The sequence below is a fragment of the Salvelinus namaycush genome, chromosome 25, assembly GCF_016432855.1.
Source record: "Salvelinus namaycush isolate Seneca chromosome 25, SaNama_1.0, whole genome shotgun sequence".
NCBI classification, from domain to species: domain Eukaryota; kingdom Metazoa; phylum Chordata; class Actinopteri; order Salmoniformes; family Salmonidae; genus Salvelinus; species Salvelinus namaycush.
This window is the reverse complement of record NC_052331.1, coordinates 32,784,696-33,035,782: the sequence shown is the minus strand read 5'-3', so window position 1 is coordinate 33,035,782 and position 251,087 is coordinate 32,784,696. Positions and strand designations below refer to the sequence as shown.

Here is a 251,087-nt window from a genome sequence, read left to right as displayed (position 1 = left end):
ACTCACCAAAGTAACAACATAGTGTGGTCAAAGACTTATTAACTTACTTGTAGTCACAGTGTGGTTACCTATAATTCCAAAAATATTGATGTTTTGGGGTTTTTAAATATTTATTAACTTATTTTCCCATATCGTCTGAATTACCGACAATGCACTATTGTTAACGTCATATGGAGAACCGGTGCTGGCTAACGTTAGCTACTAGTCATTCTAGCATGCAATTACATTCAGGAACAAGTGTTGGCATTGGTGAGCTACTATGTACATCCTTGAAGAAACCATATAAATTAATGCAAAAAACTGCATCTCCTCTTCTCCTATGCGTTTGGTAGTTAAGCGAGCGAGTGAGTGTTGTAGTAGTTTTACGTCGTCCGTAGCTAGTGTTAGTTTTCATTTCAGACCCAACATCTTTTTTAAAAGATAAATATTCCAAGGAGCTGTTTTGTTGCTCGGTGCAGTAATGCCCACAAGGAAGAGGTTACGACTAATTTGGGGCCCAAAAAGAAGAAGCTAGCTTTGAAGTGGGGCCAGTTGTCCGGTTGAAGCGAATTGGAGTAAGCGAACAGTGGGCATATCTACTGTATGCGGTGCTCATTTCACCCCGGAAAATCTTAAATGGCTATAACCAGTGAAAGGCAGGATTCGGAATGACTGAAACCAGGTGCTGTGGGTTAGGGTTAGATAAAGCGGGTAAATTCAATATGGGTTTTCCTCACTATATCGCTATTGGATTAACCAAATAATCTCCCTCAGCCAGTGAAAAGGCTTCTCCCTCTGAAGCACCTCTCTCATTGGCGCTTCTTTGTTAGCTAACTCAGACGTCAATCGGTAAATCGCCACTCTCTCTACTTGATATATGATATCTGTTGTGTTCTGTGGGTTCCTGCCTATGCTAGACTAGTTGGTGTTGTTCTCTGGTTTACTACTTAGCTATGTCGACTAGCTGTTGGCTAGTTAGCTGGCTAGGCAAGCTAACGGGCTGAAATAACTAACTTTAGCTGGCTGGCTTGTTGGATAAGATAACAGCACATACCGGTAGCATTATTTGATTACTGGTTAGATGGCGTTATGTATTTCCAAAAGTTGGGTTTACTTTAATGTAGCTGTAAGATAAGTGTTGATAGCAACTGGCTCATGCAGTGCTAACGTAATGTTAGCAGGCTGCTAGGGCTAACTTTAGCAGGCTGGTTGGCTAGCAACCATGCAGTAGATTCATAAAGCATTTGCTTGTAAATTGGCATAATTTTATTGAAACCAGTAGTCAAGAGTGTAAACGATTTGGTTTAATTTGAAGTTCATCTGAAGTTATTTCTGTAGGAGTTTACATTATAGGAAATAGGCTGGCTTGCCCGATCCTGCATATAACGTAACACCCCGCAAAAACCTTTTCCGGCATGACTTCGGCCTTCTTCGGGAATTCTCGGTTTTATGTAATAACTTGAACATTTTTTAAGTGTGGTGTAACTTTTGATGTGTATACTAATTCAAATCCATATGTTACATGTGGTTACATTTATGCTACCTACCCTTTAAGTGAAGTGTGAAAGAATCAATAGGAACAGAGTCTGGCTGGTTTGATCGACTTTTAACACTGTTATATAATAGAGCACCATTGTAGTAGAGTAAAAAACGATATCAAAGTCAGTGGCTTGAGTGTCACATTCCACAGGAAATGGAATGTACAAAACAGAATCTCTGGGCTAGGACTGTACTGGACCCATGTAATAATACATGATCAATAAACTATCCATACACTACTGCTTACATACTGTACATGTACAGTACCTGTAGGGCTCAGTTCAATCAAATACAATCGCATAAATATTTTCAGTACTGTAAAACCTACTACTAATAGTTTCAAATTCGATTTTGGCTAGGCGCCAGCCGAACTGAAGCATGCTAGGCCCTAGGCTGACCCCAAACCTAACCCCAGCCTAGGCTGAACCCAACCTTAACCCCAGCCCAGGCTGACCCCAACCCTAACCCCAGCCCAGGCTGACCCCAACCCTAACCCCAGCCTAGGCTGACCCCAACCCTAACCCCAGCCTAGGCTGACCCTAACCCCAGCCTAGGCTGAACTCAACCCTAACCCCAGCCCAGGCTGAACCCAACCCTAACCCCAGATTAGGCTGACCCCAACCCTAACCCCAGATTAGGCTGACCCCAACCCTAACCCCAGATTAGGCTGACCCCAACCCTAACCCCAGATTAGGCTGACCCCAACCCTAACCCCAGAATAGGCTGACCCCAACACTAACCCCAGATTAGGCTGACCCCAACCCTAACCCCAGATTAGGCTGACCCCAACCCTAACCCCAGATTAGGCTGACCCCAACCCTAACCCCAGATTAGGCTGACCCCAACCCTAACCCCAGATTAGGCTGACCCCAACACTAACCCCAGATTAGGCTGACCCCAACACTAACCCCAGATTAGGCTGACCCCAACACTAACCCCAGATTAGGCTGACCCCAACACTAACCCCAGATTAGGCTGACCCTAACACTAACCCTAGCCTAGGTTGACCCTAACGCCAGTTTAGGCTAATCCTAACAGTATCCCCTGTCTAGGCTGACCCTAACCCCAGATAAGGCTGAAATAAACCCCAGCCTAGGCTAACCCTAACCCCATATTAGGTTGACCCTAACCCCAGCCTGACCCCAACCCTAACCCCAGCCTTACCAAGTTAAATGAAGGTTAAATAAATAAATAAAAACAGCCTATGCTGACCCTAACCCCAGCCTAGGCTGACCCTAATCCTATCCCTAACCCCATCCTAGGCTGACCCTAACCCTATCCCTAACCCCAGCCTAGACTGAACCCTAACCCCAGCCTAGTCTGACCATAACCCTAGCCTAGTCTGACCCCAGCCTAGACTGAACCCAAACACTAACCCCAGCCTAGTCTGACCCTAACCCCAGCCTAGACTAACCCTTATACTAATCTCAGCCTAGTCTGACCCTAACCCCAGCCTAGACTAACCCTAACACTAATCCCAGCCTAGGCTGACCCTAGCCCTAACCCCAGTTTAGGCTGACCCTAACACTAACCCCAGCCTAGGCTTACCCTAACCTTAACCCCAGTAGCCTAGGCTGACCCTAACCCCAGTAGCCTAGGCTGACCCTAACCCCAGTAGCCTAGGCTGACCCTAACCCCAGTAGCCTAGGCTGACCCTAACCCTAACCCCAGTAGCCTAGGCTGGGCCCACAGGGGCAAAGACAATAAGCACCACTTCCTCTCCATAACAATGGTATTGGAAGAGAGGGGTCATGCCTGGAAGTCAAGATCCCCTCATCCTCCTCAGATCAGTCATGGCACAACAGGAACACCCGTGTGATCTCTTCACAGCCAAATGGCTGTGCAGATTCTCTGGAATGTCCTAAAGCTGTGAAAAGAGGACGCCTAGCGTGGGAATTTCACTTATCATATTATTCCAAAGAATTCCAGCGCAATGAACGACAACACAGTGACAGGATGTGGTGGAAGCTCGTCTTAAGAAGATGAATGAGAGATCAGCTCTGTATGTGCACACCCATAGCCCCGTTTTGATTCAACTCACAACCCAAACATGAAACAAAAATGTCAGAAAAACATTCTAGTCTTTCAAAACAAAGATGATTTAAGCGTAGGGTTGAACCACAAAGATTCTCAGTGGTAGAGGGAGTAGGGCAGTTTGGGCATTTGTAAACAGTAACCTACGGTGCATTCGGAAAGTATTCAGACCTCTTGACTTTTTCCATATTTTGTTACGTTACAGCCTTAAAATTGATTAAATTATATTTTCCTCCTCATCAATCTACACACAATATACCATACTGACGAGGCAAAAACTAGTTTTTATACATTTTTGCAAATGTATAAAAAAAAAAAAATGAAATATCACATTTACATAACTATTCAGAACCTTTACTCAGTACTTTGCTGTAGCACCTTTGGCAGCAATTACAGCTTAATGTCTTCTTGGATATGACACCACAAGCGTGGCACACCTGTTGTTGGGGGGTTTCTCCCATTCTTCTCCGCAGAACCTCTCATGCTCTGTCAGGTTGGATGGGGAGCGTAACTGCACAGATGTTTTCAGGTCTATCCAGAGATGTTCATTCCGGTTCAAGTCCGGGCTCTGACTGGGCCACTCAAAGACATTCAGAGACTTGTCCTGAAGCCTGCGTTGTCTTGGCTGTATGCTTAGGGTCGTTGGTTGTCCTGTTGGAAGGGGAACCTTTGCTCCAGTCTGAGGTCCTGAGCGTTCTGGAGCAGGTTTTCATCAAGAATCTCTCTGTACTTTGCTCTGTTCATCTTTCCCTCGATCCTGACTAGTCTTCCAGTCCCTGCCGCTGAAAAACATCCCCACAGCATGATGCTGCCACCACCATGCTTCAATGTAGGGATGGTATTGGGCAGGTGATTAGTGGTGCCTGGTTTTCCCCAGACGTGATGCTTGGCATTTAGGCGAAAGTTTCATCAGACCAGAGGTGCCTTTTGGCAAACTCCAAGCGGGCTGTCATGTGCCTTTTACTGAGGAGTGACTTCCATCTGGCCACTCTACCATAAAGGCCTGATTGGTGGAGTGCTGCAGAGATGGTTGTCCTTCTGGAAAGTTCTCCCATCTCCACAGATTAACTCTGGAGCTCTGTCAGAATGACCATCGGGTTCCTGGTCACCTCCCTGACCAAGGCCCTTCTCCCCCAATTGCTCAGTTTGGCTGGGTGGCCATCTCTAGGAAGAGTCTTGGTGGTCCCAAACTTCTTCTATTTAAGAATTAGAGGCCACTGGGTTTTTGGGGACCTTCAATGCTGCAGACATTTTTTGGTACCCTTCCCCAGATCTGTGACTTGAAACAATCCTGTCTTGGAGCTCTACGGACAATTCCTTCAACCTCATGGTTTCGTTTTTGCTCTGACATGCACTGTCAACTGTGGGACCTTATATAGACAGGTGTGTGCCTTTCCAAATCATGTCCAATCAAATGAATTTACCACAGGTGAACGCCAATCAAGTTGTAGAAACATCTCAAGGATGATCAATGGAAGCAGGATGCACCTGAGCTCAATTTCAAGTCTCATAGCAAAGGGTCTGAATACTTGTGTAAATAAGGTATGTCTGTTTTTATATTTAATACATTTACAAATATTTCTAATTTCCCTTTGTCATTATAGGGAATTGAGTGTAGATTGATGAAAGCAAAAAATATTTAATTCATTTTAGAACAAGGCTGTAGCGTAAGCAAAATTGGAAAAAGTCAAGGGGTCTGAATACTTTCCGAATGCACATACAGTATGTAGATTGCTGTACGTCTCAAACCTGGCAAGCAAGGCTGACATAAACAGTAGCCTTTAATCTGCAGAGAGACATAACAATATCTAGTTCTTTGACATATGTGGCCTGACTCTTTTCCCACCCATGACATGTACTTATGAATGATTTCGGCATAATCAATATAGGCTTTATAAAGTGTTTATGGAGGCTTTGTTATGAGAGTCCTGATAGTGAAAACATGAGAGGTTTGTAGAGCTGAACAGAGCCAGAGTACATCCAGGCCTGATCTTGTTCGAATACCAGATACATTAAACCCATCTGGTTCACAATGTTCACATCTCATGTTTGTTTTGGAAATGAAAGGAATGGCAACATCCCCCTACTCTGTGCCTTGGCAAGTTTCCCCCTTTCTCTCTCTCCTTCAGAGTCAGTCTATTGATGGGCCTCCTATAAAGACATTGAGTCCCGATGGTACTGTTCTTTGAGAATTATAACAAATGTTTCATGACAGTTTTTACATGATGTTGGGCCTTTCATAGATTGATTGACATGAGTGCCACCTAGAGGTGCCTTAAATGTGTTCTTCAGCTATACTTGCGCACTGGAACAACAGAGCACAACCCCACACATACAAAGTTCATAATTACAAATCAATGTTGGCACACATACATCACCATTATCATCCATCAAAGCTGAAACACTGTCAAGAAAAACATTAACGCTGCCAACTGTGAAGCGTGGTCCCGCTCAGTCTCCAAATATAGAGGGTTTCTTTCATGAGCCATCGATCGTTAACGTCCACAGCACCGTATTCCTCACCCCGTCTATCGTTAATGTCCACAGCACCGTATTCCTCACCCCGTCTATCGTAAATGTCCACAGCACAACATTCCTCACCCCTTATTTTTGGGACTTGAGGAGCAGGTCACCGTAGCAACCAAATACTGGCGGAGGGGAAAACATCTTTCTCCTGCTTGGCAAAAGTCTATCCATCTTGGAGTTCTGCTAAACTCCTGAAAATGTACAAAAACAACATTCCAGAGCTAAGTGTCGGCCTTCAAGGAATTTGAGTCAAAAACACAGAGGCATTCTCAGTGTCCATAGCTATAAAAATTAAACCATCTGTTGTATGGGACTGTTGTGGATCCTGCCTTTTAAGGATGAGAGAGAGAGACAGAGATGGAGAGAGAGACAGAGAGACAGAGATGGAGAGAGAGACAGAGATGGAGAGATGGAGAGAGAGACAGAGAGACAGAGATGGAGAGAGAGACAGAGAGACAGAGGTGGAGAGAGAGACAGAGAGACAGAGATGGAAAGAGAGACAGAGAGACAGAGATGGAGAGAGAGACAGAGAGACAGAGAGAGAGAGAGACACACAGAGACAGAGATGGAGAGAGACAGAGACACAGACAGAGATGGAGAGAGACAGAGACACAGACAGACAGAGACACAGACAGAGATGGAGAGAGACAGAGACACAGACAGAGATGGAGAGAGACAGAGACACAGACAGAGATGGAGAGAGACAGACACAGACAGAGATGGAGAGAGACAGAGACACAGACAGAGATGGAGAGAGACAGAGACACAGACAGAGACACAGACAGACAGAGATGGAGAGAGAGAGAGAGACAGAGAGAGAGAGAGACAAAGAGATGGAGAGAGAGAGACAGAGAGAGAGAGAGAGACAAAGAGATGGAGAGAGAGAGAGAGAGTGAGCGAGAAAGAGGGAAAGTGTGTGTGTGTGCGTGAGATCATAACAAATGTCCAGAGCTTGGTGTATGAGTGCACAAGAATGCTTGTGTGTGTGTGCGCTCTTATGTACGTGCGTGTTTCATTGGAAGTTGCCCTGAGTATCTGAGAGAGGCCTGGAAATGTTGTGGAAAGCCCACTGGAGGATCCCATCTATGGAGCCCTGCTGAAAGAGGAACAAACACAGAACATCTTATCATTAAACAATATCTACCACAAACATATGTATTGCCTATTACAGATAAATAGTGATGGAACCGGTTTGAAATATGGGCGGTTAGAGCGTTGGGCCAATAACCGAAAGGTTGCTAGTTGGAATCCCGAACTGACAAGGTGAAAAATCAGCTCCAAGGTCGCCGTTGAAAATGGCAGACCCTTGATGTAACCCCACTCTCCGAGGGTGTCTCAGGGAGAGTTGGGATATGCAAAAAACACATTTACAATTCACATGTGTATAATACACACTTGTACATTTTGTGAAATAGAACAAATATAAGCACCCACCAAATTAGTATAATTAGCTTGACTTGGAGATTTAATGAGATATCCACACTGCTTTTATAGGCTTTGAAGGGTCGAATTCTAACGGAGGAAAAGTGTATCCTAAATGTTTGCACAAATTTCCCATTGATTTCAAAGTAGGCTACAAAAAAGTTAGGTCAACTCACCTCTTGTCACACCCTGACCATAGTTTGTGTTGTTTGTTTCTATGTTTTGTTTGGTCAGGGTGTGATATGAGTGGGCATTCTATGTTGTATGTCTATTTCTATGTGTTTGGCCTGATATGGTTCTCAATCAGAGGCAGGTGTTAGTCGTTGTCTCTGATTGGGAACCATATTTAGGTAGCCTGTTTTGTATTGTCGGTGATTGTTCCTGTTCCTGTGTTTGTGTTCACGTTACGGGACTGTTTCGTCTTCGTTCATTTTGTCGTTTCACTTTGTTGTTTTGTTCAGTGTTCATTTTCTTTATTAAAATATGGACACTTACCACGCTGCGCATTGGTCCTCCATCCTTCCTACTATTCCTCCTCAGAAGAGGAGGAAGACGAGCGTTACTGTCACACCCTGGCCTTTGTTATATTGATTTTCTTTATTAGTTTAGTTAGGTCAGGGTGTGACATGGGGGATGTTTGTGTGTTTTGTCTAGTTTAGGGTGTGTGTATTGTTTAGGGGGTTTTGTAGTATGTATGGGGTTGTGTTCAGTGTAGGTGTTTAGTCTATGGTTGCCTGGTTTGGTTCTCAATCAGAGACAGCTGTTTATTGTTGTCTCTGATTGGGAGCCATATTTAAGGCAGCCATAGGCTTTAGGTGTTTGTGGGTAATTGTCTATGTCTAAACGTTAGTAGCTTGTGTGTGCACTTTCGTTTTGTAGCTTCACGGTCGTTTGTTGTTTTGTATAGTTTGTAAAAGTGTTTCGTTTCGTGTTCATCTTCTTCTAAAAGGGAAGATGTATTCATATCACGCTGCGACTTGGTCCACTCTTTCACCAGAAGACGATCGTGACAGTTACACCTCTCCCACGATGAAGTCTAGTTCATACTTGTGTAGGATGGTCTCTGAGAAAGAGGAGCTCAGCTCCTGAGTTTTTGAAGTCTGACCAACCTGGGAGTACAGAGGTGGAGAGAGAAAATGAGGTGCACACACACACACACACACACACACACACACACACACACACACACACACACACACACACACACACACACACACACACACACACACACACACACACACACACACACACACACACACACACACACACACACACACAGCCCCTGGATTCAGCCTCTCTATTTGTTGATTTGCCCCAGCGCCTGGTGCAGGAAGAGCAGATGGACCTCCCACTGTCAAAGACAAAGACAGAGGAATGCTGACTGATATACTGTTGACTGTTCCATTACTGGCCATTGGTAGCCACTAGCTTCACACCAATTATCACTGTGATCACAAACTCTCAGTTGATGTACAGTAAAGTACATGGTTACTGTTAGAAAATATACAACGGGTGGGTCTAATCCTGAATGCTGATTTATTTAAACCTCATTGCAGCCAGTGTCTTACCACCGGCTAAATCTATGATGTTAAAATGCATTTAATTGATCAGAAACAGAAGATATGACTTCATGGTTAAAACAATAATATTTAGAGGATAAGATGATATTTAGAGGATAAAATGGATTTAGAGGTGGGATAAGATGGATTTAGAGGTGGGATAAGATGGATTTAGAGGTGGGATAAGATGGATTTAGAGGTGGGATAAGATGGATAAGATGGATTTAGAGGTGGGATAAGATGGATTTAGAGATGGGATAAGATGGATTTAGAGATGGGATAAGATGGATTTAGAGATGGGATAAGATGGATAAGATGGATTTAGAGGTGGTCTTACTTTGGGAAGTGACAGCAGGTGTATAGACACTGAAAACAGAGGCTCAGGGCTCCTCCACTGAGGAGGCAAACCCAACACACCTCCTTGACCCCCACCACCTTACCACCTGCACACTGGAACACAGGCGTGCATACACACACGCACGCAAACACACACACTGTTTGTATACTACACAAAATAATTCTGAAAGAGACTGATTAATTAACAATAACAGATTGAAGAAAAATAGGGAACAGTGTAGAAGAAAATAGAGGAGGCTAAAGTTTAAAAGACAACAAAAATAAACCAATGATCATCTGATATGCAGAGACCTGCCCACTGTTGGTCGCATCGACGCTGGAAAGAGAGAGGTGGAGGACAAGGAGGAGAAGGAGAAGTCTAAATTGGAATTACTGGAGCTGGTCTCTGTGAGCTGGCTCTGAGCCAAGAGATATGACAGCGAAAGTAGAACTGCTTTACATCAATATCACACTGAAGTAGAACCCTTATACCTCAATATCATACAGAGGAAGATTTGGTCTTGTGTTTTAGGTTATTGTCCAGCTGAAAGGTGAATTAATCTCAGTGCCTGGTGGAAAGCAGAGTGAACCAGGTTTTCCTCTAGGATTTTGCTTATGCTTAGCTCCATTCTGTTTATTTTTTATCCTGAAAAACTGTCCTTAACGATTACAGGCATACCCATAACATGATGCAGCCACCACTATGCTTGAAAATAGGGAGAGTAATACTCATTAATGTGTTGTATTGGATTTGCCGAAAACGTAACACTTTTTATTTAGGACAAAAAGTTAATTACTTTGCCACATTTTTTGCAGTATTTCTTTAGTGCTTTGTTGCAAACAGTATGCATGTTTTTAAATATTTGTACTCTGTACAGGCTTCCTTCTTTTCATTCTGACAGTTAGGTTATTATTATGGATTAACTACAATGTTGTTGATCCATCCTCAGTTTTCTCCTATCACAGTTATTTTAACTCTGTAACGGTTTTAAAGTCACCATTGGCGTCATGGTGAAATCCCCGAGCGGTTTCCTTTCGCTTCGGAACTGAGTTAGGAAGGACGCCTGTATCTTTGTAGTGACTGAGTGTATTAATACGCCATCCAAAGTGTAATGAATAACTTTACCATGCTCAAAGGGGTATTCAATGTCTGCTACCCATCTACCAATAGGTTCCCTTATTTGCGAGGCATGGTCTTTGTTTTTGAATCTGTGAAATTCACTGCTCGACTGAGGGACCTTACAGATAATTGTGGGGTACAGAGATGAGGTAGTCATTCAAAAATCACGTTCAACACTATTATTGCACACAGAGTGAGTCCATGCAACTTATTATGTGACTTGTTAAGCACATTTTTACTCCTGAACTTATTTAGTCTTGCCATAACAAAAGGGTTGAATACCTATTGTCTCAATACAGATTTTCATTTTTAATTAATTTATTAAACATTTCTAAAAACATAATTCCACTTTAAAATAAAATACAACGGTCAACTCAGACAGTCCGTTTTGCCATTTTGTTAGCTATTTAGCAGTCTTATGATTGGGGATAGAAGCTGTTCAGGAGCCTGTCAGACGTGATACACCGATACTACTTATTCCTCTGAGAGTGAGCCGGTTATATAACATGATTATTTGTTGCTCTGAAATTAAACCAAGTGATACAGTAGATTAAAAAATATAAAAAATACAAATTTCTTTCATAAGTTCTTTAAAAAATAAAAGCTAATTTACCAACATTTCTGAAAATGGATATATAGCATTTTGGAATGAAACTCTTCAAATGTTGATAAATGTGTAATGTCAGCTAGATACATGAACACACTCCCTCTTAAAACCTGTTTGGGCGCATGAACAGCTAGCGGGACACCTACGACAACATTCTGCGAAATTGCAGAGCGCGAAATTCAAAATACAAAATTCGTAATATTAAACAGTCATGAAAATACAAGGGTCATACATCATTTAAAAGCTTAACTTCTTGTTAATCCAACCGCGTTGTCAGATTTCAAAAAGGCTTTACGGTGGAAGCATACCATGCGATTATCTGAGGACAGCGCCTCACATCAAAATACTTTTTCAACCAGCACAGGTGTCACAAAAGTAACAAATAGCGATAAAATAAATCACTTACCTTTGAAGATCGTCCTTTGTTTGCAATCCCAAGGGTCCCAGCTACACAATGAATGGTCGTTTTGTTAGATAAAGTCCTTCTTTATATCAAAAAAAGTATTTTTAGTTGGCGCCAATGGCTTTAGTAATCCACTCGTTCAACATGCATACAAACTAATCCAAAAAGTTACCGGTAAAGTTCGTCCAAACAAGTCAAACGATGTTTCTAATTAATCCTCAGGTACTCTAATATCTAAATAAACTATAATATTTAAGATGGAGAATAGTATGTTCAATAGGGAAGATAAATAACGAAGAGAGCTCACCTTCACGCGCCAACAAGACTACATTTCTAATGAGAGACACCTTGGAAAAACTACAACTACCCCCCCCCCCCCAAAAAAAAATCCTCTGGTTTTTGCCTGTCATATCAGTTCTGTTATACTCACAGACATTATTGTAACAGTTTTAGAAACGTCAGAGTGTTTTCTATCCAATGCTACCAAGTATATGCATATCCTAGCTTCTACTCAGGCAGTTTATTTTGGGCACGTCAGTCATCCAAAATTCTGAACAATAACCAGTATGCTAATGAAGTTAAAATAATTCCTAATTTGCCTGAGAAAATCACACAGTGATTGGTGGTCATAGTGAACTGATATAACAGTCTCTTACTTGTACGTCTGTAACCTGGTGCTGGACTCCCCCTAGTGATAGTCTTTAGTCTTTGCAGTCTTTGACTTGTATCCTGCAGTCAAATCAAATCAAATTTGACACATGGTTAGCAGATGTTAATGCGAGTGTAGCGAAATGCTTGTGCTTCTAGTTCCGACCGTGCAGTAATATCTAACAAGTAATCTAACAATTTCACAACAACTACCTTATACACAAGTGAAAAGGAATGATTAAGAATATGTATAGGCAAGATGCAGTAGATGGTACAGAGTACAGTATATACATATGAGATGAGTAATGTAGGGTATGTAAACATTATATAAAGTAGTATTGTTTAAGTGACTAGTGATACATTAATTACATCTAATTATTAAAGTGGCTAGAGATTGAGTCAATATGTTGGCAGCAGCCACTCGATGTTAGTGATGGCTGTTTAACAGTCTGATGGCCTTGAGATAGAAGCTGTTTTTCAGTCTCTTGGTCTCAGTCTCTCAGCCTCTTAGTCTCTCGTCTTTGACTTGTGTCCTGCAGTCAGGTCATCCAATGGGACAGAGGAGTAATACTCACCACCCACTTTAACACACTTGTTGGCACTTCCTGTAGAAAGAACACATTTTAGTCCTGCTCTCCCCGTTGTTATTATTTAAATTCCTGTTATGGTGAGATAGTGTTGAATGGTTTCTGTGAGTTCACCACATCTAGCCGTTGTCTGACGGACAAATTATATCTAGACTAGATCAACTTTATTATCTCACCAGGGGAGAATTCATTTGGTCATGTGCTTAAAAGACAAAGTACATAATACATAAAAATACACAAAAACACACAATAAAATTAATTTGGTCATGTGCTTAAAAGACAAAGCACATAATACATAAAAATACAGAATAATACACAATAAAATTAATTTGGTCATGTGATTAAAAGACAAAGTACATAATACATAAAAATACACAATAATACACAATAAATTAATTTGGTCATGTGCTTAAAAGACAAAGTACATAATACATAAAAATACACAATAATACACAATAAATTAATTTAGTCATGTGCTTAAAAGACAAAGTACATAATACCTAAAAATACAGAATAATACACAATAAAATTCATTTGAAAGTGCAATAGGCTACATATTTACAGTGAAAGTGGAATGAGCTACATATTGACAGTGAAAGTGGAATGGGCTACATATTGACAGTGAAAGTGGAATGAGCTACATATTGACAGTGAAAGTGGAATGGGCTACATATTTACAGTGAAATGGAATGGGCTACATATTGACAGTGAAAGTGCAATAGGCTACATATTCACAGTGAAATGCAATAGGCTACATATTCACAGTGAAATGCAATAGGCTACATATTTACAGTGAAATGCAATAGGCTACATATTCACAGTGAAATGCAATAGGCTACATATTTACAGTGAAATGCAATAGGCTACATATTCACAGTGAAATGCAATAGGCTACATATTCACAGTGAAGTGCAATAGGCTACATATTTACAGTGAAAGTGCAATACAGATTTACAGTGAAAATGCAATATGCCACATATTTACAGTGAAAGTGCATAACAGATTTACAGTGAACATGCAATAGGCTACATATTTACAGTGAAAGTGCAATACAGATTTATAGTGCACTCCTATCAACTTACAATACAAGGTTTACAGTCATCAGGTTTCGGGTTGTGGTTCCAGCGTTTCTCACCAGATCCAAACACCTGTTTGATGAGGATCTCCTCTGTGGCCCCAGAGCTGACCAGCAGCTATCTGGATGACAGAGTGACCGCCCTGTGGAACGAGGTGAACACTGCCTAGTGTTACATAGACTGATAATGAATAAGATATTGATGATCTACAAGGTAATCTCTGCACCCAGAATCCAATCGGTCCACTAACCCACCGATTGCCATGGAGATGTCTGTGCAGAATTTCTTGAGCTGTGAACGCGATTCAGAATCCCAGAAGCCTCGACTCTGGACATGGCTCACAGTTGGCATAAACAGTAATGTCATGTCTCTGACTGATTAAATTATATAAACATGCTATTTTATCAAAATCAAATCAAATCAAATTGTATTTGTCACATACACACATGGTTAGCAGATGTTAATGCGAATGTAGCGAAATGCTTGTGCTTCTAGTTCTGACAATGCAGTAATAACCAACGAGTAATCTAACCTAACAATTCCACAACTACTACCTTATACACACAAGTGTAAAGGGATAAAGAATATGTACATAAAGATATATGAATGAGTGATGGTACAGAACGGCATAGGCAAGATGCAGTAGATGGTATCGAGTACAGTATATACATATGAGATGAGTAATGTAGGGTATGTAAACATAAAAGTGCATAGTTTAAAGTGGCTAGTGATACATGTATTACATAAAGATGGCAAGATGCAGTAGATGATATAGAGTACAGTATATACATATACATATGAGATGAGTAATGTAGGGTATGTAAACATTATATTAAGTGGCATTGTTTAAAGTGGCTAGTGATACATTTTTTACATCAATTTCCATCAATTCCCATTATTAAAGTGAGCTGGAGTTGAGTCAGTATGTTGGCAGCAGCCACTCAATGTTAGTGGTGGCTGTTTAACAGTCTGATGGCCTTGAGATAGAAGCTGTTTTTCAGTCTCTCGGTCCCTGCTTTGATGCACCTGTACTGACCTCGCCTTCTGGATGATAGCGGGGTGAACAGGCAGTGGCTCGGGTGGTGGTTGTCCTTGATGATCTTTATGGCCTTCCTGTGACATCGGGTGGGTAGGTGTCCTGGAGGGCAGGTAGTTTGCCTCCGGTGATGCGTTGTGCAGACCTCACTACCCTCTGGAGAGCCTTACGGTTGTGGGCGGAGCAGTTGCCGTACCAGGCGGTGATACAGCCCGACAGGATGCTCTCGATTGTGCATCTGTAGAAGTTTGTGAGTGCTTTTGGTGACAAGCCAAATTTATTCAGCCTCCTGAGGTTGAAGAGGCGCTGCTGTGCCTTCTTCACAACGCTGTCTGTGTGGGTGGACCAATTCAGTTTGTCCGTGATGTGTACGCCGAGGAACTTAAAACTTACTACCCTCTCCACTACTGTCCCGTTGATGTGGCTGGGGGGTGCTCCCTCTGCTGTTTCCTGAAGTTAACAATCATCTCCTTTGTTTGTTGACGTTGAGTGTGAGGTTATTTTCCTGACACCACACTCCAAGGGCCCTCACCTCCTCCCTGTAGGCCGTCTCGTCGTTGTTGGTAATCAAGCCTACCACTGTAGTGTCGTCCGCAAACTTGATGATTGAGTTGGAGGTGTGCATGGCCACGCAGTCGTGGGTGAACAGGGAGTACAGGAGAGGGCTCAGAACGCACCCTTGTGGGGCCCCAGTGTTGAGGATCAGCGGGGTGGAGATGTTGTTACCTACCCTCACCGGCCCGTCATGAAGTCCAGTACTCAGTTGCACAGGGCGGGGTTGAGACCCAGGGTCTCGAGCTTGATGACGAGTTTGGAGGGTACTATGATGTTAAATGCTGAACTGTAGTCGATTCACACATAGGTATTCCTATTGTCCAGATGGGTTAGGGCAGTGTGCTGTGTGGTTGCGATTGCGTTGTCTGTGGACCTATTGGGGAGGTAAGCAAATTGGAGTGGGTCTAGGGTGTCAGGTAGGGTGGAGGTGATATGGTCCTTGACTAGTCTCTCAAAGCACTTCATGATGACGGAAGTGAGTGCTACGGGGCGATAGTCGTTTAGCTCAGTTACCTTAGCTTTCTTGGGAACAGGACCAATGGTGGCCCTCTTGAAGCATGTGGGAACAGCAGACTGGGATAAGGATTGATTGAATATGTCCGTAAACACACCAGCCAGCTGGTCTGCGCATGCTCTGAGGACGCGGCTGGGGATGCCGTCTAGGCCTGCAGCCTTGCGAGGGTTAACACGTTAAATTTTTTTACTCTCGTCGGCTGCAGTGAAGGAGAGTCGGCAGGTTTTGGTTCCGGGCCGTGTCAGTGGCACTGTATTGTCTTCAAAGCGAGCAAAGAAGTTATTTAGTCTGTCTGGGAGCAAGACATCCTGGTCTGCGACGGGGCTGGTTTTCTTTTTGTAATCCGTGATTGACTGTAGACCCTGCCACATACCTCTTGTCTGAGCCGTTGAATTGCAACTCTACTTTGTCTCTATACTGACACTTAGCTTGTTTGATTGCCTTGCGGAGGGAATAGCTACACTGTTTGTATTCGGTCATGTTTCCGATCACCTTGCCCTGGTTAAAAGCAGTGGTTCGCGCTTTCAGTTTGGCACGAATGCTGCCATCAATCCACGGTTTCTGGTTTGGGAATGTTTTAGTAGTTGCTGTGGGTACGACATGGGCGATGCACTTTCTAATGAACTCGCTCACAGAATCAGCGTATTCGTCTATGTTGTTGTTGGACGCAATGCGGAACATATCCCAGTCCACGTGATCGAAGCAGTCTTGAAGCGTGGAATCAGATTGGTCAGACCAGCGTTGAACAGACCTGAGCGCGGGAGCTTCTTGTTTTAGTTTCTGTCTGTAGGCTGGAAGCAACAAAATGGAGTCGTGGTCAGCTTTTCCGAAAGGAGGGAGTGGGAGGGCCTTATATGCGTCGCGGAAGTTAGAATAAAAAATGATCCAGGGTTTTACCAGCCCTTGTTGCGCAATCGATATGCTGATAGAATTTAGGGAGTCTTGTTTTCAGATTAGCCTTGTTAAAATCCCCAGCTACAATGAATGCAGCCTCAGGATATGTGGTTTCCAGTTTACATCGAGTCAAATAAAGTTAGTTCAGGACCATCGATGTGTCTGCTTGGGGGGGAATATATACGGCTGTGATTATAATCGAAGAGAATTCCCTTGGTAGATAATGCGGTCGACATTTGATTGTGAGGAATTCTAAGTCAGGTGAAGAGAAGGACTTGAGTTCCTGTATGTTGTTATGATCACACCACGTCTCGTTAATCATAAGGCATACCCCCCCGCCCCTCTTCTTACCAGAAAGATGCTTGTTTCTGTCGGCGTGATGCGTGAAGAAACAAGCTGGCTGCACCGACTCCGATAGCGTCTCTCGAGTGAGCCATGTGTCCGTGAAGAAAAGAACGTTACAGTCTCTGATGTCTCTCTGGAAGGCAACCCTTTCTCGGATTTCATCAACCTTGTTGTCAAGAGACTGGACATTGGCGAGTAGTATGCTAGGGAGTGGTACGCGATGTGCCCGTCTCCGGAGCCTGACCAGAAGACCGCTTCGTTTGCCACTTTTACGGCGACGTTGTTTAGGTTCGCCGGCTGGGATCCGATCCATTGTCCTGGGTGGAAGGCAAAACACAGGATCCGCTTCGGGAAAGTCATATTCCTGGTCGTAATGATGGTGAGTTGAAGTTGCTCTTATATTCAGTAGTTCCTCCCGACTGTATGTAATGAAACCTAAGATTACCTGGGGTACCAATGTAAGAAATAACACGTAAAAAAACGAAATACTGCATAGTTTCCTAGGAACGCGAAGCGAGGCGGCCATCTCTGTCGGAGCGGTTATCTCCCGAATCCACTCTCTTAAAGATCTGAAGATCTTTTATATCAATAGCAGTCAATTATTTATCGTCACCTCGATCGGTCTCATTCTGATTGTCGTAAGTACTTGGTTATCAGCACTAACCCTAGCTAACAAGTTGAATCAGCAATACACAAATTGAGTTAATTATTTATTTACTAAATACCTAAATAATCACACAGAATTACATATATATACACAGGATAGATCACACATCGATTACTAATCATGTCATGAAACGCCCCTAGTGGGCTAACCTGATATGACGGTTGGTTACACAAAGGAAGGGGGTTGGTTTGAATGAAAGAGCGGGAAGACTGAGGGACAAAGAGATTGGGTCTCTATCGGTACTTGAGAAGCTATGCTATCGTAAATACAGAATCTTATGCATTCTAATAACCGCCCATTCGGAAAAGGAAAATGCAAGATATATATATTTACTCTGAGCTGCGCTTCGATAGATGGGTCGAAGATGGAAGACTGGTTTACCCAGCAGAGATCGCTATTGTCCTTTGAAGAATATTTCTTAGTGTTGTAGAGCAGATACATTAAAGTACCCTGTCGTTATTAGGAGATTGTCTGTCCTTTCCTAGGCCACGTACGTTTACAGCTGCAGCTGATAACTCGACGTCTAGGAGGTATCACTTCTTCTTTCGTGAATAATCGTTCAAAGTTCATACCAAGTTGCCATAATCAGCTCGCACTGTATTCTGGCTGGTCTAGTCAAAATTCACCATTCCAGCATGGTGATCGCCACCTCCACGTTGAAATTCGCCCTTTTAAACATTAGGACAGCGGTCCTAACATTTCTGGAATTAAATGTTAATTTCGTTAGGTTGTAGTTGAAATTAGCCCTTTTAAACGTATCGGGAACGTAATCGGGAACTGAGTTTGACTTCCGTCAACGGGCTTTTGTATTGGGGGAGAGAAAGGCGTGTTTCATAGTTCTCAACCAATGTCTGTTTACTTGGTTGTGGCTACTGAGTGAGCATAGTTTACTTATGAAAACAATTCTCTCATTTAGAAGCTAAAATTACAGTTAATCTTTTCACAAATAGCTTCATATTTAAACATTTAAATTGCACAACAATTCCATGTGAATCTGATAACTAGAATGTGTAGACTTTCTAAGATACAATTTATGTCATCCTATCATCAGATATAATGTCCCAGACACCAACTGATCTGACATCATATTCTTTATGTACCAACGGACACTTTCAACTGGTTGAGAAAGGGAAATATTGTTCCATTTCCCAACCTTTTGATGTTGCCATACTCTCTCTAAGTTAGCAAAGGGCTTTCCAAGAGTCCATTCTGTAGAGTGGAGAGAAAAGGGGGAAAGGTATTTATGAGGTGGTCATAAACCTCACCCAACAGGGCAACGTCATGACAGTAAGGTGTTTATTAATACTTGAGTTAAAGCTAGAGATAGTTTTTTTTGCATGTGCTGCATCTCAATCCACCACATCCACCTATGCCACAGAGCTACAGTGCTGTTTGTCAGATAGGAGACATCCCAAAAATGGGTCTTCTCACGAAAACGTCTGTAGCATCCGAACAGTTTGGTTTTGCTCTACGACCCTGATAAGGGAATTTATATGCTTAAAGGTAATGATTAAAGAATTCCACCCTGAAACGTAACTATTAGTGATTATTAGTTTATGTAGCATGTATAATGAATAATTAAAGTACTAAACGTAAGTCCAATAAGGTTCAGTAGAGACATGTGAGGGAGAGAAATGTGTGTGTGTGTGTGTCTAAGAAAATACCGAGAACAATTCAACTGTGTTTGACCCGACCTGGCTAGAACTCTGAGAAACTTACAATAGGACAGGGAGTCCTTTCGAGGTTCCTCTAATCTCGGTGGAATGGAACTGTCGGCTTGGTAGTGATAAACAGTGGATACAACTCACCTACTGTTCGTGTGTATGTATGTGCGTAGGATATCTACTGTTTGTGTGAAGGTATGTGCGTAAATAGGGAGTGAGTTATAAAATGGATGTCTTTGTATTATGGACTTCAGAGCGCTCTCGTGAATAAACTGTACGAACATTTTGCATAAGCTGAGTCTTTGCTTAATTATTATTAAACCCAGGGTCTTACAAACCTCGGGGATTGGTCAAAGCTTATTGATTGTTAGTTATTATCATTGGGATTGAAAATTCTCATGACATACCCCCCACAAGTGCCACGGGATTCGTCGGAAGTCAGTAACGCTGATGTTCCAACTTTTGTCTGTAGCATCCGGACCATTTGGGCTACAAACTAATATGACTCCACTGTAGAAAGTGGAGACTGTGACGAACACGATGGTGTTCACGTAATTCATCTGAAGGTAACTCATATAAATGAATGGAAGTATGGAGGCAGTTTTGTGCCAACAAAAATAAGGGGTTAAATATGTGTCAAGCTTTCTTATATCTCCTAGTTATAGGACAGACACTTCAAAAACTAATTCCTTATGATTCATTTTTTACTGTCTTTTTTGCCATTTATGACTGTGTTAATCAATGTGTTTCTATGGACAGAGTACATTTTTTATAAAATAATTTTTAAATAAAACATTTTTTATACATAAAAGGATCCTTAAATTAAAAATCAGATACCTAAATGAGCCATGGTATGACCATCTTAAAATAATTCCATATGTAAGTTTATAATATAACGATCTATATCTTATTAATCATTTACATTTTCGTCATTTCACAGACGCTCTTATCCTTACAGGAACATTTAAGGTTAAGTGCCTTGGGCAAGGGCATAGACATATCTTTCATTTAGTCTGCTTATTTGAATCAGCAAGCTTTCAGTTACTGGCCCAATGCACCTAACCCCTGGGCTACCTGCCACTAAATAATAAACATTAATACAAATTTTAAAAGTTGTTTTAATAACTGTCCATATATATTAGGATTAATGAATGATGAGAAAGCTATTTATAAATGACTCATATGCGGTTTATTGCTGGATGTTATTAAATAGTTTTACAGAGTAGTGAAATGATTTCAGGAAGTACTTAATCAAACAGCAGGACTTCCTGCACTACACACATTAACACACACTCAGAGTGGTTCTCATGCACACTGCAGGAGCAGACCTTCCTGTACTGAGGTGGTAACTGGACGTAGAAGTATTGAGGGGACTGGAGTAAACAGGATGTACAGGGTCTAAAGAGACTTGAACTAGCTGGGAGCCACATGTCATCATGGTTATCCTGCTGGTCCCCACACTGAAGATTGTCCTCCTCTTAGGTAAGTACATCAGACTGAATGAACACATCTCCAGTGACTCCTCTCTATAGTTGGATACATTTGGTTGTAACATTTTACAGTGTAACTCATTCACCGGAGAAGAATCCCCTTTTACAGTATGTGAAATGGAAGCTGGGGTGTTTGTACTATTCGTAATGAGACTGTTGGTGTGTCCTACAGCTGCTGTGTGGAGTTTGTGTACAGCAGAGTTGATCACAGTAGAAGGATATGAGGGGGGCAAGGCAGAGATCAGATGCCCCTATAGAGAGGAGTGGAGGAGCCACCAGAAGTTCCTCTGTAAAGGAAGCAAAATGGAGTGTATAACATTTTTGGTAGACAATGATATTGAGACTGAGGATGACGAATGGACCTCTAAATGGAGATACTCTCTACATGATGACAAAGGGGTCAGGGTCTTCATTGTGACCATCACCAACATGATGTCAGATGATGCTGGAACATACTGGTGTGGAGTGGAACGATTTGGACTGGACCCTGAAGTGTATGGAGGTACTGTAAACCTTTGATTCCCATCCTCAAAACTTTACTACTTTCATAAAAAATTCCTAATGAGGTCTCTGCTATTGGCCCGACTCCTAACTTGAGATTCCTGCACATTACTCAAGATTTCAGGCATATTTTTTATTGACTCAATGCATGAATTACGCGATCCTCGACAAAAGGGAACACATTTAATTCTGTGCTCCTACATGTTTTTACAATTACAGATTGGTGTTGTGAAAACCCCACTGAAGTGACAGGCTCTGAAGAAGTGACAGGCTCTGAAGAAGTGACAGGCTATGAAGAACGGTCAGTCTCCATCCATTGTATGTATAATGAAAAAAATGAAGACAATGAGAAATACTTCTGCAAAGCGAATACACTATCTAAGTGTCTAGTTGATGTAAAAGTGACAACAACCAAAAGCCAGAATGGGAGGTTCTCACTGTTCGACAACAGGACAGCCGGAGCCTTCACCGTGACCATCACCAGACTAACCCAAGAGGATGCTGGGAGATATCTCTGTGGCATACAGAACAACCACACAATCGATACCCTGTCAGCAGTCCAGCTAGATATCAAGAGTAAGACTGTTCTTTAATTTGCCTGTTCTGCATTGTGAGACACATTGATCAGGACACAGTTGTATGTCAGTGAAGTGAGAAACTTCAGTGGATACAATGATGGAGAGAGCTGGTTGTGCCTGTGTGAGTAGAGGCGTGAAAAACAACTTCCTATGTGATTAAATGTACAAACTTAATGGACATATGTATTTAAGGCATTTGCACCCGTGTATGAGAAAGAGAAAGATATAGAGAGAGATGTAGGTCGCTAAATGACAACCAAAATATCTGAACAGGAAGAGCAGAAACCACACTTCCTTCTTTACGCCTGTCAGTGAGTATCAAATCTAATCAAATTGTATTAGTCACATGCGCCTTATACAACGAGTGTAGACCTTGCAGTGAAATGCTTACTTACGAGATCCTAACCAACAATGCATTTAAAAAAATTAAGTATAAGAAAATAAGAATAAGAAATAAAAGTAACAAGTAATTAAAGAGCAGCGGTAAAATAACAATAGCCAGACTATATACAGGGGGGGTACCGGTACAGAGTCAATGCACCGGTTAGTCGAGGTAATTGAGGTAATATGTACATGTAGGTAGCGTTATTAAAGTGACCATGCATAGATCATAACAACAGAGAGTAGCAGGGGGGGGGGGGGGGGGGGGGGCAATGCAAATAGTCTGGGTAGCCATTTGATTAGATGTTCAGGAGTCTTATGGCTTGGGGGTAGAAGCTGTTTAGAAGCCTCTTGGACCTAGACTTGGTGCTCGTTACCGCTTGCCGTGCGGTAGCAGAGAGAACAGTGAATGACTAGGGTGGCTGGAGTCTTTGACAATTTTTAGGCCTTCCTCTGACACCGCCTGGTATAGAGGTACTGGATGGCAGGCAGCTTAGCCCCAGTGATGTACTGGGCCGTACGCACTACTGTACCCTCTGTAATGCCTTGCGGTCGGAGGCCGAGCAGTTCCCATACCAGGCAGTGATGCAACCAGTCAGGATGCTATCGATGGTGCAGCTGTAGAACCTTTTGAGGATCTGAGGACCCATGCTAAATCTTTTCAGTCTCCTAAGGGGGAATAGGTTTTGTCGTGCCCTCTTCACGACTGTCTTGGTGTGCTTGGACCATGTTAGTTTGTTGGTTATGTGGATACCAAGGAACTTGAAGCTCTCAAACTGCTCCCCTACAGCCCCGTCGATGAGAATGGGGGCGTGCTAGGTCCTCTTTTTCCTATAGTCCACAATCATCTCCTTTGTCTTGATCACGTTGAGGGAGAGGTTGTTGTCCTGGCACCACATGGCCAGGTCTCATCGTTGTCGGTGATCAGGCCTACCACTGTTGTGTCATCGGCAAACTTAATGATTGTGTTGGAGTCGTGTATATAGTATAGTGGTCAGGGTACATTTACATTTCAAACATATCAGGAAGTACACTGAAATGTAGCTTCTCTTCAATGCTTTCTTTATCACGCTTCCATCTACAGTATTTATGAAGAAAAAATAAATTCACAACAGCTGTGATGGATTCAGCTCGTTGTATAGATATGATGAGAGATAATTTGTTCTTTCAACATGGTGGGGTCTTCTTGTGTCGGTAAAATACATTTTGCGAGAAATAGTTGTGGAAACACCTTTATGCACAACTATTTATATAATAACCATCATATCTAAGTAAACCATGCAGTTTATTCGGTGTCACGCCCTGGCCTTAGTTATCTTTGTTTACTTTATTATTTTGGTTAGGTCATGGTGTGACATGGGTGATTTATGTGTTTACTTGTCTAGGGGTTTTGTATGTTTATGGGGTGTTTTCTAGTCTAGGTATGTCTATGGTTGCCTAGATTGGTTCTCAATTAGAGGCAGCTGTTTATCATTGTCTCTGATTGGGAACCATATTTAGGCAGCCATATTCTTAAGGGATTTCGTGGGTTATTGTCTATGTGTAAGTTGCCTGTGTCTGCACTTTTCGTATATATCTTCACGGTCGTTTTGTTGTTTTGTTTAGTTTGTTTAAGTGTTCTTCGTTTCGTTAAATAAACAGAAGAATGTATTCGTATCATGCTGCGCCTTGGTCCTCCTCTCTTCCTCCATACAACGAACGTGACATTCGGCTACAGATGAAACAACTTGTGATGAAGTTCACAGGGTGGTGAAAGTGCACGGTGATGAGCTTGATGCGCATTTCCAATGACTATCGAGGGTCTTATTCTGGTGACATATTGATCGATGCTTGACTGCCGTTTGACAAATATAAATATTCTTGCGCTTATCCATAATAATCACATAATGTAGACTAGCCTACCCAGTACCCTCACAGCCTACTGTATCTTTGAGCTGTTGGCTAGAGCGCACATGCCAAGGCCAGCGTAGAAACATTTGCCATTTAACGCAACAGTTCTTGTGAAAACTATCAGTGGAGTTGAAAATGCGATGGAAACACATTGAACTTTCTATTTTTATTCGGTAAATTAAAACTTAAGTAAAAAAGTACATTTTGTGTGAACTACGTCATCATGTTCCGCAACAAGTTTGTTTAGTGGAAACCACTGGTTGGAAATTTCGCATATTTTCTTTATGCAGATTTGATCATTTTTGCATGAAAATCTGTCGCTAGTTGGATGGAAACCTAGCTAATGACAAATAATTTTGGAATTCAAATTTGGTTTACTTTCTGAATTGACTGTAATTTAAATGGAATTGACCCCAACCCTGGTAGTATTTGAGTAATTTCATCTGTTACACACACAAGCATACTTACTGTATGTATGGCACACTCTCTCTTTATCTCCCTCTCAAACCCAGTTTCACCAACTCTATCATCACCACTTATTGCCACCTCCATCTCACCCTCATCCATGTCATCACCATCATCTGTATCATCACCATCATCCATCTTACCATCAACACACAACAGTTCTGGTAAATAAACGTTGAGCCTTTTTACACTACGCTAGTTTGTAAACATATTTTCGTAGTGTAAAGAGATGGATCTTGCGTCAAATCTGACTTTGGAATCAGATTCCCAAACCACATCCGCAGGTAGTGTGGGACACTATACCGGATTCCGAACTCAGAGGTATAGTGTAAAAACAATGTCTCTCCGACAACACATGCCCCTGAAAAAATAACTTGAATACCAATACACAGCATTTATTGTGTTAGCCAAATGAAGAATTAAAACCTTTTAAAATATCAACACAGTTGTGAATTGATGCATTACTCAAGTCTGCAACATTATGTGCAGTATGTTTTAGATGAGAAGCTCCTGTATAGTTTGAACAGCTAGCCTTCTTTTGTCAGTCTATATACTATGGTGCATACAGTAGGCTAATAGCTGCACCCAGACATGAAGCATGAGTGTTGGCCAACACATCCAAGGCTAATGTCAGGACAGGAAGTAAACAGAAAAGTTACACATCTGATGTGGAAGAGAGGCAGATCTTACTTCACATATTAGTGTAAAAGGCCCTATGTAAGTTGAACAGAAGTGCTGATTGTAAAGTATGTGTTCTAATGGTACTGTTTGTGTCTGTTCAGATACATCAGTGGTCCTCATAGTATCTGGGATTCTGGTCATGCTGCTATTGGTGCTTGTGGTCAGCCTGCTCATAGTCTATAGATGGAAATTCAACAAGGAAACAGGTGAGAAACACTCTCTCACACACACACACACACACACACTCACATTCTGTCAAATAAAGGGAAATGACTATTTTCGCACCCAGTTTTCATATGAAAGAAACCATTTGCATATACAAATATTATTTGGCCCTGGTTGAGAATGAGGTTGCATTGTGAACAGGGCTCTGAACCACCTGAACAGACTGCTGCAGCCCAATAGTGACATGTGTGAAGTGTATGACACAGTGTGTGTGCACTTGTGTGTTGTGTTCCACAGCTGACTACTCAGCACCCAGGGTGAACACAGCCCCTGGGATCAACAGAGAGGTCAGTGTGTATGCGTGCAAGCGACTGCCTGTGTGCGTCGTTGCATGTCTGTCTTTGTGTGACAGAGTTATATATATATATATGAGAATGTTCTAACCCCCCCAAACCCTCTTTTTATGCTGCTGCTACTCTCTGTTTATCATATATGCATAGTCACTAACTATACATAACACATTTAAACGTGTTAACCCTCGCAAGGCTGCAGGTCCAGACGGCATCCCCAGCCGCGTCCTCAGAGCATGCGCAGACCAGCTGGCTGGTGTGTTTACGGACATATTCAATCAATCCTTATCCCAGTCTGCTGTTCCCACATGCTTCAAGAGGGCCACCATTGGTCCTGTTCCCAAGAAAGCTAAGGTAACTGAGCTAAACGACTACCGCCCCGTAGCACTCACTTCCGTCATCATGAAGTGCTTTGAGAGACTAGTCAAGGACCATATCACCTCCACCCTACCTGACACCCTAGACCCACTCCAATTTGCTTACCGCCCCAATAGATCCACAGACGACGCAATCGCAACCACACTGCACACTGCCCTAACCCATCTGGACAAGAGGAATACCTATGTGAGAAAGCTGTTCATCGACTACAGCTCAGCATTTAACACCATAGTACCCTCCAAACTCATCATCAAGCTCGAGACCCTGGGTCTCGACCCCGCCCTGTGCAACTGAGTACTGGACTTCCTGATGGGCCGCCCCCAGGTGGTGAGGGTAGGTAACAACATCTCCACCCCGCTGATCCTCAACACTGGGGCCCCACAAGGGTGCGTTCTGAGCCCTCTCCTGTACTCCCTGTTCACCCACGACTGCGTGGCCATGCACGCCTCCAACTCAATCATCAAGTTTGCGGACGACACTACAGTGGTAGGCTTGATTACCAACAACGACGAGACGGCCTACAGGGAGGAGGTGAGGGCCCTCGGAGTGTGGTGTCAGGAAAATAACCTCACACTCAACGTCAACAAAACAAAGGAGATGATTGTGGACTTCAGGAAACAGCAGAGGGAGCACCCCCCTATCCACATCGACGGGACAGTAGTGGAGAGGGTAGTAAGTTTTAAGTTCCTCGGCGTACACATCACGGACAAACTGAATTGGTCCACCCACACAGACAGCGTTGTGAAGAAGGCGCAGCAGCGCCTCTTCAACCTCAGGAGGCTGAAGAAATTCGGCTTGTCACCAAAAGCACTCACAAACTTCTACAGATGCACAATCGAGAGCATCCTGTCGGGCTGTATCACCGCCTGGTACGGCAACTGCTCCGCCCACAACCGTAAGGCTCTCCAGAGGGTAGTGAGGTCTGCACAACGCATCACTGGGGGCAAACTACCTGCCCTCCAGGACACCTACACCACCCGATGTCACAGGAAGGCCATAAAGATCATCAAGGACAACAACCATCCGAGCCACTGCCTGTTCACCCCGCTATCATCCAGAAGGCAAGGTCAGTACAGGTGCATCAAAGCAGGGACCGAGAGACTGAAAAACAGCTTCTATCTCAAGGCCATCAGACTGTTAAACAGCCACCACTAACATCGAGTGGCTGCTGCCAACATACTGACTCAACTTCAGCTCACTTTAATAATGGAATTGATGGAAATTGATCAAAAATGTATCACTAGCCACTTTAAACAATGCCACTTAATATAATGTATATGTATATACTGTACTCTATATCATCTACTGCATCTTGCCATCTTTATGTAATACATGTATCACTAGCCACTTTAAACTATGCACTTTTATGTTTACATACCCTACATTACTCATCTCATATGTATATACTGTACTCGATACCATCTACTGCATCTTGCCTATGCCGTTCTGTACCATCACTCATTCATATATCTTTATGTACATATTCTTTATCCCTTTACACTTGTGTGTATAGGGTAGTAGTTGTGGAATTGTTAGGTTAGATTACTCGTTGGTTATTACTGCATTGTCAGAACTAGAAGCACAAGCATTTCGCTACACTCGCATTAACATCTGCTAACCATGTGTATGTGACAAATAACATTTTATTTTATTTTATTTGTACATACTACCTCAATTGGGCCGACCAACCAGTGCTCCCGCACATTGGTTAACCGGGCTAGCTGCATTGTGTCCCGCCACCACCTACCAACCCCTCTTTTACGCTACTGCTACTTTCTGTTCATCATATATGCATAGTCACTTTAACCATATCTACATGTACATACTACCTCAATCAGCCTGACTAACCGGTGTCTGTATGTAGCCTCGCTACTTTTATAGCCTCGCTACTGTATATAGCCTGTATTTTTACTGTTTTATTTCTTTACCTACCTATTGTTCACCTAATACCTTTTTTGCACTATTGGTTAGAGCCTGTAAGTAAGCATTTCACTGTAAGGTCTACTAACACCTGTTGTATTCGGCATGTGACAAACTTTGATTTGATGTTTTTCCCTCTCTCATCATGTCCTCATGTCCCTCCTCTCCAGGATTGCCATGGAGATGGTGACTATGAGGAAATAAAGGACCGCTCCCTACAGTCCAGCTCTGGTGGTGCAACCACCACCATCTACGCCACCGCCAACTTACCCACAAGCCCCTCTGACTCTCCCAATTACGCCAGTGTCAACTTTCACAAGAACCCCAGCTGCCCCAATGAAGCCACTGTCGCCTTCTCTAAAGTGGCCACTTCTTCTGGTGACTATGCTACTGTCAACATTGGTCAAAGCCCTGAGGCTCCTCCCATCTACTATACAGTCAGCAAACCCAGAGACACCTGAGTCAGTGACAACCAATCACGAGGGACATACACACACTGGCGACAAATCACAAGTGACATGTTATTATAATAGTTATAACTATATGTTCCACCGACAGCCTCTGTTTTTAAGAAACAGCTGCATTATCAGGGCCTGAGTTCCCTATAGCGATTAAACTTAGGCTTACAGCCGAAGATGTAACTTGCGTTCTCTAAAACACCACGCAGCGATCGTTCGCTAAGTGATTAATTGGACCGTATGTTGATGCTGATATGATCGGGGGGAAAAGCAGAGATATACTGAACAAAGATATAAATGCAACATGCAACAGTTTCAACAATGTTACTGAGTTTTATTTATTTATTTATTTTATTTCACCTTTATTTAACCAGGTAGGCAAATTGAGAACACGTTCTCATTTACAATTGCGACCTGGCCAAGATAAAGCAAAGCAGTTCGACACATACAACAACACATAGTTACACATGGAGTAAAACAAACATACAGTCAATAATACAGTGAAAAATAAGTCTATATACAATATGAGCAAGTGAGGTGAGATAAGGGAGGTGAAGGCAAACAAAATATATATATAAATAAAAAAATATATAAAAAGGCCATGGTGGCGAAGTAAATACAATATAGCAAGTAAAAAAAAAAAGTAGAGTAGAGATAGTAGAGATAGAAAAAGTAGAGATAGAAATAATGGGGTGCAAAGGAGCAAAATAAATAAATAAATACAGTAGGTAAAGAGGTAGTTGTTTGGGCTAAATTATAGATGGGCTATGTACAGGTGCAGTAATCTATGAGCTGCTCTGACAGCTGGTGCTTAAAGCTAGTGAGGGAGATAAGTGTTTCCAGTTACAGTTCATATGAAGTAATAAGTCAATTGAAAGAAATAAATTAGGCCCTAATCTATGTATTTCACATGACTGGGCAGGGGCGCAGCCAGTCATGTGAACCTAGATGCAGAACCAAGACGGGGGGGGGGGGGGGGGGGAGAATACTCTATAAAAGACCCTCAATTATGGAACAGCTTGCCCTGTCAAGTAAGAGGGGCAGACACCACTGAAGATTTAATTACTGTCAAAAACACACCTTTTAAAATCAGTTAACAATGTACCTTTTAGCTTGACTTTAATCAGAGATTGTTTTAGACATCCTCTGTGTTTTATGTTCTTTTATTCATCCTTATACTGCTTCCTGTTTGCTTCTTTTTTAAATTTGATTGTTTTAATGTAAATTGTGTTGCAATTTTAAAAGCACTTTAAATTAAAGCGGCACTGCTGTTAAACGTGATTTGCCCATTTTTTAATGATATTTCTCCACTGAGGTAGAAATAACACTCTGAAATTGTGAAATTTATGATATTGCCCTTTTTGTGTCAGATGATTGGGAAAAAATGCCAGAATTTTCAGCTTGGTCAGGTGGGATGGAGTTTATGGCCCAGATCTTGATGTCACAATCTGATCTTATTATAATAGACCAATGATTGTTAATTTGGGTAAAGGGGTGAGCTCTAGACCAATCTGGGTTGTGCAGGTCAATATCTTAAAATTTGTTTCCAAATGCCCACACGATAAGCCTGAGTATTTCAATGGCCAAAAGAGGCTCAGGGAAATACATTATAAAAAATAAATGTTACATTTATTAAATAAACAGTGTTTTAGACATACAATGATTAAAAAATACAAGACTGCATGGGGGCATTAAGTTTGATTTCATAAGATATTTTCACATTGGGAAAATTGAAATGTTTACAAATGTATTGTCCCTGTCAACTAGATACATAAACACACTCCTTCTCAAAACGATTTGTCATTTGCCTGAGAAAATCACATACTGAACTGACTTAAGTCACCTTTGTTACGGTCATGTTACAAGTCACGTCTGTAACCCTGGTGCTCGACTCCCCCTAGTGGTGGTCTTCAGTCTTTGACGTGTCCTGCAATCAATTTCACACTAAAAACTGTATCTGCTTATGCCATTTCTAAAATACATACCCATATTTCCCGTTATAAATCAGACTCGTCCTGAAACTGTAAATGTGTAAACAAGTATTATAACTCCGTCTGGAAAACGTGCTTCATTCACCTTTTACCGTGACAAATAAAGCCCTAATTGCTGAATAATTGGGAACTATATAGTATGGAATTAGGACATGGCAGTTTCTAAAAAGAAAAAGAAATGACAAATGTCATGAAATATTTTTGGGATGTGTCGACAATGTTTTAATCTATGATGTATTTAACAACAGAATCTAACAGTATCTGAAATGTGTTAATGGTCAGTTTAAAATTACATTAAAGGAATTGTTTGGGCAGTTATAAATGTAACTCATTAATACATGTTCATGTTCATAGGTTTCCACTTTACAACAAGGTATCCTTTCTGTAGTTTTACATGATGGGAATTTATATGAACATGGTCAGTAAGATTACACTTTCTATTAACGTATCCTCACAGTAGTTATTCATGTTAATCATTTATTGATCATTTAAGCATCCTGATTGTGCACTTATTCCTTTACCATTGATATGTTGTAGGTCATTTTGAGATCTTGTGGAGCATCAGGTGCAGCAGGAATGTTTACCAATGGTATGTTCATTTTTTTTAAAGAAATAACCTAATTCAAAACATAGCAGTGAATGGTTTCAGGAAGTTCTTAGTCAAACAGCAGGACTTCTGTGGCTCAGCATAGACACACTCACTCAGAGTGGTTGTCATACACACTGCAGGAGCAGACCTTTCTGTACTGGCGGGGGGTGTAACTGGACGTAGAAGTATTGAGGGGACTGGAGTAAACAAGATGTACAGTCGTGGCCAAAAGTTTTGAGAATGACAAAAATTAATTTTCACATTGTTTGCTGCTTCAGTGTCTTTAGATCTTTTTGTCAGATGTTACTATGGAATACTGAAGTATAATTACAAGCATTTCGTAAAGTGTCAAAGGCTTTTATTGACAATTACATGAAGTTGATGCAAAGAGTCAATATTTGCAGTGTTGACCCTTCTTTTTCAAGACCTCTGCAAACCACCCTGGCATGCTGTCAATTAACTTCTGGGCCACATCCTGACTGATGGCAGCACATTCTTGCATAATCAATGCTTGGAGTTTGTCAGAATTTGTGGGGTTTTGTTTGTCCACCCACCTCTTGAGGATTGACCACACGTTCTCAGTGAGATTAAGGTCTGGGGAGTTTCCTGGCCATGGACCCAAAATATTGATGTTTTGTTCCCCGAGCCACATAGTTTTCACTTTTGCCTTATGGCAAGGTGCTCCATCATGCTGGAAAAGGCATTGTTCGTCACCAAACTGTTCCTGGATGGTTGGGAGAAGTTGCTCTCGGAGGATGTGTTGGTACCATTCTTTATTCATGGCTGTGTTCTTAGGCAAAATCGTGAGTGAGCCCACTCCCTTGGCTGAGAAGCAACCCCACACATGAATGGTCTCAGGATGCTTTACTGTTGGCATGACACATGACTGATGGTAGCGCTCACCTTGTCTTCTCCGGACAAGCTTTTTTTCCAGATGCCCCAAACAATGGGAAAGGGGATTCATCAGAGAAAATGACTTTACCCCAGTCCTCAGCAGTCCAATCCCTGTACCTTTTGCAGAATATCAGTCTGTCCCTGATGTTTTTCCTGGAGAGAAGTGGCTTCTTTGCTGCCCTTCTTGACACCAGGCCATCCTCCAAAAGTCTTCGCCTCACTGTGCGTGCAGATGCACTCACACCTGCCTGCTGCCATTCCTGAGCAAGCTCTGTACTGGTGGTGCCCCGATCCCGCAGCTGAATTAACTTTAGGAGACGGTCCTGGCGCTTGCTGGACTTTCTTGGGCACCCTGAAGCCTTCTCAACAATTGAACCGCTCTCATTGAAGTTCTTGATGATCCGATAAATGGTTGATTTAGGTGCAATCTTACTGGCAGCAATATCCTTGCCTGTGAAGCCTTTTTTGTGCAAAGCAATGATGACGACACGTGTTTCCTTGCAGGTAACCATGTTGACAGAGGAAGAACAATGATTCCAAGCACCACCCTCCTTTTGAAGCTTCCAGTCTGTTATTTGAACTCAATCAACATGACAGAGTGATCTCCAGCCTTGTCCTCGTCAACACTCACACCTGTGTTAACGAGAGAATCACTGACATGATGTCAGCTGTTCCTTTTGTGGCAGGGCTGAAATTCAGTGGAAGTGTTTTGGGGGGATTCAGTTCATTTGCATGGCAAAGAGGGACTTTGCAATTAATAGCAATTCATCTGATCACTCTTCTTAACCTTCTGGAGTATATGCAAATTGCCATCATACAAACTGAGGCAGCAGATTTTGTGAAAATTAATATTTGTGTCATTCTCAAAACTTTTGGACCCGACAGTACAGGGTCTAAAGAGACTTGAACTAGCTGGGAGCCACAAGTCATCATGATTATCCTGCTGGTCCTCACACTGAAGATTGTCCTCCTCTTAGGTGAGTACATCAGACTGAATGAACACATCTCCAGTGACTCCTCTCTATAGTTGGAAGCATTTGGTTGTAACATTTTACAGTGTAACTCCATTCACTCACTGATAATGCTGTTAGATAAAGGGGAGGGGACACTGAGGAACACAAGGTCCAGTATGTACTGATGGATGTGATGGGGAACACCAGTGGTGTACCAGAGCAGAATCCACTCTTACAGTATGTGAAATGGAAGCTGGGGTGTTTGTATTTTTTGTAATGAGACTGTTGGTGTGATCTGCAGCTGCTGTGTGGAGTGTGTGTGAAGCAGAGTTGATCACAGTGGAAGGATATAAGAGAGGAGAGGTTCAGATCAGATGCCCCTATAGAGAGGAGTTGAGGAGCCACCAGAAGTACCTCTGTAAAGGGGATTGTTCTGTTTATAATAAATAATTCACTGTCATGTCCTTGGAACCATTCCTGGACAATCCTAGCCTTGTGTCATGGGTCATTATCCTGCTGAAAAAATCTATTTGCAGATGGATACACCACTGCCATGATTCACCTGATTGGCAATGATGTTCAGATATCCTGTGGCATTCAAACGTTGCTCCACTTTTATCAAGGGGCCCAAATCTTTGCCATGAAAACACACCGCTTACCACAACCACCAACTTGCAATGTTGACATGCGGCATGATGGATGCATGTACTCATGTGGTTTTCTCCATATCCTAGTCCTCCCATCAGCGTAAGACAGCAGCAACCGAGATTCATCAGACCAGGCCATGTTTTTCCAATTCTCCAGTGTCCAGTGTTTTTGTTTCTTAGAACCACTGCAAATGCAGTTTCTTGTTATTTTCTGAAAGAAGTGGAACTCCGTGAGGTTGTTGGCTGCCATACCCAATTCGTGTCAAGGTACGACAAGTTGTGCATTCATTTATGAGTCTTTGGGCACCAATGTTGTACTGGACTGTCAATTGACTAACTGTAACCCGTCTTTTGCTCTGCACAATTCCTGTCAGCCACCTCTGTCCTCCTTAATCAATTACACATTTTGACCACTGTCCTGCCGTGGGCTGGATGTCCTTTGGGTGGTGGACCATTCTTGATACACACAGGAAACTGTTGTGCGTGAAAGACCCAGCAGCATTGCAGTTCTTGACACACTCAAACCGGTGTGCCTGGCACCTACTACTATACCCCATTCACTGACATATTTTGTCTTGCCCATTCACCCTCTGAATGGCACACGTACACAATCCATGTCTCAAGGCTTAAATATTATTCTATAACCTGTCTCCCTCCCTTCATCTACACTGATTGAAGAGGATTTAACAAGTGACATAAATAAGGGATCGTAACTTTCACCTGGTCAGTCAATGTCATGGAAAGAGCAGGTGTTCCTAATGTTTTGTGCACTCAGTGTATATAAAAGGTTAAGACTGCTTTTCCATTGTGAGACACATTGATCAGGGCACAGTTGTATGTCAGTGAAGTGAGAAGCTTGGATGGAATATAATGAGGGAGAGAGCTGGGTGTGTCTGTCTGACTGGAAGCGTGACAAACAACTGGATCACAACTTAACTTCCTGGGTGATGTATTACATGTTTCTACATCTGTCTCGGATTCAGAAACCTGTCAGTATTACTCAGTCTTCAGATGACCTATATTTAGGGCATCCTGTGTATGAGAGATAGAGAGAGGGAGAGTTGATTTATTTTCCATTGTGTACTTTAACTATTTGCACATCATTATCACACTTTACATAACCATACTATGACATTTGAAATATGTCTATTCCCTTGAAACTTGTGAATATAATGTTTACTGTTTATTTCACTTTTGTTTATTATCTATTTCACGTGCTTTGGCAGTGTAAACATATGTTCCCATGCCAATAAAGCCCTTGAAAAGAGAGAGAGAGATTTGCACAAAAGAGACAGAGACAGACACTAGCTTGGGGAAAACAGAGCACGAGCGGAAACACTGTGTTAGGCGCTGATTCAGATTTAATGTCCAAATAGAGAGAGAGAGAGACCAGATATTTTCTGACAAGGAACATTTTTGAGAGAGTGAGAGAGAGATGTGGTTAGCTAAATGACAACTAAAATATCTGACCAGGAAGAAACCACACTTCCTTCTTTACACCTGTCAGTTCAAATTCAGGGTACATTTACATTTCAAATTCAGCAAGTACACTGACATTACAATTCTCTTCAATCAGAATCAGAATCATCTTTATTCACTAAGAACATTTACACATACTCAGAACATTGCTTGGTGTAATGGTGCTGCTAGTGATAGACAACATGCTAATCAGCCCCTCCAGGATAAAAACATTTAAAAAGTGATTTCCTCGGCCAAAAATGCTTGATTTTGTGGCAGCTTTTCTGAAATTCTGCTTTTTAAAAAAACATTAATTTCATATAAAGCAATAAAAAGTTATATGTGCTCAGTTTTATGAAGATTTTAGCAGAATACATAATACAAAAACAATTAGAAACATCTAAAGTGCTCAATTTTGTTTATTTTCCTGAACAAACTGCTCTGTCATGATCCACTCACACACACCTCTCCTCTTCATTAGGCGCTTGGGGCTTGCTATCAACATGAGATACACCTCCCATTCTCTCTCTCTCTCTCTCTCTCTCTCTCTCTCTCTCTCTCTCTCTCTCTCTCTCTCTCTCTCTCTCTCTCTCTCAAAAACAAAATATAGATTCAAAGCTGATCAATTGCTTTCAATTTGAGGATAGATATTTCTTTTACATAGATTGTCTTCAAAATACTTGAGATTGTGATTTTTTCTGAAAGGGTCGTAAGGGAGATAAAGAACAGAAAACGTAGAAATAGAGTTTTGTGGTTGATATGTACTTTTAAAACAGTATTACCGTTTTTAAAAAATCTTGAAAGATTGTGCTTTCGTGATCCGTATTAAGTTTTACAGAGAGTTTAAAATGACAAAGAGGACAAATTGCACTTAGTGCTTTGAGCAACGCTCTCCATAGACAGACTGGGGAGAGCAGAGTGCCGAGCACCCTACTAAAGCCAAGGTTTGAGTAGAGTAAAAGTTTGAGTAGGACGCCTCTCACCTTGATTCTTTCAGCGCTTGCCACAGTCTTCCCTGCTACCACTTCAGTCATGGTGATCTGCCTCTGCTGTGGGAACTGTTCTGACATTCTCATATGCTTGCTGATTGGAAGTGACTGTTGATTGTCGACTTTCTCTTGTTTCCAAAAAGATTTGGAAATTGTTTTGCACGGTCTTTAGCTGCTATTTTGTTGGCAAATGAGATTGACTGCTGTTCATTGTACTGCCTGTCAGCCACCAACAATCACCCATCATCTTCGCATGTGAATACGCTGACAACCTGGGGGAAAAACGTTGTTGACGTGTGGTCGGATTGGGCCATTTTCCACTGTAATAGTGCAGTAATTGGTCAAAATTACAAACTCGCTTTTGATTGGACCTTTTATTGAGCTAAAAGTGTGGGGATTGGTCAAAATTGTGAGCTCTCACATAATATGCGCTGATTAGTTGACTTTGCATTGAATTATGCGATCGCAGAATCGCGGAATCCTGGAGGGACTGGCTAATGATAGACATGCTAGTGATAGACAACATGCTAGTGATAGACAACATGCTAGTGATAGATAACATTCTAATGATAGACAACATGCTAATGATAGACAGCATGCTAGTGATTGACAACATGCTAGTGATAGACAACATGCTAGTGATAGACAACATGCTAGTGATAGACAACATGCTAGTGATAGATAACATTCTAATGATAGACAACATGCTAATGATAGTGATAACATTTAGAGACAGAATACAGACAACGGAGTTTACATACAGTATATACAGCTAGGTAGAGTGAGTGTAACAGGGTTATATTGGTGATTCCCCTTGCCACTTTATTGTTAAGCCAATGGGTTTTTGGTTTTAGTTTTGTCTTGCCTTCACCTACTCAACATGGCATCTTATTGGCTGGTTTGCGTAGCTTGCTTACGAGGGAGGATGTTTCAGTTAAAATCGTCTCAGTGAACAAGCACCAAACCAGCGGTAAGTTGTTGGTTGCAAAGCACTGTACGTCAAAAGTGATTTTTATACACCCAAGTGATGATTTAAATGTACAATTTATATAAATTTGTTTGTAAATGTTCGAACATCACACATAAGATGCAGTGTTTTTTGGAGAATATTGGTTGTGCATTTTGTTGTAAAGAATTCCCGCCAGTACTAGCTAGCAACTTACTGTGTCTGGTGGGGGGGGTTCATATATTTTGTACAGTGCGTGAGTGCAGAGTTTGGATGGTGAGCCGTGCATTGCATGACGTGCAATTTTGTGCTGTTCCTATCAGGTAGATTGTTAAAGATATTATATTATATATTGTAATTGTATTATTTTGGTAACTACATGCCCAGTGAACAAGCACCAAACCAGCGTGCGTGAGTGCAGAGTTGGATGGTGAGCCGTGCATTGCATGACGTGCAATTTTATGCTGTTCCTATCAGAATAAATCTCCATGACTGGTGCTACACGTTGGAGTTCGTGTCGAGGATTGATTGTACACAACGCAAGCAGAGTACTGTTACATGAGCATAGAGCTATAAGAGAAATAGCAGATATGTAAATGTATAGTGGCTATACGGCTGATCTTTCCTGTCGGCTTCCTTGTCCTGGAGTCGTAAAGGACCTCGATGGAATCAAATCAAATTGCATTTGTCACATGCTTCATAAACAACAGGTGTAGACTAACAGTGAAATGCTTATTTACGGACCCTTCCCAACAACGCAGAGATTGAAAATAGAGAAATAATACAACAATAGAAAAATAATAACACAAGGAATAAATACACAATGAGTAACTATAACTTGGCTATGTACACGGGGTACCAGGACCGAGTCGATGTGCAAGTGTACCAGGGATTTTAGGTAGACCAGCCTTTCAAAGCACTTCATGGCTACAGACGTGAGTGCTACGGGTCTGTAGTCATTTAGGCAGGTTACCTTGGCATTCTGGGGCACAGGGACAACGGTGGTCTACTTGAATACATGTAGGTATTACAGACTCGGTCAAGGACAGATTGAAAATGTGAGTGAAGACACTTGCCAGTTGGTCAGAGCATGCTCTGAGTACACGTCCTGGTAATCCGTCTAGGACTGCTTTAATGTCCCTGGCCACTAGGAGCGCCGCCTCTGAATGAGCATTTTCTTATTGGATGTTGGCCTTATACAGCTCGTTGAGTGTGGTCTTAGTGCCAGCATCGTTTTGTGGTGGTAAATAAACAGCTAAAAATATATATTGATAAATAGTGTGGTACACAGCTTATTTGTCACACATTTAAGCCACATTTATGAACCCTTTATAAAACAGGACATACAACCGTATGTCCTGTTTTATAAAGGGTTCATAAATGTGGCTTAAATGTGTGACAAATAAGCTGTGTACCACACTATTTATCAATATATATTTTTAGCTGTCTATTTACCACCACAAAACGATGCTGGCACTAAGACCACACTCAACGAGCTGTATAAGGTGATTTATAACAAATGTATGTAGTTCTTATGAACCCTTTAAGAAGAATTTATGAAGACTTTATAAGGTGCTCTTAATTTAAAGCAGGATCATGTTGTTATTTAACATATATTGTAGGAATAAATGATTAATACACTGTGAGCAAACTATTTATAAATGTCTTAGAAATTGTTACAAAGTGTTACTTTATTACAAAGTGTTACTGAGAAGTGAAATGGTTTCAGGAAGTACTTAGTCAAACAGCAGGACTTCCGTGACTCAGCGTAGACACACTCACTCTCAGAGAGGTTCTCATACACACTGCAGGAGCAGACCTTCCTGTACTGGGGTGGTAACTGGACGTAGAAGTATTGAGGGGACTGGAGTAAACAGGATGTACAGGATCTAAAGAGACTTGAACTAGCTGGGAGCCACAAGTCATCATGGTTATCCTGCTGGTCCCCACACTGAAGATTGTCCTCCTCTTAGGTGAGTACATCAGACTGAATGAACACATCTCCAGTGACTCCTCTCTATAGTTGGATACATTTGGTTGTAACATTTTACAGTGTAACTCCATTCACTCAGTGATAATGTTGTTAGATAAAGGGGAGGGGACACTGAGGAACACAAGGTCCAGTATGTACTGATGGATGTGATGGTGATCACCAGTGGTGTACCAGACCAGAATCCACTCTTACAGTATGTGAAATGGAAGCTGGGGTGTTTGTACTGTTTGTAATGAGACTGTTGGTGTGTCCTACAGCTGCTGTGTGGAGTGAGCGTACAGCAGAGTTGATCACAGTTGAAGGATATGAGGGGGGCAAGGCAGAGATCAGATGCCCCTATAGAGAGGAGTGGAGGAGCCACCAGAAGTACCTCTGCAAAGGGGTTTGTACTGTTTTTAATAAAGACAAAGTTATTAAGACTGAGGCGGGGGAAAACAGTGCTTCTAAATGGAGATACTCGCTGAAGGACAACAGAGAGGAAAGCGTCTTCATTGTGACCATCACCAACCTGACGTTAAACGATGCTGGGAGATACTGGTGTGGAGAGGACAAATGGGGACAAGATAACTACATTAAAGTCAACCTTGAAGTCTCTGAAGGTAGTGTAAACCTTTGATTCTCATCCTCAAAACTTTGTCACTTCCAAACTAGACATTTTATAATATACATTCCTAATCAAGCTTCTGCTATTGACCCCGAATCCTAACTTGAGATTCTTCCACTTTATTCCATATTTTACATTCACTTTTGCAAACTTTTGTACTTTAGAATGTATGATATATACCCATTTCTTCTTGAAATATATAACTTATAAATGCCTCAGGAGCTTAATTCAACTGTCATACCAAACTAAAATTCAAAATATTTGCTTTCTTTGCTCCATTGTTTGTAAACGATGTAATTGTTAACAAAAACATTGTAAAGACTCAACCCATGGTTAAAACTACAATGATGATCTCGTGGATGGTCAGTCCTTGCATCTATAGCTCTGTCTATAAATGTGAGTGTAAGGGTCGACGCTGGTAGACGAAAAGCAGGTACAGGGAGAACATTTATTGAGCAACGGACAAGGAACAGGACAGGACAGCGTCTGGACATGAGACAAGGAAGTTTCATGGGGTACACTTTTTTGTCATTGGAGTTTCCAAACCTTTCTTGTTCTGTTATGGTATATAATTATTTGTTAATACATCGTCTGAACTTCTTTCTGAGCGCTAGGCCTACATGTCTGTTTAAAATGAGAGATTGGTGCTGTGAGAATCCCACTGCAGTGACTGGCTACAGTATGAAGAATGGTCAGTCTCCATCCACTGTGTTTATGATGAAAAGTATGAAGACAATTAGAAATACTTCTGCAAAGAGAAGACACGATCTAAGTCTCTAGGTGATGTTAAAGTGAAAACAACAAAGCCAGAACGGGAGGTTCTCACTGTTCCACAACAAGACAGACAGTTTTCTCACCATGACCATCACCAGACTAACCCAAGAGGATGCTGGGAGATATCTATGTGGAGTACAGAACAACCACACAATTGATAACCTGTCAGCAGTCAGACAAAAGACTGAGTGGACAAAACATTAGGAACACCTTTCTGATATTGAGCTTGCACCCCCTTTTACCCTCAGAACAGCCTCAATTAGTCAGAGCATGGACTCTACAAGGTGTCCAAAGCGTTCCACAGGGATGCTGGCCCGTATTGACTCCAATGCTTCCCACAGTTGTATCAAGTTGGCTGGTAGTGGATCTCTACTCCAAATAGATCATTCCATCTCATCCCACAGATAATCAATTGGATTGAGATCTGGTGACTGGGCAGGCCACTGCAGTGAGCTGAATTCACTGTTGTGTTCGTGGTCCAGACATCACTAGAGCACACAGATCGTATTATCACCATTCAGATAAATGAAGAGCATATTACTTCCTGGTACACATTATGAAGTTGTGTTATTATTCAGTTATTATTAAGGCACATTTAATTCTATCACATAAACATATTTGTGTATTGTACATAGATGGATCTGGCGTCAAATCTGACTTTGGAATCAGATTCCCCTCCTCTTAGTGGTGTAGTGTAAAGACATGGTGCTCCGACAACACATCTCTGTGCAATAACTACTTCAATACCAGTAGACAACCTTTTTGTTGTGTTGCCAAGTGAAAAATGTCCACACATTGTCACAACAACTGTGTTTTGTGGTCCTTTGTTTTTAGGGACACCAACAATAACCACCACCACAGGAAAACCTGCTATAACAACAACAGCATCAAACCCAGGTTCACCAACACTGTCATCCTTAGCCACCTTCATCTCAAAATCATAATCCATCTCACCACCATCATCCATCTCACCACCATCATCCATCTCATCATCATCATCCATCTCAAAATCATTATCCATCTCATCACCATCATCCATCTCATCATCATCATCCATCTCATCACCAACACAAAATGGATTTGGTAAATGAACTTTATGGCTGCTTTTAAACAGGCATCTAAACACAGCCAAAACATCAGATCAGCCCTGAAAAAGACAGGATGTGAAAAGATCTGATGTCCTTGGTCAAAATACCAATTAGTGGAAAAAAGCTGTGTCAATGCAGCCTATGAGCCTTTTTACGCTGCACTAGTTTAAAACCAGTTTCTCACATCATTTTGTAATGTAAAGAGACTGATCTGGAGTCAAATCTGACTTTAGGTAATGTGTATAATGTGTATATACCAGATTCCTCCTTCTGAATGGTAGTGAAAAGATAATGTCTCTCCGATTCCACATGCTCCTGCAATAATTACTTTAATACCAGTCGACAGCATTTTTGTTGTGTGAGGTTGCGTTTACACATTGTTGGCCACCACATCCAAGGCTAATGTCAGGACAGGAAGTAAACAGAAAAGTTGCACATCTGATGTGGAAGAGAGGCAGATCTTACTTCACATATTAGTGTAAAAGGCCCTATGTAAGTTGAACAGAAGTGCTGATTGTAAAGTATGTCCTAATGGTACTGTTTGTGTCTGTTCAGATACATCAGTGGTCCTCATAGTATGTGGGACTCTGGTCATGCTGCTATTGGTGCTTGTGGTCAGCCTGCTCATAGTCTATAGATGGAAATTCAACAAGGAAACAGGTGACACACACACACACACACACACACACAAGGGGAAGTTACTCACACCCAGTCGTCAATTCCAAGAAACTTGCATATACAATCATCCTTTGGCCCTGGTTGAGAAATAGAGGTCTCATTGAGAACAGGGCTCTGAAAACCACCTGAACAGACTGCTGCAGCCCAATAGTGACATGTGTGAAGTGTATGACACTGTGTGTGTGTGTGTTCCACAGCTGACTCCACAGCACCCAGGGTCAACACAGACACTCGGATCAACATAGAGGTCAGTGTGTGTGCGTGCAAGCGCCTGCCTGTGTGCGTCATTGCATGTCTGTGTGATATATATACTGTATATATATACAGAGAGGGAGAGGGAGAGAGAGAGAGAGATACGGAGATACAGAGATACAGAGAGAGAAAGAGGGAGAGAATGTTCTAATCTAGGTTCTTTCTTCTCTCATCATGTCCTCCCGTCCCTCTCCTCCTTTTCCTCCTCTCCAGGGTTGTCATGGGGATGGTGACTATGAGGAAATAAAGGACCGCCCCCTACAGTCCAGTTCAGGTAGTGAGACCACCTCCATCTACTCCACCGCAAAATTACCCACAAGCCCCTCTAACTCTCTCAACTACGCCAACGTCAACTTCCACAAGAACCCCAGCTGCCCCAATGAAGCCACTGCCGCCATCGCTAAAAAGGGCACTTTTTCTGGTGACTATGCCACTGTCAGCGTAAGTCAAAACCCTGCCTACTCTACTGTCAATCATCCACACAGCTCCTCTGAGGCTCCTCCCATCTACTCCACAGTGAGCAAATCCAGAGACACCTGAGTCACTGACAACCAATCACAAGGGACATACACTCACTGGCAAGCCTCTTGAACATTGAGCTCTGTTTTTAGCAGACAGCTGCATAATGTGCTTCATGTCCTCACAATCAGATGTGTTTCCCTGACTTCTCTCTTCCATCAGATGTGTTACCCTGACTTCTCTCTTCAATCAGATGTGTTTCCCTGACTTCTCTCTTCCATCAGATGTGTTTCCCTGACTTCTCTCTTCCATCAGATGTGTTTCCCTGACTTCTCTCTTCCATCAGATGTGTTTCCCTGACTTCTCTCTTCCATCAGATGTGTTACCCTGACTTCTCTCTTCAATCAGATGTGTTACCCTGACTTCTCTCTTCCATCAGATGTGTTTCCCTGACTTCTCTCTTCCATCAGATGTGTTTCCCTGACTTCTCTCTTCCATTAGATGTGTTACCCTGACTTCTCTCTTCAATCAGATGTGTTTCCCTGACTTCTCTCTTCCATCAGATGTGTTTCCCTGACTTCTCTCTTCCATCAGATGTGTTACCCTGACTTCTCTCTTCCATCAGATGTGTTTCCCTGACTTCTCTCTTCCATCAGATGTGATTCCCTGACTTCTCTCTTCCATCAGATGTGTTTCCCTGACTTCTCTCTTCCATCAGATGTGTTTCCCTGACTTCTCTCTTCCATCAGATGTGTTACCCTGACTTCTCTCTTCCATCAGATGTGTTTCCCTGACTTCTCTCTTCCATCAGATGTGTTACCCTGACTTCTCTCTTCCATCAGATGTGTTTCCCTGACTTCTCTCTTCAATCAGATGTGTTTCCCTGACTTCTCTCTTCCATCAGATGTGTTTCCCTGACTTCTCTCTTCCATCAGATGTGTTTCCCTGACTTCTCTCTTCCATCAGATGTGTTTCCCTGACTTCTCTCTTCCATCAGATGTGTTACCCTGACTTCTCTCTTCCATCAGATGTGTTTCCCTGACTTCTCTCTTCAATCAGATGTGTTTCCCTGACTTCTCTCTTCCATCAGATGTGTTACCCTGACTTCTCTCTTCCATCAGATGTGTTACCCTGACTTCTCTCTTCCATCAGATGTGTTTCCCTGACTTCTCTCTTCCATCAGATGTGTTTCCCTGACTTCTCTCTTCCATCAGATGTGTTACCCTGACTTCTCTCTTCTATCAGATGTGTTACCCTGACTTCTCTCTTCCATCAGATGTGTTACCCTGACTTCTCTCTTCCGTCAGATGTGTTTCCCTGACTTCTCTCTTCCATCAGATGTGTTTCCCTGACTTCTCTCTTCCATCAGATGTGTTTCCCTGACTTCTCTCTTCCATCAGATGTGTTACCCTGACTTCTCTCTTCAATCAGATGTGTTTCCCTGACTTCTCTCTTCCATCAGATGTGTTTCCCTGACTTCTCTCTTCAATCAAATGTGTTTCCCTGACTTCTCTCTTCCATCAGATGTGTTTCCCTGACTTCTCTCTTCCATCAAATGTGTTTCCCTGACTTCTCTCTTCCATCAGATGTGTTTCCCTGACTTCTCTCTTCCATCAGATGTGTTTCCCTGACTTCTCTCTTCCATCAGATGTGTTTCCCTGACTTCTCTCTTCCGTCAGATGGGTTTCCCTGACTTCTCTCTTCCATCAGATGTGTTTCCCTGACTTCTCTCTTCCATCAGATGTGTTTCCCTGACTTCTCTCTTCCATCAGATGTGTTACCCTGACTTCTCTCTTCAATCAGATGTGTTTCCCTGACTTCTCTCTTCCATCAGATGTGTTTCCCTGACTTCTCTCTTCAATCAAATGTGTTTCCCTGACTTCTCTCTTCCATCAGATGTGTTTCCCTGACTTCTCTCTTCCATCAAATGTGTTTCCCTGACTTCTCTCTTCCATCAAATGTGTTTCCCTGACTTCTCTCTTCCATCAGATGTGTTTCCCTGACTTCTCTCTTCCATCAGATGTGTTTCCCTGACTTCTCTCTTCAATCAGATGTGTTTCCCTGACTTCTCTCTTCCATCAGATGTGTTTCCCTGACTTCTCTCTTCCATCAGATGTGTTTCCCTGACTTCTCTCTTCCATTAGATGTGTTACCCTGACTTCTCTCTTCAATCAGATGTGTTTCCCTGACTTCTCTCTTCCATCAGATGTGTTTCCCTGACTTCTCTCTTCCATCAGATGTGTTACCCTGACTTCTCTCTTCCATCAGATGTGTTTCCCTGACTTCTCTCTTCCATCAGATGTGATTCCCTGACTTCTCTCTTCCATCAGATGTGTTTCCCTGACTTCTCTCTTCCATCAGATGTGTTTCCCTGACTTCTCTCTTCCATCAGATGTGTTACCCTGACTTCTCTCTTCCATCAGATGTGTTTCCCTGACTTCTCTCTTCCATCAGATGTGTTACCCTGACTTCTCTCTTCCATCAGATGTGTTTCCCTGACTTCTCTCTTCAATCAGATGTGTTTCCCTGACTTCTCTCTTCCATCAGATGTGTTTCCCTGACTTCTCTCTTCCATCAGATGTGTTTCCCTGACTTCTCTCTTCCATCAGATGTGTTTCCCTGACTTCTCTCTTCCATCAGATGTGTTACCCTGACTTCTCTCTTCCATCAGATGTGTTTCCCTGACTTCTCTCTTCAATCAGATGTGTTTCCCTGACTTCTCTCTTCCATCAGATGTGTTACCCTGACTTCTCTCTTCCATCAGATGTGTTACCCTGACTTCTCTCTTCCATCAGATGTGTTTCCCTGACTTCTCTCTTCCATCAGATGTGTTTCCCTGACTTCTCTCTTCCATCAGATGTGTTACCCTGACTTCTCTCTTCTATCAGATGTGTTACCCTGACTTCTCTCTTCCATCAGATGTGTTACCCTGACTTCTCTCTTCCGTCAGATGTGTTTCCCTGACTTCTCTCTTCCATCAGATGTGTTTCCCTGACTTCTCTCTTCCATCAGATGTGTTTCCCTGACTTCTCTCTTCCATCAGATGTGTTACCCTGACTTCTCTCTTCAATCAGATGTGTTTCCCTGACTTCTCTCTTCCATCAGATGTGTTTCCCTGACTTCTCTCTTCAATCAAATGTGTTTCCCTGACTTCTCTCTTCCATCAGATGTGTTTCCCTGACTTCTCTCTTCCATCAAATGTGTTTCCCTGACTTCTCTCTTCCATCAGATGTGTTTCCCTGACTTCTCTCTTCCATCAGATGTGTTTCCCTGACTTCTCTCTTCCATCAGATGTGTTTCCCTGACTTCTCTCTTCCGTCAGATGGGTTTCCCTGACTTCTCTCTTCCATCAGATGTGTTTCCCTGACTTCTCTCTTCCATCAGATGTGTTTCCCTGACTTCTCTCTTCCATCAGATGTGTTACCCTGACTTCTCTCTTCAATCAGATGTGTTTCCCTGACTTCTCTCTTCCATCAGATGTGTTTCCCTGACTTCTCTCTTCAATCAAATGTGTTTCCCTGACTTCTCTCTTCCATCAGATGTGTTTCCCTGACTTCTCTCTTCCATCAAATGTGTTTCCCTGACTTCTCTCTTCCATCAAATGTGTTTCCCTGACTTCTCTCTTCCATCAGATGTGTTTCCCTGACTTCTCTCTTCCATCAGATGTGTTTCCCTGACTTCTCTCTTCAATCAGATGTGTTTCCCTGACTTCTCTCTTCCATCAGATGTGTTTCCCTGACTTCTCTCTTCCATCAGATGTGTTTCCCTGACTTCTCTATTCAATCAGATGTGTTTCCCTGATGTCTCTCTTCAACTTGTCTTTATGTCATTTAATTGCATGTTCATATCTACAGATAAATATTGTCTCACTATTTGGCAAGCACTGAAAAAGGTATCACACCTTTTTGACCAAGGCATTATTATAACTGTTAAATAACCGTTTTTTTTTTACACATTTATAAATGATTAAATAACCATTAATGATGTCATGATAACTCCTTATAAAGGGTGCATTTAAAAACACACATTTTTAGCTTGGCCTTTAACCAGTGATTGTTTTAGACATGCTCTGTGTTTTATGTTCTTTAATTCATCATTTTTACTGCTTCCTGTTTGCTTCTACTTTTTTAATGTGATTGTTTTATTGTGAATTGTGTTGCGATTGTAAATGCAATTGAAATTAAAGGTGAAGTGCAGTTAACTTGACTTCCCTGTTTTTTTATGATATTACCAGAGTCACTATGAGGTGGAAATAACACTAGGAAATTGTGAAAATTATGATAATGACCTTTTTGTGTGAGAGCTGTTTTAAAAGAATTCCTGGAATTTCAGCCTGTTCATGATGCCACAATCTGATCTGATTATAATAGACCAATGACTGGTCATCTAGGTAAGTGGGTGGGCTCTAGGCCATCCTATCAGCCAATCAGGGCTGTGTTTGTTTCCTAACACCCACACGATCAATGGCCAAAAGAGGCTCAGGAAAATACATTATAAAAAATATACTTTTTACTTATTTTTATCAGATAAACACACACAGTGACTATATAAAAATTACATTGAAGTGACTGCATGGGGGCCTTAAATTTGAAATTTTCACATACAGTATGTTACAGTTGGTACAAAACAGAGCAGCACGTATTGCACTTAGATGTACACAGAGGTTCAACTGTCAACGACATGAATGTCAGTCTCTCCTGGCTCAAAGTTGAGGAAACATTGACTGCATCACTGTTGGTCTTTGTGCGAGATGTTGATGTGTTGAAGATACCGAACTGTCTGTTTAGGCAGTTGGTACACAGTTTGGACACTCATCGTTACCAGACAAGACATGCAACCAAAGGTCTCTTCACAGTCCCCAGGGCCAGAGCAGAGGCTGGGAAACACAGTATTAAATAGAGCCATGACTACATGGAACTCTCTGCCACCCCAGGTAACTCAAGCTAACAGATAAAAGACCACCTTATTGCAGGATGGAGACTGTGAAGAGACACAGACATGTTTATGCATGTTGTATTGTTTTCTGCATTGTATTATGTGTTGTATTATGTATGTGATACGTGGTTAGGATATGACTTTGATATGTGGTTGTCTCGTCAGGCTATCTTAAGATGAATCCACTGGCTGTGGGTCACTGTGGATGGGAGTGTCTGCTGAATGGCTCAATTGTAATGTAAATGTAGTGCTGTATATTTCTGTATATTATGTACTTTATTTGTTATTTTGTTTCATGTTTGGACCCTATTGTGATTTTTTCAGTACATATGTGGCAATTATTTATTTCAGAAGGAGCCAGCAAAACTAGTGCACTCCATGTGCTCTAGGTCATTGGACACCATTAGACACGTGGTTATTCTTGTAACTGTTATGGCCAACTATGGTTACACCTCTTGGGTCTTTTCCAGAACAGGGGTTCCCCTTTCAGTGGAGTCAGCAGGATGACATGTATTGGTTAATCCTGTAGAGTGCCAAGGTCTGTTCCTATGGTCTTACATGCATGAAACTATTTTTGTGACTCTACAGGTTGCATGTCCTAATATGAAGACAATATGATAACGGTGGCTAAATGCCAGAGGTGATAAGCCATTAAGAGGAGTTACAATGAGCATGACGTAAGAAGGACAAATGTATAAGTATTCTGTGCCAAGGTTGGAAGGCAGTTGTTTTCATGATTCCAGCTCGGCTTTTATTATGAAGTAATAAGAAGTCTATTTGAACTCACATGCTCCGGTATTTGTGAAATATGATTGACCAAATATTTCCACGACAACCCCAGGAAGAGTAGTTGCCTCAGCAACAGCTAAAGGGGATCCTAATAAATAGTAAATACTACTAAATACATCAACGTGAAAATTAAAATGTTTATGAATGTGCGTTGTCCCTGTCAACTAGATACATAAACACACTGCCTCTCAAAATTATTTGTCATTTGCCTGAGAAAATTACTGTGATTGGTGGTCATATGGTGAACTGATTGATATAACAGTCTCTTCCTGTATGTCTGTAACCCTGGTGCTGGACTCCACCCAGTGGTGGTCTATAGTCTTTGCAGTCTTTGACTTCTGTCCTAGAGTCAGGTCATCCAGTGGGACAGAGGAGTAATACTCACCATCAATGTTGCCTCTAAACTGCACCGGGCGCTGGCGAGCAGTACCCCGGGACTGCCATGCAGAAGAAATATCAGCCCACGGAGAGAAGCATGAGATTGAACTTTACTCAACTTTCTAGAGCAGTAGTCACCAACCGGTGGATCGCAATCGACTGGTCGATCTCTAAGCATTTCTGTACAAAGCCCAATGATAAAGCCTTGTGTTTCCTATTTTTTTATTGTCTCGGGCTGTTATTCATATTGGGCTGTTGGCGGTAGGAGAATTGTTGCCATGTGGAACCATTACATGTGTCTGAAGGTTCAAACTCTGCCTTCCCGGCGGGGCCAGAGAGCAAATCAAGTGCACTAAATAGGGCTACCGCTGGCAAATCGGATGGCTCAGAATACCGTGTCTGCAGTAACCTAGCAGGCATAAGAGAAAGCTACAGAAAAATTGATAGTGTGAGATTTAAAACCATAACTAGAAAGAGGCTGTCAACGAATACGGCAAATGGCTGTGATATGTGGTTGTCCCACCTAGCTGTCTTAAGATGAATGCCCTAACTGTAAGTTTTTCTGGATAAGAGCATCTGCTAAATTACTAAAATGTAAAAAGTAGAACTGCTGTTTTTATGAGTGAGTTCATGTTTAACTTCTTACTCGCCACTGTCAACACTTTGTATTCAACACTTTTATAAGCCACAAAATACACATTCTTCCTATTTACACTCAGCGCTACAACAAGCACTGCAGCAGTAATGAATGAGTAGGAAAGTGTATCTATAGGCTAGCGTTGATGTTATTATTAGCGCATTGGGTCTTTTTTAATATCGAGGAATATTTAACTTTCTCTGTTCATAGGAGTAACAACATGAATTTGTTCCTGAGGCAGAAATAATGCGGTGCGACTCGAGTTTTGCCATCAGCTGGAAGAAGGTGTCCCTTTTTGGTCAGTGTCAATGGAGGAAAGGGAGAGAGGAGGGATGTTGAGAGACAAACCCTCAGTCTGCTGCTCTCTCCCTCCGCTGAAACTGACCATCAGATACAGGCATCATCAGCCCAGTAAAATACAAACAAAAAGTAAATTATTTAATTGTATGCACACTCAGTTGTGCCTCACAAGTAATACAACAAAGGATATATTACCGGTGTGATCATTCAGCCTACCTCACATTTTGAAATAATATTTTTTTCAATGGCCCGGACAACAATGCATTGGCAGGGCAATTCAAGCAAAGCAAACATGCGATGATAATGTATCAGGCTTATATTGTAGCTTACTGCACAAACCTCATTGCTGCAGAACTGTTATTATTGGTTAATGTTGCATAGGCTTATGTTTTGTAAGTCATGCTAAAAGAAAATCTGAGCGGTAGATCTCAGCTTGCATGTTGACTCAGAAAGTAATCTTGACTCAGTAAAGGTAGGTGACCACTGTTCTAGAGTTTTCCCTGTTAAAACTATCAAAGTTTCCCTTTACTGTGGCAATTGTGATTGAATCAACGCAATATTAGCCACTTTCAATGCAACATACCGAAACAAAACGAATTATGCAAGGGATTTTGTGGTAGACAGAATTATTCAGATTATATTGCAATGACACGCATGACTCAGCCCTTACACTACACAGACCGGTGCGGCATTATATTTCTTTGAAATGTTCCTACATTCTTTAAAAATGTAATGCGGAAATGTCTTGAGTCTATAAGTGTTCAACCCTTTGTTATGGCAAGACTAAATAAGTTCAGGAGTAAAAATTAGCTTAACAAGTCACATAATAAGTTGCATGGACTAACTGTGTTAAAAACTTCTTAAGGCTAGGGGGCAGTATTTTGACGTCCGGATGAAAAGCGTGCGCAAAGTAAACTGCCTGCTACTCAGGCTCAGAAGCTAGGATATGCATATTATTAAAATATTTGGATAGAAAACACTCTGACGTTTCTAAAACTGTTTGAATAATGTCTGTGAGTATAACAGAACTGATTTGGCAGGCGAAACCCCGAGCACAATCCATCCAGGGGGAAGAAAATTTGAGGTCAATCTGTTTTCCATTAGTTTTCTATGGGAAAACCTTCAATTTTATCGATTATTTACATTTTAGGGTACCTAAATTTGGATTAGGAAAGTTATTTGAAATGTTTGGACCAAGTTTACAGATAACATATTAGATACTTTTTAGGCATGTTGGGCGAGTTGGAACCGGTGTATTTCTGAATCAAACCCGCCAAATAAATTGACATTTTGGGGATATAAAGAAGAAATTTATCGAACAAAAGAACCATTTGTGATGTATCTGGGACATTTTGGAGTGCCAACAGAAGAAGATCTTCAAAGGTAAGGCATGAATTATATTGTTATTTCTGACTTTTGTGTCGCACCTGGCTGGTTTAAATATGATTTTCATGTGTTTGTATGCAGGGTGCTGTCCTCAGATAATCGCATGGTCTGCTTTCGCCGTAAAGCCATTTTGAAATCTGACACTGCGGCTGGATTAACAAGAAGTTAAGCTGTATTTTGATGTATAACACTTGTATGTTTTATGAATTCTTATTATGAGTATTTCTGTTTTTGAATTTGGCGCGCTGCAATTTCACTGGATGTTGTCAAATCAATCCTGTTAACGGGATTCAAGTGGGAATGGAGATGAAGGGATCCCTAAGATGTTAAATAATAGTGTTTAACATTATTTTTAAATGACTACCTCATCTCTGTACCGCACACATACAATTACTGTATCTGTAAGGTCCCTCAGTCAAGCAGTGAATTTCAAACAGATTCAACCACAAAGACCAGGGAGGATTTCCAATGCCTCGCAATGAAGGGCACCTATTGGTAGATGGTTAAAAATAAAAAAGAAGACATTGAATACCTATTTGAGCATGAAAAAGTTATTCATTCCACTTTGGATGATACACCCAGTCACTACAAAGATACAGGCGTCCTTCCTAACTCAGTTGCCGGAGAGGAAGGAAACTGCACAAGGATGTTACTATGAGGCTATTGGTGATTTTAAAACAGTTACAGAGTTTAATGGCTGTGAATGGAGAAAACTGAGGATGAATCAACAACATTGTAGATACTCCACAATACTAACCTAATTGACAGAGTGAATAGAAAGAAGCCTGTACAGAATAAAGATATTTCAAAACATGAATCCTGTTTGCAACAAGCACTAAAGTAATATTGCAAAAAATGAGGCAAAGCAATTCACTATTTGTCGTGAATACAAAGTGTTGTGTTTGGGCAAATCCTATACAACACATCACTGAGTACCACTCTCCATATTGTCAAGCATAGTGGTGACTGCATCATGTTATGGGTATGCTTGTAACTGTTAGGGACTGGGGAGTTTTTCAGGATAACACATCAATGGAATGGAGCTAAGCACAGGAAAAATCCTAGAGGAAAACATGGTTCAGTCTGCTTTCCATCAGACACTGGGAGATTAATTCAACTTTCAGCAGGACAATAACCTAAAACACAAGGCCAAGTCTAAACTGGAGTTGCTTACCAAGAAGACAGTGAATGTTCCTGAGAGACCGAGTTACAGTTTTGGCTTAAATCTGCTTGAAAATCTATGGAAAGACCTGAAAATAGCAATGATAAAAGTCTAGCAATGATCAACAACCAATTTGACAAAGCTTGAAGAATTTTGAAAAGAATGATGGGCAAATATTGCACAATTCAGGTGTGGAAAGCTCTTAGAGACTTACCCAGAAACACTGCACAGCTGTAATTGTGATTTGAACATTTGCAGCACTGCATCTCAGTGCAAGAGGTGTCACTACAGTCCCTGGTTTGAATCCAGGCTGTATCACATCCGGTCATGGTTGGGAGTCCTATACGGCCGCGCACAATTGGCCCAGGGTCAACCGGGTTTGGCCAGGGTAAGACGTCATTGTAAATAAGAATTTGTTCTTAACTGACTTTCCTAGTGAGATAAAGGTTAAATTAAAAACAATTATTGAGTCAGGGGATTGAATACTTATCTAATCAAGATCATGTATATTAGTGTTCTATTTTTCATGTATATTATTTTTTACAAATGTTAGAATTGTTTTCCAATTTGACAGAGTATTTTGTGTACATTGTTGACAGAAAAAGTGACAATCCATTTTAATCCCACTGTCACGTGTGCTCCCTCTCCAGTCTCTAGGTCACCAGGCTGCTCGTTATGGCACCTACCTGTCACCATCGTTACACGCACCTGCGTGTCATCAGACTCACCTGGACTCCATCACCTCCTTGATTACCTGCCCTATATATGTCACTCCCTTTGGTTCCTTCCCCAGGTGTCATTGTTTCTGTCTGTGCGTTGTTTGTGTTTTTTTTGTTTAGGGTTAGGTTTATTTATTAAAACACTCACTCCCTGAACTTGCTTCCCAACTCTCAGCAAACTCATTACACCCACTTTGTAACACAACAAAATGTGGAAAACGGTGTGAATAGTTTCTGAAGGCACTGTAGCAGATGATCTTATTCAGAGCATTTAGGGTTAAGTGCCTTGCTCAACGAGAATGCACAGATTTTTACTGAGTCAACTCAGGGATTCAAACCAGCATCCTTTCCGTTACTGGACCAACCCTATTAACCACTAGGCTACCTGCCACCCTAATTACAAAATCCTTAACAAATAATGTAAAAGTTGTCACATCTGCTCCTGCTACGCCCTCTTGTGTTCATCCGGTGTCTTCTTGACCTGCAGTTACTCCCCCAGTACACTCTCTCTCTCCCTCTCCCTCTCTGTGTGATTGTGTAGTTTGGAGACAGGTGTGCTGGAGTCAGAGCGCATCCCTCCCAGCTGCAACTCGTTCCATAATCAAGACCTGTACAAATACTCAGTCCGGCCACTTCCACTAAGCCAGATCGTAATCTCTGCTCAGTCAGTTTATGATTCTAGCTATTTATGATTATTCAAGATCCTGTCACCCTGCTGTGTCTGTTTCCCTGCCTGATGGTGTTTATCCTCTCACTGCAGTTTTGCAACTCTGTCTCTTATTCCACATCTTACCACCCTGTTACCCTGTTCTGGATTCACCACACCACCACTCCATTGGATTCCCCTCCGGACCTGTTCACCCTGTTCCAACCCAGCTCACTCCAACCTCAGCCTCCATCTAGTTTCCTACAACGCATCCGAGCTGCCCCGGATCTGCACTTCATATCTCCCTGTGTTACAATAAATACCTTGGTTCATTCATCCCTGTTTCCTCGTCTGAGTCTGCTCTTGGGTTCCCCTGTGCCGCTCCGCCTAACAGTTGTTTGAATAACTGTCTATATACAGTACATTTTTATTTAATATGTATTGTAGGAATACATGATTACTAAATGGTGAGTAAGCTATTTGTAAATGTCTTAAATTGTTTATTGCTGGACATTATTATAAAGTGTTACTGAGAAGTGAAATGGTTTCAGGAAGTACTTAGTCAAACAGCAGGACTTCCATGGCTCAGCGTGGACACACACTAACACACACTCAGTGGTTCTCATACACACTGCAGGAGCAGACCTTCCTGTACTGGGGTGGTAACTGGACGTAGAAGTATTGAGGGGACTGGAGTAAACAGGATGTACAGGGTCTAAAGAGACTTGAACTAGTTGGGAGCCACAAGTCATCATGGTTATCCTGCTGGTCCCCACACTGAAGGTTGTCCTCCTCTTAGGTAAGTACATCAAACTGAATGAACACATCTCCAGTGACTCCTCTCTATAGTTGGATACATTTGGTTTTAACTCCATTCACTCAGTGATAATGTTAGATGGAGGGGACACTGAGGAACACAAGGTCCAGTATGTACTGATGGATGTGATGGTGATCACCAGTGGTGTACCAGAGCAGAGATCACTCTTACAGTATGTGAAATGGTAGCTGGGGTGTTTGTACTGTTTGTAATGAGACTGTTGGTGTGTCCTACAGCTGCTGTGTGGAGTGTGTGTTCAGCAGAGTTGATCACAGTAGAAGGATATAAGGGGGACAAGGCAGAGATCAGATGCCACCATAGAGAGGAGTGGAGGAGCCACCAGAAGTACCTCTGTAAAGGAAGCAAAATGAAGTGTATAACATTTTTGGCAGACAATGATATTGAGACTGGGGATAAAGAATGGACCTCTAAATGGAGATACTCCCTACATGATGACAAAGGGGTCAGGGTCTTCATTGTGATCATCACCAACATGATGTCAGATGATGCGGGAACATACTGGTGTGGAGTGGAACAATTTGGACTGGACCCTGAAGTGTATGGAGGTACTGTAAACCTTTGATTCTCATCCTCAAAACTTTACCACTTTCATACTCAACATTTTAAATTAAACATTCCTAATGAGGCCTCTGCTATTGGCCCGACTCCCAACTTGAGATTCCTGCACATTACTAAAGATTTCAGGCATATTTTTTATTGACTCAACCTCAATGCGTGATTTATATGATCATCCACAAGATGAAGGAAAAATGAAACCGCGCACTGCTCTTGATAGTATCACTGATCTTTAATAAGCTTATGTATCGGCCTCATGGCCTTCGTCAGAGCTTTTGTGAGTTTAAAAAAAATGAGCACCCTTATGTAGATGTAACGGATGTGAAATGGCTAGCTAGTTAGCGGTGGTGCGCGCTAATAACCTTTCAATCGGTGACGTCACTTGCTCTGAGACCTTGAAGTAGTGGTTCCCCTTGCTCTGCAAGGGCCGCGGCCTTTGTGGAGCGATGGGTAACGATGCTTCGTGGGTGACGGTTGTTGATGTGTGCAGAGGGTCCCTGGTTCGCGCCCGAGGGGACGGACTAAAGTTAAACTGTTACATAGACCTAGCCCCACCCACATCCGTTCCACGCATCGAACCGGGTTGAGGTGAAGGAAAAACAAGTGCTACCAAATATAACAATATACATTTCATAAATATTCTAATAAAGTGTGTAAATAAGACGTATTAAACACGTCTGTAAAACCACAAAAACCACATAGACCTACCAAGCCAGTTTTCATTAATCATTGGGTACATCTACGAAAAACAGAGTGATCTTAAATAGGAGCATAATTCTTGTTCAAATTCACAACATAACATACACAGACATTTCATCATTAAGACCTTTAGGAAATAATGTCTGGAGGGTGAAAATCCAAAAGCATTCTCTTTTACTCAGAGTAATATTAATGTCACCTCCCCTGTCTGATATCTTAACTTTCTCTATGCCACAAAATCTAAAGGTAGAAATGTCATGCTTTAAGTCATTAAAATGTACTGCGACTGGATCATCCCTGTCATTTCTCCTGATTGAACTTTTATGTTCACTGATTCTCTGTTTGAGAGAACGAGAGGTTTTACCTACATAGCACAGCCCACATGGACATTTAGTAATGTAAATAACATGGGTGGTGGAGCACGTAATAATGTCATTTATTTGGAACCGTTTTCCTGTATGTGGGTAGCAGAAACATTCACACTTCATCATATTGTTGCACTGTGCGCATCCTCTGCATTTATAGCTACCATTTGGAAGCGGGCGTAAAAAAGCCTGGCTGATTTTCTTTTGTGGCAAGCAGTTGGCATGAACCAATTTATCGCGTAAATTGCGACCTCACCTATACACGATAAGTGGTGGATTTTTAAATTCAGCCGCAAAACTGGGTCCAATGATAAAATATGCCAATGTTTCTTGACAGTATCTCCCACTTTTCGCGAGTTCACGGTTATGAACATTACGGAGTGTTCTTTAGCTTTAGCGGGTCTTTTTTGTAGCAGTTCATCTCGTGTTTTCCCCAATGCCAAATTAAGAGCTTCATCCACACATTGTGGCGAATAGCCTCCTCTTAGAAACCTAGTGCTCATCTCCGCTGCTTTTTCTAGATAATCCTCCGTGGAGTGGCATATACGACGCAGACTGAAAAACTGGCTTCTTGGAAGTCCTCTTTTTAATGGCTCAGGATGGAAGCTGTCCCCCTGTAATAGAGTATTTCTGGGGGGTTCCATTTGGTTTCTCAATCCACATATCGAGGTAATGAACACGTTGAGTGTCACATTCAGTAGTGAATTTGAAATGTTTTATTTTACCAGGTAAATTGACTGAGAACACATTCTCATTTACAGCAACAACCTGGGGAATAGTTGCAGGGGAGAGGAGGGGGATGAATGAGCCAATTGTAAACTGGGGATGATTAGGTGACCATGATGGTATGTTGGCCAGATTGGGAATTTAGCCAGGACACCAGGGTTAACACCCCTACTCTTATGATAAGTGCCATGGGATCTTTAATGACCTCAGAGTCAGGACACCCCGTTTAACGTCCCATCTGAAAGACAGCACCCTACACAGGGCAGTGTCAATCACTACCCTGGGGCGTTGGGATATTTCTTTAGACCAGAGGAAACAGTGCCTCTTACTGGCCCTCCAACACCACTTCCAGCAGCACCTGGTCTCCCATCCAAGGACTGACCAGGACCAACCCTGCTTAGCTTCAGATGCAGGGTTGATGTCATTGAGTAGTGCCATAAAGTCTGACAGCTCTTTAACCGTTCCTTCCCATATGTAAAAAAAAAAAAAATTGTCAATATATCGATATGCCACTTCAGGACTTTATTCAAAAATTTATTTTTGTTTTCATTATTAACAAAACCTTCTTCAAAAATACCCACATAAAGGTTAGCATAGCTCGGAGCGAATGTGGAGCCCATCGATGTTCCATTCATTTGGAGGTAGTATTCATCATCAAACCTGAAATAATTATACGTCAAAACATATTCAGCCAGCTCTGTTGGTGGATATTCGTTAGTGTCTCTGTCTCCCAAATAGTGAGCTAGCTCCCCCACATGGGGAATGATGGTATATAGACTCTCGACATCTAATGTGACCAAAATACAGTCTTCTATTAAACCCATTATTGGTGAGATCTTGTTAATGAAGTCTATAGAGTCTTTCACATATGATAGCAATGCTTGCACATTCATTTTAATAGAGTACAAAGATCGACAACGGCTCTAGCATTGAGCCTATTCCTGCAACCACTGGTCTGCCTGGATAATTGCCTTGTGTTTTAGGTTTGTGTAATTTCGGTAAAATGTACAGGCGTGGACATATGGCACATTTGCAGCAAAGATATTCATATTCAGGTTTTGAGATAAGGTTGTTTAATAGGGCTTGCTCCAGATTAGAGCATATTTCCCTTTGGAACACCTGTGTGGGATCAACACTCAGTTTTCTATAGAAATGTTCATTGCTGAGTTGTCTCTGAATTTCTTCTTTATATTTTTCATAGTCTAAAACAACCACAGCACCCCCCTTGTCTGCAGGTTTTATAACCGAAGATTAATCTTTCATTCATTCATTAAGTGCCTGTTCTTCTGTTCTAGTGAGATTCTTCTGAATGTGGTTTGTTTGTCTCGTATATACTGACATGGCTACAATAAGTATTAATCGAGGAGTTGTTAACCATAGGACCAAATTTGCTTTTGGGCTTAACATGGCTACCAGTTCTTTGATCTGTTTCTAGGCCCGAAAACAGTGTTTTGAGAAAACACATGCTTAAGTTTCATCTTGCGAAGGAATTCTAACAGATCTACTTTCATATCGAATGGTTTATCTGTACATGTAGGTACAAAAGAGAGGCCCTTAGATAAGACTGAGACTTGCGCGTCAGTAAGGTATTTTTTGGAGAGGTTAATTACCTCGTCCTGCTGTAGCTCCGTGTCCACGGCCTGTGTTCCTGGTCTCCTCTTCGACCGCTTGCCTCTCCTACATCGTTTATTTTCTTTCGTGGAGCCTTGTGTTGCTTCCAGGCTAAAAGAACGACGGTGTGCGATGGTAGCTGGAGTCGCTGTCTGTAGGGAATTCGCTCTCAGTAGATGCCTCTGTGTCCAAGTTTCCATGTCCTCCCGCTTCTGCGTATCTGCGTTGAAATATTATTGATTATGTTTGTTAAAAACAACCTGAGGATTGATTATAAGAAACATTTGACATGTTTCTACGAACATTACGGATACTTTTTGGAATTTTCGTCGAACGGAACGAGGCTTTGGTTTTCTAAACATAACGCGCAACCCAAATGGCGTTTTTTTGTTATAAAAGTAATTTTTATCGAACAAAAAGAACAATTGTTGTGTTACTGGGAGTCTCGTGAGTGCAAACATCCGAAGATTATCAAAGGTAAGTGATTAATTTTATTGCTTTTCTGACTTTCGTGACCATGCTTATTTGGGGCTAGCTGTTGTAGCATTGATTGATACACTCACAAAAGCTTGGATTTCTTTCGCTGCAAAGCATATTTTCAAAATCTGACACGATAGGTGGATTAACAACAAGCTAAGCTGTGTTTTGGTATATTTCACTTGTGATTGCATGATTATAAATATTTTTAGTAATATTTTTGAATCTGATACGTTTGGGAATTTTCTTCTGCCTTTCAGGACCGGAACGAGGCTGTAGTTTTCTGAACATAACGCGCAACCCAAATGGCGTTTTTTTGTTATAAAAGTAATATTTATCGAACAAAAAGAACATTTATTGTGTAACTGGGAGTCTCGTGAGTGCAAATATCCGAAGATTATCAAAGGTAAGCGATTCATTTTATTGCTTTTCTGACTTTCGTGACCATGCTAATTTGGGGCTAGCTGTTGTAGCATTGATTGATACACTCACAAAAGCTTGGATTGCTTTCGCTGCAAAGCATATTTTCAAAATCTGACACGATAGGTGGATTAACAACAAGCTAAGCTGTGTTTTGGTATATTTCACTTGTGATTGCATGATTATAAATATTTTTTGTAATATTTTGCGCCCTGCAATTCAGCGGTTGTTTAGGAAAATGATCCCGCTAAAGGGATCCATAGCGCAGAGAAGTTAAAAGGTCTTACTCACATCGTATTTGGAGAGCGTGATCACACAGTCATCCGGAACAACTGGTGCTCTCATGCATGTTTCAGTGTTGCTAGCCGCGAAGCAAGCATAAAAGGTATTTAGCTGGTCTGGTAGGCTCACGTCAGTGGATAGCTCATGGCTGGGTTTCCCTTTGTAATCCATGATAGTTTGCAAACCCTGACACATCTGACGCGAATTCAATTTTAGTCCTGTATTGACGCTTTGCCTGTTCAATGGTTTGTCAGGGGACATAACGGGATTTCTTATAAGCTTATAAGGGATTTTCTTATAAGCAATTAGTGTCCCGCTCCTTGAAAGGGGCAATTCTAGCCTTTTGCTCAGTGCAGATGTTGCTTGTAATCCATGGCTTCTGTATGGGATATGTATGTACGGTCACTGAGGGAATGACATTGCTGCAACTCCCCAACAGGCTCAGGAGGCAAAGGTTGAGTCATGCATCCTCCGAAAACATGACCCGCCAAACTGCACTTCTTAACATCCACCCGCTTACCCCGGAAGCCAGCCACACCAATGTGTCGGAGGAAACACTGCTCAACTGATGACCGGGGTCAGCCTGCAGGTGCCCTGCCTGCCACAAGGAGTCGCTAGAGCGTGATGAGCTAAGTAAAGCCCCCCTGGCCAAACCCTCCCCTAACCCAGATGACGCTGGGCCAATTGTGCGCCACCCTAGGGGACTCCCGATCACAGCCGGTTGTGATACAGCTCAGGATTGAACCCGGGTCTGTAGTGACGCCTCTAACATTGCGATGTGCCTTAGACCACTGCGCCACTCGGCCACATCAATGCACTCATTAATGAAGCCGGTGACTGATGTGATAAACTCCTCAAATCAGATTGCAGCCAATGACCATCTCTGCAGACTGGACAATGCATTGCAGTTTGCCCTTGCAGGGGGTAGATGCAGACCCAAACCAGACGGTGATGGAGGAGGTGAGGATTAATTCAATGATTGATGTATAAAGCCGGATCAGAATTGACTGGGAGATCGAGTTTTGTCAGGTGCTGCAAGTAGTACATACGCTGGTGTGCCTTCTTGGTGACCACTGTGATGTTGTCCTCCCTTGTGAGGTTGTGGGAGATGATGGTCCCCAGGAATTTGTGATTCAGCCATGCTAACAGCTGAGCCATCAATCTCGAGTGGTAGAGATGGTGGGGGGCATTTTCTAAAGGCAACCGTCATTTCCATGGTTTTGTCCGCGTTGAGTTCCAGGTTCATGTGACTGCACCAGGCCACTAGCTGGTCGACTTCTCCACGGTACATGGACTCATCGCCGTCGGTGCTGAGACCGACCAGAGTGGTGTCATCTGCAAACTTTGCATTGTTGTAGGTGCAGTCATTTAGAAACATTTCCAAAAATGTGGAATTGGAATTTGGTTTACTTTCTGAATTGACTGGAATTGAAATGGAATTGACCCCAAACCTGATGGTAGTTGAGTGATTGGAAATGTGTGGCTGGCAGCCTTCCAGCTACCACAGAACTCCTGTACTTCATCCATTGTTGGTCTGCCTCCATCACCACCAGCATCTTCAAAGGGAACTGGGACTTTGTCAGTGGACAGGGGTCCTCAGATTCAGGGTTCTCAATGGCTGGGGGGCAGCTCCTCACTGTCACTGTCAGAGTCTGATTCCTGACTTTCAGGCTCATTGTCAGAATTTTAAGAAATCTCCAGAATTTCCGCATTTGTGAGTTGTCTCCTTTTGAAAGACATTGCTAATGCTACAGCTTAGCTCACTAGCTAAACAACATAAACAACAACACTGAATGGCTCAGAGTGGGAGTGAGAGGTTACGTGATAGACAGCCTGCACGCACCATTTGTATCAAATTATTGATATATTTACTGTTTTATTCACATGTTTTTCAAGTACAGGTGATGAATCATGCATTCCGATTCTTGCATAGATTGTAATGTGCACATATTATGTGTGTAAAATACTTTTTTGAAGGTTGTACTGATTATGATGAGCTAAGCTAATTCCTGCTATGTGTGTGGAGCCATGTTTGTTGACATACAATGCATTCTGGGTTTCACGTAATCGTCTGTTGGACCGAAAATGTTATAACAAAATGATGGCCGTAAGGGTTCACTCATTTTTTGAGGACTTACGGAAATGAATGGTGGGATGTGAACAATGGTGGACGTCGCCCCCCTTTGAACATGCATACTATTAAGAGACCAAACTCATCTTGTCTCGTCTTATTATCTTTGTTTTCTTTGAGGGGAGAAGAGCATGGCAGCGAGCAGAAACTACCCATCGTCGGATTACTTTCGATTTCTAGAGAGTGTTTTACTCAATTATTTCGATCAATGGTGAGCTCACCCGTGATGTGATTAATTATAAATAGTAATTTATATTAGCTAATTCATATTGTAGTTGGTCAGCGAGAGTTATACAAATATGACCGCATGTGTTATGTCAATCTTTCCGCAGTTAGCGCTAAGACAAATGTAGCCTACATTTTCCAGTTTGGATGATTGTGTTATGCTGTAGCTACTTCTGTGAATGTCTGAACATTGCATCCAAAAATAAACTGCTCACATTCTGGACATGACTTTCTAAGGACTGTGTTTGTGCAAAATGTTTCTGAAAAAAGTGGGGCCAGCTAAAATGCTGATTGTTGCATCATTCGAAACTGGCCGTTCTAAATAAGCGTTCTAAATAAGCATTCTAATCACACCAATTTGATCGTATGCTACAGGGACCACTGTAGAATGATCACACCCGTGTGTTGGTACATGTGAAAAGGTTAAAGTGTACATTTCCCAGCTGTCAGGTTTACATCTAAATATTGTGAAACGTATGTGATTAAATATGAAACTATTTGTGAAAAGATGTAATGTGATGTTAACCTTCTAAATATGAGTATGGATGTTCATATAAAGTTTAACTAGTCAGTGGCCACGCCCCCATGAGGCCAGACATTACATCAGGTGTCATAGAACCGCCCCTTTTTCCACAGAGTATTAAACCACTTCCTACAAAATGTACATTAAGTCAGAGAACATCGGGACGGAGTCCCCACGTTGGAACTGCTACAATTCTATAGATCAAATTATGGAGCTGACGGTACATGTTGAAATGGTTAAGAACTACAACTCTATAGGCCACGGAGACCATACAGATGTAGTTTTGGCTACACGGCTGGAAATGGTTAAACTCTGAGACTATCGATCACTACAGAATATGAGCATATCCTAGACGTATAATTACTAGTCTGCAGCTGGAAATTACATAAGTCTAGGACAAGAATACCGACAACCGCCGAAACATCTATCTACAAAACATCCATGTGTACGCTTGACGTATCCATAATTAACACAACCAGAGACTTTCTGTCGATTGACTCTCCAGCAAACAGACCGGATTCCAACAGAGTAGACAACGACATACGGGTGTAAATATTTACAATATTTAAAAGTTTGTGGTCATTAGAGATGTTCTTGTTTTTGAAAGAAAAGCAAATTTTTGGTCCATTAAAATAACATCAAATTGATCAGAAATACAGTGTAGACATTGTTAATGATGTCAATGACTATTGTAGCTGGAAACGGCAGATTTTTTATGGAATATCTACATAGGCGTACAGAGGCCCATTAAAAGCAACCATCACTCCTGTGTTCCAACGGCTCGTTGTGTTAGCTAATCCAAGTTTATCATTTTAATAGGCTAATTGATCATTAGAAATCCCTTTGCAATTATGTTAGCACAGCTGAAACCTGTTTGCCAATTAAAGAAGCAAGGAAACTGGCCTTCTTTACACTAATTGAGTATTTGGAGCATCAGCATTTGTGGGTTCGATTACAGGCTCAAAATGTCTAAAAACAAAGTATTTTCTTCTGAAACTCGTCAGTCTATTCTTGTTCTGAGAAATGAGGGCTATTCCATGCGAGAAATTGCCAAGAAACTGAAGATCTCTTTCAACTCTGTGTACTACTCCCTTCACAGAACAGCGCAAACTGGCCCTAACCAGAATAGAAAGAGGAGTGGGAGGCCCCGGTGCACAACTGAGCAAGAGGACAAGTACATTAGAGTGTTGACCAGAAGTGCTGATTGTAAAGTACGTGTTCTAATGGTACTGTTTGTGTCTGTGTTCAGATACATCAGTGGGCATCATAGTATCTGGGAATGTGGTTATGCTGCTATTGGTGCTTGTGGTCAGCCTGCTCATAGTCTATAGATGTGAATTCAACAAGGAAGCAGGTGAGAAACACTCACTCTCACACACCCACACTGTGTCAAATAAGGGAAATTACTCTTTTCACATCCAGTTTTCAGTTCCAAGAAATCATTTGCACATACAATCATCCTTTGGCCCTGGTTGAGAAATAGAGTTCTCATTGTGAACAGGGCTCTGTGTGTGTGTGTGTGTGTGTGTGTGTGTGTGTGTGTGTGTGTGTGTGTGTGTGTGTGTGTGTGTGTGTGTGTGTGTGTGTGTGTGTGTGTGTGTGTGTGTGTGTAAAATGTTCTAATCTATGTTCTCTATCAAAGACCCTCAGTTATGGAACAGCTTGCCTTCTCAGGTAAAAGGAGCAGAAATCATTGAGGTTTTTAAAATCACAGTTAACAATGTACCTTTTAGCTTGGCCTTTAATCAGTGACTGTTTTAGACATCCTCTGTGTTTTATGTTCTTTTATTCATCCTTTGTACTTTTAATTTGATTGTTTTAATGTAAATAGTGTTGCGATTTAAAATGGACTTCAAATTAAAACGTAATTTGATATTACAGTATTTTGTATACATTGTTGACAAAAAATGACAATGCATTTTAATTCCACTTTGTAACACAACAAAACGTTGAAAAAATCAACGGGTGTGAATACTTTCTGAAGGCACTGTAGCAGATGGTCTTATCCAGAGTGACTTACAGAAGCATTTAGGGTTAAGTGCCTTGTCAACGAGAACGCCCTGATATTTCACCTAGTCAGCTCGGGGATTCAAACCAGCATTCTTTCGGTTACTGGCCGCAAGGTTACCTGCCACCTTAACTAGTAAATCATTAACAAATAATTTCAAAGTTGTTTGAAAATCTGTCTATATACAGTATATGTTTTTATTTAATATTTATTGTAGGAATAAATTATTAATAAATGGTGAGTAAACTGTATATAAATGTCTTAGAAATTGTTTATTGCCGGAAGTTATTATAAAGTGTTACTGAGAAGTGAAATGGTTTCAGGAAGTACTTAGTGAAACAGCAGGACTTCTGTGGCTCAGCGTAGACACACTCACTCTCAGAGGGGTTCTCATACACACTGCAGGAGCAGACCTTCCTGTACTGGGGTGGTAACTGGACGTAGAGGTCTGAGGTGACTACTCTGCATCTCTTATCCGTATTTTTTGAAACTGCACTGTCGGTTAGGGGCTCGTAAGTAAGTATTTCACTGTAAGGTCTACACCTGTTGTATTCGGCGCATGTGACTAATACAATTTGATTTGATTTGATTTGCCTGGAGTAAACAGGGTGTACAGGGTCTAAAGAGACTTGAACTAGCTGGGAGCCACAAGTCATCATGGTTATCCTGCTGGTCCTCACACTGAAGGTTGTCCTCCTCTTAGGTAAGTACATCAGACTGAATGAACACATCTCCAGTGACTCCTCTCTATAGTTGGATACATTTGGTTGTAACATTTTACAGTGTAACTCCATTCACTCAGTGATAATGTTGTTAGATAAAGGGGAGGGGACACTGAGGAACACAAGGTCCAGTATGTACTGATGGATGTGATGGGGAACACCAGTGGTGTACCAGAGCAGAATCCACTCTTACAGTATGTGAAATGGACGCTGGGGTGTTTGTACTGTTTGTAATGAGACTGTTGGTGTATCCTGCAGCTGCTGTGTGGAGTGTGCGTACAGCAGAGTTGATCACAGTGGAAGGATATGAGGGGGGCAAGGCAGAGATCAGATGCCCCTACAAAGAGGAGTGGAGGAGCCACCAGAAGTACCTCTGCAAAGGGGTTTGTACTGTTTTTAATAAAGACAAAGTTATTAAGACTGAGGCGGGGGAAAACAGTGCTTCAAAAGGGAGATACTCGCTGAAGGACAACAGAGAGGAAAGTGTCTTCATTGTGACCATCACCAACCTGACGTTAAACGATGCTGGGAGATACTGGTGTGGAGTGGACAAATGGGGACAAGATAACTACATTCAAGTCAACCTTGAAGTCTCTGAAGGTAGTGTAAACCTTTGATTCTCATCCTCAAAACTTTGTCACTTCCAAACTAAACATATTATAATATACATTCCTAATCAAGCTTCTGCTATTGACCTGAGTCTTAAAACCTTTACTTAATACCCATCCCAGATCCGGGAGCATCCTCATCAAAAAAGCTGACTAGCATAGCCTAGCCTAACGGGACAGGGATATCATATAATATAATTTTCATGAAATCACAAGTCCAATACAGCAAATGAAAGATAAACATCTTGTGAATCCAGCCATCATTTCCGATTTTTAAAATGTTTTACAGCGAAAACACAATATGTATTTCTATTAGCTAACCACAATAGCCAAAGACTCAACTGCATATTTTCACCATGTTTCTACCGCATAGGTAGCTATCACAAAACCGACCAAATAGAGATATAATTAGTCACTAACCAAGAAACAACTTCATCAGATGACAGTCTTATAACATGTTATACAATAAATTTATGTTTTGTTCGAAAATGTGCATATTTGAGGTATAAATCATAGTTTTACATTGCAGCTACCATCAAAAATATCACCAAAGCAGCCAGAATTATTACAGAGAGCAACGTGAAATACCTAAATACTCATCATAAAACATTTATGAAAAATACATGGTGTACAGCAAATGAAAGATAAACATCTTGTGAATCCAGCCAATATTTCAGATTTTTTAAGTGTTTTACAGCGAAAACACAATATAGCATTATATTAGCTTACCACAATAGCCAAACACACAAACGCATTTATTCACCGCATAGATAGCATTCGCAAAAACCAGCAAAAGATATAAAATTAATCACTAACCTTGAACAACTTCATCAGATGACAGTCTTATAACATCAGGTTATACAATACACTTGTGTTTTGTTCGAGAATGTGCATATTTAGAGCTGCAAACCGTGGTTATACATTGTGAAAATGTAGCAACATTTCCCCAGAATGTCAGGAGCTATTTTGGACACTCACCTAATCTGACCAAAGAACTCATCATAAATTTTACTAAAAAATACATGTTGTACAGCAAATAAAAGATACACTGGTTCTTAATGCAACCGCCGTGTTAGATTTTTTTAAATAACTTTACCATAACAAACAGCTTGCGTTATTGCGAGACAGCGCCCGCCAAAACGGCGGAGAATAGAAATAACATTTTCCACAGAAATACGAAATAACATCATAAATTGTTCTTACTTTTGCTGAGCTTCCATCAGAATCTTGTACAAGGAGTCCTATTTCCAGAATAAATCGTTGTTTGGTTTTAGAATGTCCTTTTCTCCTGTCGAATTCGCGCCACAATGCTAGCCAATGTTGATGAAGTTCCCAGTTTCTCTCGATGCAAAGAACGGAAAACTCCAAAAGTCCCAATAAACGTTGAATAATCTGATAAAACTCGGTTGAAAAAACATACTTTACGATGTTATTATCACATGTATCAAATAAAATCAGAGCCGGAGATATTAGCCGTGTATACCGAACGCTTATCAGAAGACAATATGGAGGTGCTTCGCGCGCCTAGGTAGAGAAAGGAAATTCCTGACCTGCCACTCCAAAAGCTCTTGTTCGACCTCAGATCAAGCTAGACACCCCATTCCACCTTCCACTGCCTGTTGACATCTAGTGGAAGGCGTATGAAGTGCATGCATATCGATAAATATAAGCCAGTTGAATAGGCAGGCCCTGGAACAGAGCCTCGTTTTCAGATTTTTCACTTCCTGTTGTTAGGGTTGCGTCAATTCAATCTGGTATAAGGATAAGTATGACGATGAGTCACCAATTGTATGCTATGTATTTTTTATTAACTAAGTAATAAATGGCAAATGCAACTTTCGTATATACGGGTTCCCTGTACCACCCCGCAGGGTAGAACAGAGAACTGACTTGTTCCTGACAAAGACATTATAATATGCTCTGACAGAGTTAGTTCCTGCTTCCGAGCCGGCCTGTCACAGAGTAGAGACTGGGCGTGGTTTAGACTCACCCAGCCTATCGCCGGCGCTCAGGCTAGTCCTAGCCTCTTTGCGCTCTTTGGTGTCCCGGCGCTGTTGCTGTGTAGATTACGCTCCCTCACCCCAGAGACTGAGGTCAGACAGCTCTGCAACATTGTCTGCGCTATTTGCACCTGCATACAAAGCCCACTGTTCTCGCTCAAGGCTAACCACAGCTTCCCAGCACACTTATCTGGGGCTAACTGTTACTTCCAGCACACACACACAGACACCCAGGCGCCCAGGCCAACAGTTGCTAATATTCAATCACATGTGATATAGTAAGGGCTATAGTGCATAATTCAGAACCTCACACTGTATGGAAGTTTGCTGCAAAATGAGTTCTGTTTTACTCACAGATATAATTCAAACAGTTTTAGAAACTTGAGAGTGTTTTCTATCCAATAGTAATAATAATATGCATATTGTATGATCTAGAATAGAGTACGAGGCAGTTTAATTTGGGCACGATTTTTTCCAAAGTGAAAATAGCGCCCCCCTATTGACAAGAAGTTTTTAACTTGAGAACCTGAACATTATTCCATTTTTTATGCACATTATTCATTGACACAATGCATGCATTGTTCTGTTATGCGCATGTAGCAATTGCAGGGGCAATCTGCAATTGCTACATACAGTACCAGTCAAAATTTTGAACACACTTACTCAATCAAGGGTTTTTCTTTATTTTTACTATTTTCTACATTGTAAAATAATAGTGAAGACATCAAAACTATTAAATAACACATATGGAATCATGTACTAACCAAAAAACTGTTTTTAAAATATATTTGAGATTTGAGATTCTTCCAAGTAGCCACTTTTGCCTTGATGACAGCTTTGCACACTCTTGGCATTCACTCAACCAGCTTCATGAGGTAGTCACCTGGAATGCATTTCAATTAACAGGTGTTTCTTTCCTTCTTAATGCAGTTGAGCCAATCAGTTGTGTTGTGACAAGGTAGGGGTGGTATACAGAAGATAGCCCTATTTGTAGAATGCTGTGGTAGCCATGCTGGTTAAGTGTGGCTTGAATTCTAAATAAATCACTGACAGTGTCACCAGTAAAGCACCCCCACACCATCACACCTCCTCCTCCATGCTTCACGGTGGAAACTACACATGCGGAGATCATCCGTTCACCTACTCTGCGTCTCACAAAGACACGGAGGTTGGAACCCGAAATCTCAAATTTTGACTATTCAGACCAAAGGACAGATGTCTAATTTGTGTTGCTCGTGTTTCTTGGCCAAAGCAAGTCTCTTCTTATTATTGGTGTCCTTTAGTAGTGGTTTCATTGCAGCAATTCGACAAAGAAGGCCTGATTCACACGGTCTTCTCTGAACAGTTGATATTGAGATGTGTCTGTTACTTGAACTCTGTGAAGCATTTATTTGGACTGCAATTTCTAAGGCTGGTAACTCTAATGAACTTATCCTCTGCAGCAGAGGTAACTCTGGGTCTTCCTTTCCTGTGGCGGTCCTCATGAGAGCCAGTTTCATCATAGCGCTTGATGGTTTTTGCGACTGCACTTGAAGAAACTTTCATCGTTCTTGACATTTTCCGGATTCATGTCTTAAAGTAATGATGACTGTTGTTTCTCTTTGCTTATTTGAGCTGTTCTTGCCATAATAGGGACTTGGTCTTTTACCAAATATGGCTATCGTCTGTATCTCACCCCTACCTTGTCACAAAACAACTGATTGGGTCAATCGCATTAAGAAGGAAAGAAATTCCACAAATTAACTTTTTAACAAGGCACACCTGTTAACTGAAATGCATTCCAGGTGACTACCTCATGAAGCTGGTTGAGAGAATGCCAAGAGTGTGCAAAGCTGTATACAAGACAGAGGATGTGTCACGACTTCCACTGAAGTCGGTCCCTCTCCTTGTTCGTTCGGCGGTCGATGTCACCGACCTTCTAGCCATCGCCGATCCACTTTTCATTTTCCATTGGTTTAGTCTTGTCTTCCATCACACCTGGTTCCAATTCCATCAATGACATGTTGTGTATTTAACCCTCTGTTCCCCCCCACGTCCTTGTCCATAATTGTTTGTTGTCAGTGCTTGTGCACGTTTTGTTCTGGTGTGCGTCGGGGTTATGTACCCATGTATTGTATTGTTCTGTATCCGGTGGGTTTTGATAATTAAACTTAGCCGTTGGAAACGGCTGACTTCTCTGCCGCCAGTACGCACCCTTGACAGGATGGCTACTTTGAAGAATCTCAAATATAAAATATATTTTAATTTATTTCACACTTTTTTGCTTACTACATGATTCCGTATGTGTTATTTCATAGTTTGTCTTCACTATTATTCTACAAATACAAATAAAGAAAATCCCTTGAATGAGTAGGTTTGTCCAAACTTTTGACTGGTACTGTACATTTTTGTACTTTTAAATAAATAATATATTCCCATTGATTCTTGAAGTATATAACTTATAAGTGCCTCATGAGCTTAGTTCAAATGTCATACCCCACTAAAATTCAAAATATAAGCTTGTTTTACTCCATTGTTTGTAAACAAACAAACACTGGATAGACAAACCATGGTTAAAACTACAGCTTTGATCTAATGGATGGTCAGTGTCTATATTTCTCCAGTCCCATCCGTCAGCTGTTTAACAAAAACAGTGATGGGGTGACTGCTTTGTTGTTGTTTGATCTGCAGATTTCCCCTTTAACATCTCAACAAGATTTCACCCTAAATCAGGTCATATCCTTCAAGTGGCGTGAACAATGGATTAAACACACAGTACAGTACATGTATTGGAGAACCACAGATCACACATCATTAATGCATTAGACAAGGAATTGTCATTGGAGTTTCCAACCCACTCTAGTTCTGTTATGGCATATCATTATCTTGTAATAAATTGGTTGAACATCTTTCTGAGCGCTAGGCCTAGATGTTTGTTTAAAATGACAGATTGGTGTTGTGAGAACCTCACTGAGGTGACAGGCTGTGAAGAACGGTCAGTCTCCATCCATTGTGTGTATGAAGAAAAACAATGCCACGTAAAATGCCACGTTCTCACTGTTCGACAACAAGACAGCCAGAGTTGTCACCGTGACCATCACTAGCCTAATCAAAGAGGATGCTGGGAGATGTCTCTGTGGCGTGCAGGACAACCACACTCTTCATACCCTGTCAGCAGTCCAGCTAGATATCAAGAGTAAGACTGTTCTTTAATTTGCCTGTTCTGCATTGTGAGACAGATTGATCAGGACACAGTTGTATGTCAGTGAAGTGAGAAGCTTGGATGGATACAATGATGGAGAGAGCTGGGTGTGCCTATGTGAGTAGAGGCGGGAAAAACAACCTGTAGTATATTAAATGTGTCTACATCTTAGGCCTAGCTACATGGTCTGTAACCTGATTTGATGTGAGCATAAAGTAAGCGTGTGCAGCTATGTGTTGAATTTAAATTTTACAGACGCTCTTATCCAGAGCAATTTACAGTAGTGAGTGCATACATTTTCATATTTGTTTGTACTGCTTCCCGTGAGAGTCGAACCCACAACTCTGGTGTTGCAAGTGCCATGGTCTACCAACTGAGCCACACTGTAATGACCATGATGGGAGACAGAAAGCTGGCTTCAAGCATATGACGCAGCAGGTGTTTATTGTAAAGGACCATAGGAGGAGGCAGGTAGCTGGGTCCAGGGGCAGGCAGAAGGTCATACACAGGGGGTCCAACAAGACAACAGTACAGGCAGGGAAAAGGCTAGTAATGTCGCCCGGGGGATCAGGCAATAGGCTGATAACAGGAAATCCAATAGTTTTTGCCTGCCTCAATAGCCTATCATACAAAGGAGGGTTACATTACGGGAAAAACAGAGCACCGAACAGAAGTGTGTCACAAAACAAACAATACCTCACAATGATGGGGTGCAAAGAACTGAACAAAATAGTGTGTGATAATGACATACAGGTGTGTGAACAGGTGATTGGGATCTGGAGAGTGAGCTGCGTTCAGGGGATCTATGTGTTTGAGTGTGTGAGCTTGAAAGTGGGCTGGAAAGTGAGCTGCGTTCAGGGGATCTACGTGTTTGAGTGTGAGTTGGAAGCAGACGTTACACACACAGGACCACAATGTCTGTACCCAGGAGACTGCCAACTTATCTTAGGTCCAGGGCCAGCTCCTTCTTGACCTCTTGGTCGGCCAGTCCAAGTGGATTATTATTTGTTCAGATGGTGACGAAAAATAAATATGTACAAAAAAGAAAAGTAGAAAAAAAACATGCCCAAACTAAAGACTGAAAAACAAATGAAAGGCCTCATGGCTACCAAACAAACACCAGCAGCCTCATGGCTCTGCCAGCTGGAACACTCACCTTAATTGGCAGCACCTGTGTGTAACTAGAAACTTGGCTCAGCGTCTAGACTCGGTTGGTGCTGCTACCTGTGGATGTAGTGTGAAAGTGTATCATGGTAGTGTGTTGTTTGTCAATGTCCTAACTCTAACCTTCCCTCCATATCATAACACTATCAACACGCAACGGATCCTTTCTACACTACGCTAGTTTGTAAACATATTTTTGTACTGTAAAGAGACAGATCTGGTGTCAAATCTGATTTTGAATCAGATTCCCGCCTCTGAGTGGTATAGTGTACAAACAATGTCTCTGCGACAACACATCTGTCACTGATTCCCCGTACTCCTGCTCATTCCGTGCACCAGTTCCGGAGGTCTACGTCACCGGCCTCTAGGCAGTACTGAACTGTCCTATTACCCACACCTGGTTCCCATTCCCCCTGATTAGTAATTGTATATATGTGCCCTCTGCTCACCATTGTGTGGTCTGTTATTGTTCCCATGACCGTTGATCTTGTGAGTGCCTGTGCGGTGTTGTGTCATCGTTATTATGGGTCTTGTCCCGTGTATTTATTAGAGGTTTAACCTCTTTTGTTTGGGTTACATCCCTGTGTTTTTGTACATGTGTTTGTTTTGGACTTCGTCCCTGTGCCTTTACATGGCATGTTGTATTTTTGGGTGGAGTTAAAACCCCCTATTATGTATTCCTGTCTCCAATCCTTTTATACAACGTGACAACATCCCCCTGCAAGAACTACTTTAATACCAGCAGACAGCATTTTTGTTTTGTTAGCCATGTGGAAAATTGTCACTTTGTTTTGTGGTCCTTTTTAGTAGCACCAACAATCACCACCAAAACAGAACCTACTACAACTGCATCAAACCCTGGTTCACCAACTCCATCATCCTTAGCCATCTCACCACCATCATCCATTTCATCAACACACAATGGATCTGGTAAATAAACTCTTATGGCTGTGTTTTTCACTAATTCAATCAGATCAGCTCTGAAAAAGATGATTTGAAAATATCTGATTGGTCAAAAGTTGCGTGAACACAGCCTATGAGCCTTTTAAACTTACTGTATGCTGGTTTCTCTTTGAAACTGGTTTCACAACATGTACTTTTGTAGTGTAAGTTACTGATTTGGAGCCAAATCTGACTTTAGGTAGTGTGGGACACTTCCACACCAGATTCCCCACTGAGTGGTATAGTGCAAAGACAATGTCTCTCGAGCAACTCATTAGATCTTTTTCAGAGCTTATCTGATTGGTCGAAATACCAATTAGTGAAAAAAAAGATCAGAATTGGGCTGCCTGTGTAAATCAGCCTTAAACAAATGGGGACAATGTCCACACCTGTGATTTGATGCATTACTTAAGTATGCAATATGGTTTAGATGAGGCGCTCCTGTATAGTTGAACAGCTAGCCTTCTTTTGGTAGTCTATATACTATGGTGTATGCAAATAGCTACACCCATGCATGAATGTTGGCCACCACATCCAAGGCTAATGTAAGGATAGGATGTAAACAGAAAAGATGCACATAAAATGTAACATTTTATCGAAGAGGCAGATCTTACATTACATATTAGTGTAAAAAGGCCTTATGAAAGTTGAACAGAAGTGCTGATTGTAAAGTATTGGCGCTACTTGTGTGTCTGTGTTCCAGGAACATCAGTGATCATCATAGTATCTATGAGTCTGGTTACATTGCTGCTTGTAGTCAGTCTGCTTATAGTCTACAGATGGAAATGCAACAAGGAAACAGGTGAGAAACACACACGCTGTCAAAACATTTAAATGCCCCTTTTCACACTTTTAATTTCAAATAAATAATTTGCATATTCATGATTGCACATTTCGTCACAATATTGTTTCGAGTTCTCTTGAGGACTGATGCCCGACTGACTAGTGCGTTCTCAACCGACTAGTGCGTTACTAGTGCGTTCTCAACCGGCTAGTGCGTTCTCAACCGGCTAGTGTAGTGCGTTCTCAACCGACTAGTGCGTTCTCAACCGGCTAGTGCGTTCTCAACCGGCTAGTGTAGTGCGTTCTCAACCGACTAGTGCGTTCTCAACCGGCACTGATTAAGATTTAGTCTAAAGTACATTATAGTGATTTGGAAACAAATAATTAGTTGGAAAACCTGTTATCATTGTGATGTCATCCGATTGACTTTAGGTGTAGTATAACGTTAGCTAGCTAGGAGTGTTAGTAAATTCACTCTGGCTATCTACTCTGATTTCAGAGCACTCATCTGTGACAGGAGTGCAGAATAACAGAATTTACAAACTGCAACACCTGTTGAATATGACCGTGTCAGTAAACATTGGCAAAAAATGCCATTAAATTGTTGCGGGCAGCAGTTAAAGTATCCAAAGCTCTAGATAACTTAAACAGCCTAACCAGCTCTGCTAGAATGAGTGAAATGGTCAGTGTCACAACCTGATCTGGTTCACCTGTCTTTGTGCGTGTCTCCACCCTCCTCCAGGTGTCGCCCATCTTCCCCATTATCCCCAATGTATTTATACCTGTGTTCTGTTTGCCTGTCAGTTCGTTTTGTTTCGTCAAGCCTACCAGCGGATTTCCCGTGCTCCTGTCTCTAGTTCCTGTTGTCTTGTTTTGACCATTCTGCCTGTCCTGAGCCTGCCTGCCATTCTGTACCTTGTCACACCACCCTGGATTACTGTCCTCTACCTGCCTTGAGCCTGCCTGCCATTCTGTACCTTGTCACACCACCCTGGATTACTGTCCTCTACCTGCCTTGAGCCTGCCTACCGTTCTGTACCTTTTGGACTCTGCTCTGGATTACTGACCTTTGCCTGCCCCCCTGTTTTTGTAAAACTTTTGTTACTTCGAAACTGTCTGCATCTGGGTCTTCTCCTGAGCCCTGACAGAGTGAGAAATTCCCTCATTTGTGTCGGCAGTATCTAGCAAGTTGGCCAGTTAGCTTGGGCGCTTGACTGCTGTTGTGAAATCAGAATGCTCGGATCAACCCTACTCCTCGGACAGAGCGTCCAGTGTTCTCTCTGAACTCTCCAAGAGTGAAACGCTCTGAATTTACTATAACAATCTGACAATGTTCTAAATTTACAAACGCCCAGAAAACACTGAGCGCACTCTGGCACTCTAGAGTGAATTTACGAACACACCCGTAGTATAATGTTAGCTAGCTAGATAAGAGGGAGGGGAGCACACTGAATTATAGCTAATTAACATTAGCATTGCTAGATAGTTTTGACAAACTTTGCTAGCTAATGACAACATTGCCATCTGTCTAAAGTAAATTTGACAACATATTGATACTTTTTTTACTACAAAATAGCTGCATAATGGCAATGTCATGCATTTCCAAGCTATTATAGTGTAATTTAGACAACTCATAGCCTCTGTTAAGAATGACTGGGCACCACTTGACTTTTGGGCATCAGTATGGCTGAGCGTCTTGAGAATGTTGATGACAATGGCATAACGCAGCTGAGTGACAGAGGTACAAATCATCCTTTGGCCCTGATTGAACAATAGACGTCTCATTGTGAACAGTGTGACAGTGTGCCCTCGGCTCCCTGTTCTTGGAAATGCAGCTCTCAAATCCACCTGAACAGATGGCTGGAGCCAAATAGTGAGCTGTGTTTGTCTGTGTTCTACAGCTGTCTCCTCTGCACTGACGGTGAACACTGGGATCAACAGAGAGGTCAGTGTGTGTGCCCTGTTGGTGGAAATGCAGCTCTCAAAACCACCTGAACAGATTGCTGGATACCCAATACTGAGCAATGTATAACACACTGTGTAGCTTATTGATATGCCACACCTGTCAGGTGGATGGCTTATTTTGGCAAAGTTGAAATGCTCACTAACAGGGATGTAAACAAATTTGTGTACAAAATTTGAGAGAAATAAGCTTTTGTGCATATGGAACATTTCTGGGATCTTTTTTCAGCTCATGAAAAACATTTTTGTTATTTTGAAACTGTCTGCATCTGGGTCTTCTCCTGAGGCTTGACAGTGAAGTTCCATCATTTGTGTCAGAAGTATCTAGCAAGCTAGCCAACTTTAGCCAGTTAGCTTGGGCGCTTGACTGCTGTTGTGAAGTCAGAATGCTTGGATCAACCCTACTCCTCGGACAGAGCGTCCAGTGTTCTCTCTGAACGCTCTGAGAGTGAAACGCTCTGAATTTACTATAACAATCTGACAATGTTCTAAATTTACGAATGCGCACTCTGGCACTCCAGAGTGAATTTACAAACACCTGTAGTATAATGTTAGCTAGCTAGATAAGAGTGAGGGGAGCACACCGAATTCTAGCTAATTAACATTAGCATTGCTAGGTATTTGACTAACTTTGCTAGCTAATGACATTGCCATCTGTCTAAAGTAAATTTGACAATTTTGATGACATTGTTTCCTACAAAATATCTGCCTAATGTAGCAATGTCATTGAGTGTGTGATCATGCTCTTTAATCAGCTTCTTGATATGTCACACCTGTCAGGTGGATGGATTATTTTGGCAAAGTAGAAATGCTCACTAACAGATGTAAACAAATGTGTGTACAAAATTTTGACTTTGTGCATATGGAAAATTTCTGGGATCTTTTATATCAGCTCATGAAACATGGGACCAACACTTTACATGTGTTTTTGTTCAGTGTATGTTCCCTCTCGTAAGTCCTCCCATCCCACTCGTTTTCCTCCTCTCCAGGGTTGTGATCGTGACTATGAGGAAATAAATGACCAACCCCTACAGTCCAACATCTACGCCAACTTACCCACAAGCCCCTCTGAATCTCAACTATGCCGGTGTCAACTTCCATAAGGACCCCAGCTGCCCCAATGAAGCCAGTGCTGTCATTTAAGAAAGCACTTCTTCTGGTGACTATGCCGCTGTCAACATTGGTCAAAACCCTGCCTACTCCTCCCATCTACTCCAGTCAGCAGAAACACCTGAGTCACTGTCAACCAATCAGAAGGGACATACACACACTGGCAACCAATCACAGTGACATGTTATTAACTATGTGTGCCACCTCTTGAGCGGTGAGATTTAATTTGAGCAAACATCTGCATAATCTGCCTCATGTCCTCACAGATGTGCTACCTTGACTTCTGTCTTTCATGTCTCTGCTCACCTTGTCTTAATGTTTAGGTCACTTAGGCCTAATTTGCATGTTAATATCTAAGTAAATATTGGCTCACTATATGCATTATAACTGTCTTATGGTTTTTAACACATAATTAAATAGACATAATTAAGGGATAATCAATGAGGGACTATGCATTCTGTGGTAAACAATGCACGATTTGGAAGTTGTGTGCCACCACGCACAGCGCCACTAACCTTCCACGGAGTTGCATTATTTTCCAGGGAACGCATAGAGCCCCGAGTTGATTATCCCGCTTATACCACGGCTATAACACTTTCTGCTAGAAATGAAAAAATAGCTAGCTGGCAAGTTTCCTAGATAGCTACAGTAGTTACCTAACAGACTTGCTACAGTAGATTAGCTAAGCAAACCATCAGTCCTCCTAGCTTGCTATTAATGAAAATCAATATTGCCAATTATGTTTTCAATTTGACTTTTGCTTTCAAAAGCAGGTTAGACCCCTGGTAGTGTCAAATAGGTAATAGTCTCTAACCATGGTCTCCATTCCCCCCCCCCACCATGTGCCCACTATGCCCAACATCATTTAATAGTTATTGACTCGATACCGGTACCCCCTGTATATAGCCTCGTTATTTTTATTGTATTACTTTTATCTTTTACTTTTTTACTTTAGTTTATTAAGTAAATATTTTTAACTATTTCTTGAACTGCATTGTTGGTTAAAGGTTTTAAAGTAAGCATTTCACAGTAAGGTCTACACCTGTTGTATTCAGAGCATGTGACAAATACAATTTGATTTGAACTGTAAATGAGAGGATCATGTTATGTAGAATTAAAACATGTTATATTCTGACTTAGTCTGATATACAGTATGTATTTGAAAGGATCATAAATATAACGACGAGTAAAGCAAAAGAGACACTTTTGAAAGACGAGACCATTTTGAAATGGGTAAGTGTGGATAGTTAGAAGAGTGAAGCCCTTTTAATCTTTTATTTATTAATCATTAAACATTGTTAGATTATTCATACCGGTGAACAATGACCACTTTTACTAAGGGACGTTCACGACATACATATTATATACAGTGCAGTACAGTGGATCGTTATGTGTGTTGCCGGGGGAACGGAGGGAGAGAAGGGGAGGGCATGTGAAATTCCATTGGCTTTTTTCTTCTTGTACCACAGCACAGTTGTTCTATAAAAGTTGCCCATTGAGAGTTACACATTTTCACAGCTACAGTAACTTAAGGGTGAATCTACGGTAAATCAACTCCTGTGGAGAATATGATTTGGGACACATTGTTGATATGAGTATGCTATTATTACGCTATAAAACATTCTAAGTTAGTCAAGCAGCTCCGGGGTTCGAGAGGCATGAGATCAGCGTGCATGCGTGCTGCAGACATTCAGACAGGGCAGCCATCTTGAAAATGGACTGGCCCACTTCTCCCCATTTAAGCCTCATTTTTGGTGCTTTCCCTTTTATATAAAAAAATACAAAACATAACGGCGAAAATAATTCGAGTTTCATTCCATTTTCCTTTTTTTTTCCTTTTTTTTTTTTCTTGTCCGGCACTTAGCTACATATTGACAAAGTATACAATATTTTACAACTGAAGACTGAAATAACACTTGATTCGTCTAATCGGATATATACGGTATAAGGCCCATATCCAATCAGAAAAGTCAACTGGAAGCTAACCAGTAGGAAGCAACACAACAAGCCTATGGTGTGAAGGAAGCTGTCTGACAGCTCTGCATTAACACGAGCACCCGCCCTCTGGGACAGTGGGTTCTGCTGGTTTGTCCAGCTTTATGTCAATCACTGGAAAGTGTCCAATTAAGGAAAACTTGGGGAACACATAGAAAATGGTTAAACATTATCTGCATATTCCATTCTAAACAACAAAACTGTCACATAACAGTCAACAAAAATTACTTTAATGCAATATAATAGACCCTCTATCTTTCTCTCTCACACCCACACACACAATTCCACACTATATGTAACTACAGTACGCCCTCCTTCCAACCACAATAGTGTATTCTTCATCATGTCTCCCTAGTACAGCTCTGCTACCCAACTCGAGCCCTAAGGGCCCCGACATTATACATCGGGTTAGGAAGGGCCTGTTTTTTAAATCAATAACTAGGGTATTGGCCAGGCTTGGGTATCATTTTCAAGAATTATTCAATTGATCAATAACATTTTGAAGCTGAGCCATTCACACCCTCCTGCTCTTATTCACAGTGTCTCTGTACAATCATCTCTTAACATCATAACACGGTGTCAGAAGTGCTTCAACTGGAGAGATTATTTCACACGTTTGACAGAGTTTAGAGTGATCTAAAGAAGCTACTTAACAACTCAGTCAGTCCCTCTCTCGTCTGGTGAGCAACCAACTCAGTCAGTCCCTCTCTCGTCTGGTGAGCAGCCAACTGAGTCAGTCCCTCTCTCGTCTGGTGAGCAGCCAACTCAGTCAGTCCCTCTCTCGTCTGGTGAGCAGCCAACTCAGTCAGTCCCTCTCTCGTCTGGTGAGCAGCCAACTGAGTCAGTCCCTCTCTCGTCTTGTGAGCAGCCAACTCAGTCGGTCCCTCTCTCGTCTGGTGAGCAGCCAACTGAGTCAGTCCCTCTCTCGTCTGGTGAGCAGCCAACTCAGTCAGTCCCTCTCTCGTCTGGTGAGCAGCCAACTCAGTCAGTCCCTCTCTCGTCTGGTGAGCAGCCAACTGAGTCAGTCCCTCTCTCGTCTGGTGAGCAACCAACTCAGTCAGTCCCTCTCTCGTCTGGTGAGCAGCCAACTGAGTCAGTCCCTCTCTCGTCTGGTGAGCAGCCAACTGAGTCAGTCCCTCTCTCGTCTGGTGAGCAGCCAACTGAGTCAGTCCCTCTCTCGTCTGGTGAGCAGCCAACTGAGTCAGTCCCTCTCTCGTCTTGTGAGCAGCCAACTCAGTCAGTCCCTCTCTCGTCTGGTGAGCAGCCAACTCAGTCAGTCCCTCTCTCGTCTGGTGAGCAGCCAACTGAGTCAGTCCCTCTCTCGTCTGGTGAGCAGCCAACTCAGTCAGTCCCTCTCTCGTCTGGTGAGCAGCCAACTCAGTCAGTCCCTCTCTCGTCTGGTGAGCAGCCAACTCAGTCAGTCCCTCTCTCGTCTGGTGAGCAGCCAACTCAGTCAGTCCCTCTCTCGTCTGGTGAGCAGCCAACTGAGTCAGTCCCTCTCTCGTCTGGTGAGCAGCCAACTCAGTCAGTCCCTCTCTCGTCTGGTGAGCAGCCAACTCAGTCAGTCCCTCTCTCGTCTGGTGAGCAGCCAACTCAGTCAGTCCCTCTCTCGTCTGGTGAGCAGCCAACTGAGTCAGTCCCTCTCTCGTCTGGTGAGCAGCCAACTCAGTCAGTCCCTCTCTCGTCTGGTGAGCAGCCAACTCAGTCAGTCCCTCTCTCGTCTGGTGAGCAGCCAACTCAGTCAGTCCCTCTCTCGTCTGGTGAGCAGCCAACTCAGTCAGTCCCTCTCTCGTCTGGTGAGCAGCCAACTCAGTCAGTCCCTCTCTCGTCTGGTGAGCAGCCAACTCAGTCAGTCCCTCTCTCGTCTGGTGAGCAGCCAACTGAGTCAGTCCCTCTCTCGTCTGGTGAGCAGCCAACTCAGTCAGTCCCTCTCTCGTCTGGTGAGCAACCAACTCAGTCAGTCCCTCTCTCGTCTGGTGAGCAGCCAACTCAGTCAGTCCCTCTCTCGTCTGGTGAGCAACCAACTCAGTCAGTCCCTCGTCTTGTGAGCAGCCAACTCAGTCAGTCCCTCGTCTTGTGAGCAGCCAACTCAGTCAGTGCCTCTCTCGTCTGGTGAGCAACCAAATCAGCCAGTCCCTCTCTCGTCTGGTGAGCAGCCAACTCAGTCAGTCCCTCGTCTTGTGAGCAGCCAACTCAGTCAGTCCCTCTCTCGTCTGGTGACCAACCAACTCAGTCAGTCCCTCGTCTGGTGAGCAACCAACTCAGTCAGTCCCTCTCTCGTCTGGTGAGCAACCAACTCAGTCAGTCCCTCTCTCGTCTGGTGAGCAGCCAACTCAGTCAGTCCCTCGTCTTGTGAGCAGCCAACTCAGTCAGTCCCTCTCTCGTCTGGTGAGCAACCAACTCAGTCAGTCCCTCTCTCGTCTGGTGAGCAGCCAACTCAGTCAGTCCCTCGTCTGGTGAGCAGCCAACTCAGTCAGTCAGTCCCTCGTCTGGTGAGCAACCAACTCAGTCAGTCCCTCTCTCGTCTGGTGAGCAACCAACTCAGTCAGTCCCTCTCTCGTCTGGTGAGCAGCCAACTCAGTCAGTCCCTCTCTCGTCTGGTGAGCAGCCAACTCAGTCAGTCCCTCTCTCGTCTGGTGAGCAACCAACTCAGTCAGTCCCTCTCTCGTCTGGTGAGGAGCCAACTCAGTCAGTCCCTCGTCTTGTGAGCAGCCAACTCAGTCAGTCCCTCTCTCGTCTGGTGAGCAACCAACTCAGTCAGTCCCTCTCTCGTCTGGTGAGCAACCAACTCAGTCAGTCCCTTGTCTGGTGAGCAACCAACTCAGTCAGTCCCTCTCTCGTCTGGTGAGCAACCAACTCAGTCAGTCCCTCGTCTGGTGAGCAACCAACTCAGTCAGTCCCTCTCTCGTCTGGTGAGCAGCCAACTCAGTCAGTCCCTCGTCTTGTGAGCAGCCAACTCAGTCAGTCTCTCTCTCTCGTCTGGTGAGCAACCAACTCAGTCAGTCCCTCTCTCGTCTGGTGAGCAGCCAACTCAGTCAGTCCCTCGTCTGGTGAGCAGCCAACTCAGTCAGTCAGTCCCTCGTCTGGTGAGCAACCAACTCAGTCAGTCCCTCTCTCGTCTGGTGAGCAACCAACTCAGTCAGTCCCTCTCTCGTCTGGTGAGCAGCCAACTCAGTCAGTCCCTCTCTCGTCTGGTGAGCAACCAACTCAGTCAGTCCCTCTCTCGTCTGGTGAGCAGCCAACTCAGTCAGTCCCTCTCTCGTCTGGTGAGCAACCAACTCAGTCAGTCCCTCTCTCGTCTGGTGAGCAGCCAACTCAGTCAGTCTCTCGTCTGGTGAGCAGCCAACTCAGTCAGTCCCTCTCTCGTCTGGTGAGGAGCCAACTCAGTCCCTCTCTCGTCTGGTGAGCAGCCAACTCAGTCAGTCCCTCATCTGGTGAGCAGCCAACTCAGTCAGTCAGTCCCTCGTCTGGTGAGCAACCAACTCAGTCAGTCCCTCTCTCGTCTGGTGAGCAACCAACTCAGTCAGTCCCTCTCTCGTCTGGTGAGCAGCCAACTCAGTCAGTCCCTCTCTCGTCTGGTGAGCAACCAACTCAGTCAGTCCCTCTCTCGTCTGGTGAGCAGCCAACTCAGTCAGTCCCTCTCTCGTCTGGTGAGCAACCAACTCAGTCAGTCCCTCTCTCGTCTGGTGAGCAGCCAACTCAGTCAGTCTCTCGTCTGGTGAGCAACCAACTCAGTCAGTCCCTCGTCTGGTGAGCAACCAACTCAGTCAGTCCCTCTCTCGTCTGGTGAGCAGCCAACTCAGTCAGTCCCTCGTCTTGTGAGCAGCCAACTCAGTCAGTCTCTCTCTCTCGTCTGGTGAGCAACCAACTCAGTCAGTCCCTCTCTCGTCTGGTGAGCAGCCAACTCAGTCAGTCCCTCGTCTGGTGAGCAGCCAACTCAGTCAGTCAGTCCCTCGTCTGGTGAGCAACCAACTCAGTCAGTCCCTCTCTCGTCTGGTGAGCAACCAACTCAGTCAGTCCCTCTCTCGTCTGGTGAGCAGCCAACTCAGTCAGTCCCTCTCTCGTCTGGTGAGCAACCAACTCAGTCAGTCCCTCTCTCGTCTGGTGAGCAGCCAACTCAGTCAGTCCCTCTCTCGTCTGGTGAGCAACCAACTCAGTCAGTCCCTCTCTCGTCTGGTGAGCAGCCAACTCAGTCAGTCTCTCGTCTGGTGAGCAGCCAACTCAGTCAGTCCCTCTCTCGTCTGGTGAGGAGCCAACTCAGTCCCTCTCTCGTCTGGTGAGCAGCCAACTCAGTCAGTCCCTCATCTGGTGAGCAGCCAACTCAGTCAGTCAGTCCCTCGTCTGGTGAGCAACCAACTCAGTCAGTCCCTCTCTCGTCTGGTGAGCAACCAACTCAGTCAGTCCCTCTCTCGTCTGGTGAGCAGCCAACTCAGTCAGTCCCTCTCTCGTCTGGTGAGCAACCAACTCAGTCAGTCCCTCTCTCGTCTGGTGAGCAGCCAACTCAGTCAGTCCCTCTCTCGTCTGGTGAGCAACCAACTCAGTCAGTCCCTCTCTCGTCTGGTGAGCAGCCAACTCAGTCAGTCTCTCGTCTGGTGAGCAGCCAACTCAGTCAGTCCCTCTCTCGTCTGGTGAGGAGCCAACTCAGTCCCTCTCTCGTCTGGTGAGCAACCAACTCAGTCAGTCCCTCTTTCGTCTGGTGAGCAGCCAACTCAGTCAGTCAGTCCCTCTCTCGTCTGGTGAGCAGCCAACTCAGTCAGTCCCTCTCTCGTCTGGTGAGCAACCAACTCAGTCAGTCCCTCTCTCGTCTGGTGAGCAGCCAACTCAGTCAGTCCCTCTCTCGTCTTGTGAGCAGCCAAGCGGAGCCATTGTTATGGATACTCAGACATGTAGAGAGAATATTGGAGCAGATAAACGCAGCAGTGCAGGGATGGAGCAGGGGACAGACAGAGAGGAGCAGCTAACGGTACGGGCCAGGGAACGGTAGGGCCTGAATGTCGTGGGTATTGGAAGGGCTCAGGCTTAAATTTCATGCCCGTGCAGGGCTCTACTCCCTAGGTACAGGGGCCTACCCTGCTATACCATCACTAGGCTGCTATCCTGCTATACCATCATTAGGGGGGATCCTTTCCCCTTGTCCTATACTGCCCTATAAAACCTTTCATCTGTTGTAAAGGCCAGGTATGTTATATGATTAATGTGGTATTTAGTTACCTGAAACAAGAACAAGCCAATCAATCAAAATACATCATGAAGTACCATAACGTAGTTATTGAACTTTGCCTTTTGTAGGGCAGTATAGATTCCATACATACCATTGATCATATTACGGGTTCACTGCACTGGAGATGGCAGCCTATTTCTGCCTACTTCTTTATTACCGTACCAGCAACCACGATGAGTTAAAGGATTCTTTCCCTCTACTGAGTTTCTCTTCGTTGTTCTGAGCCTTGATTAACAGTGTTGAGTCACTCACTCTCTCTGTTCTAAAGGATACTGCCTTCAGGGTTCACATCGTCCAAACTCTCCATCCCAGGTAAGGTTGCTGCAACACGCCGAAACAGCTGGAGAGGGAGAGAGAGAAAGAGAGAGGGAGGGAGGAAGAAGGAGGAAGTGAAAGAGAGAGGGAGGAAGAGAGAGAGCAAGAGAGGAAGGGAAATAGTTTGAAAGAATAGAATAAAACTAACATAATAAATCAACATACTAGAAAGAATTTCCACAATCTAAATCTTATGTTTGAGTGACATGAAGCATATTAAGAAGCTAAAATTCTGAAATGTTGACTGCCTAATTAAGAAATGCTACATTTATTTGGCAAAGTGGGTGGGGTTATATCCTGTCTGTTTGGCCCTGTCCGGGGGTATCATCGGATGGGGCCAGTGTCTCCTGACCCCCCCTGTCTCAGCCTCCAGTATTTATGCTGCAGTAGTTTGTGTCGGGGGGCTAGGGTCAGTCTGTTATATCTGGAGTACTTCTCCTGTCTTATCCGGTGTCCTGTGTGAATTTAAGTATGCTCTCTCTAATTCTCTCTTTATCTCTTTCTTTCTCTCTCTCGGAGGACCTGAGTCCTAGGACCATGCCTCAGGACTACCTGGCATGATGACTCCTTGCTGTCCCCAGTCCACCTGGCCATGCTGCTGCTCCAGTTTCAACTGTTCTGCCTGCGGCTATGGAACCCTGACCTGTTCACCGGATGTGCTACCTGTCCCAGACCTGCTTTTTTCAACTCTCTAGAGACAGCAGGAGCGGTAGAGATACTCTTAATGATCGGCTATGAAAAGCCAACTGACATTTACTCCTGAGGTGCTGACTTGTTGCACCCTCGACAACTACTGTGATTATTATTATTTGACCATGCTGGTCATTTATGAACATTTGAACATCTTGGCCATGTTCTGTTATAATCTCCACCCGGCACAGCCAGAAGAGGACTGGCCACCCCTCATAGCCTAGTTCCTCTCTAGGTTTCTTCCTAGGTTTTGGCCTTTCTAGGGAGTTTTTCCTAGCCACCGTACTTCTACACCTGCATTGCTTGCTGTTTGGGGTTTTAGGCTGGGTTTCTGTACAGCACTTTGAGATATCAGCTGATGTAAGAAGGGCTATATAAAAACATTTGATTTGATTTGATATAGCAAGAATCACCTGTTTGACATTGGTGCCTGTCTTGGCACTAGTTTCGATGAACATCACGTTCAGTTCTTTGGCTCTCTGCTCTCCCGCCTCAATAGTGATTTGCCTGTGGGAGAATCAGACCATAGCATGCATTCAAATGTTTCAAGGGAAATACTTGATAGACATCTTAAACGGTTTATGTAGAACCAATGACGTTGAACAATTGATGCATAGTTGAATCAAATCAGGTGACTCATGTTCACGCTGTAAATGCATATATAATCCATTTAAAGGGATTGAAAAAGTAGCATTAAGGCAGACAAACTACCCCTCCGGAAAGCTTATACAGGGATGCTGGCCCGTGTTGACTCCAATGCTTCCTACAGTTGTGTCAAATTGGCTGAAAGTCCTTTGGGTGGTGGACCATTCTTGATACACAAAGGAAACTGTTGAGCGTGAAAAACCCAGCACCGTTGCAGTTATTGACACATATAACAGGTGCGCTTGGCACCTACTACCATACAACATTCAAAGGCACTTAAATATTTTATCTTGCCCATTCACCCTCTGAATTGCACGCATACACAATCCATGTGTCAATTGTCTCAAGGCTTAAAAATCATCCTTTAACCTGTCTCCCTCCCTTCATCTACACTGGTTGAAGAGGATTTAGAAAGTCGGTCTATGTCATGCTAAGAGCATGGGTAACTAATGTTTTGTACAGTCAGTGTATATGTAATACATTTGTCAGATATAAACTAGAGCAGGGATCATCAACTAGTTTCAGACAGGGATCATCAACTAGTTTCAGGCAGGGATCATCAACTAGTTTCAGACAGGGATCATCAACTAGTTTCAGACAGGGATCATCAACTAGTTTCAGACACGGATCATCAACTAGTTTCAGACAGGGATCATCAACTAGTTTCAGACAGGGATCATCAACTCGTTTCAGACAGGGATCATCAACTAGCTACAGACAGGGATCATCAACTCGTTTCAGACAGGGATCATCAACTCGTTTCAGACAGGGATCATCAACTCGTTTCAGACACGGATCATCAACTAGTTTCAGACAGGGATCATCAACTAGTTTCAGACACGGATCATCAACTAGTTTCAGACAGGGATCATCAACTAGTTTCAGACAGGGATCATCAACTAGTTTCAGACAGGGATCATCAACTAGTTTCAGACACGGATCATCAACTAGTTTCAGACAGGGATCATCAACTAGTTTCAGACAGGGATCATCAACTAGTTTCAGACAGGGATCATCAACTAGTTTCAGACAGGGATCATCAACTAGTTTCAGACAGGGATCATCAACTCGTTTCAGACACGGATCATCAACTCGTTTCAGACACGGATCATCAACTAGTTTCAGACAGGGATCATCAACTAGTTTCAGACAGGGATCATCAACTCGTTTCAGACAGGGATCATCAACTCGTTTCAGACAGGGATCATCAACTAGTTTCAGACAGGGATCATCAACTAGTTTCAGACACGGATCATCAACTAGTTTCAGACAGGGATCATCAACTAGTTTCAGACAGGGATCATCAACTAGTTTCAGACAGGGATCATCAACTAGTTTCAGACAGGGATCATCAACTCGTTTCAGCCATGGAACAATTTTTTTGAGGATGGTCGGCTGGCCGGAACATAATTACTAATAATTTGTAGTGCAAATTGACCGCAAGAAGCCCAGACAGATATGTTTGACTAAAACATAATCATTACAAACCTTGCTTACATTTGTATACAAGCATGTGTCTTTCTATTATGCACGGGAACACTTGGGACCAGATTTCTTACATTAAAATAACTTGGAGCTGATTTCCTGTTGTTTTTACAGTCTTACAGTCCTGGGGAGGCAGGTAGCCTAGTGATTAGAACATTGCGCCAGTAACCGAAAGGTTGCTAGATTGAATCCCCGAGCTGACAAGGTAAAAATATGTTGTTCTGCCCCTGAGTAAGGCAGTTAACCCACTGTTCCTAGGACACCATTGTAAATAAGAATTTGTTCCTAACTAACTTGCCTAGTTAAATAAAGATAAAATAAATAAAAATTATGTCCAACAACTTGGGGGGACAAATATTACCACCAGTGGCCCAAATTCGGCCCGCGGGCTGCCAGTTGGGGAACCCTGAACTAGACCCACCTCTTCTCCTCCAGGTCTGTCTTGTTGCCCACTAACATGATGATGACATCACTGCCCCTCTCTGTTCGAACGTCATCAATCCACTTACAGGTCTGCTGGAATGAGTTCATGTCTGTAGAGGAAATACATAATTTACAACATTTTTACTGTATTTTACTGTGTAAACCAAAATGACACGCCACTATAGTACACAGGGTAACTGTGTGTGTGTGTGTGTGTGTGTGTGTGTGCGTGTGCGTGTGCGTGTGGTTCTGCTTGTTGTGTGAGTTGCAATGCTCACTTGTGATGTCATACACCACCACAGCGACAGTAGAGTCCCGTATGTAGCTAGGAATCAGACTCCTGAAGCGCTCCTGGCCAGCCGTATCCCACAGCTGCAGCCTCACCTAGATAGATAGCATACACAGAGATACAGTACTGGCTAAACAACAGCTCTGTATTAACACGTGTATTTAAGTTCATTTCACCAGGTAAGTTAAATGAGAATACATTCTCATTTATGAATGCCTCATCGATGTAATTAGTATGTAGTATGTACAAGTATGTATAGTTCAGTGGAGGCTGGTGGGAAGAGCTATAGGAGGATGGGCTCATTGTAATGGCTGGAATGGAATAAATAGAATGGAGTCAACCATGTGGTTTCAATATGTTTCATGGGGTTGATACCAATCAATTTATTCCATTCAAGCCATTACAATGAGCCTGTCCTCCTATAGCTCCTCCCACCAGCCTCCTCTGGTATAGTTAGTATGTCTTGTATACTAGGAGAATTGGAGTGCTATTGTGCTAGTTAGCGTGCTAGGCCACTAAAAAGTGTAGAAATAATGTAGTCTGTGTTGATCTGTGTGTTCCTTTCAGGAAACTGACAGAGTTTCTTACTGTTCGGTCCTCCAGGTACATGGTCTTTGATAAGAAGTCAATCCCAATGGTTGCCTGTCAAATAAAACAACAGGAAAGTGATATTAGCAATAATAGAACAATAAAATAAGTCCCACGGGGTACAGTGTTTTACCCTCTATAGTTTGTTATTCACAAAAGAAAATATGTATTGTGATAGATAGGAAACATAAGAAGCTATTCAGTGTGTAGGCCAAGCACTGACATCTAATCAAATCTATGGTAAATAGATTTGTATTGCCCTTTGTACTTTGTACTGTAATTGATGTCCTGTAATGTGTTTCTAATTTATGTCCTGTAATTTGTTTGTACCTGAACATTAAATGAAGGAGCCAAGTTTTACCTGATATGTGTTGTCAAAGCTGTCGTACATGAACCTGGTGATCAGTGATGTTTTCCCCACTGGAAGATGAACAGAACACAAGGGTGAACATAGATACATACATACAGTACATACAGTATATACATACACACATCCATACATACAGTATATATACACATTCATACATATAGTATATACATACATACAGTATATACATACATACATACATACATACATACATACATACATACATACATACATACATACATACATACATACATACAGTATATACATACATACATACAGTACATACATACATACATACATACATACATACATACATACATACATACATACATACATACAGTATATACATACATACATACATACATACATACATACATACATACAGTACATACATACATACATACATACATACATACATACATACATACATACATACATACATACATACAGTACATACATACATACAGTATATACATACATACATACATACATACATACATACATACATACATACATACATACAGTATATACATACATACAGTACATACAGTACATACATACAGTATATACATACATACATACATACATACATACATACATACATACATACATACAGTATATACATGCATACATACATACATACATACATACATACATACATACATACATACATACATACATACATACATACATACATACATACATACATACATACTGCATATACATACATACATCCACACACACAGTATATACATACATACATACATACTGCATATACATACATACATCCATACACACAGTATATACATACATACATACATACATACATACATACATACATACATACATACATACATACATACATACATACATACATACAGTATATACATACATACATCCATACACACAGTACATACATACATACATACATACATACATACATACATCCATCCATACATACATACATACATACATACATACAGTATATACATACATACATCCATACACACAGTATATACATACATACATACATACATACATACATACATACATACATACATACATACATACATACATACATACAGTATATACATACATACATCCATACACACATACATACATACATACATACATACATACATACATACATACATACATACATACATACATACAGTATATACATACATACATCCATACACACAGTATATACATACATACATACATACATACATACATACATACATACATACATACATACATACATACATAAATATAGTGCATTCAGAAAGTATTCATACGCATTGACTTTTTCCACATTTTGTTATGTTACGGCCTCATTTTAAAATTTATTAAATTGGGGGGGTTTTCTCATCAATCTACACACAATACCCCATAACGACAAAGCAAAAACAGGTTTAGACATTTTTGCAAATGTATACAAAATAATAAACTGAAATATCACATTTATATAAGTATTCAGACCCTTTAATCAGTACATTGTTGAAGCACCTTTGGCAGCGATTACAGCCTCGAGTCTTCTTGGGTATGACGCTACAAGCTTGGCACCCCTGTATTTTGAGGAGATGCTCCCATTCTTCTCTGCAGATCCTCTCAAGCTCTGTCAGGTTGGATGGGGAGCGTCACTGCACAGCTATTTTCAGGTCTCTCCAGAGAGGTTAGATTGGGTTCAAGTCCGGGCTCTGGCTGGGCCACTCAAGGACATTCAGAGACTTGCATTGTCTTGGCTGTGTGCTTAGGGTCGTTGTACTGTTGGAAGGTGAACCTTCGACCCAGTCTGAGGTCCTGAGCGCTCTGGAGCAGGTTTTCATCAAGGATCTCTCTGTACTTTGCTCGTTCATCTTTCCCTCGATCCTGACTCGTCTCCCAGTCACTGCCGATGAAAAAAAATCCCCACAGCATGATGCTGCCACCACCATGCTTCATCGTAGGGATGGTGCCAGGTTTCCTCCAGACGTGACACTTGGCAGAACAAAGAGTTCAATCTTGGTTTCATCAGACCAGAGACTCTTGTTTCTCATGGTCTGAGAGTCCTTTAGGTGCCTTTTGGCAAACTCCAAGCGGGATGTCATGTGCCATTTACTGATGAGTGGCTTCCGTCTGGCCACTCTACCATAAAGGCATGATTGGTGGAGTTTTACAGAGATGGTTGTCCTTCTGGAAGGTTCTCCCATCCCCACAGAGGAACTCTGGAGCTCAGTCAGAGTGACCATCGGGTTCTTGGTCACCTCCCTGACCAAGGCCCTTCTCCCCCGATTGCTCAGTTTGGCCGGGCGGCCAGCTGAGGAAGAGTCTTGGTGGTTCCAAACTTCTTCCATTTCAGAATGATGGAGGCCACTGTGTTCTTTGGGACCTTCAATGTTGCAGAAATGTTTTGCTACACTTCCCCAGATCTGTGCCTTGACACAATCCTGTCTCTAAGCTCTTTAGACAATTCCTTTGACCTCATGGCTTGGTTTTTTCTGAAATGCACTGTCAACTGTGGGACCTTATATAGACAGGTGTGTGCCTTTCCAAATCATGTCATTATGGGGTATTGTGCATAGATTGATGAGGAAAATGTTTTATTTAATACATTTCAGAATCAGGCTGTAACGTAACAAAATGTGGAAAAAGGGAAGGGGTCTGAATACTTTCCCGATGCTCTGTACATACAGTGCCTTCAGAAAGCATTCAGACCCCTTGACTTTTTTCAATCAAATACATACATACAGGTAACTGCCAAAATAATTCTGGCGTTGTGCCTGAGACAGCGTTTATCAACACCATCAACAAAACATCAAATGATGGAATTTCTTGTGGAAGAATGGTGTCACATCCCTCCAATAGAGTTCCAGACACTTGTAGAATCTATTGTCAAGGTGCATTGAAGCTGTTCTGACACACCCTATTAAGACATTTTATGTTAGTGTTTCCTTTATTTTGGCAGTTACCTGTGCGTACCGTGCAGAACATACATTGTCTACATACATACATACATACATACATACATACATACATACATACATGCATACATACATACATACATACATACATACATACATACATACATACATACATACATACATACATACATACATACATACATACATACTGTTACGAAATCAATAACTAGCCTATGGATAATGTTGCACTCGCTTTGTCTAGGTGTCTTAGGCTCCTTGTAGCTAAGTACATCACAGTTAGTAACCTACAGAAGGCTATGGGCAGTGGCCATTACAGGCTTGAAATCAGCACCACACCGCTACATTACCACATACCTTACGGAAAACCATTAGGGTGTTAGCTACATACAAATGCAATAACACACATGCTCACACACACACACACACACACACACACACACACACACACACACACACACACACACACACACACACACACACACACACACACACACACACACACACACACACACACACACACACACAGAGCACCATGGGCAGCTACATCTCAGATTAATTTTCTATGGAAAGCCATGACACCTACCATTACATACACACGCACACACACACATACAGTGCATACATACACGCACACACACACACACACACACACACACACATACAGTACATACAGTACATACATACACACACACACACACAGGAACATACACTAAATTATGGACATGAGTGACACACATCTCATCTTTCTCACTCACTCACTCACTCACGCACGCACGCACGCACGCACGCACGCACGCACGCACGCACGCACGCACGCACACACACACACACACACACACACACACACACACATACACACACACACACACACACACACACACACACACACACACACACACACACACACACACACACACACACACACACACACACACACACACACACACACACACACACACACACACACACCCTAACACAGCATCCATTCTATTACAAATAAACCACTAGTATTTTTCACTTCCATGATTGTACCGAGATGTGTATAGCCACTCCGACTGTCTGATGTCTGACCAGTGACCACATATTCCAAGAGGTTTATAGCGCTAAACCATTATCGATCTAGACTCCTGAATCTGTGCCATATCAACCACGTAAACAGTCATTGTTCCCTAAATCATTGAATTATTGAATACTTCATCATGTTACGACACGGAAAAACCATTCGTGACTATCATTCTGTTACGGAACTGTGAGTCAAGTGATGGAGATTGGAGACAGTGACTGCGAGGTTTATATATTCTACAGACATCGCCAACCTGGGTGTGTCCCGAACTGACACATGGGAACTGTTTGTCTATTTATCCCTTTTAAACCTAAAAAAATTATAGCTTGTCATGTCATACATTTTAATGTTACATTTACGCATATAATCAACGATGGAACTGTGATAACATGTTATTATAATCTTGAAACAGAACGAATCTTTCTGCCGGTCACTGCACCACATCAAAACATACAAATTCGTATTTCACGTCGTCTACTGTAATCTTTCTCTAATACCAATTATACATTAAAATAAAACATGTTTAAATAGAGAAATTGGTTTAAATAAAATATGAACATCTGGAAACCCGGGAAGATAGATTTATTTCATGACGTTTAAGATCACAATGGATGACTAATCAAATTTTCTACAAAAACAAAATCGTGACAGCAACCGGTGAATTGGTTGATTGAGCTAACATATAACACAACCTCTCAAAACATTTACAAAATAGTGAAAACTTTCAAATAGACCAAATAACACAGTTATGGCCTTCAGGATGCATTAGCATGTTTGGCAAGTGATAACCAAGCAAGCCTCCAAGGCTCTCCAAAATGCTCGACTCACCGCTCTGTTCTCCTAAAAAGACGAGTTTAAATTTCCTCAGAGGGTTCCCCAAGTCTCCTCCGGCGGACATGGTTACAGCGATAAAACTCTATCGGATTATAATACAGGTTTTCTGATCCAGAGGCGTTGTTTCTTTCACTATCGGTGTGTTGGGATCCTCCTCTGCTCATATAATGATGGGAATGCAGCTCAGCATCGTCCTGTCAATTTAGGATGCGTGTGCGCCTGTGCGCGACCTCACCTTATTCGTTCTCTCACCTTCTGAAATATTATGGCATTTTCTACCGTTATTCCTTACATTTACACCGTGTATGCATATTCAGCAATGTAAGTAACATAATGCAATAGCTGTGTTTTCAGGTTAGTTTTATTTCCAAACACATTGTATTATAAACAATTTGTTATAGCAATATGACATTCACATTCATTCACAAATAGTGTCATTGATACAAATCCTCATAAAATTAAAAACGATGCGAATACTGTACAATAAACCCGTAGCATATACCGTTTTTCATGATAAGCAAACCGAAAACATTCCTTTATCAAAAGTCCCTTCAAAATGGAAGAAACTGCTATGTTAATTTGTATTATAGTCTAAAATAAAATATTCGATGTTGATACAACATAATATAATAATAACATGGTCATTCAGCAGGCACTTTTATCCAAAGCGACTAACCGAGCTTTCATTGACAGTGGCACATATTCAGTTTAATTGGCCAATGCGGGAATTGAACTTGCAACCATAGTGTTTCCAGTATTGTGATCTAACTTGAGCTGAAGGTACCAATGGCCTTGACCCTCTCAGGCTCAGTGCCTTCCTCTTACACCGGCCTCCCAGGCTCCTTCTTAATACTCAGGCCAGGCCTGTGATGGCTGTAATCTCCAGCCAGCCAGGAATAAGAGCACTGACCAAAGGCACGTATAACCCACCTGTAGCCCAATAACCCGAAAGGTTGCTGGTTCGAATCCCCAAAGCTGACTAGGATAAACATCTGCCGATGTGACCTTTAACAAGGCACTTGACCCGAACTGCTCCTTAAGTTGCTCTGGATACGAGCATCTGCTAAAATGTGTAAATAAAACGTTCACGAAAAACAAGGACAACAAGACTTTGTTCGTGGCGACCCCTAATTTACAAGCACATCAAGTGCATCTGCACCTGTTCCGAAGGATGTTGTTTGTTGTAGTAGTAACCACAGGCGCTCAGTTTATTCCCACAGGCCTGCTTCCACCAGACACAGGAGTAGTCAATGGCCAGTTTAAACACAGCAAGGGCTGGCAGCCAGGCTGAAGTATATATGAAATATATGGATTGAAACATATTTGGAATCTATATTGAACAAAAATATAAATGCAACATGCAACAACTTCAAAGATTTTACTAAGTTACAGTTAATATAAGGAAATATGTCAATTTAAATCAATTCATTAGGCCCTAATCTATGGATTTGACATGACTGGGCAGGGGCGCAGCCATGGGTGGGCCTTGGAGGGCATAGGCCCACCCACTTGGGAGCCAGGTCCAGCCAAATCTAATAATATTTTCCCCACCAAAGGGCTTTATTAAAGACAGAAATACTCCCCAACTGTCAGGTGGATGGATTATCTTGGCAAAGGAGAAATGCTCATTAACAGGGATCTAAACAAATTTGCGCACAAAATTTGAGAGAAATAAGCTTTTTGTGCGTATGGAACATTTCAGGGATTTTTTTTTCTCAGCTCATGAAACATGGGACCAACACTTTACATGTTTTGTTTATATTTTTGTTCAGTGTAGATGGGGTTGTGGGGTGAATCCAGTGAAGACCATGAGGATCATGGAGGGCAGGAGATGGGGGTTGCTCTTGGTAGAGGAACCTGGACGGGTGTGCCCATCCCCATGGCAGCCCCACCAACAGTCACAGCAGGCACAGCGGGCACACAGCTACACATGGAGTAAGCCTGGGAGGAGAGGTCTGACTAGTTTATATTACATTCTTCCAAATGTCTTTGAAATACTGCTGTCTTGCCAGTTGCCACAGATCTGGGACCAGGCTAGATATCAAATATAATAACAATAACAATATAACAACATATTATAATAATAATTTATAATCATAATATAATCATAACAAGTATATATTATAATAATCTAGAATAACAATAGCAATCTATAATAATAATCATCATCTATAATAATAAACTATAATAATAATCTATAATAATAATAATAATCTATAATGATACTCTCGAATAATAATATAATCTATAATAATAATCTATAATAATAATATATAATAATAAATAAAAATCTCTAATAAAAATCTCTAATAATAATATATAATAATAATATATAATAATAATAATAATCAAAAATAATAATATATCATCATAATAATAATCTCCAATAATAATAAGATATAATAATAATAATATATATTAATAATATATAATAATCATCATCTCTAATAATAATCTCTAATAATAATAACAATCTATAATAATAATAATTTATAATAATACTAATAATATAAAATAATAATAATATATAATAATAATATATAATAATAAATAAAAATCTCTAATAAAAATCTCTAATAATAATATATAATAATAATATATAATAATAATAATAATCTAAAATAATAATATATCATCATAATAATAATCTCCAATAATAATAATATATAATAATAATAATATATATTAATAATATATAATAATCATCATCTCTAATAATAATCTCTAATAATAATAACAATCTATAATAATAATAATCTATAATAATACTAATAATATAAAATAATAATAATATATAATAATAATATATAATAATAATATATAATAATAATATATAATAATAATAATAATCTATACTAATATATAATAATAATATATAATAATAATATTTAATAATAATATTTAGTAATAATATATAATAATAATAATCTCTAATAATAATATATCATCATAATAATAATCTCCAATAATAATAATATATAATAATAATAATAATATATATTAATAATATATAATAATCATCATCTCTAATAATAATCTCTAATAATAATAACAATCTATAATAATAATAATCTATAATAATACTAATAATATAAAATAATACTAATATATAATAATAATATGTAATAATAATATATAATAATAATAATAATCTATACTAATATATAATAATAATATATAATAATATATAATAATAATATTTAATAATAATATTTAATAATAATATATAATAATAATAATCTCTAATAATAATATGTAATAATAATATATAATAATAATATATAATAATACTATATAATAATAATAATATATAATAATTATATATAATAATTATATATAATAATAATATATAATAATTATATATAATAATAATAATAATATATAATAATAATAATATATAATAATAATATATAGTAATAATAATAATCTCTATTAATAATATTTTATTATAATAATAATCTCTAATTATAATCTATAATATTGTTATATAATAATAATAATAATTATAATATATAATAATCTATAATAGTAATAATATCGTATAATAATAATCCATGGGACTTTTGTAGCACTTTTCAAGAAACCAAAGTCGCTTTACAATTGTAGAAACTAAACAGATCAAACAAGGCAACACCAGACTAGCAGCAGGAAGAAACAGAAACATGAAACAAAGAGAAGGGGGAGGGGTTTAAGCAGGGAAAAGAGTGAGATGTGCCAATGTGTGAGTGAGCGAGCAGGTGTGTGAGACAGATAACATTTGATTTGATTTGAGTGTGTGTGTGGGGGGGGGGTAGGGGTAGGCCAAGGAGAAGAGGTGGGGCTTTAGGAGGGACTGAAAGATGGTGATGGACTTAGAGTCACAGATGGCTGGAGGGAGGGAGTTCCAGAGCCATGGAGCTTGGACTTGGGAACGGCAAGGTGGCCTGCTGTGGTGGAACAGAGTGAGAGTGTGGGTTGGTAAGGGAGAAGAAGGTCGGAGAGGTAAGGGGGGGGGGGGCAAGGTGGAGAAGAGCTTTGTAGGTCAGAAGGAGGATCTTGTAGTTAATGCGTTGAGAGACAGGGAGCCAGTGGAGTTCATGGAGGATGGGGCTGATGTGCTGCCACGACTTTGGGCTGGAGGAGTCGGGCTACAGAGTTCTGAACCATTTGGAGCTTATAGAGGGACCTTGCGTTGATGCCGGGAGAGTAGGAGATTAATGCATGTATGAGGGTTTCAGCGGCAGGACGGGAGAGGGAGGACTTGACTTGGAAATATTGTGGAGGTGGAAGAATGAAGATTTGACAGGGGATTTGATATATTGATTTGATATACAGTATTTGACAGGGAATTTGATATATTGATTTGATATACAGTATTTGACAGGGAATTTGATAGAGTGATATAACTCAAAGATGAACTATTCAGTACCTGGACTCTGTGAGAGTTTAGTGGGTCGGAAGTGACATTAGTGCAGCCAGTGTGACAGAGAGAGATGTACTCTGTGTTGTTTGCTCCACACACAGGGTTAAAGACATAATTCAAACAGGAACAGTTGGAGTTACAGAGAAGGAGAAACCTGGTAAAATAATAACAGAATAGAATAGACTAGAATATTTGCCAACCTATCAGTGATGGTTGCTTTGGCTACAACGGTGCAACATGTTGAGTACACAATACAGTCAGTGGTCTATATAAAGTGAATGACGTAGAGACAGCATAGGGAGACTGAACATTAATAATTGAGTTAGGATTTGTACCGCCAAAAGGAAACAAATGTCACACAGTATAGTGCCACACAGTAATGAGGGGTATTTTCATACAGTCCACTGGTCCAGTGTGTCACTGTAGCCCGCGTTGACCCCTGCCACTCTCTGAGTGGAACAGCCCATGAAGACGAGAGGTAGACAGAGCAGGATGGAGAGGGAGAGAGGTACCAAACACAGCTTCATCACCACCCCGCCCAGCAGCAGCCCTACAGCAACCGTGGGCAGGTTGATGCCCCTGGAGAGAACCAACTGGGTGGACGTCACAGTTGGGTTTAGGGTCAAAACAATGAAATGTTTAAAACTATACATTCAGAGACATTGTGTGTGTGCGTGAGTGCATGTGTGCGTTTGGTGTGCGTACGTGAGTGCATGCGTGCGTTTGGTGTGTGTACGTGTGTGCAAGTGTGCAGTTGGCATGCGTATGTGTGTGCATGTGTGCGTTCGTGTGTGTACAGTAAGTGTGTAGCGTACGTAACACATCATCCATGAGCAAGCTGCCGTAGGCGGTGGTGGTGCCATACTGGTGCTCCAGGAACTAGCTGAGGAAGGTGGTGGTGCCATACTGGTGCTCCAGGAACTAGCTGAGGAAGGTGGTGAGGCCATACTGGTGCTCCAGGAACTAGCTGAGGAAGGTGGTGAGGCCATACTGGTGCTCCAGGAACTAGCTGAGGAAGGTGGTGAGGCCATACTGGTGCTCCAGGAACTAGCTGAGGAAGGTGGTGAGGCCATACTGGTGCTCCAGCAACTAGCTGAGGAAGGTGGTGAGGCCATACTGGTGCTCCAGGAACTAGCTGAGGAAGGTGGTGAGGCCATACTGGTGCTCCAGGAACTAGCTGAGGAAGGTGGTGAGGCCAGCAAAGGAGAAGGAGGGAGAGAGGGATGGAGGAAGAGGGATGGGGGAGAGAAGGATGGAGGAAGAGGGATGGGGAGAGAGGGATGGAGGAAGAGGGATGGGGAGAGAGGGATGGAGGAGTAGAGGTAAGAGGGGATGGGGAAGAAGGATAGGGAAGAAGATTAATGGATGGAGAGGATGGGGGAGAATAAGGGGGGTATCGGTACAGGATCTGAGAGAGAACGGTAGGGGAAAATTCCATTGAATTTAAAAGTCATTGCTTCATATTTTTCTGTCTGTATGTGCTCTTCCTATTACTAACGGTTGAACAGTGACATACTTAAACTTATCTTGTCCACGTCTACATAGATTCAGAGCATCATGGAACCCAGGAGGTACCAGAAGGCTGGCCCAAAAACAGAGATGGTGAACGGGGTGGCTGGAAGACACAATAAATGAATTGGGAATAAAATATCAACCAGATGATACTTGAAATATAACTCAAACCTGTTGTTTACGAAGCACGTGACAATTATTCCTTTTTTTTTTAGCTAAAGAATGTGTCAATGAACATTTTGTCTGGTTCTCCTATTAGAAACGTCATTACAGATTCAGGCAGTACTGTAGCAGTAGCCTACCAATGTAAAGAACTAAGTCATCCACATAGGAGATGCCAAACAGCACCTTGGAAGCAGCCAGGGTCAGCCACTGTGTCCGCTCCTCAGAGGGGTGTCCGCTGCCCCCCTGTCTGCACACCTCAGGGGCAGAGGAGTTCTCCCTGGGAACACACATGTCCCACAACCCTCCGGCTAAAAACAACAACACATGCATATATTTCTCTGTAATCAGTTCAATATCTTTGAGAAACATGCAGTGAGCGTTATTATTGCTTGTGCCAACCCATATACATGAAGTACATATCCGTTTAAATAAATAAATAAATCCATTTAGTCCCTCTAAGCCCAAACCAGATGAGATGGCGTATCGCTGCAGAATGCTGTGGTAGCCATGCTGGTTAAGTGTGCCTTGAATTCTAAATAAATCATAGACAGTGTCAACAACAAAGCACCCCACACCATAACACCTCCTCCATGCTTCCCGGTGGAAAAAACACATGCGGAGATCATCCGCTCACCCACACCGCGTCTCACAAAGACACGGCGGTTGGAACCAAAAATCTCCAATTTGGACTCCAGACCAAAGGACAAATTTCCACCGGTCTAATGTCCATTGCTCGTGTTTCTTGGCCCAAGCAAGTCTCTTCTTCTTCTTCCTTTAGTAGTGGTTTCTTTACAGCAATTCAACCATGAAGGACTGATTCACACAGTCTCCTCTGATCAGTTGATGTTGAGATGTGTCTGTTACTTTAACTCTGTGAAGCATTTATTTGGGATGCAATTTCTGAGGCTGGTAACTCTAATGAACGTATCCTCTGCAGCAGAGGTAACTCTGGGTCTTCTATTCCTGTGGCGGTCCTCATGAGAGCCAGTTTCATCATAGCACTTGATGGTTTTTGCTACTGCACTTGAAGAAACGATCAAAGTTCTTGAAATGTTCTTGATTGACTGCCCTTCATGTCTTAAAGTAATGATGGACTGTCGTTTTTTACTGCTTATTTGAGCTGTTCTTGCCATAATATGGACTTGGTCTTTTACCAAATATGGCTATCTTCTGTATACCCCTCTACCTTGTCACAACAGAACTGATTGGCTCAAACGCATTAAGAAGGAAAGAAATTCCACAAATTCATTTTTAAGAAGGCACACGTTAATTTAAATGCATTGCAGGTGACTAACCTCATGAAGCTGGTTGAGAGAATACCAAAAATGTGCAAAGCTGTCATCAAGGCAAAGGGTGGCTATTTAAAGAATATAAAATATAAAATCTATTTCGATTTGTTTAACACTTTTTTGGTTACTACATAATTCCATATGTGTTAATTCATAGTTTTGATGTCTTCACTATTATTCTACAATGTAGAAAATAGTAAAAAAAGAAAGAAAAACCCTTGAATGAGTACAGTAGGTTTTTTTAAACTTGCTATATTGTTAAACTCTAACTGAGAATTTAATTCTTCAAGGTTTTCTCTAGAGGATGCTATGATGAGCCTGCCAAAGCAACACAATTAGACCTGTATTCATAGTCAAACTAGTATCATGGACTTCCTGCAATGTAATGCTTTGAATTTTGGCAAAAATGCACTGTAACATATTGAGTAAAATATTTGGGTTTGTCTCCTTACCAGCTAACATAGAGTGGTACTGGTAGGGCTTGGACAGGAAGTGAGGTAAGGTCAGGGTGGCAGCAGCACAGGACATGAACAGCCCTCCCAGGCCATTGAAACGAGGCTGGTGGACCCGGCTCCTAAAGTAACTAACAAACACCACTAGCACCATGTTCCCCATCTGCAGGACACACACATGCAGTCACAGCCCAGTGGGCTTACTACAGTGGGCTAAATTAGAGTGTTTCTTAGTCATCTTAAACACATCTACTTTGAAACAAATGTATACCTCACACATATGGTTATGGGCTTACAAAAAATAACACCTATACCATGTCAGATATAGATTTGAAAGAGTTTGCATCCCAATATTACACTTTAAATGTGCAGTGCATTCGGAAAGTATTTAGACCCCTTGACTTTTTCCACATTTTGTTACGTTACAGCCTTATTCTAAAATTGATTAAATATTTGTTTTTACTCATCAATCTACACACAATACCCCATAATGACAAAGCAAAAACAGGTTGCTGTTTTTTTAGGTCGAACAAATTGTCTGTAGAGCTCCGAGACAGGATTGTGTCGAGGCACAGATCTGGGGAAGGGTACCAAAACATTTCTGCAGCATTGAAGGTCCCCAAGAACACATTGGCCGCCATCATTCTTAAATGGAAGAAGTTTGGAACCACCAAGACTCTTCCTAAAGCTGGCCACCCGGCCAAATTCAACAATCAGGGGCGAAAGGGCCTTGGTCAGGGAGGCAACAAAGAACCCGATGGTCACTCTGGCAGGGCTCCAGAGTTCCTCTGTGGAGATGGGAGAACCTTCCAGAAGGACAACCATCTCTGCAGCACTCCACCAATCAGGCCTTTATGGTAGAGTGGCCAGATGGAAGCCACTCCTCGGTAAAAGGCACGACAGCCAGCTTGGAGTTTGTCAAAAGGCACCTAAAGGACTCTGACCATGAGAAACAAGATTCTCTTGTCTAACGAAACCAAGATTGAACTCTTTGGCCTAAATGTCAAGCGTCACATCTGGAGGAAACCTGGCACCATCCCTACGGTGAAGCATGGTGGTGGCAGCATCATGCAGTGGGGATGTTTTTTCAGCGGCAGGGACTGGGAGACGAGTCAGGATTGAGAAAAAGATGAACGGAGCAAAGTGCAGAAAGATCCTTGATGAAAACCTGCTCCAGAGCGCTCAGGACCTTAGATTGGGACGAAGACAATGCAGGAGTGACTTCGGAACAAGTCTCTGAATGTCCTTGAGTGGCTCAGCCAGAGCCCAGACTTGAACTCGATCAAACATCTCTGGAGAGACCTGAAAATAGCTGTGTAGCGACACTCCCCATCCAACCTGACAGAGCTTTAGGGGATCTGCAGAGAAGAAATAGTTGTGCCAAGCTTGTAGCATCAAAGGTGCTTCAACAATGTACTGAGTAAAGGGTCTGAATACTTATGTAAATGTGATATTTCAGTTTTAATGTTAATACATTTGTTAAAGTTTATAAAAACTGTTTTTGCTTTGTGATTATGGAGTATTGTGTTTGGATTGATGAGGGGAAAAAAACAATTTAATCCATTTTTAGAAAAGGCTGTATCAAAATGTGGAAAAGGTCAAGTGGCCTGAATACTTTCCAAATGCACTGTACATCCATAAAGATTGAAATATAACAAAAATGTTTGTCATAGATACACTGTATTTTCAGCTGTTTAAAAAAAGTGTAATAATTATGAAATATATTAATAACATTCCATCCAGCTAGTGCTGGAGAGATTTTACAGTTACACATGACTTTGTGCTATCCCAGTTGAGAACGGCAGAGGGTGCTGTACCTCGTGCAGGGAGGAGATGGTGCCCATAATGTAGATATGCTGTTGAAACCGGAGGGGTGCTCTATTGTGGTGATGCAGCTCTTGACGTAGGCACTTTGCAGCAGCTGGATGAGCTGGAGCAGACTGTGACACAGCACAAATAGCTTGGGGGGACAGTGAGGGAGGAAGAGAAGGGAGAGAGGGGGGTAGAGAGGGGGTGGAGAGATAAAGAAGAAAGGAGACAGAGACAGAAAGAGAGACGAAGAGAGCGAGACAGAAAGAGAGAGGAAGAGAGAGACGAAGAGAGAGAGACAGAAACAGAGACAGAGAAATAGACAGACAGAAAGAGAGACGAAGAGAGAAACGAAGAGAGAGAGACAGAAAGAAAGAAAGACAGAGACAGAGAGAGAGACAGAAAGAGAGATGACGAGAGAGACAGAGAGAGACAGAAAGAGAGACGAAGAGAGAGAGAGACAGAGAGAGAGACAGAAAGAGAGACAAAGAGAGAAAGCAAGCAAGCAAATTTTCTGTGTGTACCAAGAGACCTTCTATAGGCACTGAACACCTATAAGGAAAGCATTCTTGGCCTTTTTATCTCTGGTAGACTTTGACTACATATATCTTGCTGTGGCTACAGAATGATCTTTATTTTGAGCATGAATATAGACATTTTGCAGTCTGTGCAACACGTGGAATTGAACAAGTCTAGACTCACACCAGAAAGGGATGTTAAACTCCAAAATCAAAGTTTGTCAGATGTTTTCCGACCTCAGAAGTCTTCTCTTGAGATATGTCCACATTCCAGGCCATCTGTTTTGTAGTTAAAGCTTTATGCTACAATTAATGGAAAAGATAAGCATCATATAATTTCCAGATTTCCTGTGCCTATCTTTTACATTAATTTGGCATTGACGCATTTGCCGGATCTATAATCCATCTTGAGATTTACTGTGGACTAGTTTAGATCTAGTTTGGATCTAGTTCAGATCTAGTTCAGATCTAGTTCGGATCTAGTTTAGATCTAGTTTGGATCTAGTTTGGATCTAGTATAGATCTGAAAACATCTGAGAAAGTGATCTACCTACAGTACATGCTTTCATACATACCTTTATAATAAAATATGTTTTGGACATCTCTTTTTCCTCCTCATCTATGGTGACAGTTTGCAGTGTTCACCCCAACAGCCGAAAACAAGCTTCCAAGCATCTCTTCTTGTGCATGTGAGAGTGTGTGTCTGGATGTCTAGGTAGGATTGGGTTGTGCATGTGCCTTAACCCCTTAGATAACTCTGAGCACAAAAAGTTTCCAACCAAACCCCTTAACAGGAATGTAGCAACACCACCACAACCTGAGAAGGTACAACATGTTTAACTGTATGTCCCACTACTGCATGTGCCCCAATTGGATTCTTGGAAAATCTAGTGTAACGCCTGACAGAAGTATGGCACAACGTCAGGGAACTTCCCATAATTTATACTGAAAAAAAAGATATAGAAATATCCACCAGAGCTGTTGCCAGAGAATTGAATGTTAATTTCTCTACTATAAGCCACCTCTAACTTAATTTAAGAGAATTTGATGGCAATTTGCATATAGTCCAGAATGTTATGAAGTGAAGTGATCAGATGAATTGCAATTAATTGCAAAGTCCCTATTTGCCATGCAAATGAACTGAATCCCAAAAAAACATTTCCACTGCATTTCAGTCCTGACACAAAAGGACCAGCTGACATCATGTCAGTGATTCTCTCGTTAACACAGGTGTGAGTGTTGACGAGAACAAGGCTGGAGATCACTCTGTCATGCTGATTGAGTTCGAATAACAGACTGGAAGCTTCAAAAGGAGGGTGGTGCTTGGAATCATTGTTCTTCCTCTGTCAGTCATGGTTACCTGCAAGGAAACACGTGCCGTCATCATTGCTTTGCAAAAAAAGGGCTTCACAGGCAAGGATATTGCTGCCAGTAAGATTGCACCTAAATCAACCATTTATCGGATCATCAAGAACTTCAAGGAGAGCGGTTCAATTGTTGTGAAGAAGGCTTCAGGGCGCCCAAGAAAGTCCAGCAAGCGCCAGGACCGTCTCCTAAAGTTGATTCAGCTGCGGGATCGGGGCACCACCAGTACAGAGCTTGCTCAGGAATGGCAGCAGGCAGGTGTGCATGCATCTGCACGCACAGTGAGGCGAAGACTTTTGGAGGATGGCCTGGTGTCAAGAAGGGCAGCAAAGAAGCCACTTCTCTCCAGGAAAAACATCAGGGACAGACTGATATTCTGCAAAAGGTACAGGGATTGGAGTGCTGAGGACTGGGGTAAAGTCATTTTCTCAGATGAATCCCCTTTCCCATTGTTTGGGGCATCCGGAAAAAAGATTGTACGGAGAACACAAGGTGAGCGCTACCATCAGTCCTGTGTCATGCCAACAGTAAAGCATCCTGAGACCATTCAGGTGTGAGGTTGCTTCTCAGCCAAGGGAGTGGGCTCACTCACAATTTTGCCTAAGAACACAGCCATGAATAAAGAATGGTACCAACACATCCTCAGAGAGCAACTTCTCCCAACCCTCCAACAGTTTGGTGACGAACAATGCCTTTTCCAGCATGATGGAGCACCTTGCCATAAGACAAAAGTGATAACTAAGTGGCTCGGGGAACAAAACATCGATATTTTGGGTCCATGGCCAGGAAACTCCACAGACCTTAATCCCATTGAGAATTTGTGGTCAATCCTCAAGAGGTGGGTGGACAAACAAAAACCCACAAATTCTGACAAACTCCAAGCATTGATTATGCAAGAATGGGCTGCCATCAGTCAGGATGTGGCCCATAAGTTAATTGACAGCATGCCAGGGCGGATTGCAGAGGTCTTGAAAAAGAAGGGTCTGCAAATATTGGAAATATTGATGCAAATATTGACTCTTTGCATCAACTTCATGTAATTGTCAATAAAAGCCTTTGACATTTATGAAATGCTTGTAATTATACTTCAGTATCCCATAGTAACATATGACAAAAAACCAAGTGTAACCACGCCGGCCCAGGACCACCACATCCAGCTGATGGAACTGAGGAGTATTTCTGTCTGTAATAATTACCTTTTGTGGGGTAAAACGAATTCTGATTGGCTGAGCCTGGTTCCCCAGTGGGTGGACCTGGCTCTCAAGCGGGTCAGCCTATGCCCTCTCATCCATGGCTGCGCACCTGCCCAGTCATGTGAAATCCATAGATTAGGGCCACATGAATTTATTTCAATTGACTGATTTGTTTATATGAACTGTAACTCAGTAAAATCTTTGAAATTGTTGCATGTTGCATTTATTTTTTTGTTCAGTATAACATTAGGCACTGTTGTAATGAGTCGATGCAAAAACAGTTTGTAATTTGTACTTGGGCAGACATCAGGTTATGTTATAGGGGCTTATGTTATTGCTGATTTTAAAACACATTATACTATTGATGTAAAACAAACTTTCCATGAGATAGATTGTGGATTGTGTATGTGTGCCAATCAGAGGGTGAATGGGCAAGACAAAATATATAAGTGCCTTTGAACAGGATAATGTAGTAGGTGCCAGGCACACTGGTTTGAGTGTGTCAAGAACTGCAAAGCTGCTGTCTTTTTTACCCTCAACAGTATCCCGTGTGTATAAAGAAAGTACCACCACCTAAAGGACATCCCACAGTTGTGTCAAGTCGGTTGGAAGCATTGGGGTCAACACGGGCCAGCATCCCTGACAAACGCTTTCGACACCTTGTAGATTCCATGATCCGACGAATTGAGTCTGTTCTGAGGGCAAAAGGGGGTGCAACTCAATATTAGTGTTCCTAATGTTTTGGCCATGACTGTATGTCGTGTATATTGTATATTACACTGTAGGGATTATGGAAACCGATTCATGCCAAAACAAATATACCGGTAATGTTGTTGTGGTATGAATCTCCTTCCATATAATATTATGCAATTACAGGCCCAGTGCAGTCAAAATTCATTTTTTCCTACGTTTTGTATCATATTGTACAACAGTTGATGAAACTAATACTGTAAAAGTTTGAAAAAATTTGATCAATGTTATTTCCTTATAGTCCCTGGTTGAAAATACAATCTAGACAGGACTTTCTAATCAGCAGGTTTGCATGGGAGGGAGTTTCGGCTTTCCATGGTGACATCACCATGAGGTAAATTGGTTAGTAGACCAATAACAAAGAGAGTTCCAAACCTCTGCCAATAACAGCTATTTTAAATTTGTCCCTCCCCACTTAGACTATTCTCAGACAGTCCAAGCAAAATTCTTGCTTGAACATTTTTGGGGGGCCCATTTTAATGGAAATCTATTACAGTAATGTACTTCATTGTTACCCAGAAATTATTTTATATTGATATAAAACGGCTGATTAGGGCATTTACTATCCAACATAAATCAACAATCTAAAAGCTGTAAGGATATCATGATCAAGGATGTATTCAGCTTCTTTCAATTGATTTGCAATGACATAACACTCATGCACACTCATTCTGAATTAATAGTCTCTCCAAAAGCACCAAAATGCACTGAACAGTCTAATAACACAAACAAGTTTTACAAAAAAATATCAAAAGACAAAGTGAAAACCAGGACTAATGTTTGAAATCCTTCCAGAAAGTAGGCTGTGGTTGATGTATTTATAGATCTTGTTGTTGCTGAAACAGGAAAATGATGTGGCGCTGCTACACTTTAGAAGCTCTTCTTCCGGACTGACAGTCTACACTATGAACTAGCCTTGTGCCCACTGACACTCTCTGGTGCTCCCTGGATGGTACCTTCCGGACTGACAGTCTACACTATGAACTAGCCTTGTGCCCACTGACACTCTCTGGTGCTCCCTGGATGGTACCTTCCGGACTGACAGTCTACACTATGAACTAGCCTTGTGCCCACTGACACTCTCTGGTGCTCCCTGGATGGTACCTTCCGGACTGACAGTCTACACTATGAACTAGCCTTGTGCCCACTGACACTCTCTGGTGCTCCCTGGATGGTACCTTCCGGACTGACAGTCTACACTATGAACTAGCCTTGTGCCCACTGACACTCTCTGGTGCTCCCTGGATGGTACCTTCCGGACTGACAGTCTACACTATGAACTAGCCTTGTGCCCACTGACACTCTCTGGTGCTCCCTGGATGGTACCTTCCGGACTGACAGTCTACACTATGAACTAGCCTTGTGCCCACTGACACTCTCTGGTGCTCCCTGGATGGTACCTTCCGGACTGACAGTCTACACTATGAACTAGCCTTGTGCCCACTGACACTCTCTGGTGCTCCCTGGATGGTACCTTCCAGGTGCTGCAGCATTCCCAAAGAACGGGGCTTTGATGTCCTCAAATCTGTCAAGCCACAGCCGCTTCCCTTCCTGGATCTCCTGGAGGACCGCCTTGTGGAAGTCCCTGACGGTCTCCCATGGGAAACCCCCTACGTGGTAGAAGACATCGTCTCACAGCAGGTGCCCTCATTTTCAGCTCCTCAGCTGTCAACTCCTGCTCCAGGATGTGGAAGTAGCCCAGCATGTAAAGGTCAATGGTCAGGCTGTCGTAGATCACCTGGGGAGGCAGGAAGTGCTCGGGGCAAGGGGTGGTGCGGCGATGCTGGCTTGGGGATATCGGAGAATACGGGTGTTGAGCATCTTGTCCACGGCAGTTTTTAGGTGGTAGAAGTGGAAGAGAGAGCTGGTCCGGTATGGCATCTCCGGTTGTGTTGTCGTCCAATGTTGTATCCCCAACTGTGTCGAGTTACTAGGATTAAATGTCAGGAATTACTGTAAATATGCAGCAGAGGGTGTGAGATCAGCAGTCTGGGGTGTCGGTTAGGAGTTTGAGGTCCAACTCTGAAGGTCAAATCGGGGTAGATTTACATTTTTGGAGGGTTTGTGAATGATTTTCATCGACCGGTCTCAAGGAACCAGACTCCGAGAGGGAGGGTGGAAGCTGCTGAGGTAGCTATTCAAATCGCTAACACCGCTCTAAGCTGTGAACTTTAACTAGCCCGCCATGACACCCCTACCCCCATCCGGGTCATGGAGACGACCAGTCTGAGACAAGAGAGCATCGTTGTTCTGTTCCTGAAGTCGGTGTAAGCCGTCTCCATGAGAGCCAGGGTGAGATAGGAGGCCGTGGTCGAACGAGGCCGTGGTCGACACAATGAACTCCTTCCTGAGCGGTATGATGGCTGCGTGGTCCCATGGTGTTTATACTTGCATACTATTGTTTGTACAGATGAATATGGTACCTTCAAGCATTTGGAAATTTCTCCCAAGGATGAACCAGAATTGTGGAGGTCTACAATTTATTTCTGAGGTCTTGGCTGATTTCTTTTGATTTTCCCATGATGACAAGCAAAGAGGCACTGAGTTTGAAGGTAGGCTTTGAAATACATCCACAGGTGCACCTCCAATTGAATCAATTGATGTCAATTAGCCTATCAGAAGCTTCTAAAGCCATGACATCATTTTCTGGAATTTTCCCAGCTGTTTAAAGGCAACTTAGTGTATGTAAACTTCTGACCCACTGGAATTGTGATACAGTGAATTATAAGTGAAATAAATCTGTCTGTAAACAATTGTTGGAAAAATTATTTGTGTCATGCAACTACTTTTTAATTTTTCCAATAATTTTTCCAACAAATGTCCTAACCGACTTACCAAAACTATAATTTGTTAACAAGAAATTTGTGGAGTGGTTGAAAAAATTAGTTTTAATGACTCCAACCTAATTGTATGTAAACTTCCGACTTCAACTGTATTGTTACGCAGGGTGGAGCAGGTGAACCCAAGTGCAGACTCAGATGAGGAGACAGGGATAAGGTAACCAAGGTATTCATTGAAAAGTGTGTGTGGGGGGGGGGGGGGGGGGGTACAGGCCAGGGGGAGCTCAGGTGGGTAGCAGGGAACCAGGAACTGACACTGGAGCAAGGGAAGTAGGGGCAGGATAAGCAGGTCACGAGCAGAATCCAAGGAAGCAGTAGAGCGGGGGTCCAGGGCAGGGGAGCAGGACTGACGAGACCAGGGACAGGGACCAGAGTCAGAGTGGACAGAACTGTAGCGGAGAGAAAAGCAGCATCAGGCTAGGGAAACCAGGCACCACAGGATAACAAGATCTATGCAGGCGCAAACAGCTAGAAATGCAGACTGACTGAGCAGAGGCTACAATCTGGCAGCATGGAAGTGGCAGGGCTGAGTATTTGTAGAGGTCTTGATTATGGAACAGATTGCAGCTGGTGGGGATCTGCTCTGACTCCAGCACACCTGTCTCCACTCACACAATCAGATACACCCACACAGAGAGAGAGAGGGAGAGAGCACTGGGAGAGTGGCGGCAGTTTAGGGAGACACAGGATAAGAAGTAGTAGGAGTGGCAGGGGCAGATGTAACATGTATGCATAGATATAAAGCAGTGTTCTATAGCTATGGATGTATGTATGTGAGAGAAACAAAGGCTTGGGCAGGGGAAAGAAATGACCTACAACAATGGAAGGCCTGTCAGACCAACCAGAATAAAGGCATTGAATACTTCTTGGCTCATTGGGTAGCCTTTATGTTGGAGCATCGGAGACATTTATTGGCTGACTTGTTTGTCATTATGTTGTAGCATTGGATACATTTATTGGCTGACTTGTTCGTCATTATGTTGTAGCATTGGAGACATTCATTGGCTGACTTGGTAGCCATTATGTTGTAGTATAGTAGACATTCATTGGCATCAAGCTGTTGATTGATAGAGATTTGGCTTTGCAGTGATAGGGCCAAAACAAAATGAGTGAGGCTATAGGGAGAACATGTGTGAAAAGGCATTGCACTAAAGTCAAGCACACACACACAATACAATAATAACAATAATAATAGTTCCACATATAAACAGGCCATCTTCCCCAATATGTCACACATTACAAAGGCCCTTTAATCCCTGAATTGGGCTGTATCTTTAGGGTCACACTGGCGCAGCGGTCAACCAAACAACTAATCGTTAAGTACACTGAACAAAAATATAAACGCAACATGTAAAGTGTTGGTCCCATGTTTCTTGAGCTGAAATAAAATATCCCAGAAATGTTCCATACCCACAAAAAGCTTACTTCTCTCAAATTTTGTGCACACATTTGTTTACATCCAAGTTAGTGAGCATTTCTCCTTTGTCAAGATAATCCCTCCACCTGACAGGTGTGGCATATCAAGAATCTGATTAAACAGCATGATATTTATAAAGGTACACCTTGTGCTGGGAATAATAAAAGGCCATTCAAAAATTTGCAATTTTGTCACAAAAGACAATGCCACCGATGTCTCAAGTTTTGAGGGAGCATACAATTGGCATACTGACTGCAGGAAATGTTCACCAGAGCTGTTGCCAGAGAATGTAATGTTAATTTCTCTACCATAAACTGCCTCCAACATCGTCCAATGTCGTTTTAGAGAATTTGTCAGTACGTTCAACCGGCCTCACAACACCAGACTACGTTTATGACGTCCTGTGATATCAATGTTGTGAACAGAGTGCCCCAAGGTGGCGGTGGGGTTAAGGTATGGGCAGGCATAAGCTACGGACAACAAACACAATTGCATTTTATCAATGGCAATTTGAACGCAAATTACCGTGCCGAGATTCTGAGGCTCATTGTGATGCCAATTTTCTTAACGGTATCTGCGGCCAACAGATGCATATCTGTACTCCCAGTCATGTGAAATACATAGATTGGGGCCTAGTGAATTTATTTAAATTTACTGACTGTAAATGAACTGTAACTCAGTAAAATCAATTAAATTGTTGCATGTTGTGTTTATATTATTGTTCAGTATATTTCATTAGTTGAATTAGATGTTAGTGCTGGGCTGGAGCAAAAACCTGCACACCATGTACAGTAGGGGCCCCAGGAACAGGTCTGAACAACACCACATTAGAGATACTTACGATTTTAGATGTCCAGTTGAGTTATTTTGTTGCTCTCTGAAGTCTAGAAATACATTTATTTTTTACAAATTTCAAATCAGCACATCCTTGCATCCTTGTATAAGGTAGGATCTATGAGTTTTAGATGATTGGCGATGCCAGACAACAAAATCTAGACAAAGGACACAAGCAAATGTTGCATAAGTTCCACATTTATTTCACTTTATTCTGACAAATTGTTTACGTGTCCACAAACATTAGAAGACACTAGAACTCCAACACTCAAAAGATAACGTGAGCACTGAGATGACATCACAGGCCAGTTATTATGGAACGGGGGTTACATCTGTGCGATCAGACCCACCACAGCCAATCAGGTTCATTATTGACAAGACAAGAGCCAATCAAATGCCAAGGTCAATGCAGAGTCATTTAGGCGGGCGTTTAGTATACGGGGCTGTTTCTATACAGAGCTGCACTGAGGGGGATAGGGCGTCATTAGCAAGCAGTGAGGGAAAGAGAGAGCAGTGTGAAGAAGAGGCAGATCCGCATGCTTGGATCCAGGAAATGTAATGCTACATAAAAAAGCTGTCAAAGCAGTAACAGAATCCATCTGTATTTGTATATATAGCCGGCTCACGGAACTTCAAATGCGTCGTTTTAACTTCTTCTTTGAGGACGGAACTTCAGATATCCTAGCTGTAAGAAGTACCCTAGTTTTAAGAAGCATCCTAGTTTTAAGAAGTACCCTGGTTTTAAGAAGTATACTAGTTTTAAGAAGCATCCTAGTTTTAAGAAGTACCCTGATTTTAAGAAGTATACTAGTTTTAAGAAGTATACTAGTTTTAAGAAGTGTCCTAGTTTTAAGAAGTACCCTGGTTTTAAGAAGTATCCTAGTTTTAAGAAGTATCCTAGTTTTAAGAAGTATCCTAGTTTTAAGAAGTACCCTGATTTTAAGAAGTACCCTGATTTTAAGAAGTATCCTAGTTTAAGAAGTATCCTAGTTTTAAGAAGTAGAGTTAAGAGTTAGTAGACGCTAAACGCTAAAGCGACAATAGTACAGTTTCAAACAAAACAACATCTCCTTCTTTTGAGGGATAATATTGTAACCCCCAAACAATCTTATGCATTCTGTACATTCTTAATATGATAAATGATGATGTGATAAGTACAATAAATTATACTTGGATGACAATTCAATAGCCCTAATATTCCCTACTCACGTAATCCACCTCCAAATAGAAACAATAATTCATAAATAAAGCTTTCTTTTCTTCCATTGGTCGAGCAAGCAAAATAGTGGCATACCAGTGTACACCAAAGTAAAAAATTGCATACAACACACACCAAGATGACCACAACTGGGTCGGCAGGTAGCCTAGTGGTTAAGTAGTTCATAGTATTTATCTTGTGATAGGTTGTATTTTAATTAGATCATAGTATTTATCTTGTGATAGGTTGTATTTAAGTTTCAGCATTCTAGAAACAGAAAACAAAGAACCGTGTGATTTTCCACTGAAACCAATCAACTCTCAATTATTGCACTGCAGTATATACGCAATATATTCCTTATAGGAAGGATATAAGAAGATATGTTCATAATTGAGGATATAAGCGCTTATTAACATCATTTGAGGAACATCATGTGTGATGTGTATATATGCCATGTCTTGCATGTTGCTCCCTTGCTGTGTCTATCTGAGCATGCTCTGTAGGTTGGCAGGCCTAAGGCATGCATAAAAACCCAACACTGTGTGTTAGATGGGAGAATTGTGTTTGACCAAAACACGAACCTCGCCATACAAACAAGGAACAACAGTAGAACATGATCCAATTGGCTGTCTGGCCATGGCTGGTCTGCTGCACTGACACATGATGTTGCTGTAAACACAACACTAACGCTTGGTTTTCAATAAAGCAAAAGGACGTACAAAAGCATACAACACTCAGACTACGAGACAACAGGCAACTTCAGTTTGAAATTGTCCATCTCCTACGGCTGCTAGACCAACGTAGCACTGAAGAGTCACTTTGCTTCAGTCGGCAGTGCCACCTTGATTCCCTTTGGACTATTCTCGTTTCAGATAGCAGTTTGTGGTCATCTGGGTGTGAAAGAATGGTCACAGCAGCAATAAACCACAGCCAAAGTCTCCAGGATGTGCGACTTCATAACATCTACAGGTTCATACTGTATAGGTTTCTGACACAAGCACCAGGCTGTAAAACAGCTATACAAAAGCAAAGCAGAGGATGTTAGCTGCTACTTTACACAAGAAGCTAGTGTAGTCTATAGACTGTACACATATTAGTCAAAATAGAATCACATGGACACACGGCATCAATATTAGGTTCATAGCATCAGAGTAAATACAAGCTTGCTTCGATACATGTAACATTGAGCTAATGTGGTGGACGTCAATGATATTAAAGTGTGGACTTGATGAAAAACAGGAAAAAGAGAGAGCGAAGTGAAGAAAGGGAGGCACTACCTGGTGCATAGCGATGCACTTTCAGACAACTCGACTGGCGGAAAAAAGGTAAAAAATATCCCACTAACCTATCAATAGAGTATAATCACAGCGTTCTTTTAAATGATTCAATGTACTGTAACCCACCACCGTAGAATGCAAAGTAACCCACCACCATAGAAGGCAAAGTAACCCACCACCATAGAAGGCAAAGTAACCCACCACCATAGAAGGCAAAGTCACCCACCACCATAGAAGGCAAAGTAACCCACCACCATAGAACGCAAAGTAACCCACCACCATAGAAGGCAAAGTAACCCACCACCATAGAACGCAAAGTAACCCACCACCATAGAAGGCAAAGTAACCCACCAGCATCGAACGCAAAGTAACCCACCACCATAGAACGCAAAGTAACCCACCACCATAGAAGGCAAAGTCACCCACCACCATAGAAGGCAAAGTCACCCACCACCATAGAAGGCAAAGTAACCCACCACCATAGAAGGCAAAGTAACCCACCACCATAGAAGGCAAAGTAACCCACCACCATAGAAGGCAAAGTCACCCACCACCATAGAAGGCAAAGTAACCCACCACCATAGAAGGCAAAGTAACCCACCACCATAGAAGGCAAAGTAACCCACCACCATAGAAGGCAAAGTCACCCACCACCATAGAAGGCAAAGTAACCCACCACCATAGAAGGCAAAGTAACCCACCACCATAGAAGGCAAAGTAACCCACCACCATAGAACGCAAAGTAACCCACCAGCATCGAACGCAAAGTAACCCACCACCATAGAACGCAAAGTAACCCACCACCATAGAAGGCAAAGTAACCCACCACCATAGAAGGCAAAGTAACCCACCACCATAGAACGCAAAAAACATCCTCTTGCTGGAGAGGAGCCATTCTTAGTGTATCCACGTGGAATATTTCACTTATAAACAAACATTCAGGGCCAATAGCAGAATCGTAGGTTTCGCAAAGGATTACATTAATATCTCACTAAAACCTAGGAGACATTTTTTAAGTCTACATGACAGAGGATATCTTCACTATTTTAAATAGATTGGACTGCTTTGGTTAAAAACAACTGAGTGAATGGGACAGACATCAACTCAAGAGAATAAAGTTGATATAATGCAACAATAAAGTGCCATGCGACAAAACTGGTCAGTGATCCCACACAAATAAATTAAACTGGTCAGTGATCCCACACAAATAAATTAAACTGGTCAGTGGTCCCACACAAATAAATTTAACTGGTCAGTGGTCCCATACAAATACATTAACTGGTCAGTGGTCCCATACAAATAAATTAAACTGGTCAGTGATAAATAAATAAAACTAAAATAACAAATAAATAATGTATATACACAAAGAATATGTAAACGGTCAAGGACACATTGCTCTCCAGTGTGAGTCAGGCAGCTGGCGTATTATATTGCCTAATGCTCTACAAACATGTTACTATGAAATGTCAACACAGTGAACTCGCCATTCTCCAAGCATGGAAGGCAAAGAGTCATCCTATTGCCCTATCATATCCCCATTATCCTAATCTGTCCATTACATTATCCAACTATTACAGCACCCCACTTCTATCCCACTGTATACTGTCCAAAACCTGGATATATCACGTTCATCCTATACTGTCTAAAACCTTGGATACAAAACAGATGCAACGACAACGAGTTACAGTATGCGACTGGCAGCCATTTCAACATGAGGTAAATGTGGATATGCTGTTTTAACATGAGAACACACACACAGAAACAGATATCTCTTATGAGAGGACTAGAAAAGGGAATATACCATGTCACCATTAATATTTTTCTTATCAGTCTACAGTGTTTATAAGAAATACATGAGTGGTTTTGATCTGGGGTATAATGTACAGTTAGAGTGGGGCGGTAGTAAGTAGCAGGCCATTGGAACTGATAACAACTTGGACTAAGACTTATACACTATAACGTTTCTCTTTGTTTGGAGAAACCCTATGGGGACTGTTAGCATGTTAGATAACGGTAAAGTTTACATGCACATGACAATGGGGTGTCACAACCAGGCACAATACAGCCAGCAGGGGTAAGCCCCACTACACAGGGTTGGGTTGTTAGTTAAGTCTTACATGGGTATTAAGGGTGTTTAATGGGTAGTTTAAACTGTGCATGTTCCAGGTAACCAGGAAGAGGCTTCAAATAGGGCATCAGCTGGGATGGTTTTAAGTGCAGTTTGGGGAAGTATCAGCGACAGGATGGAGCACTGTTAGGACAGGGAGAGCTGTTTAGATGAGCTATATACAGGAGAGGGTCAGTGGAGCTTTGAGATTGTGTTGTTTTTTTTTTTCTCCCCCCCCCCCCCCGCCGCGCGTGTTCCTCTCTCTCACATCCTTGGGCCTGACTTTCTTCTGGAGAGCTTAGACCTTGGGGAGGGAGGGAAAAGAGGGGAGGGTTAATGTTTGACTGAAAATGATCGGGGGGAGACAGTGAATTTGAATTAGAAATTAGCTTGAACAAGTGTTTACGAGGAGGTTTAAGTAACCTGGTAATACACAAAAAAATAAAGGTTTGAGGAGGGGTTTTCATTGATGAACATATGAGGTAACAAGGTTGAGCCAGTGAGGGGTTACTATACCTGATAGTTCCGGCGAGCAGGGGGTTAAAAGCATACAGCCAGTCGTGCATCTCCTTGTCATTACTGGCTTGGAGAAGTATTCCACGATGCTCGGTGCACACTGCAAATGTGTTTGGAGTCTAAAAGCAGAAATGATTTACATCACTAAAAGGATCTGGTAAATTAACTACAATTGGACAGATACAGGAAATCAATGGTATAAAAAATATATTTATTATTAATTGTTTTTTTATATATTTGTCTATAAACAAAAAATATATCCAAGAAGTACATTCCAACAAACATATTAGTGGTATACTGTATTTTTGGTATATCCATTGTATATTTGTAATATATTAGTGATTTATTTGTAAAATGTATATGGTATATTTTTGATATATTTATGATATATTTGGAAGAAGTGTCTGTCAGTCCTACCCGGAGCAGAGTCTGCTTGTCCTCGCTGTATTCCACCTGGGCAGAGGAGAGGTTGATGACAGCGCGCTCCACATTGTCCCTCTCGTTGCGGTACAGGTAGACGTAGGGCCGGCGTACCACCACGTAGCGCTTCACCCAGCCACTGGTGTGAGGCTCCAGGAAGTGCAGGTAGCCTTTCTTCGACACGATGGGGCTGGAGCCCAGGGGAGATAGAAGGACAGTTATATTTCACTTATATATGAAGTAAACATCATATTTTCTTATTTATTGTTGATTTAGTAGAAATACAGCCCATCCGAATAACTTAAGTATTGCTCATATTTTTTCATCTTTATAGTGATTCCAAACAATTAATCTAGCAGAGATATATCATAATTCACCCCAATATCAAACTGTATGCCTCATCTGACCTCTATGGAATCCTGTACAGCAGCCTAGTCCTAGCTGAAATCGCTACGCCCCAGAGGGGTCTGGTCTCACCTGACGCGGATCTCCTGGATGTCAGGGACGAAAGTGCAGCCTCTACCCGGGATCCTCTTCCTATCTACAGGGCTAAAGGGGTCCAGGTCTGGGGTTGAAGCTCCAGAGCTGGGCTCAATGTGTCTGCAGACCAGAGATAACGTTCCATCAATGTTCTCTCAACGTTCTTAAAACATTCTCGGTGCTTTCTCAATGTCCTATCAACGCCCTTTTAACAAAGCTCTTTCTACAAAGCGAATTAATTCATTTGCATATTCAGTGCATTCGGAAAGTATTCAGACCCCTTGATTGTTTCCACATTTTGTTACGTTACAGCCTTATTCTAAAATGGATTAAATACTTTTTTCCCCTCATCAATCTACACACAATACCCCATAATGACAACGCAAAACAGGTTTTAAGAACTTTTTGCAAATGTATTTAAAAAAAAAATGAAATCTCACATTTACATAATTATTCAAGCCCTTTAATCAGTACTTTGTTGAAGCACCTTTGGCAGCAATTACAGCCTCGAGTATTCTTGGGTATGAAGCTACAACTTCGGGAGTATTTCAGGAGTTTCCCCCATTCTTCTCTGCAGATCCTCTCAAGCTCGGTGGGGAGCTTTTTTCAGGTCTCTCCAGAGATGTTCGATCGGGTTCAAGTCCGGGCTCTGGCTGGGCCACTCAAGGACAGTCAGAGACTTGTCCCGAAGCCACTCCTGCATTTTCTTGGCTGTGTGCTTCGGGTCATTGTCCTGTTGGAAGGTGACCATCGCCCCAGTCTGAGGTCCTGAGCGCTTTGGAGCAGGTTTTCATCAAGGATCTCTCTGTACTTTGCTCTGTTCATCTTGCCCTCGATACTGACCAGTCTCCCAGTCCCTGCCTCTGAAAAACCCCAGAGCATGATGCTGCCACCACCATGCTTCACCGTAGGGATGGTGCCAGGTTTCCTCCAGATGTGACGCTTGGCATTCAGGCCAAAGAGTTCAATCTTGGTTTCATCAGACCAAAGAATCTTGTTTCTCATGGTCTGAGAGTCCTTTGGGTGCCTTTTGGCAAACTCCAAGCAGACTGTCATGTGCCTTACTGAGGAGTGGCCTCCGTCTGGCCACTCTACCTTTAAGGCCTGAGTGGTGGAGTGCTGCAGAGATGGTTGTCCTTCTGGAAGTTTCTCCCATCTCCACAGAGGAACTCTGGAGCTCTCTCCGAGTGACCATCGGGTTCTTGGTCACCTCCCTGACCAAGGCCCTTCTCCCCCGATTGCTCAGTTATGCCAGGCGGCCAGCTCTAGGAGAGTCTTGGTGGTTCCAAACTTATTCCATTTAAGAATGATGGAGGCCACTGTGTTCTTGGGGACCTTCAATGCTGCATACATTTTTTGGTGCTCTTCCCCAGATCTGTGCCTCGAAACAATCCTGTCTCAGATTTCTACGGACAATTCCTTTGACCTCATGGCTTGGTTTTTGCTCTGACATGCACTGTCAACTGTGGGACCTTATAGACAATCTTATATAGATGATCGATGGAGCTCAATTTCGAGTCATAGCAAATGGTGTGAATACTTACGTAAATAAGATATTTCTGTTTCTTATTTTTATAATTATTTCTAAAAACCTGTTTTTGTGTTGTCATCATGGGGTATTATGTGTAGATTGATGAGGAAAAACATTTATTTAATCCATTTTAGAATAAGGCTGTAATATAACAGAATGAGGAAAAGTCAAGGGGTCTGAATACTTTCCGTATACTACTTGTCAACAGCAGGTCTGGGGTGAATAAAATGGGAGTGAGGGGTGACAGTTGAAAGGTGAAAGGACACATACCTGATGTCATAATGTCCCTCCACCAATGAGGGGCAAGTAGAAGACGGCGTTAGCGTGCTCAGACCAGAGGAGGACGGTGACATCAGCAACGCTGACATCTCAGACAGCTGAAACACATACACACAAGCATACACAGATAATCACACACACACACACACATACAAACAAACATGAACATATACACACACAAAATAAGCACACACAAACACGCACATACAATGACACCATTATACATTCATCAACAGTTCCCATGTATTGCATTTGGAGGGTCTGCAAGGTCTATGACAGAATCTGATACTCATCAAGTAATCCAATGAGGTCATGAGAGGACATGTGTTTCAGCCCCCGGCTTTGGTTACACATGTAGAGACAACATGCTGTAGTAGGGACAGAGAAGCCTGACATTCTCTGAGACGGGGGTGGGAGGAGAGGGGGGGGTTGGAGGAGAGGGGGCTAAGGGTGAGAATGAGAACATGTGTAGGTTGGGTGAAGGATTCCATAGAACAGAAGTAAATCATTGGAAAAGATGGGACCTCAGGGGATGGGGTTTACGGGTGATGATGAGCAACTGAATATTCATTAATTAATTAAGAGTGAGGTGAATATGGTAGTTATTTTGTTTTAAGGTTAAGTTCTTCATTAGAATGTATTTCCTTGTTAGAATTCAGTTATTTGTTAGAGTTTAGTTCTTTGTTTAACAAATAAGTAAATGATCAGAATTATCAGTGTGTCAACTAGACAGGGGATCAGGGGGGGAAGGATGTAGATGACAGATTTCTTGGGTGGGATCAGTGAGAGTGGGTTGGAATCTATAGGGGGCACGTTTGATGGTATACAAAGTGCTTTGGGCTAGGGGTTGGCTGGGCAAAAGTATCCTGCACGGTGTACTGTAAGTTGGTTATAAAGGGGGTTAAAGGGCCTGGGGGCTGTGTTCTGTAAGTGGGTTATAGAGGGGGTTAACGGGACTGGGGGCTGTAAGTGGGTTATAGAGGGGGTTAACGGGCCTGGGGCCTGTATGTGGGTTATAGAGGGGGTTAACGGGACTGGGTTCTGTAATTGGGGTATAGAGGGGGTTAAAGGGCCTGGGAGCTGGGTTCTGTAAGTCGGATATAGAGGGGGTTAAAGGGCCTGGGAGCTGGGTTCTGTAAGTCGGATATAGAGGGGGTTAAAGGGCATGGGTGCTGGGTACTGTAAGTGGGTTATAGAGGGAGTTAAAGGGCCTGGGAGCTGGGTTCTGTAAGTCGGATATAGAGGGGGTTAAAGGGCATGGGTGCTGGGTACTGTAAGTGGGTTATAGAGGGAGTTAAAGGGCCTGGGGGCTGGGTTCTGTAATTGGGTTATAGAGGGGGTTAACAGGCTTGGGGGCTGGGTTCTGTAAGTGGGTTATAGAGGGGGTTAACAGGCCTGGGGGCTGGGGCTCACCTTGCTCTCACTGGCACTGCTGCTCACCTGGCTGTACTCCCTGTTGAAGGTGTGCATGAGCAACCGCAGACACTGAGACCCCAGAAGGAGGAGAGGAGGAGAGGAGGAGAGGAGGAGAGGAGGAGAGGAGGAGCAGAAAAATGTATTATTATTACTAATAATCACAACCATTAAAAGTCCAAAAAAAGAGAGAGAACCAGAAAGTGTTCTGGCAAGCAAGCGTTGTATTAGGAGCTCCAAGGTAGGCCTGGTTCCTAATAGAAGCCAGGGACTTGTAGTCACCTTGGCAGCCAGCTCCCTTTGCCTCTGGCTGGGGCTTTCCAGGGCAGGACTGCCCCCGAGGCTGTAGCTGAGGATGGGGCTCTTGGCAAAGTCGCTGATGTCGCCACTCTTGCAGAGCGCGTCCTGCCCCGCGGCCAGGGTGGCCTCTAGTTTCTCCCGCAGTAGCAGGTAATGCCTGGTCTTCTCTACCTGTTATGACACACAAAGAAACTGCTGAGTCTCTGGCACAAAATGGCCACTATCCATTATCCAGGTGAGTGACTCATTGGTGAGTAGTACCACCACACAATACTATTTTGAAAACAGCTACTGTTTATGAATGGAAACATAATTTATTATTTATTATTCAGACCACATTTCAATGGCAAAGTATTGTTTGTTTATTTCATTCATTCATTCATTCATTGACTAACTATCAGACTTGACTCCACCCCTCTGAATTCCGGCCCACCCACCCTACAGACCCTACCAATCCCAGGCCTCACCTCCTGCAGCAGGCTGAGTTTCTCCAGCTCCCACTGGTGGTCCAGGATGAGGCTGTCGCTACGGGGCCTCCACCCAGCCAGGTTCTCCTCTCCACGGACGTATGCCACTGAGGTGTCCAAGACGCGCCGGCGCCGCCGCTGCATGCCTGAGGGTAAAAAAGGGTAAAAAGACAGCAATGTCAAATATAAAAACAGAACTACGTTTATGTACTGCATATATACTGCCCAAATACTACCCATATACTGTCCATATACTGTCTATATACTGTCTGTATACTGTCTATATACTGTCTATATACTGCCTATATACTGTCTATATACTGACTATATATAGATATACTGTCTATATACTGTCTATATACTGCCTATATATGGATATACTGCCTATATACTGCTCATATACTGTCTGTATACTGCCCATATACTGTCCATATACTGTTTATATACTGCCTATATACTGTCTGTATACTGTCTATATACTGTCTATATACTGCCTATATACAGATATACTGTCTATATACTGTCTATATACTGCCTATATACTGTCTATATACTGCCTATATACTGCCTATATACTGTCTATATACTGACTATATACAGATATACTGTCTATATACTGTCTATATACTGCCTATATATGGATATACTGCCTATATACTGCTCATATACTGCCCATATACTGCCCATGTACTGCCTATATACTGTCTATATACTGCCTATATACTGCTCATATACTGCCCATATACTGCCTATATACTGCCTATATACTGTCTATATACTGCCTATATACGGATATACTGTCTATATACTGTCTATATACTGCCAGAACACACTGGGGATGTGGGTTGTAGCTCATTCCAGATTTATCTCCAGATAGAGTGAACTGTTAAATTGACAGTTGCACACACAAGTTGGATGAAATGCAGCCCAGATGCTTGTGTAGAATTAAGCCATAAGGCACTAGGGGGTGTGGTATATGGCCAATATACCACGACGGCTAAGGGCTGTTCCTGGGAACGACGCAACGCGGACTGCCTGGATACAACCCTTAGCCATGGTATATTGGACATAATACCACAAAGCTCCGAGGTGCCTTATTGCTATTATAAACTGGTTACCAACGTAATTAGAGCAGTAAAATACATGTATTGTCATACCCGTGGTATACGGTCTGATATACCACGGCTGTCAGCCAATCAGCATTCAGTGCTCGAACCAACCAGTTTATAATTGTGTTTATAATCAAGCATTCTGCCATTCCTTTAATCTACCTGGACTTCCGGCATCAGCGACATGGCAGAGACTGACTTCATACACTCCAGTGACACGGTTACTGAGGAAGAGAGAACAGAGTTAATACTGTCAGATTCCACAGAGAGGGCTTGAGGTGGGGCCTACCCATATAGAGATATATAACCTGGAATAATACGTTCTAATTCTATTTCTACGGGCCTAGCTACCTCTCTGAGGGCCTTAGGCAGCCGGTGCTGAAAAGGTTTCTAATGGAGCGAGAGGCGGGGAGCTTGGCGTCACGGGAGTAGAACACCATACAGAAGTCTTTGGTGATCACCGTCGGCTGGGTGCAGTTCTCCATCTGAAAGGAATGGACCAGAACCAGCATTAAACTCACAGCACTTTAAAGTGTAGTGTACAGGCTAACTCACCACTTCCCCCCCATCAATATAGAGAGCCAACCTGGGTGATGTTTCAGGGTTGCAGCGAGGGAAATGTTTACCTCTAGGTAGGCTGAGAGGGTGATGTAGATCTTCTCTCCATAGGGAGTGACGCGGTTCAGAAGGAGGGAGTTGTGCATGGAGCTGTCCCATGCTGCCTCAAACCGGTAAAACGTCCTGTAGGTAAACACAAGGGAAAAAGTGAGTGGTTTTTGTGTATAGCACAGGAGGCTTGTGGTACCTTAATTGGGGAGGACGGGCACGTGGTAATGGCCAGAGCGGAATTAGTGGAAAGGTATCAGCAACATCAAACGCATGGTTTCCGTGCGTTTGATGCCATTCCATTCGCTCCATTCCAGCCATTATTATGAGCCGTCCTCCCTTCAGCAGCCTCCACTGGTGTATAGACGTTGTTTTGTCAATGATGAATGAATGGAAACATGTAGTATGACTTTCCTTCATCGGCATAGATCAGGCAATATCAAGAGGAAAAGGTATTCAGTTGTGCAAGCCCCTCAAAGACAAGGGGTACTGAAACAAACTCTATACATGGACAGAAACAACAGCTTTGAATTCACTGCTAAGCGTCAAGCCAAATGAACATGTCGGGTTAAAAAAACTGCAGAAAAAAGTTTGAAATAAAACAACAAAAAGCAAAGAAACAAAGAGTTGAGAAGGAGAAAGGTTGTATAAAGAGAGGAGAGAAGGAGAAAGGTTGTATAAAGAGAGGAGAGAAGGAGAAAGGTTGTATAAAGAGAGGAGAGAAGGAGAAAGGTTGTATAAAGAGAGGAGAGAAGGAGAAAGGTTGTATAAAGAGAGGAGAGAAGGAGAAAGGTTGTATAAAGAGAGGAGAGAAGGAGAAAGGTTGTATAAAGAGAGGAGAGAAGGAGAAAGGTTGTATAAAGAGAGGAGAGAAGGAGAAAGGTTGTATAAAGAGAGGAGAGAAGGAGAAAGGTTGTATTAAGAGAGGAGAGAAGGAGAAAGGTTGTATAAAGAGAGGAGAGAAGGAGAAAGGTTGTATAAAGAGAGGAGAGAAGGAGAAAGGTTGTATAAAGAGAGGAGAGAAGGAGAAAGGTTGTATAAAGAGAGGAGAGAAGGAGAAAGGTTGTATAAAGAGAGGAGAGAAGGAGAAAGGTTGTATAAAGAGAGGAGAGAAGGAGAAAGGTTGTATTAAGAGAGGAGAGAAGGAGAAAGGTTGTATAAAGAGAGGAGAGAAGGAGAAAGGTTGTGTGTTATACCTATGGTCAACTCCCAGGGAAACACTGCAATACAGCGAAGCACAAAGAGAAGAGGACGAGCGGGTTAAACAAGCAGCTTGGCTGAGGATTTCACAGCAGCAAAGTGACCAAAATATACAGTGTTAATATACAACAACAAATTAAAAGAGAAAAATAGACATATTGCAGCAGAACATTATGGAAAATCATATTCAGCTGTTGTTGTGAAAGAGAGAAACAAGCTAAAGCCATTGATTCATAACTACAGTATGTCCAGTATGCACAGCATGCACAGTATGTCCAGTATGTACAGTATGTCCAGTATACACAGTATGTACAGTATACACAGTATGCACAGTATGCACAGTATATCCAGTATGCACAGTATGTACAGCATGTACAGTGTGTACAGTATGCACAGCATGTCCAGTATGTACAGTATATCCAGTATGTACAGTATGTCCGGTATATTCAGTATGCACAGTATGTACAGTATGTCCAGTATGTACAGTATATCCAGTATGTACAGTATGTCCGGTATATTCAGTATGCACAGTATGTATAGTATGCACAGTATGTCCAGTATGTACAGTATGTATAGTATGCACAGTATGTCCAGTATGTACAGTATGTCCGGTATATTCAGTATGCACAGTATGTCCAGTATGTACAGTATGTCCGGTATATTCAGTATGCACAGTATGTATAGTATGCACAGTATGTATAGTATGTACAGTATGTATAGTATGCACAGTATGTCCAGTATGTACAGTATGTCCGGTATATTCAGTATGCACAGTATGTATAGTATGCACAGTATGTATAGTATGTACAGTATGTATAGTATGCACAGTATGTCCAGTATGTACAGTATGTCCGGTATATTCAGTATGCACAGTATGTATAGTATGTACAGTATGTCCGGTATATTCAGTATGCACAGTATGTATAGTATGCACAGTATGTATAGTATGTACAGTATGTATAGTATGCACAGTATGTCCAGTATGTACAGTATGTCCAGTATGTACAGTATGTCCAATATGTGCAGTATGTCCAGTATGTACAGTATGTCCAATATGTCCAGTATGTACAGTATGTCCAGTATGTACAGTATGTCCAGTAAAAAGCTGAGAAAGAGGAAATCATACGTACTTGTCGTCATACGAGGGCCAGACGTAGCCTGCAGACAAGATGTTGAGGGAGAGGATGTTTGGGTCAATGATGGTCTCGTCAGCCTCCGGAGTATTCCGGATACGCCCTGAGAGAGGTCAAAGGTCAAAAGTCAGAGATGGATGTTTATGATCCACCTGACACAGCCAGAAGAGAACTGGCTACCCCTCAGAGCCTGGTTCCTCTCTAGGTTTCTAGGGAGTTTTTCCTAGCCACCGTGCTTCTACATCTGCATTCTTTGATGTTTGGGGTTTTAGGCTGAGTTTCTATATAGCACTTTGTGACATCTGCTGATGTAAAAAGGCCTCTACAAATACATTTGATTGATCGATTGATGTACTGTAAAGATGGAGCTAGTGGATCTTTATTGTCATTACGCTCTGTTGTCTCCTAATAAAGCATTCTTCCAGCCATACTCACCCACCACCAGCTCCTTGACCTCCTTCCACTCTACGTCATTTCCTGTCTCGTGTGCTATGGTAACTGTGATTCTCCTCTGGATGCCCTGTGGACAGGTCACCACACAGGAAGTCAACACTGGGCCTTGAATAACTGAGAAATAGATTCAAATCAACTCCCCTCTGAAAATGTTGCAATTCTTTACCTGGTGAAGGAGGAAGGTTCCATGGCAAGGCATGCCACCTCTGTGGTCCACCACTGAAGGGATATAGCTGAGGACAAACACAGAACAAATGTACAAACTATATGAGTAGATTATGATTGTTGTGTCCATTTGATTCCTTGATATGAGCGGGGAAGTAAGGAAACAGATGTAAGATTTGTGCTCACTCTCCGTTGGCCTCCAGCTCACAGATCTCAAAGAAGGCCATGAGGTCATATTTGGAGTGACATGGGCCTGCCATGGAGCGAGTCAAGGTGTTTAGCTTGGTGGCCGGCACTGTGAAAGAGAAGGAATGAATCTGGCCTGGTTAACGTTCTGGCACTGTGACAAAATACTTTGCTAAGATAAAGAGAAGGACACAATGCCATGTTTGACCCCTCACCTGGTTTAGACAAGGGCATAACCCTCGGGAATTGCCTCCTAGAAGGTCGAAGGGGACTGTAAAAAAAGTGTGAACTTTTAAAATTGACTATTTTAGCAAGACAGTGAAACAGGATCATTTGAAGAAGAAGAGAACAAGTAGAGTTTTATCACCTGATGAGGTCTTTGCAGAGAGGTGGGAACGGCTGTTTCTGGTAGTGACCAAACACCTCGAAGACGATGGGCTGGGTCTTGATATACTCCACAAACGACTTGGTGACCTCTACCGTGATCTAATAGACAAATCAAAAGCGAGGTTAGCCATCACTCAATAAGGCCTGTAACAATGGATGATACGAGGAAATAACAAAATTAATTAATTAATTAATGGTAATATCATAGAAATGAGACTTGCAGTAACCTATTAGTTGTAATGAATAAGAATATATTGTTTCTGGTCAGTGCTTACATTCTGTACATGGTAGAATCCCAGAGGAGGTCCCCTGCCAGTGTTCTTCAGTGGCTCAGTGGAGAACGCCTCGTCATGTCGGTGGATGAAGCTGGAAGTAGAAAAACACATTCAATCAATATTAAATATTCATTAATCATGTACATTGAGTTTATACAAAACAATATACATTAAACTACTGCACTGTGACATTACTAATATACACTTAGTGTACAAAACATCTTTCCATGACATAGACTGACCAGGGGAAAGCTATGAGCCCTTATTGATGTCACTTGTTAAATCCACTTCAATCAGTGTAGATGAAGGGGAGGAGACCGGTTAAAGAAGGATTTTTAAGCCTTGGGGCAACTGAGACATTCACAGGGTGAATGGACAAGACAAAAGATTTAAGTGCCTTTGAATGGGGTATGGTTGTAGGTGCCAGGCCCACCAGTTTGTGTCAAGAACTGCAACACTGCTGGGTTTTTCACACTCAACAGTTTTCTGTATCAAGAATGGTCCACCACCCAAAGGACATCCAGCCATTGGAGTCAACTTGGGCCAGCATCCCTGTGCAATGCGTTTGACACCTTGTAGAGGCCATGCCGCGACAAATTTAGGCTGTTCTGAGGACAAAAGGGAAAGTGTTCTTAATATTTTTTACACTCAGTGTATACTATTTACTACTCTCAATATCCTGCACTGATTATGAGCACATTTGATGGAAACTTGTCTTTCACCGTCGGACGAGTCTGCCATAGGAATAACACTAACCCTTAGGAATAACACCAACCATTATAAATAACAATAACCCTTAGGAATAACACTAACCCTTAGGAATAACACTAACCCTTAGGAATAACACTAACCCTTAGGAATAACACTAACCCTTAGGAATAACACCAACCATTATAAATAACACTAACCCTTAGGAATATCACTAACCCTTAGGAATAACACTAACCCTTAGGAATATCACTAACCCTTAGGAATATCACTAACCCTTATAAATAACACTAACCCTTAGGAATAACACTAACCCTTATAAATAACACTAACCCTTAGGAATAACAATAACCCTTAGGAATAACACTAACCCTTAGGAATATCACTAACCCTTAGGAATAACACTAACCTTTAGGAATAACACTAACCCTTAGGAATATCACTAACCCTTAGGAATAACACTAACCCTTAGGAATATCACTAACCCTTGGGAATAACACTAACCCTTAGGAATATCACTAACCCTTAGGAATATCACTAACCCTTAGGAATAACACTAACCTTTAGGAATATCACTAACCCTTAGGAATAACACTAACCTTTAGGAATAACACTAACCCTTAGGAATATCACTAACCCTTAGGAATAACACTAACCCTTAGGAATATCACTAACCCTTAGGAATAACACTAACCCTTAGGAATATCACTAACCCTTGGGAATAACACTAACCCTTAGGAATAACACTAACCCTTAGGAATAACACTAACCCTTGGGAATAACACTAACCCTTAGGAATATCACTAACCCTTAGGAATAACACTAACCCTTGAGAATAACACTAACCCTTGAGAATAACACTAACCCTTGAGAATAACACTAACCCTTAGGAATAACACTAACGCTTAGGAATAACACTAACCCTTAGGAATATCACTAACCCTTAGGAATAACACTAACCCATAGGAATAACACTAACCCATAGGAATAACACTAACCCTTATAAATAACACTAACCCTTAGGAATAACACTAACCCTTATAAATAACACTAACCCTTAGGAATAACACTAACCCTTAGGAATAACACTAACCCTTAGGAATATCACTAACCCTTATAAATAACACTAACCCTTAGGAATAACACTAACCCTTATAAATAACACTAACCCTTATAAATAACACTAACCCGTAGGAATAACACTAACCCTTGGGAATAACACTAACCCTTAGGAATATCACTAACCCTTAGGAATAACACTAACCCTTAGGAATAACACTAACCCTTAGGAATAACACTAACCCTTAGGAATAACACTAACCCTTAGGAATAACACTAACCCATAGGAATAACAATAACGCTTAGGAATAACACTAACCCTTAGGAATATCACTAACCCTTAGGAATAACACTAACCCATAGGAATAACACTAACCATATGATTTAAGTTTGTTTAAATCAAGAGAGGATGTGGTGGTTTCTGGATAGAGAGAAGTGACAGGTCCTGAATGGCATGGCATTGTCATAGCATAGCTATGAGACAATTAGAATACGAGGACTGCCTGAGTTAAAGTACCTGAAACATAGACACTTGTAGTTGTTCCTAAGAAGAGATTTTAGAAACAAATGCCCCCATATGCAACGTCGTCATCATCATCATTCAAAATGCTTTTCCTCACTGACATCTTGTCAAGTCTCTCTCAAAAACATTGAACCTAAACCTCAAGACACTTCCTGGCCAAATAAAGTCTAAAATACATCAAAAAGTTGTGTGGGAGGCACTAACTTGAACTGGCAGAAGATATCGGCATATTCAGCAGAGATGCTGGAGGCTTGCAGCACGGTGACCCTGAAAGTGAAAGTGGATCCGATGCGGAGGTGGGACAGGGCCTTCTCCTGGTTCAGCTCCAGGGGTAGTTCCAGACCCAGAACCCCCTTTAACGGGCTCTGAGGGGCCTCCGGAGTGGCTGTGATGGGGGACAAGTCTGTGGTCATAGTGAGTACATGTCGACCTTTCAGTTAACATTTAATGTACATATTATGGTTTATTTGGATAGGAAGCGATACGAAATACATCGACACATTGAATAAACAATTATCCGATGCATGATTGGCTATGAAAAGCCAACTGACATTTACTCCTGAGATGCTGACTTGTTGCACCCTTGACAACTACTGTGATTATTATTATTTGACCATGCTGGTCATTTATGAACATTTGAACATCTTGGCCATGTTCTGTTATAATCTCCACCCGGCACAGCCAGAAGAGGACTGGCCACCCCTCATAGCCTGGTTCCTCTCTAGGTTTCTTCCTAGGTTTTGGCCTTTCTAGGGAGTTTTTCCTAGCCACCGTGCTTCTACACCTGCATTGCTTGCTGTTTGGGGTTTTAGGCTGGGTTTCTGTACAGCACTTTGATATATCAGCTGATGTAAGAAGGGCTATATAAATACATTTGATTTGATTACACCCTAGATAGGCTTACATAAATAGGTCTTCTCTAAACATATTTGTGCGTATAATATCTGAGGACCACAGTGGGAATAAGTCCTTGACTTTGTTTGTCATCCTCAATGATTTGTACTGTTGGCGCTGCCATTGTACACCATTGACTATCTATTTATAGTAGAAAGGGGGGGCCTAACATTGAGACCACACTTGCAATGCCAACAGAACTTCCATAACACATTATATTATAGAGAAATCAGGTGTGATGATGATGAAGATGATGACAAAGATGCCCTCACCAGCACAGGTGTTGTTGTTGACCTCGTCAGGGTCAGCTCCTATGTCAGAGGTCTGTCCCTCCCCCTCAACAAAGCGGAGCTCCTCTTGGGAGGTGTTAGAGTGGGACATGCTGCCAGAACACGACTCTGTCTGGAACTGACCAGACAAACACTTGATATGATATATATTATAACCCTTTTAGATAATGACACTGTACTGTTTTAGATACAGCATGCAGACAGTGGCTTGGCAAGTACTCAAGTTTTATATCATCTCTTACTGATTCTACCTTCTCAAACTGTTGGTCCTCAAAGGAGATCTTGGCAGTTCCTGACTGTCTGACACCAGAGCCATAGTCAGGGGCTTCTTCATCAGCTGGGGAGAGAAGACAGCTGGTTGGTTACGACTCCAAACACTCAACAAATACTAGAAGCATCCATAAACAAACTGTAATAGCTGTTGTATCACTCTGTCTCAGTCTTTCTCAGTTTCACAAGAGTCAACTCTCTGTACCTGAGATGGCCTGGACTGCCACCCTGAGGAAGCCCTTCACCTCTCCCTTCTCACTGACGATGGCCACACGGTGCACCAGGGGCACGGGGTACAGCAGGTTACTCAGGTACACAAAGGCCCTGCGGACGGGGACAGAGAAGGAGAGGGGCAGCAGGAACAGACACAGGGCAATCATTTCAGAGCGTCATAGAATCTTGAGGTTGTCTCTAGTGGGGTTAAGTCTACTAGCCCGGGCCCTGTTCAAATATTTTTCATGTGTATCATCCCCTCTGTATCTGTATCGTATTGGATCTGTTTCCATCCTTTTGCTCTCATAATGAAAACACTGGCTGCTTAGTGATTACCTCAAGGAAGTGGAAAGACGGCTACATTTGAAAAGAACAGGGCCTGGGTCCATGACTGACCTGCCCACCAGACGGAACCATGGGAAGCGGTCATAGAAGGGGTCTCCCCCGGTCAGGGCCTGGTCACAGTCCTCCACAGTGCTGCTAGGCACCTCCGCCGCACGGTCGTACATCTCCCTCATCAGGTCCAGCCTCTGCCTACAAGGGGCAGAACAATCAACACACAGTCAGCACAGATTACATCAAACCAACAGACACAGTAAAGTAGATGCTGGGTAACATAAACCTATATAGTCCTACATACCAGAGCTATGCAAAATAAACCTGTACAAACTCCCACGATCCCCCCAAACATACCTGAGTTTCTCCAGGGTCCAGTAGTGTGTGGCCCCGTTCTTCTGGTCCTGGACCTCCACTGCTACGATGGTGCGGGGGAAGGGCTGTCTCTCCCTCTCCTTGGTCACGCTGGGGGGCAGCAGGTCCGGGGGCAGTGGGGAGTACAGTGTGTCGGTCAGCAGCACAAACTGGAACTGGACCTGCAAAGGAGAGAGTGGATCATTTTAATATTTTGCCACATTAGCAACAAAATAGTTTTGTTTTAGAATGTTGTTGTCAAATCTCATTTCACTGACTCATCGAACCGATTGACAATTGTAAAGGTTTAACAACTACGCAAGTTTTTTTTGTTGCAATACCAGTCTTTGCTGACACGTTGAATGGATTTACAGTTTCCTAAGACAGTTAACATTTTTACATTTTAGTCATTTAGCAGATTCTCTTATCGAGAGCGACTTACAGCAGTGAGTACATATATTTTTTTCATACTAAGAATAGTACCCGTCTGATTCTGTGCACACTCATTTGGTAGATTGACTGAACTGATTAACAACGCAGTTTCATTTTACTGATAGCTGACAGTTTCACCATTGAATCTTTGTTCTACTTTATAGATATAATGTACAGTGATCTCCAAAAGGTATTGGGACAGTGACGCATTTGTTGTTGTCTTGGCTCTGTACTTCTGCACTTTGGATTTGAAATTATACTTTGTGCCTAATAGAAATGAATGGTAAATAATGTATTGTGTCATTATGGAGTCACTTTTATAGTAAATAAGAATATAATTATTTACCATTCATTTCTATTGGGCACAAAATAATCTGAAACACAACCAAAAAAACAGCAAATGCATCTAACAAGTGTGTAGAGTCACAAGCTTTATGTAGTCATTGTGTGCTAGGAATATGGGACCAAATACTCAACTTTTGACTACTTTAATACACATATGTGAATTTGTTCCAATACTTTTGGTCCCCTAAAATGAGTGGACTATGTACAAAAAGCGCTGTAATTTCTAAATGGTTCACCTGATATGAATACAAAATACCCTCAAATTAAAGCTGACTGTCTGCCGTTCAACCACATGGTCGTTGTATCATTCCAAAGTGCTGGAATACAGAGCCAAAACAACAACAAATGTGTCACTGTCCCAATACTTTTGGAGCTCACTGTATATTTATTTTTATTTTACCTTTATTTAACTAGGCAAGTCAGTTAAGAACAAATTGTTATTTTCAATGACGGCCTAGGAACAGTGGGTAAACTGCCTTGTTCAGGGGCTCGGGAATTTGAGCTCGGGGATTTGATCTTGCAACCTTTCGGTTACTAGTCCAACGCTCTAACCACTAGGCTACCTGCCGCCCCAAAATATAATGACAGTGTACCTACCTTCTTCTTGAGCTCCACACTGATGGCGTTGGCTTCCTTGAGGAAGATGGCGTTTCCCCACAGCAGGTCCCTGAGGGAGGTAAACTGGTAGAAACGCCACTTACGGAATGCCCACAGTGCAAGCTCCGTCTCACACTTGGTCCATGGAACTATGGGAAAAACTTCAAACATTCCATCATTCTAAAAATATTCCATTGTCTGGCCTCAGCAACGGGCATCTTATTTCAAAACGATTGTAAAAATTTGAAAAAGTGTGGTCTAGGTGGATAACTGTCAATCACTGTCTCACCTTCTTCCTCAGGCTCCTCCTCTTCCTCTGGGGGCTCCAGGCAACGGGAGTTTCTGTCCACCTGTTTCTGCAGGGCCTCCAGTTTACTCTCATAGTCCTAGGAGAGACCATGGTACAGACACATCAAATCACATGACAGAATATAGTGCATATATCTCATATATATTTCAAAAAATCTGTTAGTGGCCTGTCTTACCAGTCTCTGTTGTTCCAGAAGGTTACTGGCCTCCTCTCGTTCTCTGCGGTACTGATCTTCTAACTCTTGAAGCCTGCAGACAAAACGATCACAAATCAGTTTTAAGCTATACAAAAGGATGATAGTTCATTACAGTTGGTGCTTTGCCAAAGGTAGCCCATCGATTATTGTACCTTGACTCCATCTCCTGCTTCATGTCGATGCCCTGTTTGTCCAGCAGCTCTCTCTGGGCGAAGGCCCAGTCCACAGGCTCCACGGGGGTCTCAGCGCAGGGCGTCCTCTCCCGCTCCTGTCGCGCCTGCTCCGGGTTAGTGAAGCGGAACACATGGCTCTTCCCCATGATAATGCGGTTCCCTGGGGTCAGGAGTCAAAGGTCAATCCGAGGTCAACCGCATCATGCATCAGTTGTTTCATACATTTTTACCTATTGATGTTTTTCAAACCCTGGAGTGTTCACGTGTGAATCACCTGTGATGATTCTTAGTTTATTTGTAGATGTTGTATATGGAAGCAGATTCATGCCAAAACAAGTAAAACATTTTTAAATAAAATCATTACAGAGTTTTTCAGTATGTTTTACGTGTGTGGTATATATGTTTCCCATGCTCAGTGGAAGACGCTGAGGGGTTCAAGACTTACCTGAGCGAAGCAGAGTAGGCGTGGTCACCAGTTTCCCGTTGACATAGATCTCCGCCCCCTCGCAGGGCTCCAGGATGACGTTCCCTGTGTCATCATCATCAACAGACAAGAACCACCGGGGATGGTGAACATTTGGCCATTCTACTGACTCTCTGCACTGGTTCTCTGCACACTCACTGGTCTCTACCCACACACTCACTAGATTCTACCCACACACTCACTAGACTCTACCCATTCTACTGTCTGCTTCTGCTGTGATTACACTACTATAACTAAAGTCTAGAACCTCACTAGTCCACGTCTCTATAGTCTAGAACCTCACCAGTCCACGTCTCTATAGTCTAGAACCTCACTAGTCCACATCTCTGTAGTCTAGAACCTCACTAGTCCACGTCTCTATAGTCTAAAACCTCATTAGTCCACGTCTCTATAGTCTAAAACCTCACTAGTCCATGTCTCTATAGTCTAGAACCTCACTAGTCCACATCTCTATAGTCTAGAACCTCACTAGTCCACGTCTCTATAGTCTAAAACCTCACTAGTCCACGTCTCTATAGTCTAGAACCGCACTAGTCCACGTCTCTATAGTCTAGAACCTCACTAGTCCACGTCTCTATAGTCTAGAACCTCACTAGTCCCCGTCTCTATAGTCTAGAACCTCACTAGTCCACATCTCTATAGTCTAGAACCTCACTGGTCCACGTCTCTATAGTCTAGAACCACACTAGTCCACGTCTCTATAGTCTAGAACCTCACTAGTCCACATCTCTATAGTATAGAACCTCACTAGTCCACGTCTCTATAGTCTAAAAACCACATTAGTCCACGTCTCTATAGTCTATAACCCAGTCATCCTAATCTATAACACCAGTCTTCCTAATCTACAGTCTATAATCCAGTTTTTCTAATCTATAGTCTATAACACCAGTCATGCTAATCTAAAGTCTATAACACCAGTCATCCTAATCTATAGTCTATTAGCCAGTCATCTTAATCTATAGCCTATAACCCAGTCATCCTAATCTATAGTCTATAGCCCAGTCATTTTACTGTATAGTCTAGAACACCAGTATCTATAGAACCTCACTAGTCCACATCTCTATTCTATAGTATAGAACCTCAATAGTCCACGTCTCTATAGTATAGAACCTCACTAGGACACGTCTCTATAGTCTAAAACCTCATTAGTCCACATCTCTATAGTCTAGAACCTCACTAGGCCACGTCTCTATAGCCTAGAACCTCACTAGTCCACGTCTCTATAGTCTAAAACCTCGCTGGTCCACGTCTCTATAGTCTAGAACCTCACTAGTCCACGTCTCTATAGTCTAGAACCTCACTAGTCCACGTCTCTACAGTCTATAACCCAGTCATCCTAATCTATAGTCTATTAGCCAGTCATCCTAATCTATGACACCAGTCTTCCTAATCTACAGTCTATAACCCAGTTTTCCTAATCTATAGTCTATAACACCAGTCATCCTAATCTATAGTCTATAACATCAGTCATCCTAATCTATAGTCTATTAGCCAGTCATCTTAATCTATAGTCTATAACCCAGTCATCCTAATCTATAACACAGTTTTCCTAATATATAGTCTATGGCCCAGTCATCCTAATATATAGTCTATAACAGTTTTCCTAATATATAGTCTATGGCCCAGTCATCTTACTCTATAGTCTATAACACCAGTCTCACTAGTCCCAGTCTCTACAGAGTCTCTATAACCTCTGGTGTACTCAGGCATAATCTGCCAGTTATTCCTCCCATAGAAATATAACTAATAGAACTAGCATGGTCAATTCAGTCTCACCTTCTCCCCCGGGGCCTGTGGTGCTGCTGAAGGTGCAGTGCTCGTCCTGGATAAAATGGCCGCTGAGCACGATGTCCTGGCGACTTCTGGCGTCCTCACGACCCACCCTGAGGGAAAGATACAGAGGATATGGAGTCTAGAGTGATTTGCTGTACGCAGATGTATTTCTTATAAGAAAGCTATTTCAGTCTTCACATTCTGAAGATGATAAAATATCCTAGCCCACTTCACAGGACCACTCATCACCTTTGATATTCCAGGTAGTAAATTTAAACAGCTGACCCCCTACTCCAAATCCATATATACTGTACTACAGGACTGTTGCCCACCTCAGTCCAAAATAGTTCTCAATGAAAAGTACACATTTCCTGCAGGTGAAAGAAAGCAGTCGTTCTTACTTGGTGGTCCCATCTTTGATGTAGTAGAGTAAGCACTCAGACATCAATGGGTCCTCGTTTAGGTTCACCAGGTGAGGGGTCTGAAAGAAAGACATGAACATTAGGACTTGTGTCTAAATGTTGTTGACAGGGGTTGTTGTAGCATGATGGGAAAAAATGATTATGTACAGAGCATTATGGGTACTGTAGCAGATATCATTACAGTTGTGATAGGGGTGTACTGTATTTTTGAGGTTCTGACCTTCTTGGGGGAGAACACGCCCACGGTGCCTCCATCCTCTCTCATGGCCACACCCATCTCAGCCAGTAGGGCTTCCCTACAGATAGCAGAGAGCCACGTTTTTGGGGGTTAGGGTTTGGGTTAGCTATAACGGTTATTGAAGACAGAGGGACTCAGATGAGGATAATGGTTAAATCCGTCTAACACACCTCTGCATCCGGATATCTTCAGTACGGCGCAGCTTCTCCTCCCATGTCTCATTGAGCTCTGCAATGATTTTCTCTGTTTCCTAGGGTGGAAAGAAAGACAAATGTCTACATTGGTATGGTACACACATGGTATTACTAAGCATTGTGGTTAGCCTCCCTCACCCTTGCCATCTCTCTCTAATTTTCTTCTTCTCCTCTCTATCTCCATCTGTCCCCAGCTGTCTCTCTATCTCTCCACCGCCTTCCTCTCCTCCTCTCTCTCCCCTTCCCACCCTGTCTCTTTCTCCTTCAATCCCTCTCGCTCACACAGTCACCTACTCACTCCCCCACTACCTCTCATTTCACCCTACCTCCCTCCTCCCTACCTTGAGTCTCTCTATGGCCTCCTCGGAGGCGGGGCTGAAGATGCGGTCGTGCAGGTTTGCCATGGAGCCCGCGCGGCTGGACAGAGCAGAGAGTGAGGGAGAGGGGCTCATCCCAGTCATGGCATTGGTCACTGTGGATAGATCACCCATTTGATTGACAGCCTGGCGATTATTGACAAAGTTGTTGTAATCACACAAGTCTGCCAGAAGAAGAGCGGGAGTGTGTGGGGGAGAGAGGGAGAGAGAGGGAGCAGACAGCAGGAAGGTGAGGAAGAGGAGACATCGGGGTGGAGAGAAAAACAGAGAGATGGACATATGGAAGAAAGGGAAGATCAACAAAAAGAAGAAGAAAGCTCAAAAGATGGATTGTAGAAGCAGACAGGTGCTTACCAAAGCCACTGCAGAGAGAGCGACAAAAGAGCAACTTAAACTGACATAATATGTTAAGCATACGATAAGTTAGAGCCAATGCATTTCTCTGACATTCGTATGCAAAATACATCAAATACCAAGCTAAAAACAAGCAATGTTATATGAAGACCAGCCAATATATAGGGCAGCCAGTCTAGAAGAAATGTCTTTTAGTTCTTACTTGCAGAATATTCTCCAGGCTGAAAGGCTGTGAAAGCATTATTGAATTAAATTCAATGCAATTCCAAAAAACGTTATTCATCCACAAGGGACAATTATGCCGGGCAAGCAGTGTGAATTAGAAGGCAGCTGAGCTCTAGAGACCCAACCAGAGCCCACACTAAGAACCTGGCATATCAAAGCTCCTCTACAGAAGCAGAGCGTCCAATCAGCTAGCTACACACCCAGAGAACCGGTGTAACCAACGCTGCATGCATCCCAACAGTCTAAAATGGCTTCCTCCCCTCGTCTCCTCTTCTTGATCTACACTGATCTGAAAGGACTGGACAGGTGAAAGTCTGTTCCCTAAGAGGAGTCCACCATCTTGCGTTCAACTATCCCATTTTTGCAGATCATTGCAGATAAACGAGAGGAAATGAGAACATGGAAAGTACTATGAGAGCAGTTTCTTGTCTACAGGGTCTGCTGGTCTCATGTAAAACCTTTCTATAGGTTTTAGATGAGTTTCGGAGTCCTGTCATAGCTCTGGGGTGTAAGGACTTTAGTGTCATAAGAGTTTGAGCTTTATTATCAAGTTAGCTGCAAAAGCGTGAGGTTGCCAGAATATACACACTTTTCAAACCAGCTATCACAGGACCAGGACATCGATATGCTGAGAGGAGAGGGGAGAGAGAAGAGTGTGTGTGAGACACTCATCCTGTGTGTGTGTGTGTGTGTGTGTGTGTGTGTGTGTGTGTGTGTGTGTGTGTGTGTGTGTGTGTGTGTGTGTGTGTGTGTGTGTGTGTGTGTGTGTGTGTGCGTGCGTGCGTGCGTGCGTGCGTGTGTGTGTGTGTGTACTCACTGTCTATGATATCTCCCAGGCCCTGAGCATAGAGGAGGTCCTTGAGGCGACACACCTCCTCCTTCAACTCACGCACCAGACGGTTGTTGGGGTCCTCGTTGATAACAGCGTTACAGCGGATCTGCTTAGCGCGGTCTGCATACCTGAGAGAATGAAAACCATTAAAGGGGACGTTCACTCGAAAATCTCAATTCAACTTTGTTCATAATTATATTGACAGTGAAAACATGGGAGCCTTCAAGGTATCATTATTTGAAGCTCCTGGATTACTTTCTGGTTTAGTCTCATAATGCATTGTCATTACACTTCACAAATGATGACAGTGATAGTGAAGTACTATAGGGTCACCCAGTGACTACTATGTTTTTAACCGGAGAATGTTACCTCAGAGCTGGGTTCTTACCTGAGGGTGCTCAGGGTCTCGTCATAGTTGATATCAGCAGGGCTGAGGGCTGCCACCATGGCAGTGCGAGAGTTACCCCCTAATGGACAGAAAGGGGAAAACAGATGACTTGTGGATGAGGGCGAGAGGAGGAAAGATTATTTAAAGGGTGATGAGGATGCTACAATTGGCGTAGTCGGCAGGATCTGGGCTACTAGGTGGAAAGTACGTACCCAGGTTCTCTCTCAGCAGCCAGGTCAGCACTGAGTCTCTGTATGGGATATGGTTCTCCACTTTCTTCTTCTTCTTGTTCTGTTAACAGATAATCTTCCCAATTAGAATACTGCTTCAATAGAAGTGTATTTACATGTTGACAAATGTAGTCATACAGGTATAAGAAGAAACGCTTGTTAATCATCCATCTCTTAATACCATTTCCCCAAATATTTTCTCATGACAGAAATTGAATAAGTAATTGAAATGGTGTACCTTATTTGGTGCCGTGTCCTAGAAAAATAAGAAATTGACAGTATTGAATTAATAGACAGTCTTACCAAATTGCTTAAATTACCATACAGACAACGAGTTGTGTACAGAAGAGTAAGGACTCTAACCACTTCAGCTAAAGCAGAGATGACTTTTCCCAGTGTGGTTAGAGATTTGTTGATATTTGCTCCTTCCTGAAAAGGAAAAGATGGGGCGTAGTTAATCAATCGAGAAGCATTGCTTGGGACGCAAAAACTACAATCTCCACAATCTCGAGACACAGAGCCTAGATGCTTTGTAAAATGCATAGACGTGTTAACTAGAAATGTTAACTAAAAACTTTGAGGAATTCATACATCGACATCACTGGGGGATCGAATTCAGCCCATAAAGTAGACCCAAAAAAGACCCTCTCACCTTCAGCCTGGTTCCTTTGGCTCCTGTAGAGTCAGCTCTCTCACTCCCAGCCAGATCCACCAGGCTGATCTTGCTCACCTGCAACAAGAAACCACTCGGGTGTCATAATTTATTTTGGCATGAATCTGCTTCCATACTCTGTATTGTAAAGGAAAGATGTCCAGATTCCAAATACACAGCGGTAGCCCCAATAAACGCTCTTTGAGGGCTTATCTGTAATGAGCATTGAGTAAATGACAACACTGTGGATGTCCAGATAACATGGCAATAGATCTCAACTATAAAAGTGTAAACCATACATATTGGTCAGACTTATTAACTCTTTGGCATCAAACTATTGCAGAAGCTTGAACAGGAGGTTGAACCTGGTCATTAAGTTGTTATAAGCATGTATCGTACCTTCTCAGACGTATTCTCTGAATCCATGTCGTGTTTCTTCTGAGTGAAGATGATGTTGAAGACAGCGTGAGAGCGGCTGCTGGTCTCGTTCATGTTAGTGGCTGCCACCGTCCTGAAGGAAGAGAGAATTTAACCTTATGACATCCATCCATCCCTCCCTCTTTCATCCACCATCCATCCACCCTTCCAACCCACCCACCCGCCCATCTATCATCCATCCATCCATCAATCCATCCATCATCCATCCACTGAAAGTCACATTTACCTGGCCTTGTTGCCAGACTCCATCAGGTCCTGGATGTCGTTGTAGGAGGTGACGGCCAGTTTGGACAGGTCCTCCACGTAGGGCCCCATCAGGGGGTGCTCTCTCACACGCAGGTTCCCTTTGTTCTTCGGGTTCAGCAGGTCACGCACACGCTCACAGTAGATCTCCATGTAGCTCACCTGTGGAGGTCGTCAATACTCTATAGAAGTGCCAATCAAACTAACTAAGTGCCAATCAAACGTCTATTGAGCACTTGGGGTACAAAATACACTCTTATCAGAACTCTTATCTTATGTTTGTGTTATGACAATACTGTGTCCTCCCCATTGTTTTTACATATCACTTGTCTTGGGGTTAAGCACCCTAATGTGGTTTTGCCATTTCATGACTGTCAACCACGTTAGGATACAATTAGTTATGGTGAATTCTATATAGATTTAACAGAGCTATTCATATCACCCTGGAGTTAAAGTAAAGTTTCCCTCATTTTGAGTGTTATATCGTATTTGTGCATCTCTGAGTGACGTTCTAACAACTCCCAGGGTCATTTCATGTTTTCATGTGTATCTGATTTATTGGCGTTCAAACAGGCAGAAATCTGGCCGGTATGATGAAGCACCATGGTAAAGTCTCTCTCACTATACTGGAAGTTAATAGGAATATGACTTTTAGATCGCGAAAACCTATATCATACATCAGATTTCAATACTGGCCGATGTCATAACTCGGGAGGATGTCGTCTCTCCAATGAGCCATTGATCTTATGTTTGCAATATTCCTACCTCGAGAAATTGGTAATTTAACGGAGGGTCTAGCACATTTTCCCTATTTGTCTGCCTCTTTAGTCCAGGATGCATTGCATGGTGCCGTTGCTAGATATATTATAGAAAGGAGACAGGAATCCAATGAATGAAGGATTCTATAACGCCCCACCCAGCAGACTGTCGACCAATCGCGTTCACGATGTCATGCTGCGTCACGCGGTTGCTAAGCTAATCATCACGCAATCCCTTCTCAAAGTCAATGTATATGTCGAGAAACGTGCCTATTTTCCTCGATAGTACGTAAAGTCACAATTCCAAAGCTATACGATACTACAGATAGCAAGTTAATTATCTCACATCTCAGAAAAGATTTGTAAAGTTTTACTTCTTGTTGACGAAATTCATGCTAATGTTGAGTTTTTGAGCTAGCACCCAAAAGACTCCCATTCAATCTTCAAAGGAGAGCGCACCTTGTCCCAGAATCGCCCAGAATGGACCGTGCGACCAATTGACGTAGCATGGGCAACATTTCCCATCTCCTCAAAAGTATATCTGCCGTTGCGAATGTCAGACTCCACTTTGTGAGGCACATCGATCTGTAGGTTGAACATGGTGAGATTGTAGACTCCTAAATTGATAGTGCAGTTTGTTCAGGCGATTTTACAGCTAACTAGCTACGTTACATGCTGATATTATTGTCACGCCCTGACCATAGAGAGCCCTTGTTTCTCTATGGTGTAGTAGGTCAGGGCGTGACTAGGGGGTATTCTGGTATGTCTATTTCTATGTTGGTGCTAATATGGTTCCGAATTAGAGGCAGCTGTTTATCGTTGCCTCTGATTGGGGATCATATTTAGGTAGCCATTTCCCCACCTGTGTTTTGTGGGATATTGTTTTTGTGTTTGTGCAGCACTACGTAGTCACGTTTTCGTTGTTCGTTTATTGTTTTGCTTAAGTGTCACTTCGTAATAAAGATGTAGAACTTCAACCATGCTGCGCCTTGGTCCGCTCATTACGACGATCGTGACAATTATTGTGTGTAGCTACGTTTGCTAGCTAGCTAGCCAGCCCATAAAGAGAGCAATGCATTGTGGATGTTGTAGTCGACTTGAGCTGAAACAGATTTCCACAACGATTTTCCATGTTGCAACCAACCTTATTATAACGCCAAAACGTTAACACTTTAAAACCCCAAACCTACTATGGAGTAGGCCTCTCTTGTATTCAAGCTTATTCTAAAAACACTAGAGGGTCGGGAGCACTCACCTCTACGGAGTAGGACAAGCTGTTGTCAGTATTGCTGTCACTGATCTTGGTGAAGAGGTCCTCACACAGCTGGCAGAGAAGAAAGCATGGAGGGTTATTTGTTGTTATTATTATTGTTGTTATTTGTATTTATTAAGGAACCCCATTAGCTGTTGCCCTCTTCCTGGGGTCCAGGAACATTAAGGCAGTTATATACAATTTTAAATATTACATGGCATTATATGTCATTACACTTTCACAACCCGATAAGTGTGTTCACTCAGGCCACTACTCTACTATCACATATCTACAAAATTCATGTGTATGTGTAGAGTGAGTGTCTTCTCATGTGTATGTGTGTCTGTGCCTGTGTGTGTGTCTGTGCCTGTGTGTGTGTGTGTGTGTGTGTGTGTCTCTTCACAGTCCCCGCTGTTCCATAAGGTGTATTTTTAACTGTTTTTTTACATCTGATGTGGAATAGAGTTCCATGCTCTATGTAGTACTGTGCGCCTCCCATAGTCTATTCTGGACTTGGGGATTGTGAAGAGACTTCTGTTGGCATGTATTGTGGTGTATGATCGGGTGTCTGAGCTGTGTGCTAGTAGTTTAAACAGACACCTCGGTGCATTCAGCTTGTCAACATAAGTAGTGATGAAGTCAATCTCTCCTCCACTTTGAGCCAGGAGAGATTGACGTGCATATTATTAATGTTAACGCTCCGTGTACATTTAAGGGACAGCCGTGCTGCCCTGTTCTGAGACAATTGTCATTTTCCGAGGTCCCTCTTTGTGGTACCTGACCACATGATTGAACAGTAGTCCAGGTGCGCCAAAACTAGGGCCTGTAGGACCTGCCTTGTTGATAGTGTTGTTAAAAAGGCAGAGCAGCGCTTAATTATGGACAGACTTCTCCCCATTTTAGCTACTGTTGTATCAACATGTTTTGACCATGACAGTTTAGAATCCAGCGTTACTCCAAGCAGTTTAGTCACCTCAACTTGCTCAATTGCACATGATTTATTACAAGATTGAGTTGAGGTTTAGAGTTTAGTGAATCATTTGTCCCAAATACAATGCTTTTAGTTTTTGAAATATTTAGGACTAATTTATTCCTTGCCACCCATTCTGAAACTAACTGCAGTTCTTTGTTACGTGTTGCAGTCATTTCAGTTGCTGTAGTAGCTGACATGTATAGTGTTGAGTCATCCGCATGCATAGACACACTGGCTTTACTCAAGGTCAGTGGCATGTCCTTAGTAAAGATTGAAAAAAGTAAGTGGTCTACACACTGTCCTGGGTAATTCCTGATTCTACCTGGATTATATTGGACAAGCTTCCATTAAAGAACACCCCCTGTGTTCTGTTAGACAGGTAACTCTTTATCCACATTATAGCAGGGCGTGTAAAGCCATAACACATAGGTTTTTCCAGCAGAAGACTATGATCGATAATGTCAAAATCTGCACTGAAGTCTAACAAAACAGCTCCCACAATCTTTTACTATCAATTTCTCTCATCTCAGCCAATCATCAGCCATTTGAACAAGTGCTGTGCTTGTTGAATGTCCTTCCCTATAAGCGTGCTTAAAGTCTGTTGTCTTACTAAGGGGTAGTAACAGGCTGATTGGTTGGCTATTTGAGCCAGTAAAGGGGGCTTTACTATTCTTGGGTAGTGGAATTACTTTTGCTTCCCTCCAGGCCTGAGTGCACACACCTTCTAGTAGGCTTAGATTGAAGATATGGCAAATAGGAGTGGAAATATTGTCCACTATTATCCTCAGTAATTTTCCATTAAGTCAGACCTCAGTGGCTTGTCATTGTTGATAGACAACTATCTTTTTTAATGGGTGCATGCTAATTAGTAACTGGAATAAGCAATTTCAGAAATGTGTCAAGTGCAGCGTCTGGTTGCTCCTCATTGCACACCACAGACCAACAAATATTCTTTAAATCAACAACATAGGAATCAATGCAAGACGTATTGTATGACCTCTTATACACTATATTAGGGCCAGCCTTTGGAACTTTGGTTTTCCTAGATATGGTTACTAAAAACCAAATCAAATTGTATTTGTCACAAGCTCCGTATACAACAGGTATAGACCTTACAGTGAAATGCTTACTTACAAGCCCTTAACCAACAATGCAGTTCAAGAAATATAGTTAAGAAAATATTTACTAAATAAACTAAAGTAAAAAATAAAAAGTAACACAATAAAATTACATAACAATAACGAGGCTATATACAGGGGGTACCAGTACCGAGTCAATGTGCGGGGGTACAGGTTAGTCGAGGTAGTCTGAACATGTGGTAGGGGTGAAGTGACTATGCATAGATAATAAACAGTGAGTAGCAGCAGTGTAAAAACAAAGGGGAGGGTCAATGTAAATAGTCTGGGTAGCCATTTGATTAATTGTTGAGGAGTCTTATGGCTTGGGGGTAGAAGCTGTTGAGGAGCCTAATAGTCCTAGACTTGGCCCTCCGGTACCGCTTGCCGTGCGGTAGCAGAGAAAACAGTCTATGACTTGGGTGACTGGAGTCTTTGAAAAAATGTTGGGCCTTCCTCTGACACCGCCTAGTATATAGGTCCTGGATGGCAGGAAGCTTGGTCCCAGTGATGTATTGGACCGTACGCACTTCCCTCTGTAGCGCCTTACGGTCAGATGCCGAGCAGCTGCCATACCAGGCGGTGATGCAACCGGTAAGGATGCTCTCGATGTTGCAGCCTTATACAGCTCGTTAAGTGCGGTCTTAGTGCCAGCATCGGTTTGTGGTGGTAAATAGACGGCTACGAATAATATAGATGAGAACTCTCTTGGTAGTGTGATCTACAGCTCATCATGAGATACTCTACCTCAAGTGAGCAATACTTTGAGACTTCTTTAATATTAAACATTGCGCATCAGCTGTTATTGACAAATAGACACACACCCCTGCCCCTCGTCTTACCACACGTAGCTGCTCTGTCCTGCCGATGCACGGAAAACCCAGCCAGCTCTATATTATCCGTGTCGTCGTTCAGCCACGACTCGGTGAAACATAAGATATTACATTTTTTTATGTCCCATTGGTAGGATAGTCTCGACCATTCATCCAGTTTGTTTTCCAGTGATTGCACATTGGCCAATAGAACCAATGGTAGTGGTGATTTACTCACTCGCCTACGAATCCTAACAAGGCATCCCAACCTTCTCCCTCTGTATCTCCGCTTTTTCTTCACGCAAATGACAGGGATTTGGGCCGGGTCTCCGGAGAGCAGTATATCCTTTACGTCGGACTCATTAAAGAAAAAATCTTTGTCCAGTTCGAGGTGTTCAGAAGCTCTTTTCAGTCATAAGAGACCATAGCAGCAACTTTATGCTCAAAATAAGTTACAAACAATGCGAAAAAGCAAACAGAATAGCACAGTTGGTTAGGAGCCCGTAAAACGGCAGCCATCCCGTCCGGCGCCATTACTATATTGTGATCACTACATCCGATGGATATGGATACTGCTTTAAAGCAAATTTCTGCAGCATTAGTAAAGATGTGATCAATACATGTTGATGATTTCATTCCTAGTTACTGTTTGTAACTACCCTGGTAGGTTGATTGATAACCTGAACGAGGTTGCAGTTACTAGGTACAGTTTGAAGTTTTCTCTTGAGTGGGCAGCCTGATGAAAGCCAGTCAATATTTAAATCACCCAGAAAGTATACCTCTCTATTGATATCACATACATTATCAAGCATTTCACACGTTATCCAGATATGGACTATAAGCACTTGGTGGTTTATAGCAGCTTCCCACAAGAATGGGCTTCAGGTGAGACAGATGAACCTGTAGATCATGAATATAAACCGCTACACCTCCACCATTGGCATTTCTGTCTTTTCTGTAGATGTTATAACCATGTATTGTTACCACTGTATCATCAAAGGTATTATCTAAGTGAGTTTCAGAGATTGTCAGAATATGAATGTCATCTGTTACTAGTAAATTATTGATTTCATGAACCTTGTTTCTTAAGCTACATATGTTAACATGGGCTATTTGTAGAACTTTTCTGGGATGCTTGCTTGTTTTCATTGCTTTACTGGGAAGCTTGGCAGAAGTAGACATGCTCATGTTATTTATGTTAGTGCAGGGTGAGCTGCACACAGTGGATTTCCTACTAGGGCACACCGCCTCAGTGTTAATAGTATAACTCTAGTTCATAGGCACATGATTACTGCATACAATATCTGTAGGATCAGCAGAGACATTCAGGGCAGTTAAGAGCGACATAAATTAGGTTACTTACATTGTGTCTTCCAACGCACAAGGGATAATGTACATTTGCTGAAGCATTATGACAACTCAGCGACACAATGGTAGGGATTAACTGAGCTGGGCTTGGGTCATTGAACACAGCAATCAGTATGTATTATAAATAAGAGGCATTTTTTGGTATAAACCTAAATGTGTTTTCATAGTTTCAGTATCTGACATGTACGTGATGAAGTAACTATAGATTATGATGTCTTTACTACATTTTGTCATCCATCCATTTATCCATCCATCCATCCTACCAGAGGGATAATGCCTTGCTGGTCCTTCTGGTCCTGCTTGCCCATCATGGTGTAGCTCTTCCCAGATCCAGTCTGGCCATATGCAAAGATACACACGTTGTAGCCCTCAAAGGCATGCAGCAACATCTCCTCTCCAATGTCTTTGTACACTTGCTTCTGTGAATGATAGTTGATGTCGTCTGGCTGCAGAGAGAGCGAGAGAGAGAGAACGCAAGAGAGGAGAGAGAAACAGAGAGAGAGAGAGGGAGCGAGAGCACAAGAAGAGAGAGAGTGTGAGAGGAGAGTGAAACAGAGAAAGGGATTGAGGTTTAATACACCTTTATTAAGCAATTACAGAGTAAATACTGACCTCATGACTTGCATGATCTTTAAATGCACGACATTCAAGTCTCTAGTGTGGGACTTGTGTGGCAAAGCTCACCGTGGTATGTGACCAGTAGGAGTAGTCGAAGTTGAAGCTCTTGTTCTCCTTCGGCTGTTTGGGGTTTAGGATCGCTGAAAGGACCGACAGGAAGGAAACAAAGGTTAGAAGTATCCAAACCAAACCCAGAAATCTACACCAAGTAAACTATTGTGATACACTGTATATGGCATACCAGATATATAATTTATTTGGCTGACTACATACAGCAGATACAATTAGTGGAAAATGCATTGTCATCATTTCAGGAAGAATTGTGGAGCTGGTGGAATCTGAAACTAGGCCAGGCGTTTGTGGAAAACTGCGCAAGTCCGTCTCTATAAAAGCTTTAATGGCCAAGGCACAGAAGCTGAGAAAGCACCTGGCAGCAGCTGGTGTCTGTGGCCCATTGAGGTAATGCAGCGATTAGGTTCATCTGAGCCTGACTGATACAGCCACATCATCAGTGGTGTCTGACCAATCATGATGTCACTTATGTCATAGACTGGGGAATGTACTCTAGCCGATTGCACGTGCTAGCAAGTTGAAAATGTCAGAGTTTCCTAGTTCTGACTAGCACATGAACGCAGCTAGAATACATTCCCCAGTCTATGACATAAGTGGCATCATGATTGGTCAGACACCACTGATGGTGCTGCTGTATCAGCATTAGGTATTGATAGAGATATGTATGCAGTCACATGAAGGATGTAGGCAGTCACATGAAGGATGTAGGCAGTCACATGAAGGATGTAGGCAGTCACACAAAGGATGTAGGCAGTCACAGAAAGGATGTAGGCAGTCACACAAAGGATGTAGGCAGTCACAGAAAGGATGTAGGCAGTCACACAAAGGATGTAGGCAGTCACACAAAGGATGTAGGCAGTCACACAAAGGATGTAGGCAGTCACAGGAAGGAAGTAGGCAGTCACACAAAGGATGTAGGCAGTCACAGAAAGGATGTAGGCAGTCACAGAAAGGATGTAGGCAGTCACAGGAAGGAAGTAGGCAGTCACAGGAAGGAAGATGTAGGCAGTCACAGAAAGGTGGTAGGCAGTCACAGCAAGGAAGTCGTTGAAAGTCGTAAGACAATGTTTCAGTTGAACAGAAGAATGCGTCAGTAGCTATGTTTCCATCCAAATATTCTAAAATCCGCATAAAAAACACACACAATGCGCACACAAAATGTACTTTTTCACTTACGTTTTCATGTACAGAATAAAAATCTAAAGGTCAATGTGTTTCCATCTCAATTCAAAACCGATAGTCTTGTCACAAAAACTGTTGAATTTAAATAGCAAATGTGCCTACTCTGGTCTTTGCGCGTGCTCTCTAGCCAACAGCTCGCAGGTAGGCTGTGCGGGAAGGCTAGTCTACATGATGAGATTATTATGGACAAGAGTGAGAATATTTTTATTTGTCAAACGCAGTCAAGCATCGATCATCATGTCACCAAAATCAGACACTCAATATTTATTGGAAAGGAGCATCAAGATCACTGTGCACTTTCACCACCCTGTGAAGTTCATCATAAATTATTTAATCTGTAACCTAATAAACTGCATGGTTTCCCGAGTCGTAGTGGGAGGACCACACACCATATCATCGCGTAACTCCAAGTTTACTTCCTATATGATGGTTATTATATCAATATTTGCTAATAAAGGCGTGTCGACTGCCATTTTCAACCAAATTAATTTTACAGACACAAAAAGATCCCCCCATGTCGAATCAACAAATTATCTGTCAGCATTTATATAATTGCACTGAAGCTTCCTGTTCCCATCACAGATGTCGCGATTTTTTTTGTTCATAACAAATTACTTTAATCACATAAAAACTGTGGATGTAAATGTGGTTACAATCCCACAGTGATACAAGAGAGATGAGATTTCTGCAAGCATTCCCATCCTAATAGTCTAAAGTTCCTTGATATAACCGTAGAGTGGAAGCAACCAGGAAGAGGATGATGCTAGCTGATGTTTACATGGTAAACAGTACAATGTATTACCTTCACCAAAGCAATTTCAGAGATTTCCAGAGATCTAACCTAATCTGTACCATGCCAAAGATTGTGGGAATGAGGTCATAAACAGACCTGCCGACAGGCACAAAGCAGCGGAATAAGACACACCCACACACACATCAGCTGACCCAGTGTCTCAGCTCAGACAGAAACAACGAGGCCTTTTGGACCCTCTGGCTCGAGGGATAAGACGGTCTAGAGGTCCACACACACAGACACAGTTCTGACTGGACCCTTTGTTTCACTTCCTATGGAGATGTGTTACATGCCCCACTGCCCACTGTCGTGTGTTCCAAGCACAAAGCAGAAAATGGCAGACGCGCACCGTTTAATTGATTCTCTACAATAATTCTCCACAGTAGAAATGATTGAGCCGACAAGGGCCTATGTTGTGAAGTGATGAATTTCTGGAAATAAGCTTGAAATAGTGTTAGATCCAATTTTATAAATACATGTCTTTTAAAACCATATAGAATGTCATATTGTCAATGTCTGATGAAAATCTCTTCTCTCCAAAACAGAAACTTTTCTTGACCACATTTTCCCATGAATGAACATAAAAATATGTACAGTAACTTCAGAATTATTATTATTTATTTATCTAGGCAAGTTAGTTAAGAACAAATTCTTATTTACAATGACGGCTTAAGAACAGTGGGTTAACTGCCTTGATCAGGGACAGAACGACAGATTTTTAACTTGTCAGCTTGGGGATTTGATTTAGCAACCTTTCGGTTACTAGCCCAACGCTCTAACCACAAGGATACCATCTTGGTCCTTGGTCCGAGAGTCATGAAATGTTCAGAGTACATTGGGGGGAGTTACTGCTCTCAACAAATTGAAAACATTTCAAATGTAATGGCAAAAAAAGGAGTTACAAGATTTTTCATCAGACCACAACAATATGAGATTGTCTCCTGAAGGCCCAATCTAAATCAGACCATATTAGTACAAATATTTCATCAAACTGTATTTATTTACTTATATATTTATATATATATTATATTTACTTCCATTCAACCACAAAAGCATTAGTGAGGTCAGGCACTGATGTTCGACGATTAGGCCTGGCTCGCAGTGAGTCGGCATTCGAATTCATCCCTAAGGTGTTCAATGGGGTTGAGGTCAGGGCTCTGTGCAGGCCAGTCATGTTCGTCCACACCGATCTCGAAAAACCATTTCTGTATGGACCTCGCTTTGTGCACGGGGGCATTGTCATGCAGAAACAGGAAAGGGCTTTCCCCAAACGGTTGGATTCACAGAATCATCCAGAATGTCATTGTATGCTGTAGCGTTAAGATTTCCCTTCACTGGAACTAAGGGGCCTAGCCCGAACCATGAAACACTGCCCCAGACCATTATTTCTCCTCCACCAAACTTTACAGTTGACACTATGCATTGGGGCAGGTAGCGTTCTCCTGACATCCGCCAAACGGTGAAGCGTGATTCATCACTCCAGACAACCCGTTTCCACTGCTCCAGAGTCCAATAGCGGCGAGCTTTACACAACTCCAGCTGACGCTTGGCATTGCGCATGGTGATCTTAGACTTGTGTGCAGCTGAGCTGTTGTTGCTTCTAGAAGTTTCCACTTCACAATAACACCACTTACAGTTCACCGGGGCAGTTCTAGCAGGGCAGAAATTTGACAAACTGACTTGTTGGAAAGGTGGCATCCTATGACGGTGCCATGTTGAAAGTCACTGAGCGATTCAGTAAGGCCATTCTACTGCCAATGTTTGTCTATGGAGATTGCATGGCTATGTGCTCGATTTTATACACCTGTCAGCAATGGGTGGGGCTGAAATAGCCGAATCCACTAATTTGAAGGGGTGTTCACATACATCTGTATACAGTACATTCGGAAAGTATTCAGACCCCTTGACCTTTTCCACATTTTGTTACAATACAGCCGTATTCTAAAATTGATTAAATAAAACAAATTTCTCATCAATCTACACACAATACCCCACAATGACAAAGCAAAAACATTTTTTTTTTTTTTTTTTACATATATATATTATTTATTTTTCTGGGGGGGTGTATTTTACACCCCTTTTCTCCCCAGTTTTCAATCTTGTCTCATCGCTGCAACTCCCCAACAAGCTCGGGAGAGGCGAAGGTGGAGTCATGCGTCCTCCCGAAACATGACCCGCCTAACCCCACTCCTTAACACCTGCCAGTTTAACCAGGAAGCCAGCTGCACCAATGTGTCGGAGGAAACACAGTTCAACTGGCGACCGGGGTCAGCCTGCAGGCACCCGGCCCACCACAAGGAGTCACTAGAGCGCGATGAGCCAAGTAAAGACCCCCGGCCAAACCCTCCCTAACCCGGACGATGCTGGACCAATTGTCGCAGTCCTACGGGACTCCCAGCCATGGTCGTTTCTAGCACAGCCCGGGAATGAACCCAGTCTGTAGTAATGCCTCTAGCACTGCGATGAGGGGCCTTAGACCGCTGCACTACTCAGGAGGCCCTCGAAAACAGGTTTTTAGAAATGTTTGCAAATGTTTTAAACATAAAATTTTAAAAAAATGATTTACATAAGTATTCAGACCCTTTGCTATGAGACTCGAAATTGAGCTCAGGTGCATCCTGTTTCCAATTATCATCCTTGAGATGTTTCTACACCTGTGGTACATTCAATTGATTGGACATGATTTGGAAAGGCACACACGTGTCTATATAAGGTTCTACAGGTGACAGTGCATGTCAGAGCAAAAACCAAGCCATGAGGTCGAAGGAATTGTCCGTAGAGCTCCAAGACAGGATTGTGTCAAGGCACAGATCTGGGGAAGGGTACCAATACATTTCTGCAGCAAGAACACAGTGACCGCCATCATTCTTAAATGAAGAAGATTGGAACCACCAAGACTCTTCCTAGAGCTGGCCGCCCAGCCAAATTGAGCAATCGGGGGAGAAGGGCCTTGGTCAGGGAGGCGACCAAGAACCCGATGGTCACTCTGACAGAGCTCCAGAGTTCCTCTGTAGAGATGGGAGAACCTTCCAGAAGGACAACCATCTCTGCAGCACTCCACCAATCAGGCATTTATGGTAGAGTGGCCAGACGGAAGCCACTCCTCAGTAAAAGGCCCATGACAGCCCGCTTGGAGTTTGCCAAAAGGCACCTAAAGGACTCTCACACCATGAGAAACAAGATTCTCTGGTCTGATGAAACCAAGCCTGAATGTCAAGATTCACGTCTGGAGGAAACCAGGCACTGCTCATCACCTGGCCAATACCATCCCTATGGTGAAGCATGGTGGTGGCAGCATCATGTTGTGGGGATGTTTTTCAGCGGCAGGGACTGGGAGACTAGTCAGGATCGAGGGAAAGTTGAACGGAGCAAAGTGCAGAGAGATCCTTGATGAAAACCTGCTCCAGAGCGCTCAGGACCTCAGATTGGGGTGAAGGTTCACCTTCCAACAGAACAACAACCCTAAGCACACAGCCAAGACAACGCAGGAGTGGCTTCGGGACAAGTCCCTGAATGTCCTTGAGTGGCCCAACTAGAGCGCAGACCTGAACCCGATCGAACATCTCTAGAGAGACCTGAAAATAGCTATGCAGCGACACTCCCCCTCCAACCTGACAGAGCTTGAGAGGATCTGCAGAGAAGAATAGGAGAAACTCCCCAAATACAGGTGTGCCAAGCTTGTAGCGTCATACCAAAGAAGACTGTCATCGCTGCCAAAGGTGCTTCAACAAAGTACTGAGTAATGGGTCTGAATACTTATGTAAATGTGATATCAGTTTTTTTATTTTTAATACATTTGCAAAAACAAATCTTATTTTTTATCATGTTATTCAATTATTACCATGCAACTGCAACAAAGATAGCTCAGACGTGCAAGTGCCTTTTGCATTTTCTTACAATACTAGAAATGTCTTATAACACCAAATATCCAATGCTCACTTGTGGTGTTCCCTGTCATCTGGATGATGCACTTGCTCTCCTTCCCGATCTCTCGAGAGTTGAAGGGACGGACCCGGACCGCCACTTTCACTGAAGCCCCCGCCATGCTTCCTGTCAGTGGGGGGCGACGTGTTTATAGAGGAGTTCAGTCAGGAGGGGAGGGGCTTGTCGCCAGGTAGACACCTGACACCTGTGGAGAGGGAAGTCATGTTGAGATGAAGCTCTGAATGAAGATCTGATTTTAACTACTTTGTAATGCCATCATCTAACAGAAAAACGGGTAACAACTTTACATAACCTGCATGGTTGCATTATGATGCAGTTATAGTGCATTGAAATACTTCATGAGGACCTGGCCCCTTATAAGGTCTTATACTCCTCTTATAATGATCCTGACTAAATGCCAGCCAGTTACCTTGTTTTTAGTAGCACTGTATGGTTGTAAAGTCTAGGCACATATATTTCCCTTATGAATTGACTGCTAGATGACATACAGTGTTTCTTATTCTGGAAGAATCACATGACATGTTGTCATTGCCTACTTGTTGGACACAGAATGAAGTTCTCCTAAATCTATTTTTGACAACCATAAACGTAGACTAGGCAGCCCTACATGCTGCGTCATTCGCCACCTCCTCAATGAATTCGGATGACCCACATCATCACCTGCACTTCATGAATCAATGTATCGGTATAGTTGATTCACCTACGATACATCATGCCATCATCACAATGTAGGCCCTCCTTACTTTTTTTTCTTTAGTCGGATAATTCAAAACCTAAAATTAAAATATTCTCAATAAATTGCGTCATTTTAGTCGACTATAAACTAGTACTTGTTGGGGTAAACATTCTAATCTAGGCTATCTAAAATTAAAATGGCTGCTTTCATCGTAGCGGACATCTTTCCTTATTTTTCTCCATCCTCGACGGACCTACTTACAATGGGCGCGTCTACAACGCTGCAGCTGCCAATGCCGACTTTAGTACACCTGCCTGAAGAGTCATAGCCTATGGGTAATAATATGTAACCTAACTGAGGCCTGGGTCTGTTGTCCTATATTGACCAAAAAATGTACCACCCATTACAAAATGGGTTGGCTTGTTACGTTTCATGAATTCGTTGATTCTACAGATATCCACTCGACGCAGCAGCTAAAAATCTCAGTCATATAATTTTATGTGCACACTGTCAGAGCATCATAAAACCTACAGCCCGCAAAAATAATGTCATAAATACATAAATTACATAATTGATATGGATATTAAAGTGACAAATGTTAGTATGCAGCAACCTAGTTCGTGTTTTTTTGTTTACACTCGAAAAGACCCAACATTCATAATGTAAATATTGTTATCTCTACCATCTAGCTCTGCCGCACCTCAAAGCAAACGCACTGTGGAAGCAATTTAATATAGGCCATCACTCAATTTACTGCTAGGCTATTCGCCCACTGTAGAAATAAATGTCATTGAATTCCTCCAGACATAAATTAATCCCTGCAACACATTAACAAATTCATGATTATCAGATTTAGTTGTTTATTTTAGACTGTGGATCTGATCAAATTAAAGAGGCTATTGACAAGATGATTCTGTACATTTAAAAACGATTGTTTCACAATGTCTAATCATATGGATGCCAATTTTCCTCAAAATAACAACACATTTAGTTTACATTATCCAAATAATCCAGACTTCATGCATAAACATGTCGCAGTGCCCTTTTAAGATCCTTGTTTACTGCCCCAAGATAAGGAAGAGCCTCAAAATGGCCAATCCAAACAGACAACCATGAGGAACAACAACCCCCTTGGTTCCCCACTGCGTCAACCCAAGACCGTGATCAAAAACAACATCTCAACAGAAAAGAACAAAACCTCAAATTGTCTTACCAAACCACCTCGAATTCAACAACTGCAGTGGGTTCCTCCTTGATATTTTTCCTTCCGTTAATATCAGCTAACAGCCTCCCTCAGTGTATCCATGCAGGGAGTATCCGCACCGAGCAATAGAGAGAAACGGAGAGAGCTAGACCACCACAGTCAGGGCTATGGCTGGGTGGGTTCCAACAACAGGGCCTGGTACACAGTGGTGCGTCAGTCGGTCTGCCAGCCAAGGGTAGGGGAGTGAACAGGGAGGAGGGAGGAGAGAGAGGAGGGGGCTAGACTGGATTCATGCAGGAGGCGAGCTCAGAGAGAGAGACATAGAACGTCCTATACGGTAGGTCCAAGAAAAATGGTGCTGATGATGATGTCAATGATGACATCATCGTCAGCATCATCGGAGTGGAGCAGGTAGAGAACAGTGAAGCAGCGCAGAGAAGGGGGGGGGGGGGGGGGGGGGGTGAGGGGGGGAGCAGGAAAAGGAAAGGGAGGGGTAGGAGGAGAAGACCAGGTTGAGGGAGGGAGGGAACAGGGGGGAAAAAGAGCTGGGAGAGAGGGGGCATGCAGGTACCAATGGGAAGCCCCCATTATACAAAGCACAGATAATTTGAGGTGGGTGCAGATCTCATTGGTTTCTCACTGAGCTAACCAGTAGAGAGTAAGGTTGTAATTCTATACCTACAGTACTACAACAGAAATGTATCCACTGGCTGTCCAATGGCTGTTCAGTGAATGAAGTCTTTGTTGTTCAAGTTCAAGTATTTAGCTGTGTGGGCAATAGTTAACAATATAGGCTATTGTTTCTCATAAATATGGTTTCTTTGTCTAGTGACCGCAACAAATGTGTTATTATAGAGAGCAGAGATATGTTAATACATCTTCTAAGAAGTAAGCATGTATTTTATTGTATTTAAAATTTTCATGAATGATCTATGTGAAGGAAACATATTATTACTTGAATGGGATTTTCCTCCCTCCAAGATACTGCTCTCTTCCAAGATATTCCACGTTAACTCTTTCATCAAATCATTTCACAAAGTAATCCATTTGAATAAACAGGATCTATCCTTGATCACATACTCTGTCAGAGCCTGGTCATAGAGGAAGCTGAGGAAGGTAATATAAGCTCATTGATTGGACCCCATCTGCTGGACAGCTGTCACTATTACATAAAGCCAACATACACTGAGTGTACCAAACATTAGGATCACCTTTTTAACCTGGTTGCTTCTGTGGGTCGCTCTGGATGGGAGTCTGTTAATGTAACTGAATGTAATGTAAATGTTGAGCGGCTTCACTGCAGGTAGATTGTATGTTTCAATATTCAATTAAAATAAAAAACAATTAAAGAAGGGATCATAGCTTTCACCTGGATTCACCTGGTCAGTCTATGTCATGGAAAGAGCAGGTGTTCTTCATGTTTGTACGCTCAGTGTATATAATGCATTGTAATGTGGTTATAATGCATTGTAAGACCTGCCATTAGCAATGTATGACTTCCTTTATCATTTCTCATTATCCTCTCATGATGATCACACCTCTGCTGCTCTTCTGTTCATCAGATAAGGAAAGACATTATTTAGACAAGCCAAACAGTTGTTACTCTGGCACATTATCTGGACATGTGTCAGCAGATTCAGAAAAGGTTACATCACACATTAATAACATTGCGAGGAATCTAACTATCGATGGCATTTAGTGCACAAAAATATGTTGTTTATTATCTGACAGCCTATCCATCTATAGGCCCTGGCCAAACAAAAAACCCATTCTGTTCTTCCTCACACATGGAGAGTCCTCTGCCGGGCTCGCCAACCCCGCCAATGGCATTGGAGACCTCTGCCACAAGTGAGACACCGCTCCATCGCAAAACTATTTTAAAAAATTAAATACAATTGAAGTCGGAAGTTTACATACACTTAGGTTTGAGTCATTAAAACTCATTTTTCAACCACTCCACAAATTTCTTGTTAACAAACTATCGCTTTGGCAAGTCGGTTACTTTGTGCATGACACAATTAGAATTTTTCCAACAATTGTTTACAGACAGATTATTTCACTTACAATTCACTGTGTCACAATTCCAGTGGGTCAGAAGTTTACATACACTAAGTTGACTGTGCCTTTAAACAGCTGGGAAAATTCCAGAAAATGTTGTCATGGCGTTAGAAGCTTCTGATACGCTAATTGACATCATTTGAGTCAGTTGGAGGTGTACCTGTGGATGTATTTCAAGGCCTACCTTCAAACTCAGTGCCTCTTTGCTTGACATCATGGAAAAATCATAAGAAATCATCCAAGACCTCAGAATTTTTTTTTTTTGGACCTCTAAAAGTCTGGTTCATCCTTGGGAGCAATTTCCAAACGCCTGAAGGTACCACGTTCATCTGTACAAACAATAGTACGCAAGTATAAACATCATGGGACCACGCTGCCGTCATACCACTCAGGAAGGAAACGCGTTCTGTCTCCTAGAGATGAACGTACTTTGGTGCAAAAAGTGCAAATCAATCCCAGAACAACAGCAAAGGACCTTGTGAAGATGCTGGAGGAAACAGGTACAAAAGTATCTATATCCACAGTAAAACGAGTCCTATATCGACATAACCTGAAAGGCCTCTCAGCAAGGAAGAAACCACTGCTCCAAAACCACCATAAAAAAGCCAGACTACGGTTTGCAACTGCACATGGGGACAAAGATCATACTTTTTGGAGAAATGTCCTCTGGTCCGATGAAACAAAAATAGAACTGTTTGGCCATAATGACCATCATTATGTTTGGAGGAAAAGGGGGAGGCTTGCAAGCGGAAGAACATCATCCCAACCGTGTAGCACGGGGGTGGCAGCATCATGTTGTGGGGGTGCTTTGCTGCAGGAGGGACTGGTGCACTTCACAAAATAGATGGCAACATGAGGAAGGAAAATTATGTGGATATATTGAAGCAACATCTCAAGCATCAGTCAGGAAGTTAAAACTTGGTCGCAAATGGGTCTTCCAAATGGACAATGACCCCAAGCATACTTCCAAAGTTGTGGCATAATGGCTTAAGGACAACAATGTCAAGGTATTGGAGTGGCCATCACAAAGCACTGACCTCAATCCTATAGAAAATGTGTGGGCAGAACTGAAAAAGCTTGTGCGAGCAAGGAGGCCTACAAACCTGACTCAGTTACACCAGCTCTGTCAGGAGGAATGGGCCAAAATTCACCCAACTTATTGTGGGAAGCTTGTGGAAGGCTACTCGGAACGTTTGACCCAAGTTAAACAATTTAAAGGCAATGCTACCAAATACTAATTGAGTGTATGTAAACTTCTGACCCACTGGGAGTGTAATGAAAGAAATAAAAGCTGAAATAAATCATTCTCTCTGCTATTATTCTGACATTTCACATTCTTAAAATAAAGTGGTGAACCTAACTGACCTAAGAGAGGGAATTTTTACTAAGGACTTCGAAAGCCAAGTTAACAAACAGATTACTGACCATTTCGAATCCCACCGTACCTTCTCCGCTATGCAATCTGGTTTCAGAGCTGGTCATGGGTGCACCTCAGCCACGCTCAAGGCCATCGATAAGAGACAATAAATACTGTGCAGCCGTATTCATCGACCTGGCCAAGGCTTTCGACTGTCAATCACCACATTCTCATCGGCAGACTCAACAACCTTGGTTTCTCAAGTGATTGCCTCGCCTGGTTCACCAACTACTTCTCTGATAGAGTTCAGTGTGTCAAATCGGAGGGCCTGTTGTCCGGACCTCTGGCAGTCTCTATGGGGGTGCCACAGGGTTCAATTCTCGGGCCGACTCTCTTCGCTGTATACATCAATGATGTCGCTCTTGCTGCTTGTGATTCTCTGATCCACCTCTACGCAGACGACACCATGCTGTATACTTCTGGCCCTTCTTTGGACACTGTGTTAACTAACCTCCAGACGAGCTTCAATGCAATACAACTCTCCTTCCGTGGCCTTCAACTGCTCTTAAATGTAAGTAAAACTAAATGCATGCTCTTCAACCGATCGCTGCCCGCACCTGCCCGCCTGTCCAGCGTCACTACTCTGGACGGTTCTGACTTAGAATATGTGGACAACTACAAATACCTAGGTGTCTGGTTAGACTGTAAACTCTCCTTCCAGACTCACATTAAACATCTCCAATCCAAAATCAAATCTAGAATCGGCTTCCTATTTTGCAACAAAGCATCCTTCACTCATGCTGCCAAACATACCCTCGTAAAACTGACCATCCTACCGATCCTCGACTTCGACGATGTCATTTACGAAATAGCCTCCAACACTCTACTCAACAAATTGGATGCAGTCTATCACAGTGCCATCCGTTTTGTCACCAAAGCCCCATATACTACCAACCACTGCGATCTGTACGCTCTCGTTGGCTGGCCCTCGCTTCATACTCGTCGCCAAACCCACTGGCTCCAGGTCATCTACAAGTCTTTGCTAGGTAAAGCTACGCCTTATCTCAGCTCACTAGTCACCATAGCAGCATCCACCCGTGGCACGTGCTCCAGCAGGTATATCTCCCTGGTCACCCCCAAAGCCAATTGCTCCTTTGGCTGCCTTTCCTTCCAGTTCTCTGCTGCCAATGACTGGAACAAACTGCAAAAATTACTGAAGCTGGAGACACATATCTCCCTCACTAGCTTTAAGCACCAACTGTCAGAGCAGCTCACAGATCACTGCACCTGTACATAGCCCATCTGTAAATAGCCAATCCAACTACCTCATCCCCATACTGTATTTATTTATTTATCTCTCTTCTTTGCACCACAGTATCTCTACTTGCAGATTCATCTTCTGCACATCTACCATTCCAGTGTTTAATTGCGATATTGTAATTATTTCGCCACCATGGGCTATTTATTGCCTTACCTCCCTTATCTTACCTCATTTGCACACAATATAGACTTTTTTTCCGACTGTATTATTGACTTGACTGTATGTTTGTTTATTCCATGTGTAACTCTGTGTTGTTATATGTGTCAAACTGCTTTGCTTTATATTGGCCAGGTCGCAGTTGTAAATGAGATTTTGTTCCCAACTAGCCTACCTGGTTAAATAAAGGTGAAATAAATATAAAATAAAAAATACACACAAATCTAAAGGGATGGAGTAAGAATATTTACATATAAATATATAGATGAGCGATGGCCGAGCGGCATAGGCAAGATGCAATAGACGGTATAAAATACAGTACACACATATGAGATGAGTATGTAAGATATGTAATTATTAAAGTGACTAGTGACAGTCTTTGTCTCCCTCTAGGGGCTGGAGGAGCCTTGGAGTCACCACAAGGAGGTGTCAGGGTACCTATGGAAGGCACTACAAGTCCTTACACCATGGCAACCCTGCCTCCCTACAAGCTGTGGGTATTGATCATGTTCCGGCCTCAATTAGAAAAGGGGACCGTCTTACACAGCTAAACCAAAGGGATCGTTTTTGGATTTACATGAAGATATGGATTTACAAACTACAGGCCACTAAGTACCCTGGTTTAAATGAAGATATGGATTTACAAACTACAGGCCAGTAAGTACACTGGTTGAAATGAAGATATGGATTTACAAACTACAGGCCACTAAGTACCCTGGTTGAAATGAAGATATGAATTTACAAACTACAGGCCACTAAGTACCCTGGTTGAAACGAAGATATGGATTTCTCACCTTTCCTGTCAGGTCGTGATAGGTCCCTTTGCTGTCATCTAGTGGACATATTGCTCTGTTGCCCTCAGCTATGTTTAGACTGTTGTGGTCCATGTTTGCTGTGATCTAGTGTACAGTACTATCAAATAGATGGCTCTCCTATTCTTACCACTTTGCCCAGTCATATTCAAGATTAGAACTACCTTTCTAGGGGTTATGATGCTTCTAGCCAAGAGTTGCATTTTTGATAACATATCTGCAGTATTTCACTTTTTAATGTGTATAGTTTTGCTTACTAGGTGTTGTCCAATGAATTATGTAACCACTCCCTCTTCAAATCAGTGTTGATTGGAAAAAGCTGTTCAAAAGAGGGCATTGTACAGTCGTGGCCAAAATTTTTGAGAATGACACAAATATGAATTTTCACAAAGTCTGCTGCCTCAGATTGTATGATGGCATTTGCATATACTCCAGAATGTTATGAAGAGTGATCAGATGAATTGCAATTAATTGCAAAGTCCCTCTTTGCCATGCAAATGAACTGAATCCCCCAAAAACATTTCCACTGCATTTTAGCCCTGCCACAAAAGGACCAGCTGACATCATGTCAGTGATTCTCTCGTTAACACAGGTGTGAGTGTTGACAAGGACAAGGCTGGAGATCCCTCTGTCATGCTGATTGAGTTCGAATAACAGACTGGAAGCTTCAGAAGGAGGGTGGTGCTTGGAATCATTGTTCTACCTCTGTCAACCATGGTTACCTGCAAGGAAACACATGCCATCATCATTGCTTTGCACAAAAAGGGCTTCACAGGCAAGCATATTGCTGCCAGTAAGATTGCACCTAAATCAACCATTTATCGGATCATCAAGAACTTCAAGGAGAGCGGTTCAATTGTTGTGAAGAAGGCTTCAGGGCGCCCAAGAAAGTCCAGCAAGCGCCAGGACCGTCTCCTAAAGTTGATTCAGCTGCGGGATCGGGGCACCACTAGTACAGAGCTTGCTCAGGAATGGCAGCGGGCAGGTGTGAGTGCATCTGCACGCACAGTGAGGCGAAGACTTTTGGAGGATGGCCTGGTGTCAAGAAAGGCAGCAAAGAAGCCACTTCTCTCCAGGAAAAACATCAGGGACAGACTGATATTCTGCAAAAGGTACAGGGATTGGACTGCTGAGGACTGGAGTAAAGTCATTTTCTCTGATGAATCCCCTTTCCCATTGTTTAGGGCATCCGGAAAAAAGCTTGTCCGGAGAAGACAAGGTGAGCGCTACCATCAGTCCTGTGTCATGCCAACAGTAAAGTATCCTGAGACCATTCATGTGTGGGTTTGCTCCTCAGCCAAGGGAGTGGGCTCACTCACAATTTTGCCTAAGAACACAGCCATGAATAAAGAATGGTACCAACACATCCTCCGAGAGCAACTTCTCCCAACCACCCAGGAACAGTTTGGTGACGAACAATGCCTTTTCCAGCATGATGGATCACCTTGCCATAAGGCACAAAACATCGATATTTTGGGTCCATGGCCAGGAAACTCCCCAGACCTTAATCCCATTGAGAACTTGTAGTCAATCCTCAAGAGGCGGGTGGACAAACAAAAACTCACAAATTCTGACAAACGCCAAGCATTGATTATGCAAGAATGGGCTGCCATCAGTCAGGATGTGGCCCAGAAATTAATTGACAGCATGCCAGGGCGGTTTACAGAGGTCTTGAAAAAGAAGGGTCAACACTACAAATATTGACCCTTTGCATCAACTTCATGTAATTGCCAATAAAAGCCTTTGACACTTATGAAATGCTTGTAATTATACTTCAGTATTCCATAGTAAAGTCTGACAAAAATATCTAAAGACACTGAAGCAGCAAACTTTGTGAAAATTAATATTTGTGTCATTCTCAAAACTTTTGGCCACGACTGTAGTATCATAACTTTGTACTTACTCCCTGACGAAGGCCGAGCAGCCGAAATGCTTCAGAGTTTTTAAACTTTGTTTCCATTGAACATGCCATACAAATAAAGGCATTTTAATGAATTGTATGAAGAGTGCCTTGGTCCTCCTTTCTTTTTGAGAACTAATGGGTGATTTAATATTTTCTACCTGTTCAATACTAATAAGGTTTAACCCAAAGGCCGGCAGATGGCGATATTTAGTCATTTCGGCTTACCGTTCAAACACATTGTATGCAGCCGGCGAAACAGTTGTATCCCTCATGGACTGGTTGTACCTAAAACATTATCCATTCAGGCAGCATAGGATTCGATTTCCTCTAACTTTTTTTATGTTGAGAAGACGGAAAAACGGGGGAAATATGCGTACTTTTGTTATGAAGTACAATTTTCCACCGCCATGCTAGTGCTAAGGTTAAACGCCATGCTAAATGCTAAGGTTAAATGAAATGACTCAATTTCGCCATCTGCTGGCCTTTGGGCTAATTAGGGTCCCTTGGCAAATCTATGGTTCCTACCCTGTCATAGTAGCTTTTTTCTTTATTATCCTGTATGAAGGTTTTTGTTTGAACTTAATTATATCATAAGAATTATATAATATCAAATCTAATTTTATTTGTCACATACACGTGTTTAGCAGATGTTATTGCGGGTGTAGCGAAATGCTTGTGTTTCTGGCTCCAACAGTGCAGTAATATCTAACAAGCAATATAGGCCTATACCAGTGGAGGCTGCTGAGGGGAGGATGGCTCATAATAATGTCTGAAACGGAGCGAATGGAATGGTATCAAACCATGTGTTTGATGTATTTGATACTATTCCACTCCAGTCATTACCACAAGCCGCAAAATACTACATCTCCCATGATTCATCTGTGCACCTGTGGGAGAAGTGTGGGGGATGATTAAGAGGATGAGTGGGGTCAGAAGGGAGTGGGATTATCCAGTGTTGACGAGTAGGAAGGATGTGGCAGTAACAGATGAGGAGAAGGCAGAGAGGATGGCCGAGCGTTTGTCGAAGTACATAGCTCGGTAAAATTTGTCAGAGGAGGGGCAGAGGGGGAGACAGAGAACGAGAGAGGAGCATCCTAAAGTGCTGGATAGGAAGGAGGATGTAAATGATGTGTTGAATGCACCATTTACCATGGCAGAGGTGAAAAGGGCAATAGGTAAGGCTGTAATATAGGAAATTACCACGACACCCCACACATTGACTCTGAACCGGTACGTTGTCTATAGTCTCGCTAATGTTATTTTATCTGCTGCTCTTTAATTACTTGTTACTTTTATTTCTTATTCTTACTCATATTTTTTTTGTGTGTGTGTTTTTTTTAAATGCATTGTTGGTTAGGGGTTCATAAGTAAGCATTTCACTGTAAGGTCTACACCTGTTGTATTCGGCGCATGTGACTAATGACATTTGATTTGATTTGATTTTACAGGCATGCTGGGAACATGAGCGAAGACAGAACACGAGTTTTGGGTGGGTGGGTAATACCCAGGCGAAGGAGATGGGACTGTATTGAAGGGAGTTTAGTCCAAAGGTAGCTATTTCTGTAAATCTACCATGGCTACTGCCACCCCCAGTAGTTGATCTAGAAGTGTTGGAGAGACTAGGAAAAAATAGGGAGGATGTTGATCCATCTGATTGGAGAGACTAGGGAAAGATAGGGAGGGTGTTGATCCATCTGATTTGTTTAAGAGACGTCTTGATACTGTGTATCAGGATTTTGTGGCCATTTACACAGATGGTTCAAAAGATCTAATGACAGGACGTACTGGGTCAGCATTTGTAGTGCAGGAATGTGGGGTGGAAGTCAGAAAATGTATTACAGATCATCTGGCTCTATATGCGGTGGAGCTGATGGCCATACTGTTGGCCTTGCAGTGGGTGGAGGAAGTCAAGCCAGACAGAGTAGTTATTTGCTCTGATTCATGTGGTGTTAATGAGTCTTTAGGTCACGTAGTAGACAATACCTTCTTTATGAGGTGCTACAAACCCATGGCAGGATTAGACAGATGGGCATACAGATAAGATTGATTTGGGTCTCAGCCCCATGTGGGAGTGGAAGGGAATGAAGCAGTTGATGTACTGGCTAAACAAGCACTTAGAAGCGGGGATGTTGATGTTGTAATTTCAATGAGCAAGGCAGAGGCAAAAAGCCTGATATGGACAGTGACGGTGCAGAGATGGCAGGAGCAGTGGAATAGAGCAACTAAGGGCATGCATTTAAACTCAGCAAAAAAAGAAATGTGCCTTTTTCAGGACCCTGTCTTTCAAAGATAATTCGTAAAAATCCAAATAACTTCATAGATTTTAATTGTAAAGGGTTTAAACATTGTTTACGATGCTTGTTCAATGAACCATAAACAATGAATGAACATGCACCTGTGGAACGGTTGTTAAGACACTAACAGCTTTCAGACGGTAGGCAATTAAGGTCACAGTTATGAAAACTTAGGAAACTAAAGAGGCCTTTCTACTGACTCTGAAAAACACCAAAAGAAAGATGCCCAGGGTCCCTGCTCATCTGCGTGAACTTGCCTTAGACATGCTGCAAGGAGGCATGAGGACTGCAGATGTGGCCAGGGAAATAAATTGCGATGTCCGTACTGTGAGACGCCAAAGACAGTGCTACAGGGAGACAGGACGGACAGCTGATCGTCCTCGCAGTGGCAGACCACGTGTAACAACACTTGCACAGGATCGGTACATCCGATCATCACACCTGCGGGACAGGTACAGGATGGCAACAACAACTGCCCGAGTTACACCAGGAACGCACAATCCCTCCATCAGTGCTCAGACTGTCCGCAATAGGCTGAGAGAGGCTGGACTGAGGGCTTGTACCATCACCGGCAACAACGTCGCCAATGGGCATAAACCCACCGTCGCTGGACCAGACAGGACTGGCAAAAAGTGCTCTTCACTGACGAGTCGCGGTTTTGTCTCACCAGGGGTGATGGTCGGATTCGCGTTTATCGTCAAAGGAATGAGCGTTACACCGAGGCCTGTACTCTGGAGCGGGATCAATTTGGAGGTGGAGGGTCCGTCATGGTCTGGGGCGGTGTGTCACAGCATCATCGGACTGAGCTTGTTGTCATTGCAGGCAATCTCAACGCTGTGCGTTACAGGGAAGACATCCTCCTCCCTCATGTGGTACCCTTCCTGCAGGCTCATCCTGACATGACCCTCCAGCATGACAAGAATGTCAGTGTTCTGCCATGGCCAGCGAAGAGCCCGGATCTCAATCCCATTGAGCACGTCTTGGAGCTATTGGATCGGAGGGTGAAGGCTAGGGCCATTCCCCCAAGAAAATGTCCGGGAACTTGCAGGTGCCTTGGTGGAAGAGTGGGGTAACATCTCACAGCAAGAACTGGCAAATCTGGTGCAGTCCATGAGGAGGAGATGTACTGCAGTACTTAATGCAGCTGGTGGCCACACCAGATACTGACTGTTACTTTTGATTTTGACCCCCACCCCCTTTGTTCAGGGACACATTATTACATTTCTGTTAGTCACCTGTCTGTGGAACTTGTTCAGTTTATGTCTCAGTTGTTGAATCTTATGTTCATACAAATATTTACACACAATAAACGCAGTTGACAGTGAGAGGACGTTTCTTTTTTTGCTGAGTTTATTTCAAGTACAGAGGAAAGTCAGGGAGGGGAGGACGGTAGGAGGGGACAGAAGAGAGGAGGCTATTTTTACACGATTTAAGGTTGGGACACAGCCAGTTGAACAAGTCCTTAAATGTGATAGGAAAGGATCCAACAGGAAAGTGTGATTATTGCCAGGAAACAGAGATAGTGGAGTATGTAATGCTACAGTGTGGGCAGTATCAGAGGGAAAGGAAGAGGCTGAGATCTGGTATGAGGGAGAAGGGGATACAGTAAATTAGTTTAATTGTATATTGAGTAGAACGTCATTAGATATAGTCTCAAATATGTTATATTTTTTAAGAGCAACGGGGCTGGCAGGTAGGATTTCGTGTCTTCCTGTCTCTAGCCCACACTCCAGTACAGTAGGTTGCGGTAATGCACCATAACGTTGGATGCCAACCTCCGATAAACCCCACTGAAGAAGATTAATCTGTGAAAAAGGGGGCGTCAGTAACATGACAGCCTGAGAATAATATTGTCGCAGTATTATATGCACCATTTCACTGCTTCGCGAAAGATTGGTCTTCCTTTTCTAACATAATGACATACTTTGAATAAGACAACCTTTGCAATGGCGTGCCCTTTTCACCAGTCAGGTAAGCAATTTTTTTACAATCTAATTCCAACGGTGAAACATTTTATCCTTGAACTGCTTACTTAGCCTACTCTCTATACGTGTATATTCAATGTCAACAGCATACCAACTCGATACAATTTTACTCGGTACATATAGCTTTACTTTATTTAGTTTTTACATATAACACTTGCGACATTGCGCTTTGTGTAGGTTGGCTATAAGGTTAGATTCATGATATCGATAACGGCCCAAGAAACACATTTTATAAATTTCCTTATGGCCCTGCTACACTTCAACCATCGAGCGACTTCACCATTCATTTTCTAGATTAAGGTTGACTCAATCGTTTTAAACTTTTGTTTTACTATTGACAGTTACAGCTGATTTTGGGATTGTATATCTATTCGCTCTTTTTAAATATGTCATTTAATGCATTAGTTTGTCTCTGACTTGTTTAATCAAACGTTTTGCCGCCAGCTCCTTATATCAGGGCATGAAAGTGTCCCGAATTAGCCTAGTACGCAAGTGCGCCCAGCTATATCCTGTCCCGAGATTGTTTTTCCGAGCTAAACCAAAGTTATTTTATAACTAACGCAAGATGGACCACGGCCAGTCATTTGCAATGGGAGCAAATTAATCCACCCGATTAGACTATAATCACTCCACTGTAAAAGGTAAATATCAGCAAACCATTCATATAGTACGTGTAGTACGCGTAAGCTTGGAATAGTGAGTCAGAACCTCACATTGTACTGTGTTGGCAGAACAGGTGTGGTTAGAATCCCCGAGCTGACAAGGTAAAAATCTGTCGTTCTGCCTCTGAGCAAGGCAGTTATTAACCTACTGTTCCCCGGTAGACCGTCATTGTTAATACGAATTTGTTCCCTAACTGACTTGCCTAGTTAAATAAATAAATAGCAAGTAAGTGGGCGAGCCAAGCACAACCTAGTGAGATCCTATTGGCTCGTTCTAGCATAGGCCTACATTTGCTTATTTCCAATAGGGTACGTCTACACTGAAGTCTGCTGTGCGATAAGTCAATTCGCCCTTGCATTACTTCTAAAGAACGCAAAATTAAAACTTTGGCAAAGGATAAAGTCTACAAAACGTAGTTCACTCTGTTCATGACATATTATAGTTTTGGAAACATAAAAATGTATTGAGGTCAAATGTTTAATCAATGAGAATTTGCATAACGTCGGCCAAAATCCATCTAACTCCATCTTCTCCCACTGCCGGTGTTGTACCGAAAAGCTCCCCCTGCAAGCCAACCCCCCCCCCCCCTTTCGCGTGAACGCGCACGCACTCAATTCTTCATTGCTGCGACTTGCTTGCTAGTTGAGATTTCTGATCACGTTAGGCTGCGTTTCATTTTATTTTTTTATGTCCTTTGATCATTTGGTCGAAGGCATATGGCCTCGACTATACACCACTGGCTATTTTACTAAGATTTATGATGTCAAGAAGCTACTATGTTCACAATGTAAACAAAAACAACTTGTGTAATTGGAGGATCATTTGGTACAACCACTAGCAACAATTGATAGTAAAGCAACGCAACCCGTATAGTGGAGCTGAAGTGGCGAGCGACTACGAGTTTTTGTTGCGTATTCATAGGCTACGTCGAAAACCACGGCACGTATCCGATGTCTGGCTAGGCCTACGCAAATGACTGTCCCCTATATGAAGCCCTTGTGTTCCCCCATAGCTGAGCTGAACCCTGCGCTGCTGGCATTGGACTGGCTTCTCGGGGTCTGGGAGTCCGATGAGCCAGGAGAGGGCTCATTCTCCTCCATACCACCTTTCCGCTACAACGAGAGACTGCACTTCTCCCATGTGGGCCAACCAGTCATCAACTTCATGTGAGTTGGACTGACAGCTGACTAGGGTACAGCAGGCCTAACAAAAATCACACTACACAAGTAGAGCCAAGAGAGTCAAGGTTGCGCTTAGCCTGCTATGATTTTTTTGAATCATGTCCTTTCTAGCTCAGTTGGTAGAGTAGGGCGCCTGTAATGACCATACATATGTAAAATGTATGCACGCATGACTAAGTTGCTTTGGATAAAAGTGTCTGCTAAATGACTAATTGTTTTGGATTCAACGTCTGGCATAAATGAGCGTTTGGGTCAGGGAAGTTTCCTCTGACAACCTTTACAAGCCAGAATGTTGAATAAAATTATATTTTGACTAACTTTACCTGTTGTCCGTGTGGTTGGTTCTTTTGCAGGTTGGTGTGTGAGACAATATATCCACAGGAAAGTAGAATTACATCAACTTTTCTGCAAAAAAAGATGATTATGAGATTTGGCTTTAAATTTCTGAAGTGTCAGCAATTTTTATCTTGAATTTATCAAACATGAATGGGTATTGAGTACTATGTAGGTAGAGAACATTAAAACTTGGCTGTCAATAACATTTGGACAAAAATGCAGATAAAACCTTAGTCCCAAGCTATACATGGTAAACACCGCCCAAGAAAATGCTTACTTGCAGGTTCCTTCTTGACAATGCAATAATAATAGATAAGAATATGAACATGAACAAAGTAAATGGCTGAATAGAATAAATAAAATACAGGAACAATTTTATAGTCCAATATTTAAACATGTTTTGGGGAAGGCAGGGATTGGGGGCAAGTGTGTAGTGCATGTGTGCGGAGACTCAGCAGGTGAACTGGACTGACCAAGTGTTCAGCAGTCTGACGGTTTGTAGATAGAAACGGTCTCTGAGCCTGTTGGTATCGGACCTCATGCTCCGATAGCGTCTGCCTGACTAGGGAAGTGAACAGCTGGTGTGTGTGGGGTCCTTGATGTGCGAGACTTCCTCATGCACTGTTTCAAGTAGATGTCCTGGATGGGTGGGAACACTGGGGCCGTCTTCACCCGCTGCTGAAGGGCCTTGCGGTTGTGGAGAGAGCAATTCCTGTACCAGGCCATGATGCAACCGGTCAGGACGCTCTTGATGGTGTAGCGGTAGTATTGGGAGAGGACTGGGGGATGGCATGCCAAATTACTTCAGCCGCCTTAGGAAGTAGCAGCGCTGTTGCACCCTCGACTGGTGGTGTTATTGGTCCATGTCAAGCCCTCAGTGGAAAATGCAGTCCTGTTGCTGTGGATCGGGGCATGTTGCCTTTGGTTTCTGAAGTCAACAGTCAACTCCTTTTGTTCTGCTGATATTGAGGGAGAGGTTGTTGAACTGGCATTGAGGTACCAGGACAGTTACCACCTCCCTATAGGCTGACTCGTTGTTGGTTATCAGGCCTACAACCGTGGTGTCGTCAGCAAACTTGGAGTTGGTGTTGCACAAAGTCAGTTGTGGGTGAACCGGGAGTACAGCAGAGGGCTGAGGACACACCTGTGTTAAGAGTAGTGTGGGGGTGTTGTCAATCCTCAGCCTGTGGTTTTCCCATCAGGTAGTTCAGGATCCAGTTGCAGAGGGTGTTGTCCAGACACAGGACTTTGAGCTTGGTGTCAAGCATAGAGAACAATAGTGTTGAGTGCTGAACTGTAGCCAATGGGGCGATAGTCATTTGGGAATGTCACCTTGGTCTTGGGCATTGGGATGATGGCGGTCTCCTTAAAGCAAGTGGGGGGACTACAGGTTGAAGATGCCCGCCAGCTGGTCAGTGCACACTCTGAGGATGCGGCCAGGGATACTATCTGAGCCGGCTGCTTTGTGAGGATTCACTCTTCTGAGAGTGGAGCGCAAAAGTGCTTGGTCATCCGGTGCAGCGTGAGTCTTCCTGGATGGCTCGTTATTGTCGGCCTTGAAGTGAGCATATGTGGTAAGCTCGCCTGGGAGGGAGGCATCGGTGAGCACTGTAGATGGCTGTAGTCCTTGCGACATGCATCGCGAGTCTGAATTGTTGAACATCGGTTTGAATTTTTTTACTTTTTGCGTCCCTAATGGATTTGCGGAACTCGTACCTGGTTGCCTTGTACTTGCCTTCAAGTTGTCGGGGTTCGTTCTGACATTGAATGCTGCAGTACGGCCTCTGAGCATGGTGTGGATTTTCACCATTCATCCAGGGTTTTTGGTTGGATTGTTATTGTGGGTATAACACATCTCCTAATGAAGCCTGTGACTAACAATGTATATTCCCCAATGTTGGTGGATGAGTCCTGGGTGGATGACTCTTCGAACATATTCCAATCAGTATTCCCAAAACAGACCTGCAGCATTGAGTCTGCCTCTGTCCAGCGCCTCACTGTTCTGTGTTGGTGGCTCCCTCTTGAGTTGCTGCTTGTCGGTGGGGAGTAGGAACAGCGACGTGATCTGATTGGCTGACGTGGGGGCGGTGGTTGGCGTTTTACTCGTCACGGATGTTTGTGTACACCTGTTCCAGCATGTTTCCTATCATGGGTTAGGATACATGTTGGTGATACTTTGGAAGAATTTGGTTGAAATTAGGGATGAACGATATCGGTAAGCATATTGGAATCGGACGATATTAGATAAATGTCAACATCGGCCCGATGTCTAGTTTAATGCCGATGTGCAAAACCGATGTCAAAGCTGACGTGCATACCTATATAACGTAGATGTAATGACGGCATGAAAAATACTGCGCTACACAGAACAAAAGCAGAAAAATACTAAGCGCACACTTCCAACAAGTTTAAGTCGAGCAGTCATTTGAAAGAGTGAACATTTCAGCGAGACTGCTCAAAGGTGAAATCCATCAACGCCAAGATAATGGAATTCATTGCCCTTGACAATCAACCGTTCTCTGTCGTGGATGATGTTGGCTTTCGCCGACTGGTCGAGCACCTCGAGCCCCGGTACACACTACCAAGTAGGCGCTATTTTTCAGATGTTACCCTACCGGAGTTGCACAGTATTGTTGAAACCCACATCCATGAGCTACTTGCTATGGGCGTCACTGCTATTAGCTTCACGACTGACATTTGGACCAGCGACGTCAGCCCCATGAGCATGCTAAGTCTGACAGCACAGTGGTCGACGAGGATTACGTACTGAGGAAAACCGTATTGCATGCTCAAGAATGTGCTGGTTCTCATACCGCTACTACCATTTTAAATGGCATTTGAGAACCTGTTTGAAACTTGAACACACTCCTAGCTCCATTCGAACAACTGAATCGAGAAATATGTTTATCAACTGCGTCTGCAGCGGACGTGATACCCTCTGTCATGGCATTTAAACGCCTGCTCAACAAAACTGCCGACACAGACCGTGGGGTTAACTTGCAAAAGTACTCTACAAGAGGCTGTGAATAAGCAATTCGGTGGCATTCTCTCGGAACCTTTACTGTCGCCACCATGCTCGATGCTAGGTACAAGGACCGCTACTTCGACGCAAACAAGCGGGGTTTACATGAAATGTTAGATAGCTGGACAAGATGGAAAAGGACACTGAGTGCGTACTGAGGAAGAGGCCATGGACAGAGAGCTGAAACTTCACTGCTTGACATGTATGATGAAATCCTGATTGAGACTGAACAAATTAAGAAATGGGTTTTGATTGTTTTACTGGTAATAGGGACATGCGTAAAGGCCAGCAAACTTTAACTGTACTAGAATGCTTAAGGCCACTAAAATGTTTTATCGGTATCGTTTGTTTATTTTTTTGGCAAGGAAAATATCGGTATTGGCCAAAAATGTCATATCGGTTCCTCCCTAGTTAAAATCTCCAGCGACAATATGCCTCCGGGTGAGAGGATTCTTACTGGCTAATGTTCTTGTACCGTTTGAGTGCCGCCTTTGATATTTGCTTGCGCAGAACCATGTAAACGTGCACAAGTTTGGCAAGTATCTTTGACAGAAACCTCAACGCACTTCCAGTGCTTTGAAAAGTATAATTACATCAACTTTCCTGTGGATGTATTGTCTCTCATTTCTACCTGCAAAAGGACCAACCACACGGACAACCGGTAAAGTAAGTTTCAAATATCATTTTATTCAACATTCTGGCTCGTAGAGGTCATGAGGAAATTTTTCTGATCCAAATGCTAATTTATGCCCGACGTGAAATTCGACGTTGGGTTTCTGGGCTAGGATCAACGTACAGTGTTATAATAATCACGTGTACATTTATTTCCCCTGTTCTGCAGGTTTAATGCGTTCCATGCTGAGAATAAGAAACCTATGCACAGGGAGTGTGGCTTCATCAGAATACAACCAGGCGGCAACAGAGTAGCCTTCATTATAGCACAGAACTCAGGTACGAGACTGTTCAATGCTTAGACCTAGCCTATACTTACCCCTCAGATAATTTAGAACGTTGCCCAAGTGGGACTTGAATCTGCAAATCTTTCATTTGTCAGTTCAACTAAGCTATTAAACCAGGTCTGAACCTCTAATCTCAGATAACCCAAATCTGAAGTCTCACGTAATTAGTCAGCGGCTCGATTAAGTTCTGGTTCCATACGTATTGAGAGAAGAGATGAAAAGCTGCTAGAACGAGGAGCAGAACCAGAACAAGAAGTTCCACCCTCTCTCTTTGCAAGTTATGGCCAAATGTCCCCTCCAAATTTCAAAAGATGCCAACACCTTTTTTTTTTTTTTGTCCAAATAACCAGTGACAAAACACCGGAACTACTGCTGCTCATTATCACATTAGTTCCCAACAGATTCTACAGTATCAGTTATGTTTGCATAGATCTGTCCATGAGAGATCAGAACCTCCTATAAATCTGGTGTTCTCTTCTCTACAGGCCTGGTGGAGATTGAGGAAGGAGACCTGACTGGACAGCAGTTAACTCTACACACCCATGCCCTGGCCAGAACCTCCTTCGCTAAAGAACCCCATGTACAGCAGGTGAGACTGCCACTTTCTAGTCTGTTGATACTCTTTTCGATCCAACAAAATTTGGCCTATGCCCCTAATAGATATTCAATGGTTGGTCGAAAAACAATTTACCGCTTTGCTATTTCCTGATCTGTAAATACCGGGGAGTTTAGGGCTTGGGCTTAGAAGCTACCTTGTGCAAAGTTGCTTACAACTTTCTGGTTCTTTTAATTTGTTACGTCAAGTTTTACAAAATTGACAGATCCAATAAAGTGTTACAGAATTTAACAAGCTCCCTTCCAATTGGATACTCTCTGGTGTCAAGTGCACTACTCTGGTTAAACCACAGTAATTAGGATTTGATGGATTCCTGTTCTCTCCCTCAGATTTCCAGAGTGTTCCAGCTGAGACCGGATGGGAAGCTTGAGCAGACTGTCTCCATGGCGATGGAGGGTGGGCCACTTATGCAGCATTTGCACATCACCTACCGCCACTCCTCTTGACCACCAGGAGGTGACGGGGAGTAATAACAAGCACTAGACTTTGTTCATTTGATTTTCCTGCCCCTTAATTAATGCTGATCTAGGTTAGTGTTTTCTCCCATTGGGGTTTGGGGAGGATAAACCAATTCTAGATGTGGTCATTGTGCCAAAAGACAACTGCAACAAGTGATGTTTAAGTGTGTTCAACCCTTAATTTAATGCTACCATAATCAAGTTGTCCTTCTCAGAGGCTGTATTGAACCCAATGGATAAGTTGAATAAAAACAAATGTAACAATCTAATTGTGGTGATTTCACTCCTGTTTACAGCACTTATCACGATAGTGTTTAAAAGTTTATTTTGCATATGAAAGTATATACAGCACAATAAGTCAACTGGACCACAGGAAAGATACTTTAAGATTCAATCATCACTACAGTATCTGAATAAAATACATTAAGATTTTAAAAGATCCAACATTCTAAAATATCCCCCATAAATCAATGGGAGAGTATTCATTAGGGCACACCGTAGCAAAAACATTGCAACAAACAAGTTTCTTATTGGACAAATGCAAGGTTGACCCCTCCCCGTTTCATTACTAGCAAATACAGCACTGTAAAGTGTGCAAAGCCTGGCTAGACGTGCATCCCACAACAGTAATAGCTCATCACACAATTAATGTCCTCTACAGTGGTGCAGCAAAAAAACAATTGGATGTTTTGTCCATTTCTTCAGTGTAAAGTCCCAGAGATGATATGCTGTAGGTATCAGACTGAAGTGAGATCCAGAGGTATGAGCACCTACCAAAGTACTCACGCCGACACAGTAGTGGAAAATGCATTACGACACAAAGATACATGGTTCTGTACAACTACTTTGAGCAAAAGTTCATAATCTGAAGTGTATGGGTCATTCCACAAAATAAGTTCCTTTGAGTCCCTTTAATATTTTGTGCACAAATTATTTTAAAAGCCTGTTATATTAAATGAAGTGCCCTTTTTTAATATAGACCACATGGAAAATTAAACAATGACAAATTCAGCATTTTGACTTCTAGTCTGATGCATCATACGGGCTACATTTCTGTATTTGGAAAGTTATACATCAAACTTTATCGTTGACATGCAAAACATTTTGGGCCTCATGAAACAAATACCAAGACTTTGGGTGGAATTTTCTGAAGTTGATCATCTGCTCGTCGCACTAAAAAGGGCACCTAATTGGTGGAACTACCCAAATGAAATACTCTTTGGAAGAAGAGCAGTCATTGTTTGATTGTACAAATGTGATACTGTGACTTGGCAAGAAGGAAAGTCACTGTTTAGACAGTCATCAATCTTCCAGAAAATGTGTTCCATCAGGACTTCAAGTGCGTGTTCTTTCAACCTGGAATTCTTCTCCCAAGTCTTTCATGGCTCCTTCATAATGTAGATGTACAGTGTTGATAGAAAGTGCTTGCAGGATTGGGCAACGGGAGACAGCCAATGGGTCTGAGGAACGGCATCTAACTTCACCACACACCTCTTAATGTCCGTCTGGAAAAAGACAGGTCACATTGGAAATGCCTAAGAGAAACTGTCAGGACATTCTTTGCATCCTCCATCCTTCTCAACATGCATTGAAGGTCAGGAAAATAACCTTAGATCTAAGATATTTGAAGGAGGGCGATGTAAGGAATCAAGAAAAGACTATTGAGAAGCCAAAATCTCTGGTAATGTTGCCCATACACTTCCACTTGAACCGCTAGAGGGCAGCATAGGCTAAACTCTGCATCCTTCAAAAGACTACATTGAGGGGAAGGTCTGCTGCGCTTCAATAAGCATCCTGCTTCGCATACGCCGACAGCGTCATTGCATTTTGGTACACCAGAATGACCTTAATTTCCAATGAAACGCTGCGATTGCGTTGCAGAGGCAGCGCGTTCGGTGTGGTGCATACATAGGATTTATCGAACAAATGTCTGCGTAGACGGCTTGACAGAAATGGTAGCAGAAGGTGAATGTTAAACTTTTGTTGCATACATATCCAGATGAAGCTGCATACTATTTTGCGCAATGACGCTGTCGGTGTGTTCGAAGAACCACAACGATGTGGTAGTTACGAAACAAAACTGCCCCTTGGTCAACAACAACAGTCCAGCCACTCACCCATCCTCCGCGTTTCTTCAGCCAAGGGGCCAGGTTATTGCGGACAAACTGGCCCAGGCTGTCCACTATGGTTTGGACCGTAGCTGGCTGGTTCTGTCGCACGCAGTCCACCGCCAGAGCCCCAGCCACGGCGTACATAGATACCACCTTCCCCCATGTGATACCTATGGACGGGAGAGCGAGAATCACGGATCAGTTGGCTGATTGTGGTTATTTGATCATGATGCTTCATACTATTTATTACAATACTGCAACATTAATGAAAAGAACATAGCTCATATCAAAACAGTTGAGGCAGTTAGACTGCTGATAAGGGTGTATTGCAGTTCACCAGTCCCAATTCAAATACAGTGGGGTCCGAAATTGACACCATTGATATAAAGATAAGCAAAAATTACCAAATGAAATCAATCAAATACTGAGCTATATTAGAGGCTCAAAAACAGAGGGGTATTTATATTTTATAGTAATACAGTGGCTCAGAGAAAGATTCATTGTTAAACAATCTAAACAAACATTGACGCTCGTTTTCAATGCGTTAACTGCACTGAGCCTTTTTCTAAAATGGTTTATGAGTTGTAGAACACTGGGGGGGATAGACCATTCTTCCATACACAATCCTTCCAGATCCTTGATGTCCTTCATCTGAGTTTATGGTGGGCCTTCTTCCATTCATACCACAGGTTTTCAATGGATTTCAAGTCCGGAGACTGAGATGGCCATTGCAAAATGTTGCTTTTTGTGGCCAATAAACCATTTATTTGCATATTTTGATGTGTAAAGCCAAGTTTCAGCCTCCTGGTACTGGGTAAAGTTCACGGTGCCGATGACCATAAGAGCTCTATTTCCCTGTCGTGACCAAAAGCTCCAGTTCAAATCCATGTGCAAATGCCATTTAGCAAACAGGCATTTATATTTGTTGGATGACAAGAAAATACACTTTGGCCATGCACAGCAGTGGTGGATTTGGCGTCGCAATAAGAATACATGAGCAGAAAATAACCCCATACCTACTGTAAAATAGGATGGTGGATCTTTGATGTTATGAGTCTATTTTGCTTCCACTGGTCCTGGGGCCCTTAAGGTCAATGGCATCATGAACTTTACCCAGTACCAGGACATTTTAGCCAAAAACCTGGTTTCCTCTGCCAGGCGGCTGAAACTCTTCCAGCAAGACAATAACCCCAAGCACGCGTATCCATGGAAGAAGGCCCACCATCAACTCAGATGAAGGACATCAAGGATCTGGAAGGATTGTGTATGGAAGACCTACAAAGAAATGGTTAATTGGCAACAAAAATCAACATTTTGCATTGACATCTCAGTCTCCACTCTCCGGACTTGAAACCCATTGAAAACCTGTGGTTTGAAGTATTGAAAACAGGGGTGTCAATCGTTTTGACGCCTACCTTTGAGAAATGTTTGCAAATTTTTATTAAGGGTGTCAATTTCGGACCCCATTGTACTTTATTTTAAATTGCTCTACTTCTACATGCTGCAGTCTAGTGCAGAGATAGTACCAAGACACTGCATACTTCAGAAGTCAACTGTACAGTATGTCCATTATCCAGAGAGAAAGAGCAAGACGGTCGCGGTCGCATCAGAGCTCTACATCAAAGAAATGGTCATTAGTTTCCTAGTAAAGCCGTTTGGCTATCAGCCCTGTTATGACTGTGATGCTTGAAGAACGGAAAAACCTGCACTCATGGAAATAGTCTGCTTTGATGTATATATGTTTTGCATCAGAGGTCAGAACAAACGCGTTTCGGTGGCATCCTTCATCAGCGTTTAGAGAAGAGGCATTGGCCCATATTTATAGATGACATCACACTGCAGTACTGCTTCTTTCTTTGCATTATAGTCATTTAGCAGACGCTCTTATCCAGAGCGACTTACAGGAGTGATTAGGGTTAAGTGCCTTGCTCAAAGCCATAGACATATTTTTCACTTAGTCGGCTCAGGGATTCGAACCAGCAACCTTTCGGTTACTGACCCAATGCTCTTAACCGCTGGGGTACCTAACGCCATTTTTCATAATCATTATTTACATTCATTTTTCTACTATTTTCCACAAGAGCTTCAAAATAATAATAATAAAAGAAATGCACACCTGTTGCTCACAGGAAGCAAACTAACAGGAGTTATTCATATGACTGTGATGCAACAAGAAGGCTAATGGCATTAGCCTCCTTTAAGCATTTTTTGTTTGCCTTCACTGACTGACCTGTGACCTGGTTTTAGGGATCTATGGACCTCAGGGAAGGCTTAAACAAGCTAATTCCCTCTGGGACAGGGAGTTACTCACGTCGTCTAACTCCCTACAGAGATCTGACCCTGACGTGAGATGACCCAGCCAAGAATAGATTGTCTGGGGATAAGGAGAAGATGGAGGAAGAGAAGGGGTAGAAGGGAAGGGAGAGAAATCGGGGACATTGGGGAAGCAAGATTAGTTTGTGCACTTAGCAATGAGTAAAAGACGAGAGGCGAGGTTACACAGAACGTCTAGCCAAAGCACTTCCTTATCGAATGTAATCGAATGATGTCATAATGGTCTATGGTTGGAAGTTGAAACACTTAATTTCAATCGTTTTTTTAAGAACAGTTCATGATCAGAGTTGGGATTTTGATCCATTACAATCCATTATTCTGAGTGCAGCATTTGATTGACAATTAAATCATTATTCATTAGTCTCTATTGAAATCATTACATGTAAGGAATCTTGCTTATCTTTTTTTAGTCTAATAAATATACTGCCGTTTAACACCACATCCCAAAAGGCCAACGTTGCCTTGGTCAAAGGTTTGTTTTTCTGTCTGGAGGAATCCCACGGTGTTCCAAAAAGGCCTCTGGTGACGTCAAAACAGTCACAGTTCTGCCTAAATGCCTGCTCGAAAAATGCTTTCGAATGTAGCCTATTTTTATCTTTCCAGACACAGAGCCAAGTTTGAGCGACATATTATTAATGCAGCCCAGGGGACCCATCCTGTACTGTAGCAGTAATTCATGTATGGCATTGAATTACCTTTTCGCTCTTTAGTGACATGATCCATAGCAGAAACTGTGTGTACTAGTGACGGAATGTGAGCTGTTAGATAAAAATAAATGCATGTTTTTGTCAAAGTTTCAACTTGTCTATGTCCAATAGACAGAAAAACATGTCAAGTAAAGAAAATAAAGATGTAGGCTACTGTGTGATGCTTTTACACAGCAGAGACTGCATGTACCAGTGACGGAATAGGACAGTTGTTCCAGACACCTGATGTTCTTGTGTGTTGCCAAAAATCAGCCCTGACTGGTCAGCTTATGCAACATCAACCCCCAACCCTTTGAAGTTGTTCACCTGCTGCGAATATCTCTGTTGCCACAGCAACGAAGGCATCAGAAACCATGGTCTCCATGGCTACTGAGATGTTGAGCTGTCTCGCCACGTTCCGGTAGACACTGGGCCGCATGCACTCCAGCTCATCACCTAGAAAAACCAGGGGCGACCACAAGGCTGAACATTTAGGAACAGGATAGCGCTGAGAAAGCATGACTGGTCTATCAACCCAATTAATGACTTAAAGTTTCAATCCGCAATTGAAACAATAAAGTGCCTCCCCACCTGTTTCGGTAAAAAGCTGAGGAATAGGGCTGGAGAAATGTAATCGCTCAAATTCTTAGACAGAGCTATGGATGCAAGGACTGACCAGCCATGATATCAAACCTATAGTTTAAATCATGTTGAGGCTATATAGTGTTTGTTAACATCTACTTTGTTTACAAACATTGGAGTAAAAAAAACACTTATAATACGTTGGGTTCTGATGGGGTACAACAGTTGAACAAAGCTCATGAGGCCTTTATTTATAATTTATATTCTTCAAGAATCAATGGATACATATCATGAATTTATACATCCAAAATGGATGCAGCAACTGCAGATTGTTTCACTGTCAAATAAGGGGCAATCATTGAACCACAGGGGCGTTAGGATAACCAGACTGGTCATAGAAACTAAATCAGTTTTTCCCCAAACTTTTTTGGCTCTGTGACCAAGCTTTTAGAGATGTGTTGTGATCAACAAAGTAAACAAATCTATTGTCTTGGCCACAAACCAACCCAAGCTGAACAAAATCAGTCATAGCCCACAACCCACCAGTGTGTCCAGACAGGTCCTGCGCCACCCATTTAGTAAATATAGATGATGAACAAGAGGGGCCTGTGGGGTATGCAAGTGTCATCTCACCTGTCTCAATTAGCATACCAAACTGAACCATTCAGTAGCTTGATTGCCCTCACCCCGGACTGCCAGCCGGTTTTTAATAGCATTCTGGGTCATGCATGTCAGTCTGTGCCAGTCCTTAATCTCAAGGCAAGCCACTGATAAACACGTGGTGGACAAATCCAGTACAGTGTGTACCATATCTATTCAGTGGAACATAGGGATTCTCAAGAGAAATTAGGCCATTTTTTATGTGAAGTTTCACATGTAATGGTTTGCAGCAGGTTCTTACCGAGACAGAGAAGCACAGCAGCCACATCACAAAGCGTTGAGTCCACCTGAGTTTTGGACGAGCCTAGTCCATAGAGGTTGAGCCTAGAGTGTATGTAGTCCCTACACAGTGCCTTGGACTTGGACACTAGTTCTTTGTCGGACGGGGAATGATCAAAGGCCTCCATCACCCCGGCTGCAAACACAGAAGAGCGACGAATCACCTCCATCTCCCAAGCAGGATTCTGATTGTGAAAAACCTGACCACTTCAGTGTATCAGTGCCTGAGTGGTTCTGCTCAGCGGCAGCTCCCAAAATGAAGATAATCTTTAAATCTGTTAAAAAAAAACAAAAAAATGGCCTATCACAAACGTTTTACATGTTAACAAAATATATATTTTTAATGAAATACAAATAAGAATGGTCAAATTGCATTCAAACTTTAATTTAATAAACCACTTTATGTAACTCCAAGTAGGTTGTATGATTCATAAACTTGCCATAGAGGCATAGCCAAGACCGACAATTATCATAGGTCTACAATTATTTAATATCCATATATATGTACGAAAGAAATGTCAAGCTAGAATAACCTAGTGAATTTCCCCTCGTTCATTTTACTAGATATAGACCAATTTATGTAGGCTGAGAAATTTGTAAAATACTATTTCCGAATTAATTACTCATTATTAATCCTCGATCAAACCTATTAACCTGTAGCTATTAAGAGTATCTTCCAAAATTAATATAGAAAATTCCACCCGACACCTGCTGAAAGACACGCATCACAGTGATCTTACCGATGCCATTTTGATTGGATTCAAATCATTCCTTGGGTGCCAAGTTAAAACATGTATATCCCTTCGGGAAAGTACTGTCGAATACAGTGCTCAAATTACAAATCCTGTCTGCATACCGTCACAATTTTAACAAACAACGCAATCTCAACGCAAAAAATCGTTGATGAAATTCCTTTTCTTGCGCGCGACCTTTTACAATAAATACAGAAAACAAGCCATATTAACAAATGTAGCTACTAGACAGTACTTCGTGTGCAGACCAAATTCATAGAAAACGGTATGTCCACTCTTCGCTTTCCTTCTATAGCAAATTATTTGGGTTGAGATGACGCGAAGCGCAGCCAAAGAGAGCGTCTTTTCATGCCCCACCCACTTCACCGGGCGCAGTGCTCAACTATCGTTGGCCCCGTTCATAAACTTTACATCCTAAATGTGTTGTTGCCTTCTTTAACCTAATAGGCATGAATATTCATTTGAACATTCATTTTATTATATGTCTTGCTTATCTCAAGGAATTTCATTCACATTTTTATTTAAATTAAGGGAAAAACTAGGCTACATAAAATAAATAGGCTAACCTGGCTGCAACTCAATAAAATAATTATCATAAGCCTAGTAGCTATAAAACATTTAAGGGTATTGAGCACCCGTGGCACCGTTCCCATTGTTAAGCATTATTATCTCTATATTTAAATTGACCTAAACGACAGAGACGCCAAGAGTGGAGCACCTTCAAATCACATGGATTTTGTGTTGTAGATATGTGGTAGTAGAGTAGTGTAATTTAATGCTTGTAATTGTTTATAAATGCCTTCATTTTGCTGGACCCCAGGAAGAGTAGCTGCTACCTTGGCAGGAACTAATGGGGATCTGTAATAAATCCTAATACACATACAGGGGTTAGAATACTTAGAAATAGAATCCACCTCTTTATGAGCAAATTACATGCGCTCTAAACTCCAAATGTAGACTATACTAATAAACCAGATGTAGATGCATCAATTGATTTATATCAGGGTAAGGATTTCATTTGGGATATTATACTACTTCTACCCCTCTCTTTCAGTTTCCGTAGTGTAAAAGGTATTGCGTTTGCCTAACACACAGGAGCCAGTCACATACAGTCATTTAAAAGTATGGACAGTACTTAAAACAAATCAAACATGTGTCCAAACCACTTCCATCAATGTAAATAGATGATCAGCTCCTTTCCACTAGATGTTGGAACATTGGCGCGGGGACTTGCTTCCATTCAGCCACAAGAGCATTAGTGAGGTCAGGCACTGATGTTTGGCGATTAGGCCTGGCTCACAGTCGGCGTTCCAATTCATCCCAAAGGTGTCCGTAGGGGTTGAGGTCAGGGTTCTGTGCAGGCCAGTCAAGTTCTTCCACACCGATCTCGACAAACCATTTCTGTATGGACCTCGCTTTGTGCACGGGGGCATTGTCATGTTGAAACAGGAAAGGGCCTTCCCCAAACTTTTCTCCCAAAGTTAGAAGGACAGAATCATCTCAAATGTCATTGTATTCTGTAGCGTTAAGATTTCCCTTCACTGGAACTAAGGGCCCTGAACCATGAACAACAGCCCCCGACCATTATTCCTCCTCCACCACACTTTAGAGTTGGCATTATGTATTCGGGCAGTTAGCGTTCTCCTGACATCCGCCAAACACAGATTAGTCCTTCGTACTGCCAGATAGTGAACTGTGATTCATCACTCCAGACAACTAATTTCCGCTGCTCCAGAGTCCAATGGCAGCGAGCTTTACACCACACCGAATACAACAGCTGTAGATCTTACAGTGAAATGCTTACTTATGAGCCCCTAAATAACAATGCAGTTTTAAAAAATATGAATAAGAAATAAAAGTAACAAGTAATTAAAGAGCAGCAGTAAAATAACAATAGCGAGACTATATACAGGGGGGTACAGGTACAGAGTCAATATACGGGGGCACCGGTTAGTTGACGTAATATGTACATGTAGGAGAGTTATTAGTGAATATGCATAGATGCGTAGTGTTGCATCCGAGGATAGACGATTTTCACGCGTTACGCGCTTTTAAACAGCTTGGAAAATTCCAGATAATGATGTCATGGCTTTAGAAGCTTTTGATAGGCTAATTGACATAATTTGAGTCAATTGGAGGTGTACCTGTGGATGTATTTCAAGGCCTACCTTCAAACTCAATGCCTCTTCGCTTGACATCATGGGAAAATCAAAAGAAATCAGCAAAAACCTCAGAAAAGAAATTGTAGACCTCCACAAGTCTGGTTCATCCTTGGGAGCAATTTTCAAATGCCTGAAGGTACCACTTTCATCTGTACAAACAATAGTGCGCAAGTATAAGCACCATGGGACAACGCAGCCGTCATACCGCTCAGGAAGGAGACGCGTTCTGTCTCCTAGAGATGAACGTACTTTGGTGCAAAAAGTGAAAATCAATCACAGAACAACAGCAAAGGACCTTGTGAAGATGCTGGAGGAAACGGGTATAAAAGTATATATATCCACAGTAAAACAAGTCCTATATTGACATAACCTGAAAGGCCGCTCAGCAAGAAAGAAGCCACTGCTCCAAAACCACCATAAAAAAGCCAGACTACGGCTTGCAACTGCACATGGGGACAAAGATGGTACTTTTTGGAGAAATGTCCTCTGGTCTGATGAAACAAAAATAGAACTGTTTGGCCATAATGACCATCGTTATGTTTGGAGGAAAAAGGGGGAGGCTTGCAAGCCGAAGAACACCATCACAACCGTGAAGCACGGCAGCATCATGTTGTAGGGGTGCTTTGCTGCAGGAGGGACTGGTGCACTTCATAAAATAGACGGCATCATGAGGGAGGAAAATGATGTGGATATATTGAAGCAACATCTCAATCAGTCAGGAAGTTAAAGCTTGATGGCAAATTGTTCTTCCAAATGGACAATGACCCCAAGCATACTTCCAAAGTTATGGCAAAATGGCTTAAGGACAACAAAGTCAAGGTATTGGAGTGGCCATCACAAGGCCCTGACCTCAGTCCTATAGAAAATTTATGGGCAGAACTGAAAATGTGTTTGCAAGCAAGGAGGCCTACAAACCTGACTCAGTTACACCAGCTCTGTCAGGAGGAATGGGCCAAAATTCACCCAACTTATTGTGGGAGCTTGTGAGGGGCTACCTGAAACGTTTGACCCAAGTTAAACAATTTAAAGGCAAATACTTTTGCTACCAAATACTAATTGAGTGTATGTAAACTTCTGACCCACTGGGAATGTGATGAAAGAAATACAAGCTGAAATAAATAATTCTCTCTGCTGTTATTCTAACATTTCACATTCTTAAAATAAAGTGGTGAACCTAACTGACCTAAGACAAGGAATTTTTACTAGGATTAAATGTCAGGAATTGTGAAACTGAGTTTAAATGTATTTGGCTAAGGTGTATGTAAACTTCCGACTTCAACTGTAGCCTATATCAAATTGGCTATTTAGTTGAGCGCTGATGCCTCCACATGATAAGCAGTGGCCACTATGCCAACGCCAAGGGCACCAAATATTTATCTTGTCCATGCCCAGTGCGCCTCTGCAGGTGGCGGACTAAACTCAACTCAATGGTGAAGGAAGTTTCTGATAACTTCATCAACAGAGTGGAGCAGAGACCAGGCTTTGTGGAATCTAGCTCTGACTACATTGATTCGCCGAAGGTCAATACTTTAAAAAATCTGAAACATGAAAGGCTTACCTTGTACCTATGTTTGTCCTCTGTAGTTGCGTGCCTTGCTTTGTTTGCTGAAATACATACTTTTTCAATAAATGTTAATCAAATACAACCACCGACTTTTTGCTCGTTTTTGTTCTTCAGATGGCAATTTAGCGAGGATGCGCATGTGTCAATTGAATATCCAATGACATAGGCCTAGGTCTCCAAATACTCATTGTCCAATCAAATCACCCAATCTAGAGATAATGTGTCGATCCAAAAAATATGCCAGGGAGATATTGTCGTGGAAATTCTAATCAATAATGAGGAGAGACAAGGTCAATCACCAATCAGGATATTTACTTTATTCAAAACTTATTAACAAGAGAGCATAGAGTAAGTGCTCTGCAATAATGAGGCTGGTCGACCCAACACTCTTGAGTGTTGTGCCGAGAGCTCTGACATACAAAGATATTGTATAGCAACGATACCCCCTCCTATTCTACATAACAAACAGCAGATGTCTGGAATGGGTCAAAAGGTGAGACTTGATATATGAGAAAGGAGTATCCCCCAGCCAGATCGCATTTTCTGTGAAGACTGTTCTTATTGTACAGAAACCAGAATTTGGCCCCTAAGACAAGGTTCCTCTCATCATTATCCATACCCAAGCCATCTCTCCCTAGTGCCTTACATTACATCTCATCCCTTACATTACACAAACACAAACTCATTCTATGAAATGCATGCTGTATGTTTTTATCACCAACCCATTAAATCAATTGTCAGCTCCAGATACTCCTATCTCGAGTAAAATGTCCTTGACCACACGCCTAGACTAGCTGCAGGGAGCTGGAGTAGAGCCCATCCCTTAGTAGAACAGAAATGTCTTACAATTTGTTAAGTATATTTAATTGTTAACTATTCATATTAAGCAAAGCAGGTAAGCATGTTACATGTTAATTTCCCTCACAATATGTATACTGCAGCTAAGAAAGTAATATTAAGTGTATGTTGTGTAGTAAGCTGTTAGCCCATGTGCTTCACCCTAATAATTTGTTTGCTTATATGTTTGCTTATATGCCCCCTTTATTTATCCTACAGTTCTGACTTGGTGTACAGGGAGAACACTAAGAACGGCCCATGTTCTGAATTCTGCCGCTGTACATTTCAAAAGTGCAAAATAAATAGTTATTGACTATGTCTGTCCTAGCTTGCTCATAAATGTCTTATCAGCTATGTTTTTTTTAATGCATTAAGGCTGAATGAACTGAGGCTGAATGAACTGTTTCGCTGCCAGACAAGGCTCCGCTGATAGACAGGTGTAGCAGTGGTAAGATGTTGGGACTGCTGTTGGGACAGTGTTGTGCTGCAGAATGAGGACCCAAAAGCGACGTAATAGTAACAGAGTCTTTATTCCAGAATAAAACAAATAATGATTCTCCTGGATACTATCCTCTCGTCAACAGAGAGGAACGACTGGAGACGCGACCACAGACTGCAGGTCGCTTCAGGAAGGCACTGGCCGTAGCTGACATTGACACCTGCTCACACGCAGCATCTGAAGAAGGCAAAGAACACGACAGGGCGGAACAAGGACACAGGAACAGCAAACGTCAAACAAGAATCCGACAAGGACAGAAGCGGAAAACAGAGGGAGAAATAGGGACTCTAATCAGAGGGCAAAATAGGGGACAGGTGTGAAAGAGTAAATGAGGTCGTTAGGAGAATGAGAAACAGCTGGGAGCAGGAACGGAACGATAGAGAGAGAGAAAGAGGGAAAGAACCTAATAAGACCAGCAGAGGGAAGCACAGGGACAAGACATGATGAAAGACAAAACATGACAGTACCCCCCCACTCACCGAGCGCCTCCTGGCGCACTCGAGGAGGAACCCTGGCGGCAACGAAGGAAATCATTAATCAACGAACGGTCCAGCACGTCCCGAGATGGAACCCAACTCCTCTCCTCAGGACCGTAACCCTCCCAATCCACTAAGTACTGGTGACCACGTCCCCGAGAACGCATGTCCATGATCCTCCGTACCCTGTAAATAGGAGCGCCCTCGACAAGGACGGGGGGGGGGGAGGGAAGACGAATGGGGGCGCGAAGAAAAGGCTTGACACAAGAGACATGGAAGACAGGGTGGACGCGACGAAGATGTCGCGGAAGAAGCAGTCGCACAGCGACAGGATTGACGACCTGAGAGACACGGAACGGACCAATGAACCGCGGAGTCAACTTGCGAGAAGCTGTCGTAAGGGGAAGGTTACGAGTGGAAAGCCACACTCTCTGACCGCGACAATACCTAGGACTCTTAATCCTACGTTTATTGGCGGCTCTCACAGTCTGCGCCCTGTAACGGCAAAGTGCAGACCTGACCCTCCTCCAGGTGCGCTCACAACGTTGGACAAAAGCCTGAGCGGAGGGAACGCTGGACTCGGCGAGCTGGGACGAGAACAGAGGAGGCTGGTACCCAAGACTACTCTGAAACGGAGATAGCCCGGTAGCAGACGAAGGAAGCGAGTTGTGAGCGTACTCAGCCCAGGGGAGCTGTTCTGCCCAAGACGCAGGGTTTCGAAACGAAAGGCTGCGTAATATGCGACCAATCGACTGATTGGCCCTTTCTGCTTGACCGTTAGACTGGGGATGAAACCCGGAAGAGAGACTGACGGAAGCACCAATCAAACGACAGAACTCCCTCCAAAACTGTGACGTGAATTGCGGACCTCTGTCTGAAACGGCGTCTAACGGGAGGCCATGAATTCTGAACACATTCTCAATGATGATTTGTGCCGTCTCCTTAGCGGAAGGAAGCTTAGCGAGGGGAATGAAATGTGCCGCCTTAGAGAACCTATCGATAACCGTAAGAATCACAGTCTTCCCCGCAGACGAAGGCAGACCGGTAATAAAGTCTAAGGCGATGTGAGACCATGGTCGAGAAGGAATGGGAAGCGGTCTGAGACGACCGGCAGGAGGAGAGTTACCTGACTTAGTCTGCGCGCAGTCCGAGCAAGCAGCCACGAAACGGCGCGTGTCCCGCTCCTGAGTAGGCCACCAAAACCGCTGGCGAATAGAAGCAAGCGTACCCCGAACGCCGGGGTGGCCAGCTAACTTGGCAGAGTGAGCCCACTGAAGAACAGCCAGACGAGTAGAGACAGGAACGAACAGAAGGTTACTAGGACAAGCGCGCGGCGACGCAGTGTGAGTGAGTGCTTGCTTTACCTGTCTCTCAATTCCCCAGACAGTCAACCCGACAACACGCCCCTCAGGGAGAATCCCCTCGGGGTCGGTAGAAGCCACAGAAGAACTAAAGAGACGGGATAAGGCATCAGGCTTGGTGTTCTTATTTCCCGGACGATAGGAAATCACGAACTCGAAACGAGCGAAAAACAACGCCCAACGAGCCTGACGTGCATTAAGTCGTTTGGCAGAACGGATGTACTCAAGGTTCTTATGGTCAGTCCAAACGACAAAAGGAACGGTCGCCCCCTCCAACCACTGTCGCCATTCGCCTATGGCTAAGCGGATGGCGAGCAGTTCGCGGTTACCCACATCATAGTTGCGTTCCGATGGCGACAGGCGATGAGAAAAGTAAGCGCAAGGATGGACCTTATCATCAGACTGGGAGCGCTGAGACAGAATGGCTCCCACGCCCACCTCTGAAGCGTCAACCTCGACAATGAATTGTTTAGTGACGTCAGGAGTAACAAGGATAGGGGCGGATGTAAAACGCTTCTTGAGGAGATCAAAAGCTCCCTGGGCGGAACCGGACCACTTAAAGCAAGTCTTGACAGAAGTCAGAGCTGTGAGAGGGGCAGCCACTTGACCGAAATTACGAATGAAACGCCGATAGAAATTAGCGAAACCGAGAAAGCGCTGCAACTCGACACGTGACTTAGGAACGGGCCAATCGCTGACAGCCTGGACCTTAGCGGGATCCATCTGAATGCCTTCAGCGGAAATAACAGAACCGAGAAATGTGACAGAGGAGACATGAAAGGCGCACTTCTCAGCCTTCACGTAGAGACAATTCTCTAAAAGGCGCTGGAGTACACGTCGAACGTGCTGAACATGAATCTCGAGTGACGGTGAAAAAAATCAGGATATCGTCAAGGTAAACGAAAACAAAAATGTTCAGCATGTCTCTCAGTACATCATTAACTAATGCCTGAAAGACAGCTGGAGCATTAGCGAGACCGAACGGCAGAACCCGGTATTCAAAATGCCCTAACGGAGTGTTAAACGCCGTTTTCCACTCGTCCCCCTCTCTGATGCGTACGAGATGGTAAGCGTTACGAAGGTCCAACTTAGTAAAGAACCTGGCTCCCTGCAAAATCTCGAAGGCTGACGACATAAGGGGAAGCGGATAACGATTCTTAACCGTTATGTCATTCAGCCCTCGATAATCCACGCAGGGGCGCAGAGTACCGTCCTTCTTCTTAACAAAGAAAAATCCCGCTCCGGCGGGAGAGGAAGAAGGCACCACGGTACCGGCGTTGAGAGAAACAGACAGATAATCCTCGAGAGCCTTACGTTCGGGAGCCGACAGAGAGTATAGTCTACCCCGAGGGGGAGTGGTCCCCGGAAGGAGATCAATACAACAATCATACGACCGGTGAGGAGGAAGGGAGCTGGCTCTGGACCGACTGAAGACCGTGCGCAGATCATGATATTCCTCCGGCACTCCTGTCAAATCACCAGGTTCCTCCTGAGTAGAGGGGACAGAAGACACAGGAGGGATAGCAGACATTAAACACTTCACATGACAAGAAACGTTCCAGGATAGGATAGAATTACTAGACCAATCAATAGAAGGATTATGACATACTAGCCAGGGATGACCCAAAACAACAGGTGTAAAAGGTGAACGAAAAATCAAAAAGGAAATGGTCTCACTGTGGTTACCAGATACTGTGAGGGTTAAAGGTAGTGTCTCACATCTGATACTGGGGAGAAGACTACCATCTAAGGCGAACATGGGCGTGGGCTTCCCTAACTGTCTGAGAGGAATGTCATGTTTCCGAGCCCATGCTTCGTCCATAAAACAACCCTCAGCCCCAGAGTCTATCAAGGCACTGCAGGAAGCAGCTGAACCGGTCCAGCGTAGATGGACCGACAAGGTAGTACAGGATCTTGATGGAGAGACAGGAGTAGTAGCGCTCACCAGTAGCCCTCCGCTTACTGATGAGCTCTGGCTTTTACTGGACATGACATGACAAAATGTCCCGCAGAACCGCAATAGAGGCAAAGGCGGTTGGTGATTCTCCGTTCCCTCTCCTTAGTCGAGATGCGAATACCTCCCAGCTGCATGGGCTCAGTCTCTGAGCCGGTGGGAGGAGATGGTTGAGATGCGGAGAGGGGAAACACCGTTAACGCGAGCTCTCTTCCACGAGCTCGGTGACGAAGATCTACCCGTCGTTCTATGCGGATGGCGAGTGCAATCAAAGAGTCCACGCTGGAGGGAACCTCCCGGGAGAGAATCTCATCCTTAACCTCAGCGTGGAGTCCCTCCAGAAAACGAGCGAGCAACGCCGGCTCGTTCCAGTCACTGGATGCAGCAAGAGTGCGAAACTCTATAGAGTAATCCGTTATGGATCGATCACCTTGACATAGGGAAGCCAGGGCCCTGGAAGCCTCTTTCCCAAAAACTGAACGATCAAAAACCCGTATCATCTCCTCTTTAAAGTTCTGATAAACGTTAGAACACTCAGCCCTTGCCTCCCAGATAGCTGTGCCCCACTCCCGAGCCCGACCAGTAAGGAGTGATATGACGTAAGCGATCCGAGCTCTCTCTCTTGAGTATGTGTTGGGCTGGAGAGAGAACACAATATCACACTGGGTAAGAAAGGAGCGACACTCAGTGGGCTGCCCAGAGTAACATGGTGGGTTATTAACCCTAGGTTCCGGAGACTCGGAAGACCAGGAAGTAGCTGGTGGCACGAGACGAAGACTCTGAAACTGTCCTGAGAGATCGGAGACCTGAGCGGACAGGGTCTCAACGGCATGACGAGCAGCAGACAATTCCTGCTCGTGTCTGCCGAGCATTGCTCCCTGGATCTCGACGGCAGTGTTGCGAGAATCCGTAGTCGCTGGGTCCATTCCTGGTCGGATTCTTCTGTTGTGCTGCAGAATGAGGACCCAAAAGCGACGTAATAGTAACAGAGTCTTTATTCCAGAATAAAACAAATAATGATTCTCCTGGATACTATCCTCTCGTCAACAGAGAGGAACGACTGGAGACGCGACCACAGACTGCAGGTCGCTTCAGGAAGGCACTGGCCGTAGCTGACATTGACACCTGCTCACACGCAGCATCTGAAGAAGGCAAAGAACACGACAGGGCGGAACAAGGACACAGGAACAGCAAACGTCAAACAAGAATCCGACAAGGACAGAAGCGGAAAACAGAGGGAGAAATAGGGACTCTAATCAGAGGGCAAAATAGGGGACAGGTGTGAAAGAGTAAATGAGGTCGTTAGGAGAATGAGAAACAGCTGGGAGCAGGAACGGAACGATAGAGAGAGAGAAAGAGGGAAAGAACCTAATAAGACCAGCAGAGGGAAGCACAGGGACAAGACATGATGAAAGACAAAACATGACAGACAGCTTTATGTACAGTAGGCCCTAACAGTTTGTTGGCACTGTTTGACACCGTTATAGTGCAAATTATGTATTGTTTAGTGTTGTGTAGTGGCTTTGCTGGCATGTCAGAGTAAACGTAGCTAGCTTTTTAGCCTGATACCAGTGATGGTGTAGGCCTAAATCAGCATGTTGTTTGTGTAACAGTATCTTCTAAATCAAAGACGAATAGGCAAAGCATTAAAATGTTAGCTACATGAAGTAGCTAAGAGAAAACATTTAATGTAGCCAAAGATTATAGTGTGTCACGCCCTGACCGTAGAGAGCTTTTTATGACTCTATTTTGGTTTGGTCAGGGTGTGATTTGGGTGGGCATTCTATGTTCCTATTTCTATGTTTTCTATTTCGTTGTGTTTGGCCGGGTGTGGTTCTCAATCAGAGGCAGCTGTCTATCGTTGTTTCTGATTGAGAACCATACTTAGGTAGCTTTTCCCCACCGATGCTTTGTGGGTAGTTGTTTTCTGTTTTGTGTTTCTGCACCTGACAGAACTGTTCGTTGTCGTTTTGCTCTTTGTTATTTTGTTCAAGTGTTCTTTTGAAAATAAATCATGAACACTTACCACGCTGCGCTTTGGTCCACACCTTCTTCAACAGACGATCGTTACAGAACTACCCACCATCAAAGGACCAAGCAGCGTGGTAAGAGGGAGCAGCGTCTTTTGGAGAGTTGGACATGGGAGGAAATCCTGGACGGCAAGGGACCCTGGGCACCGATGGGAGAATATCGCCGTCCTAAAGAGGAGCTGGAAGCAGCTAAGGCGGAGCGGCGACGCTACGAGGAGTTGGCTCGAAGAGGTGTGCACGAGAGGCAGCACCAGAATTTTGTTTTGGGGGGGGGCACACGGGGAAAGTGGCGGAATCAGGTCATAGACCTGAGCCAACTCCTTGTGCTTGCCGTGGGGAGAGTGTGACCGGGCAGGCACCGTGTTATGCGGTAAAGCGCACGGTTTACCCAGTGCGCACTCATAGCCCGGTTCGCTATATTCCAGCTCCTCGCATCGGCCAGGCTAGAGTGGGCACCCAGCCAGGACGGATGGTGCCGGCTCAGCGCATCTGGTCTCCAGTGCGTCTCCTCGGCCCGGGTTATCCTGCGCCAGCTCTACGCACGGTGTCCCCGGTTCGCCAGCACAGCCCAGTGCGGCCTGTTCCAGTGCCCCGCACTTGCCGGGCTACAGGGGGTATCCAGCCAGGACGAGTTGTGCTAGCTCTGCGCTCCAGACCTCCGGTGCGCCTCCACGGTCCAGTGTATCCTGCGCCGGCTCTGCGCAAGGTGTCTCCAATGCGCCTGCACAGCCCAGTGCGTCCTGTGTCAGCACCTCGAACGTGCCGGGCTGAAGTGGGTATCCAGCCAGGAAGGGTTGTGCCTGCTCCACGAACCAGGCCTCCTGTGTGTCTCTCCACTCCAGTGATGATCCATGGCAAGAAGCCTCTAGTGATGATCCATGGCACGAAGCCTCCAGTGATGATCCATGGCAAGAAGCCTCCAGTGATGATCCATGGCACGAAGCCTCCAGTGATGAGCCATGGCACGAAGCCTCCAGTGATGAGCCATGGCACGAAGCCTCCAGTGATGAGCCATGGCACGAAGCCTCCAGTGATGAGCCATGGCACGAAGCCTCCAGTGATGAGCCATGGCACGAAGCCTCCAGTGATGAGCCATGGCACGAAGCCTCCAGTGATGATCCATGGCACGAAGCCTCCAGTGATGATCCATAGCAAGAAGCCTCCAGTGATGATCCATGGCACGAAGCCTCCAGTGATGATCCATGGCACGAAGCATCCTGTGTGTCTCTCCACTCCAGAGACGTTCTCCAGTCCGAAGCCTCCAACAAGGGTGCCCAGTCCGGGGCCCGCTACGAGGGTGCCCAGTCCGGGGCCTACAACGAGGTAGCCCGCTACGAGGGTGCCCAGTCCGGGGCCTACAACGAGGTAGCCCGCTACGAGGGTGCCCAGTCCGGGGCCCGCTACGAGGGTGCGAGGCTGCCCACCACTAGGCTATTTATGACAATGTTATGAGACAGACCCTTTTTTACATCATACACATGTCTGGGCAGCAGGTAGCCTAGTGGTTAGAGCATTGGGCCAGTAACCGAAAGGTCACTGGTTTGAATATCCGAGCTGACAAGGTGGAAAACCTGTTGATGTGCCCTTGAGCAAGGCACTTAACCCTAATTTGCTCCAGGAGGGCTGTACTTCTATGGCTTACCATAAAATAACACCTTTCACTGCATGTGAGTTATTACATCAAACCAATCAGGATGGCAAAGAACGCTGAAGTCCTGTCGGCAACAACAAAACATTCTGTGGGGTGATGTATTATGGAGGACCTGGCTAGCCAGTCTATTCCCTATAATGTAAACTTCCACAGAAATTATTTCAAATGTATAACTTCAAATTAAACCAAATTGTTGCGCTCATGACTACTGGTTTCAATAAAATGTTCAGCCAACTTACAAGCACATTTTTTATGAATGTATTGTTACAAATTAACTTGCAAGGTTGCTAGCTAACTAGCCTGCTAACATTATGTTAGCACTACAGGTTTTGCTATCAACACCTAGCTTACAGCTATAATAAAGTAAACCAAATGTTTGGAAATACATAACCTCATCTAACCAGCTATCAACAAATGTTAGCTTTATGCAGTTGTCTTAGCCAGCAAGCTAGCCAGCCAGCTAACATTAGCTATTTAGCTAACTAGCCATTAGCCTAGCCAACAACCACGGTTATGGTCAGCAAGATAGAGCCCAACTATTGGAGTCCAGCTAGAACACAATTAGCACAACACAACTAAAACATAACCACAGATCAAAGCAAAAAATGAGCAGAGACTTACAGGGCCCATCCAATGGTAAACATTTTAAAAGCATGCAGGCTGAGTTAGCTACCAAAGGCAGGGGAGGCGGGCACTTCACCAGCCGATGGAGAGTCAGGGAAATCCCAAATAGATACAGTAGATTCCAGATGTCCGTCAGCTAGAGCGCTAGCACTAAGCCAAGGTGGAGAGAAAAAAACTCCCATAGCCTACTTCACAAAGAACATGCCGAAAAGTTGACAAAACAAAGGAGAGCAGACAAGGTTCTACAAAATTAGAGCAAGCAAGTATGATTTTCTCTTTCATTTTGATCCTACTGGAGAAGACACCAGGGCCTGCCGTTCTAAATTCTAACAGGTTCGCACTAGATCAGTGTGGAGCGATTCCCAGTGCGCCTTCCGTCAGAAGAAGAGAGACCTAAGACAACAACATAGCATGGCAGCAACACATGACAACACAGCATAGTAGCAACACAACATGACAACGACATGGTAGCAACACAACATGGAGGCAGCACAACATGGTAGCAGCACAAAACATGGTACAAACAGTATTGGGCACAGACAACAGCACAAAGGGCAAGAAGGTAAAGACAACAATACATCACGCAAAGCAGCCACATCTGTCAGTAAGAGTGTCCATGATTGAGTCTTTGAATGAAGAGATTGAGATATAACTGTCCAGTTTGAGTGTTTGTTGCAGCTCGTTCCAGTCACTAGCTGAAGCAAACTGAAAAGACGAGCGACCCAGGGATGTGTGTGCTTTGGGGACCTTTAACAGAATGTGACTGCCAGAACGGGTGTTGTATGTGGAGGATGAGGGCTGCAGTAGATATCTCAGATAGGGGGGAGTGAGGCCTAAGAGGGTTTTATAAATAATCATCAACCAGTGGGTCTTGCGATGGGTATACAGAGATGACCAGTTTACAGAAGAGTAGAGTGCAGTGATGTGTCCTATAAGGAGCATTGGTGGCAAATCTGATGGCTGAATGGTAAAGATCATCTAGCCGCTCGAGAGCACCCTTACCTGCCGATCTATAAATTACATCTCCGTAATCTAGCATGGGTAGGATGGGGTTCTGAATCAGGGTTAGTTTTGCAGCTGGGGTGAAAGAGGAGTGATTACGAAACCAGGTCTAGATTTACCTTTAGCCTGCAGCTTTGATATGTGCTGAGAGAAGGACAGTGTACCATCTAACCATACTCCCAATTATTTGTATAAGGTGACTACCTCAAGCTTTAAACCCTCAAAGGTAGTAATCACACCTGTGGGGAGAGGAGCATTCTTCTTACCAAACCACATTACCTTTGTTTTGGAGGAATTCAGAACAAGGTTAAGGGCAGAGAAAGCTTGTTGTAGTGCGTTTAACACAAAATCTGGGGAGGGGCCAGCTGAGCATAAGACTTTATCATCTGCATATAAATGAATGAGAGAGCTTCCTACTGCCTGAGCTATGTTGTTGATGTAAATTGAGAAGAGCGTGGGGCCTAGGATCGAGCCTTGGGGTACACCCTTGATGACAGGCATTGGCTGAGACAGCAGATGTTCTGACTTTATACACTGCAATCTTTGAGAGAGGTAGTTAGCAAACCAGGCCAAAGGCCCCTCAGAGACACCAATACTCCTTAGCTGGCCCACAAGAATGGAATGGTCTATCGTATCAAAAACTTTGGCCAAGTCAATAAAAATAGCAGCACAACATTGCTTAGAATCAAGGGCAATAGTGACATCACTGAGGACCTTTAAGGTTGCAGTGACACATCCATAACCTGAGCGGAAACCAGATTGTATACCAGAGAAAATTCTATAGACATCAAGAAAGCCAGTCAGTTGATTATTGACACGTTTTTCCAACACTTTTGATAAACAGGGCAAAATATAAATAGGCCAACAACAGTTATGATCAGCTTGATCTCCCCCTTTAAATAAAGGATGAACCGTGGCTGCCTTCCACGCAATGGGAACCTCCCCAGAGAAGAGAGACAGGTTAAAAAGGTCAGAGATAGGCTTGCCGATTATAGGGGCCGCAACCTTAAAGAAAGCTCTAAACCATCTGACCCAGATGTTTTTTGGGGGAATAGTTTAAGGAGCTCCTTTAGCACCTCAGACTCAGTGACCGCCTGCAGGGAGAAACTTTGTTGCGGGGCAGGGGGAAAAGAGGGAGGAGCATTGGGGCTAGTCGCATTAGAAGGGATGGGAGATGAGGAAATGTTGGACGGGCAAGGAGGCATGGCTGAGTCAAATAGGAATCCTGACTTAAGGAATTAGTGATTAAAAAGCTCAGCCATGTGCTTCTTGTCAGTAACAACCACATCATCAACTTTAAGGGACATGGGCAGCTGTGAGGAGGAAGGTTTACTCTCCAGTTCTTGAACAGTTTCCCAGAACTTCTTGAGGTTAGACCCACAGAGAGAGAACTGCTCCTTAAAGTAACTAACTTTGGCCTTCGGGATTGCCTGAGTGCACTTATTTCTCATTTGCCTGAACGAGAGCCAGTCATCCTGAGTATGCATTCGCCAAACGCAATTCTTAAGGTGGAGTAACTCTGCAAGATCACGGTCGAACCAGGGGCTGAACCTGTTTTTAATTCTCATTTTCTTTATGGGGGCATGTTTGAAACAATATCACTGAAAATATTAAAAAAGAAGGTCTTCGACTGAGGGCGATCAAGCGGATTCTATACCAATTTACAGAGGCCAGGTCATGAAGTTTCATTAAAGTTTTTTAGCAAGCATCTATGACAAATCAGGACAGGTTGTTTCACTGAGCAGCCATTACGAATACAGGCTCTAAAACAGTGATCACTAAGGTCATTACAGAAAACACCAAACTGATACCTATCAGGATTATTTGTGAGGATAACGTCGAGTAGAGAAGCCTTTTCTGGGTGTTTGGAGTCATACCTTGTGGGATTGGTAATAAACTGAGAAAGATTTAGGGAGTCCCATTGCTTTAGGACTTGGTCAGGTGATTTAATGTCCCAGTTTAGGTCACCTAGCAGGACAAATTCAGACTTAGTGTAAGGGGCCAGGAGAGAGCTTAGGGCAGGTAGGGTACAGGCCGGTGCTGATGGAGGACAATAACCTGATTGGTGGAGTGCTGCAGAGATATTTGTCCTTCTGGAAGGTTCTCCCATTTCCACAGAGGAACTCTGGAGCTCTGTGAGATGAACATCGGGTTCTTGGTCACCTCCCTGACCAAGGCCCTTCTCCACCGATTGCTCAGTTTGGCCGGGCGGCCAGCTCTAGGAAGAGTCTTAGTGGTTCCAAACGTTTTCCACTTAAGAATGAGGGAGGCCACTGTGTTCTTGGGGACCTTCAATGCTGCAGACATTTTTTGGTAACCTTCCCCAGATCTGTGCTTCGACACAATCCTGTCTCTGAGCTCTACGGACAATTCCTTCGTCCTCATGGCTTAGTTTTTGCTCTGATAAGCACGGTCAACTGTGAGACCTTATATAGACAGGTGTGTGCCTTTCCAAACCATGTCCAATCATTTGAATTTACCACAGGTGGACTCCTATCAAGCTGTAGAAACATCTCAAAAATGATCGACGGAAACAGGATGCACCTGAGCTCAATTTCAAGTCTCCTAGCAAAGAGGCTGAATTATTATGTAAATAAGGTATTTCTTAAAAATAAAATAAAAACTGTTTTCACTTTGTCATTATGTGTGTAGATTGATGAGGAAAAAATGTAATTTAATGCATTTTAGAATAAGGTTGTAACGTAACAAATGTGGAAAAAGAGAAAGGGTCTGAATACTTTCCGAATGCACTGTATGTTCAGTACCAATCAAAAGTTTGGACACACCTACTCATTCAAGGGTTTTTCTTAATTTTTATTATTTTCTATATTGTAGAACAATAGTGGAGACATCAAAACTATGAAATAACACATATGGAATCATGTAGTAACCAAAATGTATTTTACATATGAATTCTTCAAAGTAGCCACCCTTTGCCTTGATGACAGCTTTGCACACTCTTGGCATTCTCTCAACCAGTTTCATGAGGTAGTCACCTGGAATGCATTTCAATTAACCGGTGTGCCTTGTTAAAACTTAAGTTGGGGAATTTCTTTCCTTCTTAATGCGTTTGAGCCAATCAGTTGTATTGTGACACGGTAGGGGTGGTATACAGAAGATAGCCTATTTGGTAAAAGACCAAGTCCATATTATGGCAAGAACAGCTCAAATCAGCAAAAAGAAACGACAGTCCATCAATACTTTAAGACGTGAAGGTTAGTCAATCCGGAACATTTCAAGAACTTTGAAAGTTTCTTCAAGTGCAGTCGCAAAAACCAACAAGCGCTATGATGAAACTGGCTCTCATGAGGACCGCCACAGGAAAGGAAAACCCAGAGTTACCTCTGCTGCAGAGGATACGTTCATTAGAGTTACCAGCCTCAGAAATTGCAACCCAAATAAATGCTTCACAGAGTTCAAGTAACAGACACATATCAACATCAACTGTTCAGAGGAGAATGCGTGAATCAGGCCGTCATGGTCGAATTGCTGCAAAGAAACCACTACTAAAGGACACCAATAAGAAGAAGAGACTTTCTTGGGCCAAGAAACTTGAGCAATGGACATTAGACCTGTGGAAGTCTGTCCTTTGGTCTGATGAGTCCAAATTTGAGATTTTTGGTTCCAACCGCCGTGTCATTGTGAGATGCGGAGTAGGTGAACAGATGGTCTTTGCATGTGTGGTTCCAACCGTGAACCATGGAGGAGGAGGTGTGATGGTGTGGGGGTTCTTTGCTGGTGACACAGTTGTTGATTTATTTAGAATTCAAGGCACACTTAACCAGCATGGCTACCGCAGCATTCTACAGCGATACGCCATCCCATCTGGTTTGCACTTAATGGGATTATCAGGACAATGACCCAACACACCTCCAGGATGTGTAAGGGCTCTCCAAGAAGGAGAGTGATGGAGTGCTGCATCAGATGACCTGGCCTCCACAATAACCTGACCTCAACCCAATTGAGATGGTTTGGGATGAGTTGGACAGGAAAAGGAAAAGCAGCCAACATGTGCTCAGCATATGTGGGAACACCTTCAAGACTGTTGGAAAAGCATTCCTCATGAAGCTAGTTGAGAGAATGCCAAGAGTGTACAAAGCTGTCATCAAGGCAAAGGGTGGCTGCTTTGAAGAATATAAAATATATTTTTAATTGGTTACTACATGATTCCATATGTGTTACTTCATAGTCTTCACTATTATTCTACAATGTAAAGAATAAAGAAAAACCCTTGAATTATTAGGTGTGTCCAAACTTTTGACTGGTACTGTATGTGTATGTATTTCTTTGTTTATTTTCAGTCATTGGCCTACTTTGTCAAAATGCGTTTCCGCCCGGTCTCAAACCGGGGACCTTTCCCAAGTAAGGCACACTACGTGAACTGCTTTAGGTGGTACTTGGGTGTCAGTTTGCCTGGGTGGTGGATTAGTCACTCTCAGAGCCTAATTAACTCAGAAATTGCTTTGTCTATTACCTTAACATTGATGCAGTGTTTTTTTTATAAAGAAATGTCCAGGACTGTTCTATTTATGTATAGTGTAGGCCAGAATTTGGCCGCAGGTGATTTTATTTGGCCCCCTTAAGTTTTCTGAGCAAAATATATACATATTTATTTTTTATTCTCCCCAAAACTCCTCCGTTTCATAAGCTGTCGGGTGGCTGGTCTCAGACGATCCGGATGTGGAGGTCCAGTGCTGACGTGGTTACACATTGCCGGTTGGACGTACTGCCAAATTCTATCAAATGATGTTGGATGCAGTTCATGGTAGAGAAATTAACATACATTTATTTGGCGACAGCTCTGGTGGACATTCCTGCAGTCAACATGTCAATTGCATGCTCCTTCAAAACTTGAGACATCTGTGGCATTGTGTTGTGTGACAAAACTGCACATTTTAGTGGCCTTTTTATTGTCTCCAGCACAAGGTGCACTTGTGTAATGATCATGCTGTTTAATCAGCTTCTTGATATGCCACACCTGTTAGGTGGATGGATTATCTTGGCAAAGGAGAAATGATCACTATCAGGGATGTAAACACATTTGTACACAAAACTGGAGAGAAATAAGCATTTTGTGTGTTTGGAAAATGGACAAAACATTGGACCAACACTTTACATGTTTGTTTATAATTTTGCTCAGTATAGAAACAATTAGTTGACTGCAAATTGACTGCAGTCATCCGGAACAACAACGGCTATCTCCTCCTATATTGTGCTTTTGCATGTTCGATGTCTCATTGGAGGTCGTAGCGGGCTTATTTATATGGATCCATGTCCGTGTCCCGTTCCTTGTAATCGGTAGCTCTAGCCTTTAACCCAGCATGGATACCTTCATATAGTCACTGTGGGGACGCCGTAGTCTATGCACTTATTGATGAAGCCTGTGACTAATGTGGTAAACTAGCCTAGCCTCTGTTTCATCGGAACCACTTCCGTATTACCATTGCATTGCTGCTGTTTTTTATTTAAAGAAATGTTCAAGCCTGTTCTATTTATGTAGCCCTATGAATTTGTTAGTTTATTTCCAGTTATCGTCTCTGTCAATTTTGTTAAAATATGTTTCCGCCCGGTTTTGAACCGGGGACCTTTCGCGTGTGAGGCGAACGTGATAACCACTACACTACGGAAACCTTAGAAAATGTCACTTGGGTGTCATTTTGACTGGGTAGATTCGTCGCGCTCAGAATCTAATGAAGTTAGAAATTGCTTAGTCTATTACCATTGTATTTCCACTGGTTATTTGAAGAAATGTCTAAAACAGTTCCATTGATGTATACTGTAGTCCAGATTTAGCCACGGGACGATTTTTTCCTTAAGCGGATCGTTAGGGGGCCGAAAATTAATTACAACCGTACTGTATGTAACGAATTTAGCAAAAACGTATTATATACTGTACTGTAGACCAATGGATGTGTTGTCAATTTTCAGTTATTGTCCCCATCTATTTTGTTAAAATTTGTTTCCGCCCGGTTTTGAACCGGGGACCTTTCGCGTGTGAGGCGAACGTGATAACCACTACACTACGGAAACTGAGTTACAAGGGGGCTTGGGTAGGAGTTTGAGTGGGTGGGGGGGTTCGTTGCCCTCAGAATCTAATGAATGTATAAGTTGCTTAGTCTATTTCCATCAATGGTGAAAAAAGTACCCAACTACACTTTGGAACATATCTACATTAATGTAAATCACTTTTTGCAGGTGTTTTTACTAACTTTTGTCTAACAATCAAAAATAAATAACTTTTTTTTTAAACTTGGGAGGGGGGGCAAATAAAATCACTCTGGGAGCTGGGAAACACTACTGTAGGCTAACGTATTTGTTCATTTTCAGTTATTGGCCCTATCTATTATATTAAAATATGTTTCCGCCCGGTTTCGAACCGGGGACCTTTCGCGTGTGAGGCGAACGTGATAACCACTACACTACGGAAACTGACATAGAAGAGAAGAAGTAGTGCTGATGTTTGGGAGTGGAGACCTATTTTAACCTAAATGAGCTCAAAGTCAGCACTGTATGTTTACTAAAATATGGTTCCATCTTGTCTCGAAACGGGGACCTTTAAATGTGATGTCCTGTTGTACAGACAGACCGATAGACATGTGACTGTTGGATCTTCCTCTGAGTTCAAGTACTTCAGTACTTACCTGTATGATGGCGATACAGGTATATTTTAGAGGCCCAGAATGTAGCTGAAGAGAGAGTAGTGGGAAATGAGTGATAATACACTGACAATAATTGCTCTGAAGAGCCTTCAATTCAACACAATTCTACTTATCCCATCGGGAGCCAATGTCTTTACCAGGTCCAGCTGTTCCCCTCCCAAATATTAAATTGTTCGTGCTTCATGTCCAAATCAACCTAAACTATCTCAAATTGATTGTGTAGCTCAATGCTGTCAATAACAGATGATTTCAACATAAAGAGCGGGAAATGGTAAAATAGCTACTATTGACTTTCATTAGATTTGTGCCACAAATGCTACAAGTTTTGCATTTCCCAGTGTCAGGGAAACAAAATCAAAGCATAGATTGCTGTCATACCTTGTCCATTGACTGCCAACACTACAGGGTAAGGAAACCAGTAATTTTGTAAACCAGTAATTTTGTGATTTGGGTGAACTATCTATTTAACTTAATTTAAGTCATGCATTTCGTACCTAGTTTCCGTAGTGTAGTGGTTATCACGTTCGCCTAACACGCGAAAGGTCCCCGGTTCGAGACCGGGCGGAAACACTTTTCCAAAATTTGACAGTACCCTAGGTCTCACAACAAATAAATTCACTAAATAAATAAGAGGGACTTGGACATTTCTTCATTCACATTACGTAAAATCCATTTAATAATCATTCCCCTTTGGGATATATAATTATTCAGTTTGAAACAAAACCCCCTTGGAGTTACATATTTACTGCGTTGCATGATATAGTTGTTTATGTAACAACTTGCTACAATTGGAGATAAATGGCAACAGTGTATGTGTATGATACGATGAACTGTGGATAAAATGTACTTTGTGTCTGACGCGACTGCGCGTGGAAATACAACTCCCACAACCCTGCACTCCTTAAAAGACGCACATGCGCATGCGTTGTTCAACCCATTATTTAGTCCTCCTCAAGCCACAAATAAAGAACAGGCTGAGTGTTCTTTGATATGAATTAAATATTAATATACGGAAACATTTAGTTCCTGTTCAATGTCACTCTTATACATGGAGTTACACGATACATAGCTTGCATCTTGGCCGGGCTGTAAAGCCCGCCGTCGGGGGATTCGAGGCCGAAAACACTGCGGAGTGACAGCACGATAGCTTGGGTGTTTAGCTATTTGGTTAGCTAGCCTGCTAACGGAAGGGGTTCGAGAGGAGGGAAAATAAGATAGAGGAATTTTGACAACTCCGTGTTTCAGGCAGAAAGGGCTGCGGCTGCCCTTTTCCTGTCAAACCTGCCGACCGGATGGCGCACCTACGCGACATGCAGAACCAGGTAGGTAGCCTGTCACCCCGTTTAGCCAAGGCGAACCCCGATGACTGCGAGGCATTCGATGAATAGATGGGCGGGTTTAGGTGGGTGGGGGCGCCTAGCTAAATCATTACACACTGACACAGACGACTGGCGATTTCGAAGATAGCGGAGATGTGCACACCCATCCGAAATCCATTCAACCTCCAATGTTTAATCTTGTCTCTGTCAACAACACACATCCTTCTAATCCCCATCAAGTAAACCAGCTAACCAATAACATTGTAGGTTATTTGCACGATTTATATTGTAGCCTATTTGCACAACATATGATCAAATGACCTTTCTAAACTGTAATAACCTCTTACAAATAGTTTATCCAAAACCAGAATGGCCAAATGTCTTGACTGATCCAGTTTACGAGCTAATAAAGCCTGTATTTGTGCCTCTTACTAAGTCCTATGTTGCCACTGCTTTCTTGTGGAGCAGAATTCCAGGCTGGACCCTGAGGAATACTTCACCAAGCAGGAGCGCATTGGGAATATTCCATTTTATTTGGAATGGCAACCAGACAAAATTAAAAGGGCCTATTTATATAATGAATATGAATTCGGAGAGCAGAAATTATTAAATAATTAATTAAACCTCTCACTAAAGGCTTCAGCTATACAAAAGTTATACTTAAATCCAAACTGGTTCTCTAGCAAATTAATAAGAATGTCTCACTCCATGATAAAGAATGGCCTTGGCCTTTTATTCAGATTACAACCTCGCACTTTCAGTTATTGAAATGGAAAGGAAATCTCCCAAATATAATTTTTCTTCAATTTCTATTTAATCCACCAGAAAAAAAACTGAACAAATATTGTGGTTAAACTCAAATATACTAATAAATAAAATATTTTGGGGGATTTTTAAATTTTTTCAAAAGTATCTTTGTAAATTATATCATACATAGGACTGGTGGAGTTGTCACACATGAAGCTAACAAAAATATGGAAATATCTGCTCCACCCAAAATTACAACCAACTAATTGCAGCATTACTGCAAAAATGGAACTTGTCTGTCGGCCCTGCATTGAAGACCATAATTGTTTTAAAGAAAATTGTGATAAAAGTATACCAGTTTCATTTAAGGACCAAAAAAGTGTCAACTGTGCCATTATAGATTGCAAAATAGTTGGGAAGAGATTTTTGACGTACCAATTCCATGGCACATGGTTTATGAACTGATACGCAAAACGATGCCGGATTCAAAACTTAGAATTTTTACATTTAAATTATTATACAAAATTCTTGCAACCAATAGAATGTTATATAAGCTGTATCACATCCGGCCGTGATTGGGAGTCCCATAGGGCGGTGCACAATTGGCCCAGCGTTGTCCAGGTTTGGCCGTCATTGTAAATAAGAATTTGTTCTTAACTGACTTGCCTAGTTAAATAAAGGTTCAAATAAATGTTTAAAAAAATATATGGGGGATACAACCATCCCAGCTCTGCAGATTTTGCTGCAAAGAGACAGAATCATTTGATATTTGTTTTGGTACTGTCCATATGTAGCTTGTGTTTGGTCACAGGTCCAGGAATGGCTGAAGAATTGCAACATTTACCTGGAGCTAACTCTGCAGATAGTACTACTGGTTGATTTGAAAAGTAATATTCAATCGATCAATGATATAATAATAATTTTAGCAACATTTTTATTTATTTAGAATCTGTAGAAATTATGAGAATAGAAAGGTTCAGAACTTTTGTGAAACATCACACCACAGTTGAAAAATATATAGCAAATAGAAATCCAATATGGATGGTGTTAAGAGATAGATGGGAGGGGTTGAATGGAGCTGAAGGTTGTGAATAATAACAAGATAACTAATGTAAAACATACTGTGTCCGTAAAACGTATATAGGTTCAGAACTTTGGTGAAAGAAATAGATGGGAGAGATTGAGGTTAGAGGAAGGACAAGTGTAAAAACGAACAAAATATAACTACTGTAAAATAGATTGTGCCCGTAAAATGTATATAGTACGTATAAAGCTGGAAGCAGAAGCCTAAGGGTTGTTGTTCACTAGTTTACCTCAATTAGGGGAGGGGTGGTAGGATTAGAACGTAATAAAGGAAAATAGACTGGTACTGTGTATACAACTCATTCCAGGGTTTTTCTTTATTTTTACATTGTAGAATAATAATGAAGACAAACTATGAAATAACACATATGGAATCATGTAATAACCAAAAAAGTGTTAAACAAATCTAAATATATTTGATATTTTAGATTCTTCAAAGTAGCCACCATTTGTCCAAACTTTTGACTGGTACTGTGTATGTATGTACAGTGGGGAGAACAAGTATTTGATACACTGCCGATTTTGCAGGTTTTCCTACTTACAAAGCATGTAGAGGTCCTTACACAGCTCTCTGGTCTTGGCCATTGTGGAGAGGTTGGAGTCTGTTTGATTGAGTGTGTGAACAGGTGTCTTTTATACAGGTAACGAGTTCAAACAGGTGCAGTTAATACAGGTAATGAGTGGAGAACAGGAGGGCTTCTTAAAGAAAAACTAACAGGTCTGTGAGAGCAGGAATTCTTACTGGTTGGTAGGTGATCAAATACTTATGTCATGCAATAAAATGCAAATTAATTACTTAAAAATCATACAATGTGATTTTCTGGATTTTTGATTCTGTCTCTCACAGTTGAGGTGTACCTATGATAAAAAATTACAGACCTCTACATGCTTTGTAAGTAGGAAAACCTGCAAAATCGGCAGTGTATCCAATACTTGTTCTCCCCACTGCATATGTATATAAACTCATCAAAAAAATAAACGTCCTCTCACTGTCAACTGCGTTTATTTTCAGCAAACTTAACATGTGTAAATATTTGTATGAACATAACAAGATTCAACAACTGAGACATAAACTGAACAAGTTCCACAGACATGTGGCTAACATAAATGGAATAATGTGTCCCTGAACAAAGGGGGGGGGTTCAAAATCAAAAGTAACAGTCGGTATCTGGTGTGGCCACCAGCTGCATTAAGTACTGCAGTGCATCTCCTCCTCATGAACTGCACCAGATTTGCCAGTTCTTGCTGTGAGATGTTACCCCACTCTTCCACCAAGGCACCTGCAAGTTCCCGGACATTTCTGGGGGGAATGGCCCTAACCCTCACCCTCCGATCCAACAGGTCCCAGACGTGCTCAATGGGATTGAGATCCGGGCTCTTCGCTGGCCATGGCAGAACACTGACATTCCTGTCTTGCAGGAAATCACGCACAGAACGAGCAGTATGGCTGGTGGCATTGTCATGCTGGAGGGTCATGTCAGGATGAGCCTGCAGGAAGGGTACCACATGAGGGAGGATGTCTTCCCTGTAATGCACAGCGTTGAGATTGCCTGCAATGACAACAAGCTCAGTCCGATGATGCTGTGACACACCGCCCCAGACCATGACGGACCCTCCACCTCCAAATCGATCCCGCTCCAGAGTACAAGCCTCGGTGTAACGCTCATTCCTTCGACGATAAACGCGAATCCGACCATCACCCCTGGTGAGACAAAACCGCGACTCGTCAGTGAAGAGCACTTTTTGACAGTCCTGTCTGGTGGTCCAGCGACGGTGGGTTTGTGCCCATAGGCGACACTGTTGCCGGTGATGTCTGGTGAGGACCTGCCTTCAACAGGCCTACAAGCCCTCAGTCCAGCCTCCATCAGCCTATTGCGGACAGTCTGAGCACTGATGGAGGGATTGTGCGTTCCTGGTGTAACTCAGGCAGTTGTTGTTGCCATCCTGTATCTGTCCCGCAGGTGTGATGTTCGGATGTACCGATCCTGTGCAGGTGTTGTTACACGTGGTCTGCCACTGCGAGGACGATCAGCTGTCTCCCTGTAGCGCTGTCTTAGGCGTCTCACAGTACGGACATTGCAATTTTTTGCCATGGACACATCTGCAGTCCTCATGCCTCCTTGCAGCATGCCTAAGGCACGTTCACACAGATGATTAGGGACCCTGGGTATCTTTCTTTTGGTGTTTTTCAGAGTCAGTAGAAAGGCTTCTTTAGTGTCCTCTAAGTTTTCATAACTGACCTTAATTGCCTACTGTCTGTAAGCTGTTAGTGTCTTAACGACCGTTCCACAGGTGCATGTTTATTAATAGTTTATGGTTTATTGAACAAGCGAGGGAAACAGTGTTTAAACCCTTTACAATGAAGATCTGTGAAGTTATTTGGATTTTTATGAATTATCTTTGAAAGACAGGGTCCTGAAAAAGGGACGTTTCTTTTTTTGCTAAGTTTATATATATTTGCATACAAGTATATGGGGGATTGGAAGTGATGCAGACAATTACATTGATGGAAGCTACAATCCATCTGCAATATTAAAGCTGATCTGCCCCATAAAATAATAATAAAAAAAGCTTACTAAGTCCTTCTATGATGTCACTGCTTTCCTGTGGAGCAGAATTCCAGGCTGGATCCTGAGGAATACTTCACCAAGCAGGAGCGCATTGGGAAGGGCTCCTTTGGAGAGGTCTACAAGGGCATCAACAACCGCACCAAAGAGGTGGTGGCCATCAAGATCATTGACCTGGAGGAAGCCGAGGACGAGATCGAAGACATACAGCAGGAGATCACTGTACTGAGTCAGTGTGACAGCCCCTTTGTCACCAAGTACTATGGCTCCTACCTGAAGGTAAAGCTAAACGCATAGATAGACAGAGACTGAAAGACAGACACACAGACAGACACACATATCACTCATACACCAATATATATACACACACACAGACATACATACATATCACTCATACACCAATATATACACACACACACGCACACAAACTCACACACTCTGAGACTTCTGCCTATGTTCAGGTCAAATCTCACAGCAAGCCTTAGCATTGAAAACGCCACGGTCTCTGTTTCTCCAGGGCACTAAGCTGTGGATCATCATGGAGTATTTGGGTGGGGGATCAGCTCTGGACCTGGTAAGACAATGCCTTTCCTAATTGCCCCTGAGGGGATAAGTACAATTTTATTTAATTGAATCAATGCCAATTGTTTGATTAATAAATGCTGACTTACAATACAAAGGCATGAGTTGGAGGATGTACACAGTACATGTATTTAGCAATAATCTAAATAGGCTCTCAGCAAGAAACTCTCCCTTTCTCCCTTTTCTCTTTCTTTCTCTCCCATTATCTCTCTCTCCGTTCCTTCCCACTATTTCTCTCTCTTCAGCTACGTCCTGGGCCTCTAGAAGAGACCTATATCGCCACCATACTGAGGGAAATACTGAAGGGACTGGAGTACCTGCACTCTGAGAGGAAGATCCACAGAGATATCAAAGGTTCAGGCTGCTCCATTTGGTCCTCTATCAATCTGTCTATGCAACAGGACAGCACCCCCTAACAGAATCTCCCAACCATCATAAATGATACCCTGAGCCTGCACTCTCCTGGCAGTTTACGTAGTGTCGTGGTTATCACGTTCACCTAACACGCAAAAGGTCCCCGGTTCAAAACCGTGCGTGAACATATTTTCAAAAAGTAAATAGCAGCTGCTGTGGCTGCGGAACCGACTTTTCGTTCCCCCGAACTAAAGGTCTCAGTGTCTGCACATGTGCTACTACTTGACGCACAGTCTCTGCTCTACTTGTAGAGAACAGGGGTGTATTCATTAGCCAGATTCTATTGAAAAACGCTGACGTTGTAAAACGTTTTGCAACGGAAACCATTTACTCCAAACAGAAAACATTTTACAACAAAAACAAGAGTTTCTATTGGACAAATTCATGTAGGTCCCTCCCCGTTTGTTTGCTCTGTTTGCTTCCATTTGGTTCCTAGAGTAAACGGTAAGCAGTTTCCGTTGCAAGACGTTTTGCAACAGAATACGACTAATGAATACACCCCAGGCTACTCTGGCGAAAGCTGAATCAATGTCTGCAAGATCACATAATGATAGTATTATACATAATACAACCTAATAAAATAGCATAGTATGACCATTACTGTAAGACAAAAACACCACCACATATTTCTCTCGTGGCCAAAACTGAACAGCGCGCCACTAGGCAAAATGCTACAGTTTGTTAACACCATCTGCTCTAAAATTCGCTCACTGTACATCATTCAAAACAACACTGTAGGCTACTTCGAAACAACACTGTGTAACTCAAGAAGATCTAAGTATCCCCATGAAACTGATTGAGATCAAATGGTTAGTAGCAGATGGACGTTTCACCGGTAAAACTTGAAGAATTATAATTTGCGATTAACAGAAAAATGTGAAGGGAGAGACCAAATGTGTGCGGAAAGTAGAGGTAAAGAAACACATGCACAGAACGTGAAACGCACATGAACAAAAGTTAGGGACCTTCAATCAGGGGAAAAAAGTTTCCGCAGCCACTCTGATATGTACACTCAAGTGCCAGTTTACTAGGTACACCCATTTAGTACCGGGTGGGAACCCCCTTTGCCTCCAAAACAGCCTGAATTCTTGGGGGTATAGCTTCTACAAGGTGTGGCCTTCAAATGTTGCTCAATTGGTATCAAGGGACCTAAAGTGTGACAGGAAAACATTCCCCACACCATTACACCACCAGCCTGTAACGTTGACACCAGGCAGGATGGGCCATGGACCCATGCTGCTTACGCTAAATCCTGACTCTGCCATCAGCATGACGCAACAGGAACCGGGATTCGTCGGACCAGGCACTGTTTTTCCACTCCTCAATTGCCCAGTGTTGGTGATCACACGTCCACTTGAGCCGCTTCTTCTTGTTTTTAGCTGATAGGAGTGGAACCCGGTGTGATCGTCTGCTGTAATAGCCCATCCATGACAAGGACCGACGAGTTGTGCATTCTGAGATTCTGTTCTGCACACCACTGTTGTACTGCACCGTTATTTGCCTGTTTGTGGCCCGCCTGTTAGCTTGCACGATTCTTGCCGTTCTTCCACCTCTCATCAACGAGCTGTTTTCACCCACAGGACTGCCGCTGACTGGATGTTTTTTGTTTGTTTCACCATTCTCTGTGAACCCTAGACACCGTTGTGCGTGTTAACCCCAGGAGGCCGTTTCTAAGATACTGGAACCGGCGCGCCTGGTACCGACGATCATACCACGCTCAAAGTCGCTTAGGTCACTCGTTTTGCCCTCTAACTTTCAATCAAACAGTAACTGAATGCCTCGATGCCCGTCTGCCTGCTTTATATAGCAAGCCACGGCCACGTGACTCACTGTCTGTAGGAACGATCCATTTTCATGAACGGGGTGGTGTACCTAATAAACTGGCCACTGAGTGTATATGTAGACAAAATCAAATAACTTGATATACTGGTACATACTTTATCATATGGGATCATTTTATCTGCCAGTTCACTTCAGTTTCCATAGTGTAGTGGTTATCACATTCACCTCACACGCTCAGTGCAGGTCCCCGGTTCAAAACCGTGCGGAAACATGTTTTGATAAAATATGATTGAAAATAAACACACGTACATACAGTAGGCCTATACAGTACATACAGTAAGTAGAACAGTTTTGGACATTTCTTCAAATGACCAGCAACAATGAAATGGTAATAGGCTAAGCAATATTCTGCATGTGATACTCATAAACCTGCTACTCCGAAAGCACAAAGACTTCATTAGGTTCTGAGAGTGATAAATATTCAGTCTTGCAGTTGAGTTTATGTAAAGTGCACAAGAAATGGGCCTGCCAATAATAATAATCCTCATTCCAATCTCCCATTTTAGTTTTGTTAAAGAGATTCTCCGGTACTTTTGTATACTTTTTAGCCAGTAGTTCTGAAAGTAGCGCCCACGAGCCAAAAGTGGTCCCCGAAGATTGCATACTATGTCATAAATGTGCACCACATCATTGCTCTCTCTACTGTGCATTGTGCTAGCTGTCACTCAAATGGCAAGGGGCTGAAGCTCATTGGCTAAAACTCAAATTGCTACGGGGCTGGCCCACGTGGGGGTGTATGTAGGGAAAATGGCGCAGCACAGCTTCCAGAAAACAGTTGCTTTCAAACTTGGGATTTTGTGGCTAATTGAGGTAAGACAGTAACTCTCCTCATACACTACATGGTATGTGGACAACCCTTAAAATTAGTGGATTTGGCAATTTCAACCACATCCGTTGCTGACCGGTGTATAAAATCGAGCACACCGTAATGCAATCTCCATAGACAAACATTGGCAGTAGAATGGCCCGTACTGAAGAGCTCAGTGACTTTCAGTGGCACAGTCATAGGATGCCACCTTTCCAACAAGTCAGTCAGTCAAATTCTTGCCATGCTAGAGCTGCCCGGTCAACTGTAGGTGATGTTATTGTGAAGTGGAAACGTCTAGGAGCAACAACAGCTCAGCCGCAAAGTGGTAGGCCACACAAGCTCACGGAATGGGACCGCTGAAGCGCCTAGCGCATAGAAAATTGTCTATCCTCAGTTGCAACACTCACTACTGAGTTCCAAACTGCCTCTGGAAGCAACGTCAGCACAATAATTGTTCGTCGGGAGCTTCATGAAATGGGTTTCCATGGCCGAGCATCCGCACACAAGCCCAAGATCACCTTGCGCAATGCCAAGCGTCGGCTAGACTGGTGTAAAGCTCGCCGCCATTGGACTCTGGAGCAGTGGAAATGCATACTCTGGAGTGATGAATTACACTTCACCATCTGGCAGTCTGACGGACTAATCTTGGTTTGGCGGATGTTAATGCCTTTGATTTTGGAATGAAAAGTTTGACCTTGATTTTGGGATGAGAAGTTTGACAAAGAGGTGTCCACATATTTCTGGTTATGTAGTGTATATTATGCAGGTATGATCTACACGTTGACACATCCAGCCAAACAAAAAATGCAAAGTACCTGAGCATGTCTTTTAATAGTTGAAAAAATACTAAAGACTGATCTGGGAAGACCATGTAGAACGGGGCCTTAGTAGAAAGCTATAGGTGCCAGTGGATATACGGTTCAGCCGACACAGATCTGTCCAGTCCAAGATGTCTTCAGAACAGGTTTATTACAGATACTGGGTTTAACCACACCACACTCCTTGTTTTGACTGCCTACTGTGTAAGTGTGTGTAAAAGTGGTTCTATTGAAGCCATTGGAGGCTGGTGAGGGGAGGACGGCTCATAATAATGAATGAAATGGTATTAATGGAATGGTATCAAACACATGGAAACCAGGTCTTTGATGTGTTTGATACCATTCCATTCATTCTGTTCCAGCCATTACTATGAGCCCATCCTCCCCATTTTAAAGTGCCACCAGCCACCACTGATGAAGGAATAGAAAGGAAAGAAATAACCATTAGTATTGGCTTACATGACATACCATAGAGTAGACTGGGGGGGGTATACATAATATATTATGACAAGGTACTGCTACGCCATGGTATAATGCAAGGGGCAATGCCAAATACACTTAGAGAAATACACTTACAGAATAAAGACCCATTTACTGGTAAATAAACGTGACTGGGATGTATCTAAGGTCTTGCATGAGACCAGAACCAACGTGGAATAGTGGCCAACTGCTTCATGTGGAAAGGGACAGGCTTTTAGGCTATATGTAACATTTGGCTACATACATTTGGCTACATATTGTAGCAACATAATATAATTACATGAGGCCACATAAAATACTCTAAATGTCCACAAACACGGCTATAACTTTAACCTGACAACATGAGTAAAATAATATGCCTAAAACGATATAGCGTTACTTATGTGCTATACCAAGACTAACAAGCTAATGTTAAGATGACTGGCTAACATCTTGGCTTAGCTAGCAATTGCATGAAGCACATGGAAAAGGAAAACATGGTACCATAAACATGGTAAATAGCAATCAAGCAATGACATGTCACAGTACTTACAATTAGATGCATGCACTAAACACAGGTCAAATTCAATAAAGTTGAGGAACAGTCCAAGGAGCTTCTGACTTCGATCTCACTCTGAAGATGGCCGGGCTCAGTTAGGTTCACCGGGAATGACGAACTGTGATTGGCTGATATAGGTACTACTAATGAAAAATAAAGGGTGTTGGGCAAGTACAACAAACTATTAGATTGGGGCTGCTGAAACGGCTGGCTAACTATTAATTAATGGTGCTCTTTAGCTAACTGGGTAGTGTTGTGATCTAACGTTACCGATATACAACATGTATATTGTTCAATCTTGTTATTACATGTCGTTACAGTGTTAACAGTAGATGTTCTAATTCATCAGGGGCTGGAGATTTTGCAGGAGAATCATCCGTAAAAACAGATTTCTACAAAGCAATAGCTGTAGGCCAATAGATCAACATAGAGAACATTAATTGCCATCTTCTTTTTGAATGATGTAGGTGTTGTGATGATATCTATTAAATGTAAGTTCTCACTGTAAGTCACTTTGGATAAAAGCGTCTTCTAAGTGGCATTTATTATTATAATAATATATTGACCACCAACCTTGCTGTCTCCCTCCCCTTCTCCCTCTCTCTGTGGCAGCTGCCAATGTGCTGCTGTCAGAGCAAGGCGACGTGAAGCTGGCAGATTTTGGCGTGGCGGGCCAGCTGACCGACACCCAGATCAAGAGGAACACATTCGTGGGCACTCCCTTTTGGATGGCGCCCGAGGTCATCAAACAGTCGGCGTACGACTTTAAGGTCAGTAGCCCCCACGGAGTTGGCAGTTGGCTCAAATATGTCCTAGTCTGTAGGGTTGTCAGTGTGTCAGCAGGGTTTATTTCCGTTAGTTCAGGATATTCAATGAAACTCCAATCTGAGAAGAGCCTCTTATTGTCAATGAGCATTTTTCTATTTTTGAATTGGAAGATCGTTTCACTTCCTTAATTGACTGAATCGAGGTGGAATTTACATTAATCCTGCTGCTGCTTAATTGTTTTTGATGTCAGGCTCTTTATACATGTTCAGCACATCCCTTATGAATTCTGTACACATAAATATCAAGTGTGTCTGTGTGTGAGCACGTGTTTTTATCCGTGTATACTTGTCTGGCTTCCTCCCAGGCGGATATCTGGTCCCTGGGCATCACGGCCATTGAGCTGGCCAAAGGGGAGCCCCCCAACTCAGACCTGCACCCCATGAGGGTCCTCTTCCTCATTCCTAAGAACACCCCTCCTACCCTGGAGGGGAACTACAGCAAGCCCCTCAAGGAGTTTGTGGAGGCCTGCCTCAATAAAGACCCACGCTTTGTGAGTCAATTCATTTTTCCGTTGAAGTTCTCCATTGACAATGATTTTCTGTTGAGTGCTAGGCTTAATCTGGGTTCTGGGAAACTGGCCCTGAGAAGTCTACCTGATTGAGGGGACTAGCAGTAGACAACCTATCATGAGCATGACTTTGTAGGTAGGCTTCCATAAAAGAGAACATGGGTACTTACGCTGTTATAAGCATTTGTTTGTTTTATTCATATAAATAAACTTACAATACCTCTATGGTGCTGTTGGTGCACCTATATTTAGAGTTTTATCATAAAAATACCAACTTCATTTATAAAGCGCTCAAAGCAGTCATATTTAGTATGGGAATGATTGCGTGTCTTTGTACTACGCTCTTTTCCTCCATAGAGGCCAACAGCCAAGGAGCTGGTGAAGCACAAGTTCATTACACGCTACACCAAGAAGACGGCCTACCTGTCGGAACTCATCGACCGCTACCGTCGCTGGAGGTCCGAGGGCCACGGGGAGGAGTCCAGCTCAGACGACTCAGATATGTGAGGCCCTTAACACACACAAGCGCAGACATATACGGTGCACAATGGATGAAGCAGTTTTGAAACACACACACACACACACACACAGACAACCTAACCAACATATTGAATATTTCTGACTGGCGGTAGATATAGAACATGCAGTTCTCTATTTTACGTGGTACTGAATTAAATATCTCAAACAGACCTACTGTCTCTCTCTTCTTCTTACAGGGATGCAGATGGTGACGACAACCAGAGCCCTGTGTGGACCTTCCCCACAGTCCGACCCAGCTCCATGAACAAACTACAGAAGGGATACACACACTCCGATACAGAGGTGAGACCATGTTGGTGCACATTTAAACACACAATCAAATGGTTTGGGCTGGGACACTGTGAAGTCATTTGTCTCTGTTTTTTTTTTTAGTCTGCAGATTCGGTGAAACGCCAACCCAAGTCACAGTGTCTGTCGGCATTGGTCACTCCCATTTTCAAAGAGGTAACAAGTTAGAGAAGCTACTTATTAGAATGTCCACATTGTGTGGACAATACAATTTTCCTTTTCTATTAACTTTATATCTATGCTGAAATCGAACTAATCCCTGTGTTTGTGCTGTCCAGTTAAAGGAGAAGCGGAGGGCTGCTGGAGGTGGCGTGGGGGCCATCGAAGAGCTGGAGAACGCCTTTAACCTGGCCGAGGAGTCCTGTCCCGGCATCTCCGACCGTCTCGTCACACACATGATGGAGAGAGTCTGCAGGTGAGTCTGGCTTCAAGCACACCCACACACACACACAATTCCAATACACTTCAGTGACATCCTTTTTTCATCTCTTGTCCTTTGTGACTAAACCCACTGATCTGAAAGGACAAAGAATAAAAGGTGAGGTATGACTATGAAGGGCACAGATGAGTGCAATTCATTGGCGTCTTATCACTTAAGTGTCACCTAGTCACTCATTTAAATCTACCCTCTTCTATTCATCAGGTTCTCTCTCAATGGTAACACCACCCCCTCCTCGCGGTGAACCTCTGCTGGCTGCTACTCCAAATCCCCTTCCGTCTACTTCTATTCCCCCTCAGACCGTCCAACATCCCCCCCATGGACCACGAAAACCCCTCCTCTGCCCCCTAGTTCACCTGACCAATCTCCCAGAGAACTTTTAATTAGTTCTGATTAAATATTTTTACAGTTTTTCTTCATAGAACGGAGAGTATTTAAGACAAAAAAAAAAGCCATGACATTAAGAGTGCTGGTATACCTGTTAGATCGAGAGAGAAACAATCCTAAAATAAAGTCTATGGAAACGTCTATGGGTTTGTGAGCTTGTGTGTTGCATCACATGCATGGGTGTTGCAGGTTTTCTATTCAATGTATTTCAACAAATAACACCTGGGTCAAATACATATTTTAAATAATTCAGGTGTGCTGGTTTAGCTTGCCTGGCATATGGAGTTTGCACCTTTGGCACTATTCCATTGTGTTTGATATACATATTCAATCTGGGTCTAAAGCAAATTCTCTGAACATTTTGTTCAATATAAAAACCACCATCCCAGTTTGATCAGTGGCAAGTTCCAATGTTTCCACCTGTCCGGTTCATTTTAAGCTCCTTAGCTTTCCTCACACTGGCAGTGAACGGCAGGGCCTCGGGTGACCTTAGTCTCCGCTGTTGCCGGGTGGTCATAGGTATGAAGACTCCTTGAGAGCGATCACCATTTTACAAGCATTTCACTATGGGAGCTAGGCTAGTGTTAGGAGTTCATGCTTAACCTTTTTTTCACCCCCCCCCCCCCCCCCCTGACTAGGTTGTACAAACACATACACTGGGTTACAGTATTAATGACACAGGTTTTTGAACTCAACATTCTCTGCTGTGAAAGGGCCATAATCAAAGTAGCTCGTTTAGCAAAATGTTTGAGGAAAAAATAATAATACTGCTTGCCCTAGATATTTCCATTAAGATTCTGTAAAATGTCATATTATAGATATTCAATCAGATATGTCACTGTCATCCATCAAATGACTGCTGATGCCTACAGAAGATGCCTATTGTAGTCTAGTGATGACCACCAGGATGGCATAGTAGAACTCCGTTGGGGTGCGGGCGATGCCAATCTGGACAAACATTCCCAGTGGGAGGCACCTTGGCAGCAGCTCTGCCACATCCCTCTGCTTCAGGACACCGGTGATCAACAGCACCACGTTCTCAATCATGTAGCTGTAGCATGGAGACAAGGACAGGAATAGTGTGGGCCTAGTTCCAATTCATTTCAAATGCTTCCTTTACTTTCTACGTCAAATCAACCACTGATATACAAAGATTTGATGGGTGAACGTGCTATGAAATATTGCCTTCGCTTCCAGTCATCTGTTGCCTTCACATTCAGATCAGTGATTACCTCAATTAAGGGAGAAAGGAAACATTTTGTAGAAACAAGCTTTTCTGCGGTTAGTATTGTTTTGGCCAGCATACCCTCATACCAACTAAGCTTTAAATAACATATACACATTTGGATTAGTGTGACGAGCTCTTTTACATGTTCTCCATTGATGAACGTTGCATTTCAAACTGAACAGGATCACTGAACTCATGAATCTAAATAGATGGGCAAATAAACACAAATGTATTTTTTTCCTCCCCAATTTCATGCTATCCAAATTGGTGGGCAAATAACATATTTAAAGAGGAAAGAAGTCAGTTGAATGGATCAGTGACGGCCAAGAAGCTAGCAGAAAGAGGGAGGAGGAACATAGGAATGTTTTGTTTAGCATATTTCACATAAATCAAAATCCGTAGTAGATTTGAGGCCAAGGTTACTGGCATACATATACTTAGTCAAGGAAGGTGTAGCGACTTAGGCAGACAGACAAGACAGCCAGCCAAAGAACCTGCATGCCAGAGGCAAGGAGACAGACGTGAGGTTGTGACAGTTGTTACGTTCCCCAGTTTCTGTGTTCTGTTTTGTATTTGAGTGTGTGTGTTTCAGGAGATGGCTTCCTGAAATACTCCCCAACCAGCTGATTGGTCGACCCCAGGCTAATTGGTGATTGGAGCTGACCCCGCCCCCTCGTCAAGAAGCAGCTGACTAATTAACATTGCCACCTGAAGATATAAAAACCAGTGTTCTGTTCAGTAGAGAGGAGATCTTTTTTGGAGGGAGAGAAATCATTAGAAGGAGAGAGAGGAGAGAGATGAGATTTGGAGTAGAGATTTGGAGATTTGGAGATTTGGAGAGGAGAGAGAGAAAAATTTGATTGTGATATAGTGTTGGTTGTGTATCAGAAAGTTTGGTATGTACTGTTGTTGTTGGTAGCAGTTTTTCTATGTCCTGTGTTTGAGTGTTTGTGAAATCATTAATAATTACTCTGTTTCATTTGTTCCCAGGGGGGAAGGAGAAGGCACTTTGGGAGTGCTTAGGCAAGAGGCCCGCGGGCATACATATACCCGTAGTATATTTACTGTCTAGGCACACTAGGTAAGACCTGGGCGGACCACCCCCTGTATTTTGGTTAGGGCACCAGGCGGTGTTAAGTTAGGTAAGTTAAGTGGGTAGGCAGGTTAGATAGGAGAGGGGGAACTTTGATATTTACTTTCTTTGCTTTGGTTCCGTCCAGCCCCTTTTCCCCATATTACCGTGTAAGAAAATAAATCCAAGTAAACGGTAAAATTCTGCCTTTGTCGTCCTTTCTCGCACCTGCAGTCCATACCTCTTGCACTTCACAGAGAGTTGAGTTGTAGCAGGGAGTTGCGTTCCCTCTTCTCAGAGGCGTGCGTAACATAATGGGGGCTCATCCGGGATTCCATTAAACCCACCGGACCCTGCTGCACTGAGCTCTCTGTGGTTAGTGATTGAGGTGTGATGGTAGGTTGTGAGTTTGGATGACTTGTTTAGTTTGTGTGTTCAGTATATTGTTGTGTACAAGATGGCTGCCTCAGCCATCTCCAAGTTCATTGATGCGCCCTCTATTGATTGTTTGGTGAGGTTTCGAAAAGTAGACCTTTTAGCTATAGCTGACCATTATGGATTTGTTATCCCTGAGAAAGCCCTAAAGGCTGTGCTTTTGCTGCTAGTCAGGGAGGGATTAGTAAGAGAAAGAATTCTCTCATTGAAAGGAGAGGAGACGGGTAGACTTTCCGATGCCAAGTCGGAGGACAGGGCAGAGGAAGGGGTTGCTCGTACCCCCTTTACATTGCCTCGATTCGATCCTTTATCTTCTGCTTCAGGTCGTTCAGACGGGACCGCTAGGCTAAAGGTGAGGCTGGCCCGGTTAGAAATGGAGCAAAAAGATAAAGAGAGACAAATGCATTTTGATCTTGAAATTAGGAAAATAGAAGCCGACAAGGAGGTGAGGATCCGACAGCTAGAGCTAGATGCTGGCTCCAGTACGACTCCAAAAGCTGCTCATCATCAAGCCCACTTTGATGTAAGTAAAAATATAGCTTTAGTCCCACCATTCCGAGAGTCGGAAGTTGATTCCTATTTCTCTGCGTTTGAGCGTGTGGCCGCTGCGCTGCATTGGCCACTCGAGGTTTGGCCTCTCCTGTTACAATGTAAATTGTCTGGGAAAGCCCAGGAAGTAGTAGCTGCTCTCTCCCTGGAAGACAGTTTACACTATGATACAGTTAAAACTACCGTGTTGCGGGCTTATGAGTTGGTGCCTGAAGCTTATAGACAGCGCTTCAGGAACCACAAGAAACCCTCTCACCGTACTTTTGTTGAGTTTGCTAGGGACAAAGAGTCTCTGTTTAATCGATGGTGTTCAGCCAGCAAAGCTAACACCTTTGCTGATATTCGGGAGTTGATGCTGTTGGAGGATTTTAAAAGCAACCTCCCTGATAGAATTGTAGTTCATTTAAATGAACAGAAAGTGGTGACATTGGCCCAGGCAGCAGTGTTGGCAGATGAGTACGCTTTGACACACAAGACTGTCTTTGGTGCACCTCGTTTTGAAGGTAGACTGATTACGTCATCAGTGCCTCATTCAGGTCGTTTTTCCTCTGACAAGTCTTTTCATGAAATCCGTGAATGTTTTTACTGTCACCAAAAGGGTCACGTGATTGCGGACTGCCCAGTTTTGAAAAATAAACCGAAACAGTCCCAGTCACCTTCCCCAAAAAGGAAAAGTTTGGGTTTAGTCAAGTCTTTGGCTCGTCCGTTGGTCCGAGGTATTGATTCAGCATTTGAGAAACCGGATCCTGTTTATGCTCCGTTTATCTCTACCGGTTGTGTTTCCTTAACTGGAGAACAAGCTGATCAAAAGCCAATTAAAATCTTACGAGACACCGGGGCGGCGCAGTCAGTAATCATTACTGATGCTTTACCCTGGTCTCCTGAAACGTATTGTGGCTCGCATGTTATATTACAGGGGATAGAGACAAAAACAGTACCTGTACCATTACACTGGGTCCACTTAGTGTCAGACTTGGTATCAGGACGTTTCCGTGTTGGTGTAGTGTCTACACTGCCAGTAAAAGGAGTCACATTGCTATTAGGGAATGATATTGCTGGTGGTAACGTTACTCCTGTGTTAGAGGTAGTAGACAACCCAGAAATCAAAATTGCAGATGAGAAATTGGTTCAAGCATTTCCACATGTTTTTTCTGCTTGTGTCTTAACGAGGGCACAATCTCACAAGCTTGGAGAATGCTTCTTTAACCCTCAATTTGGCCAAGTGTGAGTTTGGGAAGGCTACGGTGACTTACTTAGGGAAACAAGTGGGACGAGGTCAAGTGCGCCCAGTATCTGGCAAGGTGGAGGCAATTGTTGCTTTTCCTGCTCCCACGACTCGACGCCAGTTGCGCAGATTCCTAGGGATGGTAGGGTACTATCGTACATTCTGTAAGAATTTCTCGACGGTAGTAGCTCCCCTTTCATCTCTGCTTAGTCCCAAGGTACCATTTAGGTGGTCCAAGGATTGTAACCATGCTTTTGAGTCCGCTAAAGCGCTACTTTGTAGTGCCCCAGTGCTTGCCGCCCCCAACTTTGACAAACCTTTTAAGTTGGAGGTTGACGCTAGTATAGTGGGGGTGGGTGCGGTTCTCTTACAGGAAGATGAAGACGGAGTGGATCGGCCCGTCAGTTTCTTTTCCCGTAAGTTCAACTCGTGTCAGTCAAGGTACTCCACAATTGAACAAGAGACGCTAGCTTTATTGCTAGCCTTACAGTTCTTTGAAGTATATGTGGGATCCAGTGCCTTGCCTGTAATGGTCTTCACGGACCATAATCCTTTAGTGTTCTTAAAGCAAATGTACAATCAGAACCGCCGCCTTATGCGGTGGGCTCTGATTGTACAAGGATATAATGTACAGATAGCCTATGTGAAGGGCTCAGCGAATGTGGTTGCTGACGCTCTATCACGGGTTTACTAACTGGGGAAGCGTTGGTTTTTGTTATTACAAACTGTATGTTTGCAATTTTTGTGGTGGGCGTGTTACGTTCCCCAGTTTCTGTGTTCTGTTTTGTATTTGAGTGTGTGTGTTTCAGGAGATGGCTTCCTGAAATACTCCCCAACCAGCTGATTGGTCGACCCCAGGCTAATTGGTGATTGGAGCTGACCCCGCCCCCTCGTCAAGAAGCAGCTGACTAATTAACATTGCCACCTGAAGATATAAAAACCAGTGTTCTGTTCAGTAGAGAGGAGATCTTTTTTGGAGGGAGAGAAATCATTAGAAGGAGAGAGAGGAGAGAGATGAGATTTGGAGTAGAGATTTGGAGATTTGGAGATTTGGAGAGGAGAGAGAGAAAAATTTGATTGTGATATAGTGTTGGTTGTGTATCAGAAAGTTTGGTATGTACTGTTGTTGTTGGTAGCAGTTTTTCTATGTCCTGTGTTTGAGTGTTTGTGAAATCATTAATAATTACTCTGTTTCATTTGTTCCCAGGGGGGAAGGAGAAGGCACTTTGGGAGTGCTTAGGCAAGAGGCCCGCGGGCATACATATACCCGTAGTATATTTACTGTCTAGGCACACTAGGTAAGACCTGGGCGGACCACCCCCTGTATTTTGGTTAGGGCACCAGGCGGTGTTAAGTTAGGTAAGTTAAGTGGGTAGGCAGGTTAGATAGGAGAGGGGGAACTTTGATATTTACTTTCTTTGCTTTGGTTCCGTCCAGCCCCTTTTCCCCATATTACCGTGTAAGAAAATAAATCCAAGTAAACGGTAAAATCTGCTTTTGTGTCATCCTTGCTCGCACCTACAGTCCATACCTCTTGCACTTCAGAGAGTTGAGTTATAGCAGGGAGTTGCGTTCCCTCTTCTCAGAGGCGTGCGTAACAACAGTGATGAAGTCGAGGAAGGTGGAGGGGCAGTAGAAGTGAGTTTAGTCAACATGTTCTCCTTCAGTCTGTGGTCGACGAATGACACGGTCAAATCAACCTGAGGTGAACTGGCAATATCTTACTGTATCTTGAGTCAGAAGCCACTGGGAGAACATTACCAGACTGAAGATATGGTCATCTGTAAAAAATTAAATCTGGATAGAAGATTAGATAAGGATTTATCCCGTGGCTAGACGAGCCACTTAGGCTTGAGGTGTGGTATATTTACCACAAAGGCTGTTCTTAGACAATGTGAAGCAGAATGCCTTGATACAGCCTTTAGCTGTTGTATATTGGCCATATACAAGCCCCAGAATGACAAATGACGCAAACTAGAATCTAGCTCCAATAAAAACATTAATACTAGATGGTATACATCAAGGGTTTTATTTGACAGTTATTAGATAAAAACAGCATAAACTGGAATGTTAAGAACAGTGGCTTGGCTTGAGGGAGATATTGGCAAAGCTGGTGACAAACAAACCAGATCGCCATGACGATGGCCATAGCAACAAACTGGTCCTGTCCAACATCCAAATATCAGTCTTAACCCATTGACACACAGCCATAAAGGATATGGATAGATATCATATAACACGAAGTACAGTGTGCCTTTACAGCATGACCACACAGACTGGATGCACTTTATTCCACAATCATCAATATCACAGGGGACACACACGAAGAAAAGCAATGTCACCTGCAATGCATGAGCCTGGTCCGAACATCACAGTAATTCAATTTACTTTCAGTTCGCCAGGACTTTCGCTTCAAATGTCAAATCACTTTACAATATGTTAAAACCTGGGGGCATAGGGAGCCTGGGCCCATATTCTGAGTGTCTCGGAGCAGGAGTGCTGATCTAGGATCAGCCCTTATGAAAAAAGATTGCAGTATAACTGAGGTATGCTGCATCCAAAATAACACTTTCTTACTGCAGTAATGTTAGTTATTCTGCAATTACTGTGTCCAAAATACCACGGTCGACTGCAGTTACAAAACCGCAAACTTTTCTTTGTGAGGTAGGTCCGCCAGTCTATATAACCATATTCATAACGATCTAAAAGACTAGACAGATTCTAGATCTGCACTCCTACTCACACTTTACAGGCCCAGGATTTATAGAGGCACATACTGTAAAAAACACCAAGGTATGTCTCCTTCATTGGTTCAGGGCTACAGGATGACTGGGAAGGTCACAGTGTCATGCATTTCAGTCATAACCAGTCATTTCAACACAACATGAGACAGGGTTAAGTGTTGCATGCAGGGGAGTGGGAGAAAGAACCCTGTCAATGAATCCATGGATTAAGAAAATAATTTAGCTGCTTTTCGAAAGACTAGATCTTTAAAGAATTCGCCAACTTTGGCATGACAACCATTAAAGAAAAAAAAACATTTTAGCTGTATGGCTCCATGAAAGACAGAAGAGAGTTGCTAACTAAGTTGTGCTTTCCACTTGTAACTTGGAGCCACAGTTGGCAACATGATTGATCATTTTGTGAGTGGTTTTAGATGGGGCCAAGTGGACAGCCTTGAAGAGCAGCAGCTTCCGGCTTTCAACAGAAAAAAAAAAAAAAGTAACAATAGCGACTAGAATAAGAGCATACTCCAGGTTAAAGGAGGGTTATTCTCCATTTGGTGACTAACTGGCATGGTTCAATATTATGGAACAAATTAATAATGAGCAATATGGAATATTAAAGAAAGTGTAATTATAAAACATAATACTGCTTATATAAAAATTAAGAAAAACAAAAGAAAAAAACTCAAAATAATTCCAAGTAGGAACGAAATAAACTAAAAAGTGGCAAGCAGTACGAGACAAGGACCAGTTATCTTTCATTTTCACACCCTTCTCTTCTGCAATCCTTCCATCCATGTCTGGTCAAGCTCAAATAACAGCTTGAAAACCTGCAAGGAAAGACAATACCATCAAATTCTGACTTGTATTTCCTAACTTTGGATGTATATGAACACTCAAGGGATCAACAAAATCTGCTCGAGTATCTCTGAATAGGTCATAAAAATAATATTTACCACTTAGCAGACACTTATCCAAAGAGACTTACAATGCAGAGTTTAAATATTGTACTGTGTTTATTTTATACAGGTATTTAACCCACGACCTTGACAATATAGACATACAGGTCCACAATATGCCAGGGTACATTTCAGTCTTCACAGCACAGTTTGGTTGTGTTTAGTGTCAAATGGACTTGTTGTTACCGTGGTGTATTTCACACATGCTGGACATCTCCCGCGCCGTCAGGCTTGATTTGCATCTGAGCCTGCATCTTGGTAATCATCTCCTGCATCCTCCTCAGCTGCACAGAACACAAAACAGCATTATGACCAACACATAGAAGAGTGACTAAAATCCCCACCCCCCCCTCAAAACAACTACCTTTATCGCATGAAATAAACAGATCACAGTCATTCAAATTTGTGTGATACTCCCATAAAGGTGATATTTGAACAGACAGAGGGATACAGACATAGTAAAACGATAGTGGGAGTGGTGAATGAGAGGGATATGAATGATTAGCTATTTACCTCAGCCTCCTTCTCCTGCAGGATCATGTCCTTGTCCATTTCCTCCGGCTCAGGCCCCTGGCCCTGCCCCTGCCTGGAACACAGACACAGGTTTGGTGAGTTTGGCTCTTTAGGCTGAAGGCCCAATCATTGGGGAGACTTACCGTAAATATCCGAAGATGGACACTGGAAACCTCGTACATTTCAAGTTCTTGCAAGTCTGTTTTTACATAGTTTGTGCAATCAGAAGAAAATACACACTTCAATACTCTCATTGTCATTCATAGAATGAGCAGAAAAGGTAGAGGAGTGAAAACCCCACCATGCATAGGTCTCTGGAAGGCAGTTTAGTAAAAGACAAAATCTGGGGTGTATGTGTGTGTGTGTGTGTGTGTAGTTTCCAGCATTTAAGCATACGTGACGAAAGCAACACGTAGAAAGAGCGGCAGGAGGTTAATCACTCAGAGAAACAGATTTGAGGGGGGGGGGGGGGGGTAGAGCAGTGGACAGCTGGCTGCTAAAGTGAAAGAGGGCAAGCTGCAGAAGCAAGAAGAGAGGGTCGGGGGGTACCTCCAACAGTTCACTCATGGGATTGGACAGACCAGAGCATCATTGGGCTGATGACAGGCCAATGGGAAGGCAGTAAAATCACTCCCTTCTCCTGGATTGGCTATAGGGGAAGGTCTCAAAAAAATCCAGAGGGTCCACACGCCTAGAGTTATATGATACCCATACAACCTATATACTGGTTAAAAACCCATAGTCCACTAGGATATTCAACCATAACTCACTACCAAGGTCCAATTGTTGTGGAATGTACATCCAAAATTATACATCCTGTTAAAAAAAAAATGTATTTTACAACAGCGTAATGTTAATGACTTTTAATGCTGATGATCACCTAACTACGTATTGACAGACGTTTGCCCCAGATAAGTGGCACTGTCTGACTGAGACACTGGATTAGTTACCCATTCATTGTCTTTATAATCAGATAAGTCATTCAATTCCAAGTCAGTCAAGTGAGTCGTGTTAAAATTGTATCAACATCTGTTATATTCAGCTGTGTACGTGGCATTAAGTATTTGGCTGTATATTATATTACTAGGCATGGGAGGTTTGGGGGGGGGGGGGGGGGGGGTGTAGAAAGGCAAGCAGACAGGTACGTACGCAGGAGACATAACGTAACCATGGGAGGACAACCTTCCGCCCCGTTTAAGGCGCTCCGAGCGGAAGTTCTCGTAGTGCAGGTCCTGGGTCACCTCCTGCAGATCCTGCATGTGGGTGCTGCGGATGGATAGGCATCAATCAATCAATGAAGCACTAAACCAATGACTTAACTCAAGTTAGTCGATCACAAAAGGCTTACCTCATAATGGAATCGCCAAGCAGTATGAGAGACAGGACAGCCACTACTTATGACTGATAAGTAACGGATTGATAAAACACACACTTATGGCCGTGGCAGCGAATACGGATTTTTCACGTGCAGAAATCTCTGCATCTTAAGCTACGGCAAATCGGGTTCCAGAAAATCCGGAACCACAGCCACTGTTTTTACAACTGACACAGCTTTGTAACAGACAAGCATTCATCGATAGAGTATAAACTAAATCAACCATGAACACTAAATCAAAATCGCCATCAATTTCAAATCAGGATTCTCAAGCTGTTATTCATGTCTGATATACAAAGACCGCAGAGCAGCTCCTCAGACAATAAGGCCCAGTGCAGTCCACCCATCTCCCACCCACTCACATCAGCATGGTGCGCAGCTTGAGGAAGTCGTTGTGCTCGGGGTTTTCCACTTCCACCACGCCCCAGGGGTACAGGCGACCCCGCACCTTCTTCCCCTTGGCCTCGATCTGCTGGTTGGAGCCCACCACCGCAAAAGGAATACTGGCCTAGGGGAGGAGAAAGGAGTACGAGGAAAGAGCAGAGGTTAATGGTTCAAATAGCTACCATGTCCTATTCAGTATGTGGCCCGTGCAGGATTCAAACCCACAACTCTAAATCAACCAACGTGAGACCTTTTAAAATGTATGTAGTTCTGTCCTTGAGCTGTCCTTGTCTATTAATGTTCTGTATGAAGTCATGTCTCATGTGGACCCCAGGAAGAGTAGCTGCTGCTTTCGCAACAGCTAATGAGGGTCCTTTGGTGTTACCAAAACACTGAGCTAAGATTTAAAAATATTTGGGGGGGGGGGGGGGGGGGGGAATCTAATAAATGTAAGGAAAGACCTTTTTACATTAGGAATCTTTGTAAGGAGATAAATTAGTTGAGGTGGAGGAGAGGGTTACTTTGAGAGTCCTGGTCTGCTCCTTGAATTCTTCGTCCTCGTCAGACTCTGCGTCAGGGAGGTGATAGATCTTGATACTATGCTCATCAATCTCATCCAGGATCTATAACATGGAGGATGGAAAAGTCATTTTGGCCATTTACTTTAACTGCGCTTTAACTTTTGATGTGTGTGTGTGATATATACACATACCTTTGTTACAGAAGGATTACTTAAAACAATACAGGCACATGGTGCAGTTGTGTCTGAAGTACGATAGCTACATCCACATACCTTGTTTGACAACACTTAACCTGTTCTCCTATCGTATACTTTTGAGAGTCAAGAGCTATAATATGTGTCCTACCTTGACATTGAGCTATACTGTGTTTCCTACCCTGCGCTTGAGCCTCTCCCTCTCTCGCAGGGTGAGTGTGTCGGCCTTAGCGATGACAGGGACCACGTTGACTTTGTTGTGGATGGCCTTCATGAACTGCACATCCAGAGGCTTCAGCCTGAGAGAGAAAGGGAGAGCGGGAGGGTGTAAGAACAGGAAATTCCACAGGGGGGTGCTCATGTAAAGTCAAGGTAAACTAAAATGTTGAAAATGTGATGGTTAGTATTATATTGTCAAGACTGGCATTGGTGTGTGTCTTAGGGTTGGGCAACATCAACCTTTGTCCTATTGTGATAAAGCATTGGCACCCATAAAATCTTGGTATACAATGTTATCGCCCCCTATTGGCCAACCCAATATTTGTTAATTTTTTTAAAGAGCTAAAAGGAACGAGAGGACTCATGACAAAATATCTTTTTTGTAGCTTATTCCTCTGTTAGAGCAGTGGCACGAAAGAGGTGTGCGTGCCAACGAGCAAGTGACAGTTAATGAGCCTCGGTGGCTGTGCGTCGTGTGATGGGTTGTGAATCATCAAGGGCCCGGCTACAGCCACGCAACTCTGCTGTCCCCAGAACTGGATAATTATTCAATGATTCATGTTTTTGCCTAATCTTCCACTTATTATTAGGCTTCTATACATTGTAGGTAGGCTTATATACAGTGCATTCGGAAAGTATTCAGTCCCCTTGACTTTCCACATTTTGTTACATTACAGCCTTGTTATAACATGGATTCAATTAAATGTTTTCCTCATCAAGCTACACAAAATACCCAATAACAACAAAGCAAAAACAGGTTAAGAATTTTTTTGCTAATTTATTTAAAAAACAAAACAGAAATACCTTACTTAGCAAAGGGTCTGAATACTTATGATACTTGAAATTGAGCTCAGGTGCATTCTGTTTCCATTTATCATTCCTGAGATGTTTCTACCACTTGATTGGAGTCCACCTGTGGTAAATGCAATTGATTGGACATGATTTGGAAAGGCACAGATCAGTCTAGATAAGGTCCCACAGTTGACAGTGCATGTCAGATCCTTCCAGAAGGACAACTATCTCTGCAGCACTCCCCCAATCAGGCCTTTATGGTAGAGTGGCCAGACAGAAGCCACTCCTCAGTAATAAGCACATGACAGCCCACTTGGGCACCTTAAGGACTCAGACCATGACATTTCTCTGGTCTGATGAAACCAAGATTGAACTCTTTGGCCTGAATGACAAGCGTCATGTCTGGAGGAAACCTGGCACCATCCCTACGGTGAAGCATGGTGGTGGCAGAATCATGCTCTCCGGATGGTTTTCAGTGGCAAGGACTGAGAGACTAGTCAGGATCGAGGGAAAGATGAACGGAGCAAAGTACAGAGAGATCCTTGATGTAAACCTGCTCCAGAGCGCTCAGGATCTCAGACTGGGGCGATGGTTCACCTTCCAACAGGACAACAACCCTAAGCACACAGCTAAGACAACGCAGGAGTGGATTTGGGGCAAGTCAATGTCCTCGATTGACTCATCCAGAGCCCGGATTTGAACCCCATCTAACATCTCTGGAGGGACCTGAAAATAGCTGTGCAGCGACACTCCCCATCAAACCTGACAAAGCTTGAGAAGATCTGCAGAGAAGAATGGGAGAAACTCCCAAAATACAGGTGTCCCAAGCTTGTAGCACCATACCCAAGAAGATTAGGCTGTAATTGCTGCCAAAAGCACTTCAACAAAGTACTGTGTAAAGGGTCTGAATACTTATGTAAATGTGAGAGTTCTTTACTTTTAATACATTTGACAAAATGAATAAAAACCTGTTTTTACCATGTCATTATGGGGTATTGTGTGTAGATTGTTTAGGAAAAAAACGATTGAATCAATTTTAGAACAAGGCTGTAACGTAACAAAATGTGGAAAAAGTCATGGGGTCTGAACACTTTCCAAATGCACTGTATATGCCAGTTAGGCTATACACCCCTTTTAAAGCGGATTAACGTGCTTAAAATTAAGAATTGACTTGGCCACTTTAGTTGTGAGACAAACCTTAAAGCATATAGGCCTATGGGCTAGGCTACATTAAAAAAAGGCTTTGTTTCTTATGCTGGGCATCATTCACAAGTGATATATAATCCACAAGCGATAGTTAATATTGTCACCCATCAGACTATTCTTGATTTAATCTTGTCTTTACATATACTAAATAATGTGTGTAACATTTGTTTTGATTTAGACTGGACCATTATCATGCACCTGTATTGAAACATGGGCAGCAGGAAAAAATATCATCCATGCACTTAAACGGCGAATGGAGGACGCTTTTCCCCGTGGTTTGTTTTCATGCCAGCCAGGTAGGCTATACTCCTGTTGTAAAGAGAAGCAATGTGCTTAAATATTAGGAAAGTTGATAAATAAAAGTAGGCCTAGCCTATAGAAAGCTGATGGGATCCTCTTTTTACGAGGCCATCACTGTTTTCTCACACAATTGCATTGCCTATAGAAATGTTGCGCAACATGAGCTCATGGGCTCTCATGAAGTGTTTGATTGGATTTTCTAATAAAATGTGCATTGATGTCAGAGTGATTAGAGGGAGAATAGAGTGCTGAGTACCAGGCAGTTAGCACGTTTGGTAGGCTATTAATGACCAGCAGAAACAGAGCTTGGACAAGCCTAATTACAGTGACTAACTAAACGGTCATGTGGAACTTGACAGACGTCATAACTCGTGACCAGTGGTGTGACGGTAATACGGTCACCGTAACAACCCTAGACGGAGCTTTTCACCAAAGCAGCGCAAAATGTCCAGTCAGAAAATGTTTGTTTTTTTGTCTCTCTCAATATCAGATGATCTAGGACATATAGCCAAACGCCTATATTGTTTTTTATAGCGGTGTCAAGTTATTTTAAAAGCACAATTTGGTATTTTCTCTCCATTTTGATGTGACTATTATTTCAGTTTTTGTGCATACTTGCTTTTCTCCTGCCACGCTACCTCATATTAAAACAATACATTTTTGCTATTATTTTCTTCTGAAATAGACATTTTCTCCATATCATGCTTCTTTAGACCCTCCTAAAATAAATAAATGGATATTTATTTTGAAGGTGTAGGTTAGATTACATAGATTTATTAAACTTTTTTAAATGACTTGTAAGCTGTGTGTGGAAGCCAGGAGATGTTAAATGTGTTTGTTAATTAACGGTCAATTACTGTGAGGCCGACAGTTATTTGCTTGACAATCACCAGCTGACAAAATGTCGTGACCCGCCACAGCCCTAACTCTGTCTACAGTGTTTTCTTGCATTCTATGAATTGTTTAAAACAAATGTATTGAAAAAGGTTACACAGGCTATAGCATGGCCCTGCTATGGGTTGCCCAGTCAGCTCTATACTGTCTGGTGCCAGTCAAGTTGAAATAGGCTATGCATTGTCGGTCACTTCACCATGTCATCCCCTTCGACGATGGCTGTCAATCAGCTTCAAAATCCGATACGGTCACCCAACCCTTGTGTGTGTGTGTGTGTGTGTGTGTACCCATGGCCCAGCGGGGAGATGAAATAGAAGCAGCAGTGAACGCGGTTGTCCACGATGTGCCGGCGGTTCAGACCACTCTCGTCGTGGAGGTATCTCTCAAACTGGTCGTCGATGTAGGCGATGATGGTGCTGAAACTGGGGGAGAAGAGGAGCACGGTGGTGGTACCATGTAGTTAAACGCCTTGTGACATTGTCGTCCCTTGTTACCACAGCAACAAAGTCTAAATATATCATAAAACTTTATGAAAACAAACATTTGATTTTTGATCTATATTTAAAAAGTTAGAGTTAGGTATAAGGTTAGAAGCGTGTTGAAGGTTAGGGTTAAAATCAATTCTATAAATAGGAGAGGTTGAGCCATAATTAGGACTTTGTGGCAACCATATGACATGGGTACAAAAGACATCAACTGTATTCCAGCAATAACATATTTGTCCATGCACAAACAGATGTAGCTCATCATGGAGAAATAAAGTTATTACATTTGAATGGACAGGATCAGGTCCCCTGTCTATACAACCATAGCGGCGTACCAGTCCTGGCTGTTGATGGCGTCACCGTATCCGGGCGTGTCCACCACAGTGAGGCGGAGCTTCACCCCTCGCTCCTCGATCTCAACCGTAGATGCTTCGATCTGAACCGTGCGCTCAATCTTCTCTGTGGATTACAATTAAAAGGAGATAAAGGTTTTTACTTTCTAGATACTCTTGAGGCCACTGAATAAATGAGGGGTGATTTGGCATAATTGGTTTTAAAATTGACTCCCATTAGGTTATGCAGAAACAAATTACATTTTGGAGTAACAGCTGGGAGTGTGGCCGTGGTATGTGTATACGGTCATACCTGCTGCTCCGGGGATGATTCTCTCTGGGTAGAGATCAGTGAGGAACAAGCTGTTGATGAGGGTGGACTTCCCCAGACCAGACTCACCTAAACACAACACACAGAATCAATTTAAACACTATCATTCCGTTCCAAAAAAGGGACCAAATTAAAAACAGAATAGAACAGATTATATTGTGCCTGCATGGCAAAACAGCCAATATAAAGGTAAAGGCAATATAACCAATATATCTGATTACTTTTAAGTCTACAAACCACAAATACTACAATCTACAAAATGTGTGCAGGGTTTTTCTTTTTACACAAAATACCCAATATAGCCCGCTAGTTGGCAGACATCCAGCCTGGACTCTGTATATTAGCCAAGCACTAACCAATGATACACATTAGGCCTCTCATAGCCTGGGAAATGCATTAAGCTGGCAGTAAAACCACATTTTTCTAAACACAGTCACACACAGACACTTTCCAGCAGCAGAGGCCTGTCCAGCACACAGGACCACATTCCAGTCTGGTTTATTTTAAGGCAGAGGGGATATGTGTACAATAGGGCTCTCCTCCTCCCCTACACCACAGACAAATAGGGAGATGAGAGAAAGGAAAACTAATTTTACACAGCTAAACCAGAGGACCCAGAGAAACCCTGCCTCCATCCGTTTACATAGAGACTGTCTGCAGCTGGACTCAACTGTGACCTAAACCAGGACCTCTGACATCATCCCTGACACATCCCACTCTCTCAGACACACACGTATGCCGCACACACACTCACAAAAACACTAAAGGAAGTGATGAGATATGGAACAGTGGTTACTGACAGATGTGGGGAGGGTGGGAAATGTGAAAATGGTGAGGCTATGAGAAGAGGAAATGAATGCGTTTGTCAACTAGCAAACAACTGTCTGGGCTTACAGTCAAAGAAGTCACATTCCATTCTGTTGACAGCATGAACTAGTTTGTGCTAACTGTTTAGCACAAACTAGGCCTAATCCCAGTTAGATTTTTTTTCTGTAAAAATACATTTTAAAAACATTTTAAAAAGCCTGTACACAGTACATATGTTTCGTAAGGAAGAGATGCTATCCACCCACTCCAAATGAAGAGGAAAAAGGAAATGCGTATCCAAAATGTTAATTGCTTACTGTTGCCGTCCCGTTCCTAAAACGCTTATGATATGCCAAAACTGCGTGAACACGATCATTTTGGCACACATTCCCCATTCGAAGGCCAAGGCTCCTTAATCTCTACTGAACTGAGGAAAGAACTGCAGCAAAAAAATGTCTGACTCACCGACAACCAAAGACACAGTGGTTTTGTGCAAAGCTCAAAACAACTGGAGTATGCATTCTGTCTAAGGCCCAACTAAGGGAACTATAGCTAGCTACTGCATACAAACAATACAACACTCGCCATACAAAAACACCAGACATTATATAGGTTACAAATATTGTGACACTCACCAACTACCATGAGGGTGAACTCAAAGCCCTTTTTGACCGACTTGCGGTGCACCTGGTTGGGCAGGTTGGCAAAGCCAACATACCCCGGGGTCTCTGGATTGGTAAACTGACCCTGCTGTAAAACATGAGACCACCACATGTCCATTAGAACCCCAGTCATTCAACCCAGGAATAGAGTAAGTAAACATTTCATTTTATTCAACATTCTGCCTTGTAGAGCTTTTGAGATTAAACTTTCCTTATCCAAATGCTCATTGATGCCCGACATATAATTCAATGCAATTCAACATCGGGTCTTCAGGCTAGGATGGACCTACAGTATATTATAGTAATCACATCTGTGGGTTGTGCAAATCACAGCAAACATTACAACCAGCAATTAGGCAGTTACTCAAAAGAATCAGCTATACACAAATTAACTTTGTCTTGTCTCTGGAATGCATTGTTGCATTGCAATGTTTATGGCCCTAACAGGCCTATACATAACCAGGGAGAATGTGCAGTCTAGCTAAAGGGTTTAAAGTTAGGCCTAGGCCGATCTTTTCAGTTTATGAACAGATGTAAGGAAGGGATTATTACACTACCTTTCTATAATATAGCTAGACTAAGCTCATACATTGGAAATGCAATACACCCATTACTGTTCACGGCTTTGTATAACTAGTGCTCCCCCTCTGTGAACAAGGGGCAGGACTGAGTGAAGCCTGAGATGGCAGCGTTCTCATGGAGCCTTTCGACACAGGTCAAGGCACAACTTTGAGTCCTGGGGAAGGAAGTAGCTGCCTGGACACTGGCAGCATCTGCTTGAGTGGCCATGCATTCTGCAATTAAGACCCCAAATGGCTTTAGGCCCAATGGTTTAATTCTATTAAATCCTAATTTGCCAAAGCAGATCACATCACGTTAGTGTAGGCCAAGTACAAATAAGCAGAGGTCATTATTGGAATATTATGAGGGAATTTTTAAATGTTTTTGTTTAACCTTACTTAACTGCCTGACAGCATTACATTCAAATGAGCTGTGGGGATGCAAGCATCCTCTTATCATACTCTGTCGGGAACTTACTTTCAATTTTTCCGCCTGAGACATTTTGCGCTCTTTCAACCTGCCAGAGAACAGAGAACATTAAAACAGATGTCAAATGTCAGGTACATTACATGATCAAAAGTATGTAGACCCCTGCTCGTCAAACATCTCATTCCAAACTCATGGGCATTAATATGGAGTTGGTCCCCCCTTTGCTGCTATAACAGCCTCCACTCATCTGGGAAGGCTTTGCACTAGATGTTGGAACATTGCTGCAGAGACTTGCTTCCATTCATCCACAAGAGCAATAGTGAGGTCGGGCACTGATGTTGGGCGATTGTGCAGGCCAGTCAAGTTCTCGACTGGCCTGCAGTCGACAAACAATGTCTGTATGGACCTCGCTTTGTACACGGCATTGTCATGCTGAAATAGGAAAGGGCCTTCGCAAACTGTTGCCACAAAGTTGAAAGCACAGAATCGTCTAGAATGTCATTGTATGCGTCACTGGAACTAAGGGGCCTAGCCCAAACCATGAAAAACAGGCATAGAGCATTATTCCACCTCCACCAAACTTTACAATTGGAACTATGCATTGGGGTAGCTAGTGTTCTCCGGGCAACCGCCAAACCCAGATTCATCCATCGGACTGCCAGATGGTGAAGCGTGATTCATCACTACAGAGAATGCATTTCCACTGCATCAGAGCGCAATGGCAGCGAGCTTTACACCATTCCAGCCGACACTTGGCATTGCACATGGTGAATTTAGGGCTGTGTGCAGCTGCTCGGCCATGGAAATCCATTTCATGAAGCTCCCAACGAACAGTTATTGTGCTGATGTAGCTTCCAGAGGCAGTATGGAGCCCGGTAGTGAGTGTTGCAACTGAGGACAGACAACTTTTTTATTTTATTTTACTAGGCAAGCCAGTTAAGAAGAAATTCTTATTTACAATGACAGCCTCTCAAAAGGCAAAAGGCCGGGGGCCTGGGATTCAACTTTCACACGCTTCAGGGGTTCCGTTCTGGGTGCTTGAGTGGCTACCTCTTCGCGGCTGTCCGTTGTTGCTCCTATACATTTCACTTCACAATAACAGCACTTACAGTTGACCAGAACAGAAATTGTACAAACTGACTTGTTAGAAAGGTGGCATCCTATGAAAGTGCCAGATTGAAAGTCACTGAGCTCTTCAGTAAGCTGCCAATGTTTGTCTATGGAGATTGCATGTATGTGTGCTCGATTTTATACACCTGTCAGCAACGGTGTGTCTGAAACAGCCGAATCCACTAGTTTGAAGGGGTGTCCACATACTTTTGTATATATAGTGTACTTCTGTTTTCAGTAGAACATGCAAATACTATATCAATAGGCCTATTTATTACTTCAAGAGAATGACAACTGTGTACACTAACAAAATGGAGGACGGCATAGCCTACATGATTTAGGGGACTGTGAGAGACAGGAAGTCTGCTCTCTGCTCAGAATGACTTTTCAAAAGAATGTCTCACCACAAAAAAAAACAGCCATCCCGTACAACTTTTTTTGACACTCACTTCACAAATGCATTTGTTGCTCAAGCTGGTTTTGCCTCCAATTCTGTACTTTTATTTATTTAGCTAGTAACTTTTCTATAACTAAGTAACATGTTCAAACTGGAAGTGAAATTAAAACACTTTAAGCTATTTCTTCCTACAGTTAGTGGAAAATTTGACTTCATCACAAGTCAGCTGACAGACTCTGAAGAGGCCAGAGAAATTGACTCGAAATAGTGCCGGGCATCTTTCTTTCAAAACTACCGAGACTGGGTTATGAAAGCGCTCTCAATGAATAAAAATACAACTAAATTATATTGTAGTTACTTCAAATAATGCATATCTAGCTGTCTCCGTTTAGCTAAATAACACAAAACACGAGTCTATCCAGACATTGAATCGTGCTTGAGATGCCTTGAACATTTAAATTAGTCAGCTAGCTTCTTAGCAATACACAGAGCCATGTATTTATTAAATATATGGCTCTGACAATACCTAGCCAGCGAACACGCATTTCAAGTCGGGCTGTGTAGTTATAAATTATGTAAATTGTGATACATTATGATTTCCAATGGTGGCTAGCTCACAATGACTCTCCGGCAAGGTGTCTAAAAGCAAGCTTTGAAAGCTAGCTAACGTTAACTTAGCTAGCCAACCACTTTGCTAAAGTAAAGGCTAGCTAACAAGCTACGTGGGATGCGACAGGAAGTTAAAGCGACGTATCTAATTCGACGAGGCAGTGAAATATTACAACTTGCTAGTAAATACAATGCAATATTTACCTTTTCGATTGTCAGTGAAAGAAAACCGAGTGAGGCTGGATGGACACCTCAAATTCCGGTACGCACCGAACAGTTACTTCTGCACAGGGACCAGAATGCATTGGGCGTTGACTGTCCTCAAATAATGCAGTGCCTTTCCAAAGATACTGACACCTAATCGGTGGCCTTTTTATAAATAAAATCTATGACACAAATGTAATACTACTAGCTACCAAACTTTACAATTCGTACTAATATTATTCTTCATCACCATCTTCATCGTAGTCATACTTCAAATCACAAGTTACAAAGTATTGGTCAGTCTGATCCAAAGTCCTTCAACTTTAATCATATAGAAAGCAATTTGCCTAAAGTTTGAATAAATCTGTAGAGTACGTACGCTACGATGATTACGAATATAATTGATTATATTAAGCCTATTTATAATAACAGTATATTATTTTTAAATATTATTATTTTAAACAGGGTAACAAAGCAACCATGACATCTAACCACTGGGTTGAGCCAACCTGGATGACTGCACTGTAGGGGCATTTTCAAGGCTGTGAATGAAAAGTAAGAAATAAGGTAGTCTACGATTGAGCCAGAGATGTTGAGTGTGGGTGGGACTGAGTTCATTGTCCTATATGGAGCACAAATTAAGGCCAAAATTAGCCAACAGACTAGGTCTAGCTGTCTATAAACACTATCTTCACCACCCATGCCACCACTTGCAGTGCCACATCCTCATACAGTACGCCTAAATTCATTTGATAATGATGAACAGTATAGTGTCAAAGCCTAGCCATATACAGTACACTGTATGCTCTAGTCAAAACCAGATGGGCCTCGGGCTCATGGCATAGCCAGAATTTCGTTGATGGGTGAGCCTGCAGAAATGTGGTTTGAATGATTTTGTTGGGGTAGCAGCTAACTTCCTTCAATTTTACACATTTTGTCATGGGGAAAAGAGAAATTTGAACCAAACAACACAACAGCATTGTATTTATTTCTGCACAGGCCTACTACTAGCTATTTCTTTAAACAACATTGTGTTAATGTATTTCATCTTCAACCAGCCTTATAATATAGCAAGCTTGCTCCTGGTAGAATTTGTGCAAGACCAAACATTTTTTAACAAGAATATTAGCTAAATTAAGGCAAGTTGGATGAAATGGTAGCCCGTAATGCGTTTTCTTCATAATGAAAAGGTACATTTTGTATTTTTCAAGTTGTGAGTTTGCCGCCAACAACCAGATAACGGTTTTAAAAAAACGACAGCTACAAATTAATCCTGGACAGCAACGATTTCGTGTCTTTATGGTTGGTATGTGGTTATTTATACGTCAACATCTGCGGCTTTTGCAAGCGGCTTGTTGGTCGAGACAAGAGGTCATCAACTAGATTCAGTTGCGCGTTTATTTTTTCTTGAGTTGGTGGTCAGGGTGCCGGAACATAATTACAAATAATTCGTGGACTGCAGATTGACCTCAATAAATCCAAACAGATATGTTATTTGACTAAAACATAATAATTTCAAACCTTGCTTACATTTGTATATGATCACATCGTATTATGCGTTGGGAAGAGATTTCCAAAATGTAAATAATTTGAAGTTTATTTCCTGGTGTTTTTACAGCGTTTTTTGTCCAACAATGAAAATGTCTTGCTCAGAAAACTTAAAACCACACGTGGGCCAAATTCGTCCAAATCGACCCACAGGCTGCCAGTTGATGAACCCTGGTCACTGGACTTCTGGGGTATGATTCTCATCTTTTTTTAATTTTGTATTTTTAGGGATAGATAAGCTTTAATATTGCAAACATTTTTGGGGTTCTAACAATGTAATTGTCTGCATCATTTTCAATCCCCCATTTATAAATATTTGTATATGTTTCCCTTCTTTATTATTTTCCCCTAACCCTACCACCCCTCCCATAATTGGAGTAATCTAATGGACAACAATAGTTGGGCTTCTACTTCCAGTTTATACATACTATATACATTTTACGGACACGCAATATTTTACATTAGTTACATATTTTTATTTGTGTTTAGTCCCACCCTTTTCAGCTACCCTCAACCCCTCCCATCTATCTCTGAAAACCACCCAGTTTTGATTTCTAATTGTCATATATTTTTCAACTGTGCTGTAATGTTTCACAAAAGTTCTGAACCTTTCTATTCTCATAGCTTCTACAGATTGGAAATTAAAGATTAACATTTTTACTGAGAGTATTATTATATTATTGCTAGATTGACTATGGCTAGATTGACTCAAGTCACCCAGCAGTGCTATTTGCAGAGTTAGCTCCAGGTAAAAGTTGCAATTCTTCAGCCATTCCTGAACCAGCGACAAAAAACAAGCTACTGTACATGGCAGTAACAAAACAAGTGATCTATCTAATGATTCGGTCTCTTCGCAGCAAAGTCTGCAGAGCTGGAATGGTTGTATCCACCATATACATTACATTATATTGGCTGCAATCATTTTTTATAATAATTTTAATTGAAAACTCAACGTTTTTTAATTCGTCATTATTTTGTGTATCAGTTCATAAGCAAGATATGAATTTGTCGCCAACAACCATATAACTGTTTTCACAAAAATGATGGCTATAAATCCATTCTGGAATGTGAAGAGTTCGTATCGTCATGGTTGGTGTTTCTACTTATACTTTAATATCTCTAAATGTTTTTACTTATACTTTGATATCTCTATGTTTTGCAAGCGGCTCGTTGGTCTAGGGGTATGATTCTCGCTTTGGGTGCGAGAGGTCCCGGGTTCAAATCCCGGACGAGCCCGTGTTTTTGTCACCAGAGTTTCATCCCAGACAGAAAGAAGGAGGTTAATTATCCATGTCTTTGGTTTAATCTTTGATCGTTTTCACATTTAATTCAACACTTCCGGTATGTTGTAGCAAAGCCATTTACACTTTTCGACCGTCTAACACACAGTACCAGTCAAAAGTTTGGACACACCTACTCATTATTATTATTTTTATTCATATTTTTTATTTTTACTATTTTCTACATTGTAGAATAATAGTCAAGACATCAAAACTATGAAATAACACATATGGAATCATGTACTAACCAAAAAAGTGGGAATAGAAAAAGGGGTAATACATTTTAAATTTTTTTAAATATATTTTATATATATATATACAGTATTTTTTTTTAAATTTATTTAACCAGGTAGGCCAGTTGAGAACACGTTCTCATTTACAACTGTAACCTGGCCAAGATAAAAGCAGTGCGACACAAACAATAACACAAAGTTACACATGGAATAAACAAATGTACAGTCAATAACGCAATAGAAAAAAATCTATATACAGTGTGTGCAAATGAGGTAAGATTAGGTAGGTAAGGCAATAAATAGGCCGTAGTGGTGAAGTAATTACAATTGAGCAATTAAACACTGGAGTGATAGATGTGCAGAAGATGAATGTGCAAGTAGAGATACTGGGGTGCAAAGGAGCAAAAAATATATATAACAATATGGGGATGCGGTAGTAGGATGGGCTATTTACAGATGGGCTATGTACAGGTGCAATGATATGTGAGCTGCTCTGACAGCTGATGCTTAAAGTTAGTGAGGGAGATATGAGTCTCCAGCTTCAGTGATATTTGCAATTCGTTCCAGTCATTGACAGCAGAGAACAGGAAGGAAAGGCGGTCAAAGTAGGAATTAGCTTTGGGGGTGACCAGTGAAATATACCTGCTGGAGCACGTGTTGCGGGTGGGTGCTGCTATGGTGACCAGTGAGCTGAGATAAGGCGGGGCTTTACCTAGCAAAGACTTATAGATGACCTTGAGCCAGTGGGTTTGGTGACGAATATGAAGCGAGGGCCAGCCAACGAGAGCATACAGGTCGCAGTGGTGGGTAGTATATGGGGCTTTGGTGACAAAACAGATGGCACTGTGATAGACTGCATCCAATTTGCTGAGTAGAGTGTTGGAGGCTATTTTGTAAATGACATCGCTGAAGTCAAGGATCGGTAGGATAGTCAGTTTTACGAGGGTATGTTTGGCAGCATGAGTGAAGGATGCTTTGTTGTGAAATAGGAAGCCGATTCTAGATTTAATTTTGGATTGGAGATGCTTAATGTGAATCTGGAAGGAGAGTTTACAGTCTAACCAGACACCTAGGTATTTGTAATTGTCCACATATTCTAAGTCAGAACCGTCCAGAGTAGTGATGCTGGACGGGCGGGCAGGTGCAGGCAGCGATCGGTTGAAGAGCATGCATTTAGTTTTACTTGCATTTAAGAGCAGTTGGAGGCCACATAAGGAGAGTTGTATGGCATTGAAGCTCGTCTGGAGGTTACACAGTGTCCAAAGAAGGGCCAAAAGTATACAGAATGGTGTTGTCTGCGTAGAGGTGGATCAGAGAATTACCAGCAGCAAGAGCAACATCATTGATGTATACAGAGAAAAGAGTTGGCCCGAGAATTCATCCCTGTGGCACCCCCATAGAGACTGCCAGAGGTCCGGACAACAAGCCCTCTGATTTGACACACTGAACTCTGTCTGAGAAGTAGTTGGTGAACCAGGCGAGGCAGTCATTTGAGAAACCAAGGCTGTTGAGTCTGCCGATGACAATGTGGTGATTGACAGAGTCGAAAGCCTTGGCCAGGTCGATGAATACAGCTGCACAGTATTGTCTTTTATCAATGGCAGTTATGATGTCGTTTAGGACCTTGAGCGTGGTTGAGGTGCACCCATGACCAGCTCGGAAACCAGATTGCATAGCGGAGAAGTTACGGTGGGATTCGAAATAGTCGGTGATCTGTTTGTTGACTTGGCTTTCGAAGACCTTAGAAAGGCAGGGTAGGATAGATATAGGTCTGTAACAGTTTGGGTCTAGAGTGTCTCCCCCTTTGAAGAGGGGGATGACCGCGGCAGCTTTCCAATCTTTGGGGATCTCAGACGATACAAAAGAGAGGTTGAACAGGCTAGTAATAGGGGTTGCAACAATTGCGGTGGATAATTTTAGAAAGAGAGGGTCCAGATTGTCTAGCCCAGCTGATTTGTAGGGGTCCAGATTTTGCAACTCTTTCAGAACATCAGTTATCTGGATTTGGGTGAAGGAGAAATGGGGGAGGCTTGGGCAAGTTGCTGTGGAGGGTGTAGGGCTCTTTACCGGGGTAGGGGTAGCCAGGTGGAAAGCATGACCAGCCGTAGAAAAATGCTTATTGAAATTCTCAATTATCGTGGATTTATCGGTGGTGACAGTGTTTCCTAGCCTCAGTGCAGTGGGCAGCTGGGAGGAGATGCTCTTATTCTCCATGGACTTTACAGTGTCCCAGAACTTTTAGGAGTTTGTGCTACATGATGCAAATTTCTGTTTGAAAAAGCTAGCCTTAGCTTTCATAACTGCCTGTGTATATTGGTTCCTAACTTCCCTGAAAAGTTGCATATCGCGGGGGGCTATTTGATGCTAATGCAGTACGCCACAGGATGTTTTTGTGCTGGTCAAGGACAGTCAGGTCTGGAGTGAACCAAGGGCTATATCTGTTCCTGGTTCTACATTTTTTGAATGGGTTATGCTTATTTAAGATGGTGAGGAAAGCACTTTTAAAGAATAACCAGGCATCCTATACTAACGGAATGAGGTCAATATCCTTCCAGGATACCCGGGCCAGGTCGATTAGAAAAGCCTGCTCGCTGAAGTGTTTTAGGGAGTGTTTGACAGTGATGAGGGGTGGTCGTTCGACCGCAGATCCATTACGGACGCAGGCAATGAGGCAGTGATCGCTGCGATCCTGGTTGAAGACAGCAGAGGTGTATTTAGAGGGCAGGTTGGTCAGGATGATATCTATGAGGGTGCCCGTGTTTACGGATTTGGGGTTATACCTGGTAGGTTCATTGATCATTTGTGTGAGATTGAGGGCATCTAGTTTAGATTGTAGGACGGCCGGGGTGTTAAGCATGTCCCAGTTTAGGTCAGCTAACAGTACGAGCTCTGAAGATAGATGGGGGGCAGTCAATTCACATATGGTGTCCAGGGCACAGCTGGGGGCAGAAGGTGGTCTATAACAAGCGGCAACGGTGAGAGACTTATTTCTGGAAAGGTGGATTTTTAGAAGTAGAAGCTCGAATTGTTTGGGCACAGACCTGGGTAGTATGACAGAACTCTGCAGGCTATCTCTGCAGTAGATTGCAACTCCGCCCCTTTTGGCAGTTCTATCTTGTTGGAAAATGTTATAGTTAGGGATGGAAATGTCAGGGTTTTTGGTGGCCTTCCTAAGCCAGGATTCAGACACGGCTAGGACATCCGGGTTGGCAGAGTGTGCTAAAGCAGTGGATAAAACAAACTTAGGGAGGAGGCTTCTAATGTTAACATGCATGAAACCAAGGCTTTTACGGTTACAGAAGTCAACAAATGAGAGCGCCTGAGTGACGATGAGAGATGCATTGTCTCTAGAGACATCATTTAGACCAGGTGAGGTCCCCGCATGTGTGGGGGGTGGAACAAAGGGTTAGCTAAGGCATATTGAGCAGAGCTGGAGGCTCTACAGTGAAATAAGACATTAATCCCTAACCAAAACAGAAATGGACAAGGCATATTTACATTAGGAAGAGGCATGCGTAGCCGAGTGATCATAGGGACCAGTGGGTAGCTAGGCGAGCTGGAGACACGGCGATTCAGACAGCTAGCGGGCCGGGGCTAGCAGAAGGGCCTTAATGGGGACGTTGCGACGTAAGAGTCTGCTTGTAGCCCCCTCGGACGGTTACTTGAGATTCTTCAAAGTAGCCACCCTTTGCCTTGATGAGAGCTTTGCACACTCTTGGCATGTTAGGTCTCAGAAATAACACAGGGATGGATCTAAACTCACTTTTTCCAATTTGATTTTAACAAATGACAGGCTCCTTGCTGTAGCATAGGCCAATTAATGATTGTTGTTATACTGATCTCTTGTGGCCCTCTTCAGTACTACCATTGTGTACAGTTAAACCAATACACTGTAATGCCTGGTGCTGCTGGTCCTTAACACCTTGCATGTCATTGTATTGTCAGTACTAACCTCAGTGTGTGCATTGATTTGATTTGGTGTGCTTCTCCAACTTGCGTTTGTTTTCAGATTGACTTTCAGTCGTGTCTTAGCATTTTTGATCATGTCTCCTGTCTTGTTGTTTAACATTGCTCAGTGTTTACAAGGGAATCAGGGGGAAATGCAACCGAGTAAGACAACAACGATGAGACAGAGGGAGTTTTGATGAAGAGGAGGATTATCAAGATTCTCCAGTCCCATATATTTTTCCTGTGTTGTGCTATGCTCTACCCAGCCCACCTCAGTAACAGGCGCAATTAATCTGTTATGTCCTGATTCCCAAGAGCTCTGAGGTGCCCACAGATAATCAGTCCTGTAACCAAATCCACCTACCTACAGTACACTCACTGCCATCCCATTGGTTGAGCAGGAACATTCCAAAAAGACTTAAAAACCTCCACTTTCATGCTTGTCTATCTGCCTGTCCTCTCCCGGTAGGGGTTTATCTAAGCATACTGTTGTCATGGTGTCTCCCTACTCCCTCTCTTCTGGCTCAGTATGGCGCTTAACACGAGTACAGGCAATCTCAGTAAATACAAATCTCTCCTTACTGTCACAGCTAGCATATCATAGCTGGGGGGAACACTGTTTTCATTATATCATAAGCCTCTTAGAAGCACCACACTGTCATTTTAGGGGGTCATATTATGAACCTTATGGATATTGCCTCATTCGCCTGTATTTGAAGTGGCTCTCCTCATACAGTACATGGAAACACAAATTCATGTTCTACGCAGAATACAAAAGCACTAATAATTCCAATAATTTTAACTGGCCACTTATATAATCCCATTCCTTAAAGAGGAGTCTCACCTCTAAAGGGGGTAACCAGGCTGCTTAGAGGAGAGGGGTAGAGAAGAGGGGTAAAGCTGCCAGGCTCAGGCTGGTACCTGGAGGGCAGATTGTTTCTGTTCCCCCCTGTGTGTCCTAAAGGAAGAGGAAGATGGTAGATAAATGTCTGTCTAGAAGTAACAGACAAACAAGGTCAGTTGGGGGTCCTCCTATCTCCCCACACCCTCAACCTTGATCTTCCTCTTCGTTCCCTTTTCTTCTTCAGAGGGAATGTCGCTCTCTCGCTCTCTTTCTCTCTCTAACTCTCTCACACATGAACACACTGATTAAAGGAATTGCTTGTATTGCTTTCAAAACCTTCTTCCAATACTGTGGAATTCTGGCTTAAACAAACACTGTCTTCTCTTGCATCTTTTTCCCTCACTCTTCTCCTCTGGAAATAAATCCTGTAACTTTAAGCAGTGTTTAATCAGCTGAAAACACACTGCTCCCCTGCTAAGCTCTCCTGGCTGCTGATAACGTCTTACCAGCTCATTTGCATACAGTAAAAGCTTGTCTTTAATCGTAGCGTCTAATAACTGTAGGTATTAATGATTTTCTTCAGTGAGCATCCTAACAGTTGATCCCTTAGTGATCATCTTGCATGTTGGTGTCCCTTTTCGTGTTACTGGCATTATTTTCAACCTCTGTCATCTCGATTCAGCATGTAATTAATCCAACCAAAGAGGGCAAATCACTCTGTATGTAAAACACTTGTCTAGTAAGAGCTTATTTTCCTTATTGGCTATCCCTCGGTACGTCCCTGTTTCAAATACAGTAGATCATAAATGATGGAGTTGGTCAAGGATGCCCTATTACAAAACTGATAGCCATTCATGAGAAAGATTGATATCATTTTCACTCCCTACTTTTCTTCAAAAACGTAACTTAAAATTAAGTTGAGGTAAATATAAAAGCAACTACAGGTTAGTTTAACATTGATCCCACTGGGCACACACTGGTAGAATCAATGTTGTTTCCACGTAATTTCAATTCAATTACATTGAACCAAAGTGTAATAGATGTTTAATTGACGTCTGTGCCCAGTGAGATATCAGTTGTGCTAGTTTGAAGGTCATGAAACATGGTAAAGAGTTGTGACTCTTTCGTTCGCTCAGATCTAAGGTTCCGCTACCAAATGTTCACCAAGAAGGATACAAAATGAACTGGACTCTAAATCTGAGTCCAACTGAGGAGCACTTTCACCCCCTAAACCACTCTGCCATGTAAAGTAAAGCATCGTCCTGCTTAGCTGGCCCCTTTCACTTTCAAGCAGCACTTAATTTACTGCAGGACATTTTAAAATCTTTAGCCTGCATGACGCTGAGTCGCTGACAAATGCCTGGTTGTCTCTCATTGACTGCTGACTAAGTGCTATTACAAGCTTGCAGATAGGCCCCACTGTAATATGGCCTTCAGGTTTATCCTGAGATGGTGGAAGTGTATTAATTTAGTCGGGCTGCGAGAGCATGCAGGGGTAGATCTCTCAACCCCCTGCAGGATTGGAGCTGTCGACCACAGACCCCAAGCATATTCCGCCATCAATGTGTCAGGGGGAAGCTATTAAAACCGCTTTACTTTTCCTAAGTATCATGAGAATAAGCACAAGATTTAGTGAAATCCTCTCCAGGGTCTGGAAAATCTGAGGGATTTTCCCCCTGAAATGTTCCCTAATGTACTCCTCGGAAGTGTCAGAAACTGTTGTTGGATTTAAAACGTCCCCCCCCTCCCCCCTCAAGATACCCAGAAGTCTTGCATTGTTGGGAATTTCTGTGTATTTACTGTACGAGTAGCTGAAATGACACAATTTAAAGTGAGGTTGATGCTGAACTTTCTTCACACTCAGCTAGTGCCAAATGTCCTCTGCATACATGGTCACAATATAGGTTTGGGATTTTGAAAAAAATTCCTTGGGTTTTTCAAATCAAATCAAATTTTAATTGTCACATGCTTTGAAAACAACAGGTGTAGACTAACAGTGAAATGTTTACTGAAGGGCCCTTCCCAACAATGCAGAGAGAAAAAAAAAAATTGAAATTGAAATTGAATATTAATTTGTGATGTGGAAGTATTCAAAAGGAAGTATTCAAAAACTTTAAAGAACAAACAACTTATGCTTACATCACATGCCTCAAGCAGAACTCTCCCAAAGTCCATGTCATTAAGGTCTACATACATTTCTACTAACATAACCACATTTGATGTATGCTTTTGATAGATGAACTACAGTAAATGTATTTTATAAGGTTATTCAATTAATTGAAAATATTGTGTAGGTTGGCATTGGGTCCCACATCAGGAGGGCACTCAGTTTTTCCCAACCACATGACCAGACTTGGAAAACCTCTGCGTGATCAGAAAAAACAATGACCTCCCTATCTTCAGGTCTTTTCTTCTGTCACCATGACATAAATGATTCGGGGAGACAGGCGCAGGAATGCGTAATAGTTTTTTTTATTAAGCCCAAATTACGGCGTGCCATGTAAAGGCACGGGGAAGATGACCAAACAAACACATAACAAAACACAGGGTAGAAACCCAAAACAAAAGAGCGAGGAGTACCTTGAATAAATAACACACGCGCACAATAATTAACACATGGGACAAGACCCGTAATCATCTGCGCAATCCACAATGGCACGAAAGCCAAAACACACAGCCCAGGTACTCACACGCACCAACGGACATTGTAACAATAATCGACAGGACAATGTTAAACCAAGTACACACTTATACAATTACTAATCACTGGGAATAAGGGCCAGGTGTGAGTAATGAAAGTTCCGGAGGGATCCGTGACATCTTCCTGTTCTCAAGGTTTTATCGATCTCTTAGGTATAGCTCTTTTGTGTTTGATTGTCAACAATCTTCCCTGCCTGACCCTGGCTAATCCAGCACTACAGACTCGACGTAAAGAGAGAAGGATGTCTGCTGCCGACGTTAGAAAAATGGCAACTCTAAAATGCAGGGGGATAGAGACAGACACTGAACTAATGGATTGAGTCAGACAGGAATGGCCACATGGCGTCCATCGTTTCACTCTCGATAAGCAAAAGGGATCATACCGTGCAGGTTTGTTAAAGCCTGGGCTCATAGCTCGAGCGCTGTTAGGGTAGGTAACCCGCTTCCATACGTGTGTCAGGAAAGGAGATCCAAATTAGTCACAGGAACTGGACAAGAAAGTAGCAATGAGAAATAAATGTCCGCACACTGATTGCATTGCAGCTCAGGTACACCTACTGTACCTTCACAACTCCTTAAAATTCGTCAATGTGCTTAACACATACAACCTTTCTGAAAGGCCAAGAGGGACCGTCCAGTGTGGCAAAGATATACAAGTCGGTTGATTGTTTTTCTAATGTCAACAGAATTGAGCTGCAGGTATTCAACACAAAAATTAGCAGGGCTTATTTACCTTTTGCACTGGAGTTACCAACAGAAAGTTAGTGCCCTGAGGTACAACTACTCCTTCTTCCTTCTCCTCTTTCATTTCCTTTCTTCCCCCAGGTCTTCTGTACCTGTCAATCTCTCTCTCCAGCGTGACTTCTTCTTAATCCACCTGAGTGCATGGAGGACAATTTTGACATAAGAAGAAAAAGATAGACTCCTGAGGACCAGTATCTTTAGAGCTTGGAGGATAACCGGATTATGACGGCCATTTTGTGCTGCAGGCAGTTTTTCTTATTACCCAGGGTTTTGTCGAACTTTAGAGAGGAAACGCCGTCCTCACAGAACATAGTCACACCCAACACTGATTTACACAAACAGACTGTACAGAAAACTACATATAAAATTGCCATCATGTAGTTAAACTTCTCAGCGCTTTTCTCAAACAGAGGAAATATTTCAGAGGACAGCGTTATTGGAAAGAGTGACAGGAGTGTTGTCATTATCTACACACTCTCACCAGGAAAATACCGGAATTTTTGTTAACACACTTTGCTATATTAATCCATTCGCTGATTCCTTCAAACTGGCATCTTCTTAGAGCAAACAAACAGGATGTTTACCCTGTACTGTAGAAGCAATCAGCCTCGCTGCATGGTCAACGCCTCCTGTGTCTGAAGCTCTGAACTAAACCCCCATAGTAGATAGAGAACATGGCTGTTGGGTTACTGTTGATCCACTGAGCCCTGCTGCCAGGTAGTTTATCCACACAGCCCTCGGCGAGGCCCAGTTTGGACCCCAATGGTGGTTTAACATCTTTATAATCTCTGCCTCTGTATCGACGTGCACCGTTGGATTCCCTTCTGTCCATTTGTCTGCCTTTGAAGTGGCTTTGGCCTGCAGTGCTACTGATGTACAGAGTTGAGGTAATCCTGTTTACCTCTGGCAGCACCTATTCCGGGTAGGCTATGTGTACATGTACTTGGTGAAAATAGTGCTTCTGATTCTGATTAGTTGGCGCTGGGTTGAAATAAAGAAGGCCTCCAATCTGGTCATCTGTGCTTATACCTGCCACTCCCAACTCTGACTCACTGGTACCAAGCCTATCAACTCTGACTCACTGGTACCAAGTCTATCAACTCTGATCCACTGGTACCAAGTCTATCAACTCTGATCCACTGGTACCAAGTCTATCAACTCTGACTC

General features: G+C 42.7%; 9 protein-coding genes and 5 non-coding genes across 16 annotated transcripts; 7 read left to right on the top strand and 7 right to left on the bottom strand.

Moving 5' to 3' along the window:
- The first annotated feature begins 20,947 nt into the window (after positions 1-20,947).
- On the top strand, positions 20,948-29,133 carry LOC120020545 (CMRF35-like molecule 1). Its single transcript, XM_038964253.1, has 7 exons — positions 20,948-20,993; positions 21,174-21,503; positions 21,722-22,078; positions 24,864-24,980; positions 25,599-25,703; positions 25,960-26,015; positions 28,481-29,133. Exons 1-7 carry the CDS (start codon positions 20,948-20,950, stop codon positions 28,769-28,771), a joined length of 1,302 nt encoding a protein of 433 aa, XP_038820181.1. The 3' UTR covers positions 28,772-29,133.
- Positions 29,134-39,086: 9,953 nt separating this feature from the next.
- LOC120020546 (CMRF35-like molecule 5) lies at positions 39,087-47,255 on the top strand. The gene is made up of 4 exons (XM_038964254.1): positions 39,087-39,208; positions 39,486-39,827; positions 42,570-42,619; positions 42,838-47,255. The coding sequence occupies exons 1-4, from the start codon at positions 39,163-39,165 to the stop codon at positions 43,162-43,164; spliced, it is 765 nt and encodes a 254-aa protein (XP_038820182.1). The 5' UTR covers positions 39,087-39,162; the 3' UTR covers positions 43,165-47,255.
- An 18,297-nt stretch (positions 47,256-65,552) lies between these two features.
- On the top strand, positions 65,553-77,360 carry LOC120019805 (CMRF35-like molecule 5). The gene is made up of 6 exons (XM_038963217.1): positions 65,553-65,598; positions 65,876-66,217; positions 73,378-73,500; positions 74,216-74,314; positions 76,197-76,240; positions 77,247-77,360. The coding sequence occupies exons 1-6, from the start codon at positions 65,553-65,555 to the stop codon at positions 77,358-77,360; spliced, it is 768 nt and encodes a 255-aa protein (XP_038819145.1).
- Positions 77,361-79,411: 2,051 nt separating this feature from the next.
- On the bottom strand, positions 79,412-94,270 carry LOC120020309 (ras-related protein Rab-6B-like). 2 transcript variants are annotated; one of them, XM_038963878.1, is made up of 8 exons: positions 94,201-94,270; positions 89,380-89,438; positions 89,019-89,072; positions 88,420-88,525; positions 88,140-88,251; positions 86,002-86,095; positions 84,857-84,923; positions 79,412-79,476 (listed from the first exon to the last, which is right to left on the bottom strand). In XM_038963878.1, exons 1-8 carry the CDS (start codon positions 94,268-94,270, stop codon positions 79,412-79,414), a joined length of 627 nt encoding a protein of 208 aa, XP_038819806.1. The 2 variants fall into 2 exon arrangements, with proteins under 2 accessions (XP_038819806.1, XP_038819807.1); XM_038963879.1 differs by lacking the exons at positions 86,002-86,095; positions 88,140-88,251; positions 88,420-88,525.
- A 23,328-nt stretch (positions 94,271-117,598) lies between these two features.
- Positions 117,599-154,792, bottom strand: LOC120019898 (kinesin-like protein KIF1A). The gene is made up of 47 exons (XM_038963309.1): positions 154,687-154,792; positions 148,767-148,840; positions 148,346-148,528; positions 143,818-143,886; positions 141,788-141,966; positions 141,523-141,634; positions 141,124-141,201; positions 140,835-140,900; positions 140,710-140,727; positions 140,454-140,532; positions 140,242-140,320; positions 139,839-139,981; positions 138,407-138,537; positions 138,042-138,121; positions 137,854-137,929; positions 137,613-137,692; positions 137,215-137,321; positions 135,400-135,483; positions 134,934-135,114; positions 134,761-134,833; positions 134,565-134,661; positions 134,276-134,424; positions 132,905-133,083; positions 132,608-132,745; positions 132,204-132,322; positions 131,980-132,065; positions 131,711-131,846; positions 130,749-130,929; positions 128,255-128,345; positions 127,960-128,078; positions 127,808-127,863; positions 127,593-127,701; positions 127,408-127,474; positions 127,224-127,308; positions 126,786-126,891; positions 125,652-125,675; positions 124,476-124,590; positions 124,201-124,334; positions 124,012-124,073; positions 122,741-122,886; positions 122,256-122,444; positions 121,974-122,045; positions 120,552-120,658; positions 118,748-118,870; positions 118,268-118,460; positions 117,851-117,969; positions 117,599-117,638 (listed from the first exon to the last, which is right to left on the bottom strand). Exons 1-47 carry the CDS (start codon positions 154,790-154,792, stop codon positions 117,599-117,601), a joined length of 5,040 nt encoding a protein of 1,679 aa, XP_038819237.1.
- A 13,491-nt stretch (positions 154,793-168,283) lies between these two features.
- Positions 168,284-175,962, top strand: thap4 (THAP domain containing 4). Its single transcript, XM_038964250.1, has 5 exons — positions 168,284-168,444; positions 170,134-170,287; positions 174,502-174,611; positions 175,105-175,208; positions 175,565-175,962. Exons 1-5 carry the CDS (start codon positions 168,420-168,422, stop codon positions 175,679-175,681), a joined length of 510 nt encoding a protein of 169 aa, XP_038820178.1. The 5' UTR covers positions 168,284-168,419; the 3' UTR covers positions 175,682-175,962.
- A 903-nt stretch (positions 175,963-176,865) lies between these two features.
- On the bottom strand, positions 176,866-182,515 carry LOC120019801 (bcl-2-related ovarian killer protein homolog A-like). Its single transcript, XM_038963214.1, has 4 exons — positions 182,308-182,515; positions 181,152-181,280; positions 177,811-177,974; positions 176,866-177,198 (listed from the first exon to the last, which is right to left on the bottom strand). Exons 1-4 carry the CDS (start codon positions 182,513-182,515, stop codon positions 177,073-177,075), a joined length of 627 nt encoding a protein of 208 aa, XP_038819142.1. The 3' UTR covers positions 176,866-177,072.
- Positions 182,516-202,814: 20,299 nt separating this feature from the next.
- Positions 202,815-202,887, bottom strand: trnav-cac. The gene has a single exon. It is a non-coding gene; the product is annotated as a tRNA-Val (tRNA).
- Positions 202,888-203,214: 327 nt separating this feature from the next.
- Positions 203,215-203,287, bottom strand: trnav-cac. The gene has a single exon. It is a non-coding gene; the product is annotated as a tRNA-Val (tRNA).
- Positions 203,288-203,613: 326 nt separating this feature from the next.
- On the bottom strand, positions 203,614-203,686 carry trnav-cac. The gene has a single exon. It is a non-coding gene; the product is annotated as a tRNA-Val (tRNA).
- Positions 203,687-204,413: 727 nt separating this feature from the next.
- Positions 204,414-204,486, top strand: trnav-aac. Its single transcript has one exon. It is a non-coding gene; the product is annotated as a tRNA-Val (tRNA).
- A 376-nt stretch (positions 204,487-204,862) lies between these two features.
- stk25b (serine/threonine kinase 25b) lies at positions 204,863-218,245 on the top strand. Its single transcript, XM_038964249.1, has 11 exons — positions 204,863-205,238; positions 209,681-209,911; positions 210,150-210,206; positions 210,460-210,568; positions 215,727-215,884; positions 216,247-216,432; positions 216,808-216,953; positions 217,167-217,272; positions 217,363-217,434; positions 217,557-217,693; positions 217,922-218,245. The coding sequence occupies exons 1-11, from the start codon at positions 205,209-205,211 to the stop codon at positions 217,959-217,961; spliced, it is 1,272 nt and encodes a 423-aa protein (XP_038820177.1). The 5' UTR covers positions 204,863-205,208; the 3' UTR covers positions 217,962-218,245.
- A 6,378-nt stretch (positions 218,246-224,623) lies between these two features.
- LOC120020537 (septin-2B-like) lies at positions 224,624-238,727 on the bottom strand. 2 transcript variants are annotated; one of them, XM_038964244.1, is made up of 13 exons: positions 238,624-238,727; positions 236,352-236,391; positions 235,287-235,401; positions 233,827-233,913; positions 233,517-233,640; positions 232,984-233,118; positions 229,467-229,584; positions 229,092-229,193; positions 228,549-228,694; positions 227,994-228,077; positions 226,812-226,884; positions 226,485-226,582; positions 224,624-226,169 (listed from the first exon to the last, which is right to left on the bottom strand). In XM_038964244.1, exons 2-12 carry the CDS (start codon positions 236,373-236,375, stop codon positions 226,496-226,498), a joined length of 1,095 nt encoding a protein of 364 aa, XP_038820172.1. In that variant the 5' UTR covers positions 236,376-236,391; positions 238,624-238,727; the 3' UTR covers positions 224,624-226,169; positions 226,485-226,495. The 2 variants fall into 2 exon arrangements, with proteins under 2 accessions (XP_038820172.1, XP_038820173.1); XM_038964245.1 differs by lacking the exons at positions 224,624-226,169; positions 226,485-226,582; positions 226,812-226,884 and adding an exon at positions 226,891-227,627 and having other exon boundaries at positions 227,961-228,077.
- A 2,608-nt stretch (positions 238,728-241,335) lies between these two features.
- trnap-ugg lies at positions 241,336-241,407 on the top strand. Its single transcript has one exon. It is a non-coding gene; the product is annotated as a tRNA-Pro (tRNA).
- Positions 241,408-251,087: the final 9,680 nt, after the last annotated feature.

Excerpts from the sequence above, each read along its gene's own strand:
- LOC120020546 (XM_038964254.1), top strand. The coding sequence starts at position 39,163 with ATGGTTATCCTGCTGGTCCCCACACTGAAGATTGTCCTCCTCTTAG. Across the intron at positions 39,209-39,485 it reads GAAGATTGTCCTCCTCTTAG|CTGCTGTGTGGAGTGAGCGT; the intron begins GTGAGTACATCA and ends TGTGTCCTACAG. Across the intron at positions 39,828-42,569 it reads CAACCTTGAAGTCTCTGAAG|CTGACTCCACAGCACCCAGG; the intron begins GTAGTGTAAACC and ends TGTGTTCCACAG.
- LOC120019801 (XM_038963214.1), bottom strand. The coding sequence starts at position 182,515 with ATGGAGGTGATTCGTCGCTCTTCTGTGTTTGCAGCCGGGGTGATGGAG. Across the intron at positions 177,975-181,151 it reads AACAGAGATATTCGCAGCAG|GTATCACATGGGGGAAGGTG; the intron begins GTGAACAACTTC and ends TCCCGTCCATAG. Across the intron at positions 177,199-177,810 it reads TGAAGAAACGCGGAGGATGG|ACGGACATTAAGAGGTGTGT; the intron begins GTGAGTGGCTGG and ends GTCTTTTTCCAG.
- LOC120020545 (XM_038964253.1), top strand. The coding sequence starts at position 20,948 with ATGGTTATCCTGCTGGTCCCCACACTGAAGATTGTCCTCCTCTTAG. Across the intron at positions 20,994-21,173 it reads GAAGATTGTCCTCCTCTTAG|CTGCTGTGTGGAGTTTGTGT; the intron begins GTAAGTACATCA and ends TGTGTCCTACAG. Across the intron at positions 25,704-25,959 it reads GAAATTCAACAAGGAAACAG|CTGACTACTCAGCACCCAGG; the intron begins GTGAGAAACACT and ends TGTGTTCCACAG.
- LOC120020309 (XM_038963878.1), bottom strand. The coding sequence starts at position 94,270 with ATGTCCGCCGGAGGAGACTTGGGGAACCCTCTGAGGAAATTTAAACTC. Across the intron at positions 89,073-89,379 it reads GCTTTGACAACACATATCAG|GCAACCATTGGGATTGACTT; the intron begins GTAAAACTTGGC and ends TTTATTTGACAG. Across the intron at positions 88,252-88,419 it reads GGTGGTGTATGACATCACAA|ACATGAACTCATTCCAGCAG; the intron begins GTGAGCATTGCA and ends TTTCCTCTACAG.
- LOC120020537 (XM_038964244.1), bottom strand. The coding sequence starts at position 236,375 with ATGTCTCAGGCGGAAAAATTGAAA. Across the intron at positions 235,402-236,351 it reads CTCAGGCGGAAAAATTGAAA|CAGGGTCAGTTTACCAATCC; the intron begins GTAAGTTCCCGA and ends CATGTTTTACAG. Across the intron at positions 226,885-227,993 it reads CGCCTTAAACGGGGCGGAAG|GCAGGGGCAGGGCCAGGGGC; the intron begins GTTGTCCTCCCA and ends TCTGTGTTCCAG.
- LOC120019898 (XM_038963309.1), bottom strand. The coding sequence starts at position 154,792 with ATGGCGGGGGCTTCAGTGAAAGTGGCGGTCCGGGTCCGTCCCTTCAAC. Across the intron at positions 137,930-138,041 it reads GAAGATATCCGGATGCAGAG|GGAAGCCCTACTGGCTGAGA; the intron begins GTGTGTTAGACG and ends TGCTATCTGTAG. Across the intron at positions 132,066-132,203 it reads GGCAGTCCAGGCCATCTCAG|CTGATGAAGAAGCCCCTGAC; the intron begins GTACAGAGAGTT and ends TTCTCTCCCCAG.
- LOC120019805 (XM_038963217.1), top strand. The coding sequence starts at position 65,553 with ATGGTTATCCTGCTGGTCCTCACACTGAAGGTTGTCCTCCTCTTAG. Across the intron at positions 73,501-74,215 it reads ATCAACACACAATGGATCTG|GAACATCAGTGATCATCATA; the intron begins GTAAATAAACTC and ends TCTGTGTTCCAG. Across the intron at positions 74,315-76,196 it reads GAAATGCAACAAGGAAACAG|CTGTCTCCTCTGCACTGACG; the intron begins GTGAGAAACACA and ends TGTGTTCTACAG.
- stk25b (XM_038964249.1), top strand. The coding sequence starts at position 205,209 with ATGGCGCACCTACGCGACATGCAGAACCAG. Across the intron at positions 205,239-209,680 it reads TACGCGACATGCAGAACCAG|AATTCCAGGCTGGATCCTGA; the intron begins GTAGGTAGCCTG and ends CCTGTGGAGCAG. Across the intron at positions 215,885-216,246 it reads AGTCGGCGTACGACTTTAAG|GCGGATATCTGGTCCCTGGG; the intron begins GTCAGTAGCCCC and ends GCTTCCTCCCAG.
- thap4 (XM_038964250.1), top strand. The coding sequence starts at position 168,420 with ATGGCGTGCCCTTTTCACCAGTCAG. Across the intron at positions 170,288-174,501 it reads CAACCAGTCATCAACTTCAT|GTTTAATGCGTTCCATGCTG; the intron begins GTGAGTTGGACT and ends CCTGTTCTGCAG. Across the intron at positions 174,612-175,104 it reads CATTATAGCACAGAACTCAG|GCCTGGTGGAGATTGAGGAA; the intron begins GTACGAGACTGT and ends TCTTCTCTACAG.